Below are 267,714 nucleotides of genomic sequence, written 5' to 3' on the forward strand. Positions count from 1 at the left end.
ATACGAGCTAAACTGTGGAACGTTACTTATCTGCTCTGTCTCATCTGCTTTAAAAAAGCACAGTGTAAATTCACAACTGAATCCAGCCTGTTTCTCCTGACAGAACAGTCTGACCACATTATGGATTCAGCAGGATCTGATCCACTTCCCTCGGCTCTTGTACAGCAGGGAGTTTTATTACCTGGGACAGGTGTTCTTCACACCTGTCCCACGATTCCAAACCCCATGCCAACAATACGCTGGTCTACGATGGCGATCCAAATGCCTGTCAAGCATTTCTCTCCCAGTGCTCGCGGGTGTTTTTTCTGCAGCCCCGGCGTTACGCAAATGAAGAGGCCAAAGTTGCTTATGTTCTTACACTTCTTTCGGGCCGTGCTTGCGAATGGGGAATTGCCGTATGGAGATCGCGGGCTCCCTGTCGTGCCACCTTCGCGGATTTTAATCAAGAGATGGCCAAATTGTTAGATCGCTCAGCTCAGGGTGACGAGTTGGCACCCAGTTATCGCAGCTGTCGCAGGGGAGGTACTCAGTCACTGATTATGCCATCCAGTTCCAGACGTTAGCCCTGGCGTGTGGCTGGAATGAGCTCCAAGGGAGACCACTTCGCGCTTCAGTGCCCGTTAAAAGCCAGGGCCCACCAGTGAGGCGGAGAGTCCTGGTGAGCATGGTTCTCAGTTCAAGCTCTCCAGCAGCGCGCACTAAGCTGCCATTCAAACTCTCTTTTCAGAGTCATTCACACACTAGACTCACCCTTGTGGATTCAGAGGGGAACTTTCTCGATGCTGCTTCTGCTCACTGTTGGAACATACCGCTTATTCCTCTGGTTAGTCCCGTATCAGCATGGTCATTAGCGGGCAGTCCCCTTACCACCATCACCCATTTCACACCCAAAATTAATCTTCACATTGCTGGCAACCATTGTGAGCAGATTTAACTGTTTATCATTGATTCCCCTAAGGCTTCTTTAATACTGGGACACCCTTGGTTACATAAGTAATATCCACACATTGACTGGGTCAGTAATTCAGTTTTAGCCTGGAGTCAGTCTTGTCACGTGTCGTGTTTGGGTGCTGCTTTTCCTCCTGTCTCGGTGTCTTGTGTTTCACAGGAGGATTCCTCTGATCTGACTGGTGTTCCGGCGGAGTACCATGATCTTCGGGCGGTCTTCTGTAAGGCCCAGGCCACCTCACTACCTCCGCATCGCCCCTACGACTGTGCCATTGATCTTCTCCCGGGCTCTTCTACACCTAAGGGTCGTTTATATTCCCTTTCGGGTCCTGGGAGTGAGGCCATGGACAAGTATATATGTGAGTCACTTCAGGTTGGGCTCATCCGCCATTCCTCCTCTCCTGCTGGTGCTGGGTTTTTCTTTGTTCAAGAGAAGGACAGCTCCCTGCACCCCTGTACTGATTACAGAGGTTTGAATGACATTACTATAAAGAACAGGTACCCCCTACCTTTAATGTCTTCTGCTGTTGAATTGTTGCAGGGAGCTCAGGTCTTCACCAAGCTAGATCTGAGCAACACCTACCACTTGGTGCGCATTCGGGAGGGGGATGAGTGGAAGACGACCTTTAACACCCCTTCGGGACACTACGAGTACTTGGTTCTTCCGTTTGGTCTTAAAAATGCTCCAGCCATTTTCCAGGGACTCGTCAACAGCATGTTGGATGACATGATTAATCAATTTGTCTTTGTGTGTTTGGATGATATCTTGCCCCCCCCCCCCTCTCCAATTACACACCCAGCATGTCAGATGGGTTCTCCAGCAGTTGCTAGAAAACCAGTTGTTTTTCAAGGCAGAGAAGTGCAAATTCCATGCCGAGTCTGTTACGTTCCTTGGCCACATTATTTCTATGGGAGGGATCAAGCCTGATCCCACTAAGATCTGTCACCCAGTGGCTGATCCCTGATTCCCTTAAAGCTCTGCAGTGTTTCCTGGGTTTTGCCAACTTCTACCGGCAATACAGCAGGAATTTTGGCCAGATCGCTGAACTGCTCACAGCCTTAACCTCCACTAAGGTGTCCTTCAGATGGAACCGGGAGGCACAGGTAGCCTTTGACATTTTAAAGTCCCGTTTTGTCTCTGCACCTGTTTTGTTGGTTCCAGGTCCTGAGGCCCAGTTCATTGTCGAGGTTAATGCTTCGGACATTGGGGTTGGCGCAGTTCTATCTCAGCATTCCCTCCATGACGGGAAGGTCCACCCGTGTGCATTCTTCTCTCGTCATCTCAGCCCTGCAGAACGTATCTACAACATCAGCAATAGAGAGCTGATGGCGGTACAATTGGCCTTGGGTGAGTGGCATCACTGGTTGGAGGGGTCGGGGCAGCCCTTCTTGGTCTGGACGGATCACAACAACCTTGAATAGATCCGTTCGGCCAAGAGGCTGAGCTCGCGTCCGGCCCACTGGGCGCTCTTCTTTGCCAGATTCAACTTCACCCTCTCGTACCGACCGGAATCTAGGAACACCAAACCCGATGCCCTCTCTCGCTTGTTCGAGGCCCCAGGGAGGGAGTTTGCAGCCAAGGCCATCCTTCCTGAGGGGGTGTGGGTCGGGCTCTTTCATGTGGTATCGAGCAGCGGGTTGAGGAAGCTGGTCGAGGGGTGCAGGTGCCAGGAGAGTGCCCAGCGGACAGGTTGCCGGTGCCGGCTGCGCTGCGCTCTGAAGTCCTTGAGTGAGGTCACACATCCAGGTTAGTCTGCCTCCAGGTATTCGGAGAACAATGTCTGCCATCCGACAACGTTTCTGGTGACCTGCTATGGCCACAGATGTTAGACAGTTTGTGTTGGCCTGCCCAACATGTGCCCAATGTAAGCCTGTCAGTCGCCCTCCTGATGGTCTACTTAATCCTCTCCCTATCCCTTCCTGCCCTTGGTCACACATCGACCTTGATTTTATCTCTGGGCTTCCCCCGTCGAGCATCTCTGTGGGTTGCCTGTGGATGTGGTTTCAGATAGGGGTCCCCAGTTAGTCTCCCGGTTCTGGAGGGAATTTTGTAGACAGATTGGGGCCTCTGCGAGTCTGTCTTCAGGTTTTCATCCCCAGACCTATGGGAAGTGTGAGCGGGCCAACCAGGATCTAGGAAGAATGCTCCGCTGTCTAGCATCCAATAATCCGAGTTTCTGGTGCCAGCAGCTCTCCGTTGGCAGAATACGCTCATAACACCCTTCCTGTAGCCACGTCAAGTATGTCTCCTTTTGAGTGTGCCGTTGGTTATAACCCACCTCTGTTCCCGTCACAGGAACCCGAGGAGGATTTTGGTCCAAACCTCTGGCTGAACCAAGTCTGCAGCCGATCGTCGCCGGACCTCTCCTCCTGCATATGTGTGTGGTCAGCGGGTTTGGCTTTCTACCAAGGATCTGCGTCTCCGGGTGCCTTCTCGTAAGCTGGCACCCAGATTCATTGGGCTATTCCGCATCACCAAGGTTGTTAGTCCGGTGGCGATCAGGGTCAAGCTTCCTCCTACTCTTGGTCAGGTTCAGCCGGAGTTTCATGTTTCCAGGCTCAAGCCGGTGTTCTCTTCCCCCCTTAATCATGCTTGTAGTCACCCCACCCCCTCATCTTGTGGATGGATCTCCTACCTATACGGTTAAGAGATTACAGGATGAGCGGCGACGCGGCAGGGGGTTTCAGTATCTTGTGGATTGGGAGGCTTGTGTTCCAGAGGAGAGGTGCTGGGTGCCGTCCCGGGACATTCTGGACTGCTCGTTGATTGAGGGCTTCTGTCTGCATCGAGGTAGGCCCCTTCATGGAGCGCCAGGTGATGCTCCTGGGATGCTCTCTGATCTACTGTCTGGTCTGTGTACTCACTTAATTAGTGTGATTAAATCTTGAGTCAAAGTTGGAGGAAGGCACTGTTTACTCTAATAATTACTTTTATTTATAAAAGTATGTGCATATATTGCATAACTACTTTCCAATACATACAATATAAAAAATAAAACATAAATGCAAGTTATTTATTATTGTTAAAAAATGTCATAGAAGTCTTGCTTAGGTGAGGTGGGATTTGCAGTCTGACAATCACAGTCATGTAATCACATAAAACATATGTTTAAAATAAAATCCAATAGATAAATACTGCACTGCAGTACACCTGCAAAGCGTTAGCACTCGTTAGCTTGTCATTAGCGTTTTCTTTTCTCCTCTCCTCTCGTTTTCCACAAGTTCATCAAACAACCACAGTAAGAATATTTCATCAAGCACGGTGAGTAATGGCTTCTCCTACAATTGTTATTTGCACCTCTTGCCACATGTACAGTTTATCTATCTCTGTCGCTGATGAGGGATTCACATGTGATAAATGCAGGGAAATAGTTAGGCTGACAGAGAAGATTTCAGAATTAGAGACACGCATCCAAACTTTAATTGAGGACAGTAAGAATGTTAGGGCTCTAGATATGGCTTTGGATGCGTCTAGCTCAGGGATTCCTGTACATTGTCCGGTTCCAGCAGAGCCCCTGCAGCAGGGCAACTGGGTGACGGTGAGGCAGCGTAGTCGTGGGTCAAAACACCGCTCTTCTGTTCCGATCAAAAAATTAAACAGGTTCTCCCCACTCAGTGATGCACCCACTGAGAAACCTGATGAAAGTGCTCTAGTTATTGGTGATTCTATTGTACGGAACGTGAATATAGAGACACCAGCCACCATAGTCAAATGTTTACCGGGAGCCAGAGCGCCTGACATCTTGGCAAATTTAAAAGTGCTGGCTAATGCTAAACGTAAATACAGTAAGATTGTTATTCATGCCGGCGCTAATGATGTTCGACTTCGCCAGTCGGAGATCACTAAAAATAACTTTAAAGAGGTGTGTGAACTTGCAAGCACGATGTCAGACACTGTAATATGCTCTGGTCCCCTCCCTGCTTACCGTGGTGATGAGATGCATAGCAGATTGTCATCACTCAATGGCTGGATGTCTAAGTGGTGCCCACAGAATAACATAGGTTATATAGACAATTGGACGAGCTTTTGGGGCAGACCTGACCTGTTTAAAAGAGATGGTCTTCATCCCTCCTGGGGTGGCGCCACTCTTCTGTCTAGAAATATGGCAAATAGTCTTAGTGTTTATACTTGACTAACTGGGGCCCAGGTCAGGAAGCAGACAGACTGGCTAAACCGACCGTCTGCTAGCTGCCTCCCGTCACAGAGGTCAGTTAATTCTCAGCACATAGAGACTCTTTCACCTAGATATCACACTATAGAGACTGTGTCTGTTCCACGAACTAGAAAATACAAAAAACGTCCAAACCAAGTTAAGGTTAACAATTTAATTGAGGTTCAACAAATAAAAAACAAATGCAATATGGATAAACAAATGATAAAGATTGGCTTATTGAATATCAGATCCATTTCTACGAAAACACTTTTTGTAAATAATATGATAACTGATCATAATATAGATGTGCTCTGCTTGACAGAAACCTGGCTAAAACCTGATGATTACATTATTTTAAATGAGTCCACCCCCAAAGATTATTGTTATAAACACGAGCCGCGTCTAAAAGGCAAAGGGGGAGGAGTTGCTTCAATTTATAATAACGTTTTCAGGATTTCTCAGAGGGCAGGCTTCAAGTATAACTCGTTTGAAGTAATGGTGCTTCATATAACATTATCCAGAGAAACCAATGTTAATGATAAATCCCCTGTTATGTTTGTACTGGCTACTGTATACAGGCCACCAGGGCACCATACAGACTTTATTAAAGAGTTTGGTGATTTTACATCCGAGTTAGTTCTGGCTGCAGATAAAGTCTTAATAGTTGGTGATTTTAATATCCATGTCGATAATGAAAAAGATGTATTGGGATCAGCATTTATAGACATTCTGAACTCTATTGGTGTTAGACAACACGTTTCAGGACCTACTCATTGTCGAAATCATACTCTAGATTTAATACTGTCACATGGAATTGATGTTGATAGTGTTGAAATTATTCAGCCAAGTGATGATATCTCAGATCATTATTTAGTTCTGTGTAAACTTCATATAGCCAAAATTGTAAATTCTACTTCTTGTTACAAGTATCGAAGAACCATCACTTCTACCACAAAAGACTGCTTTTTAAGTTATCTTCCTGATGTATCCGAATTCCTTAGCATATCCAAAACCTCAGAACAACTTGATGATGTAACAGAAACTATGGACTCTCTCTTTTCTAGCACTTTAAATACAGTTGCTCCTTTACGCTTAAGAAAGGTTAAGGAAAACAGTTTGACACCATGGTATAATGAGCATACTCGCACCCTAAAGAGAGCAGCCCGAAAAATGGAGCGCAGCTGGAGGAAAACAAAACTAGAGGTATTTCGTATTGCTTGGCGGGAAAGTAGCATATCCTACAGAAAAGCATTAAAAACTGCTAGATCTGATTACTTTTCTTCTCTTTTAGAAGAAAACAAACATAACCCCAGGTATTTATTCAATACAGTGGCTAAATTAACGAAAAATAAAGCCTCAACAAGTGTTGACATTTCCCAACACCACAGCAGTAATGACTTTATGAACTACTTTACTTCTAAAATCGATACTATTAGAGATAAAATTGCAACCATTCAGCCGTCAGCTACAGTTTCGCATCAGACAGTGCACTATAGACCCCCTGAGGAACAGTTCCACTCATTCTCTACTGTAGGAGAGGAAGAATTGTATAAACTTGTTAAATCATCTAAACTTACAACATGTTTGTTAGACCCTATACCATCTAAGCTCTTAAAAGAGGTGCTTCCAGAAGTCATAGGTCCTCTTCTGACTATTATTAATTCCTCATTGTCATTAGGATATGTCCCCAAAACCTTCAAACTGGCTGTTATTAAGCCTCTCATAAAAAAGCCACAACTTGACCCCAGAGAACTAGTTAATTATAGACCAATCTCGAATCTCCCTTTTCTGTCCAAGATACTAGAAAAGGTGGTATCCTCACAATTATATTCCTTCTTAGAGAAAAATGGTATATGTGAGGATTTCCAGTCAGGATTTAGACCGTATCATAGTACTGAGACTGCCCTCCTTAGAGTTACAAATGATCTGCTCTTATCATCTGATCGTGGGTGTATCTCTCTATTAGTTTTATTGGATCTTAGTGCTGCGTTTGACACAATTGACCACAACATTCTTTTGCATAGACTTGAACACTTTGTTGGCATCAGTGGAAGTGCATTAGCATGGTTTAAATCGTACTTATATGACCGCCATCAGTTCGTAGCAGTGAATGAAGATGTATCATATCGATCACAAGTGCAGTATGGAGTACCTCAAGGCTCAGTTCTAGGGCCGCTACTCTTCACGCTTTATATGTTACCCTTGGGAGATATCATCAGGAAACATGGTGTTAGCTTTCACTGTTATGCTGATGATACGCAGCTCTATATTTCCTCGCAGCCCGGTGAAACACACCAATTTGAAAAACTAATGGAATGCATAGTCGATATAAAAAATTGGATGACGAGTAATTTCTTACTGCTAAATTCAGAAAAAACAGAGGTGTTAATCATAGGGCCTAAAAACTCTACTTGTAATAACCTAGAACACTGTCTAAGACTTGATGGTTGCTCTGTCAATTCTTCGTCATCAGTTAGGAACCTAGGTGTGCTATTTGATCGCAATCTTTCCTTAGAAAGCCACGTTTCTAGCATTTGTAAAACTGCATTTTTCCATCTCAAAAATATATCTAAATTACGGCCTATGCTCTCAATGTCAAATGCAGAAATGTTAATCCATGCATTTATGACTTCAAGGTTAGACTACTGTAATGCTTTATTGGGTGGTTGTTCTGCACGCTTGGTAAACAAACTACAGCTAGTCCAAAATGCAGCAGCAAGAGTTCTTACTAGAACCAGGAAGTATGACCATATTAGCCCGGTCCTGTCCACACTGCACTGGCTCCCTATCAAACATCGTATAGATTTTAAAATATTGCTTATTACTTATAAAGCCCTGAATGGTTTAGCACCTCAGTATTTGAATGAGCTCCTTTTACATTATACTCCTCTACGTCCGCTACGTTCTCAAAACTCAGGCAATTTGATAATACCTAGAATATCAAAATCAACTGCGGGCGGCAGATCCTTTTCCTATTTGGTGCCTAAACTCTGGAATAACCTACCTAACATTGTTCGGGAGGCAGACACACTCTTGCAGTTTAAATCTAGATTAAAGACCCATCTCTTTAACCTGGCATACACATAACATACTAATATGCTTTTAATATCCAAATCCGTTAAAGGATTTTTAGGCTGCATTAATTAGGTAAACTGGAACCGGAACACTTCACATAACACCGTACTTTCTACATCATTAGAAGAATGGCATCTACGCTAATATTTGTCTGTTTCTCTCTTGTTCCGAGGTCACCGTGGCCACCAGATCCAGTCTGTGTCCAGATCAGAGGGTCACTGCAGTCACCCGGATCCAGTACGTATCCAGACCAGATGGTGGATCAGCACCTAGAAAGGACCTCTACTGCCCTGAAAGACAGCGGAGACCAGGACAACTAGAGCCCCAGATACAGATCCCCTGTAAAGACCTTGTCTCAGAGGAGCACCAGGACAAGACCACAGGAAACAGATGATTCTTCTGCACAATCTGACTTTGCTGCAGCCTGGAATTGAACTACTGGTTTCGTCTGGTCAGAGGAGAACTGACCCCCCAACTGAGCCTGGTTTCTCCCAAGGTTTTTTTCTCCATTCTGTCACCGATGGAGTTTCGGTTCCTTGCCGCTGTCGCCTCTGGCTTGCTTAGTTGGGGTCACTTCATCTACAGCGATATCATTGACTTGATTGCAAATTAAAACAGACACTATTTCAACTGAACAGAGATGACATAACTGAATTCAATGATGAACTGCCTTTAACTATCATTCTGCATTATTGAGACACTGTTTTCCAAATGAATGTTGTTCAGTGCTTTGGCGCAATGTATTTTGTTTAAAGCACTATATAAATAAAGGTGATTGAAATACACGCATTCATATCATTTGTGTTTTTATTTTGATATTTTCCATATTTATTCTAAATGGATTCATTGTCCAGTCGTCCAACAGTATTAAAGACAATATATTATAGTGTCAGACCTTCAGTTACAGTATTGAGTTATTATTTAGAGATTAAATAGCTCATTGTAACTGATTCATCTGATTTTTTGGGAGAAAAATCTTGATTACGTTTCTAAATTTCTTATTAATGTTTTCAACTGTAAATCATTTTGAAACATTTAACCTGTTTCTCATGTCACCCCGTCCCGTATACGGGACGCCTACGTTGACTATACTATATTACAATCAAATTTAATCTAATCTTGACAAACTAAATATCGTTGGAAAGGTCTAAGACTCCCAAATATATATTATACCAATATTTTTTGTTAAAAATTATGTAGGAAAAGTAATAGATCAATTTATGACAAGAGTGCACCCTCAGAAATCTACATTACAAAAGGAGCTTTGACCTTTGTTTAAAAAAAAGACTTCTTTGTTGCCTTTTTCTCTATCACATTTTAGAAATCATCAGAAGTTATATATCACTTGAAAACATAAAATCTCAAAATTCATCCTTTAAAACCCATTTTAAAATCAGACATTGCATTACCATGTAAATGGCACATCAAAATCATGTTACAAAATGTTTTCAGTCATGAATTATAAAAATGTAGGTTTGTATCATGCACATTCAAGTCTATCTTCAAAAATGTGAGTGACAGTTAACAGGTTAAAGCAGTTTGGGTTAACCATGCAGAACTCAACACTGATTATTGTCAGACTTTCAGAATCCCTTATTCTTTAATTAAGATTATAATAATTTAATTTTAAAGCACAGCCTCCATGAAATCAGACTTTAACACCACTTTTTAATTTGAGGTCATTCTGAGCTTTAATACAGATTTAAAATCACAATAAATAGTTTAATAGCTATGCTACTGTTTTAAAAATAAAATATTTGCAAAGATATGACATGAAACACAGGCATCTAACAGTTAATCTTAAAAAAAAACATATACATAAACCCAAGCAGGAAATAAAACAGTTATCATATAAACATGTCCCGTTCTGTGTCTTAAACTCCTGGAACATTAGTGTCTCATATTTTAGAGCAGTCAGTGCAATTTATTAAAAATATTCAATTAAGTCTGTATGTGTGTGAAAATTTTCAGATTTAAAGCCCCTTTGTAATCTTCAACATTTTCATAAGTAAACTATAATAATAATAATAATAATAATAATAATAATAATAATAATAATAATAAATAGCAGTAACTGTAACTAATTAAAGTTACATTTATTTTGTAATTGAATGACTTAACTCCGTTGCATGTGAGTAGTTACTCCCCAACACTGGTTAGGTCACACAGTTTCACTGCTGATCCACGATGAACTGCAAACCCAGGATAGAGAGGCTGAGTAAATGTGGTCTTGAATCTGTGGATGAGGCTCATTGTGTCAGAGACGCTGTAGAAGGACATAGTCCCTGCTCTGTGATCCACATACACTCCTATTCTCCTGCAGCTGAAGAGTTCAGGGAAATCAGAACAACTGCCATTGTTCCAGAATGAGTAACTAGAAGGAGAACAAGACAGTCTCCAGGATTGATCATTATATCCAAATAAACACTCATTTCCCCGTCCCTTCCTACTTATGTTTTTATATGACACTGATATACCCACACCAAGACTCCCGCTCCACTCAGTCTCCCAGTAACAGCGTCCACACACACTCTCTCTACACAACATATGCAACAAACTATCAAATCTGTCTGGATGATCAGGATACTGCTGGACTCCGTCAGTGAAGGTAACTGCTCTGTTCCTCTCAGACAGACGGAGGTGTTTATTCACTGTGTTTGGATCCATAGTGAACCCACTGGAATCTGATGGAGATAAAACAGAATCACTGAACTGAATTTAAATGAGTTTGTCATAAATGTTTTTGTAAGTGTGGGAGCCTCTTGGGGTATGTTGCATATTATTGTATAAAAAAATATATAACTTTATTCCATGGTCTGTCTGAACACTTGACTCTGATTGGCTGTAGGTATACATTAAAACCGTTTAATGCAAAGGTAGTTCCAAGTCAGTTTAATCACTGTTCTTTAATGTGCTGCTTTTATTGACACACACACACACACACACACACATTCAGGAGCACAGGAACTTGTTGTCAAGGCTTCCTCATTATTTTTATTAATAAATTATTAATTTTATTAATAGCTTAGATACTGGACCGTTGCATTATATTCCTCAGGAACAAGGAGGTAAAATCGCTGTTTAAAAGATTAGTTCACTTTAAAGGAACACTCCACCGTTTTTTGAAATAGGGCTTATTCACATTATTTCCTACATTTAGATAGGTGGGCAAATGCATTTTGTGTCAGTGCATGCATTGTTTTAGTTTTACTGGGTCGGCGTTAGCTTAGCTTAGCACAATGAATGGAATCCTTTGTTGCCAGCTAGCATGGCCTGAGTAAAAGTTATCAAAAAATAAAAAAAACCCCACCTAATTACTTCTTGTGGACTGCGTATTCACAACGAGTACAAATAGCGATCCAGATTAACACTAGGCGATTTCCTAGGCAGATATTGACTTGGGACTATATTATGGGGAAGCACAGGCGAAGCACTGCTGCTTAGGCGAAGCACTGCTACTTCGGCGCAGAGATATCACGCAACACATTAAATCCCACGACTTCTGTCAACATGCCGGCGTGCAACGCGTCAAAAAAAACAGAAGAAGAACATACCGGCCTGACCTGCACCGAGTGTCTTCGCTTTTGGATGATTTATTTTGAGAAGTTACAGCAAACTTGGTTATTACCTGCATAGCAAAAGGTTGTGAGAACAAGCAAAGGACATACACGAATGTAATGTTTCACAGAATTCCATCTAATGTGGAACTGAGAAATAAATGGCTAGCAGCTCTGGAGATCTGTAGTTCAACGCCTCTCAACAAAATGACGGTACTACGTCTGAAAGATACGGCAGTCCCATATATTTTCAAAGCACAGGAAGAACAAAGTGCACATGTAAGTTGTCTTTTATTTCTCTTCCTTATGTTAATCTGTGTTTTTATTCGGATGTAAAATAGATGCTGCACTAGACTACGGATAGACTAGACTACTATCTAGACTACGAACCTGTAAAATTAAATGACTGAGGGGTAAGTTAGCTAGCCATATTTCTCTCACCAAGTTAGACTCGGGAGTTTTAGTATAACTACTAGAGAGGAGAAGGCTACTAGCATTTTGACCAAAGGAGGTAGCAGAACGGTCTTCATTGTTTATGTAACACACACATACACACACACGTTGCGTGATATCTCTGCGCCGAAGTAGCAGTGCTTCGCCTAAGCAGCAGTGCTTCGCCTGTGCTTCCCCATAATATAGTCCCAAGTCAATATCTGCCTAGGAAATCGCCTAGTGTTAATCTGGATCGCTATTTGTACTCGTTGTGAATACGCAGGCCACAAGAAGTAATTATGTGGGTTTTTTTTTATTTTTTGATCACTTTTACTCAGGCCATGCTAGCTGGCAACAAAGGATTCCATTCATTGTGCTAAGCTAAGCTAACGCCGACCCAGTCAAACTAAAACAATGCATGCACTGACACAAAAATGCATTTGCCCACCTATCTAAATGTAGGAAATAATGTGAATAAGCCCTATTTCAAAAAACGGTGGAGTGTTCCTTTAAGAATAAAAATTTCCTGAAAATTAACTCAAATTAACCAAAGATTCGCACTCAATCTTTTTACATCTGCTAGTACATTTATCATTGCTACATTGCTATTACCTTTATCATCACATGAGAAACACAAAGTTTCAATGCCTTCTTCAGAATGATAATTTACTCACACCCTAGAAAAGGTAGTATCCTCACAATTATATTCCTCCTTAGAGAAAAATGGTATCTGTGAGGATTTCCAGTCAGGATTTAGACCTTATCATAGTACTGAGACTGCTCTCCTTAGAGTCACACATGACCTGCTCTTAACATCTGATCGTGGTTGTATCTCTCTATTAGTGCTATTGGATCTTAGTGCTGCGTTCAACACTATTGACCACAACATTGTTTTGCATAGACTTGAACTTGGCATTAATGGAAGTGCATTAGCATGGTTTAAATCGTACTTATATGACCGCCATCAATTCGTAGCAGTAAATGTAGAGGTACATATTGATCACAAGTGTAGTATGGAGTACCTCCAGGCTCAGTACTAGGGCCGCTACTCTTCACGCTTTATATGTTACCCTTGGGAGATATCATCAGGAAACATGGTGTTAGCTTTCACTGTTATGCTGATGATACTCAGCTCCATATTTCTTCGCGGACCAGCGAAACATACCAATTTGAAAAACTATCATGCATAGTCGATATAAAAAACTGAATAAGGAGTAATTTCTTACTGCTAAATTCTGTAAAAACAGAAGTGTTAATTATAGGACCTAAAAACTAATAACCCAGAACACTGTCTAAGACTTGTTGGCTGCTCTGTCAATTCTTTGTCATCAGATAGGAACCTAGGTGTGCTATTTGATCGCAATCTTTCCTTAGAAAGCCACATTTCTAGCATTTATAAAACTGCATTTTTCCATCTCAAAAATATATCTAAATTACAGCCTATGCTCTCAATGTCAAATTCAGAAATGTTAATCCATGCATTTATAACCTCAAGGTTAGATTATTGTACTGCTTTATTGGGTGGTTGTTCTGCACGCTTAGTAAACAAACAACAGCTAGTCCAAAATGCAGCAGCAAGAGTTCTTACTAGAACCAGAAAGTATGACCATATTAGCCCGGTCCTGTCAACACTGCACTGGCTCCCTATCAAACATTGTATAGATTTTAATATATTGCTTACTACTCATAAAGCCCTGAATGGTTTAGCACCTCAGTATTTGAATGAGCTCCTTTTACATTATACTCCTCTACGTCCGCTACGTTCTCAAAACTCAGGCAATTTGATAATACCTAGAATATCAAAGTCAACTGCAGGCGACAGAACCTTTTCTTATTTTAGTGCCTAAACTCTGGAATAATCCATTGGTCGGGAGGCATACACACTCTTGCAGTTTAAATCTAGATTAAAGACCTATCTTTAAAAGAAATCTGGTTTACACATAACACACTAATATGCTTTTAGTATCCAAATCCGTTAAAGGATTTTTAGGCTGCATTAATTAGGTAAACCGGAACCGGAAACACTTCACATAACACCCTATGTACTTGCTACATCATTAGAAGAATGAGATCAGAGGGTCACTGCAGTCATCCGGATCCAGTACGTATCCAGACATGATGGTGGATCAGCACCTAGAAAGGACCTCTACTGCCCTGAAAGACAGCGGAGACCAGGACAACTAGAGCCCCAGATACAGATCCCCTGTAAAGACCTTGTCTCAGAGGACCAGCAGGACAAGACCACAGGAAACAGATGATTCTTCTGCACAATCTGACTTTGCTGCAGCCTGGAATTGAACTACTGGTTTCGTCTGGCCAGAGGAGAACTGGCCCCCCAACTGAGCCTGGTTTCTCCCAAGGTTTTCTCTCCATTCTGTCACCGATGGAGTTTCGGTTCCTTGCCGCTGTCGCCTCTGGCTTGCTTAGTTGGGGTCACTTCATTTACAGCGATATCATTGACATGATTGCAAATGATTGCACAGATACTATTTAAACTGAACTGAATGATGACATCACTGAATTCAATGATGAACTGCCTTTAACTATCATTTTGCATTATTGACACACTGTTTTCCTAATTAATGTTGTTCAGTTGCTTTGACGCAATCTCTTTTGTTTAAAGCGCTATTTAAAGGTGACTTGACCCCCATGTTATTTTAGTCAAAAATAAATTAAGTTTTTTGAGGAAAACAACAGGCTGAGGTCCAAATCTGCAGTTTCAGTGCAGCTTCAAAGAGCTCTACATTATCCCAGCCGAGGAATAAGGGTCTTATCCAGTGAAATGATCTGTCATTTTCTAAAAAAAAAAAAAAAAATCATATACTTTTTAATCATTACGGAGCCCCGAAATTGAAATGCAGGAAAAAAATGTAGTGTGCACGATTTACTAATTTGTTTAGCCTCAACTCCTCTAGAGATAAACAGTTTAGTTTTACCATTTTCGCACTGGTGGTAGCACTTTTAGCTTAGCTTAGCATAGATCATCGAATCTGATTAGACCGTTAGCATCTCGCTCAAAAATTACCGAAGAGTTTCAATATTTTTCCAGTTAAAAACTTGACTATTTAAAACTCTAGCTACATCGTTTACTAAGGCCGACGGAAAATAAAAAGCTGTGATTTTCTAGGCTGATATGACTTGGAACTATACTCTCACTCTGGCATAATAATCAAGGAACTTTGCTGCTGTACCATAGGTGCAGCAGGCGCAGTGATATTACGCAGTGCCTGAAAATAGTCTAGCTGTGTAGTTGCTAGTTTGTGTAGTTGCAGCAATAGCAGAGCAAAATAAATGTTATAAATTAATTCATTCAAATAAATGTGATATTACCACACTATATGTTTGTTTTTTTATCTTAGAATATTTTTATAAACTACATTACCTTACTCTATATGTGGACTATTTAGATTAGGGTTAGAACTTCATTTCATTAAAGATGAATGACTCTATATCCACAGCATTTTACATCTGCTCTGTTTATGAGAAGTCTTTTAAAAGTCAAACCTTCTCAAACCTGCATTTATGGTCTGGTAAAGTTTTATTTGTCTAGTTTAGAGTTTATTTATTGTTCTCCAATAATGTATTTTATTTTTTATTTTATTTTTTTATTACTGATCTATTTAACCATATGTGTGTGTGTGTGTGTTTCATGTCTTACATTGTAGAAACTCCTCTCTGATCTTTGGTTCATTGGTGGGGATAATTTCAATGTATGTTGCTAAGGGAAAAGACATATTATTTATACACACAATAATATATTAATATATTATTTGAGATTCTTCAACATGATGCAAGACTTATTTCTAAGCATTATTTTTTGCTTTTTACCTTTGCCAGAAATCTTGTCAATTTCATCTCTACAGAAATCCTCTAGTTTTTCTTTCAGTTGAGAGATAGACTTTCTTACATCATCAAAAGAGAGGAGAGAGCTCACAGTGACATCAGGAATATCTGTAGATTCAGGGGATATAGCAAGAGATTGGAAGGTCTACAGGAAGAGATAAACACAAAAAATATATTATACAAAAAATAAATAACACTTTTATAACACCAGCACTACAATCAAATACAGTATTCACTCTTTTCTTTTTTCTTTTTTTTCATTCAAATCATTTTAAGATTTGGGTCTTTAATGACATAACCTACCACTTTGATAGTATCTGTGTTTAATTTGCAATGTAAATTTACATTCATTCAGTTAGTAGGCACTTTTAATCCAAAGTGAGCATTACAAGAAAGAGATTTATTTTAAGAAGGTAATAAACGGTGAAGTGCCAACCGAACAAAGCTATGAACATTATCTAGAATAGTTCTGCATCAGGATACAGTTATAGAAAATATTTCCTGAATTTTGTGAGGGATTGAGCACTTCAGGTAGGGTCAAAGTTTCAGTTTCACCATTAGGTGGATGTATTGGACTGGATATACTGTAGCTGAGTGAGGTGTGGTCTATGTGCAGCTGACAGTTCTGACAGTGAGTTCTTTAGCAATCTGGAGTATAGCGCTAGATTTTAACTGAGGAGGTGGAGGCCAGAAGGTGAAAACCAGTTCAATATACATAACATCTCATCTGGTCTATGAGATTTTCTTAATCTGTTTCATCCATCAAGCAAAAAATCGTGATGGCTAAGAAAAATTACAGCACTTGTCCTCAGTAAACCACATGATTCATGTCTGTCGCAAATGTTAGAGACAGGTTAAGTTTATTACTTGGGGTAAAGGGTTTGTTTAATTTAATAACCATAATTTTGAGCAATAGTAATAGTGATGTTTGCCTTAGCAAAAACAACCAACCCAATTTAAATTAAAATGAAAATTAAAAACATCAAGACTATACCCATCTGTGTTTCAGATCTGTTACCTGGAGGAAATGTATGTGATCATCTGTTTGTGAAATCTGCTCCAGTTCAGCGCCTATCCTCATCAGATCATCAATCTCCTGCTCCAGTCGATATATGAGTCCTTCAGCTCGACTCACTGCAGCCTTTTCCCGTTCTCTGATCCGCTGTTTCAACTCAGAGCGGCTTCTCTCAATGGAGAGGATGAGCTCAGTAAAGATCCTCTCACTGTCCTCCACTGCTGTCTGTGCAGAGCGCTGTTAGACACACATCACAATCATCTCATACTGGTGTCTCACACAGCCTGTGACCCACAGTGGGCTTCAGTGGGACTGAAAAAGCTCAAACACAGGAAGAGAGTCCAAACTGAGTTTTAAGCATTTGCTATTCCTTCAAACTCACCTTATGAGACTCTACAGCCTTTCTTAGCTGCTCAAGATCTTTCTTTCTTTGCTGGATTCTCTGCTGGAATTTTCTCTTTCTCTCTTCCAAAACCACCTGTATGTAAATCAAATATTAGTGTAAACTTCTGAGATATTTCCTAAAACTAAATAAACAGACAGACTGAAAATTATTGTATAAATTCAATAATAGCTAATCATATTCATTTGAGGTTGCAGAATATGTAGTATGAGACTGCCATGAAGCGGCAAAAATTCAGAAACCAAACTTCATATGGATATTATTATGTAAAATAAAGTTGCACAAACAGATATTGCCACATTTAAATATAATTTTTATACTGGATATTTAATAAAGATGTGATGTGATTTTTCCTTTGGAGTGTTACAAGCTCTTGGTGCATAAAGAAGATCTGTAAAGTTGCAAAGACTAAAGTCTCAAGTTAAGTCAACCACTCATACCTAAAACGGCTCAATCTAACATGCCCCCACATCTACGTCACTATGTGAGAAGATTTGCATAGTGCCACCAAAATGTTCACGCAAAGAAAGGAGGCATTAAGTAGGCATAACTTTTATTCTCGTTGTAGTATTGTTGCTGCCAATGCCGCCATTGTGGAGTTGCTGTGTGTTTCATTGTAAAAGTGAAACTACTTCGTTTAGCCTTCCAAAAGAGGACAATATCCATTTCGTCATGCTTAGAGCTGATCCGTGCTGGACGCTGAGGAAATACATCAACTTTTTATCAAGCCCACTGGCTGTTCCTCACTCAAACTAGACTGCCGTCCATTCCTCAGTTACAACTTTGCAAGGACAGTCTGGTGCTTCTGACACATGTAACGTTTTTTATATTTAAAGAATTTGCACCGATGATAGATGATAGATCCAAATGTGAGTTTTGAGCGCTTGTTGTTTGTCGTTTCTCCAGACATGGTTTAAAGTTTATGCGCCGCGATAAGCAATGCAACGCATAAAAAGATTTTATAGTCAGTACATTATAGTCAGTAATTATGTCCACACTGGATGCAACAAATTGCCTAATTTATAGTGGATTTTATTGTTTTTGTCTTGTCATGCCCAGGACACAGGGCATCAAAGTATGTTAAGGGGCATTACATTTCCGTCACACGCTTGAGGTGTTGAAAATAGCTTATACAGTATAATATTTATCAGCTTATACAGTACCTTGCTTTTCAGAATGATGAGCTTTGTAAAAATCAACGCGTTTCAGAAAGGTGGACCATAGAGGAGCAACAACATTTACTGTACACTACTGTTTTTTAACCTTAAACTGCATAAACACATTACATTAAACCAAATACACAACCTAATGTTCTTTTTTAGCAGACCCCTTTAAGGAAATAGTAACCCCTGAGTAACCCTGCTACTCAAAAACAATGACAACAAAAAAGCCTAAAGCAGCTGAAAATGACAGACCAGTTTCAAACCTTCCTGTCAAAAGAGTTGTGTGAACTCAATAACAAACAATCTGGCTTCAAAAGCAGACATTGCACAGAGACTGTCCTTCTGTCTGTAGATGAAACTAGAGGTGTGTTTCACAGCTAATCACTGGGGAACCTCATGGTTCACTGCTTGATCCTCTGTTTTTCTCCATATACACAACATCACCAGGCACTATCCGAAAGGCATACAGTATGGCTTCTGCTTTCACTGCTACCACTGGGATCAAAAACAATAAAGGCCTGGTATATTTCTGTGTTCCACATTATCTAGCATGTATTTCTCAACTCCAGTCCTTGGGATGCAACATAATGTTTTATATGTATCCCTGTTTAACATACCAACAAGCTAATGAGTAGAATCAGGCACTTTAACAATAATCTAAAACTTTCTGAGAGGTGGGTCCAAAGGACTGAATCTGGGAAAGGAACACTGTGTCATTGTACACCAGACACAGGAAAGATGATGTTATGAACCCAGATGCAGGTATTTATTGAAAAGAGGAACGAAGATGACAGGTGAGAATCAACAATGTGATCACGCTATATTTCATGCCTTTTCAGGTAAACAGCACACAACACAAAGGAACAGACAAGACGAGGAGGTAACACTAGGGAGTACTTTTATAGAGATGCTGGAGATAATGCTAGAGATAAATAAATGGAAAGCAATTAGTATGGTGGAGCCGGGGGATCATTGCACCCAGGATAAACTGGGAACCCCACCAGAAGAGGAGCAGACACTGGTAAGCTGGAGGGAGTGGGTGTCTTGACGGGACTAGTGGAGACTAATGAGTTTGGAGACCGGGCAGGACCGGCAGAGACGAGAAGACTTGAAAGCAGTAAGGAACAGGAGGAAATTATGGAGTAAATTAATTCAAAAAGGAGAAAAAAGATCTCAGAGCCTGGAGGATGTGGAACGGGGGGCACCACTTTTAACAGACCAGCTACACTCAAATACTCACTGGAACAGACATGGGGAGAAACTCATACACCTGGTCAGAGTTGACGGCAGGCTCAGGTTCCAGGATGGACATGATGGCAGACTGGACCTGTGGTTAGCATTGGCGTTGGGTCTGCAGTGGGCTCTGGCTTTGAGTGGGGACAAACTAGGGGGGTTCCTGTGATGGTTGGGGATGACACTAGTGCCTTGACCGGGATGGTAGTGAGGTTTAGGGGGGTGAGTGTAATGGAGGCCAGCGAGTTGGTGCTGTGCAGGTAAACCTCACTCCCTTGATCTCAAGAGATGCACTAGCGACTCCTTGTTAGTGTGCCTGCCTCCCATGCTGGAGACCTGGGTTTGAGACCCACTCGGAACAAGAACGAGGTGTGGTGGTGAGGACCCGGGAGAGAGGGGTTACATATGCACACATCACTATCTGATTACGGCGGCATTTACCATCTTATAAATCGGCATGGTGTTGTGTAGCTGTTTGCCTCTGCAGTAAGCTATTATGCTTGTTTTCTCTGTTTGCTCAAATATTTTGCTCTTTTCAGTTATTCCTCTAAAAATAATTTCACAACTCTCTAAACAATAACCTTTATTACTTGCTTGCGTGGCAAACTGAGATTAAAAGCTTAAGCTTCCTGTTTCCGGAGGTTGCTGGTTTCTCTCATTTTTCGAGGGCTGAACCATACAGAAACTTAGGAGGGTCGTAAGCAGTTTCCATTACGTCTGATTTCTGCATGTCACCCAAGCCTGACGGGTTTAGAAGTAACTCTCTCTCACCTGATATAGCCAAGCTATCCTCTGATAGATCAACGTGGTCAGCCATTACATCTTACTCTACAGCTAAAATCGGAAAAGAAGCAGAAACAGAGCATGGATTCAGATGCAGGTGACAGGCCACTGAAGACTCTACTGCTGAGTGTCTGGCCAAATCCAGTTCTCCCATCCCTTGAGTCTCTAACACGGAATACCCCTTGGTAGGTAGCTTGATCCTTAAAGGGCCAAACAAATACCAGGAAATTTCCTTCATGCAAAAAGGCGTGGCAGGCAGTAGTTGCTGCAGGTTGAGCAGGCGGCAACCTTTTCCCATCATAAAGGTCCCTCTGAGCTCCTTTGGCATCTACAATTTTGCTGTGGTTCGTTTACAGACCTTGTGCAGATTACTGTCTGCTTGAGAGTCCTAGTCGATCATGCTAGGTGGTCTAGACCAGGGCTATTCAAATCTTGCCCTGGAAGGCCAGTGCACTTCAGACTTTAGCTCCAACCCTGATCAAACACACCTACCTGTGATTTTCTAATGATCCCAAAGACATTTATTAACAGGCTCAGGTGTGTTTAATTAGGGTTGGAGCTAAATTCTGCAGTTCAATGGCCCTCCAGGGCAAGATTTTAATTGCCATGGTCTGGACTATTGGTCAGGGAAGAGGTAATTGTCTTCCTTCTCTTCATTTTCCATGTCCAAATCAAGGTGGTCAAAGTTAGCATTGCACTCTGCATCCTCGTCCCCCGGTTCAACTTCCTCCTGAGTGAGCAGGCCCTTAACAGTGGAGGGATACCCAGGGATTCGGCTTCCATCATGTCTGCCCAACTCATAGTAGCTTGCGTTAGATGGTCAGTTGCCACAGATTGTGGCAAAATTTCTTTGCATGGGTCCTGCATTTCAACCACTGCCACTCTCAGCCTCCTTTCCAAGATTTCCACCGGCAATGATACACAGTGAGTGCATGTTTGTGGGTCGCGAGCAACATTCGAGTGTGCTTCGGCCCATGCACATGATGCAGCTTCACATGACAAGTTAATTAAATCTTCTGAAGTTCATTCGTTAAATCTTTAATAACTGACAGCAGCTTTTATATTTGGTTGGAGAGCAAAGCATTTGAGTCACGCATACATCAACTGACAAAGAAGCTAGTGGAGAAAGAAGTGACTGGATCTAAACCTTCAGATGACACCAGGAAAGCCATAACGGTGGGGAAGGTTAGTACAATTGCAAGGGCCTCAACGAGGGAGAGGGAGTCCAAATGTGATTTCTACCATATGGAGGAGTCACTCCTGTTATTAACTATATTGTGTGTGAATGAAACCTTCAGTCTCGCAACTACAGTCTCAGAATGAAACCTACAGTCTCGCAACTGTTTTATTACAGTTATGCACCGTTAGTAACTTGAGAGCAAAGAAAGACAAAATATAAACACAAAAATCTATTATCACTTCGTACCTGTTTCTTTGTCCTCTCTGCTACAGCTGCTACAGTATCATGGTTTTTGTGATTATCCATCGTGCACAGATAACAAATGCACTGCTGGTCAGTATGACAGTAGATCTCCAGTTGTTTATTATGTTTCGGGCATATCATCTCCTGAAGTCGTCCAATGGCTTCTGTCAGATTGTGTCTCTTACCTTTAAAGAGATTCTCATGTTGTTGGAGGTGATTTTGACAGTAAGAGTTCAGGCACACCAGACAGGACTTGATGGCTTTGTGTTTTCTCACAGTACAGACGTCACACTCCACATCTTCAGGTCCAGCAGGAACAGAAGCCTGAAGTTTAGTCTTAGTCAGTTGCTCCACCACTTCAGCCAGCATAGTGTTTTTATTTAAAGCAGGTCTTGGAGTGAAGGTCTGCCTGCATTGAGGACAGCTGTAGACGCCCATCAGATCCTCCTGATCCCAGCACTCTGTAATACAGCTCATACAGAAACTGTGTCCACAGGGAATGGTCACTGGATTCTTCAGGAGATCCAGACACACCGGACAGCTGAACTGGTCCTGGGAAAAACTGGTTTCTGCCATTTCACTGCATGTACTGTCAGAAAGAGAAACAAATATCAGCTCAACAGCACTTAAGTTTCACTTTCTCTGAACAAATGAAACAGTTTCCTGGTTGACAAGACTTGCAAAATAGGTGTGTCTAGAATGAGAAGCTTAAGGAATTTAAATATTCTGGCTCCAAGAATATTTCATAAAACAATAAAATCTACAGAACGGATAAGCTCATTAAAAAAAATATGAGGCAAATTGAACAAAAATAACATAAAAAGTTAATTTTGTGTCTTAAGGCAGACTTTTTTTATTGACTTCACAGCTCTTAGAGGTAGCATAAAGCAATCCAATTGGATTTAATAAATAAAAACACTAAGCAACATTATATATATATATATATATATATATATATATATATATATATATATATATATATATATATATATATATTATTATACATTTATGGTTTCATTCTTTTTAAAATACCACTGTTACAATGATACTTATGTACTATAACAGTTCTTGGTTCACGTCTCGCTGGACAAGAGAAGAAGAAAAAAAAAATTAAGTGAGTGTGTTTTACTGAATGACTTTACTAATTCATAGTTTTGATCCACTATGAAAAACCAGTCCTTCAGTTGGTCTTCTTTTTTTCTTTTTCTTTCTTTTTAAGGAGCTGCCTCCTAAAATCCCAAGACTACACTTGGTGACTGGTTACTGTGGCTCACCATTTTGTGCAGATTCACAGATACCAAAAATCAGTAATGAAGCCTTTTAAACTCACACTTAGCGTTTTCAAAGTTAAAACTTGTGTAGCACTTGTTCTTTATTATATTAAAAGTATTTAAATATCATTATGTTTAAATGATGGGGCCCTTGACAGCAATAAACAAGATGTTTTTCAAAAGATCATTGATGAATAAAAAGCCCCTCTACAGTCATGTGCAACGCCACATATGGCCACGTGACCCAAAGACGCACGTAATGCGGAAGTAAAACAGAGTGGCTGCTCTCTGACGCACAGAAACATCTACGTTAGTGCAGCATTAATTTGTTTACAGCAACCTGGCCAATCGGTTTGATAATCAAGCAGGGAAACAGGTCAGAGATTAGGGCTTTTCTCAGCCTCTGCTGTCCTCGGAGCTCAGCCGCTGTTGTCTAGAGGCAGTTTTAAGGACAGTGTGCTGTTTGTGGGAATGTGCGCTTTACATGCGGCGAGAGGCCCAGTGTTAACTGATGCTGTCTATCACATGAGCACACACACACACGCTGGAGGAGTGTTATCGGTCTTCACACCCGTCACGCACTACTCCGGGATCACCTGCTTGTTCAGGGCGATGTCATGCATATAATAATCATTACAGAGTCTGATACAGAAGAGTGAGACTGCGTTTTCCAGACAGCGCTGGATATCATGACTGTCATTCAGAGTCATACTTCGAGAGAGAACTGCGCGGTTTACTGCTGATTGTGTTTGGGACAAGAGCATACGAGCTCCATTTTTTGGGGGGATTTTCTAAAGAATTAAAGCCTCCAACATGAGGATCTTCAGGACTCTGATGAACGCTGCATCCGTGGCCAAACAAATCGACTTCTACTCCAGATTCTCTCCTTCTCCTCTCTCGATGAAACAGTTCATAGACTTCGGTGAGTCCGGAAATATAATGCGCATGATTCAATATGAGGACAGCTTTACTGGAAGGTGCATTTAGTTAACTTTAGTATCCCATGAACAATACTTCATCAGCATTCACTAATGCTTTTAACAGTAGTTAATGCACTTGATATTAACACGAACTACCAGTATTTTCATTAGCTATCATTAACAAAGATGAATAAATACTGTAATGCATGCATTGTTAGTTGTTCATGTTAGTTAATACACTAACTAATGGAATTCTATTAAAAAGTGTTACAGAGTAAACAAACAGAAAGTGCCATGGAGGTATTCCTGTGCATTATATTCAGTTATATATAATTATATTTACGTGCCATGGTATTTTTGTAAGTCATAGAACACAATCAAACGAAAATATACGAATAAAAGCTAATTAAAGATATAAAACCATGTTGTTTTGTGAGCTGGATAGAATCAGTGTGTGTACCAAAGCTGATGTTATCTGTCTCTCTCTCTGTGTGTATTTGTCTCTAGGTTCAGAGAACGCATGTGTGAAAACGTCATTCACGTTCTTGAGACAGGAGCTGCCTGTCAGGCTGGCGAATATCATGAAAGAGATCGATTTATTGCCTGATAACCTCCTGAGGACCCCTTCAGTGCGTCTGGTGCAGAGCTGGTCAGTTCGTGGATGTGTGTCTTGTTCTTCTGATGCGAGACGTGTCTAAACCGTGCTTGTGTCTCGTCTCTGCAGGTACATGCAAAGCTTCCAGGATATACTGGAGTTCAAGGACAGGGATGTCGATGATGAAATGCTCAAACAAGAGTAAGAGCACTTCTTTAGATTCCCAGGGTTATAAGAAGCAGAATCATAATAGTTGGGTAAACATCTATAGTGGGGAAGATAATATAGATACAAATATGTAAAAAAAAAATTGTATAAAATTAGAGAGCTTGATTAAGTTGGTAAGAAGAGAGAAAGATGCTAGGTATGCTGGCACTCCTTCATTCATTGCTTCTGGAAAAATCCACAAAGTTAACCAGTTTTTGTAATTTGACACCATGGTATTATACACATAGTATAGTTTTTGAATATGAAAATAACTTTGCTAGGTTAACAAATTGTCATTGCACAAAAAAACCCTTAAAAAGAAAACTTTATTTTTTTTATAAAATATAAGTCTATATATATATATATATATATATATATATATATATTTTATTATTAAATGCTGGTCAGAAGAATGATGTCAGATCTGCAATCACTGTATTTGAAACACTCAAGCAGCATTAACTAGTTTCCTGTCATTTAATGCCGACGCAATAAAACACTGGAATATAAATGTACAATTAATTGTATTATTATAATATATTTGTTTAAAATATTAATTATTATGGAAACATGTCATTGCACATGCACGCACCTGTATAAAGTTAGAGTTAGATAGTTTAGCGATTAAAATAATATTAAATGATTGATACGTATGTTTCACATAATTTGATATTTCCAAATGGAAAATTAAATGTTGGCATATTTTAAAATAATTCTGGTCTATTTGGTAAAACTGCAATTATTTAAAATGATCCCAAACACCTGAAACACACTTTGGGTCTCGATACATGAAGACCTCTATCTTCCAATGCTACCTGTGCTAACACACACACACACTCACACACACACACACTGTTGTTGTAGCTTCACAGATGCTGTGATCAAGATCAGGAACCGTCACAATGATGTGGTGCCCACCATGGCTCAAGGGGTGGTGGAGTACAAGGAGACCTACGGGACCGACCCCATCACCAGCCAGAACATCCAGTACTTCCTGGACCGGTTCTACATGAGCAGGATCTCCATCAGGATGCTCCTGAACCAGCACAGTGAGACACACACACACACACACACACTCTGTTATGGAGCGCAGAAGTGTGAAGTCTGCTGTAAATGCAAGGGCTTCTGGAATGTTCACTCATGAATTGGTTTAGCTGCAGCGGCTGACATGTTTACACGCTTCACAGCCATCAGTGGCCTGGATTTCTGAGCCAGTACACATGGAGCTGTGTTGTTCCTCCAGCGGTGAGAGGATTGCATGTCGATGACATAATGTCTGTGTGTTTCCAGCTCTTCTGTTTGGGGGAAAGATACGCGACAATCCTGCTCATCCCAAACAGATCGGCAGCATTGACCCCAGCTGCTGTGTCACTGATGTCGTGAAAGGTGACTGTGATCTATCTGTCTTATTAACACATAGCAGTAATGTAAGGTTTTATTAGTGGGGTAATGACAGTTAAGAAAATGTTCCCTCAAACATCTCAATTCTCAGATTATATATATATATATATATATATATATATATATATATATATATATATATATATATATATATATATATATATATATATATATAAAATATTATTATTATTTATTTATTTATTTTTTTAAATCAGCATAAATTAAATTCAGTTGGTTACATCAAATGCTACATGAAGTATTAAACACTTAGTCCTTTAGCAGATGCTTTTATCCAAAGCGACTTAAAGATGAGGACAGTGGAAGCAATAAAAAACAAAAAGAGCAATGATATATAAGTGCTATAACAAGTCTCAGTTAGGTTAACACAGAACATGAAGCACGGGATTTTAAATAATGTAATAAATAAAAATAAAACAGATTTTATCATTAATATATCATTATATAACCACTAATAAAAATCTTATAATTTAAAATAATTAATTGAAAAACTAATTGAAAATAGCTATATATATATATATATATATATATATATATATATATATATATATATATATATATATATATAGTTGCAATCAAAATTACTCAACCCTTCAGAGACTGCAGTACTTTACAAATATCATCTATAACAGTTCACTGGCATATTAAAAGTGATATTATGGACATATATATATGGATATACTGTATATGGACCCATGGATCAGCGGTTTGCTGCTGCAAAACAGGCAAAGCTCATAAGCAGAAGAACACCATCTCCATCCTCAAACTTGGAGGTGGATCAGTCCTGTTATGGGGTTTCTTTACTGTAGCAGGAAGTGGAAATCATGACTGTATGAAGGACATCATGGATTATTTGAATTATCAGGCCATTTTGACAAGAATTGTGATGCCTTTGGTGCAAAAACTGAAGCTGATGATCAGTGGACTTTCCTGTGGGACAGTCATCCCAAAGTACACATCCAAATCAGGGATCAGTCATAGAATGTACTTGAGTGACCTGTTCAGTCTCCAGGCTTAATTCTCATTGGAAATATCTGGTTGAATTTGAAGAAAGCAGTAGTGAATGTGAAAACCAAAGATTATCAGCGATCTGAAAGCTTTTTCAGGTGTGGAATGGGCCAAAACTGTAGTAGAGAGATGACAGAAGCTTCTAAACACTTACAGACAGCGTTTATTGGTGATTTTAATGAGTAAAAGATTCTGCACAAAGGGGGTTGAATAATTTTGAACATGAATGTTTAGAGCCAATTCGAATTTTAGCATGATTCATCAATGTTCCATTCTCAGAATCACTCCGTTATAAATGTTTTGGAAAATGCAAAATACTATCTCTCTCTCTCTCTCTCTCTCTCTCTCTCTCTCTCTCTCTATATATATATATATATATATATATATATATATATATATATATATATATATATATATATATCTCTATATAGATATATATATCTATATATATATATATATATATATATATATATATATATATATATATATATATATATATATATATATATATATAGATAGATAGATAGATAGATAGATAGATAGATATATTTGTTATTTCAGATGAGATAGATAGAAAATGTTTATATCAGCATAAGTTACATTTATTATAGCAAATCCTACCTGATTTGTATTTTTATTTTCTAGCATTACAGTTATTACTAGGGATATTAATTTCGGTTAGTTTTCCTAACCGACAACCGGCACTCTTTATCCGATTATTAACCGTTAACTGACAAGATTATTCTGCGTGCGGAGAAAAACATGATAAAGCTAGGCTATATATAGTGAATAAATAGGCCTATACGAAAGATATATTGTTACTTGAATAATAAATTATGAAAATGAACGAAAAACGCAGAGTAAATTTTTGTGCTGCGCGAAATGAAACAGACGACAGAAGCCGGCATCCTATTTTTCTTTAGGCTTATTTTACACACACATTTTATTGTGAATGTAAACAAATAAAGGCAAACCGTTTACAATTCCGATTATCTTTATGACTTTGAGAAGTAGCTTCCAATGTTAGAAGGGACACTCGAGTGATAGCGCTGGCGCTGCATGCACACTCACAGTTAACACAGGTTTGCAGCCCGTTCATTATCATAATACAATACAGTCAGTCAGACACATGGGGAAAACACACTGCTCCGTTTAAATGTGTAATAAAATCTGTGCTGTTAAGTGTGATGTTGTGCAAAACATTTAGTTTTATGTGGATATTGGAACGCGAGTGAAGTAGGCTATAATAATAATTTGTCATTAAAATACATTGCGAATACAGAAATATTTGATTTTATGTTGAATGAGAGAACCAAAGTTGGTTTCGTTTTAGCTTGAATTAATATATTGGTATAACTTATTTATAACCTATTTATAACTTATTTATAACCTTGTCGTTTATATTGGTATAACTTATTTATAACCTATTAACCTATTTGTAATTCTTGTTCTTTTCTTTTGTAATACTGTTCATAGAAAGGATTTGTTGTGGAGTGAGGGGAACTAAAATAGCATAGCTATGTTTACAGTGTTTATTATAATTATTGTAAGCATTTTGCATACGCATTAGGCCTATTTCTGAATGAAATAAAAAAATGCAACTTATAAATAGGCTACGCAATGTTTTTTTTTCTCTCTAAGAAACAAAAAAAAGTTATGCGTAGCATATTTGAACCATGCAGCAAACCTTTTTAGATATTTTTATCAATTATTGAAAATAAATCAAATACTTTTTAAACTATTTAACTGATTGTATTAATCTGTCAAATTTCTTAACAGTCAGTTAACTGCTTAAAATGGACACCCCTAGTCATGACAGTGGAGAAAGGATTTTTTTTCTTTTGCAGTGAAATATGATATGAATGCCAACTGCCACCCAAAGTACATTAGAAACTGTGAAGCAATACTCTGGCAAACACACTGGAATAACAACAGCACCTTCTGCCTTGAAGCTACTTTACAATCTATAAAAAAATCCCTTTTTTCCTGTTCGGTATTTAAACTTTGTCCTGTTCCTGTATTTCAGATGCGTATGAAAATGCCCGTAACCTTTGTGACCGATATTACATGAACTCACCCGAGTTAGTGCTGGAAGAATTTAATGGTAACTTCTCGCTGCATGCACATTTTCCTGAAGTCACGTGCTGAATGAATGATTAGTAAACCATCAGCATTGCTCATGTTTGTGTGTGTCTCCTCCACAGTTAAAGGACCTGATAAACCCATGGCTGTGGTGTATGTGCCGTCTCATCTGTACCACATGGTGTTTGAGCTCTTTAAGGTGCTGGACTTCTTCATCTGTAGAGCACATCTGACATAAGTTCTGAGTAAAGTGTTGATATTCAGGATTGGATCATGCATTAATATGTTGTGTGACTCCTGCAGAATGCCATGCGTGCAACCATGGAGCTTCATGAAGATGCCATGGAGTATCCCCCGGTGCATGTGCAGATCGTCCTGGGCCACGAGGACCTGACCGTGAAGGTATGGACAGACCGGACAGACCTCACTATTAAACGATAAAAGCGTGTTTGATGTGAATGGTGTTGTTCTGTGATAGGTCAGTGATCGCGGAGGCGGAGTCCCGCTGAGGAAGATTGACAGGTTGTTTACGTACACATACTCCACTGCACCTCGTCCTCAGATGGACACGTCTCGAGCCACTCCTCTGGTCAGTGTCTGACCTCTCTGAAATCTGAACGTACTGTCTGCAACTCACCACTTTCTTTCACTTTCATTTTTTATAATGGTTAGAACTGAATAGTTGTAGTAGCTGTGGCTTAGTGATTGTCTTACGTGCTCAGACAAATAATGGAGCAAGTTGGAGCCTGCATTTCTTGATCTCATTCTCTCTGTCTTTCTCTGCATTGATTTCTGTTTCAACTTGTCTGTCAGTAAAAATGACATGCACGTTGTTTTGAAATACACATTTCCTGTCCTGACCTGTTTAAGCACCCACAATATGCACTGTATATCTCTGCTATGTTGATGGCATGTGTGTGTGTGTGTGTTTGTCTCAGGCTGGTTTTGGTTATGGGCTGCCCATCTCCAGACTTTACGCCAGATATTTCCAAGGAGACCTGAAGCTGTACTCTATGGAGGGATACGGCACAGATGCCGTCATTTATATCAGAGTGAGTAACCATAACCCTAAACATAACCCTTGGTTTTCACCTCCCGAAAACAATATCTTCTTCTTATAATTATTTGCATTAAAAAAAAAAAGAAATTCTATTTTAGTACATTTCAGTTTTTTTGCATTGACGTAATCTCGTGCCTATAGTCAAATGTCCAAAATATAATTATTCACAAAAATAAAAACTTCATAAGGCAAGTACATTCTGTGATCAAATACAATCGACTTGTTAACGTGCTCCACAGCGCCACCTAGTGCATTTAGTTATAACTGGCTTTTAGTTTGTGTGCTTAGGATTTATCCTGGATTCCCTGGCCTGCAAAGATAATTAGTTAAATTCGAATAGTGTTTTTATTTATATACATCTATTTTTGCACTCTTCTAACAGTAATGTGGAAAAATATGATTAAAAACAACAATACAATAATTTGAAATGTGCCTCTCAATGCAAGAAAATCTGAATGGTTCCAAAACCGACTTAATTTAATGCTTTCGGATATGAAACAAAAATAAGAAGCAGAGCAACTCTTTTCAACATTGATAATAATCAGAAATGTTTCTCAAGCAGCAAATCAGCAAATTAAAAGGATCATTTGACACTGAAGACTGGAGTAATGATGCTGAAAATTCAGCTTTGCTTCACAGGAATAAATTACATTTTCAAGTATATTATTATAGAAAGCAGTTATTATAAATTGTAAAAAATATTTTAGAATATTTTCATTTTGACAGTATCAAATAAATGCAAATGCAAAAAAAGGCTTATTTAAAAAAAAAAAACACCAAACTCTTACTGACCTCAAACTTTACTTGAATGATGGTAAAAAATTGTGCATTTTTTATTTATAATTTATTTATTTTTTATCCCTAAAGGCTTTGTCCACTGAGTCCATCGAGAGGCTTCCCGTTTACAATAAATCAGCCTGGAAACATTATAACACCATCCACGAAGCCGATGACTGGTGTGTCCCCAGCAAAGAGCCCAAGGACATGACCACCTTCCGCAGCTTCTAGTCTGATCTCAAAGCTTGTGTCATCAATGTGTTCTTCCAGACTTCAGCCGACCAAATCAAGCATCTTACCTTCATCTGACCACCCATCTGTAGATCAGGAGAAAGGAACAAAACAGGCGCTCAGAGGAATATATAAAAGAGCGTATATAATGTTTCTAGTGTATTCTAATGAGAAAGTTGTCAGTGTTGTCAGTGCCATCACATCCCCAGATAGACAATTTAGGCTGTTGTCCTTCTGCCGTATTTTGAGTGTGATCCAGTGGGACCTATTAATCTTACATTTGGATGTGTAATCCAGTATTTATTTGTCTGTCATTACGAGACAGACTGAAGTGTTGATGACTTTTGCTTTAAACTGACATGTTGTGATTTGGGAAATCAAGCTTGTGTGTCACACAGTTGTGGGCTATAATATTTACACCAGCATAACTGGCGTACACTCCATGTGCAGTTAATTTTTCTTTTCTAAGAAGGTAGTGTGAAGAGTTTGAAAGAGTTAAACGCTTGACACCATTAGAAAATGTTCAGCTTTAACTAAGTAATTAACATTTCAGGCACTTAAAAAAAAAAAACGCATGGACTTGTGAACTGTATGCTTCTTTTGACTAGTTTGAAACTGTCAGAGTAGTAGTCCTGTTTCAATAAAGCACTTAGCAGTACAATAGCAGTGCCCTCTACTGGACACAGACTGTGACTGCAGATTCAGTCAAGGCGCTTTTCTGTACGTGCTTGGATTTCTCGAGTCATTTCTGCAATGACAAGTGTTTTTTTTCCCCTTCCAGAGTAACCAAAGATACGCCTCGTTTACGTACATTTACAGTTCCACGAAGTATCAAAATGTATTTTTATTTTATTTTAAAGAGTTTTTCTATTATTTGAGGTTTGTGGGGAGTAGAATGTGTTTTCCGATGAAGTGACATTCGAACGTTAGTGTACAGTAGTGGCGGGAGAAAAGAACCTATTCGAAATTCTCGAAACAACACGCGGGTGACGCCTGCTGATCAGAACTATCTAAATGCAACAAAAACATATGCCAGGCAAAGATGAAAACCCACAATCTACTAAAAATCCTAATAAAAAAAATCAAATACCATTAAATATTAAGTTTCTGTGTGTGTTATTTTATAATTTACAGGGCTTGGCTATAAGAGGCTATTAACTACTAATCCTTGTATACAAATGTCATTAAAAATATCTCAAAATGTATAAAACTGATCCGTGATCAGATTAAATAAAACAAAATGTTCACACCGATGACGTAACGTAGGCCCGTTTCTTGAAATCACGTGACTGGCAGATTCACAGACATGAAGCAAATGATTCACAAAGTAGCAGCAGTGCTTCACTAGTGTGCAGATCTGAATCTTCTACTTTTTAATAGGTAATTAAGCAGTTACTGAACAGACTTTATCCACTTTTACCATTTGAAATTAGTTCTGCTGTGAAGGGAACCGCATTTTGGAATGGAAAAAAAAAAAACAGTCAAGAGGTGAAAGCATTTATTTGTGCCAGATAGAAAGCTTGATTTTTGTCTGTTCAAAATCATCTATTTCACAAGGTAGAAAAATATAACCACAGACACAGAATCACAATGACATGAGCACAAAGTGGCGTCTCTTTAAAAACAAAAACGACTCTTAAATCAGATGATAATCAGGACATTACACCCTCTGCCACAATCTGGGCCATGGCCACTAATAAAACTACACTACATTCTGCAACAATTATGTATTTTTTGTAACCATATCCATAATATAAAAGCAGTAACCGTCCAAATAAAAACAACTAACGAGATGTACAAACACCTTTCACTTCGAGTTTCACTCTGCTTTTCAGAATTAGCCAAATGGTTCTGACCAACAAGCTATTCTACTTAGTAGAAAATGTGTACAAACGTTAATGTCTCTTCCTTAAAGCTATGCTAATAGTTATGTATAAAATATCTCATTTGTACATTTATAAACCATGTTCCCCTTTGTTTCAGTAAAAATATAGTGCTCAATTAATATCACTCAACTGTACAAGGATCCAGCAAAATGACCCGCTTAGCACCACGGGCCAGAAGTACTCCTAAAATACAAGAAGAAATCTTTTTAAAAGCACTATTCGCTATTGTTAGACGTTGTAAAATAAGCATCTAAATATTTATATATCCCTTTGCAAATTTGTTTTATTTAATGTCCCCTGCAGTAATTCGATATAAAATAAAATTAAAACTAATAAAAGTTTTGGTCTGCTATAAATTGGACCGCTATATTTATTTTTTAAGCTAGTCCAAAAGTAAAAAAAAAAAAAAAAAAGAATTCTCACTTATTACACTGAACACTGCAAAAATATTCGTATTTTGTCTTGTTTTCCAGTAAAAATGTCCTTAAAACACAATTACTTGAGAAGAATATAGATAAAGATTTGTTTCAGATGTATCTTGAATTAAATGCAATTTGTTCACTGGGAATTTAAGCTTGTAGCAAAAACAACAACAACAAAAATAAACATTTAACCAATTCTTTTTTTTTCATTCTCTGATCTGGCTGAATCTGTCTGAATATGTAATTGATCTCTTCTTATGCAAGAACTATTGAGAGATTTTACTGAAAGAAAAACAAAATACTACGTAATTTTTACAGTGAAGGCCCCACACCCAAAATCAGGTACGGTCTGTAAACACTTTCCTTAGCAAATTCACTGCCTTCAGATGAGCATGTGCATGTTTGTGCTGCACAGACTGAACTGAAGAGAGTGAAAGTGGTCTCGTAAGCAGCTTCATTAGTGTTTCCGGATGACCGCCTTGACTTATTAACGAGTTACTGACCGAATTCATTCAAAACAACTCCTCTAGAACGGATCATACGTGTGGGAGGAGCTGGAGTGTGTGGAGAAATAAAGTGAAAAGATGAAGAATCTGAAGATCATCAGCACACAGAGTCAGTGCTGGCTGGCAGACGTCCGCTGCGTCTGGCCTCCTTCTCACGCTTTTCCCGCTGTTTCTCCATCTTCTCTTGTGCTTTCTTCATCTCCTTCAGTTTCTTCTTGATTGTGGCTCGGTCACTCTGACTGGAAATGCCCAGAGCCTGTGGAGAGCATTTCATTACAGTGTCACCAGATGACAAAATACAATTAAGCGTCACTTTATGAATGATTTTACAATTTTAAATTGGTGCATGACATTTTTTTTTTGAAAAAAGAAAAAGTCATCCAAATGATGATTCGTGCCAGTTTCTATGGAAGCCCGTCTACACCACTGGATAAAAAAAAAAAAAAAAGGTAATTGCGACCTTTAAATCTCACAATTCTGACTTTTTTTCTCAGAAGAACGATATAAACAATTACAAGAAACAAAATTCAGAATTGCGAGTTTTTATCTCAACTGAAAAGAGTCACAATAACCTTTAAAAAAAATATTCAGTGGCAGAAACGGGTTTCCATAGGTTTCAGTGTATACACAACAGTTTCCTTTATTTATTTTTTTATCACAAAGCTTTAATCATATAATCATATCCATCTTTTAAAAAGAGCCACTGTAATATGCAAGTATTCAAAATCAACCAAAATAAAGATATTTCTAATTACAATACAAACAGATGCATTTAAGGCGGCACTAATGCCTCGTTGATGTCAGTTCTCTTCCAGATATATCCATCTATGAGAGCACATCCCGCTTGCTCACCTTGAGTCTGTCACTGTCCAGGTTGAGGAGCTGCTGTCCATCGATGGCCTGTGTGCTGAACTCAGGTGTGTACTGATCCATGTTCATACCCATCAGCCAATGACACACCTGCTGGGACGTCCAATCAGAGACGGGACGGTTCTGCCAGTGATACTCCTTCCCTCCAGAGCAAGGCTCCTCATCATCCAGCATCTAATACAAACACATATATAGCAGCCAGGTGAATCTCACGCTCCTAGAAACTTAGAACATATTAATACCATGGTACTTTTTGATAACTGTAGAATATAATGAAGGTGAATGCATGATTTCTGTGCACAGAACTTCTGACACACATGATGCATGCATCTGATCCTCTGGGTCATGCAAAACAAACACTACTGAGAGCAGCCACAGGAAAACAAACGGGGAACGCCATCAGCACACACACACACCCGCAGTGCTTCGAGCTAAAAATAACACAGGAACTACACGAGCGAAGGGGCGGGAGGCACAAGACAATACTTGACCTTCCAGATGGCCACAGGAAACCCATACAAACGAACGGCGGTGAGAGCGTCATGTCTGATCTGCACTCACCTCGCTGGAGGAGAAGGTTAAGGTATGAGAGCGGCCCGACAGGTTGGGCTCCGCCACCAGCCCAGAAAAGTCGGAAGTTGGACTGCTGGGGTTCGAATCATCTAGCACTGACAAACTCTGGAAGGGGTACAGAGAGCGGGATTTGTTACCCAAACATGAAAACTGGGGAAATTTCAGCGATTTACCCCAAAAGAATGATCTTTAGGGAAAAGAACCTGTCGGCGAGTGTTACAATATCAACAGTCCTTCAAAATGAATAGAAATACTACTTTAAGTGTCAGACCGATACACTGACCAGACTGATCAATCAACAAACATTTGGGTAATCTTCTGCAAGCAGACATGATCTGTTTTCAAATATTCTGAGTTATAAGAAATATTAGTTATTTAAAGGTAGACACTGGATTTTACACAGATTTCATGAATCACTTTGATTCTGATTCACGAGAGCGATTCATCTGATTTTGATCTCGATTCATTTGGTTAAATACAGTATCAGCTACAGTATATCTAAAGTTAAGGAAAAATCTCCCAACAAAATGATCAGTTGGTATATTATAAAAGCCCATTAACCGCCACTAAATAACAAATAAAACAAGGTAATTGTGACTTTTTATCTCACAATTCAGACTTTTTTTTTCTCAGATTTGGAAGTACATATCTCGCAATTCTGACTTTATAACTCGCAATTGCAAGTAATAAAGTCAGAATTGTGAGTAGTAAAGTCAGAATTGCATGATATAAAGTCAGAATTGCATGATATTATTAGGGCTGTGTATTGCCAAAAAATCTGACGGTACGGTACATACAGTATCACGATACAGGGGTTGTGATACGATATGTAGCAATACTGTAAGCAAGGCGATATATTGGGATATTTCTTATTTTAGGAATTGGGTATATTTTTAGGAAAGCTGTAATTAAGAACACACCACCATATGCAAACCTTAGCAATAAATAAATAAATAAAAATATTTAACCAGAACACAGTGGGATCTGCATTTGCAATAATCAGTCCCTGTAACATTCAACCTTATTGAACCACTGTTTCTGCAGTACGAGTAAAGGGGGTTAAATTAAAGTGCTTGCAGGATCTTTTATTTAAATACATATAAAATGTATTCTATAAAAATACCATATATATTTTTAGACCCTGCTTAAAAGGTTCACTGTTTCACATAACACCGTACTTTCTACATCATTAGAAGAATGGCATCTACGCTAATATTTGTCTGTTTCTCTCTTGTTCCGAGGTCACCGTGGCCACCAGATCCAGTCTGTGTCCAGATCAGATAGTCACTGCAGTCACCCGGATCCAGTACGTATCCAGACCAGATGGTGGATCAGCACCTAGAAAGGACCTCTACTGCCCTGAAAGACAGCGGAGACCAGGACAACTAGAGCCCCAGATACAGATCCCCTGTAAAGACCTTGTCTCAGAGGAGCACCAGGACAAGACCACAGGAAACAGATGATTCTTCTGCACAATCTGACTTTGCTGCAGCCTGGAATTGAACTACTGGTTTCGTCTGGTCAGAGGAGAACTGGCCCCCCAACTGAGCCTGGTTTTTCCCAAGGTTTTTTTCTCCATTCTGTCACCGATGGAGTTTCGGTTCCTTGCCGCTGTCGCCTCTGGCTTGCTTAGTTGGGGTCACTTCATCTACAGCGATATCGTTGACTTGATTGCAAATTAAAACAGACACTATTTCAACTGAACAGAGATGACATCAATGAATTCAATGATGAACTGCCTTTAACTATCATTTTGCATTATTGAGACACTGTTTTCCAAATGAATGTTGTTCAGTGCTTTGGCGCAATGTATTTTGTTTAAAGCACTATATAAATAAAGGTGATTGATTGATTGATTGAAGTTTACAATTGTAACCTACAGTATCATAACATTTTGATCTGAATAAAATAATTGCATCTGCTTAATACAAATTAAAAACAAAGTGCTTACGTAATTCCTAAAGAAAACAAAACAATAAATACAAATGTTAAACCTTTTTTTTTTTTTACAGGTTTTACAGTTTGTATTTATGTTCTGCGTGGTATCACCAAAATCACGACGCAAGCACCACACCAACCGCACAAAACGCCCCCAAAATGAGAGAAAGCTGCAGCTGCGGGGCGACCCTCCCGTCTCTGGCTGCACTCCATCACCATAAAAGCCCAAATGACGGCACACTTCAGCTTTGTACACCGAAACATGAACTGGGACAATTCTTTCATCCTCCATTACTAGCAGCGAACTACATTAACGTTAATATAAGTGGCGTGCCAAAATGCTAGTATTTCCTGTCACTAAGGATTTGTTCAGAGATGTATATTCACAATGAAATAACTGCCATGAATCTTGTATGATTTTTTTTTTTTTAAGTATCCATATTCCGTTTTGAGAATCGATACAGTATTGCCAAACGAAATATTGCGATACTCACGTGTATCAATATTTTCTTGAACCCTTATGTATTATAACTCGCAATTGCGAGTTCAGTCAAAATCGTGAGTTATATTCAGAATTGTGAGTTATCAAGTCAGAATTGCGAGTAATAAACAATTGCGAGTTAAGTCAGAATTGCATGATATAAAGTCAGAATTGCATTATATAACGTCAGAATTGCGAGTTATAAACACAATTGCGAGTTATAATATCAGAATAAAAAGTTATAATGTTAGAATTGCATGATATAAAGTCAGAATTGCATGTTATAAAAAAAAAATGTTGCAACTGCAAGTTATAAAGTCACAATTGCGAGTTATAAAGTCAGAATTGCATGATATAAATTTGCAATTGTAAGTTAAAATCAAAATTTGTACTTATAATGTCAGAATTGCAAGTTATAAAGTCAGAATTGGGAGTTAAAGTAAGAATTCATGATATATACTCGCAATTGCAAGTTAAGTCAAAATTGTGATTTATAAAGTCAGAATTACTAGTTATAATGTCAGAATTGCAAGTTATAAAGTCAAAATTGCGAATTATAAAGTCAGAATTGCGAGATATGAACTTCCTTTTGCAAGAAAAAAGCTCAGAATTTTGACTTTATAACTTGCAATTTCATGTTGTTAAGTCAGAATTGCAATATATGAAATCTGAGATTTATTTTTATCCTGAGAATAAATTATGAGATAAAAAGTCGCAATTTCCTTGTTTTATTTTTTATTCAGTGGCGGAAACGGGCTTCCATAGTACATTACTATAATATTAAATGTTAAAATTTACATTAACATGTCCAAAATATACAAATTCAATTGCTATTTATTTTTTGTTATAATAATCAACACTCAAATAAGATTGAGCTGTTGAAATCAGTTCATTAAAAAAGGGACAAATTACAATAGTGTAATTAACATTGTCAAGCCATTACTATTAATATTGCATTATATTGGGTATTTATAACTCACATCGATCAACCACCACCTACCTACAACTACAACACACTGTAACAGCACAAGACAAATAGACATACTAAACCCAACCCGATCTCACATGAATACATAACTATTTCATGAGGTGGACATTTCATATGAATTTGTACGATGAAAAAAAAAAAAGCAGGCCTGAAGGTCCACCCATAAACCCAACCATCACCGGAGTAGAAGTAGATCGTACAAAAACATACGAATGAGATAACAGTTATGTAAAATAGTTATGAATTGCCATGAGACTGTGTTGACTAAACCAGATAAGCAGTGTAATGCATCTACACATGTTGATTTGACAACAAAAGCCTGAAAAGCTAAAAAAAAAAAAAAAAAAAAACATCACTTGCTCAAATCAGCATCATGCATCTAGTGCACTGCATTCAACAAAACTAATGTGATAGAAATATATTAAAGCTCAACATATTAGGTTTAATATTCATCTAGAGTTTCACTACATTGCTAGATGAAATTTGACATCTATGAGCGTTTATAAGAGAAAATATACTGTACCAAATCTAAGGAGCGACTGAACAGAGAAGACCAGGAGAGGTTTGTCTGTTTGGGAAAAGGTGTTAATAACATGACATCACTGTCTGAAAGCTTTACCAAACGTACTTCAGCTGGAGCTGATGAAACAGAGAGGTCTCAAAGAGGTCCCAGTCTGTTCGGCTCAAGCCTGATGAATGATCACAACCGTATGGATGCAGGGTTCAGCCCAGAGCATTTCCACGCTACTTCCTCCTTAGCAACTCACAATTACAAACAAACTAAAGCAAGTCCAGCTGGATGTCCAATGTTTGTAGTGTTTATTATTTAGTTTTGTCGTGTGCTTGGCAGAAAGCTGGTTTGTTCTTCCGTTTGACTCAGTTTAACTAGAAATGATCAGCACTAGATAAGGCGTCCACACACACACTACTGTTCAAAACTTAGGATCCGTCAGATTTTTTTTTTTTTTTTTACTAAATACTTTTATTCAGCAAGGATGCATTAAATTAATTAAAAAATGACTTTAACAATTTAAACTGTTAACAAATAAATTATTACAATGATATGATCTTTTGAACTTTTTCTTTTTTCAAAGAAGAAACTGCTTTTTAACATTGGCAATAATCAGAAATGTTTCTAAAGCATTAATCATATATTTCTAATATCAGAATGATTTCTGAAGATCATGTGACACTGAAGACTGGAGGAATGATGCTGGAAATACAGCTTTGATTAAAGGAAGAAATTACATTTTAATATATTACAGTAGAAAACTGTTATTTAAAGTTTAATATTTCACAATATTACTGTATTTTTGATCAAATGAATGGCAGCCTTGGTAAACATAACAGACTTATTGCAAAAACATAAAAAATAATCTTCCTGCCCCCAAACCTTTGTACAAGTAATGTGCATTGACATTTTTAATGAATACCATATAATATAATGTCCCTTGACCTCTTTTTAAAGCGCATGTTTTTATTGTGAGAAGCATTAAAACTGAACTATTACGTAACGTGATTCATTTAGAATAGATACTATCTAGTTTCAAGCATCCAATGTCTTAATTTAATCACTTTTGTTAGATATTTTTGCTTCTTTAAATGTTTACAGCTAAAAATAAACAAAAAAGAGAGAGAAAACAGCTCATATAACCCTATTTGTGGAAAGTGCCAAATATTCATATTATTTCGCTCTACAACTGCCAGGGTCAAGATATTAAGAGTAATATAAATGACGAGATTCCACACATTAAGATAACCGTTTTATAAATAAAGCTGTAGTCATACATACTCAAGTCAATTCAATTCATCTGAAGATCTATAATAGTTCTGGCAAGAGGATCAATCCTGGGGCAGAAGTGCTCTGAGAGAGAGAGAGAGAAGTGGTTGTCACCTTGTTTTTGGAGCTGTGGCTGTGTATGCTGGCGTCTGCAGTGGTGTGTGGGAGACTGCTGGATGAGCGCTCTTTGTCTTTCTCTCCAAACCAGGAGAAGGGCATGCAGGTGGGGATGGAGGTCACGGACTCTGAAGGGGAGACTTGGGCCCTTGACTCATCCAGTAACTCCGCTGAACCCCTACAACACAACACATTGAGACACGGGGAGAGAAACATGCAAGGTCTGCGTACAGAAAGCAATGAGAAATGCATTCTGATGCCAACTTTTTTGTTGTTGTTTAGCCTGTTTTGCACTAACCAATAGGTAAAAGTACACGGGAGTACATATGTGGTTCCTAACAGAGGAAAACCGCTTTCACACTGACAACTAATGTCAAACAGATTTGGATCCACATTAAAAGATGAAGTGTAAAATTGTCCTATCACCTTCACGGTGTATGTTTGTGAGTGTGTACCTGCTGTCCATTGACGCCCTCTTAGCTTCTTTGCTTAGCTTCTTCCCCTTGCCTCCTGATTTCCTTAAACCACTATCAGAAAACGCATTCAATGAAACAACAACACAATCCAAAATGAATTTACAATAAGAACTCAACAACTCAGATGCTCATTTACTTACGCTGGAAAATGCTAAAGGTGGGGAATTTTGCACCTACCCGAAATCTGGGAATCTTCTTTTGGCTTTTCCAGCTGCATCATTGGACTCTTCTGAAATAAAGAGAATAATTATATCAGAACACAAACACTGACACACATCTGATGGCCAGGCTAACATGGATTCATAGCACTTCATTTTCAAGTGATTATTGCAGCATATATAAGAAATGTCTCCGCTTCAGCCATAGTTTGGATGCATATCGTCCCATCCAAACTGAGTCACGTTTGTGCTTTTTTAAACATTTCTTTAGTGAATTATGTCAGGAAAAACAGTTGGGATATGCAAATAATTGCCATCAGTATTGTTTGCACTACCATTAGACGCGCTTCTTGGCACGTATTTTACTTTTTAACAATTATCATGCTTTAAATTAACGCTTTAAAATACATATTTACAAAAAACATCTAAAACAATTATTTTGCCAAATTACTACTGATTATTAGCCTGTAGTTTGTTACACTTACCAGGCATTTCTATAGATTTCAGATTTGTTATATAGACTCTAAATTATGATCGAAGGAACCATGTCCAACCAACAACATCTATACTAAACAAGAAGTATTTTTAATCCCATTGCTGTTGCGGAGATCACATCTATTGTAAAAAGCACCATTCTTCTAGGATCCTAAATCCAGCTTGTTACCTTTGACCTCTTTGCCCTTGCCTTTGGACTCTCTCTTCTTTACATTCCGTAGGGAGCTGGAGGGGGAGGAGTCTTTAGGGGAGGAGAGGGCGGGGTCTTGAGGATCCCTCTGGACTGATTGGCTGCTGCTCGTAACAGAACCTTCATCCTTAGGGTGGTTGGCAGGAGAAGATATGGCGACCGGCAGGGACAAACTCTCCTGGAACGATCTCCTACGAGTCGGAGGAGACTCGGGACTCACAGACTGACTCTCATCATCACCCTGAAAACAGACAAGACAAGTTGTTGTTTAAAATGGATGTTTTGGATTTTTTTACAGCAGTCAATTGCCGTGGATTTCTCAAGCTCTGTGTGACCTGTGGGCTTCTCGTTGGGGAGCTGAGCGTCTCTTTGAGTTTACTGCGGGACGGCGGCTGTCGTTTGTTTCTCTGGGACAGCTGGGCCTTTGCACGATGGGCGCTGGTGTCCAAACGCTCCGTCTCAGGAACCACCTCACTCCAGTCCGCTCCTGGACAACAATTCATGGGGAACTGACTGAGCGATCCTTTAAATGAATTACTGCTCGGGGTCAAGTGAACTCGCTGTAGTCCCAGCAGAAATCTGCTTGGTTTGAAAGCGACTCCTATGTGAACACTGTTCACCTCTACACTACTGACGATGGATAACAGTCCTTCTGGAGACTTAACTACCTGCTTTTAAATCATGCTTGAAAATTACCTTTTCTCTCAGACCTGCCCATAACTTGGCTATATTAGCTTACTTCATTCATAATTTCATTGGGTTTTCATTTAAAATTTGGTCTATTTTTCTTATAGATTCAGATGTTAATTTGAAAACTCTTGTGTTTGATTGTTATTTTGTTATTGTCCACTGTGAAGCACCTTGGCCTTAAATCATGTTATTCTAAGGTGCTATACAAATAAAACTGACCTTGAACAGTAATACCTGTCTACTTTGATTTGAATGTCCATCTCAGACCAACCATAATTTATTATTATTTTATTTTTTTGGTTACAACAAGAGTTGTACTTTGTACAGTTACAGAAACTTTCATGTGCATATTGTAGTAAAATAAACTCTTTTTTTTTTAATTAACGTGCTAACGTTTGCACAGATGGAACTAACAGGATGCATGCTTGATGCAGACATATTTAGTTGTCGGTATAATTATGCAATAAATATGAACACTAGCCCATTGTCTAATAACTCCAGTCTGGGCTCAGCATGATCTCACAATCACATTGATCATTCTTGGATTTAGACAGCCATTGAAAAGCATTGAGATGGTTCACTTACCCAGCAGAATCGAATCTGCTGACTTACTGCCTGACAGTGGAGGCTCATGATGAGCAGACTCAAGCTTCGCCAGCTACACAGAGACAGATTGAAATGAAGCAATCAGAGAAAATGAAAGATTTATGTGTGCGAGTCCAATTCAAATGAGGTTTGTTAATTCTCACCCTGCGCTGCAGATCCTCTATCTCTATTTTATATTTCGCCTCTCTCTCTTCCAGAGTTCTCCTTAACTCCTCCTCCCTCTGCTCATACTCCGCCTCTCTGCAACACACACAACCAGCCAATCAGAAGGTTTGTTTAGATATGCAAATAATTCACAATCTCATTAAATATGCATAAATTGTGCATACATTTCCAGAGCAGAAATCTGAACACTGGATGAAGACCATCATTTTTTTTTACTTTAATTTTAAATTGTTGGAGATCTTTCATCACTCCATAAATCAGTACAAATCAGTTTTGATCACCATGTTTTAAGAATAAAATGTTATATAAATCTGATAAATGACACATGAAGACACCTCTGTAAAAACACTCAGAATATTGGAATAAAAGTGGAAAGTGCAATGCATGTAAGTGCTCTCTTGATTAGTACATATATTAGACCAACATAAAAAAAAAATACAAAAACAAGTCCATGCAAACTGCAGACTTTACTGAGAGTTTTGAAGACATACCGTTATTGCATACAATTAAATCTCCACTAATGGAAAGCTTATTTCTGATGTCAGCACTCACTTCTGCTGATAGTCCTTGAGCAGTTTCTTGGCTTTGCTGTATTTTATATCCAGCGCTTCATATTGGCTCTGCGTGTCGTTGAGCTGTTCGTTGATGCTCTTACAGAGAGCCTGAGCCTCCAGCCAGTTCTTCTCCATCTGAGCGATTCTCTCCGAGTTCTCCTGAACGCTCCTCTCTAACTGAGCTTCCCTCTCTTCCCACGCCGCACGCTCCTCTGACGACTCTCTCAACTACAGCATCAACAGAACCTGATCAGTTCAAACACACGGGGACTGCTGTATGTTTGATATAAATGGATAAGAAGGTTCAGAAGTTCTTACTCTCTCTTTCAGTTCATCTACTTCGGCTTCTGCAATAGTGTGTTTTATCTGGAGCTGAAATTAAAACAGAATACACATGGAAATCATTAACGGCAATCTATTATAGAAAGTGAAAAGCAAGGAAAGGTCTGTTACCTCTTTAAATCTGAACGTTAGTTGAGTGTCATCCATGTTTGACGGCAAGAACATTTCTTCGCTCTCGGGCAAATCGTACACTTCCACATTCCTCCTGCCGAAACTCGAATCGAGGATGCCATCCTCCCCCCCTTCCTCCTCATCCTCGTAGTGCTCGTCCTGTCATGGCGTTGAGAAAACAGCTTATAAATGAACCCAAGTATAGTGAAAAACCACTGGTGAAACATTAGCCTTTCAGAATTCACAAGCTTCACATTCCTGAGCAGGTATAAATCCCACTTCGATTTTAAATAGACTCACGAATCCGTTTCCTCATTCAACATGGTGGATTTTTACATATTTTTTGCATACTGTACGTGTGAACATTCAACAAAGCTGTTCTGATGAATTTACAGCATGTCTAATAAAAGTCTGAAGGTGTTTCTTTAACTCATCAGTGCAGGATTCCAGTCTAAACGTGCGGTCAAATGAGCAATCCATTGCTCAAAAAAAAAAGAGCAATGGATTCAAATGGATTTCATTACTATTGAAATGGATTTCACAGAGCAACGGTAAATGTGAACGCTCCTTAAAACCCTCTGACAACCAAAGATCCAAATAAACTCAAAAAGGTACGTCTGGACCAATTTAGCTAGTTAGCATGGTCCAGTTAGCCCTTGCTGGTATAGATGCTGAGCATGTGTTGGTAAGTTACCTTAAAACAGTAACTAGCAGAAGTAATTAACAGTGTAATTAAATTACTGTACTAATTACTCTTTCTAAAAAGTATTGCATTATTTATTATTACTAATTGCTTTCTAAATTTCAAATCAACCTCAACCAGCTGAACAATACAAAGATAGACATCAATTGAATTACAGTAAGTATTTGGTAATGCATTACACCCAACACTGGTTGTAACTACACCAATGCATGTTTCTTCATTGACACTGTAAAGCTCTAACTGAGGATGCAAGCAAATTGGTACCCCATCTATTTATGAGTTTATAATAAATGCACTGAGTCTTTTGGAAATACTAATTGAAATGCATAGGAACAAACTAAATCATATTGATACGGAGCCAAACGTGTACAATGAGTAAGCAGGGGCTTTGTGTTTGACTGACCTCTTCAGTGGACTGCTCGTATGTGTCGTCCTCCTGCTGCTGCCGTTCCTGCTCGAGGGTCTCACTGATCAGTCGGGCCACCTCACTCTGAGTACCTGGCTTCTCTCGGCCAATCAGAAACCTGCACATTGACAGGTGAGCAAGGCGGAAACAGGGATGATTACGTCTGTAGCATTTACTGATCTGCTGACATCAGGTAGAGAGGAAACAACGGAGCCTGTGTGAGTGTGTGCATTGTTTATTTGCATGTGGTGAACTCCTAGCCCAGTGCATGGGTCTCCAAACCTGCTCATGGAGAGCTACCTTCTGCAGCCAGTGAGATTGCTTGCTCACCATTTAAATTGTCAATTTCAGTGATCGCTGCAAGCTGGTCCTAAAGCACAGAAACCCTCCACCTCCCCCAGCTCCACCTGTCTAGGATTTATGTATGCCTGTTTAATCAGTTGTGTATCTCTAGCAGTAGCAAGTCCATATTTGCTCTGCGGCAGCACGTGAAGCAGATCTGGCCTGATAAATACAAAAGATACCTAAACATATCCATACATAAACATGCTAAACCAATTCTGAGTGGTCATGATTGAACTACAGCTAAACATATTCTATGAGAACAGTGAAGTCCTCACCACATATATTACGACTCAATTTTGTTGTTGTTGTTGTTTTCAGGCTATAAACGCTAAAATGCTGGTTATATAATCGTTCACTTTGTTTGGACTGTTGGGGCAGACATATGTATATTTCACTCCAGAGTTTACACATTTGACTTAGATTTCTATGTTTATCTGTGGGGACTGATTTGCATACGGTAAATAGAAATTATTTAGAAGAATGTTGGTAACAAAGTCGGTAGCTATTTACTTCCAAATGCTATGGAAGTCAATGGCTACCAGCAACTTACTTCAAAATATCTTCTTGATTTGGTAAGTAAATAATGACAGAACATTCCTTTTTGGGTAAATCCTTTAAAAAGTTTTTACTATCCCAAAACTATATCATAAATTAAAATCATTTGTTTTTTGATTACATAACTAGCAACTGTGTAGTTATATATTGCATGCGAGTTAATAATAAAACTGATTTAAAGTTAGTATAAAATGAAAAGTCACCCTATCTGTTTTCAAAATGCACGGTATTGACGATTTATCCATTTTTGAGGTCGTCATTTTCAATCAAACTGCCTTAAGTCAACCTTCCAGTGAAATGACAGACTTCTCCAGGCTCTCTTTGAGTGCAACAACCACATCTCAAAATCCAGTAAACAAACAGACATATATAGTCCCACCTTATGTTAAAATACAGACAAAATCTGTTGCTACTTCTGTTTCTGACTTCAGTTCTCATGGCTTGCCTCTTTCATCATGTACAAACAACAGCTACTGTATGCTAGGTCACTTCACATGGCAGTCAGATGGTCCAATCCTATCTATTTGTACAGTGTTTGAGGCCAGTTATGATGTGGTGCCAACAACATTACATCGGCAAAAGTCTGACAACACAAGACTATAAGAAATAAAGACATCTTTGATGACATTTGTGGAGATTTCATACAGCACCTAATGACACACTAAACTATCCAGACTGAATGTATTTTAGACAGAGCAGGACCAACCTGACAGTTCCCTTCGTGTTCTTGAGGATGGTCGCAGCAAAGAGTTGCGTCACACCAACCAGACTGATGCTATCCACCTCCACAATCTGATCATTCACCTGGATCCTGGAACAGACAATGATGTCCATGATGATGTTAGAGTGACAAAAGCAGTACTGAATGTTTCATACGTCTCATAAAGCAACCATCTTTTGATTAATCTGAGGAGCTCACCTCCCATCTCTCTCTGCAGCGCCGTCCTGCATGATAGTCTTGACGAAGATGCCCAGTTTCTCCAGACCCTGGTCTGCCCCAACACCCATCCCGATAATACTGATCCCCAGCCCTTTATCACCTACACAGAGAGAAAAGAAAGAGCAGGTCTTCATCGATTTCATTCTGACTTACTTTCCTCCCCAAACAGATCATTTATTGCAATTAAACCAAAAACAGAATCAGAAAAATCGACAATGACTTAAACATTAATTCTTTAACGTATGACCACCAGTATATACAGAGTCCAGCATCTTTGCAGTGATGTCTGTAATCATTTCACATGCAAAGATGCTAGCCAATTGGATTGAGAGCGACTTTATTTTTTGCTCGACCTGCGCTTTATACATCTCTACACTGCTGACGATGGACCTATTTTTGCCCATTAATGGGACCAAACATTTAAAGCTACAGTAGTTTAATCCTAAGGTTCAGTGAAATGGAAAATTCAGCATGAAAATGAAATTACAGATGTTTCTCTTACACTATAAGTCAATTACAGCAAATAACACTCAACAGAGGCCCAGAATACTGTGTTTAAAGGTATTCAATTCTAATCTAAATCAACCAATTTTAGAAGCGTTTCATCATGGAGTGTTTTGTGAAAGACACAGAGACTCACCTTTCTCGATCTCCACAGGAAACACGTCCATCTTCTCCACCCGTTTCTCCAGCTCGTACTCGGCAGAAGCCGCCACAGGATCCACATCATCGTTCCTGCGGTCGTACTCTTCGTTAGAGAACGTGCTGTACACCTGAAAGCCCAGAGACACAACCGTCACAATCATCTTTCAGAGTGCTTATTGTGCATCTTGTTAAGATGAGGGCCCTTCCTAGATCACTGCTCAGTATAACACTGGACAGCTCAACGAAGCCAAAACATCAAAGCTGGAATCAGCTTCTCTAGTCGCGCCAAAGGAGGGCTTCTTTTCTGACACAATATCAGCAGCACTTATATATAACAGAGAAAATCCCTTCAGAACATTTACTGCACACACACACACACACACACAAACATTTATTAGAGATTCCCCCATTCTTTAGTCAATGAAATTGATACAAAAACGGCATACAATGAATTTATATGATGAACTGATGTCTACAGAAACAAGCAACAATCATAAAAGTCAACATATGAAACTCAAATATAACAAACAATTCTAGAGAAAGTGAGAGGATATGGAAAGAAAATCTGAGTGGCACTTCTTATGTTTTATTTATTATTATATCATTTATTTATTTATCTATCCATCTATTTTGTTCAGCCACAGAAATTCTGATTATGGTGAACTACTAAATTTTCAATTATAATTCAAATTATAATTGTATACATTTTATTTTACTTATTATTAATTTATTTGGAGATTGACAGTCCCTATGTCCATTATTATATTATATCATATCATAACAGCTGAGAAAGTGAGAGGATACAGAAATAAAACCTGGGTGGCACATCTTAGGTTTTTATTTATTAATATATCATTTATTTATCAGAAATTCTGACTGATTATGGTGAACTATTAAATGTAAAATTTTCCCAATTCAACTATAATTTATACATTTTATTTTACTTATTAGTTATTATACTATATTATATTATATATTTATTTGGAGATTGACAGTCCCTATGTCAATTATTATATTATATTATATTATTTATTTGGAGATTAACAGTCCCTATGTCAATTATTATATTATATGATATTTATTTACTTGGAGATTGACAGTCCCTATGTCAATTCATATAAAAAATTATATTTAATTTTTTTTTCAAAACCGTTCTCCATTTAGGAACAGTTCTCCTTTGTCTTCTAAAGAAGAAAGAAAGTAAATCACATGGGTTTGGAACAACATAAAAATGCGAGTAAACAATGACAACTGTCTTTTTTGGCTGAAGTATCCCTTTAAATAGTCTATCAAATCTTCTCTCGATTAATGAAGAGAGTTAAATGCATGTGTGAAGTAGGACAGCGTGAAAGCAGATTAAGCCTGAGCACTGTGAGAGAAGAACAATAAAAGATTGGGTTTGAGTAAAAGGATCTCACTGGACTCCACTAATTATATTTTATCAGTCTGAGAAAACTCAATATAAAATGAATCCAACTGTAGACAGAGTTGAACTGTAGCCTAAATAGTATTATTTTGTGGAGAGACACACAGACTGGGCTCCAAGCTTTGAATGAATGAAGTCAAAGCTCAAATGTTTGCCAGCTCTCTCTCTCTCTCTCTCTCACACACACACACACACACACACACACATTCCCCTTTGAGGCTCTTTTGGTCTGAAGAGAAACTCGGGTGATTAGGACTCTTTCACATGTGTGATTTTACCTGGAAAACATTTCCTGTGTGTGGACTACCTGGAGCAGTTTGGCCCTCTTTTTGGGCATCCCAAGTTGTTGAAGCCCTCTTACAACCAACCTGTATGTGTCCTAAACTGCCAAATATAACAAAAGTATTTGGTCTCTGTAACCTACCCTAAACCAAAGGTACATGCAACCTCTACAACAAACACCTCTCTACACTCCTCAATCACAACAACATCTGCTGTATTAACAGACAAACGAGAAAAAATGACTGTTGAAATACTGAAACATGAATGAATTTACACAGGAATGGTTGTATATTCTTACTAAAGGTGGTAAATGGTTTGATATGTCTTTCACAATCAGCTCCACTATTCTGCTATGTACATTCCTTGTAAGCATGGCAGCCGGTCAGGATATGTGATGTAGTTGTAGGAAACCCGATAGAAAGGTTGAGTCTAGTAGGAAGAATGTGTAATCTGGCTCTTACTGTGAAAATGGCAAGGTCCTCGAGTGAGTGAGAAACGTTGTGATCATCAGAGGAAAGACACGCAAGGTTTCCCTGTAGGTTCAGTCCAGTCCAGTGTTGTTTTTGGTGATACTGATGTAAATCCATGAGTTTGCCGGGCCCCTGCGGATGTTAGCGGCTGGCTATATCCACCGAGTGTATCTGCTGCTCTGACACAGATCAGGGGATCTGTAATAATATCCTCTGAGACCCTCGCCGTCCCAGAGTCAGACCGAGCCCACTCCAGTGATACTCAGTTCTTACACAGAGGTCAATCAGGTCCAGCCAGTCTGACCAGACACCAAAACCAGCAGAGTGGGTGTCAAGTTTCCCACTGGGCTTTCTTTTGAAGCCAAGGAAGTGGGACTCTGAGTACATGGCTAACGGCACCCTGCGTCTCCTGAGATCCAGGGAACAGGGAGAATCGAGCCAGTGCCCTAACGTCTTTGTCATCATTATTTCATCATTATATAACATGTTCAGAAGATGGGAGATCTGCATGCTGGTATAAACCCATATAATGTTTGGTAGCCCCAGTGCTTCTTCCCACCGGGGATGAAAATACAAGTGCTATGTATATTTAATCCAAACCACTTTTACACTAAGCTCACTGTTTTGTTACTCATTTCGCTATCATATACATGTTAGATTGTGTTGCTACTGTAAACACTGGACATTTATCAAGCAGTACCTTCTGTTCTCCTCTCAACAGCACATTTTGTGTCCTTAATCTCTAGGCCTGACCATTTCAGTATGTCTTTAATTACTCTCTCTTCTCTGGAGGCAATCTGGACATCATCTGCATAGCCAGAGGAAACAAGGTTCTTCTCACGCTGGCGTCTGGTGTTCAGACGATCCGTGTGGATTTTTTCAAGAGACTGAAAAGCCATCTACTGATGCTCAGACAGCAGGTAGAGATACTGCTGGAAAACCATAACCTCTTCTCCCAGTAGATGGGATCCATGGGAGGAAACTTGAACTAACAGCAGCTGTTGGTAAATTCTCTCGGTGAGTAATGCTTTTTTATATTGATTGTTGCGATGAAGCACATAGTCCACAATAGTTGCTAAAGTATCTTATCTGCACCTATTGGATTAACAATGGCTATTACAATGGGTGTGGTTGTTTGGTTTTTCCAAGCAACATTTTGGCCTAGGACCTGCACCAGAGAGTGGCCTAGGACCTGCCGCAATCTTGCCACACACACACACACACACACACACACACACACACACCGCATCTAGCAGTGCCATACTTTAATCAGATAGGAAACAGACGTTTTTTATCATCATATAAATCCACCTGAGAACTACACAAATTTACTAAGAAGGAAGGACAAAGATACAGATATAACCAGCACGAATCTCTTTCTGTGGAGGTTTAGAGGGCTCCTCCAACTGCAGTTTTAGAGGGAAGGAACAATTTAGAGGCTTGCAAAGGATTATGTAATGTGGGTTTATAGAATTGAGGGATGGGGTTTGTATTAAAGATGCCGATTCATAATTAGGAGCATAAAAAGAGAACGATAGAGCACAGAAAGCAGCGTTGCTGGTCGCTGGAAATGTGCTGAGCGCTGATGTGATGTAATGCATCCGAATACCCCAGGATGACGCCAAATTCACTGAACGGCCAAAGACCAATAACAGCACAGAGGAAGATTCACTGGGTTCAGTCACAGTTCTAGAAAGCTCCATGTGTGAGCACAATTATGCCATATTGTTTTTTTCTTTAAAAATATGAATTAGATAACATGACACTTTCCAGCAGACAACATTTTGAACGTTCCGATCTTTTAAATAAGGGTTCAATGCATCATATCTTCAACAGGTCACCCAAAATATATATTAAAGCTGAACTAAAAAAAGGAATCGTTATGATAAAGAAGCCACAACCATATGTCAATCATGTATCAGTCAACGGGTGAGTACTGATCGAGAACAATGATCTCTATTTTGGTTAGTAAGACTTAACCAGTCCAAGAAGAGCTAACTTACACAAAGACATCTTAAAGGTACAGCCAAAACTGTCTGTGTTTGATTGACACAGGACTCGGGTCAGTGTCAAAAATGGTCGGGAATGGTCGATTTGTGTATTTTATATATTGCTTGTTACATATATATTTGTTCTTATTTTAATTTCTGACAGTTACTTGTCTTTAATAATGCTTAAGTTTATATTCGGAGTGTTCCTGTGGCTCAATGGTAGCGCATTGTGTTAGCAGTGCAAAAGGTTGTGGGTTCGATTCCCAGGGAACACACATACAGGTAAAAAATGAATAGCCTGGATGCACTGTTAAGTCGCTTTGGATAAAAGAGTCTGCTAAATGCTTAAAAATGTAAAAAAAAAAAAAAAAATATATATATATATATATATATATATATATATATATATATATATATATATATATATATATATATATATATATATATATGTTTCTGGTATCTAAATGATAGTGTTGTAAAAATCTTATTTATCTGAACTACATAGTTACATGAGTCAAAATCAACAGAAGCCGTTTTTATTTTTTATAATTTTATTTAATCATTATTTTGGTGAGCGTGTGTGTTGGGGCCTATGACGATTTTGCAAAAATCTGTAAAAATCTGAACCACTGTCCCAACTGGGCGAGATAAAAATACAAATAATAATAAAAATCACAGGGTTCAGTCCAGGTGATGAGCTCTGCTAACAATATTACAGCAGACTTCAGCAAAAATAAATGTGTTATGGCATCTTAAAAAAACAGTGCATGTTTGTGTGTGTGTGTGTGTGTGTGTGTGTGTGTGCGCGCGCATTCAGGGTTATAGTGAAGATGGTGGAGTATAAATTAATGTAGTCCTAAAACTGTAAAAACAGTTCTCAAAATCTCCAATCCACATGACTAGACGTCTCTCTGTCAACACACACACGCAGTCATCTCTCTCAACCACAGGGACTCACTTTCCTAACTAAAAATAACTGCTCTCAACTACAAGCTAAACAATATATATAATACTAGAAAATGACTTTCAAGCATTTAAACTTACACCCACCATGACTGAAACTACGATCACACTGAAAATCCATCTAGAAAAACAATAACGAGTGAGACAGAGACAGGGCAATGGCTGCGTGTTAATTAACTGTGGAATATATATGAGGTTTTCTGTGTGTGTGTGTGTGTGTGTGTGTGAGATGAATGGCAGGCCAGCACTGACCTCACACTGCTCTGTGGTTACACTTGGCCTACATTTTTCCTCCTTTCTCTTTCTTTCCGTCTCTCTTCCATCTCTCCTGTTGCCATGGACGACGCCAGCAATTCAAACAATGTCCCTTTTCTTTGCTGAAACCTGAGCGCTCATGGCCTCTGAGAGCGAGAGAGAGAATCTGTGCTGTTCACACCTGCCTCAGTTACACCACCACATTCAAACACCTTCCTGCCTGACTTATGACTTCCTGTCCCATCCTCAGACCAATACAAACCCTCATCATTTACACTCATCCTAATATTATGACCCACAAAAGTTTCATCGTTTTTATGAAAGTGCGATAAAAGTGGGAGTCCCGTTCTAAATCCAACACACCTGTCATGTGATAGCTTTGTGTGAGACACGGGCTGAAATTGAATGGCATTATTAACTGATAACCTTCCTCTCCAGTGAGCAGTTAACAACAGTAACCTGACTGAGCCAAAGATTTGAGGAAGACACCATGGCTTTCAGTGCTAAGTGAAAGTCTTCATCTCTCCCTGAGACATTTTCTGTATAAACGTCTTATTTTGACTCTCTAACAATGACCTTTCAGGCGACACATTTCTGCAGTGCCATCAGACGAGCTCCACCTCTCTTTATTTTCCTCCTGGGGTTCTGACTTGGTTACAAACAACTGACCCTTACGGACCCTTGACCTCTCGGAGAACAGGAGGAAATGACTCAAAGAAGAAGAACGCTGGCTGCACAATGAACAGTCAACCAGTTTTCTTCAAAACAATATATTAGAGAGAGAGAGTGAGTGAGATTCGTCAGGTGATGGCTGATGTGTGTCCCAGAAACATGAGTATTCCCATGTAGCGCCACACCCGTGTGTTTGTTCAGAGTTTTTGTGTAGCTTTGAGTAGAGGCTGCTGAACTTCCTGGAGGAGGGGCGCACGGCAGGTGCACTTCATAATAACACGTGACACACACACACACACACACTACTGCTACCACGCCCCATCCAGGACACAACAGCACACAAATGCACTTTCAAACAGTAAACAGGAAGAACACACCTTGCGTCGCTAAATATAACAACAGAAGTGTGTTAGGATGAAGGAAATATCTTGACTCGCTAAGAGTTCATTATCATAAGCACTTTATGTCCTATTTTAGCAACACAAGTCACTTGCCGAATTAATGTTACTTATTTATATTTTTTTGTTCGAACTGATGCATTCATTTATTAGTAGTATTAGATTTTGTTGCACAACTTGACAGTTTTTAAAGGTACACTTTGTAAGATATTTGCAGTAAAATATCCATAAACCACTAGGCTAGTGTTATATATTTTCTCCAGCTGATTTCTAACAATATCTCTAATGTTTTCAACTACTTGTAAATCATGGGAAAATTCCCATTCTAAACAGTGACACGGGGCAGTGCAGTCGCCTGTCGATGACATTAGTTACCCTTGTTACCGACTTTACTGACGTAGAAACCACATGACAACAGTGTCCTGGACAAATGCCGAAGTAGTGTCTAGCGTCCAGAAAACCACTAGCTTGCTTCAAGCAGTTCCTTATTTACTTCATGCACATTTTATGGTGGATTGTGTTACTGATTTATGGAACATAATTACTGTTTACCGTCTGCCGCTGGTCTGCCGTAAACGTAAGCGTACGGACTAACCGCACGACCCAAGAAGAGTTTGGGACAAGAGGAGAGAAATAGCGAGGATCAATATCGGTGTTGCATTTTCTAGATGGAGAGAGCTTCGCGACAAACTTCCACTAGAAAGAGATGCCGATCTCGCTTGTGTTTTACTCGACAGGTGAGTTGTTTTGATTCGTATCTTTACAGAAAACGTATGCTATTATAACGATCAACAAGATTAGTATTATGGGGCAATGCGGGGCATCGCGTCTCTAGATCGACACAAGGATGCGTCAGTCTGATTGCGTCTTTGCATTAACTTTGTATGTAATCTACTTGCGCAAAATCGTTGAACTCGTGTTTGCTATGTATGCCCAATTATTGTGTTTGAATGTACACGAGTGTATATATTTGTTGAACAAGTGGTAATCGTTTTCATTGCACTGTTGCTTTACTTTCATGCCGAAAATGTAAAAAAGACTAAAAGACTTTAGACCCTTAAAAAAGAGAGGAAATCAAGGACAGAGGGGTTCAGAGATAAAACGCACACTTCAGCTGCCACTGTGATTTTAACTATTCCAGACACACCTACAGAAACACCCGTCTTTCAGAGAGAACATGAGAAACGGACAGATGGGCAACTGTTGCTCTACAAATACACTAATCTCAACCCTTTTAAATACAGCACACCACTAACAAATGTTTAAAGTGTCATCACATACGGTGCTATTTGTGGTTCAAGTATTTGAGATGCCAGCAGCTATGTGCTGAAATACCACTGTGTCATTACCTCAGTGCCGTGTCATCACCTGTTCACTAACTATGTGGTGCTGTCTGCTCTTTACTATGCCACAGGTATTAACACCTCAGATGATGGGATCACCAGCAGTCAGCAGAGATAGAAAGCTGTTGACACCTGCTTTAACAAGCCTCTCACTTGTGAAGGTATTTTGAGGGGAGGATCTCTTATTCCACAAGTACATGCAGTGTCAGTGTGTCACAATTTCCTGATAATTTACTCACCCCCATGTCAACCAAGGTATTTCTGTCTTTTCTGTCGCTAAGAATTTAAGATTTTTGATGAAAACATTCCAGGATTTTTCTCCATATAATGGACTTTATTGGGGATCAACGGGTTGAAGGTATAATCTTCAGTTTCAGTGCAGCTTCGAAGAGCTCCACACGATCCCAGCTGAGGAATAAGGGTCTTATCTAGCCAAATAATCAAATAAAAATGTACATACTTCTAAATCACAAATGCTCATCTTGCACTAGCTCCGCGATGCACATCCACAAATTCACGCATGATGTAATCAAGTTGGAAAAATCACGCGCAGTTAGCTCTTCGTTGGTGTACTGCGGTTCAGAATGGGCCTTTTTAAATCTTTATTAGATTTAAGTTTATTTTAGTTTTACTTTCATTTAAATTTCCAAATTCTGCTTATTTTCTTTGCTCCCCTTTTCTCTGGATTCTGTTTTAATGGTTAAATTACATTTTAGTAAAAATAAAAGCAAGTCTAATTAATTTAAATCCCTTATACAATTTATCAACAACGTCTTAAAAGTAAAAACTAAATAAATCATTTTTTTTTTTTTTAAATAAGTACATTTTAATAATCCTGTACAAGTTAACAGCAAAATTGGTTGTGATTGTAGGGCCCTTTTAAATCTTTATTTGATTTAGGTTTATTAATTTTGCAGTTACATTTCATGTCATTTCATTCTGTTTCAATACATTTTAGTAAAACTAAAAGCAAGTCTAATGAAATAAATTAACTTATACGATTTAACACTAATTAAAATTTTTTTTTTTTTTTTTCTGGATTCTGAAAATTTCTGTTTAGGGATTAGGATTAGTATTCTGTTAGGGATTTCTCCATTTCTCTGCACTGATGTATAGCACAACTGTTAGTATCTTTGCACACACTCGCAAGACCGGAAATCCAATATGGCGGCGATATGCAACTAGCCCACTGAAACTGAACTTAAACCTTAGAAGCAGAGGTTCTATGATTTCACTCTAGATTATAAACTTTCTATCAGCAGATATATCACAGCTGTGTGAGGCTCCAAATATCCTTTCCTGTAGCTGACATACAACAGACTTTTCCCAGCTGAAGACACATTTAATGACTAAATCTGAGGGTGAGGATTGTGAAAGATCATTTCCAAAAAACAACTGAACTTTCAGAGCGGTGCACAGACCACTGAGCAGACCGTCTGCAGTGTGTGTTGGTGTTGGCTACAGCGGTTCACAGGACCGTGTGAACTGCCATGGTAATGTCGGATTGCTCTGTGTTTATCTGTGTTAAAGGGATAATTCATTTAAAATAAAAATACCGTCATCATTTACTCGCTGTCATGCTTGCTGTTACAAACCACAAGAAGATCTTTAGAACACAAATTAAGTTTTTTTGTTAATGAAAATGGAAATGTTTCCCTCCATTGAAAGTCATTGTAACCTTTCACAATTCACACAGAGATCCAAGTACTAAGTCAAAGTTTCAGCTCCCTCCACAGGTTTTCTATTGAGAATGAGAAGTTGCCGTCATAGCACAAAGCCCCTCCCTTGATATCACGGTCTCCGCCATGTTGGAAGGATACCGGCGCCGAAACAGGATTGTTTACATGTGTTGTTAAGAGGAGGTTCTCGCAATTCTGCACTGTTTTACCATGCCTGGAAGTTACTGCTGCGTTAAAAACTGCTCCAGTACCTCACACGATACATATGGAAAACATAGGAACAATGGAATACAGTTTTTTTTTTTTAGGTTACACCAAGCGCAAAACAGAGGTATTTGGAGAAGCTCTGAAGCGGCACAGAGACCTGGACCATTTACCTCCATGCACACATATGGGCATTGGGAATTATATTTTTTTTGGTTTAAGTTACTACACAATGCAAGAGTTTAAAATCCACAAGTCTCTGGAAAGTTACGAGGCTTTCTGCTGTGGCTGGGTCCGTCTACAGCAGGTGAAGAAAACAGTGTTGTACTGGCCAAAGTAAGTTTATTCACATGCGTTTTAGTGTATTGTAATTACATTGCATTTAGAATGCAATTCTTGACCAAAATGACAAAGTAATTAACTGCGACTGTTTTGTAAACACTAGATTGTAACGAGATGTTCAATGTATACGAACGTTTCCAACATGTTTTGATGTAGGCTAAAGCTGTGCATGTTTAGTTATGATTTGATTTTAGCCCAGTGACACATACTGTACCAGGTTTTTTTTGTTGGGGGCTGCAAAGTGGACAAACCAGTTCTGGGTTAGCTAGGGTAGTTAAATGTGTGATTGCGAGATGTAAATGTCCTGGTTAGATTAAAGCCATTAACATCGTGAATGCAAGGTGATTTACATCGTAAACAAGATAATTCCCAATATCCATATGTGTGCACAGAGGTAAATTGTTCAGGTATCTGTGCCGCTGCAGGGAGCTCGTATGGGTCGATATTTCAGATGCCTGAGAGCTTCTCCAAACACCGCTGCACGCTAGGCATTAACATTACCATAGTAAACATGGTAAATAAGACCGCTTGAAGAAATCTGACTTCAGCTTTTTATTCTCTATCACAATCGTGCATTTATTTAGTAACTTATATAATCTGTCATAAGTCTCGTCTCGAGAGTTTAGCTCCACGTAGCCGATCATAAAAATATAATAAAGTTTTATGTTCGGGAGCTTTTATAAAAATAGAGATATTATCATTCTTTCTAAATGTGACTTATTGTATAGGCTACACATAAAAAGAAACAGACTCTATTCTGGCCTCTGTGTTACTGGCCCGGGGGTATGAGCCTCACCCGGCCCGTTTTAAGCCCTGGCTCGCACTGGCCCGACAGTGGAAATGCGGCTAATGTTTCCAGCTCCGTGCTTGACTGTAGGGACGTGTTCTTGGGGTCATTGTTAGAATTTCTCTCCCTCCAAACACGGCGAGTCGAGTTAATGTCAAATAGCTTGATTTTGGTTTCATCTGACCACAGCACTTTCTCCCAAGCCTTCTCTGAATCATTTAGATGTTCTTTAAACAGGTCTATACATGTGTCTTCTTGAGCAAGGGACCTTGCAGGCGCTGCAGGATTTCAGTCTATTGTGGTGTGTGTGTTACCAATGGTTTGCTTGGTGACTGTGGTCCTAACTGCCTTAAGATCATAAACAAGCTCCTCCGGTGTAGTTCTGGGTGGATCTCTCATCTTTCTCATGGTCATTCTTACCCCACGAGACGAGATCTTGCACAGAGCTCCAGACCGAGGCCAAATGATGCTTGTTTTGTATTTCTTCCATTTCTGAATAATCGCACCAACGGTTGTCTCCTCCTCACCAAGCGTCTTGCTGATGGTCTTGTAGCTCATTCCAGCCTTGTGCAGATCCACAGTCTTGTCTCTGAAATCCTTTCACAGCTTTTAGGTCTTGTTCATGGTGGTGAGAGATGGTGAAATGAAAGATAACAGATTGTGTGGACAGATCTCTTATACACCTAACCAGCTGACATCAGGAGTAACTTCTTAAAGTGACAGCAGTAATCTGTGATCCACATGTAGAACTGAACCAATCTGTAGGAGACAGAATTCTTGCTGGTTGGTACGGGATCAAATACTTATTTCACTCACTGGAATGCAAATAGATTGTTTAACCTTAATGTAATTAGTTTTTTCTGGATTTTTCAGTTGACATTCTGTCTCTGTCCTTTAAAATCAGCCTACTATAAAAAAATTATAGACACTTAATTTCTTTGTGGGCAAACTTACAAAATCAGCAGGGGATCAAATTTGATCCCCTGCTGATATATATATATATATATATATATATATATATATATATATATATATATATATATATATATATATATATATATTTATAGCCCGATTTTCCGCGGCCCTGACCTCCCGCAGTGTGTTATCTGAACCATTCAGGATGCAGCGCATCCCGGTTTGATCCAAAATGAGCGGGTGCCCGCGGTTATGAGTCATTCAAAAATATTTTTAATGATATTCAGTTTGCGGTCAGTCGGGTCCTTTGAAATAAAAATGCCAATTAAACCTTTGTCATTTATATAGTACTAGACACATTTTTGAAATACATAGGCCTACACTTTATTGGCTAAATAACTGGCATGAAGATGAGGCACAAGCTCAGTCTGCAGGTAGAGATGGAGGCGTCAAAGAAGACTGCATGGGGAGCCACGGCGCTGTTTTTGGTAAAACATGATTTTGACGACTTCATTAAGTTTTGTTTTATAGAAAACTCTTTTTAAAAGATTTTCGTTTTGTATAAATTGTATCTTAATTTTGATCAATGTTTTATCAATCATTTCCCCATATTTAATAAATAAGAAGGCTCCGCTCTGTGTTCATCTTCAGTTCTCTCTTCACATCAGTTCAGTCAGTGTACTGTTTGAGTGCATGAATTACTCCGGAATATTGGTTTGTTTGAACTCAGAGGAAGTGTCAGCCACATTAAAAAAAAGTTAACAGTTTAAGTCGTTTGTGGATTAATGCATATTAGAGATTCGAAACAGTTTAAAACGATTCAGTTCGATTTGGTGAACTGAATGATTCATTCGCGAACCGGATATCCAGATTGTTTTGATTTGAACTCTCTCTCACAATAGACACGGAAGAGAAGACAATGCATCAGACGCTACAGCACTAGCCAGTATCTGAATGATGGGCAGCAAGCTTAATGGCTGCTGAAGTGCTGATACCAAAGAAACCAATCACTGCGCCATGTGAATAATGATGTCATTATGTCAGTTTGTTTGAGAACCTGTCGGCCTGCGCCATCTAGAGTTTCATGACAGAACTCTGGATTTGCACCAGTGAATGATAACGAAAAAGATTGGTCGAAAAATTATTATTGGCTCTTAAAGTGACAGCGGGCTGTTTTATTTTACATTCGATTATTTATTTCTGTAGTAGACTGTACCACGCTACATGAAAGTTTTCATATAAACTGCAATAAATACAAAACTAGAGCCAAACTAAAACTGAAATGAGACATTAAAAATAAATAGTATAGTGAATAAATTAATAATCCTACTGCTTGAGACTTGCATAAAAAAACATTAAAGCATAGTTTATTTTTTATCTTTTCTATTGTTTTTGTTCTTTGCTTTTATTGCTGACAGTTTAATTATTTTCAATAATATTGAGGACTTTTTGTTGGTTTGTTTGAAATTCAGCTGGTCGCTATGATATAGATGTCATAGCAACCTTATTTACAGGAAATACATGTTTGAAATGCATCACTTAGATCATTCATATAAAGTTTGGTCATATGGCCCCGTCATAATTGTTTTAAATCATCGTGATTACAATATTGACCAAAATACTTGTGATTATGATTTTTGCCATAATTTAGCAGCCCTAGGTCATGCTCCTGTTTGATATGATTTTGTACTAAATTGGAAATTAAGTAATTATACACAAGTTAAAAAAGGAGCAAGATTTTTCATTTTGAGATATGGCTACAGTGTGATTTTTGACAGTAGTTTGCTCTCTGCAAATTCTTTTGATACATGTAAAAATTCAATATCAGGTAACAAATTTGAAAAATTATGCATATTGCAGATGCATTTTTTTCCAGCTATAATTGTGCATATAGACATTTCAATGTGGTGATGTCATTGACTCATGAACATTTCCTTGATTGACATGTCATCAAACTATTTCAAAACCTTAACAGAGGGCAGTCGCAACTAAATGGTAACAGCTAACAATTTAACAAATAATAATACATCTAAAAATGTAAAAACATACAATCTACTGCACTTTTAAATTTACGTTCTTTTAATTCAGCTACAAGGTCATGCTGTGACATATCGACCAGCTGTTGGTCACACAGTTTCACGTGATACGAATTCGCAGGTCCCAAATTTTAAACCTCGTAATGCCACGAAATGCGATACTTTTCACATGAGCTGGTGTTTCTGGTCTGACGCATTTGCATATGCATGAATGGAAGTCAATGCAACGAAAACTGCAGTGTGACAGCAGCTTAAGAGTTAAGTTCTCCCAAAACAAATCTATAAATCACTCATAGTTGATTTCTGCCGGAGATCATTACATACTACACTCAACTACACATACCAGTTGCAACAGATACCTACAAGCATAGGATAAAATCTCTTTCACAAGGAAGCAGACAGATCTCCCGTTTCCTGCTTCAAGCGTGCCAGAGATGCAGCTTTATCATATTCCATTTATACAACATCACCAAACCGGTTCATAAAAGACCGAATCCCCAGTTATGAACCCACATCCACATCAACAGAGCAAACACTCTTTAGCTCAACATGTTAAGACCCAGATGAAACACAATGGAAAAATGCCTCCCTCAAGCCAGGACAAGACCTGTTTACGAAGTTACACACCTTCATTTCACAATCACAGAGAAATAAGAGATGAAAACAGAAGGCAAAACAGAGGAAGTGTGAGGTGGATCCTAAAAAGGTTCATCATGCATTAGTCATCCATCAAACAAATCCCTTAGCCAGAGTATTCATCTAGCATGGTATACGGACATATAGACTTTAGTCAGGTTAGACACTATACTGAATTGTATGCAGATGAAAACAAGGCTGTGAGAACTAGACTTAGTCTTTACAATGACACATGCACAATATAAAGGTTATAGATCAGATGCAGTTTTCACAACTCACAACTTTTTTGTTGCAGAGTCGATATGAGAGAGAGAGAGAGAGAGAGAGAGAGAGAGAGAGAGACAGACGGACAGAAAGAGAGAGAGAGAGAGAGAGAGAGAGAGAGCGAGCGAGCGCGAGAGAGAGAGATCAAAATGAAGACTGCACACAAGGAAAGGTGATTATAGCTAATGCTCAGCATAGCACAGCACACCTGTTTTGAGGGCCGTTCAGATAACAGAGGCAGGACGTCCCATGTGCTGGAATGCCCCGGGAACGGGCCACTGCTGGTATTGCTGGCACCTTTGTGGGGCTCTGTTTATTTCTTATTTCTAACAGCCCATTGGAAACAGAAAACCATGCGTAGATCATTACCAGCTAAGGTGTGAAAGACATTCCTGAGCCGAGGAATGCATGAGATGGTAATTATTAACTTAAAATAGATTAAGAGACATTAAGCATCTCAAGGCCTGATCAGGCAAAAGAGCAGCGTGGCAAAGTAGATCAGGACCATATGCCCGTGGCTGTCTGCCATGGGACAGGGCCATAACACACTCAACACTAAATGACAAATGAAATATGATGAGTGAAAAATATTAAGTGCATTTTTCCCTTCAAGGACACATTTCAAAGAATGTTGGTAACCAAAAAAACTAAAAAGTCTATTTCCATGTCATGATCTTATTCCATGTTGTAGATTTCGATATGACCCTCACGTGTTCTTCACAGGCTTTGTAAGATTCACCCATAGGCCTTTTTAACTGAAGGCAGCTCTGAGGAGCGTTGTCCTATCAGCTTTGCTTGTAAAACATGGATCTATACCAGAATACTTTCTGTTCTATTTACCATCCGCATTTCAGGTCAGCGCTCTGTCCCTCACCGAGTCGCAATGTCAACAATATTTCTACAAATATTCCCCCTTTCCAAGCCCTAAACAAATGTTCTGCAATGAGCCTCTCTCTGTTGCCCAACTGTTGTGAGAGCGTTGACCCGGGCCTCACGGAGAGCTTGAAATGTCCCCAAAACATCTCCACAGTGACGTGTCTGACTGCTCATAAACCAGAAACTGAGTGTTTTTCTAATTAAAGCAGATTTTCCATTTAAATGTGATTCTGTTACCATGCTACTGCTTACCCGTATTGGCCCAGTGGAGAATCTGATTTTCCTTCTCGGAGGCTGTTCTTCATCCTCTGACAAACCAGGAACTTCATCATACTCCTCAAACACCTCGGTTTCATCCTCATCCTCTTCATCCTGCTGGTCCTGAACCGGTTCCTTATCATCCACAAACGCTGCGTTCTCAAAACTATAAAACACTGGAGAAGTTTTCCCGCATTCATCTGGATCTTCCCGCTCGCTCTCCTCATCATCATCTTCATGACAGCTATTCCTCTTTTGTATGATCTCCTCCTCCTCCTCTTCTTCATCCTCCTGATTTGGCTCCTCTTTCTTCAGCTCTGCTGATAACAATGCATCCTTATCCAGCTGTTTGTCTTCTGAATGGTTTTGTGGTGATAACACTTTCGAAAGGTCAGCAACATCTATCTGTGCCCCGGATTTAAGTTCCCTTTGTAGCTTCACCTCTGTCATAACATCCTCCAAAAACTCTTCATCACTCTCCTCACTTGCTGAAGACTCGTTCTGGACCACTACCAGCTCGGCCCGCACCACTCCTGCACCAGCGGGGTCCAGACATCGCTCACGGGAGATGTCCCTTGACGGACTGCAGATTATTTGGTTTTCACTTTTTGGTTCCTCAGGACTCAGAGGCCGTTTATATGGGCTACTTGCTGAAGCTTTGAGATCTTTCGCAGGAGTACTACTAAGTTGATTTGTTTCATTTATCATGGGTTCCTTCACCGAGTCATTTCCTGGTGATGGAGAAAGTTTAAATGGGCTTTGGGCAGTGGGTGAAAGAGGCTCGCCGGTGCTCCGGCTGGTCGGAGAGGTCGGTTTATATGACACGGGACTGATGGACTTGAACGGAGGGCTGTGAGGAGAGTCTGTTTCAGGTGAGAAAGGTTTGGGTGACGTGTCAGAGTTTGGGGATGTGGGTTTGTGTGCTGGATCAATACCATGGGAGGTGGGTTTCTGGGAACTCGCTCGTAGAGGTGATGGCAGCGAGCGCTCAGAGGGGCTGCTCACTTTCTCAGGACTTTTAGCAGAAGCTTGCACTGACTCGTCTTTGTCGCCATCCACAATGAAGTTCTCCAGCCGCCTTGAAATAGGCCCGGCGTTAAGTGATAGTCTATTGACCTGTTTTGAGTCCTCAGCCTCCTCTGGGGCACCGGGTGACGTGGTGCCTTTGATGACACTATTGCTGCAATTTTCAGAAGATCCAAAGGACCGCCGGGCCCCACGAATAGAAACTCTGCTGGGCACAGCGGCAGGTGGCTCTTTCATGCCTTGCTCAAAGATTTTTCTGGTAACTGAAAATTTTTCTGCCAGGGCGAATTTATCGATCTCGATTTCCTCTCCCTTTGGGGTTCTGTCTGTGTTTTGCGGTTCTTGGTTGTTGGCGCTACTGAGGCAGGTTTTGTGAGTGCTGACTGGGAACTTGGACACTGGGGATACAGGAGAAGATGTATCTGTTTTGTGAGCCAGTTCCTGACTCTCCGGAGGCTGCTGGCCGTCCATTTGCAGGAAAATGTTCTTTATTTTGTTGACCCGGTTGCCCGACGGCCTCCCTCTGGTGTCCTCCCGGGGGTCGCTGGCTCCATTAGCATAAGACTTGTCCTCGCTATCGGATTTGGTCCCATCAAAAGAGCACTTAATGGCGTGGAAGTCCGACTTGTATGCATTTCTGTGCGGGGACGCGCTCCGCAGGGTGCGCTCGCCCTTGCTCTCCGCTTTGATCATTCTCAATGACTTTCAAATTGTTCCACGTTAAAACTGTATTTTAGGTCAGTGGTCCTTGTATCCTCAATCGCACAATGGCACGACCCCTTCGGAGTAACTCTGATACATTGTATCGAATTCCCCGCTCATCTGAAGAGAAGAGAAGAGAAACAATGTAACATTCCAAACTGAAACGAGCGATTACGGTTTTAACGCGATCTGAACGCACTAGCACGTAAAACGTTTATTTCTGTGTTCTTTTGTTAGCAGGTCAATTCCAGCCGACACTGACTTATCCCCTTGATCAAAGAAACTTTTTTTTAACTCCGATCAAAACTTTTCAACAGTGATTTGCAGGCAGATCCATTGGTCTCCATCGATTTAGTGCTCAGTATCTGACGGCGTCTTTAAGATACCGTTCAAAAACTCGAAACTGGATTAAATAATGTTCTTCAAATGATCAAGAACTACCGCGATCCGTGTTAAACCTGCCCACAAACCCACTAAAGCTGCTCCAGTGGGACTCGCTGCGGAACAATAGCTCAGCATAAGTTCCAACAAATGATCCAAATAAAGTTTCGGAACTCGAGTTACAAACAAGTACAGCTTCTGCAACAATCAAGTTATGCGCTTCTCTTACCCCCACGGATATCTCACTGTCCACGGGCGCCGGTTCTTCTGCTCTGTGTAATTTAGATCCCCAAGCATGTCATCTGTTTCACCGCCATGGTTCTCCAACGAACTGCTGTCCGATTCGAGAATGAATCGTTCATTCGAGTCGATTCGGTTTAATGATTCTGTTTAAACGATTCACAAAGCGTTCGTAAATCATTAACTGAGGGGGAAAACTTTTATGAGAGTGATACTTTAGTGGAAGAAATAAACAAGCAACGTTTGACACTTTTCGAGCAGGTAGAAAAACGAGCATGAACCTACATGAGACTGTGAGGGACAGACACGTATTTTAATTGGGTATCATGCAATTAAACCCAAAGGCCGAGAGTTTATACCTTTTGGGATTTTATATTACCAAATTATTATTTAGAGAGCTACGTGAACTTCTCTGACTGATGAATCGTTCATTGGCTGGCTAAAACGAACAATCCAAACGAATCGATTCATAAAAAGAATCGAAGTTCCCTACGCAACTCCTGCGTCTCTCTTTCATATTGAATAACGCACACATTTCAGACCTGTCGCACCGATGCGCGTCCCCGACGCTGCTCTATCTGTCGGGCGGCGGGAGTGAGCACACGAGCACATTCCAGAGCTTCTATTAATCCCAACCCCCTTCCTGACAGTGAATCTGTTACTATGGCAAAGGTTTGGCTAATGAATATTAATAAGGTCACGGTGACGTTCCTAGGAGACCTGCGTGAGGAGTCCAGTCAGGAATCCTAATTGCTATTCATTAGTCATAAAACCTCCGTGTTCAATGTAAATAAATAGATAAATAAAACAAAATTCATTAAGTTTGTTAATAAGAAAATGTAGCCCTATGGATAACCAACAAATAAAAAATATGCACATTTTAAATTTATTTAAACTGTAATGAAAGTCAGTCAAATTAAATGTCATTTTAAATTTAATATTATTTAAATTGAGTTTATTTTCATTGTATCTTACTTTTATTGTTTTAACTCTTCAATTAATCTTCAATTCTATTTTTTTATTTATGTATTATTCATATTTGTTATTTAATGCATGATTATTAATTGAAATCATTAATGGCCTTTTCTATGATCAGCCATTCATTAAAATAAAGATGTAGGCTTTGGATGGATGAACATGTTTGAAGGAGGAATGATGTTTAATAATGACATTGGTGAACAGATTTTGTTAAGTTATAGAATCTGTCATTGAAACCCAAAATTTATTGGCCACTAATCTGAATTTCAGGATGATGTGGCAGCAGGAAACCCTTGTCTCATGTCCCAGCTCAGTTCATATCTGATATGTCAGTTCTTATGTCTGGAAGTGTGTGTGTGTGTGTGTGTGTGTGGGTGGGTGGGTGTGTTGGTGTGTCACTAATGTGCCTGGTTCAGTCAGACCGGAATTTGTTACAGGGGTAATACAATTTTTAGTTTTCGTTTTAGTGTAGCTTTCACATGAAGTTATATTGAGGTATACATATACAGTACATACATAATAATTAAACTGCAATTTGCCAGTCTCTACCATGGGAAGTCCTCTGTTTACAGTCCCAATGGCATACTGTAATCTACTGTAAAATGCTGTATTTTGATATCATCGCTCCCTCGTTTGGATGCGTCTCTGATTAATCTGACAGACATGTTTATTGATTGTTTCCCATGTCTTGAACTCTATGCTGTCTACCAAATATCTCTTTCTCTTTCTCTCTCACAGATGTGCACACACACGCTCAAAAACACTGAACATTGTGGTTATTATCCAATTTAAATTGCTTATACCGTAACAATAATTAATTATGTTTAGTAAAAGTAGGAAATTGCAAATCATGTAACAGAATCTATATCGGTATAGATTTCCCAAATGATTCACTGATTAACCATTAACACTAGCTGGATTTATATATTTTAAACTGAATGAGAAATTAGGCGAGTGAAAAGTTTGATAGTAATAAAGGCAGTTACTGTGAATGAAATGAGATAATGATGATGTGTGAGAAGAACTAAATTTAGGGTAACACTTCTTTATTTTTGGATTCTGTGGTGATAGTATTAAGTATAACAGATGTGTCCGTTGTCTTTAGTGTGTCTGTGTGTCAAGGACTGCCGGATTCCTGGCATTTCCTGCTCCCTGGTTCCAGCTCATCCCGGGCTGAGTTATCTGATGAACGCTTAAAGACAGGCCCTCCACCCTTCTCCGCATTTAACCAGATCAACAGAATGAGTATTTACATCCTCACAGAAACAGACTCTTATTTTATGAATAGACTCAGATCACTGGTGACGCTTTAGGCCTGCTATGATCATTTATAGTATGTTATTAGTACATAAGACTAGGCCTGATTCTTGCCTGTGTATCTTGGCTTAACCCTTTGCTTTTCTGTTTCTGACTGTGTTTGCACCTCACCTGCACTATTGCTTGTGTTATTGGATTTCCCCTCTTGTCAAGGCCTCTGGATACCGTTTGCTGTCGACTGTCTCATGCCAGTTTTGGATTACTCTTTTGTCTTGTCCTCTATATCTCTGTTTGCTATTGTCAGAACCTTGCCTGTTTTATGACAACGCCTTTAAATAAAAGCTTTGTAGATGGATCCGCACGTCTCCCATCTTTTTTGCTCCATAACAATAGGATACGAAATGCTGTGCATTTGATAAGCAGGTTTGAAGTAGATATGAGACGCATCTACCACACAACACTAAACTTACCCATTGCGTAGCATATGCACGCCAAAATCTATTTTTGCATATCAATGCCACAAGTTTTTGTTTTTATTTGGCATACTATTTATAAGCACTTTCATGAGATCGGGTTAAAATATTCCAGGGCCCCAACATTAGACTTTAGAAAAGCACAAAAGTGATTCAAAACTGCTTTTACCATTGTTTAAAATTTCCGTTCATGGGAAACGAGAGTGGAGTAACATATCTAAAATCTAATTCTAATCTAATCTAATCTAATTAAAGAGAAAGGAATGGTATGAGAACATGAGCAACACAGCAGTTCGCAAGTTACAAACAAAGGGGCAAACACAAGAAAAAAACTTCGTAAGCAAAAAAATAAAAGAATTACAATAAATTAATAACATTATAAATAAACATGATTTAAAAAAGAAAATATTAATCTAAAAATAAGATTTGAATAAATAGGTTGAGTTATGTTTTAAGCACTCAGGAGCTTTCTATAAACTAATAAGGTCCAGCTTCTATAGCAGTATACTAAAGTTAATGTGATGTGCTCAGACAACATGCAGCCAGTATGTTTCTTTTTTTCCATCAGTGGGTTTTGATGCAGATCATGGATATACCTCAGATTCATCCATGCAGAAGAACTACCGACATTAAAAAAATAAACAACTCTGCAAGTCGAGTCAAGTCAAATGTATTTATATAGGGCTTTATACAGTACAGAAAGCAGCTTCATAGCTAAAACTAGAATTTTTAGCAAAGCAGCTCTACAAAAGATAATAGTATCATTTTTCAGCTCAATATAGTTCAATGCTGATTCAATCTTTGTCAAGAGGAAAATGAAGCGTTTGATAGAGGCAGTTACTCTGAATAAAACGTCTGTGTAGATGAAACACTTGTTTTCTAGAGCGAAAATTATAATTTGTGATTTAATGTTTTGTACTAATGCAGTCAAAAACACGCTGATTTTATTTGTTATTTTTTTGAAAATCTCTTTGTGAGAGTGTCAGTGTTGCTTTCGATAGAGAGGCCAAAGATCCATAGTTCACATTTAAAGTCCACTTGAAATGTATTATGATGTATTTCTAAATTAAACAGAATAAAAAATGATAAAAATCAGTCTGGGCCTTGATTTGAACACATGGAATAACCGTTTAATATAAAAACAATAATCCGCTTTGCGTCATACCTAACAATGCCTCTTATCTGTTATAAATTCAATATAAACCATGGCTTCTTGGGGCTAAATGCTTTATTTTGAAGAATTTTGGTTAACAAACAGTTAGCCACTGACTTCCATAATATCCCATAAGGCCTATGGAAGTCATTGGGGACCAGACACTGTTCACATATCCCAGAAGAATGTGTCCTGCAAAAGTTAGAAATCCATACAGATCTGGAAATAACATGAGGGGGAGCAAATGATGACAGGATTTTCATTTTTGGGAGGACTATCCATTTATAAGTGGTTAAGTCTGGCCAAGTCATCATGGAACGCCATTCCAGAGGGGAAGCAAATCTTCAGATTTTGTCTAAAGATTAGGAAAACTATTACTATTATTTTTTCAAATTTGTTACAGTACAGAGATATACAGTACATCTACATCTGAAACAACAACAACAACAACAAAATCCCTCTTACTTTTAAATATGTAATTTTATGTGATACTGTTATTTAATGATATTTTATATGAGTAATGCGGTCCAGAAGTGTAGACTGTATTGCATGGCTCCAGCGCTGTGACGATACGGGCGTAACTGTTTATTCCCATAATAACCACATCCATTCTCCACCTGTGAGTGAGCTCTAGTGCTGAGCTTTGTTCACAGGAGCCAGCGTGGCAATGCAGTGAATACATGCTCGCTGCATCATCACCTGGCAACCCAGCAAGACCCTCAGATGCAGACGGGCGTTTGTTTAGGACTCCTCTTTTTTTTGAGTGCTTTTTGTCATGGCAGCCTTTCAAACAAACGTTTTATCTCCTCTCTGTCTCTGTGTGTGTTTCTCTGTTAGGTTCGGCTGATATGATCAGAGCATTCTTGTCGTGTCAAAGTACAGCTTTAAAAAGCATACTGGGGAAAAAGTTTTACAGAGCGGCTCAAAATCAATGATTTACACCCATGAGTATGTTTGCATTGAGTCTTGTCTTAACAGCTCAGTGGAATACACTGCGTCTGAATCTGAGTGGGATCTCATAGTAACTTGATCCTGTACTAAATGGAGTTTTTCCTCTACTCTCACGGTTACATACTTGTAAGACCGGCTGATAAGAAGTCTTCACATTTTTGTCCACTCCTCAACAATGCGTAGGAGTCTGTGATCTTCAGTTCCACTAATGACTGGAAATACCTCACTATTTTAATGCATTCTATTTTTATAATATTTGATGAACTGATGTTGTCCTGCAGTGAATCATTCTGTATAAACATCCACTGATGATCAGTGGTGGGGAAAGTCACTTTTAAAAGTAATGGATTACAATATCGCATAAGTAATACAGTACAGTACTTTACAGTGAATCACACTGCTTCCTCTCACTCTGAACCTGTTGAAGCAACTTCACATGGTTACATTTAGAACAGCCACAAATGGGAGCCCTTTCATTTGTAAATCGTATAAAATGCTGAGCAGAGAGATTTTGTTTTTAAACATCTAGACAATCTGTGCTATTAGGAAGACAGAATAATAACTAGAAACTGTTGCACACAGAAAAGAGTATTTACACACATGCACACACACATACTTTTTTATTGTTATATGGTGACTACAAAATAACTAACAATGAGCAATACACTATTTTTGTACAGTATTTATGCATTTTTGTTCATATGAATAAAATCTGTTTTTGTTAGCTTAAGTCCCCAAAAATAAGAATGCTTTAGTAAGTGTTGAAATAAAAATAAAGTAAGATTAATAAATGCGCTGCTGTCTAAAACCCCGGTGCATCTGAGCTGCTCTCATTGAGTCAGGCTGGACTCATTTTACCATGTTTTGCAGTTTCTGACAGAAAGTGGCATGTCTGTGTTTGCTTCCTTCATGCCCTGCTGCATCAGCTGTCTTGCTGTCAGCCTGGTTGTTTTGTGCTTTTAGTGCATGTCTGGGTCTGGGAGCACATCTCCTCACTGCTTTAGATGTATGGCAGATTTGACACATGTAGACTTTTGAGAGGCCTCTTGTTTCTCCTGATGCTCACTGTTTGGCTTTCTCAAAGTGGGATCGTGTTGAGCACACATGATATGCATCGTCTTAACCATTAGCTCAGAAAAAAGCATTAGGGGATCCAGGTTGTTTTGTATAATAGTGGTGTACAGAAGTAACACATCCAAACCCTACAGAAAGGCTTTTTTTCGTAAATCATACGGGTCCAAATAGGAAGAATGTTGCAAGTAGCTGTAACACTTTCTTGGTAACATGTGGCTGCAAATCACCCACAAACAAAGACAGTCTTAGTTGACTGCTAAACTCACCTAAACCATAGCACATGGCCATTTTGACTTTCATTCAAAGAATATTATTATTAGAAAGCTCTTTGTGCAAAGCAAACCGCTGTGCAGAAATCACTGCAATGAACACACTATCAAATGCAATCAAATGAATACACTAGTGTGATTTTACTACCTTCACGTGTTTACCCAACAACTATGTCAGAACTTATTGGAATTTAATTCTTAAAAACAACCAACCAACAGGTTCAATTTGAAAGCATTGTAGTTTTCCATCCCTGAGCTCAATGGAGGTGTTGCCATCTGGTGGACTAATGACACAATGACGTCCTCTTTGGCGTCCACACTGATCACGTGACACTGAGGGCTTGATATTAAAATATTAGCACAGCAACCTAAACATTACTAACAGTTACATTAATATCACTCAACGTAATTAACATATTATAGTATCCTCTGTATGGTGCTGGTGGATTTTCAGACATGATAACAGTGAACACACAGACCATCAGACACACAATGTTTGATCCTCTAGTCAGTGTCTTCTTTTGTCCATCTGTCACCACGAATACAGTCAGAGGAATGTGGAGCATTCTTGTTCAAAGCTCATTTTTTCTTACACAGCTTCTGTAAATCACTGATTCCGTCCAAAGGGAAAATTAAAAACACTTACAAGTGGAAATATTGTTTATTGATACATGGATTTAATTCTGTTTAAATATGTTTCTGTCCTAAACGCAGGCTCTCCGTGCAGGGCTGTTTCCTCTGGGTTGCTGACTGGACATCTTTATAATGAGACAGAGGTACAGCACGGATAAATGTGCTTGTGTCTGGAGTTTCTGACTTCAGAAAACAGAAACACCCATTTTCCTAGAGTTACACCCACTTCCCACTGGCTTAGCACTGCACTGTCAAAATACCATTAACTACACTCACACCACACGCTTTCCATCTTGCTCATGGAGAACCTGTTGTTTGACTGCACTTTTGAGACCAGCCATCAGTATACCACTTCCTTTCTTAATGTGATATGTTGAAGAAACAACATCAATACACCACGACTTTAAATGATTCTAGATTTTTAGTTGATTTTAGCCAAGTGCTTTTTTTGTTTAAGCTGCTCTTCTTTGTATTTGTACACACTGTTATATTCAATATATGGCAGTATAAAAAGCACAAGTCTTATTGGATCATATATCATGCTATATTATATATGGTAATCAGAAGTTTAACCCTATAAACCCCGCTAAACAACCAATACGATCAAAACTTGCTGCATACTGCTGAAAACCTGTTGTACACAATCCACTACATACCTTCTGTTATAATGATAGTTGATCCCTTTTTATAATGTAAAAATGTGCACCTTCTGGTAATTGTTCACATGTCTTTTTGCTGAGAAATCTTTTATGATTTTTAGAAGGTAAACATCAAAGCTACTTTTATATTGTTAGCAAACTTTTCAACATTTTAATAACACTTGAAGATCAATACAGCAACAAAAAAAAAAAAAATGTAAATATCAAATTACTGAGGAAAGTTTATTTATTCATTTCTCAATAATCATTGTAATACCATAAAAAATCCTGACTATTATCTAATCCTCGTACAAAAAAATAAATGAAATAAAATAAAATGAAATTAATAATAGGGCTGTCAAACGCTTATCTGCAAATAATCGCATCCAAAATAAAATTTAGTGTTAACATGATATATGTGTGAGTGTATTTTATAGGCTATTTATTATGTACACACACACACACACACACATACACACACACACACACACACACACACACACACACACACACACACACACACACACACACACACACATATATATACATATATATATATATATATATATATATATATATATATATATATATATATATATATATATATATATATATATATATATATAATTATAAACCAATCATAAATAATTACATATTTTTCTTAAATATAGGCTATACACGCATGTGTATACATAATAAATACAATTACACAGGACACATATAAAATGAAAATAGCCCGATTTTTTTTATCTACTATTTCGTTATGTCAGGGTTCAAAGAGTAAAAGCCTGAATTAAAACTGTTAACCATATAAGCGATCTTTTTGTTTATTAAAACCGCTCAGTTTATGGATAACCTATGTGCTGCAGACTTTGAGTGGAGGGCAATAGAAATAGCTTAACTGTATTATGAAGATGATCGAAAGTTATGGTTAGGAACGCTTCCGTTCAGTAAACGACGACAGAATTTCAATTTTTAAGTGAACTGTCCATTAAATGTTGTTGTTTCGTGTCTGAATGTACTCAATGTAGCCCTATGTCACTGTAGTATATTATAATAATTACATTATACTGGAATTTTAGACAAAAAAATATATATAGTTTTGCTCTGCGTGTTAAAAGTGTAGCTTCTAGCTTGTGACAACTAGCCCCGGTGTGTTTGTGCGCTGTGTGGGCGGCAGCAGCATCACTCAGAGTCAGACTCAAACTCGCTCGCTCGAAGTCACATAAGGTGCATGCGGGCGATGCGAACTGTGATTTTAGCCTACTCCATGATTTCACCGAAGATGGTCGCGGCACACACCTCCAGCCACCCGTCCACCTCTGCTGAGTGGATCATCTGTCTGGATAAGAGGTACATCGTTTACTCTCAACAAACTTCATTCGTCTGTCTGTCCTAATGTTGTTGTTCAGCAGTCTTTTACACATCAGTGCCTCATGGAAAAGAGATCCCAAGCACACTTGATTTGTTAAACACTGTCAGAGTATAAATTTGATGTCATGAATGTCAAATGCACTGGTCAGTGAGATTTATGTAGGCTACTGCATGTGTTTCATTCACAGATTTCAGATGACACATTCAATGCAAGCTTGACGTCTTTCACTGCTTTCGTTGTAAATGAACTAAAGTGTATTGAGTGGAGCTTGTAAAGGGTTTATTGTCACCTGGAGGAGGTCACCGGTGCTGCAGTGCTTACTGCAGAAACACTTTCTGCTGTGAAGGGCTTCAGCAACCCATACCATACTTAAAGGAATAGTTCCCCCCTAAATGCGAATCCATTCTTCTTTCACCCTCGGGTCCTATTAAACCCATGTGCTTCTTAAGTGGAGCACAAAAGAAGTTTAAGCAGAATGTCCAGGGTGCTTTTTCATACAGTTAAATGAATGTAGACCAGACAGTTAAAGGAAAAAGGCTGATAAATAATGAAATAAATGTTTTTTTTTCTTTGATGATTATTACTATTATTATTTAGAAACGCTGAATTGAAGCAAGAATTTAATGTGAATACAACGGTACTAGCGTTAACAGCGTTAATGGGAGAAAGAACTACAATCCCATGAAGCATTGCGAACGACATCAAATTAAAAACAACAGATAAAAAAAACAAAAAAAAAACATATTGATTTAAAGTTGATTTAAACTTGTGCACTACTTGAAATTGAGGACTTGACTTGTGTAGACTACTTTAATGAAACATTTGTGGTGCTGATTTCAATTTTTTGTGTCTTTTGATTCCATAATTTGGAAAGACACAAGGGTTAATGATGAGTCTATGGACTCTGGCCATGATAGCCTAGATACAGGACACCTAGGACATTTCCAGCATTTTAAAGTTAACAAACATTACATGCTCATGATCAAACATGGAGCAGAGATTTGTGTGTAATGTGTTTATGACACACTCTAATTGGTTCCGACCTGCTCTTCCTGCAGTGAATGTCTCCATCTCGCTGTAGATCAATATTTACACACCTAAAGCAGATGGGCACAGGTCTGTTGAGAAGAGTAAATGTGCCAGTACTCTTCCCTCATAGTTCCTGTCTTTATCTAATTTCACCTGACATTGTTTTGATGGAGAGATAGATGCATAACAGCAATGTCCAGACGGCTTTGAATGGAGCTGTATTTGATTTTCACTGCTCTGGTTTCCCCTCTGGTTGTATGAAAACATAGCGATTGCTGCTTCAAAATGTAAACATTATTGATGTAATTGATGTAAAGTCTCCAAGTTTAACTCCCTGAACCTAGGAGGATGTCCATAGCATTAACCCTTTAGTGCTTGCTATGGAGGGAATGTGTGGTTTTGATGAAAACCTTAGAGTTAATCATGTTGGTCACGCTGACAGTGTTTTTCAGGTTTTGATATAGAACTGTTTGCATAGTAAATGGATTTTTAGTCCCTGTTAAACACTCTGAGACACACAGGAACATGATCACATTGTTTGCACAGGTGTGTCTGACCTTTAAGTGGACATGTGCAGCTAAGAGGGAAGACCCTTCGCTTAGACTAACCTTACATTTAAAAAGTTTGGTTCTAAAGGAAATCACTGACTGTTGGATGCATATTTCACACAAAACAGGAAAAGGAAGGGCACATTGTTGTAATTTTAATCTTTTTCATTGGAAACAAAACAGGATTTGCGAGGTTGATATGCTGAACTAATTCCAAAGCTATTGCTAGATATGTCGATAGTAAACGTTCTGGCTGTAAACGACTGATCATGTTATTATAATTTTCTGAGTGAAACCTAGAGATACGGTCACAGACTTGTGCTTCTTTAGTTTGCAAGACATGTTTAGACTGCAGTGTTTTGCTGGACTTGCTCTCTGTGTGTGTAAAGTGTTAATTAGCCGTTACTGTCAATATCCCATTACTCCACACTGCTTAAACCTTAAAGATTCATGCGTGATCGATCTCAGTGCCATTCTGCTTGACCACAGCTGTTCATTAGAGAGTATCTGCATTGGATTGACTCTCTAGATATCAGCATTGGTCATCTAAATCCTGTAACGTTTTACCACTATGTCACGCATATAATCCGTCAAGATTTACCATGATTTGTATAATATTGTGTTTCCTTACTCATTCCTGATGATGAGCATTCTTTCTCTGGCATGGTGTTGAATGAATCAAACTTGATAATATTGAACTGGTTCAAGTGACAGCAGTAGTCATGGGTCCCTTAAACATTTATAAACCCAATCTGAAGTCTGGCTGGGTTCATTTAGCTCTTTATATCGGCACAGTATAGTGTGTTAATGTAGGTTTGAACACAGCTAAATCTGCATTTGATTTGATTTTTCTTGATTTTTCAACCATTAGCACAGAAACTGATTAATTTGGCTGATCTTACTCAAAGGTGATCGTAAGCTAATTTTATCTTATATTTAATGCATTTACAATAATGCATTTAAATAGCAAATGGGAATTGATAAAATTCCCTAATATATTTTGAGACAAATGTTAATGGTTTTCCAATTTTTGTTCCAACTGAAGTAATATATATGAGATAATATATTGGGATATAAATGTCAGTCATGGACTCCTATTTTCCTGTTCCTTTTGAGTTTTCCTTATATGGTCATGTTCCTTTTCTTGTTTAGTTAATTGATTACTCCCCACCTGTTTCTGTTCTCCTGATTACTTTCTTGTCTTTATAAGCGGTTTAGTTCTAGTTTTGTCAGTCCTTGAAGTGTCAGAGTGTTTAGCTGAAGTAGCGCAGTGTAAAGTATCATAGCGTAAAGCCAAGTTTAATTATGTCTGTTTCACCGTTATCTTCATCAAAACCTCTCTCATTGGATTTTCGTCTGGCTTTCTTCTTCTGATGTTATGGTGTGTTACAATAATGAAACCATGTAATTAAAATATTTATTGTTACTACTGTTAAACCATGTTAAATTTGTATGGGATCACCTTCAAGCCTTTCAAAAATCTGTATTAAATGAGCATATATCAATGGCGGAACACATTACTTTATTTGTCTACAAATGGCTGCATAGATACTGAGTAGCTTTTGCCCTGAGCCATAGATATATAAAAAAAAATAAAACCTTCCCACAAAATGTGCTATATATATGGGTGGGTGACGTGACATGGCAGTTTTGCTGTCTTCAGTGTCAAACATGTATAAATGCAAAATATATTTGCCAAAAACCTTCTCAATATTGTGCAGAACATTATGCTTTATGTGAACATATTCAACATTAAAACAGTTCATAACTAATTTTTTCAGAATTTTCAACCAAACATAACAAAACTCATATGCTGTGACTGTCCGGCACTTGTTTCTCAAAGTGAGAACTTGAATAAAACTAAAAAAAATAAATGCAAAAATTCTCAAAAAAATACAGAAAAATAATACAGATGTCTATTTGTGAGCCTACTCTTTTCAAAGTCCAAGCATAATGTTTTGAGTCAGTTCTAATCAAAAAGATTTTGTCACACAAATCAAAATCATATGGTGTGACACTATTTTGGGATATTTGAACGGGCAACTGTTTTGACACCCTTGGGAAGGAGAGGACCTTCTTCAGCAATGTTGTACAGAACTAGCAGTGTATTTCTACTGTTCAACCTGAGGAGAGTCATCATTTTTATTTTTACAATAAATCAGATCTTGTTGGCACTCTGACAAAAGTCCCACTTCCAGATGTCTTTTGGTGTGACACATTTTTTTATAAAAATGCAAAAGAAATGTTATTATTTTGTCATAATTATATGTAAATCTATGCTGCTTTGTTATAGCTAGCATGTTGTTAGTATGCTAATGTGTAGCTACAAGACTCAAGGTTGTGCTAAGTGCAGAAAACATCATATGGTGTGACATGTCTGCCTGTCACGCCATATGATTTGATTGTCACACCATATGATATGAATTGTAATTCCCTGCATATATAACAATAAATAACAAAGTCCAATGTATGTTTTGTCCTTTTAAACATTTATTTGGGTCAATCATCACATAAAAGCTTTAATTATCCACCATCGATTGTGTTTAGTTTAGTTTTATTTGGTGATACAGATTTCTAGTTCATCAGACAGACATAGCAGATCCCTTCACAGAAACCTTAGAATGCTGTTTAAGTCTAAACAATGTTGGCTTCATCTCAAACCATACATTTCCTTTTCTTTTGTCAACTTGAGGCAGATAATGATGACAAGTGCAGAGAGGACAAAGAGATACAGGGAGAGGTTTGCTACTCTCTCCAAATTCGACTGGCTTATGACTGGCTTATGTACAATGGAGTCTAGATGAACTGATTTATTTGTGGATCCACTCAGCTACGTTGTATGTTCACGGTTCATATGATATAAAAAAATTGGTTGTTTTACTTATTTTAATACATATTGCAGACCAGTTTTGAATTGAAATGAAATTTGATACACAAACATATGTTCATATGGTTCATACAATATTAAAACAATGTTTGTTTTATTGTTAAATATCAAATAAATCAATAAAATTTGAATATTGCCTTGCAGCATTTAAGAGTGGTTAAATATTTCCTGCCATATGAGTGATCAGTACTCACCAATAAGTAGGATAATACATGGTTTGCATTGACACATGGCGACATTATCATATGGTGTGACACTATATCATTTGGTGTGACATTCCAAATTGTGAAAATAAAATACCTTTATTAATGATAAAACCTGAAAATGTTCATGGAATACATAGAAAATAGTATCAGCAAGAGTCACAAATATTTGTATAATTTTCTTGCAAGGTTTGTCACAATAAATAGAAAATATGTTGAAAGACCGACGGCATAGGTCTCACATTGAGCAATGTTTTAGAAAATAATACACAAATTTAATTAATTTTCACAAAACTATAATGGATCACAGTTTAGTTATGATAAATGACTTTGATAAAGTGAGTAACTTAAGAAAGGTATAATCCATTTTCAGTTTATATACAATTATTTTCATGTCACACCATATGACGATTGTAAGCACTAATACAACAAATTGTCAAATAAATTCTGATTCCAATTGAAAATTTTGAAACAACATATGTTTCTATAAAGATGAGAGTTAGTAGAACAAAAGTCAACCATTTTTATGCCTGTTATTTGACATTTTTGAAAAAACACTTTTTTATGGTACATATGTCACTGACCCATATATTCTGCAATCATACACTATAGAAATAGTGAAAAGAAGATTTTCCTTAAGGCACGCCTTTAGCTCTGTTGTAACCAAAGTGTTTTAAATGGACTAGATCCACCATCGTGCAATACTCTATAAGCAAATAAATGAAAAGGCATGTGAATGAGCAAATAATGACATTTTAATTTTCGAGTCAGCTATTGCTGTACTTTGTCTTGTATGTGTGTATGCAGACCAGAGGAGCGTTCGGGGGAGGATGTAGACATCATCTTGGCCCGTCTGAAAGGTGTGAAGGCCTTTGAGAAGTTCCACCCTGCTCTACTTCAGCAGATCTGTCTGTGTGGCTTCTGCGAGTGTCTGGAGAAAGGCATCACATGTAAGTCCAACACATGCACTCATGCTCACACACACGGGATGAAAACATTGTTTGTTGACAGAATTTCCTTACATAGGGTGGCATTGTGACGGAGTTTGGTGTTTGATTATGATTTTTAAATAGTGCGCTACTTTCTGTGTGTGTTTGTTAGTGTACAGGCAGGGTGACATCGGGACTAACTGGTACACCGTCCTGTCCGGCTCTCTAAATGTCAAAGTCTCAGAAACAGCAAACCATCAGGTACGTTATCGCTTCAGTCATGTTTTTAAATACTAGAGAAGAGCTCACCCTCTATCAGAACTATCGAAGAAATGAAAATATTAACATCATTTTAGCCCTGTAGTATATACTCATGTAATGTAGCATATACAGTACAGTGCTAAATAGCATATGTAGTATGTACTGTGTGCTATATACAGTAGCAAATCTCAACTTTTTGTCTGTTTGTACCATTGCAAAATTATTATAAGGTTAGCAAACACTACTAAGATAAAAAAAGGATTTATCAGTCTGAACTGGAACCAGAATCACTTATCTGCTTATGATCATATGTTTGGATGCTCTCAGTGGACGTTTTATTTTGAGTGCAGTTGCTTAATATAGACAGCAGAAAACTAGAGCAACTCCTATCAGAGCTGCGTCTTACATTACAAGCCTTTGGGACAAATGAGCTGACCTCTGTCTTTCCCTGTGTGTGTTGAGTGAAATTGTCTCTGTCCTTGAGAAAGGCCTGGATCTAAGAGGAACACAGCAGTCTCTCAATCAGAAACCTCTCAGATGGGTTATATGACCGGTTTGAAAGAGTTTGCTCTGACCTGTGTTCCTCTTCATGTTAGGATGCTGTCACCATCTGTACTCTGGGCATCGGCACAGCTTTCGGGGAGTCTATTCTGGACAACACGCCGCGGCACGCCACCATCGTCACCCGGGAGTTCAGTGAACTACTGCGGATTGAGCAGAAGGACTTCAAGACCCTGTGGGAGGTGTGAGATTTCTTCTAAACAAATACTGAGAATACACACGTCACCTGTATGAACAATCATGTTTTAGGTACAGTATCTGCTTTGTGAGTTTGTGCAAATTAGGCCACTGGAAACTGCAGTTATGCTGAAATAAACTCGAATTATTAATACTCTCAGATTACAACCCTTTTGAAAAGTACACTTCAGCATACTTTTGAAAAGAATACTTAATACACTTTAATACACAAGTTCTTATATTACTATACTTAAGTTCTTAGCTTATATTAAATGCTAGTGTGTTTGTGTGTATATATTATACAATTTTAATCAAGTACATTGTATTGTATTACACTCATTTTAGTATATTAGTCAACTCATCAAAATAAGTTTACTTCTTTTAAACATGACTTATGATTATCCAGACAATTATTTGAAATAGTTAAAAGTATTAGACTTACAAGTCTGTTAAGACACAGTCATAAAAATGTACACTTAAGTGGCATTTGATATTGTCTGCAAGTACAATAATAATAATTATACAATAATAAATCCAAAAATGAAACGATAATAAATCCATTTTACTCACTAGAATGGTTTAAAAAGTGGCATGTCATTGTGACTTCAGATGTTTGTCAGATTGTACACTGTGTCAGTTGGGTGGGTCTGAGTATTTTAGCTGCTTTATCATCAGAAGCCAGCAGGAGGCGGTGAAGGTGTAAGAAATGTCCTGTTCTGTGCTCTTAAAATGTTGTCATCATCCTCTAGTTCAGTGCTTCTCAGCTAGGGGTCAGAAGTCAGGAGCCACTACCCAGCACACTTCCAATGGGGCTCATGATGGTTTTAAACAGCCTTAAAATAAGATAAAAGAGCTAAACATAAAGATGTCTTATGCCTTCCTCACGAGCCATTGGAAAATGTACATTCATAGGCCACAAAGAACTCTGAAGAACATTAAGAATTATTTAAATTGACTTTTATTAAATTAATTGAAGTGTTTTATTATACTGGCACTCCTTGTTTCTGTAAATACGCAGATTTATCATCGCAACATATTTGTGGGTACATGGCTTTGAATAATGAATGTCTTCAATAATGGATGGCCTTGCAGTCAAAGGGATTGAGAAACACATCTTTGGTGTGACACTATAAATGAATAATTTCTGTATCATTCATGTTGAGAGTTGGGGGATCCATTCCCAGCACTCATACTGAATTTATCACTTATTTCTTCAAAAACACAATAGATAAAAATGCTCATTTTGTCCTTTTTCTATCTTTGGCAGAAAAGACAGCAGTACTTCTGCTCTTCAGGGCCGTGAGTTTATTTACATCTTAGTCTTTCATTCTCTGGTTTTGTACTTTCTGGCCCTTGGGCAATCAGAAATTCTGGGCCTGATGGGAAAGTTTTACTGGAGCAGCCTGGAGCTACACCAGAATGAGAGGAAGACCGGGAAAACAGGAGAGAGAAACAATAGAGGAAAGGAAGGAGAAGGTTGAGTAAAGATATCAGAGACACAGTTTCCCCTGAGAGGGGGCTGTGCCTCTGCTGAGTGTGTGTGTGTGTGTGTGAGTGAGTGAGGAGCACGCTGGGGAACTGAGAGGATTCGCAGAAGTTATCTGCTGTATCTGATATAACTCTAAGGTGATGTCTTATCTCATTTCTGTTTCTGGATGGGTGCATTCATAGTCTTGTGCTATTTTTTTTTGTTATGAAGGAAGTATTTATGGTTGTTTTGATGTGGTGAGTAGTGCTTATATGAGAATTAGTCCAGAGCAAATCAGTGTAGTGCAAAGATTGTGTGCATTTGTTTATCTGAAAGACAAAATAGGGTCACATTATAAAAGGTCAAATTCTCACTATTAACTGTCGATTAACTTTGTTTTAGTAATCAATTTTTTTGCTGCTTATTAATAGTTAGTAAGGTGGTTAAGTTTAGGTGTTGGGTAGGATTAAGGGATCTAAAATATGATCATGCAAACAAGGCGTTAATATGTGCTTTATAAGTACTAATTAAACAGCCAATATGCTAGTAAAAAGCATGCTAATAAGCAGCTGGTTAACAGTGAGAATTAGTGTCTAAACTAGTGTTACCCAAAATAGACAGGTTTTATTAACGTGCCTTTGGTCGGTCTCAGTTTCATTATATTGTTGTTTTTATTTGTGTTGGACACTATTCGGGTCTGTATTGAGATTTTTGCAGCAGTGTCCCTTTATAAACAGCATTGCTGAATGTACTGAAATCAAATGTGGTATTGTGGTTTGAATAGTTATTTGAGTACAGCTGATATACGCTCAGAGTCACACATTTTCACATTTTCACAGTTGTAAAAGTGAAGGTTTTTGTGAATTGAATCTTCACTGGTCAGTCATGCTGTGCTGATGTGATAATGTTGATTTGATTGAATACAAGTCTGCGTGAACAGATTCTGAGCAGAACAGTGAAGGTCAAATGCTGTCTAATTGCCTATGCTGGAGTGAAGCATCATGGTGTTGTATCATATTATCTCTGGCATCAGCTCCCTCTAAGAATATTGAGTTATGTTACCATTATCCTAATGACACCATTATAAAAAACATACAAACACATCCTTTAAGGCCTAAAAACACACTGGTATACATAAAACCGTTTTTACAAAATAACAAGAACAATTCCTTTTCCATGATTTGATCATGGTTAATGCTTTAGTATAGGGACCAATTCTCACTATTAACTAGTTGCTTATTACCATGCTGTCACTGAGACAGCACCTTATTCACTATTAAAAAGATGCAAATTTTGAGTTTGAGGAAAAAGTTGTATTTAATACATATTACGTATACATTTTACATTTCACAATCATTTAGCAGACGATTTTATCCAAAGCCACTTACGTTGTGATAAAGTTCTGGGTCGGCTGAGACCACAAGCAGTTCTGTCTTAGCAAGGTTGAGTTGAAGATGATGGTACTGGAATATTTTCCTTCAGATCATCTGGTTGGAATGAGAAATACAATTGAGTGTCATAGGAAAATACCTTTTTCTGAATGACTGATCCTAAAAATGACATGTAAATAGAGAAAGTGGTCTAAGCACTGAGCCCTGAGGAACCCCAGTAACAAGTTGTGCCTTGGAAACCTCACCCCTCCAAGATATCCTGAAGTACCTACCTGAGAGGTAAGACTTGAAGGTGGACAGGGGGATCTGGTGGTTAACTGTGTCAAAAGGAGCAGACAGATCCAGCAAGATAAGTACCAGTCGCGGGTATTCAGTAACAGAGAGCAGGGCAGTCTCAGTTAAGTGGCTGCTTTTGAAGCCAGATTGGTTGTTGTCTAGGAGGTTGTTCTGTACAAGAAACTTTGCAATGAAAGGAAGAAGGGATACTGGTCTGTAGTTTTCTATAAGTGCTGGATTTAGAGAGGGTTTCCTCAGCCTGCTTAAATGTTGTGGGTAATGCACCATTGTAAAGAAAGGTGTTGATAATGTGCTTGAGCGCAGGCATAACTGAAGAGGAAATGGCCTGAAGGGTATGAGTGGAGATAGGATCAATTGGACAGGTAGTAGAAGGATGGGAAAGGATAGTCAGTTAATTCTATAGATTACCTTACAGGGATTAACCCTCTCATGCTCAAATTAAGTTTTAGTAACTTAGTAAATTTAGTGACCTATAGTAAACTTTTTAGTACTCCAGATTCATAAAATATGTATCTGGAGTAATAAGGTTTTTAGTTACTTTACTGTTGCAAATCTGCAACGCCTGCCTTGAGAGGGTTAATACTTCACCTCCAGACTTTCAATTTGCGTTTGCAATGTAGCGCTTTTTGATTGATTTATGGAAGACTTTAAGTTGTTTTACATTTATGTAGAGTCAGCTTACTTTAACCAAAATAGCAAATGACTGCTCAGATGCTTTCTGACTCCTTTCCGTTTTACAATTATAGACTTGTTCATAACTGCTGGGAAAGAGACATGTGTTTGTCTATGGGTTTGCGTGTCTTTGTAGTGTAATGCTGGGTCACTGGGTGGGTTGTACAGAGAGCTGACTAACAGGAAACCAGAGAGACACTTTTGGGTCTGTGTCTGTCTGCGCACTTATGTGTGTTTAGGGGATTTGGGATGGGCAGGATGACCATGTTTCCATCCCACCCGCACCAGCTTACACACAACCATTATGACTGCATATACACAAACATATGAGAAAAAAGGTTCTGGAATGTGATTTTGAGCTTTTGAAATATTTTAAATCAACAGATGTACATGCCACCAGCATTATGATTATTATGGCAAGTGGAACTCCAAAACACTCTAATTGTGAATTTTCACCAGTAAGTCTTAAATGGATAGTTCACCCCAAAAATGAAAATTCTTTAATTTACTCACCCTTTTACTCACCCAAACCTGTTTGTTTCTTTCTTCTGTGACACTCAAAAAGAAGATATTCTGAAGGATGTCTATAACCAAAAAGTTTTGTTTCCATTTACTTATGTTATCCACGTAGTGGCAGTCAAATGCAAAACTGTGTAGTTACAGCATTCTTGAAAATCTCATCTTTTGTCATACATTTACACCTTTATTTATATAGCGCTTTAAACAAAATACATTGCGTCAAAGCAACTGAACTACATTCATTAGGAAATAAGTGTGTCAATAATGCAAAATGACAGTTAAAGGCAGTTCATCATTGAATTCAGTGATGTCATCTCTGTTCATTTAAATAGTGTCTGTGTATTTATTTGCAATCAAGTCAACGATATCGCTGCAGATGAAGTGACCCCAACTAAGCTAGCCAGAGGCGACAGTGGCAAGGAACCGAAACTCCATCGGTGACCGAATGGAGAAAAAAACCTTGGGAGAAAATTTTGGGAGAGATTTTGATATTCTAGGTAATATCAAATTGCCTGAGTTTTAAGAGCATAGCGGACGTAGAGGATTATAATGTAAAAAGAGCTCATTCAAATACTAAGGTGCTAAACCATTCAGGGCTTTATAAGTAATAAGCAATATTTAAAAATCTATACAATGTTTGATAGGGAGCCAGTGCAGTGTTGACAGGACCGGGCTAATATGGTCATACTTCCTGGTTCTAGTAAGAACTCTTGCTGCATTTTGGACTAGCTGTAGTTTTTTTACTAAGCGTGCAGAACAACCACCCAATAAAGCATTACAATAATCTAACCTAAAGGTCATAAATGCATGGATTAACATTTCTGCATTTGACATTGAGAGCATAGGCCGTAATTTAGATATATTTTTGAGATGGAAAAATGCAGTTTTACAATTGCTAGAAACGTGGCTTTCTAAGGAAAGATTGCGATCAAATAGCACACCTAGGTTCCTAACTGATGACGAAGAATTTACAGAGCAACCATCAAGTCTTAGACAGTGTTCTAGGTTATTACAAGCAGAGTTTTTAGGTCCTATAATTAGAATTTTTAGAATTTAGCAGTAAGAAATTACTCGTCATCCAGTTTTTTATATCGACTATGCATTCCATTAGTTTTTCAAATTGGTGTGTTTCACCGGGCCAAAAAGAAATCTAGAGCTGAGTATCATCAGCATGACAGTGAAAGCTAACACCATGTTTCCTGATGATATCTCCTAAGGGTAACATATAAAGCATGAAGAGTAGCGGCCCTAGTACTGAGCCTTGAGGTACTCCATACTGCACTTGTGATCGATATGATACATCTTCATTCACTGCTATGAACTGATGGCAGTCATATAAGTACGATTTAAACCATGCTAATGCACTTCCACTGATGCCAACAAAGTGTTCAAGTCTATGCAAAAGAATGTTGTGGTCAATTGTGTCAAACGCAGCACTAAGATCAAATAAAACTAATAGAGAGATACACCCACAATCAGATGATAAGAGCAGATCATTTGTAACTAAGGAGAGCAGTCTCAGTACTATGATACGGTCTAAATCCTGACTGGAAATCCTCACATATACCATTTTCTCCAAGTTTCCAGTATCTTGGACAGAAAAGGGAGATTCGAGATTGTTCTATAATTAACTAGTTCTTTGGGGTCAAGTTGTGTTTTTTTGATGAGAGGCTTAATAACAGACAGTTTGAAGGTTTTGGGGACATATCCTAATGACAATGAGGAATTAATAATAGTCAGAAGAGGATCTATGACTTCTGGAAGCACCTCTTTTAGGAGCTTAGATGGTATAGGGTCTAACATGTTGTTGGTTTAGATCATTTAACAAGTTTATACAATTCTTCCTCTCCTATAGTAGAGAATGAGTGGAACTGTTCCTCAGGGGGTCTATAGTGCACTGTCTGATGTGATACTGTAGCTGACGGCTGAATGGTTAAATTTTTTATCTCTAATAGTATCGATTTTAGAAGTAAAGTAGTTCATAAAGTCATTACAGCTGTGGTGTTGGGAAATGTCAACACTTGTTGAGGCTTTATTTTTCGTTAATTTAGCCAATGTATTGAATAAATACCTGGGGTTATGTTTGTTTTTTTCTAAAAGAGAAGAAAAGTAATCGGATCTACGTAGCAGTTTTTAATGCTTTTCTGTAGGATAGGTTACTTTCCCGCCAAGCAATACGAAATGCCTCTAGTTTTGTTTTCGTCCAGCTGCGCTTCAGGTTTGGAGTGACATGAGGTAAGTAAATGATGACAGAATTTATTTTATTTTTATTTTTCAATTTTGGATAAACTGCCCCATTAGGAAGGTTAAATCAGCAATATCCTGCACCAAAGCATAAAATTACTCTAATTTTCAGAGATTTTGGAACCATGCTAAGTTTAAATACTGGATTCTCTGAAAGACTACAGCCAGTATATTTCACTGTTAAAATTATTATAGTGGTGAATCCTAATTTGTTATGATACTATAAAATGCTACAGTAAAAACCTTATTCTGCAAATAAAAGAAACCTCTTACTTTGTATATGGTGAAAAACTGTAATAGTGGAAAAGCTGATTGTGATGAATTTTTGATTTATCGTGTTTTTGTTTTTACCACCAGTGTTTTCAATGTGGATATAAGTATATTATAAAGGTGTATATATATTTACATATATTTTTATATTTTGCCTGATACTAATTATAGAATAATTTATTACGACAACCAATATGATGGCCAATATAACATAATCCACTAATACCAAATGCATCTCCAATTTATATTTATTTCCATTTATAATTATCATTATCAATATAATTAAGTAATAATTAGTACCTGGTGTTCCTGTTTTGACTGCTCATTGGCATTTCGAGGAAACTATATTCATAGATAAAAGACAGCTTTGGCAGAAAGCATCGGCACCTGTAAGTAACTCATTTCTATTTCAAAGCCTGAAGCTCTGCTGGGTAATTGTGATGTTTGCTTGAATGACAGTTGTCTCTTTTGAAGCAGCATGTCTCTGTGCCTTTATAGAGGGACAGCTGGCCTTTAATCTGAGACAAACATATCCTATCACAGCACAGAGCTCTGCCTGTCTCTGAATTAAACCCAACTGCAGACACAGCGTGTCTGTAGGAACTGATCAAACATAGTGTGGCTTTGCTGATGTACTATTTCTATCCAAGGTCTTTGACTGGTTGCAGGTTGGTTATTTCACCCCAAAATATCCTCCTGAAACTTTTGAGATCCAAATAAAGCAGTTTGTGTGTCAGTGTTTTGTTTTCAGTTGACTGTTGAAAGTATCTGGAAGGGCTGTTAATGTGACACAGGACCAGAGAACAACAAAAAAATTAAATCTATGAATTGAATACATGCGTTGGGTGTCATTAAATAACAATACGCAGCATTTTTATAGCTTGAATTTATTTAATTATTTTCAAGTTACATGCATGATCTTTTGAAAGTGTATTATGAAAAAAATACATGAATTAACAGTGAATAAAAGTGTATGTATAAGTTAACACGGAACGACTAATACATGAAAAAAGTTTGGCGTCAATGTTTGTATCTTTTAATTATGCAAGAACACATTAAATTGATCCACTGACAGAAAATACTTTTACATTATTGCAAAAAAATTATATTTTAAATGCTGTTTTTTTTTTCTTCAAATAATGATGGAAAATGTATCACAGTTTCCACAAACAAAAATATTAAGCAGCACAACGGTTTTCAACTATGATAATGATAAAAAGAAAATTTAGCATTAAATCAGCATATTAAAATGATTTCTGAAGGATCATGTGACACTGAAGACTGGAGTAATGATGCTGAAAATTCAGTTTTGATCACAGGAATAAATAACATTTTACACTACAATCAGCAATTAAGGGGGCAAGCACAGCAGAGGCAAGTGACAGAATGCTTCAGACCAATTAAAAAAAAATTTTATTACAAGACATTTGATGATTTTAAGCAAAATGGTTGAAAATTAATCAAAACCTTAAATCAAATTCTGAACACTCTTCCACTCTGAAATGGCTTTCTTTCTCTGATGTCAGTTTGACGGTTTTGATGGCTTAACCACACATGCTGTTGGATTCTGTAAAATAAAATTTGGATTATGTAAATGTCGTTATATATTGTGACCAATAGGTGGCTTCAGAGCATCGTGCCAAAGACGTACTTTTATGCATTCGTAAAATACAGCTACGAATTTCAAAATAGCTAACAACCAAAATGATTAACATGGGAAAATTTGCTACATTTCAACTCGGTATGCCACACCGAACCAGACCAGTCTGATTTATAGTCAAACACATTATCCCAAAATTTTAACGATCTAAACGCAAAGTGTAAAGTGGATGGTGCAGGTGCACTCAGGGCGTGTCCAAATCCATTTTTGCTATTTTAACGACGTAATGGGTGTAACATTCAATAAACCAGAGTGTCATCTCCCATTCTCTTTAAAGAGCGAGATGCGCAGTATTTTAATAGCTTGATTTTAATTTTATTTTTTCTAAGTTACATGATCTTTGTGTATTATGATAAAAGTACATGAGTTAACAGTGAATAAGTGTATGTATTAAGACAGAAAGCCGACCACCAAACACAAGACGACAGGATGCAGGGGTCTGTTTTACAGAGTGATAAATGCCAGGTCAGTGCATGTGAAAAAGATGTGCACTTAATTGTACTGAATGTGTTTATTTCAAATTTAAAAATATATCAATATATATTCCAGATAATACAATATTAATGAAATATAAGGATACTTAAGTGTATTTGGAGAGAGACGCTTTCACAACAAACTTAAGTACACCTTTGAAAAGTCAACTTTGTTATAATTTCAAATTAAAAGTTTTACTTTAAAGTACATTTTAAAGGGGTCCTATTATGCTCTTTTATAAGTTCGTGATTTTGTTTTGGGGGACTAGAATAGGCTCTCATACCAGGCTGTTCGAAAAAAAACACATAATTTTTCACGTATTTTCATTATTACAGCAGCTCTGTCTCTATTCTGGCCTGAACGGCTCGAATAGTTCCTGTATCAAATGAAGGCCCTGCTTTCTGAAATACGAAATGTGTTGTGATTGGTTAGCTGGGCAAGTGTGTGTTGTGATTGGTCAGCTGGGCCAGTGTGTGTTGTGATTGGCCAGCTGGGCCAGTGTGTGTTGTGATTGGCCAGCTGGGCCAGTGTGTCCTGTGATTGGCCAGCTGGGCCAGTGTGTCCTGTGATTGGTGAGCTGGGCCAGTGTGTGTTGTGATTGGCCAGCTTAGTCAGTGTGTGTTATGATTGGTCAGCTGGGCCAGTGTGTCCTGTGATTGGTCAGCTGGGCCAGTGTGTGCTGTGATTGGTCATCTTGGCCAGTGTGTGTTGTGGTTGGTCAGCTGGGCCAGTGTGTGTTCTGGTTGGTCAGCTGGGCCAGTGTGTGTTGTGGTTGGTCAGCTGGGCCATTGTGTGTTCTGGTTGGTCAGCTGGGCCAGTGTGTGTTGTGGTTGGCCAGCTGGGCCAGTGTGTGCTGTGATTGGCTAGCTGGGCCAGTGTGTGTTGTGATTGGTCGGCTGGGCCAGTGTGTGTTGTGATTAGGGCTGTGCAAAAAATCGAATGCGATTTTCATGCACATCTCATCAGTAAAGACGCTCCTGTAATTAGAAGTATATCTAAACTTTAGAATAAACTAAAGCATGTGTGTTCAGATCAGGGTTGCCAGGTTTTCACATCAAATCCTGCCCTGTTGCTTCTCAAAACTAGTCCAAAACTAATCGTGATTCCAGGAGGTTCCCAGATTAAAAAAAAAATTGCTTCCCGGGGTTAAAATATAAAGGTTTTTTTTGGGGCATGGTTGTCTTGTAAAATATTCGCATTTTAGGGGCTAAATATCACGTTATTGGTATTGGGGTAGCTTTGAACCGCGGAAATGAAAAACTACCGCAGACTTGGCAACACTGGTTCAGGTGGAGTGGCAGTTACTACACAGAGCCGTAGTCTACCGACAACTAACACAAAATCGCTTTCAAAATCGACAAAGAATCGCCACCAATTTTAAAATCGATTTTGTGTAGATTGTCAGTGAATTACGGCTCTGTGTAGTGAATGCCAACCAATGTTGCCAAGTCTGTGGTTGTTTTTCATGTCCGCAGGTCGAAGCGACAATACCAATAACGTGATATTTAGACCCTAAAATGCGAATTTTACCAAGGCAACCATGCCATAAAACTTAGATTTTAACCCCGGAAAGCAATTTTTTATTGGGGAACCTCCTGGAAACGCGATTTTGGACTAGTTTCGAGAAGCAACTGGGCAGGATTTGTTTAAACACGGATGATTGTAACCACTCTAAGTTTGTCTGTTTTGGGAAAGCTAGCGTTTCTCCAGTATAGTGATAACACTCGTTACTTTTTCTAGAGCAGCTCAACCAGGTCTCGTCCCATTCGTCTGTATTTTGGGGAAGTCGTGGCCTAATGGTTAGAGGGTTGGACTCCCAATCGAAGGGTTGTGGGTTCTAGTCTCGGGCCGGACGGAATTGTGGGTGGGGGGAGTGCATGTACAGCTCTCTCTCCACCTTCAATACCATGACTTAGGTGCCCTTGAGCAAGGCATCGATCCCCCAACTGCTCCCCGGGCGCCGCAGCATAAATGGCTGCCCACTGCTCCGGGTGTGTGCTCACAGTGTGTGCTCACAGTGTGTGTGTGTGTGTTCACTGCTCTGTGTGTGTGCATTTCGGATGGGTTAAATGCAGAGAACAAATTCTGAGTATGGGTCACCATACTTGGCTGAATGTCACTTCACTTTTCACTTTATTTGTGATACCACAAATCCTGGAAAATATGCTTTGTAGTCCAAACGAGTCATTCATTGTAGTTTTCGAAAAGTAATTTCTGTTAAACAAATATCTCCTTTTGAATTTGACTTTTTTTATGCGCAAACAGCAAGATTACAGACTAACTAAAGTTAAAATAGTTAAAAAGCATAATAGCCCCCCTTTAAATAGTCTTTTTAACACACTTTTGTCCTGACTCAAAGAAGTACACTCATTTTGATGTCTTCACTAACGTGCTAAAACTCATGTACTTGATTATAGTTTTAACTGTAGTGAGTTATTTGATATTACATTAAAAGTTAATGTATTTGCAACTTCATCATTACACTTATTTAAATGCATGACTAAGTCTAATTAAAAATGACTTTAAGTATCATTTAGCTTATACCCTAAATGCTTATCAGTATTTCATATTTCAATTATAATAGAAGTGATTATTAAATTACAGATAATGATGTACTGAAATTCTACTTAAGTGGGTTAAAAAGTTCAGCTGTCTGTATTTAATAAACTTTTAAATTAAAACATTAACAATTAACCTACTTTTTCACAAGAGAGTACACAGCTTATAAAGGCTTTTTAAGCTTTGCTTTACTTTATATAGAATTTCAAACGAATGCATTCTTCTCAAATCGGTGTAATAAATAGCAAGTTCCCACTTAGGATGTGTCAGCATGTGTCAGCATTTTTTTTCTTCTTCTAGGGCAATTGAAATATTCAGCTTTTTTGTAGTCAGAGTTTTGTGTTAAATACAAAAAATGACTTCAGAAATACTTACTTTGAGAAATGTTCACTTCACAGAAAAGTGAGACAACAACACCCGGTCTCCCCTGTGTAAGTGTTTGGTTATACATTTTGTGCCACTGGATTGATTTTGATTTATATCTGATTTTGAAAAAGATTTTATTGATAATTTTTGTCTCATATATTATACATCGGTCCAGATGGTAGTGTACACTCACTTTATGTGTCCGTCTTCTTGAAAACACTGAATTATTAAATAGTCATGTTACCTTTAACATGCCTGAAGAAACAAACACAATTTTAAGCACATTAGGCTGTAAATATAGTTGTTTTTAAGTGTTCTGTCGTGTGCTTAAAAAAATAAAGTATTAGAATAAATTCATACCTAACTAGTCATTATTATTAATAGACCCTGAACCCTTTTGAACAAAATTCTGATTTTACACACGTATGTTTGTGTGTATGTGTGCATGTGCAGTCAGTCGTCATCAGACCATGATGACTGGAGTACTCAAATCACCTAGCAACCACTCCGCTCTCACAGGGAGGGGGTCAGCTCCCCGTTCAGCCCTGCGCACACTCTCACTACATCAGCACTCTCTTCTGACTGCTGCTCGGACCACTCACTCACACACACACACACACACACACACACACTACAGCATGCTTGAGCTGTCGTATAGAGCTCTCTGTGTTAGACGCTGATAGCTAAAGTGAGAAAAGAAAGATAGAGTTGCATTGACTTTTTCGGTCTGTCACTGATGGATTGCTCACTGCTGTAGGTAAGTGTGTGAGCGCTCACTTGATCTGCTTTTGATTTATTTGTGGGGGTTTTTCGGTGACTCTGATGTGTGCTTGATTTTTCTGTATTTATCCTTGTGTAACTTTCTGCACTTACAGGTTTAGGACAGTGAACTGTATGCATGTGTAAGTGTGGATGTGTGTGTGATACTGAGGTTTGAAGTGTGTGTTTGCTTTTAATGAGGTGAGGTCTTGAGAGAGGAGAATAGGTTATGCTGAAAATGTATGTGAATTATGTAATGAATGTGTTCAGTGAAAAAAGTGTAGTGAAGCGCAGATGCATTTGTATGTCAAGCATGAAAGAGACACAATTTAACATGGTTCTTTCATATTGCTTTCTATACTGTAAGAAAGGTAAAACAGTAGGAAAACAAAAGCCACTGATAATTTTCTGGCAGGATATTATACATATGTTTCTTTAACCCTAAAACAACACAATCCCAGCTTACAAAAGATATAAGAACGTTTTGATAACATTATGAAAATGGCATTTCAGTATAAAAAGTTCAAGGCATCCAGTTTTTAATTTATGTATTTTTTTTCTTGGTTATATGAGAACCGTAAGAAAATATTCTATTTTATCATTAATTAAACATTACTTTCTATGTTCCCTGAATGTTCAGAAATACTGTAAATAGTAACATTTAAAAACGTTATATGAATGTCCAACTAAAACATTCCCATTTTGCCTATCAATACCACAAGTTTTAATATTTATTTGGCATACTATTTAATCACACTTTCATGAGATCAGATTAATCAAAGTGATATGCCAGACAGAGAGTTCTATACTTTATACTACAGATTCAAGACATACTTTTTAAGGGGGTCATATGATGCGATTTAATTTCAAGGTTTCCTTTCTCTTTGAAGTGTTACAAGCGGTTCATGAATAGATTAGCCTTTCCAACTTTTTTAGATCTTAAGTCTAAAACCCAAAGAGATATTCTTAATAAAAATTTAGACTTGTCCACACCCTCCTAAAACGCCCCGTTTAAACCATAGACTGTTTAAAAACATGGACGTAGTGTCCGTGACGTCACCCGTAGACTCCTGAAGAGTGTTTTTGAAGCTTAAAGTGTACAGAGCGGCCTCGCCATCTTGACAGCGCGTCACCACGCGACTCTCACAGACAATCGAAAATGGCCAAAAAGGTGGGAGCTGGTTGCTGAAGCCACGCCCACCTACTGTAGCACGACAGCAGTGACAGTAGCGGCAATCCACCTGTCAGTCAAGTGACCACGCCCTTAATTATATAATAATTATATAATAACTTTAGTTATTTAAACGGATGGGTTATAAAAAAATTCACCCCCCTCATAGGGAAAAATTAGCTATTTAGACCAAAATTATTTTTTGGAACATGCTGTTTTTTTCTGCTGTAAAGTTGGGCATTTTAACATGGGGAGTCTATGGGACTGACTCTCTTCTGCAGCCAGCTTTAAGCGGCCAGTCGATGAATTGCAGTTTTAGTCACTTTCTTGTTGGCTTCACGAGAGAGAGCAGGAGGTTGGCGCTTTGTTTAAACACACCCCCACATCTACGTCAAAATGTGGGAAGATTTGCATAACGTTGCCTAAATGTTCATGCAAAGTGAAAGCCAAAATACTTTGTTTGGCCTTTCATATGAGGGTGAAACTAGAAATCAGTGTTAAAGTTGTGTTCACAAATGCAAACATGGTTAAATATTTACGTGGTGCAATGCAACGCGTAAAAACACAGTATAAGTCATTATAATCAGTAATTATGTCCGCACTGCATGCAACAAATGGCTCGTTTGTAATGGGTTTTATTGTTTTTGTCTTGTCTCGCCAGGACACACATCACAGTATGTTAAGGGGAATAACATTTCCGTCACATGCTTGAGGCATTCTGCCAATCACAACGCACTGGATAGCTGGCCAATAAGAGCGCACCTTGCTTTTTAGAACAATGAACTTCGTAAAAAACAACAACATGTTTCATAAAGGCAGGACATAGAGGAGAAAAAATAATATACATTATGTGGATTTTTTTTTATTTTTTACCTTAAACCACATAAACACATTACTTTACACCAAATATACAAAATAATGTTCTTTTTAGCAGCATCATATGACCCCTTTAAATCAGCTCATTTGGCAAGAGGTATGCTGCCAGTTCACCTTCAATGCAGAACACTGATAATCTTCTGGTGAACAAAATTTGATATAAACTCATTGCATGTTTTTGCAATGATGTTAGCACAAAAAAAAACACTAATTTTGTATGTGTTCAATACTTCCATCATAATTTCATGAAATGCTTAAGATTAAACATAATTTCACTTTTCATTTATATGGCAAACCTATTCATATGGCAGCATGTAAAGCAAGTGCAAAGTACATTTATTCTGGGAATTTCCTTATGCATTGCTAGAGGCACAGAAATAACATAGCAGCTTAAATGCAAAATATTTATATTTATTTAAATATAATACTTATATATTAGAGCCCGACCGATATGGATTTTTGGGGGCCGATGCCGATATTAACTCGAAAAGAGCCGATTTATAAGCCGATATTTTGATTTTGAAAATAAACTGGATATTAGACCCATTTCCTATAAACTTCACTTACACAACATTCAATAGCAAAATATCTGCCTGTTCTATGTATGTGGGCTGTATAAACCATTCTCCAGAAGGGATTTATGTTTTTAAAAAAAAGCCTTAGATTACAGTCTCAATGACTAAACAATTGCACATCAAAAGTATACATTTTTTAATGATCAAGAAAGTCTGATTTTAAACATTTAACAATTTTTCTTTCTTCCAGTTGAAGCTGGTTTTAACAGTCTGTGTGTGTACTGTAAATAAATTATAATACTAAAGTTAAAGTATTTGCAGAAGTAGTCCCACACTTTGCTGCTACAGCAGCCATCTGTAGGGCAGAAAGAGAGACAGAGAAAGAATAAGCATGTGTATTAATAATATCACCATGTATCATTACTCATGTCATCATTAGAATTAAAATTATAATAAACAGGGATCTCATAGGCAAAAATGAGAAATATATATATATATATATATATATATATATATATATATATATATATATAATTTGTCAAGCAATAGGTATGACCTTTTACCTACTTATATTTAACCATATCATTACAACATTTTCCTGTTATGTCTGTAAAGCTGCTTTGAAACAATCTGTAAGAAAGAAAAAAAAAGAAAAAAGCGCGTGTTCAGCTCACATTTATTTACATGTCCCCTCTGGTTTAATCATTTCTGATGCACCAACTGTAGTTACTGTAACTACACTATATTTGCTCTCACAGACACATTCAAAAAGGACCCGTATATCTTCTCCTCTTCTCTTTGTGCAGGGAAGCGACGCGCACGCGGTGCGACACGCCCGTTTTTTCCAGGCTTCCGCACCGCATCGAGTTAAAAACATCTCAACTTTTCAGAATGCCGCAAGCGCACCGCGGGTCATGTGACAAGAACTAACAAATCAGCTTCATCCTTTCCCGTAACAACGTTGAAAACTGAGCCAAGATGAAGGAACAGCTGTTCATAGCTTTATATGGATTGCCATTTTGAAATAAATTTAGTAGCAGAGCTACTGCGAACGATTTTTAGTGCTGCAAATCCATTTATCCTTTGCTGAAATTTCCGCGTCTTCATGGAGAGAGCACGTCATGGTTGCTTAGCAAAGGCAGACGCCTCAGGAGCGCTTCTGCCCGAGCGCTTTGGAAAGAAGGAAAAAGTGGCGCGCCTAGCGTTTTCTATGCGTTTTTAGGGTATGTGAACGGCCCCTTACGCGGTCATTGTGGGGGAAACTGCAGATATATTTAGAATAAGATAAACGCTAAAGTTATAGTTTGACCTCTTATTAACGTTTGCGCTCTTCCACTGATAAACATGGTATTAGCTCTGTGGCTAATCTAATATAGCAATGCATTAGCGGCTGTAAGTGATGTTACAGAATATTTAGAAGTGATAATGATAGGACCGTTAGCTAGAACTACCACACCGTTTTTATATAGAGTGTATGAACTAAGTCATCTCACATGACGAACGACAGACTCACCGTCAAAACAGTAGCCTACATCTCCGTGGCTTGGTTGATCGCTTTCTTCTATAGTGGAGTTTCAGACTTTCTGCAACTGCGGAGCTCGCTCTGGTGGGCAAACTATGCAACACTCATAACATGAGTGAAGCATGAGACTCTCTTTCTCATGTTTCATCGGCCGTTATAAACGCCGATGCTGATTTAGGCCGGCCGATATATCGGTCGGGCTCTATTATAAATTAAAAATATTATAAAAAATATTAAAATACTATTTGTTTTGTATATAGCAACCACATTTTGATATTTTATGAAGTAACACAAAGTGAAAGTCATTCACCAAAAAATAATCTTTTAAAATTCAAGCTAAAGATCATCTAAATTCAGTGGAGGAAAACCTAAAACCAAGCATTTCTATAGAACGGAAAGTATACTCCAGCTAATATTTCTCAAGGGAAGTCTAAAAGTCATGTCTGGAAGTGAATTTCAGGACTGACAAACTTAAGAATTCAATGCACCATTAAGCCACATTTTGACAGATTTCAGACTTTGTGGTAACTAAGTTTTACACACGGTGGATGTGTTACTGTAGCCTTTTTATCTCAGCACATTTCCTCCAAATCGATCAGGTTTGGGTGACACCTGTGTACTGCAGTTTTGAAATAATGCCAGATATTCAGGTTTTTTTAGCCAGTCCAGTGTTAATTAGCCTTCCGGTTTACTATGCTGCTGGAAGGAATTGAGTTTCTTTTGCATGTTTCCCTGCATCCTTGTGCATGAAGCTCAGCTTCCTCCTCCGTACTTCACTCAAGGTATGTGGGCAGTGTTAGATTTGGTTCAAACATACGGTTTTGAAGATTGCACGTCCACACAGCTCTTTTTTTGCCCCAGACATGGATTTTTCTAAGTAATGCCATCTATCTTCTGGTTGATTGCTGTATCTTTCTCTTTGCCGTTGTTTTATTAATGGTTGTTGTGGCTTTCATCTCCTTACATTTGTACCTTCTTCCTAATTGAGGCATTAGTTTGACTTTATATCTCTGCTCTGTCCCGAATAATGATCCTAATGATCAGTACCTATAGGGTTTATCAAAAAAACAAAACAAATGCTACTATTAATTATTCGTTGGTTGCAATGATAAGACATTACTTTTAAAAATGAAAATGATTAATTTGAGGTTTTATTGGTTGCAAAGACAAATCAAAGAGTTGGGCTTCTGAATAAAGTACATTGTTGTTTTCCAGCAAGCACACTGTCTGTTAATGGTCTGATGCCCCGCTGATGCTGGAAACACTCCTTAATCTTTACCGTCAAAAAAACTCCAAAGACAATCTCTAATTATCTCAGTGCATGAAGCAGGCTACTGTTGTCATGGTGATGGACACTGTTTTTAGTTCTGTGTTTTATTGTCAGGGTGGCAAAGATCTCACAGATGGTCTTTCATAAACTATTTATTTTCTTTTTTGCATAAGTTTTGCAGACCACCTCCACAATGGCTTATTTCAGTAAGAATTGCTTTCATTTCCTGTTGATATATTGGCTTTCTGCATTGCTACAGATGAAATCAGCTTGAGTTTAAAGTAAAAACACTAATGAGGAGTTCTCTTTCTAACATTCGTTCGGTATCTCACTATGGGACCGCCTCAGGCTTGGCCGATCGCGTAAGCACCAATAACACCACGTCTGCCAACCATGGCAGACCAATCGCTACAGTGATCAGGGAGTCCTGCTCCGTGTATATAAATCGCAGCTTCCTGCCATTTCATCATTCTCGTTCTCTTCCCCGTGAAGATTTCAGAAGCTGACCTCAGCAGACTTGGAGAATTATTGCTAAGCAGTTTATCGACGGAGCCGCAAGGTAACGTCCCAAACGCAATATATTCTAAACGTTTGTCGAGTGACCTAACACTTAAGAGTGAGATAACTAACGCGTCAAGGCGAGTTTTCTACTTTAAGTTTTTCTACTTATTATTTTTTTTTCGAGTTTTTTGCCACGCTCACCACGCACCAATAAAGTAGGAAAAGAGCTCTCTGTCGCAGCACAGCTCCGTACTAGCTGTCACGTTGTGGTGGGCTTACCGTACGAAGAGAGTGCAGGCTTCATGGCCACTGCAAAAGAGCCGGAGAGCCCCGGAGGACAGGGCCGTCCTCCTCATCCATGTGCGTGCGGAATGTGGATTTCTGCGAAAGATTCACATGGTCTCTACATCTCCTGCTTGGGTGCTAAACACGCTCAGGCAGCGTTGACCGACCCCGAGGGCTGTCCCCACTGTGCAAAGTTCTCGGTCAAAACCAGAGAGCGAAGGCTTCACGTTGCAGTAGCTGGGAAGTCGGACCCATGCCTCTCTACTCAACCCAGAGAGGAATCGATGGATTGCCAACAGGCCTCCAGCTCCTGGGGTGAGATGATGGAGAAGGTGTCACCCGTCCTTCCCCCGCTGTTTGGAGATCCGTTAGCGGGAGAGGAAGATGACGATGACAAAGTTTTGTCGACCATCCTCGAGGATGAGGATGACGATGATGAAGATGCTATTCTTCCCCCGATGCAGTCGCATCCTCCGAGTGCACAGGATGAGAGCTCACCCTCCCCTGTGCAGATGGATACAGATCTTATCGAGGTCTGTTGCAGGGCTGCGGCTAGAATGTCGATCGACTGGCCATCCCAACCAGCAGATAAAGGGGCTAAAAGAGACTTGTATGACGGAAAGAGACTTCCGTCACGTCTCCCTCCAGCAAGGTAGTTTATTCCAGCCGTCCCGGCTTGTGTGGCTGAAATGAAGAGGTTTTGGGATAAGCCTTTTTCCCACCGAGTACCTGTTAAGGGCTTCTCGAGGCTAGATGTCCAAGGAATGGAGAATTTGGGGATGGCAGATCCTCCCCCTGTAGAATCATCTGTGGCGAATCACTTGCACCCGAGCCGCAGGGCAGCGCTCTCTTCAACCGGGGCTTCGTTGCCAGGGAAAACAAAGCGCTTCGCCGCCTCTGTTTTTCAAAAGATTTATAAATCTTCTGCACTGGCAGGACGTGCTTTGAAAGCAACGTCCCTCCTTACAGCCTATCAAGCGGAGTTATTAGAGGACATGGGGCGTCAGCTGGACTCCGGTTCTCCCAACCCAGCGCTCTGGAAGGAGATATGCATCATTGCAGATTTAAACCTGCGCACGTCCCGCGGAGCAGTTCAAAGTTGCGGTCGGAGTATGGGCTTAGCGGTTGTGGGAGAGAGATCGTTATGGCTGTGTTTGTAAGGCCTCTCTGACAAAGACAAAGTGGAGTTCTTGGATGCCCCTATCGATCCGAAGGCCTTGTTCGACGCGATGGTAACAGCTATGCATTAGCAATGTGACCTGCAGAAAAAAGAGGGAGAAGCATTCGAGGTCTGTCTCCCCAGAAAGCCGGCAGCTCGTCCTTATCACCCAAGCCGTCTGAATTTCAGGCCTTCAGGTAGAGGAGGTCATTCGGATTATCAACCTTCCCGTCCTGCTCCACCACAGCAGCCGGGAAGTGCAGGCCCTAAGTCAAAGCCTGGTTTCGTGAAACCGAAACAATCGTTCACAGCCGCAGCAGCGAAACACCGGTCTGCCCCCCCTCAAGGGAACAAAAAGAGGTGGTCGACCTGAGACCAGTTTGGCAACAAGAAGGTTTGGAGACAGCACTCAGGGTTTCTCTGTACCATCCCTTCAAAACGATTCCTTTCTCCCTCCCGTAGGGAAACGGAGAAGAAATCTAAATGGGCAAAGTGTTCATGTGGGCAGTTCAAAGTCCACTGTTTGCGGGAAAATGGCACATGTTCACCTGGCGCCCCCCAACGAATTGTCTCTCCCTCCACTTACGAGGTTGGTATCGCTTCACAAATAAAGTTTTCTCTGTTGCATCCAGGCCAAGGGCCGAGGGCACAGAGCGGGATGAAAATAAAAAGATATCACAAAAAAGAAAAACAATCACAAAAAATAACGAATATAACTCCTTCGATGGAGCGCTATTCCCCCCATTCGCCACTAGAGGGTGCCACAGCACCGCCAGTGAGCGAAGCCGGGAAGGGCTCACTCGCTGCTCAAGTGGAGAACTGGTGCGCATGCGCAGTTCATCCCTGGGTTTTAACCACGATAGACAGAGGATACAGACTTCAATTCACTGTAAAACCTCCTGTGTTCAATGGAGTGGTGATTTCAGTGGCCCAAGGGGAAGCAGTTCAGGTTTTAGAGGAAGAAATATCCTCTTCAATGAGAAAATGAGTGATAAGAATGATTCCAATGGAGGAAAGCCAGATGGGCTTCTACTCCCCTTATTTTGTGATTCCCAAACGAGGGGGAGGTCTCCGTCCCATTTTAGATTTACGGGTCCTCAACAAACACCTCAGAATATACAAATTCAAAATGCTTTCACTTAGAACTTTGTGTCAAAGTATTCGTCAAGGGGATTGGTTCACCTATCTGGACGATCTGCTCATCTGCGCACCGTCTCGCCTCAAGCAGAGAGCGATACACACACACTAGAGACGCATCTGGAGAGATTAGGTTTCAAGATAAACCAAACGAAAAGTTGTCTAATTCCTTCACAGGAAATAGTCTACTTGAGTCTCAGGTTGAATTTAGTGGGGTTTCGAGCGTTCCTATCAGAAGAACGCATCAAAACATTTCTCAACTGCCTCTCCCTCTTTCAACGAGAGAGTTTGGTCTCTTTCCGAATGTGTTTCGACTACTGGGTCTGATGGACCCAGTGATTCCCCTGGGACTGCTGAGAATGAGGGATTTTCAGAACTGGACAGCGTCACAGGGCATTTGCCCCACGAGCCGTCTCAGCCGCAGAGTGCGAGTCTCACCAGAATGCATGAGCGCTCTCTGTCATTGGAGAGTCCCGTCTTTTCTCAGGACAGGATGTCCTCTGGGTCCTGTACTATTGAGGAAAGTGGTGACAACAGATGCATCTCTCACGGGCTGGGGGGCAGTGTTCGAGGGCAGAACAGTGAGGGGAGTTTGGTCTTCGTCACTGAGAGAAAAGCACATACATTTTCTAGAACTACTTACAGTGTTACTAGCTCTGAGACATTTTGTGCTTTTTCTCAAGAATCATCACGAATTAGTCAGGACAGACAATACAACGGTGATAGCCTACATAAACCGACAGGGAGGAGTGCGTTCTCACAAGCTCCATTTGTTAGTGAAAGACCTGATTATGTGGAGCAGCAGAAACCTCCTGTCATTACGCGCGACACATGTTCCAGGAATAATGAACAGGGGAGCAGACTTACTGTCCAGAGGGAATCCTCTGTACGGGGAATGGAGATGCACAATGTCCCCTGTTCTTCTCTCTGGTGGGCAACGATGCACCGTTGGGTGTGGATGCTCTAGCCCACGAGTGGCCAGACGTATTACTTTACACTTTCCCTCCGTTGAGCCTGATCGAGCCGACACTACGAAGGGTTCGGGAATTAAAACATGTAATGATTCTGATCGCGCCATACTGGCCGGGGAGACTTTGGGTGGCGGAGATTGCGCAACTCCTCTACGACCAGCCATGGCCGTTACCAGCGCGCAGAGATCTCCTCTCACTAGCACGGGGGAAAATATTTCACCCTTCCCCTCAGAAACTAGCTCTCTGGGCCTGGCCCGTGAGAGGCTAAATCTGGATGCAGCTGGGTTACCTCCAAAAGTGATTGAGACAATTCAGAATGCGAGGGCTGCCTCAACGCGCTCTTTATATAAACTCAAATGGAGGGTGTTTGAGAGTTGGTGCGCAGAAAGGAACATTGTTCCTTCGATACTAGGTGTAACCAGGGTGTAACATTGTTCCTTTCTTTTGTTCAGTTTCGGATGTGCTGTTTTTTTACAGGACCTTCTAGATAAGGGCAGAGCCTTTTCTACGGTTAAGGTTTATCTGTCGGCTATCTCGGCATGTCATGTGGGTATTAACTCGTGTACTATTGGCCAGCACCCTCTCGTCTGTCGGTTTATGAGAGGTGCACGTCGGTTACACCCAGTATCGAAGCCGCTGGTCCCGCCCTGGGACCTGTCCGTGGTTCTGAACACGCTCTCAAAAGCCCCTTTTGAACCCATTGATAAAATTGCCTTGAAGCTACTAGCTCTAAAGACGGATCTGTTGCTCACTCTCACTACAGCAAAAAGGGTGAGTGAACTACCTGCTTTATCAGTTCACTCCTCATGCATGATGTTCACTCCGGGTGTTCAAAAGGTAACTTTTAGAACTAACCCTGCGTTCGTACCAAAAGTGTTTGATCACGCGAGGGCAGTTCAATCAGTGAACCGGCTAGCTTTTCATCCTCCACCCTTTGCAACCCCAGAGGAGGAGAGGTTGCACACTTTATGTCCTGTTCGTACTCTGCATATGTACGTTCAGAGAACACATACACTTCGTAAGAGCAATCAGCTGTTTGTCTCGTGGGCTTGATTCTTACAGAGGAAGACCTATCTCCCGTCAACGCCTTTCCCATTGGGTGGTGGAGGCTATCGTATTATGTTACAATAATTCAAATTTGGAGCCTCCAATAGGACTACGAGCACAGATTCAGATATAAATGTAATTTAAAAAATAAATAATGTCACCTACAGCAGCAGCAACGTGCCAGCACCGCGTCAAGCTGTGTGTAAAGACACAGAAAACCCGAAGCAGCCATCACGCAACTGACACGCAGCAGAAACGCCACGCTCACGCCATGCAACCAGTGTGTCACCGGCCGTCTCTGCTTGCGTGTCAGGAGCGTGGCGGCTGCCTCGCATTTTCTGTGTCTTTACACACCAGAACCGTGCTTGACCCGGTGCTGGCGCGTTGCTGCTGCTGTAGGTGACATAGAGGGAAGCCGCCGACAGACTATACTTCATGTATACTTCATCTATACTTCGTTGAGCATAAATATAAAGCCTACTGATAAAGGACACCGTCAACAGTATTGACGGCAAAATAGACTATGTTTGACAGGTGCAACATTTGAAAATCGATAATTATTTATTTTTTAAATTACATTTATATCTGAATTTGTCAACCTATAGACTTTCAAATATCAAAATGTCATGAATGAATATGTATTTGTGTACAAAATGACATAAACATATTTTCCTATTATATTTAGCCTATAAACGCTTTCAACATGCGCACGTGTCGCGTGAAAAATAGGCGTCGGTTCTATTTCTAGCATGCACGCGTTTTCTGCGCGTCTCACGCAGGCAGTCTGCAAGCTCTAACCTGTTAACATGGGAGCCGAATTAAAAACAGACACGCCACGCAGCTGAGACGCTTGTGCAACGCATCCAGTGTGTCGCTGGCCTTAGAATCAGCTGCAGGGTGGGATTTGCGCTGAACGCGGAGACTTCCGCCACTTAATATGTTCGTTTGGAAACAAAAAAATATGTTCCGCAAACAAAATATTGCATGTGGTCATTCGGTCACACGTCCACCGTACTGAAAGCCCTGTACCGAAACGGTCCGGTACGAATACACGTACCGTTACACCCCTAGTACACAAGTGAACAAATCTAAAGTGCAACCATACAAAAGTAATATTGTGAAACATTTTTACAATTTAAATGAGCTCGAATTTTACTGCTGTGATGCGCAGCTGTATTTTACGCATCGTTACTCTAGACTTCAGAGTCACATGATCTTCAGAAATCATTCTGATATGATGATTTGCTGCTCAAAAACAGCTCTGATTATTATCAATGTTGACAGTTGTGCTGCTTCATATTTTTGTCCACTGTCATTTTTTATCAGTTTAATGCATCACTGCTGAAGAAAAGTATTATAAAGTATAATTTATTATTATTATTATTATTATTATTATTTACTGAATCCAAGCAGTTTTAATTGATTACATACAATTTATATCAAATTCTTATATTACAAAATAAAACAAAAACTGCAAACAATGACACAAAAATAATCAAGATATGTTGCTTGGTTATATAATGAATATCACAGAAATGTTGATCTTTTCAAATCTAGATGACTCCGTTCTACTCTTGATTTGTTTTGGCTGATCTAGTGAGTTTAATGTCTTGCTGTTTTCTGTCTGATCAGAGATGTGATTCTCTGAGGTTTTCAAGTGTAGAGGCTGGTTATGTAAGAGTTTGCTTGAGATATTCACACACCCTGAGCATGAAGGCTTCATTACTCATTACTCTGCTCAGGTTGGATGCCTGCAATGTAAAGAAACAAATCCTGCCACATTTAGTATCACTCTGCACAGCATACATGTGCACGTGTGTGTGTGTGTGTGTGTGTGTGTGTGTATGTGTGTGCACTTGTATTTGTTTCATCATATGTTCAAGTGAGTGACCATTTTTGGGTGATATTTATATACAGTATTTCACATACAGTATTGTCTCCTTCCAGCTTTGTGTGTGCACACGCGCATGTATGCATGTGTTATTTTGTATTCTGTTTATTGAGAGTCTGGGTGTTCCCGCTATTGGAAACTCATTTTAATAGAAATGTGATTTTGTGTGTGCTGTTTGTGCATCTGACTGTGTAATTGTACAGTATATCAGCCTCCACTAAGCACCTCTGGGCTGCCATGTCTCCTCCAGTCACAGCACCCCAGTAAAGCCCCATGGGATGATGGGTAAATTATCAGTGTTCTGTTGCTGTACATAATTTAAGTCATTATAGTTTAGTGTATAGCATATATGCAGGGTTAACTAAACTAAAACTAAAAGCATACTAACACTTTTGTTACTTGAAACAAAATGAACATATATGTAAATTAATAATATAAATATTATTGTAACACTGTGTAGAGGAAAGGCACACAAAGACAAAAGGTCATCTACACAAGAATTTTATAGAATCCAAAATGATAATCCATGAAGGCAAAGGGAACACGCAGCAAAAGATCAACAATACCGTACCAGGAAGAACTGAAAGGGAACAACTTACATGCACAGACCAAATTAAGATAATGCATACAAATGCATCTCAACACAGGTGAACAATGTTGAGAGTGTCCAAAGGAGAGGCAGAAACTAGGTCAAACTCAAAATGGGCATGAAGACAAAAACTAAATGAAAACACAACAGAAGTCCATATTTGTTACAGTACTCCCTCCTCTCGGAAGGTGGGACCTCATGCCATAGCAAGGCGAGCAATGGAGGGAGGGAGGGGGGAGGACAAGGTGTTGGCATGGGCAGGAAGAGAGGCAGGCAGATGACCAGAGAGAAGCCAGTGAGGAAACAGAAGGGACCAATGAGGATCAGATGGTGCGAGGATGGAGAAGGAGGGATTTGGAGCAAGTGGAGGAGCCAGGTGGGACTAGACCGCAGCCAAAATGATGGCCCACGGTGGAGTCGATAGAGGGAGGTAAGAGCAATGGTGGAGCCGCTGGGTCGACTGCCTGAGACGGAGAAAGTCTAGCCATAGGATGATCTCGGAGGCAGAGACGAGGGATTCTCCAGCCATGACACAGATGGAAACTGGCAGACCTGCGGCGAACTCAAATCACTGATAGTGGACTGAGGGAGGGCAGAGGAAAGGAGAAAAAGGAGGTGCTGGTGAAGATGTTGAGCTGAAGGGAGGGTGAGAGGGTACTTTGAGCCGTCCCAAGGTTCAGGGATGGCGAGCACTGCCCACACACACCAAATGGAGACACCCATGAAAGGTTGTGTCATAGAAAGTGGAACGACTTCCAAGGTCATGACATGACAGGCCGATAGTTCAGTACAGACAAACAGTTCAAAACAGACCTCCATGGTCGATTCAGGATATACAGGGAGGTCATAAACGGCCTTAATGGCTGTAATAGGATAGGCAGATATTTCAGAAGAAGATGGAAGACTGGGATTACTGACTACAAGTCAATTAAATCCTCAAAGTCCTGACTCAGCTGTGGAACAGTGGGAGGGTCGCATGTGTTGTTGCCAGCTCTCAGACCTGGTCAGATGATCGGGGAGGCTCCAGGGCGGTCCTCAGCTCTTTCTTGCGTTGGATTTTTGGTTTCGGTGGCTGACACTCCGCACAGCGGGGCAATGGATGATTGGGTTCTGGGTCTGGAGTGGGGCCGGCAAGAACAATGGTGAATGGCGAGTCAATGCTCACCAGCACCCACTCCACGAAGGTGGTGAAACCCTCCTGAAGGGTTTCTACACAAGAGTTAAACAATCTAAGAAGATGATAATCCATGAAGGCAAAGGTAACAGAACAGAATAGTGAACAGAATGAACTAATCAAAAGGAGAGACAGAAAGTGTTTCTCAATGTCAAGGAAGGATCCTCGGAAGCCAGTATTTTGAGGATGCTACGTCATCAACATCCGGCGAAGGACTGTTCCAATGTCGAGGATACTTGGATTTTCAACCAAGGACTGAGTCCTTCGTTCGAAGAATATCCCATACACAGGAAAGGATTCATATGTGTATCCTTCGCGTTCTTCGCGCTCTCAAATCACCCACAATCCTATTCGCGCATCTTTGCTATCTAACGTTAGTTCAAAAATGAAAAAATGTCGAACGTTAACATAGTCGGAGCGTTAAAGATTTTTATTTACGTTAGCAAACATTTGTTATAACTGTAGTAAACATATGTTAAAGTTCAAATTACTACTGTATTGATATTGGACATAAGGACCAGTCCTACCAAGGAAGTATCCTTGACATTGAGAAACGCCTCAAAACTAGATCAAACTCAAAATGTGCTTGAAGAAAGACCCATGTATTAATGAGCATTAACATTTATTAAAGTGACAAGGTTCAAAAACATGATGTTTGTGTTTCTTAATTGGGATGTGTTATTCATTTAGCTAAAAATTATTGAATTGAGTTGAATTTTCATTCTGCACTCATAAATACAATAATCCAATTAAATCTTTATAGCCTACAATACATCTCTTTGTCACTTTGCCTCCTAATTGTCATTTCATTTTCTTGTGTTTGAGTAATTAACTCATTAGTTCTTTTGTTTACTCCTCTACAAATACTTTCAGGTTTCCATAATTCGGGGTCCATTCTCGTTGATGTTTATTTGTTCATGTAATGAAGATTTATTTGCCTGTCTTCTGGATATTCTTATTAAAATACCTTTTTGTTGATCTCCTTCGTCCTTGTGTGTTTGTGCCTCACCAACTGCACTGCTATACAGTATGTGTATATACGTTAAAACATCTATAATGCTTTAATGTTGATGTAAAGGTTTGTTCCACTATGTAGGAGTGACTGATCAAATTTAGAAAAAAGGCTACTTTCTTTAAGAACTCTCATCCTTTGAAAAGCTTATAGTTGACTCATAGTTGCATAACACAACACTCTAATTACCTTTATCACCCGCCTCATACAGATCTTAACACATGTGACGATCCAGACTACTTATAAAAGAGTCTCTCCAAAAAACCACCATGGAAACTGCTAAAGTCATAATAGGGGCCCATGTTCAGCTCATCAGTCCTAAAGACATTTAAATTACATTTTGGGGCTTTTTCACCTTTATGTCACAGGACAGTAGCAGAAGTGACAGTTGTTGCACACGTTGGAGCGAGATCCACTAGTCTACGGCTCTGACCTAAAAGACAGTCTGTTGTGCTTTTGGAATTTTACAGTCATTCACAATTCTATGAACATCTCTCTCGCCACTTGTGTGTTTATACTGCGTAATATTTGGGCTAATTTGATAAGCATGCAGAACTCTCAGTTCCATTTAACCCAGGTTTAAAGTACAGTTTAAATTCTTCATATATTCCATAAAATTGTTACAGAAATGAAATTTTTTTTGGGGCCGGTCAACACTGCTGCTTTCACAAAACTATTCTGGAGCCTATTTGATGATCAGTGGAATAATGAGCATTACATACTGTCATTAAATATAATTCTCCTCAGGAGAGCTTTGTGCCATTCGTCTGATTACCATACAAAGATAAATCATTACAAATACAATAGAAACATGACAGAGGCAGAGCCATTTCTAATTAGCACTGAACTGTCAGATGTACTGGAGCTTTAGAATGTGAGCGGTTCCTTTCTAGAGATAAAGAAATGCTATTTGTAAGATGACTGGAAAATGCAATGTGTTATCCCTTATGAAAAGTTACTGTAAATGTAAACTGAATGGAAAGTTTTCATACAGTTATCTGCATGTTAACTGCAATTAAATAATGTATTCTTGTTTAAATTGTTAAATTCACTTATCAGGACCCACTTAAGCATGACTAAAGTACATAATTACTTAATAGTTATTTTTATTGTCTTTGGAATAAGGTTAAAATACTACTGAATGCTCTGACAAGCATTTATGATAAATGTAAAATGTACTTTAAAGTTAAACTTTTAATTTGACATGAATAGGAAGTGCACTTTTTAAAAGTGTGTTAAGAATCAGTCATGAGAGTGTGCTGTTTTTAAGTACACTTTTTAAGTGGTATTTTATTTAATCCATATTACATGATCTGCTAAGATTAGAAGAACACAACAAGTGTACTTTCCATAAAATTGAGTGCACTTCATTTTCACAAGGGATTGCTGATTGTGAATGGGATTTGACATGTCACATGAGATGACAATGGTAATGGAAATGTCATTTTTGGGTGAACTGTCCCTTTAAGTGTCCATACAGATTTTGGGGCCCATTGTGCACACTCACCCTCTGACTGTTGTGTTTAGTGTTGTGTTATTTATCGACACATAAAAGTTCAGTTAGTGTGATTTATGTCATGCATCAGTCAGAGATAATTACTTGTCCTCTCTCAGAGAGTTGTCCACTCCCCAGAGAGGCAGACACTCAAATCTGTGGCACAGAAAGGCCACATTAACTGTCCCAGGTGTCCTGGTTAAAGGCTCAGGCCACCCCTATGTCATTAGTCACAGAGCTTCATTTATTGGCACCTCCCATTACTAGAACTTTCAGCTTTGAGAGTAATAAAATAAGCTTCTTCTGTCACGTTCTGTCTATATAATGATATTTATCAACTGTGTTTTATTGCATGTTCTCAATTCTGAATCCTTTATAAAGAGACAGTGATGTATAACATCTTCAGTTCTGTATTAGGTTTGATGGATCAAAACAGATATTAATTAAATTTACTGACATTGCAAATGGCCTTTGGGGATGTGTGAAACCGCTGCATGTGGTGGGATCTTTAATAAATTATGGACGAGCTGGACTTCCTGCTCTTTTGCCAAACACTAATTGGGCACTAATCTCTCTTGTGTCTCTATAATTAGCTAGTGCTTTTGTCCAAAGCAGCATAAAGTATACTAGTGTTCTCCACCAGAGAAATCCAAGGTTAAGTGCCTCACCCAACGGCCCGATCGGCCCATCTGTCAGTTATAGATGCTTATTGATATGTTGAGGAACCTTGACTGTGCACTCTCTTATTATCATCTTTTTTTCTGCAACATTTTTAAGGTTTTTTTTTATACAGTAATGTTTTTCAATAACTTGCTTTTGTAGAACACTGTTAACATGTCAAAATTAGATCCTTTCAAACCAAAATTTTATGAACTGTTTTATCCTTTGTGGAAAATAAGTGTGCTTGATTTTGTTGAATTTGCACTTTTAATGTACCTATCATATCTTAAAAGTACATGATAACTTGTAATATACACTTGATGAAAACATCTCTTTAAGTACATTTTGTACACAGTGGCCTTTCATTTCACTAAATACACTATACGTGCACTTTTTATAGAGCACTTTGTAATAATGTCAATAAGGTTTTACTTAAAGTACATTTTAAGTTCTTATGTTTTAATGATCTTGTCACAAATCAAGCCTCTGTGGCTCCCTCTGATCACCACCAGAGGGCTGCGTCACCTGAGTACTGACCATTCTCCGGACTTCAATTTCCACAATGCTGTGCGTGGGACTGATTACCTGCACCTCATTCGTGGTACTATTTAAGCAGCTCTCAATCTCAATGTGGAGTCTTGTTTTGTGTTTGCAAACATTTCATGGTTAGAGAGTTTGACTCCTAACCCTAGGGTTGTGGGTTCGAGTCTCGGGCCGGCAATACCACGACTGAGGTGTCCTTGAGCAAGACACCGACCCCCCAACTGCTCCCCGGGCACCGCAGCATAAATGGCTGCCCACTGCTCCGGGTGTGTGTTCACAGTGTGTGTTCACTGCTGTGTGTGTGCACTTTGGATGGGATAAATGCAGAGCATGAGCACGCCGCCTCCTAAACCTTTACAGACCACTTCCACATCAGCCTCCGCCACTGTCAGTCTTCGCCTGGATTTTCCTGAGAAGTTTAATGGCTCTCCTAAGTGCAGAGTCCATTCATCTATTCCTTGTTCAGTCACCTCAGAACCCTGCGATTCTTGGACTTCCCTGGCTACAGATGCATGATCCACAGATTTCATGGACTGAGAAACAGATAACCCATTGGTCCGACTGCTGTCTCCAACCATGTATTCTAACTATTCCCATATTGGAACCTTCTTCCATTCCCAATTTCCCACCAGAATATGATGACCTGGCCAAGGCTTTTTTAGTAAGAATAAGGCTTGTCAACTTCCACCTCATCGCTCTAGTGACTGCGCCATTGAACTCCTAGCCAGCTCGACACCTCCTAAGGGCAGAGACTTAACACAACTGGAGTCAGAGGACGTTAAATCTTACATTAAAGAGGAGCTGCCTAAGGGTTTCATCCGACCTTCTAACACTCTGGCTTCTGCCGGGTTTTTCTTCATAAGCAAGAAGAATGGGGGACTTTGTCCTTTGCATCGAGGCCTGAACAAGATTACTGTCAAGTTTTGTTACCAGTTCCCTCTGCTTCCAGCAGCCTTTGAACAGCTCCGCACTGCCAGGTATTTCACCAAGCTCAACCTCCACAGTGCATAGTTTGAATCTGTGAGTGTGACAAATGGAAAACGGCATTACACCATTCGGGCTGGTCAGTAGCCCTTCAGTCTTCCATGCCTTAGTCAACGACGTATTAAATCGATGGGTCATAGTTTATATTGCTTTATAGCAATGGGGGGTGGGGGGCACGCAACACTTATCCTGGTCCAACTTCTCTCCAGTCACTTCTGGTGGCCCACTTTACCATCAGATACGATCACCTTCATTCATGCCTGCCCTACCTGTAATATCTCTAAATCTTCAAGACAACTGACTGCTGGAGTGCTACAACCATTACCAGTCACACATTGCCATAGATTTTGTCACTTCCATGGGTCACATAACCGTTACCATTTGACCGGTGATTGAACTCTGCCTATCAGTTTTTGAGGATTTATTAATAAAGCTGCACAGGGATCCCAACTCTGTTGACTCATCATTACAGATCTGTTGTCATGTAGTAATATGTGACCCTGGACCACAAAACCAGTCTTAAGTTGCTGGGGTATATTTATAACAATAGCCAAAAATAAGTTGTATGGGTCAAAATGATTGATTTTTCTTTTATGCCAAAAATCATTAGGACATTAAGTGAAGATCATGTCCCATGAAAATATTTTGTAGATTTCCTACTGAAAATATATCCAAACTTAATTTTTGATTAGTAATATACCAATGGAAAGCTTATTTATTTAGCTTTTAGGTGATGTATAAATCTAAATTTCTAAAAATGTACCCTTTATATGACTGGTTTTGTGGTCCAGGTTCACATACTGTCTACTAAAGCACATGCAAAATACTTTATTAGTGTTATTCAATATTACATTTACAACTTAAAGTTATATTAAATATACTAAAATGCATCTTTATTTGAAATGTGTAATTACAAATATACTTAAATACATGACATACAATTTTCAAATAATTAACATAAGTAGATTTTAATTTACTGTAAGTGCTCGTCTGTATTCAGTTCTACACTCATTACGCTTAGTATCCATATTTCAAAGACAATATAATTAAATATCAAATTACATATAAAAATTTACTTAAGACCTATTCAAGTGGGTCAAAAATGTAGAGTATTTAATAAACATTTAAACAATAACAATTAACATTCAGTTCACCCTTTAGTTTTTTTTTTTTTTTCAATTTTTGAAATAAGCACTATTTTAAAATCTGTTTAAGTCTATTATCTTTAACATTGCGAACTTAGGTTTTTTTATATTAAAACATGTATGATGAAGGTATAAAAATACATTGCATATAGTATGAAAGACTACCGGTGAACTGTAAAATATAAGAGGTGCTACCTGTGATAGTATTTGAAATGTTTTAAGTGTGTGTATATCGTAAGCTCTGTGTGTGCCGCCTGGTCTTTGATGCAGAAATATTGATTTAATCCAGTTTAATCCTTTCTGATCTGCAGTCAGACCTGATTAAAGAGATTACAGACTCTTCCTCTGGAACTGCTTTTCTTATTTGTGCTCAGATGATTCTATCGTTCTGGGGAGAAGCTCTAAAGCTAAACTAGATTTTAGGTGGCTATTGCAAGAAATGTTATTAGATGTTTAGGCACTAAAGAGAAAAACCTTGAGAGGAAGCAGACTCAGCTGGGAGACGAGGTTTGTGGTGTTTTTCATGTGTGTACTATGTTTACCATTACTCAAACCTCATGTTAGTGATGTCTCTTATACTGTAGCTTTTGAGAAAATGTGTGTGTGTTCATGCATGTCTGCGCATTTTATTAATATATGACCAACTCTTTTACCCATAAGAAATATTTTTCACAATCCATTTACCTCCATGTTCTGAAATGAAATTGGATATCCAACCAAAAAAATATCAGGAGTTGATTGGATCATAAGAAGTGTCTCTATATCGCAAGTGATTTGCAGAGAAGGGCTAGAAAAAACGTTACATTTGAGAGGCAAGAAATTAAGGAAAGTTTGGCTGAAGACTGAGAAGTCCAAAATATTTTTGGAGTAACTGATTTGGAATAACTGACGAAGCTAAGTAATTGGGGTTAAATTTAGTTTTGTGTTAATATTTTATTTATGTTTTGTAAGCAATGGATTCATTTCTTGGTTTCAGTGTTTTTGTGCCAGGTCTCGTATGTGACTGACTGTAGTGTTGTATCTTTCAGAGTTATCGTCAGTGTATGGCTGGTCTGCTGGTCCCTCCCTACGGGGTTATGGAGAGCCGCCCAAATGCTGACAGTAAGTACAAACAGTTGGCTTTGTTCACCAACAATGGTAATCCTGCTCTAATTTTTTGTTCCATACATATATGACTTTCATTCTTATAAAATCTGTATAAAATTGAGCAAAACATCAGGTTGAAAGTATCATAGTAAGTAAGCAGTGCAGTGTATGTGCTTGTTAAATGTCCTTGGAAGTCATACAATAGCTTTTTGTAAGAAAAATACCAAAACATACACCAAAAGTTTACTGTCTGTAATAGTTTTCATGTCTTTTATTCACACCAAAGATCAAATATACAGAAAAATATTTAATATAGTGAAATATTATTACGATTTAAATAACTGTTTTGTATTTGAATATTTCTTAAAATGTAATTTATTCCTGTGATCAAAGTGCTAAATTTGTGCTTCTGCATAATCAAACCTGTCACATTGCGATCAGCTCTTGATAAGAAGAGTGTTTTTTTTTTTAAATAAATTGCTGTAAATAAGTTATTTACATAAACTAGCATGTTTGAGATTTCTATGCTAATGTGTGTAGTTCAGTTAGTGTCATATGTTCTCTAAAGAGTGATATGCTGTTGTCCAGGGCTGAAGGAGGAAGCTTTTGTAGTGTGTGCACAGTGCTCCCCACAGCCCCTCGGGACCCATTACTGAAGATTACACACATCCCACAGCCCCATGATGACTTTACAGACTATATTTAACCTTATTACTTAACTATCACTTCTGCTGAACCTGCTGATCTTCGATACATTTTACTCTTGCCCTGACTAAATGATGCTGCTCAATATTTATCGATTGTATTTATCATTTAAAAAAAAATTGTCTAATTTGTTTACAAGGAATGCCTGACAAAGACAATCTGAACAACAGTTCTGCCGGATCATCATCCAAACACTTAAATAAGGTTTGTTTTAATCTTCTGTCTCTTTCATCTCTTCAGTCAGGGCACATGTTCACTCTTCTGTCCAAAATCATGACCATCTGAGGTCAGTATCTGTCATCATCATTTACTCCCCCTCATGTCATGTGTGCTCCAGAAAGCACAATAAAAGGACAATAAAGCATCTTAGAAATATGGGTAGCACTTAAGTGCAGGGAACACTTTTCACTATTAACTAGTTGATTATTAGAATGCAAGACACTTCACATCTATCCCTCACATACTTGTTTTCATTCCTGTCAAAAATTAAATATGGTGCTACACTGACTACATTGTTACATTATTGTGGTTTTTGACTGTGCATGCTCAAATTTATCTGCATAAAAACTCTTTTTGACAACATAAGATGTCCTGTTTACATTTATTTTGTGTAAATAGTTTGTGAATAATCTAGTGCTCTTATTATTTTTTTGGCATCCATGGTTCCATGATGAACCTTTAACATCCATAGAACCTTTTCATTCCACCGATTCTTTATAGTGGAAAGGTCTGTAGTTGTTCACATTAAGAAATAATGATTATTTTTAAGATTGTTTTTTTTTTCTTTGCATTGCTGCGAAAACCCCTCCTTTCTGACCTTTGATTTTATGAATGTACTGTGAAATCTGATTTATGCCTTCATGCCTGACACCAGGAGGCAAAACTGATAATGAAACTACTTCAGCTTTTCTTCATTTCTGAAAATGAATTTCTCCTAGTCTGTTCATGAGAAGTTCCTTGAGGTCCATATTAACCAGTGCTTGACTCACCTTATGAGCAAAGAGCAGAGTTGGATTCTTGTTATTTCTCCTGTGTGTCAGTTCTGATATAACTGCGTCCTTCATTCCCACCATCTCTCAGACAGAACAAGAATACATTTGTTTGAAATGTAAAATGAACTGGGTAGCTCTGGCATCCTCTCTTTCTCATTTCTGTGTACGTGTTCCTGCTCCTTTGACCTCTCGGGTCATGTCCTGTCCACTGCTCAGACACCCAGCACGTCTGTCATTTTTACTGCCATAAGCTTTTACGATTTCTTTTTTTCATTCTCTATAGATGCATAAAAATTGGCAGGCGATCAATATCGGCCACAGCAGAATCTCCATGATTTGCATAATGGTGTTGTTTTATTCACTTAAGTGTGTTTGTGGCTTTGGTTAACAGAAGGCCGAATCCTTCGAACAGGATGTACAGAATCGTTATGCTATAAAGAAAATGTGTAAATCATGCTGTAAGATGCTGAAGAGCTCAGCTGACACTTAATTTGATTCAAACTTGGATGAGTTCACAGTTAATACTGCTAGAAGCTCGGCTGGACTGCAGACAGAATCTCTTTGTTTGGAACAGAAATATTTTTGAGATTGTTTACTTTGTTGCAGTTAATGGTGTTCTTGAACTGGGAAGAAGTTCTGAGTTCTCGAAGCATGTTTTAATTTCATATACACACACAGTATATATAAATATATAATTTGCATGCATTTCTAGAACAGGAATCTGAACATTGGATAATGTCAGGTTCAAAATTCTTGTTTTCTTTTGTTGACATATTAAAGGATTTTACAGAAGGGATTCTGGGTGTAAATAATAATAAATAAACAAAAATTGTTAAGAGTAAAATATTAGTAAAGAGTAAAATATTATATAAATTACACAAATTATGTCACAGATCTAGCCATCCCACCAGTGTCAGTGTTTTTGCCTTGCCTTAATCCAGTTAAGAGATGCTTATAAACCCAAGCTCACAGACACCCAACCATCTGGTTTTGTCTGTCGTTTATGTGTAAGTTTGATATGTGTAAGTCATCAAGTTTGTGGAAGACACAACGGTGGTAGGTCTCAGCAACAGTGATGAAACGCACTACATAGAGGAAGTGGCACAACTGGCTGAATGGTGTGGCACTAACAACCTGTCCCTCAATGTGGAGAAGAAAAGGAGGTTTTGATGGACTTCAGGAGAAACTCCATTGACCACTCTGTTGACCACCCCCGACTGACCATCGACAAGTCGACTGTGGAGAGAGACAGCAGCACTAAATTCCTGGGGGTGCACATCCCAGAGGATCTCACCTGGAACACCAACACCATGTCACTCTCCAAGAAGGCACAACAGTGCCTACCCTTTCTCCGCAGGCTGAAAAGAGCAAGTCTCTCTCCACCCATCCTCACCACATTCTACAGAGGAACCATAGAGAGCGCGCGGACCAGCCTCATCACTGTCTGGAATGGGAACTATAGTTCAGCAGAACGCAATACCCTCAAGTCGACAGTGAACACCGCTGCAAAGATCATCATTGGTGCCCCTCTCCCCTCCATCCTGGACATTTTCACTCGATGCTCCAGCAAACTCCACCCATCCCTTCCACAGTCTCTTCCAGCTCTTGCCACCAAGAAGACAGTACCGGAGCATTAGAGCCGCTTCACCAGACTGCTCAACCGCTTTTTCAAATCACCCCATCCTCCTCTGAAACCCCACTCAAACCGCCTACCTCCTGAAACATTGACCATCTCACATCCTACATCCCCAAACACCCCCAACCTTTCCATATCACAGAAAAACTGCCTGAAACATTATTTTTGTGTGTGTGTGAAATTCAAATAATTTTTGTGTTATTTGATTTAGTTATTTAGTATTATTTGAAGCATTCGTATAGTGTTTTTTTTTTAGCTTATGTATAGGTAAACATTTATAACATCTATTATAGTGGATGGAATGACGCAGCTCTCATAACAGCTTATAGACAGGGGCTATCCCCATCTCACCGACTGCATCTTGCCATCTATGATGACAACTTTGGTTTGAAGAATCTGATCCAGTGATCTATTTGTGTGGCCCAGAGGTAGACAGCCTGTGATCTGGTATTACCTACCCTTCCTACTCTGTGTGCCACTGCCACAGTTGCAGTATCTTCGCTGATGCCATATCTTCCAGCATTAGCCATCGATCTGATGCATGTTGACTCATTTCAAGCTCTCTCCAGCCCAACGTCAAAGACACATTCAACAACACCTATGTCTGTACTGTGGAGCTGAAGGCCATCTCATGTCTGAATGACCCATTCATCCACCTCGTCTAGTGGTGAGTTGTCTGACCACGAGATCTAAAGTTACTTCATTAGTGTACTTTCCTGTATCAGTGATGTCTGCCACAAATTTCATTTCAGCAAGGGCCCTCATTGACTCGGGCTCCCCGGGAAACTTCATTTCCAAAAACGTCATCAGCCAGTTCCACATCCCTCAAATCCCTTGCCAGAAATTAAATGTAAATACTAGGGGTGCTCCGATCACGATCGGCCGATCTTTATGCGTATCTCGTCAGTAAAGCCGGTTTTCTAATCAGCGGTTAATTCCATCAGGTGCGTGATTTCACATAGAGCAGCTGTTACTACACAGAGCCGTTGTTAATAGAGAAGATGTGCAAATCACGTTCATTTTCAGCGTTTATTGGCGCATCTTCTCAGTTAACAACGGCTCTGTGTAGTAACAGGTGCTCTATGTGAAATCACGCACCTGATGGAATTAACCGCTGATTAGAAAACCGGCTTTACTGACGAGATACGCATAACGATCGGCCGATCGTGATCGGAGCACCCCTAGTAAATACCATCCTGGGGAAACCCCTCTGAAAAGGTATTATTACCCACTGTACACCATCCCTTACACTTCAGTGTAACTCATTGTGAAAGGATCTCCTTGCTGGACGGATCAACTGCAGATATCATCTTGGGACGCCTTTGACTAAAACATCATAACCCTCACCTTTCCTGGACGGCTGGTGACATCCTCCCATGGAGTGACTCATGCTTTAAAACTTGTCTATGTCTCCTGCTCTACCCTTTTTCACTATTCAATTAACTAAGGTGCTCAACTATTGAGAGTCCTGAAAAACAGCATAACATAGAGATCCCGGAAGATTATAGGGTGTTCCAGGATGTTTTTAACAAGCAACTAGCCACCCTTTTGCCACTGCACAGATCACAGGACTTTGCGATTGAACTGCTGCCTAGTGCTTCCCTACCTAAGGGAAGAGTCAACCCACTATCCTTCCCTGAACAGAAGGCCATGGAAGAGAATGTATAAGAGGCTCTTCACCAGGGTTACATCCGGCCTTGTACATCCCCTGCCTCTTCCATTTTTTTTCTTTGTAGCCAAGAAAGATGGAAGGTTAAGACCATGTATTGATTATCGAGCCTTTAACAAGCAGACCGTACTGTATAAATATCCCCTTCCCCTGGTACCTCAACCGGATACGGAGGGAGTATGAATGGAAGACCGCCTTCATCATACTCTACCATGTAGACATTTTGAATATCGGGTCATGCTATATGGGCTAGCCAACTCACCCTCCATATTCCAGGCCTTCATGAATGACTCCTGCATCATTTTGTGATCATTAACATAAATTACATCCTAATCTACTCCTGGAACGAGTCAAACCATCGTCTCCACGTTGCGCAGGTCCTCCAAAGACTGAGGAAGAATCACTTGTCCCCCAAACTAGAAAAATGTGAATTTCACTGCTGCTCTATTCAGTTCCTGGGCTACATCATCGATGCCAAAGGTATACAAATGGACCAGAGCAAGGTGGACATAGTCCATCAATGGGCCATTCCCATTTCTGTTAAGGAACTTCAATGATTCCTGGGTTTTGCTCATTTTTATTGCCGTTTTGTCATTAACTTTAGCACCTTAGCAGATTCCCTCATCTCCCTCCTATGGAAAATGCCCAAACATCTGTCATGATCTCCAGCGGCATCAGAGGCCTTTTCCCAGCTCTTCACCTCATTTCAATTCACTTTGACTTACTGTCCAGGAACAAAGAATCAAAGGGCCGACACACTTTCCCGCATCCATGCCCCAGACCAAGCTACCTATCTACCAGAATCCATTCTCCCTCCAGCCATCATCGTCAGTCCCATCCATTGGGCTCTAAATGATCAGATTTTCTGAGCAACTCTCACTGAACCTGCTCCACCAGGAGTTCCCAAGGGGCTTACCTATGTCCTATCAGCTCTACGACTTCCCCTCATGGACTCGGTACACTCTTCCATAGGGTCAGGACATCCAGGCAGACAACAGACCCTCTCACTCATCTGAAATCGATATTGGTAGCCTGGAATGCCCGGAGAAGTCAACCGCTTTGTTCAAGGATGTTCCACCTTTGCCATCTCCAAGGTACCACACCATCTTTCCGAGGGGAAATTGCTTCCCCTGCCTATTCCTCGCCGACCCTGGTCACACCTAGGAGTGGACTTTATTTCAGATCTGCCCATCTTGTACTCGTACACCTGCATTCTTGTGGTCGTAGATCGTTTCTTGAAGGCCTGTCACCTTATTCCACTAAGGGGACTACCATCTGCCTTGGAAACTGCAGAAGCCCTATTCAATCAGGTATTCAAAAACCATGGACTACCTCAAGACATTATTTATAACCAAGGACCTCAGTTTATTACCAGAGTTTGGAGGGCCTTCTTCCGCCTCCTAGGTGTGTCAGTGAACTTAACATCCAGCTATCACCCGCAATCGAATGGGCAGACTGAAAGGAAAATACAGGAGACTGCATCATTGTTCTTTTCTATAGCTGCCCGTGGAGGAGGGGGTACTGTCATGGATCCTGCCATCCCATCAGCATCAGACCCTACAGCTCCACCTTCCCATTCTAGAGTATTGATTCCTTGCACCTGCCTCTGCCCAATTAAGAGTTAAGAAGCCGTCCTGTTAAAACTTTCAGAATATCAGTGGTGTGTATCAAAGTATCAAAGTGTTCAATATGCTGATATATTTTAGATATTTCAGAGCTGAGAATAACTGAGCAAAGGTGAGCAAAACCATTCCATGTTTGGTTGGAAAAAATAGGTTTTACTTTATCTTTTGCCATGATTTTTCATGGCCTGGGATTTTTTTAATTCCCTGATATTTCCAGTTTTCCAGTGTATAACTGTATCAGTGGTTTGAACCCTTTGAATAGTGCACAATTATGATACAGCTGTCATTTGCTCATATGAGTCAGTTGACATCCTGAGATCAAGAGATCAGACATGAGGTTACCGGACTGCTCAGAACAAGTTGGACAGAGAGCGTGTGCAATCCCGTAAAGAACAAACAATGTGCTATTTTTACTTCCAAAATTGCACCTAAGACACATGCATCACAGAAACACATTGACTGATGGATAGAAGCAGTGTGAAGTGCGTCTAGTAATAATCACTGTGGAGTTGGTACAGTACCAGTACAGTCTGGTTGAGGATGGTCATGAATAATGTAAACGGTTTAGTTAAAAATGCAGCACACTGGCCCTGGACCAGCATCAGGAGGGAAAGCAGACCTGCTGCTCAAGTGCTGAGAAACACTGCAGTATGACACCATGACATGAATTATTATGTAATTTGAGAAGAGAATAGCTGGACATCAGCAGAATTCTACATGTTTGCAACCAACTTTTAAAGGTTCAAGTAAATTAATGAATTTATGAACATGATCAAATTAATAATCAAAAAAATGAACAAATGAATGAATGAATAGTTAACATGATTGTGTGAAAATAGAAAAAAAAGGATAAACAATGAGATTGTTTGTTTGTCTTTTCCCTATGCTGTAGATTTTTGCAAATTTGCAAATGTTGCTTTCCAAGTATCACAATTTTATGTCATCTTTCATTTTAAATAGAGGGTGACGTTTAATTATTGTATCTCCTGCACCAACTATCATTTAAAGCTAGTTTTATGTGAGTCCTGATATTGTAAATTCTTTATAAGAAAACTCATGCCTCAGCAAATGAGATGTTATGATATTGCTCACTAGGCATTTTACCTTATATATGGAGTCAGTCTGGCTGAATCTTTCACACAAAGCATTCATTTATTATTGAAGAGTTTTACAGTTTACTCTGTCACCCAGAAGCAATATACAGTAAAACTATCTGCCAATATTTCACTGTTCAATTCAATTTTCAATTCAAGTTTATTTGTATAGTGCTTTTCACAATCCCAGTCTTTGTAAAAAAAAAAGTTTCTACATTGTGTTGTATAAAAGTAAACAAAAGACTAAAGAATAAACCTAACACTCCCGCTTCCACCTCATCCCCATCTTTTTTCATGAATGTTTTCCAGAAATCATTCATTCAGAGTCCCACCAAACTTCACCCCGAATCCATTACTCAGGTATTTGAACCATCCTGTTATCAGTCTGACAGCTGTCAATCACAGTGTTGAGTTGTGTGATATTATACATCCTGTGTTATGTGTAGAGTGCTTTATTACTGTCTCTCTCTCTGTTTGTCTCTCAGGTGCCGTCAGAAAAGATCCTGCGGGCAGGTAAAGTGTTACGAAACACCATCCTGTCCAGAGCACCTCACATGATCAGAGACAGGAAGTACCACCTTAAAACATACAGGTAAGTGTATAATAAGACATAAGAATAATAATTATTATAATGTAGCCCCTATTGTATCTGTATGTTTTATTATTATTATTATTCGCCAATGGGAGTCTATGGCAGCCCTATGAAGGGAACATAGGAAAATTATGAAATTTGCCATGCTTCTAGTTATTATTGTTATTGGATTAATTATGATGTGCTGTATTCATTAATATATTTTTTTCTTATACATTACATCATTTATTATATTCTTATCTTTTAGAGTTAATTATGTTGTGATCTCAATGTTGAGTGGTTCAGTGGATTACCTGTATTCTGTGTGTGTGTGTGTGTAGGCAGTGCTGCATGGGCACGGAGCTCATTGATTGGCTGATGCAGCACACTTCCTGTGTTCACTCTCGTGTTCAGGCTGTAGGGATGTGGCAGGTGCTGCTGGAGGAGGGCGTCCTAAACCACGGTGAGGGTGTCATACTCATACACTTGCAGTCAAAAGCCTTTTTTATACTTTTATTCTGAAAGGACTGATAATGTTATGAAAAAAAAACTGCCCTTGCTGTTCTTTAGAATTATTTTTTTTTCGAAGACTCAGGGATTCAAAAAAATTTAAGAAATAAATAAATAAAGCAGCACAACTGTTTTAAACATTGAAAATAATCAGAAATGGTTCTTTTAGCAGTAAATCAGTATATCAGAATGATTTCTGAAGATCATGTGACACTGAAGACTGGAGGAATGATGCTGAAAATACAGCTTTGATCACAGGAATAAATTACATTTACTATATATTCAAATTAAAAAGTAACTTTTTTACAGTAATATTGCTTTTTACTGTATTTTAAATCAAATAAATGCAGTCTTGGTGAGCATAATTAAACATTAACATTAAAAAATCTTCCCAAGCTCACACACACACACACGCGCACACACACACACACACGCATGTATAATCACCCATTACATGCAGGTCAGTTACTGATTAATGCACTAAACCACAGAACAATTACTGATCTTAATTAAAACAATGTTGAACCAAATAATTAACTGAATAATGACACCATTGCTTTCCGAAGAGCTGCTGTATTTTCCTAACTGAAAAGTGATGAATTGTACAACATTGTTATTTTCCTGTTTATTAATGTGAAGCTGCTTTGAAACAATCTGTATTATATAGAGCACTATATAAATACTTGTGACTCTACATCATAACACATGAGCACGGTTTGAGCTCTTAATTAAGATCTATAATGCAGATGATCATTTTTAGAAAAAGGGGATAAAAGCTGTCACTGAGGGCGGTACCTTTCAAAAGGTGCAACTACATATGTGCGTATCATAAAGGTACATATTTGTACCTTTTGAAAAACTTCCACCCCAGTGACCGCTTTTGTCCCCGTTTTCTCAGAGAGTGTAGAAAGAGCCACAGAAGAGCTCAAGCGTTCACACTACAGATGTGATGTTGGTCTTCATTACTGTGTTTGTGATGTGTTTTCTGTTCTGTGTTTGTCTGCAGTGGACCAGGAGCTCAGTTTCCAAGATAAGTATCTATTTTATCGCTTCCTGGACGATGAGACTGAGAACGCACTCCTCCCCACTGAGGAGGAGAAGAAAGAGAGTGATGAAGAGCTACAGGACACCCTCCTGCTCCTCTCTCAGATCGGCCCTGACGCCCATCTGCGAATGATCCTGAGGAGACGGTAGGTTCTCCTTCAGAAGCAGCAGGAGCGCCGGTTACATCCCCCAGAAGAGCCTCCGAGTGATCTGATCCGTATCCGAGACTGTTTGGCTGCTTTCCTATGAACCTTCCCACAATTCTGATCATCTGAAAGTCTCTAAAGGCATATAAGACTTGCTGTAACTCAAAAAGAGACCCTTTTAAAGGTCCTGGGGGATGTAATGTCTGCATCAGGACAATGTCAGAATGAGTTTCAAAGTGCTCTTCTCTGCAGGCCTGGCCAGAGGACAGTAGATGACCTGGAGATCATTTATGAGGAGCTGCTGCATATTAAAGCCTTGTCCCATCTGTCCACCACTGTAAGTGCACACATCTCAGTAAAAGAGACAAAAAAAGAAACTTCTATGCGACTTTTGGAGAATGTCCAAGCTTCTGTTTCTCATGAAATGAAAGGGAACAAGAAGCGATGCTGTTTATCTTGATGAAAGACACTAAAATAATAACCACCCGTAGGCTGAAAGCTGAAAAAAAGTGTGCTTATTTGTATTGCATGTGCTCTTGTTGTGTACTTCAAACCCTAAAACTAAAAGTACATCACGTTAAATCTTGTCTTGGTTTATGGTTCGCTAGAATAGACGTGTTGTGTTTTCTCATCAGGTGAAGAGGGAACTGGCTGGTGTTGTGATATTTGAGTCCCACGCTAAAGCAGGCACAGTGTGTGAGTGTCACAATCATTATTCCACACTAAACCGCTTTAAATGAGGGCTGAATTTCAGCGTGGGATTGCTATTTGTCTAATATGGGTTTGATGTTCATTATCGATGTCTTTTGTTCCTAGTGTTTAATCAAGGGGAGGAGGGCACGTCGTGGTACATCATCCTGAAGGGCTCTGTTAACGTGGTGATCTATGGAAAGGTCAGACTAATGAAGTGTTTCATTAGGTCCAGCTCTCTCTCATCACTCTCAAGACAATTGTTGTACAGCAGGAATATGTTTTGCTAACTGTCTGTTTAGATGTCATGTCTGGTTTCAGGGTGTGGTGTGCACGCTACATGAGGGAGATGACTTCGGGAAGCTGGCTCTGGTGAATGACGCACCTCGGGCAGCGTCTATCGTCCTGAGAGAGGACAACTGCCACTTCCTGAGAGTGGATAAAGAAGACTTCAACAGAGTCCTTAGGGTCAGCGCGCTTTAGTCACAACAAAACAAACGCCCTACACTGAGAAAAGGGCTTCGTCAGATAAATGTTGTTTTGTTGGTGCAATATTTAAATTTATTCAGCGATTGGAAATAATATTGTAGACTGTAAAATAAAATAAAATAGATCTAAATTAAGTCGTTTTATTTAAGATATGAAATGACAGATTTAACATGTAATGCCATGGTACACAGATGCATACACTACCAATGCTGAAATTTTTAAAATTAATTAATAGACAAATCTAAATACTACCCGAGTTAGTAATATGATTTATATATAGTATATATTAATATTTAGCTTTTTATTTTAATTTTTAGTCTACATTTTAATATTGAAGTTTTAGTCATTTAAAAATGTTTTTTTGTATTATTATAAATTTTTAAATAGTTTTATTTAGCTTTGATTTATTTAATTTAATTTAAGTAATTCAGTAGTGAAACCTATTTTATTCCCGGTAGTTGTCAAATCAACATGTGTATAAATTGTTGTTTAAGTTTTAAAGTTTTACCATATAATATTTATATTTTATTTATTTATTTTTTTAAATGTATTAATGTTAGTTAATAATAACAACCTGTATCTACCATTGGTATTTTAGTATAATGTACACATTTATGTTTTTAAAAAAAAAAAAATTATATATATTTTGACTGATTTTTAACTTTAATTTGATAGTTTTAGTAATGTTGTTGTTCGTTGTTTTCATGGTTTAAGTTTTAGTTTTAGCCAACAATAATAACTCTGGTTACAAACTTAGACTATTAATTAAAAATAGTGTGCAGCTGATAAACTGCACACATGTGCACTCCTTCGGTACTGTCATGCAACACTGTGAAATATCCCAGGATGCACCTCACAAAGTGACTGTCCAGAATCTAGACAAAGAAGAAGCTTAAATAAGAGAGTCAGGATTAATATTTTGTCACTACATAATTCCCTTGATTACATTTTTCCCATAATTCAGTTTTTGCTTGTATACATTTGGCCTAATGACAATTAATTATGAACTAAATGTTTTCTCTGGCTGTGTGTGTGTGTTGTATAATAGTCTGTCCATCAGAATCTCTCTCCCAGCGCTCTGACAATAGAAAGCCAGAGCAGTGTGTAAGCGGGAGCTCAGTCTGATAATTGTGTGTTTGTGTGTGTGTGTGTGTCACAGACACAAACAGGATGCCTACAGTCTAAACAAGTATAGGGAGATTTAGTGGGATTTCACGTTGTAGGTTCATTTGTTGCATTTTTACACATGATCATGCAACCAAAAAACCAATCAGTATTCACTGCATCATTTAGGAGGATGTATAATGAATGCAGCTGATAGATTGGAGAAGAACGTCTTAAAACACGCAATATTTAACATAAGTTTCAGATGTTATATGGAAACCGGGGCAAATTGTCACACCTTTTCCTTATTTCACAGAGTAGATTTATTTCTTACAGTCAGTTTTCTTGAATACAAGCTACTGAACATTATTACTCAAGAAAAAGCAAACAGTTGATAAAATACAGCTGCATTTGAAAAGTTTATTTGCAAAAACATTTTTTAAATTACCAAAAATCATGTTTTTTTTTATTACATTTTCATTGTTATTATTGTGTTTTCTTGTTAGTTAGCAGTTTTTTTTATTATTATTATATATATTTTTTTACCTAATCAAAATAACCCAACTGTAGTTTGACTGAGATTAATTGGAATGCACGATGCAAAAAAAAAAACAACAACAGCAAAAAACATTGTTTCTGAGAATTGTTAAAAACTGAGTTATTCTTCATACTGTATGTTAATGCAATGACAACATGCCTCTGTCTTCCCTATGCAACAATTAGTCAGTAAATGTATTATTTCTTATATTAATTGAAAGGTTAGAACATTACTTAAAATCTCAAGTGTACTTTAAAAAAGTAAATCCTAACTTAAAGTAATTTATCACAAGCCTTCAGACAAAATGGGTTGAGAAGCCCAGCTGTAACTTGAGTATCAGTCTCCCTCTACTGGTCATCAACATTCAGTACATCACCAGAGTGACATTGTGGAACACTTCAAGTGATGCTCACCTCCAGTCGATCATTCATGATTCAGCTCGATGACCTGAGCTCTCGCTTCATGGCTGTAATCGTGACTTTAGTGTGTATTCCAGCCGCTCATGTCCTGAACACTGTCCCAGCAGCACCAATCCACCATTAGCTGAGTACATCAGAGTTAGTGCATGATCACATCTAAGACTGTTTCATCTGTGTGTGTGTCTTCAGGATGTGGAGGCAAACACGGTCCGTCTGAAGGAACATGAGGAGGATGTGTTAGTTTTGGAGAAAACGAACAACAGGAGCTCCAGTTCCTGTCCTCTCAAGTACATTCCTATTCTTCTGTCAGTTTTAACATGAATAGCTCAAACTGCATGTCAGTGCGTGAGCCTTGTGCGCTTGTTCTTCAGGTACACCGTGATGTCAGGAACCCCAGAGAAGATTCTGGAGCATCTTCTGGAGACGCTGAAGCTGGACTCCCACTTCACAGAGTCAGGTGCTTTGCAGTGCATTCAGTGAGAGAAATAATATGCAGCAGGAAGTGGCTAAATGCGAACTTATTTTCTATTTTAAACATGCTTCATGTTTTGTTCGTTATGGAGTTAATACAGAATTATCTAGTCTCCTGTTTGGCCTGAAATATGAGCAGAGTTCACCATCATAGCCAATCACATAAGCTTTTAATTAATAAACAGTGCAATATGCAAAACCTGGAAATAACATGGATTTTTTAAGTTTTCAAGATTCATATAAAAAACATATTTCATGTAACTGTATGCTGATCCCTAAAATGTCATCATATACACTACTGTTTATTTATTACTTATTTATTTAGCAATGATGCATTTAATTGTGGAATTATAATGTTTATTTCTTTATAATGTTACAAGAAAAGTCAGCAAATAAATACTGATGGTGAAAAAAAAAATGTTTTCATCATTGATAATAATCAGAAATGTTTCAGCAAATTAGAAGCATCATGTGACACTGAAGACTGGAGTAATGATGCTGAAAAATCAGCTTTACATCACAGGAATAAATTACAGTTTAACATATTTTACAATATAAAATCATTATTTTGAATTTTAATAATATTTCAGAATTATATCACACATTAAAAACATTTTTCCAGCCCCATAATTTTGAACAATAGTATAGATTTTGCCCTTTTGTACAGAATTTGTAAAACTTGCTTGCTAGTCATAGTAGTGTTGAATTAATCAGTCAAACTGGTGGGGAAATGGTGTCAATGATTCATTAATAAATCAACGATCAAAATGATTTTTAAAAGTCTTTATCCAGGAATCACACACAGTAATCACAACTAGACAAAATGTCCAAGCAAAATCAAGAGTTGCAACTCTTTAAATATAGATTATACAGTGCATAAATGAAACATACATAACATGCGTTTACTGAAGAAGTCAATGACTTTTCTTTTCTCTGTCTCTGTAGATCCTGCTCTGGATGACTTCTTGCTCATGCACTGTGTTTTTGTCCCAAACAGTCAGCTGTGTCCACTGCTCATGGCCCAATATCCTTTCTCCGTAGTTCACCAACTTGATTAAGATGGTCAATGTGCCATCGCTGTGTCCTTCATGATGAGAGGCTTACTGAACTGTGTGTGTCTGTGAGGTCCTTATCTGTCGTTCACCTATCACGCTCAGCCGTCCCAGGGCAGTGAACAGGAGCGGGTGGAGTACGCTCTCAATAACAAGCGCAGGGTGATTCGTCTGGTCTTACAGTGGGCCGCCATCAACACAGACCACCTGCAGGAGGAGGACAGCTCGTTCAGCTTCCTCCAGGTCAGCAGCTTCGGGAGCCTTCCTGGTCCCGCCGGGATTCAGTGTGTGTTTCACTGTCAGTCTGAGCGTGTTGTTTGTTGCAGGAGTTTACTGAGATGGTGTGTGACGAATCCAGACTCCTTCCAGCTCTGAAAGACCAGCTGCCTGAACTAGAGAAGATCATCAGACAGAAGTAAGAGCACGGTCTTAGACACAGTTTAGACATACAGTATGAAGTCATAGTCAGAAACATCAGAACATTCTGCATATGTGTTTTTGTTGGGTATTATATTTGATAAATCCAGCTTTTTTTTTTTTTTCGCTCATATACTATGTTAAAGTGATAAAATGAAGCTTATACTCAAGGTGGAAAAACACTTACGTTTTGTTCAAAGGCACTGAGAAAAAATTACGCAATTTGGTCTGATATTTATAAGACCAGATATTAAGATGATATTCAGACAGCTTGAATTGTAAATCAATGAGATCCTTTTAACAGTGTGACAAACTTGCATATGAATGCATACTGACTGATGCATATAAATGCATATAAATAAAAAACTCATACATTTATTCACAGCTGTGAGGAGGGCCGGCCCTCTCAGAAAAAGGTGAGGGGACGACAAAAACAAAGCGTTTGTGTAGGATCCTCTGAATGAGTGTCATGTGATAGTCCTTCTCTCTGGTCTCAGCACAGAGTCCTGCTGCGTCAGTTCAGCACGGGGAATGACAGACTGCAGAAGAAACAACCAATCAGAAGCACAGACGAGAGTGAGTCTGGAGCGCACACTTTTATTTACTTAGTCAAAAAGGAACAGAAGAACGTGCTCTTTTCAAATGTGTGTGTGTGTTGTTGAAGTCCTCTTTAAGGTGTACTGCAGTGATCATACGTACTCCACTATCCGAGTGACCGTCGCTGCGTCTGTCAGAGAGGTCGTCGCCGCGGTTACTGATAAACTGGGGTCAGGAGATGATCTACTGCTCATCCACCTCAACTCAGCCGGAGGTGAAAACACACACACACACACTCGTTTGTTTTTGTGAAAAGTGTGTTCATCCAATAGGTTTAATGGTTTTTATACTGTACAAACTGTAAATTCTATGGCCCTACACCAACCCTACACCTAACCCTAACCCTAACCCTCACAGGAAACTTTGTGCATTTTTACTTTCTCAAGAAAAAAACGAATTCTTTATGATTTATAAGCGTTTTGAAAAATGGGGAAGTGGGTTATGTCCTCATAAGTCACCCTCTCCTTGTAATACCTGAGTCATACCCATGACATTATACAGAGTTGTGTCCTGATATGACACAAAAACAAGAGCACACACACACACTCTCACACACACTCACACACACACGCACACTCACACACACACACACTCACACACACTCACACACACTCACACACACACACACACACATAGACAGACACAGACATACACACACACACACAGACAATATTATTAGCCTTGCTGATAATGTTTGTGCGACACTGTATTAAGATAAAAATAAACTATGCTTAACCTAACACTAATACTTAAATGTCCTTTTATTTCATTACATTTATATTATCTGCAAGTAAAGATTTTACAAATATTCTCTGAAGTACACAACAGATATGCTTCTTTTTTAAAAGGGCATGCTTCAGTTTAAAAAGATGATAAACTGTGACACTTTGTGTTTATAAAACATTAGTTGATCATGTTTATTGTTTATAGTGTGATTCTCTCCACTTCATTCATTCATTCATTCATTCACAAAAATCACCAAAACACCAGCTGATTCAAAGACATTGAACAAAAGAGAGGAAAAAAAGCTGTAATGTTGCAGTGTTGATGTAGAGAAGGTGAAAGGTTATTATAAAACACTCTGTTATAGCAACCAGACACACCATGTGAATAAGATGTCAACTCAAGCCAAAGTGGCATTATGCGGTGTGTGTGTGTGTGTGTGTGTGTGTGTGCCGAGGCAGCTGGTTGAAGATGAAGTAATTTTCTTTTTTTTTCTGAAAATGGACTCACCCTCAGGCCATCCGAGATGTAGATGAGTTTGTTTCTTCATCAGAACAGATTTGGAGAAATGCAGCATTGCATCGGCTGCTCACCAATGGATGCTCTGCAGTGGATGGGTGCCGTCAGAATGAGAGCTGATTAAAAAATCACAGTGATCCACAGGTAATCCACATGAAGTCGAGTCCAGCAATTAATATCTCATCTTTTAGTTTCACAAGATGTTAACTGATGGACTTTAGTGGTGTGGATTAGTTGTTGTTTATTGTTATGTTTTTTAATAAGCTCTCATTCTGACGGCACCCATTCATTGTAGTGCATCCATTGGTGAGCAGCTGATGCAATGCTACATTTCTCCAAATCTGTTCTGATGAAGAAACAAACTCATCTACATCTCGGATGGCCTGAGGGTGAGTGCATTTTCAGAAACATTTTGTTTTGGTGAACTATTCATTTATTCACTTATGTTTTGCTTTTTAACATTTAAATATTGCAAAGAAATGCTTTGAGAAGCAGCTGATAACTGACATCTGTAAAAGCAGTAATACTGACGACTTTGTGTTTGTGTTTTTCAGATAAAGAGCTTCTAAAGCCATCAGATGTGTCCATCTTCTCATCACTGAGTATTAATGGCCGTCTGTTTGTCTGCCCGAGGGACCAGATCGACTCTTTGGTGTGTGAAGACTTCATTTAAAACACACAGGATCAAACATACATTCACTTACTGCCTGACTAACTGATCAGTCGATTGACTTGTGCATGTAGACTCCACTGCCCGAGCAGGAAGGTCCATCTGCTGGCTCCATGTCCACGTTTGAGCTCATGAGCTCTAAAGATCTGGCTCATCAGATGACTCTCTACGACTGGGAGCTCTTCGACTGTGTGCATGAGGTACATACATGAACACACAGTTCTGCTTCTGTTTTAAAATAACTTTCACTTAAAGGGATAGTTCACCCAAAAATGAAAATCTTGTCATTCATTACATACCCTTGTGTCGTTTCAAACGCGACTAATTCATCTTCGAAACACAAATTAAGATATTTTGAATGAAACCTGAGGAATATCTGTCCATCTATTAAAAGTCCATGCAACCAAGATTTCAAAACATCCATGAAGACATTTTAAAAGTAATCCATATGAATAAATCGGAATAAATTGCTTTATATGATGAACAGATTTAATTTAGCCTTTTTCTTACATATAAACATTGGTCATATGTAAGAAATATGGTTTATTACAAAGGGAATCCAAAGTGCACCCAAACACCAGACCTGTTGGTTATTGGGAGTATCTTCTATTTCTGGTCTGTTAAACGCATATCATTATATTTCTCTTTTTTTTTTCAAATATAATTAATTAGTCCAACGAACCGTTTGGTACATAATGTGTACCGCGTACCGAACCGAAAGCCTCGTACCGAACGGTTCAATATGAATACGCGTATCGTTACACCCCTAAAATATATATATATATATATATATATATATATATATATAAATTGCATATAAAAGTATTTTCAACTAATAGCATTTAATATAAATTAAATATTTGAATTACCATACATTATACAAACAATACATTTTCATTTAAATGCAATCAATTTTAAGTGTTCGAAAAACATTCAACTGCATGCACACTTAAGTATATTCTTTTAAAGTATATTATGTCTGCAATAAGTACTCTTTTAAAAAGTATGATAACGTGTACTTCTGTTTCACAAGGGTGAATCTCTATTAGTATGTCTGTATTTTATTAATCCCCATTTCCAGTAGAGTTCTAGTAAGTGTCTGTGTATTTGTATTTTAGCATGAGCTGATCTACCACACGTTTGGCCGTCAGCACTTCAAGAAGACCACAGCTAATCTGGATCTGTTCCTGCGGCGCTTTAATGAGGTTCAGCTGTGGGTGGTCACAGAAGTTTGTTTGTGTCCCACGCTCAGCAAAGGCGTCCAGCTGCTCAAGAAGTTTATCAAAATCGCCGCACAGTAAGTTATTAATCACGTGTATGTTTGTGTTAATGATATTAATGTACTGGATGTACACATCTCCTCCCTTGTGAAAAAAGGACACTTTGAAGTGCTTATTACAGAAATAATAATGTAAAATAATATTCTTAAGTGCAAACTAAATGTAATGATTTTGGACACCTAATTGCATGTTAATTACAGCTAGATAAAAAAGTGGTTATACTTTATTTTATGGTGTCCTTGTTACAGTGTAATTATGCATTTCAGTACTGAGTAATATTCATTGACTACATGTACTTAATATATTGTTAGGGTTATTTGCATGTAATTAGGCATAATTAATTGTTATTATAATAGTAAGTACATGTAACAAGGACACCTTAAAATGAAGTGTTACCAAAAAGGTTTGGCAAGGCCAATTTAATTTAATTAGATAGACAGACAGACAGAGTCAGACAGACAGAGTCAGACAGTCAGAGTCAGACAGACAGTCAGAGTCAGACAGACAGTCAGAGTCAGACAGACAGTCAGAGTCAGACAGACAGACAGACAGAGTCAGACAGACAGACAGACAGAGTCAGACAGACAGACAGAGTCAGACAGACAGAGTCAGACAGACAGAGTCAGACAGACCGACAGAGACAGATAGAGTCAGACAGACAGAGTCAAACAGACAGACAGAGACCGAGAGACAGAGTCAGACAGACAGAAAGACAGATATACAGAAAGACACATAGGGCCCTATTTAAACGATCTGAAACGCAAGTGTCAAAGCGCGAAGCGCAATTTAGTTTGTGGGCGGGTCTCGGCGCTGTTGCTATTTTCCCGGCGGGATAAATGGCTCTTGCGCCCGGCGCAAATCTAAAATGGAGCTGGACACAGCCGAGGAGACTGATGTTCTTGTAAGAGCAGTGAAAGACAGACAAGTTGTGTTGTATGGGGATGGGAGAAACCCACCCAAAATAGCGTCGGTTAAACTGGCGTGGGAGGAAATAGCCACAATTGTTTCATCGATTTTTTTTTCCTGGTTCTTGACGGACAAACCAATTTGTCAGATGTCCTTATATACATATATGTCTTGCCACTGTCGGGCAAACAGGTCTGATCCTTAATTACTACAATTAGCCTGAATAATTTGTAAGCTAGATTTATGCCTATTTTTTCACATCTTCGTGGCACACCACAATGATTTCCGTCATCTCATGTGTTAATATTTTTTTAGTGTAACAATTTATGATTTGCAAAAATAACTGTTGCATCTGTGTAGATTACATGAGCAAAGTGTATGCGAGTTGTGCACGCTATACATTATGGTCAAGCATGCGCCCTTAAAATAGCATAATGAACAACGCGCAACGCGCCACTGACTTTAGACTAGGTTTTTTCTGGTCAGTGGCGCAATTGTTTAATGGAACAGCAAAATAGCACCAGGGATTGTTTGCGCCGGGACACGCCTCCTTTTTTGCGCTGAACCGCCCAGGGAGCGCAAGTTCATTCACTAGTTTAGCGACGTGCTTATGTGGAGGGAAAAGCGCGCTTTGCGCGGGTGCAAAATAGGAATGACACATGCGTCGGTGTACAAAGTCAATTGCGCTGGGTGCAAGATAGGGCCCATAGACAGTCAGACAGACAGACAGACAGACAGTCAGACAGACAGACAGAGTCAGACAGAGTCAAACAGACAGACAGAGACCGAGAGACAGAGTCAGACAGACAGAAAGACGGATATACAGAAAGACACATAGAAAGACAGACAGACAGACAGACAGAGTCAGACAGACAGACAGACAGAGTCAGACAGACAGAGAAAGACAGAGTCAGACAGACAGACAGAGACCGAGATACAGAGTCAGACAGACAGAGACAGATATACAGAAAGACAGACAGACAGACAGAAAGACAGATATACAGACAGACGGAGTCAGACAGAGTCAGACAGACAGACAGACAGAGTCAGACAGACAGACAGACAGACAGACAGAGTCAGACAGACAGAGTCAGAGTCAGACAGACAGACAGAGACTGACAGTCAGACAGAGTCAGACAGACAGACAGAGTCAGACAGAGACAGACAGAGACAGACAGATAGACAGACAGAGACAGACAGACAGAGTCAGACAGACAAAGTCAGACAGACAAAGTCAGACAGACAGAGACAGACAGAGTCAGACAGACAGAGAGACAGTCAGACAGACAGAAAGACAGATATACAGAAAAACAGACAGACAGACAGAGTCATACAGAGTCAGACAGACAGAAAGACGGATATACAGAAAGACACATAGAAAGACAGACAGACAGACAGAGTCAGACAGACAGAGTCAGACAGACAGAGTCAGACAGACAGAAAGACAGATATACAGAAAGACAGACAGACAAAGTCAAACAGACAGAAAGACAGACAGACAGAGTCAGTCAGACAGACAGAAAGACAGGCAGACAGACAAAGTCCGACAGACAGAGTCCGACAGAGTCAGACAGAGACCGAGAGACAGAGGCAGACAGACAGAAAGACACATAGTCAGACAGACAGACACACACACAGAGACCGAGATACAGTGTCAGACAGACAGAAAGACAGACATAAAGAAAGACAGACAGACAGACAGAAAGACAGATATACAGAAAGACAGACAGACAGACAGAGTCCGACAGAGTCAGACAGACAGACAGACAGACAGAGACAGAGATACAGAGTCAGACAGACAGAAAGACAGATATAAAAAAGACAGACAGACAGACAGACATAAAGAAAGACAGACAGACAGACAGAAAGACAGATATACAGAAAGACAGACAGACAGAGTCAGTCAGACAGACAGAAAGACAGACAGAGTCAGACAGACAGAGTCCGAGAGACAGAGTCAGACAGACAGAAAGACAGATATACAGACAGACAGAGTCAGACAGACAGAGTCAGACAGACAGACACACACACAGAGACCGAGATACAGAGTCAGACAGACAGAAAGACAGATATAAAGAAAGACAGACAGACAGACAGACAGACATAAAGACAGACAGACAGAAAGACAGATATACAGAAAGATAGAGTCAGACAGACAGAGTCCGACAGACAGAGTCCGACTGAGACAGACAGACAGAGACCGAGATACAGAGTCAGACAGACAGAAAGACAGATATAAAGAAAGACAGACAGACAGACATAAAGAAAGACAGACAGACAGACAGAAAGACAGATATACAGAAAGACACATAGACAGACAGACAGAGTCAGACAGAGTCAGACAGACAGAGTCAGACAGACAGAGTCAGACAGACAGAGTCAGACAGACAGAGTCAGACAGACAGATATACAGAAAGACAGATATACAGAAAGACAGATATACAGAAAGACAGATATACAGAAAGACACATAGACAGACAGACAGAGTCAGACAGACAGACACACACACAGAGACCGAGATACAGTGTCAGACAGACAGAAAGACAGATATAAAGAAAGACAGACAGACAGACAGACATAAAGACAGACAGACAGAAAGACAGATATACAGAAAGATAGAGTCAGACAGACAGAGTCCGACAGACAGAGTCCGACTGAGACAGACAGACAGAGACCGAGATACAGAGTCAGACAGACAGAAAGACAGATATAAAGAAAGACAGACAGACAGACATAAAGAAAGACAGACAGACAGACAGAAAGACAGATATACAGAAAGACACATAGACAGACAGACAGAGTCAGACAGAGAGAGTCAGACAGAGTCAGACAGACAGAGTCAGACAGACAGAGTCAGACAGACAGAGTCAGACAGACAGATATACAGAAAGACAGATATACAGAAAGACAGATATACAGAAAGACACATAGACAGACAGACAGAGTCAGACAGACAGACACACACACAGAGACCGAGATACAGTGTCAGACAGACAGAAAGACAGATATAAAGAAAGACAGACAGACAGACAGACATAAAGACAGACAGACAGAAAGACAGATATACAGAAAGATAGAGTCAGACAGACAGAGTCCGACAGACAGAGTCCGACTGAGACAGACAGACAGAGACCGAGATACAGAGTCAGACAGACAGAAAGACAGATATAAAGAAAGACAGACAGACAGACATAAAGAAAGACAGACAGACAGACAGAAAGACAGATATACAGAAAGACACATAGACAGACAGACAGAGTCAGACAGACAGAGACAGACAGACAGAGTCAGACAGATATACAGAAAGACAGATATACAGAAAGACAGATATACAGAAAGACAGATATACAGAAAGACACATAGACAGACAGACAGAGTCAGACAGACAGACACACACACAGAGACCGACAGACAGAAAGACAGATATAAAGAAAGACAGACAGACAGACAGACAGAAAGACAGATATACAGAAAGACAGAGTCAGACAGACAGACACACACACAGAGACCGAGATACAGAATCAGACAGACATAAAAACAGACAGTAAGACAGAAAGACAGATATACAGAGTCAGTCAGACAGACAGAAAGACAGACAGACAGACAGAGTCAGACAGACAGAGTCAGACAGACAGACACACACACACACACACAGAGACCGAGATACAGAGTCAGACAGACAGAAAGACAGATATAAAGAAAGACAGACAGACAGACAGATATACAGAAAGACAGAGTCAGACAGACAGAGTCAGACAGACAGACAGACAGACACACAGAGACCGAGATACAGAGTCAGACAGACAGAAAGACAGATATAAAGAAAGACAGACAGACAGACATAAAGAAAGACAGACAGACAGACAGAAAGACAGATATACAGAAAGACAGAGTCAGACAGACAGAGTCAGACAGACAGACACACACACAGAGACCGAGATACAGAGTCAGACAGACAGAAAGACAGATATAAAGAAAGACAGACAGACAGACATAAAGAAAGACAGACAGACAGACATACAGAAAGACAGATATACAGACAGACAGAGTCAGACAGACAGAGTCAGACAGACAGAGACCGAGATACAGAGTCAGACAGACAGAAAGACAGATATAAAGAAAGACAGACATAAAGAAAGACAGATATACAGACAGACAGAGTCAGACAGACAGAGTCAGACAGACAGAGTCAGACAGAGTCAGACAGACAGAAAGACAGAGTCAGACAGACAGAGTCAGACAGACAGACAGAGTCAGTCAGACAGACAGAGACTGAGATACAGAGTCAGACAGACAGATATACAGAAAGACAGACAGACAGAGAGACAGTCAGACAGACAGAAAGACAGATATACAGAAAAACAGACAGACAGACAGAGTCATACAGAGTCAGACAGACAGAAAGACGGATATACAGAAAGACACATAGAAAGACAGACAGACAGACAGAGTCAGACAGACAGAGTCAGACAGACAGAGTCAGACAGACAGAAAGACAGATATACAGAAAGACAGACAGACAAAGTCAAACAGACAGAAAGACAGACAGACAGAGTCAGTCAGACAGACAGAAAGACAGGCAGACAGACAAAGTCCGACAGACAGAGTCCGACAGAGTCAGACAGAGACCGAGAGACAGAGGCAGACAGACAGAAAGACACATAGTCAGACAGACAGACACACACACAGAGACCGAGATACAGTGTCAGACAGACAGAAAGACAGACATAAAGAAAGACAGACAGACAGACAGAAAGACAGATATACAGAAAGACAGACAGACAGACAGAGTCCGACAGAGTCAGACAGACAGACAGACAGACAGAGACAGAGATACAGAGTCAGACAGACAGAAAGACAGATATAAAAAAGACAGACAGACAGACAGACATAAAGAAAGACAGACAGACAGACAGAAAGACAGATATACAGAAAGACAGACAGACAGAGTCAGTCAGACAGACAGAAAGACAGACAGAGTCAGACAGACAGAGTCCGAGAGACAGAGTCAGACAGACAGAAAGACAGATATACAGACAGACAGAGTCAGACAGACAGAGTCAGACAGACAGACACACACACAGAGACCGAGATACAGAGTCAGACAGACAGAAAGACAGATATAAAGAAAGACAGACAGACAGACAGACAGACATAAAGACAGACAGACAGAAAGACAGATATACAGAAAGATAGAGTCAGACAGACAGAGTCCGACAGACAGAGTCCGACTGAGACAGACAGACAGAGACCGAGATACAGAGTCAGACAGACAGAAAGACAGATATAAAGAAAGACAGACAGACAGACATAAAGAAAGACAGACAGACAGACAGAAAGACAGATATACAGAAAGACACATAGACAGACAGACAGAGTCAGACAGAGTCAGACAGACAGAGTCAGACAGACAGAGTCAGACAGACAGAGTCAGACAGACAGAGTCAGACAGACAGATATACAGAAAGACAGATATACAGAAAGACAGATATACAGAAAGACAGATATACAGAAAGACACATAGACAGACAGACAGAGTCAGACAGACAGACACACACACAGAGACCGAGATACAGTGTCAGACAGACAGAAAGACAGATATAAAGAAAGACAGACAGACAGACAGACATAAAGACAGACAGACAGAAAGACAGATATACAGAAAGATAGAGTCAGACAGACAGAGTCCGACAGACAGAGTCCGACTGAGACAGACAGACAGAGACCGAGATACAGAGTCAGACAGACAGAAAGACAGATATAAAGAAAGACAGACAGACAGACATAAAGAAAGACAGACAGACAGACAGAAAGACAGATATACAGAAAGACACATAGACAGACAGACAGAGTCAGACAGAGAGAGTCAGACAGAGTCAGACAGACAGAGTCAGACAGACAGAGTCAGACAGACAGAGTCAGACAGACAGATATACAGAAAGACAGATATACAGAAAGACAGATATACAGAAAGACACATAGACAGACAGACAGAGTCAGACAGACAGACACACACACAGAGACCGAGATACAGTGTCAGACAGACAGAAAGACAGATATAAAGAAAGACAGACAGACAGACAGACATAAAGACAGACAGACAGAAAGACAGATATACAGAAAGATAGAGTCAGACAGACAGAGTCCGACAGACAGAGTCCGACTGAGACAGACAGACAGAGACCGAGATACAGAGTCAGACAGACAGAAAGACAGATATAAAGAAAGACAGACAGACAGACATAAAGAAAGACAGACAGACAGACAGAAAGACAGATATACAGAAAGACACATAGACAGACAGACAGAGTCAGACAGACAGAGACAGACAGACAGAGTCAGACAGATATACAGAAAGACAGATATACAGAAAGACAGATATACAGAAAGACAGATATACAGAAAGACACATAGACAGACAGACAGAGTCAGACAGACAGACACACACACAGAGACCGACAGACAGAAAGACAGATATAAAGAAAGACAGACAGACAGACAGACAGAAAGACAGATATACAGAAAGACAGAGTCAGACAGACAGACACACACACAGAGACCGAGATACAGAATCAGACAGACATAAAAACAGACAGTAAGACAGAAAGACAGATATACAGAGTCAGTCAGACAGACAGAAAGACAGACAGACAGACAGAGTCAGACAGACAGAGTCAGACAGACAGACACACACACACACACACAGAGACCGAGATACAGAGTCAGACAGACAGAAAGACAGATATAAAGAAAGACAGACAGACAGACAGATATACAGAAAGACAGAGTCAGACAGACAGAGTCAGACAGACAGACAGACAGACACACAGAGACCGAGATACAGAGTCAGACAGACAGAAAGACAGATATAAAGAAAGACAGACAGACAGACATAAAGAAAGACAGACAGACAGACAGAAAGACAGATATACAGAAAGACAGAGTCAGACAGACAGAGTCAGACAGACAGACACACACACAGAGACCGAGATACAGAGTCAGACAGACAGAAAGACAGATATAAAGAAAGACAGACAGACAGACATAAAGAAAGACAGACAGACAGACATACAGAAAGACAGATATACAGACAGACAGAGTCAGACAGACAGAGTCAGACAGACAGAGACCGAGATACAGAGTCAGACAGACAGAAAGACAGATATAAAGAAAGACAGACATAAAGAAAGACAGATATACAGACAGACAGAGTCAGACAGACAGAGTCAGACAGACAGAGTCAGACAGAGTCAGACAGACAGAAAGACAGAGTCAGACAGACAGAGTCAGACAGACAGACAGAGTCAGTCAGACAGACAGAGACTGAGATACAGAGTCAGACAGACAGATATACAGAAAGACAGACAGACAGATAGAGTCAGACAGACAGAAAGACAGATATACAGAAAGACAGACAGACAGACATACAGAGTCAGACAGACAGAAAGACAGATATACAGAAAGACACATAGACAGACAGACAGACAGAGTCAGACAGACAGACAGAGACAGACAGGCAGAGATGGACAGACAGACAGTCAAAGTCAGACAGACAGACAGTCAGAGTCAGACAGAGACAGAGTCAGACAGAGACAGTTAGAGTGAGACAGAAAGACAGACAGACAGACATGCAGACATCCAGAAAGATAGATAGATGTGTGTCAAAGTAAAGATTGTGTGATGTGTGTGAATCATGCTCAACTCTAAATGGTGTGTGTTCACTTTTTTTAAAAGCTGTAAAGAGTTGAAGAATTTGAACTCATTCTTTTCCATTATCATGGGTCTGGGAAACCCTGCGGTCTGTCGGCTCAGTCAGACATGGGAGGTGAGCATCACCACACACACACACACACACACATGGTGCCATGTTTAACGCTGATTCTCTGACGTGCGTTCTCATAGAAACTGCCTAGCAAGTTCAAGAAGTTTTATGGAGAGTTTGAAAACCTGATGGTGAGTTCAACGTTGTTTTTCTGCTGGTGATCCATACATGTCACCTGATATCAAAGCTACTTAACGAAGATTTCAGAGATCTGTTATCTTTCTCATCACAGGACCCCTCCAGAAATCACAGAGCATATCGACTTATGATGGCCAAGTTAGAGCCACCTATCATTCCCTTCATGCCTTTATTAATTAAAGGTCAGCTTTACACTGCAATCACACACACACCAATCAACATGGTCTTTTTCCCATGTTTCGAATAATAGTAAAGTCAACAGAATGGAAAATGCAATAAATGGAAGTATTGGAACTCCTCCAATACTGTATATTTAAAATTTAATTTCATGAAGACATAGAGGCACCATATATATTTGTCAACACAAATGTTCAATTAATAAAATGTGTTACAGCTTTATTAGTAGCATTCTCCAGACTTTTTATCATTTTAAATTAATTATTAAAACACATTTTATTAATTAGTTGTGACAGAACTGTATGATCTTATTGGTAGCATTTTCCACATTTTTATTATTTTTTTCATAAATGCATTCATACAAAATATTTTATCATTATAACAATATATTAATAAGTTGAAAATGAAATTCATATGTAACTTTAAAATTTTGTTTATTTGAATAATTATTCAAATAAATGTTTATAAACAATACGCCTATATGTTATAAAGTATTATGTATAATAAATATTGCCTCTATTTAAGACAACAATGATGATTCATCATCATAATCATAACCATACTTATTATTTTGTTATTAATAATGTCATATTGAGTACACAACAAAAATAGACACAATATATTAAATAATTTCACCATACAGTACATTTGGATATTAATTCACACATAATCATTTACACATACAGTACATTATGTGTGCGATCAAAGCAATGAGAAACTAATAAGAGGTTACAGTAACTGCGATATTCTGATGGAATCAAGCATCAAAATACTCATTTAACGGAAACCACATAATGTTGTGAAGAACTGTTTAGTCTTATAATAGAAAAAAGATTATTAATGCTTAAATGTCTAATGTCCATCTCTGCATTTCAGACATGACCTTCACACATGAAGGTAACAACACGTTTACTGACAGACTGGTGAACTTTGAGAAAATGGTACGTTTGCAAGGGATCTTTCTCACCATCTCTGAGATGGTCTTAAATTAGACTTTTTCACTGTTTCCTGTGTTTTCCAGAGGATGATTGCAAAATCCGTCAGAATCGTGAGATACTGCCGGAGTCAGTCATTCAGTAAGACAACAGGAGAAACTACATCAGAGTCATGTCTAAGTTCATCTGATTCAGCAGAACTCAGTGTGTTTCTCTCCATTTCACCTCTATAGATCAGGAAGCACCGCAGGCGACTGGTAAAAGCCATCAGGACGTGCGGAGCTATGTGCGTCACATCAGCGTGATAGATAACCAGCGTACCCTGTCCCAGCTGTCCCACAGACTGGAGCCGCGCCGGAGCTGATGAGTGCTGCTTCAGCTCTCTGTGTACCAGTCAATAAGCTCTCGCTGTCCACCAACAGAAGCCTTGCTCCGCTGCAGCAGCTGCACACACAAGGGCTTTCCCTTTCTTTGGCTGCTTGTCTGAAAGCGTGGCTTCATTTCAGTGTACGGCTGTGGATGTGCAGACCTCTGTTCCTATATTCTGCCATGGATGAGATGTTCCCCTCTCTTTCAGGTTTCGTTTGGACAGTTGGACACCTTACATGGTGTTTTAGAGTTTGTAATCAGAGCTTATTGTTTTTTACAATGAGTTTGTCCTGTGGGAGCTTTTGGAGACTCTTTTTTTTTATAATTTGAAGGAGATTCTGAGCTGGTTGAGTTCTTGTTGATCTTAAAAATTTGGGGTCAGAAAGTTTTTTATGTTTTTTTATTTTTTAGAAATTAATAATCTGCAATTAAATTGATCAAAAGTGACAGTAAAAGCATTTATAATAATACAAAATATTTCTATTTCAATTAAATTGTTCTTTTGAATTTTCTGTTCATTAAAATAATCCTAAAAAATATATATCACGGTTTCCACAAAATATTATTATCAACATTGATTATTATATTATATTATATTATATTATATTATATTATATTATATTATATTATATTTATAGTAAATAAATGCAGCCTTGGACAGTTCTTACAAAAGACATTAAAAAACATTACCAACCCCAAACTTTTGAGAGATCGTGTATATCAATCATCTAACATTTTACATTTCATTTCAACAATTAATTTATTTTTATTTTTTTTGGACTGGATGTCAATTTTATTAAGATATTTATATCATCTCACGCATGAAGAAAAAAAAATCCTTGAAATGGTTTAAAGATGAATTATGAGCACATTTCAAAAGCCTTGTCTGCAAACTTAATACCTCTGTGTGTATTGTGTAAATAAAACTGTCATTAGACGACACATTACAGACATGTCTTTGTCCTTTTTTAAAGTCATTTTAGTTCATTTTCACTCAAGCAGAGACTTTCTTTAATAAGCAGGTCATAAAAACTGTTATCACATGTTCAGAATATAATTGATGAATCTCGATCGTGTATTGATCACATATCTTGATCCCATTTTCATAATAGATTCAAGTAGTTTTTAATATATGATTATATGTTATAATAAATCACTTTAATGATTGTAAATACACATTTAAAAAATGTAATTTTTTTTATCAAATTAATACATTTATAAACACTATTAACATTGTTAATTAAATATAACATATACTTGATATTTTATGTGCAGCTTTAAAAACAGTGACCATAATAACCCTGTTTTAAAAGGCTATTATATTATGAGAAGTCGTTCTTAATTCGCATCCTGTTTAATGACTGGAGTGTGCAGAGTGGGTCTCTTTACACAGTCCCTTGTGTGTTGTGTGCTTGTGTGTGTTGTTTGTTGTGTTGTGTGTCGTTTGTGTTGTTTGTTGTGTTGTGTGCTGTGTGTTGTGTGTCGTTTGTGTTGTTTTGTGTGTTGTGTGCCGTGTGTGTTTTGTGCTCTGTGTGTTGTGTGTTCTGTGTGTTGTGTGCTGTGTGTGTTGTATTGTGTTGCGTGTGTCGTGTTGTATGCGCTGTGTTGTGTGCTGTGTGTGTGTGTTGTGTGTGTCTTGTATGCGCTGTGTTGTGTGCTGTGTGTGTGTTGTGTGTGTTGTGTCCGCTGGGTGTCGCTGTTTCTCCCCGGTTCTGCTGCGTCACTGCGCATACACAGGGCTGATGTTGACGGCTCTGATCAGGAAGAAGTTGTCACACGTGAAATCACCGACACCGAAGTGACCGGACCCTGGAAATATCAGTCGTAAGAAGAAGCGAGATCCTCTTGACTGTTGTCCATCATTCCCGGGAAAACTGACAGCAGAGAACACGAGTACGGGTACGTGTGTGTGTGTGCTGTGATGACAGTGTGTTGTGGATCAGGTCTCTATAGGGGTCTGTCTGGACCTGTTCTGGACCATCCCGCATCACAGCGCAGGGAGAGTTTCTGATGAAATACTCACTTATTATTAGGCAATAAGGAACAATGCTGCAGTTGTTATCTTCTAAAGGAAAGCACGTGTGGTTTCAGAGCCAGGTGTAGCCTAAAATAGAAAAGAGTTCATATAGTTGTTCATGTAACCTTTAGTGTTTGCAGCAGTTATAGTCTGTTGTATCATTTACAAAAATACTGATGGTATCAGATGGTGCTCTGATGTTCATGTTTTACTTCAAGGTTCTTCTGCATGTTATTTCGTGGTAATTATAATGTAATAACGCGTTTATGATTTGTAAGAAAGGAGAATAGCCTTGTTACATCTTTATATAGTTTCGGTAAATTAAAGATGAGTTTTAGTTTTTAGTTTTAGTATCATTCTGCTGACTGCATGCAGCTCTGTGTGGAGAGCTGTGTGAACAACGACTTCAGATTCAAAGTCGACATTTATGTGATGAAAGATGCGCAGTACAGATTTATTTGTAACAGTGAAGCTGTGTGTTTTAGTTACAAATAAATATCTTTCCAAAAAACTCAGTTTCTAAGCTGTGACTAAGAAATCACAGAACAGTCTTGACATGCTTTTCTTTGTTACTGAATTACAATGCAGCCATGAACTTTACCTGTATATTAAGTTGTTTAAAACATGCATTTTGTTCAAAGATTTCTTGTCCTGTTGCGCCCTCTATAGGAAATGCTATTAGTCGAAGTCAAGCTTAAAAGTATTATAAAATATAAAAGAGATAGAAAGTTTTGATAATTTTCCACCGAACACCTGAGGTTGGGAAACACAGGCCTTCACTCACTTGTGATGAGAAAAATCCCAGTTATTTTGCCACTTTTACTTTCTGTTCCAGTGCAGGGACCATGCTGGTATATGATTGGAGGAAAGCTGCTGTCATCCTAGTGGCTCATAATTCAATGTACAAGACCGTGCAGAGAGCATAACACAAAAATCTGCCTGAAAGTATCTGGATGCTTAAGGCATGCTTAAAACTGCATGCATGTCATTTGCATTAGATACAAAATATCAATTGTATCTTAGTTAGAACATTGTTAGATTTGAGCTGATACTGCAATTAGGAAACAAATATTGTTTAAAATGCAGACAAATACTATTGTAATTACTGTTATTTGATCATCTTAATATTTAATGTGATTCTTACCTGATTATGTAATTAGAGGAGAACTGATTCATGCATCCACAAAAAAAAAAAAAAAAAAAAAAAAAAAACCCTGATTACAACACTGGACAAAAATGAGGAAGAAAAGTTAGTGAAGCCCTCGTGAAAAAGAAATGTACTTAATTGTAATGAATGTTCACTTGTGTGCTTTCCCAAAGTATATATATACATACCATATAGACACACACACACAAAAAGCAAATGATAAAATATACACTTTCATGACTGTTTCTTAACACACTTATGTACACAAATTGAAAGTTTTACTTAAAAATACATTTTATTTTTACATAATATTTTGTTATGCTTTAAATAATAAAGCACATGCAAAGTTCTATTTTAACAGTATTCACTAGTTTGTTATACAGTATAATAATGTTAATATACTTTAAATGTACAAAATTGCAACTTCTTTATTACAAATTAGTAATTACAAGTGTATTAAGTTACACAACATTAAAATAGAAACGTATAGGTGCTCTTATTGAAAGTATGATGAAGTCTTTTTCGCTATGGGAGAAATGTCCTGCAGCATTTGATGACACTTGCATTAATACTTTGTATCTAATTCAATGACATTCAAACCATTTTGGAGGCACTGTATTTCTAAAGATGTGGCATTGTTACTCTTTAGGTTTATATATCCACTAGAGTTTGAGTGTGGGTGTGTGTGTGTGTGTGTGTGCGTGTGCGTGTGTGTGTGTGTGTGTGTGTGTGTGTGTGTGTGTGTGTGTGGATGTAAGGCACCAGTGAGTCGTTCTGCTTCCTGCATTGCTAAATATAACATAAATCAGCCCAAACTCCGGAAGCGTCGCGGCGTCCCTCTGTGAGAATGGAGCTCAAACCTGCTGCGCCCCAGCAGTCCAGAACAGTCCTCCAGAATCCATCATTACTGCACTGAGAACGAGAAACTAACAGACAATACACCAACGTCTTTCTCTCCTCGGTGTCTGCTTTAATGCATTTATCATTTGAGAGCATCACAAGCACAGAGGGACTCTGTGGGATGTTTGTCTGTAACGGATAGTTTTACAGAGAAATACATTTTTATGGATTTTATTTCATTCAGTGTGTTTTGGGTGGATAAGATGTTACTGTGTGGTTTCTAGAGCGTTGCTTATGTGTTTGAGCAGTTGCCATGTTGCTGTGCAGTTGCTTATTACAAAGTGCAATTTTTACACAAGTCTTTAAATGGCCTTTCATTTAGTTAATATATGTACAGTGTTTTAAAATACACTACATGTGCACATTCAATATAACCAGGTGACCTTTGGCTTCAGGAGAGGTTTGCGCTGCTGATATGATCTACACTAGTAGTAGTAGTAGTCTGCTGTCAGCTGATCTCAGATGAGTGTGAGTGTGTGGATGAGCTCGTGTCATGTGCTCTGATTGCACAAATGAGGAATTCCCTGTAAAACAGAGAAATATCAGCCTTATGCATCTTCAGAGAGGCAGGCAGCAGCGAGGGACTGTCCGTTTGTTGATCATACGCTAAACCTTGGACCTTGTTGTTATGAGTTCTGCTGATTTAAACAATAGCTCACACAAAAAAGAAAATGTGCTAAAAAGTTTAGCTATTCACCCCCTTCAGGCGTTTTGGAGAAATGTAGCATTACATAACTTGCTCACCAATGGATGCTCTGCAGTGAATGGGTGCCGTCAGAGAGTCCAAATAGCTGATAAAAACACAAGTAATCCACATGAGTCGAGTCCAGTAATTCATGTCTTGTGAAACAGAAGATGTATGTCTGCAAAAAAAAAAAAAAAAAAAAAAAACTATTCCATTATTAAAGGGATAATTCACCCAAAAATAAAAATTCTGATATTAATTACTTGGTGTAGAATTGTTGCATTATTCCAAATAAATAGATTATGATCCACTAATGTATGAAGATTTACCAAAAATTAAACATATTGACAAATAAATAGAATGAGATCCACAAATAAATCTGAGAGTTTCACAAATATAAGTTAAATTCACGAATAAATAAAATGAGATTTGCAAACAAAAACATTCACAAATAAATTTGTCATCAACGCAACTTTGCCTGCCATTCATTTGAGAAATCGCATCATGTGCATTTGTGGATTTTGAAACATTTCTTGTCAAGACGCTGACAATCAACAAATACATGACTCCACCCACCGTCTACTCAAGCCAATCAGATAACAGCCTTGCTTCTCTGAACAATCATAGCGTGTTCTCACATAGTCCACATATTTGTTGATGAACGCGCATCAAACACTGGCACAGTAGAGTAAAAATTAGCCTTTCAAGATCAGAAATCTCTCGGATTAGAAATATAAAACATATCTTAGTGTTCTGAAGATGAACGAAGGTCTTACAGGTTTGGAACAACATAAGGGTGAATAATTAATAACAGAATTGTCATTTTTGGGTGAACTATCCCTTTAAGACTTGTTTATCTTCAAATTGTTGCTTCTGGCTAAAATATGAGTCCTCTTTTCAAATGTCTTTCTCCAGTGAAAAAGTAGTGTTGTCTGAATCAAGAGAGAAATCTGAACTATTCTTTTAAATATAAACTGTGTTCATCTTCCCCAGCAGGACAGGCATGTGTGCTGTCACAAAAACACAAAGGCCTAAACACACATTACTCTCACACCAGCCTGTGACACTAGAGCAAAACTTGTAAAAGTGAGTGGATTCTGCCTGACAGCTCGCGGCACGCATGTGTGTGTGTGTGTGTGTGTGTGTTCACTGGAGTAGAAGTGAGCAGATCAAATCACAACATCTCTCCTCTGAGGAGCCTCTTCTCTCATTCTCCTCTCATCCTCTCCTCTTTTTCTTGCATCTTTAGGAGAGAAGTGTGTTTCGAAGTGCCATTATGCCATGGCATCTCTGGGCGCCTCCTTTGTGCAAATCCGATTCGATGACATCCTCTTCTACGAGAACTGCGGCGGTGGGAGTTTCGGGAGCGTGTATCGCGCCCGCTGGCTCTCGCAGGACAAAGAGGTGGCGGTGAAAAAGCTTCTGAAGATTGAAAAAGAGGTGGGAGTGAGAGTCGCCCCAGCTTTTATGCTCCCATGCTTTAATTGTCAGTGTGATAATCATTTTAATTGCCTCTCAGTGTGTCGACTCCAGTCCGAGCGGTGCGATTACACAGAGTCACGTGCTCTCTCTGTGAACGAAATACATAGACTATGTCTTTAAGAGAAAATTGTTGCATAATTAAGTCATATTAGTTTCAGCTGATTGTAGTGTTTGTCTTTGGAGTGAAGTGTATTTACTTTTAAGTGCTAGATTCATAGTTGTCTTTGTTCTTCACATGGTGATTTTAGAGCATAATGACTTTGGGGTGTGTTTTGGTCAAGATTAAAACATAGTTTGAACCCTAAAAAGTTCACACAAAAGTAGTGAATTGTGTACATCAAAGTTTTGAAAATGTTGATAATTTAAAGCCCTTAGAAATGTGTGCCATACATGACACAGCAGGATTTAAAGAGTTAATTGTTATGCTGAAAATATCATTATTTGTAATGAAACATTTTTGTATTGGATTAGGAAAGAACACAGATGTATTGAATAGTTCCCTGTTGTGCTGTTGTTGTAATCTTTGTGTTGGCTGTATTTCCAGGCAGAGATTTTAAGTGTTCTCAGTCATCGAAACATCATCCAGTTTTACGGAGCGATCCTGGAAGCGCCCAACTATGGGATTGTTACAGGTCAGTCCAACATGACTCATCGCTCTGAAACGCAGCATTTATTACACTGTTTCCAGGGCACGGCTGCAGTGATATTACACAAACACGTGCTTTTTTTACTATCCACAATCTTCTGCAATTAATTCAGCTGGAAGAATTAGCATTAAGACTCCATGCCGACTTTGTTTGGTAGTCTTTTTTAATAAACATCATTCTTTTTGTCTTTATTCTAAATACTCTACTTGAAGAAAATTAAGATTAAAACAAAAAATTATGTAATTTTTGTCATTTGCATAATAAATTCTTTCCTATATCTATTCTTGATATTACATGTCAGTGTCTGTCTAATGATTTATTTTAGCTGACTTGCAAGCACTGGGACGTCCTTCAGGAAATGCAGATTTCTCAGTTTATCTAAGGTCGGTTAAAGTGCCCTTTTGGTCCGGATCCTGCCGGTAGTGATCGTAAAAGATCGTAAAGTGATTTGTAAAGAGTCTTTGGTCTGCAGTACTGAAAGAGTGTAGAATCTCTCTTTTAATTAAAAGTAAATGTAATAAGTGCAGATGAAGGTACTGTTTATGATCAGCTCAGCTTTGTCTGGGAGGTTATTAATTTCCCCTCTGTGTGTGTGTGTGTGTGTGTGTGTGTGTCTCTCCATTTGAGCCTGATAACCTGACCCATTATATTATCTGATGTGTGCTCACAGTGTGTCACAATACTGTGCCGGAAGAAACACATGTCGAGAATAATCGAGAGAGTCTTTATTAATCCATCACAGGGGTAAATCCAACATGGCACACAAGATGAAGACACACGTACTGAATTGTAGACCTGACAAACACAGACTGAAAGGACATGGGTTTTAAAGACAGGTTAATGAGGGACTAAGGAGACACACCTGGGAACTAATCAAGGAGGGACAGAAGCTGTGTCACACAGAACATGTGCACTGGAACACATGCAGGGAAAACACAACATGAGTCCAGGGGTGTGACATTACTCCCCCCTACCAGAAGGTGCGACCTCGCATCGTAGAAACAACAGAGGGAGGCGTGGGTAGGAACTTGGGAAGAGTTTCCGGTGGAGGACGGACTCCCTGGAAGGGGGCCAGCAGACAGAGAGGATGGAGGGAGGACCTAGGGAGGAGACAGGAGGGACCTGGAGCAGGAGGAGCCCAGCAGGACCCAGGCCACAGTCATAACGGCCCAAGGTTATGGCTCAAGGGGGGGGCAACTAATGGTGGCGGAGCAGCTGGAGGAGGAGCCCGAGATGGAGATGGAGAGCCGAAGGGCCAGGGTGACGGGGAGGGTCCGGAGGTCCTAGGGCAGAACTGATGGCGCCGACGACCAACCTGGAGATGTGGATCCTGGAGGCTACAGTGGAGATAGAGCGACAGAGGACTGAGGTGGAGCCAAGAGGATGAAGGAGCCTGACGGAGCCAGAGGAATGAGGTGAAGCCATAGGAGTGGAGTCCCGAGGTGCAGGATGGTCGATGCCAGACCAAGGCAGAGCCAGAGGGACAAGGGATCCAGGTGGAGCTTGTGGACTGCCAAGCCACGATGAAGAGGAGGAGGGAGCTGGGAGCCATGGTGGAGCTGATGGGTCAATGGGCCGAGGCGGAGTCCAGGCCTCGGAGGCAGGAAGCGGAGGTGAGGGAGACTTGGAGCATGGCGACGCTGGAGGATGGCGGTCCCCGCAGAGCTTGCACTGGAATGATGGCGGGCTGAGGGCGAGCAGAGGGTCTGCCAGACGATAGTGGTTGAGGAGCGGGTGGGAGGGAGGGAGGGCATTTTGGAGGAGCGGGCACTGGAAGACACATTCTAGGAGTGGGCACTGGAAAATTGGAAGCACCTTCAGGGCTGGAAGAGGAAACCAAGGACAAAAGAGGGCTGGACGGGACCAGTTGAAATGACAGAGAGAGGAGGAGGGGGGGGCAGTTCAACTTCCAGTTCCGATTCCTAGTCTATGAAATCCACTGTTATAGTTCGGGTCTTCTGTCACAATACTGTGCCGGAAGAAACACAAGTCGTGAATAATCGAGAGAGTCTTTATTAATCCATCACAGGGGTAAATCCAACATTGCACACAGGATGAAGACACACGTACTGAATTGTAGACCCGACAAACACAGACTGAAAGGACATGGGTTTTAAAGACAGGTTAATGAGGGACTAAGGAGACACACCTGGGAACTAATCAAGGAGGGACAGAAGCTGTGTCACACAGAACATGGGCACTGGAACACATGCAGGGAAAACACAACATGACTCCAGGGGTGTGACATTTATTTATTTTGTTACAGGGACAATGCATATTAATAAACATCTCTCTAAATATGCCAGAGTTAGCCAGAAGGCTATTTTTCACCTGCAGTGTGACGCAGTGACCTAAAGCAAAGCTAAATTTATTCATATTAAGTCATTCGTTCGTGGTATGTCTCTATATTGGAGTTTGCATTCTTTTGGGAACACGTTGTGACATGTGACATGATTTTACTTTTATTATTTATTTACTTTAAAACAGTATTTTATTAAATAATATATAATTTATTAATATTAATTTAATACTATTTGACAATATAATTAAGAGACTTGTTATAAATCAACTTGTAACAGGGCTTGAAATTGAAATTGTGATTTATACATCATCTTAATAAATAAGCTTTCCATTGATGTATGGTTTATTAGGATCTGACAACGTTTGGCAGAGATACAACTATTTGAAAATTTGGAATCTGAGGGTGCTAAAAAACTCCTGCCCAGTGCAAATTTTACATTTTTATTTTTATTTTATTTTTTTGCATTTTAATTGAAACTCTGTGTATGTGTGTGTTTGTGTTATGGTATGGTAGAGTATGCCAGCGGTGGATGTCTGTTCGACTATCTGTCCAGTGCCGAGAGTGAAGACATCAGCATGAAGCAGATTATGACCTGGGCAATGGACATTGCTAAAGGTATTATATATACTCTCATACACTTAAATTGAAAAAAGTAGAAGAGTTTTAATGCACAACAATACCCACTTGCACTGAAAGTCTAGCAGAAATGCTTATACAGTTTTATAATGAACTAGGGACGTGCCCCATGACTGATTTCACTGTTTAAACTGAAATTTTTTAACAGACTAGTCGACTAAAAAAAACATTTGTGGAGGCAATGCATCTGAAATAGCATACTTAATACCCTCTGACATTTGCCTTGAGTTAAATATATTGCCGTGTTTGTGTTAAAATTACACATGGCAATATGACACTAGTGTGATATAATCAGTCACCAGTCTTGTTTGTGCAAAGTTATATCTGATCTTTCAAATCTGCAAGTAAGGGACCCGTTTCCTTTCAGTCTGTATTCATAAATCACTGTTTACATGGAGCAAACAACACCAGACAAAAACTGAAAGCGTGATGTTTAACCACAAGTTTGTCCGCATAGAAAAGGACATTATAGGAGCACACTAACAAGAACACAAGCTTGACACTTCAGTGTTTAAACAAGACTGTGAGCACACTACTGTAAACACATTTCCTGTGTGTTTCTACACACTGAGAAACTGGAGAAGCAGCGTATGTCCCATTCCTTCAGTAAAATAATCACTTTGTGTGTTTCCTCTCATAGGCATGCATTATCTGCACGCCGAGGCCCCGTTTACAGTCATTCACAGAGACCTCAAGTCCCGAAATGGTAAAACAGTTCTCTCTATATGTTTGCTGCTATATTATCTGTGGCCTGACCAGCTCTGTGTGTTTTCATTCCAGTTGTGTTGACGGCAGATGCAGTACCCAAGGTACACGATGACTGTCTGTTCATACACACAACCAAGCTTTATTAGTTAAAGATGACAAATCAGCCCAATTAATCTGCTCATTAATTGGGCTCTCCATGTCCTCAGATCTGTGATTTCGGGGCGTCTAAGTTTCATTCCCACACCACCCACATGTCTCTGGTGGGCACCTTTCCCTGGATGGCCCCTGAAGTCATCCAGAGCTTCCCTGTGTCTGAGACCTGCGACACGTACTCGTATGGAGTGGTGAGTGTGCCATATCATACCGTCCACGATAATACCAGTATAAATTCTATATCGTCATATCACAATATCAATAATCGAATGACGTGTGGTGGATACGTTCACTAGCATGCACAACAACAACAACACAACAAACCCAATAGATGTGTTCAACTTGAAGCAGCACTGTGCAGACTGATCGCTGTATGACAACAAAGTATCGTGAGAGGGGTTCTAGAGCGTATTCGAGCGCACACTCTTACCTAGGCAAGGAGCACATTTTTAGTAAAGCGGTGTGGAGAGAGGCAAGGGGTCCAGTGATTTCAACTGACTGCATGAGGCCAGCGTAAAAAGACATGAAAGCTTATCAATTCCACGTGTTTTAAGCCTAACCAATTTAAACATTTAAAACAGTTTAAAGCATTCAAAGAAGACGCAGAAAAACTCAGGTGAGTTTTTGCGTAAATACCAAACCAAGAACGAACAAATACACCTTGCCAGTGTAAACATACAAGTACAAAAAGACATGAAAAGCTTAATTCTGCACCTGCATTGCTGTTCGGTGCATACAGTGTGCATGCAGAGAGCTGCGTCTACAGCCTTTAAACACCAAACTGAGTTTTGTCTCTTCTTGCTCTTGAAATAATATATACTTTATAATGTATACTGTATACTGTCCATGTCCAGAAAGGTAAGAATAACATCATCAAAGTAGTCCATGTGACATCAGAGGGTCAGTTAGAATTTGTTGAAGCATCAAAAATAAATTTTGGTCCAAAAATAACAAAATGTATGACTTTATTCATCATTGTCTTCTCTTCTGTGTCTGTTGTGAGAGAGAATTCAAAACAAAGCAGTCTGGATATCCGGTTCGTGAACGAATCATTCATCAATCAATCACTCATTATCTGGCTTGGCTCGGTGTTCATCTTCAGTTCTCTCTTCACATCAGTTCAGTCAGTGTACTGTTGGAGTAAATGAATTACTCCGGGATATTGGTTTATTCTGACTCAGAGGGAGTGTCAGCCACATTAAAAAAGTTAAAAGCTTAATTCATTTTTGGATTAATGCATATTAGAGATGCGAACCGTTTAAAACGATTCAGTTCGATTTGGTGAACTGGTTCAAGAAGATCCGGTTACATCGAATGATTAATTTACGAACCGTATATCACTACACTGCAGAGATTATCTCTGCATTATCTCTCACAACAGACACAGAAGAAAAGACAATGCTGAATAAAGTCATAGTTTTTGCTTTTTTTGGACCAAAATGTATTTTCGCACTTCAACAAATTCTAACTGACCCTCTGATGTCACATGGACTACTTTGAAGATGTTTTTCTTACCTTTCTGGACATGGACAGTATACCGTACACCAGGGGCGGAGTGGGACAAAAAAATCTACAGGGAAATTTCGTAAACCACCGGCCCTCGGTGGTCAAAAAAAAATTGCTAAAAAATATATACTACTAACGTCATAACCCTTGCAAAATTATTTTAAATATATTAAGAAAGCCACCGCTACTGGTCACATGGTCTATGGTTGGACTGATTTGTTTAGATCCAGTGAAATTGCTGCCTTGACAACGCCACGTGAGAGTTGTTCACACCGCCACTGACTTGAGCTTCCAAAGTTACCGGAAGTCATTCATTTTCAATGGAAGCTGGCTTCTCTCAGCTGCAAGGAGCGTCAAATTCCTTGACGTTGCGTTTTGAGTGACCGGATATATATAATACACACACCACTGTCTACCTACCACTAATTAAATTGGTCATTATTATTAGGCTACCAACATTAACTAGCTTGTGCTAGTTCACGGGCGGCTAGCAATAACGTACGTTAATGCTTGAGAGGCGCCACTGTTTTTCACATGTTGACGCCTGATTTCGGAATAAATCCGTACTTTTTGAGCACTTTGATGCATTCTCCTCTAGCATCCGCTGCGTCTTCATTCTGGCCTTTTCGGCCCCTCCTTTGTCCTTTCTCTTCTTGCCTGCCATGGGGGTATCGTTAAATGTTATGCAACCACGCTAATCCTTGCTGACTGTCAATTTCTTTTTTCTAGAATTTGCACGCTTTCTCTCTCTCTCTCTCTAGTCTGGCGTGTGCCATTTTTGGGTCATGCCATTAGACGAGGGGGCAGGGGGCGCTCCTTATCTCCCTACATTTCTGTAAACAGACTTGACCTGCAGTCGGTTCATTGGATAAACGAATTCATGAAATGAAAGTTCTGTATGAAGAATATGACGGGGGAGATGAGATAAGTGTGCAGGGGGGTAACTATGACTGAGAAATACAGTGCCGGCCGCCGCGCTCCCGCTCCGGCCACTCTCACGACCATTATGAATAATTTATAATGGGCCGATCATGAAAATTCATCAAAAACAAAAATTCATAGGAAAAAGTCCCGATCGTCCCGAATGCCACTCCGCCCCAGCCGTACACACAGTTTCAATGGAGGGACTGAGAGCTCTAAGACTAAATCTAAAATATCTTTAACTGTGTTACGAAGATGAACGGCGGTCTCACTGGTTTGGAACGACATGAGGGTGAGTTATTAATGACATAATTTTAATATTTGGGTGAACTAACCCTTTAAAGGGGGGGTGAAATGCTATTTCATTCATACTGAGTTTTTTTACACTGTTAAAGAGTTGGATTCCCATGCTAAACATGGACAAAGTTTCAAAAATTAAGTTGTACGTTTGAAGGAGTATTTTTGTTCCCAAAATACTCCTTCCGGTTTGTCACAAGTTTCGAAGACAACCCTGCACAGATTACCAAAAAAAAAAACAGCATTAAGGGACAAGTGGATGGAGTTTATTTTTACAGAGCATCAACGGAGTTGTGCAAGTGTTTTTGTTTTTTCCCTGCATTTCGAAGTTGCTTGTTTTACAAACAAGGCCTAGTTTGACGACGGATGTATCGTTTATTTCTTAAGGATGATGCAATCCCAACGAAAAAGGGTCACGATCGTGTGTTGGAACCGCAGGCGGTGAGTAAAACTGCTTAAAATATCTCTGCCTCCTTGTTAGTGCGTCCCCTCCCATGCCGGAGACCCGGGTTCGAGCCCCACTCAGAGCGAGTCGTTGCTGCTGCTGCTGCTCTCGTTCAGTTTCAGCCTCGGGATCTGATTCTGGATCATAAATAAACGGCTGAATCTGACTGTTAGCCATGGTTTGTTTTGGATGATGGTTTTTCCCTCACGGTAATGTCACAGTTTCCAAACGCTCTCAACACAAAAGCCTACTGGCGCTCGTGATTCTTTAGCTCCGCCCACACATTACGCCTCCAGCGGCTCGTGTTTTTCCGGGAAAAATCGGTACAGACTATCTTTCTCTTATGAATATAATAAAACTAAAGACTTTTTGGCGTTATGAAGGATGCAGTACTACTCTTTAGGTACTCAAGATTAACAGGTTATTGAGTGAAAACGAGCATTTCACCCCCCCTTTAATGGATGTATTATCTCTTAAATTGACCACACCTAATTTACTAGCTGCTGTCAATGCCCTTAATCTTAATCCAATAAATCTTTACTGAATTACTTTGTAGTTTTAACAAGAAATAATCTATATTTAATTTATACAGTAAAGACTATGTAATGCTATTAACATTTGATTATTCAGTTTCTGTACCTGGACACCTACAAACTTGAACAAAAACTTAAACGTTGTTCAATTTGTATATTTGTTTATTTGTGCTACTTAAACAATTTCAAACAGAGTCCACCGGTAAAAACCTGCACAGGAGCCCCTCAAACCCCAGCTACGACCCCGTACACCGATCGGTCTGCTTCAAGTGAACACGCATCTGCTGCTGCCACTTTATGACAATAGATTTACACGTCTGTCATCGATGACAGTAGCTCATTGGAAAAGGAAAAATCCCCTTCATTTTGATTGCATTAATAAATTATGCTGCCTGCCAGTTGCAATCACCAATAAAACACTGTTCAATGTTTATTTTGTTCCATATTGTCGTAAATATTGTCATACTCTTGAAATATCGTGATATATCACCCACTCCTAGAGCGTATCATTTTTTTTCTCAGTGTGGTTGCACTGTTAAGTCAGTTATTTGATGCATTGAGCCTATGCATAGATAGCTCACAGAGCTGTGAATAATGCGTGGGTTTCTTTCAGGTCCTATGGGAGATGCTGACTCGTGAAGTTCCCTTCAAAGGTCTGGAGGGGCTGCAGGTGGCCTGGCTGGTGGTGGAGAAGAACGAGGTAAAAGCCGACTCTGGTCGACTGACGTGTCTTCAGCAGCTCTGACTCGGATCGTTTCTGACATGTTTCACCTGTGTTCTGCAGCGGCTGACGATTCCCAGTAGCTGCCCGGCCAGTTTCGCCTGTCTGATGAGAAGCTGCTGGGTGACGGAACCGAAAGTAAGACAACCAATACACGTTTAACTTGAAGTGTAAATGAGGTCACGCCATAGATTATGACCACAGACTAAACCACTGCTGTCAGAATAATTCAGTGGAAAGCAGCTAAGGCCTGCTCGAAAACATCACATGCAAACATTCTTCCTGAAGATCTAGTGTCAGCCTTTTACATTAATCTGCTTCTCTCCTGCTCTATGTGCTCACATACCTTATTAACTCCAAAACTGCAGAAGATTTCCATTCAAACCGAAAGCTTACATCTAGGCTAGCCAGAAAAATGCATTTCACTCACTGATGCGCTAAAACTGACAGCGCTTATACTTGTCAGCAACCTGCCAAAATAAAAGCTTATGGGCTTCTGAAACTGTATGAATATATTTCTTCTTTGTGACATAAAGACTTTACAGTGGAAGTCACTGCTTAGCTAAACTGATTGGTTACCAACTAAATATTGGTTTTAAATATTTTTAGCGGTTCACAGAATAAAGAAGGTCATTCAGGATTCAAACGACTAGTGAATCAACACTTTTACTGTATGATTATCCGATGAGATCATATTTAGCAAATACAGTATAAATTGAATGCAAACATACAATAAACCTCAGATAATTACATGCATTGCAGAGCAGTAGTAATATGTTGCAGTAAACCAATACAGTAATTATGCAGTGCTTAAGTAGATTGGTATTTACTCCATGTTAAAGTGAAAAGCATTAATGCGTGAATAATAGATAAGACATGCTGTTTGGTCAGGACATTAATAACCGCTGTCTTTATTAATATATGACTGTCTCTTATCCTGACATTTTTAATTCATCCAATCAAAGTTCACGCCAGGGCTTTTCCCCCTCTCAGTTTGAGTCTGTCAGGTGACACATCTCCTCTGGACACTTTTTAATTTAAAATGCTGTTAATGTGTCACAGTTTAATTGTTGTATGATGCGCTTCGACCTCACAAGCCCTTGTGAAAAAGAAGTGCAAAGTTGTATTGAATGTGCACTTGAAGTGTACTTCCTAAAGGATATATATGTTTAAGTACTTTCAGATATTATAATATTATTAATGAAATAAAAAGATACTTAAGTATACTTCAAGAGAGACACTCTCATGACCAGTTTTGTGGAAAGTGAGTTTTAGAAGTAATGCATTACAGTATTGCATTACTCCATAAAAAAGTAACTAATTGTGATACTTGTTACTATTTATGGAAGGTAATGCATTGTTACTTTTAGTGACCTGAGCTGGGCTTGCTTATGTTTTTAAAAACAGAAAACCCAAAAGTTATATTTTTGGCACCTGTAAAGGCCTCACTCCTGATTCCTCTCAAAACGGGGACAGGAGAGGTGACAGTGAACACATCACTTATTTAAAAAAAAAAAAAAAAAACTTTATATTTAAAAGTAATGCATTACTTTACTGGTTACTTGAAAAAAGAAATCTGATTGCGTAACTTGCATTACTTGTAATGCATTACGGCCAACACTGTTCTTAACACACTTAAGCAGACTTTTAAAAAAATGCATTTTTAAAAGTTTTACTTTAAATGACATTTATTATATTTAAAGTTAATATATTTTAAAAGTACTTAATTGCAACTTTGTGATTCAGCTAATTGCATTCATTATCAATTTAAACTATAAAACATTTTTATTTAATTGCAACTATCATGGCGTCTAAAAACTTTACATTCAGTTTGCACTTAAGTATATTATTACCGTAATAAGTACTTTTTTTAATGTACTGTAACGTGTACTTTTTCACTTTTTTTTTTTCATTAGGGTGCATTTTGATGTAGCCAACCAATACATTTTGATAGTCTTTTGAGTTCAGTCTTTCAGAAAGTGATCTGATGTGTCTCGCTGGGAAATGCTGCTGGTTTAATGGAGATGTTGTGCTGGTGTTGTAGGACAGGCCTCTGTTCAAACACATCCTGTCCACGCTGGAGGCCATGTGGAGCGACAGTCACTTACCGGAGGAGTGCAACACCTTCCTGCACAGTAAAGCAGAGTGGAGGTACAGCAGCTCACCTATGATCACATCCTGCACAAATATCAAGATCATATTCCTGCCAGTTGATGGGTTTTTTTTTTTTTTTCGTTACTACATTATTATTAACACAAAATACAACTAAAGTTTAAATACTGCAAAGATTAAAGTTAAATTTAATATGTAATAATACAATATAATACACACAGTACCATGTGTGTCTCTATTGGTGGTCTAGACATATTTGGGTGTTTGATGCTATATTAAGACTGGAAGTGGGCTACAATACAGGGACAAGAGGTTCCTGTCCCTCCCTACAGCTAAACAGAGAAACAGACAGAACCACAGAGGGAACGAAGAGAAGAAATCTGATGGGCCAAAAAGAGGAAGAGGGCATGTGAATGTAAAAATTTCAACAGCGTTTCTCAGAAAAGAAGCTGACAAGGAAATCAATCACATGGGATGTTTGGGCTTGGAGCAGGGGGCGGGGCTAAAGGAGATGGGAGGAGTTTGAGGACTTGCTGTTCGTTTGTAAAGAACTGTTGTCTGGAGACAGTGTGTAGCTCCCTCTGCTGGTGTCATAGCATATTACAAACGAACAATGACTGTACACACACCTATAATTAAAGAAACACCGCTGGACGATTCTGCACTAAATGTTGCCGACCAGCTGAGAAAATGTCTCACCTTTAGCAGCATTTAGGCTGTCTAGTGAATAAAGACAGCATTCAGCCATTTATTCTTCCATCAGAGCTGTGTGTGCTGTGACAAATGGCCAACCCAATGAAATCAGCATACAAAAACAACAATTTCTTCAAAACACACGTATAGCCATTCGTTAGAGCATGTGGAAACATATTTTAATACAAAATAAATACCTGCGAGTAACAGTATAGACACTGTCTGTGTCTAAAATGGGACATTTGTATACAGGTTTAACAAAAACTATGAGTATGTTTAGACCCCAAAAGTCCTTTTTTTTTTGCCAGTTGTTGTAAAATATTTGAACACAAATGTTTAATATATATGTATATTTTTTTTATAAGTGGTTTTTTTCTGTTGTTCTGGTCCTAAGTCCAGTGCAATTTATAATAATATTGCTAAAATTGTCAGTTCAATCTAAAAGTGTTAGTGATGTCATAAAATGAGTTACAAAATAATAAATAATAATAAAAAACTGATATGTGATATATATCACCTAATCCTAAATATATTTACATCTCCATAAATATTTTATGTACATCAATGTATGGCACATTATGCAAAAATTAAAATAGGAATGTTGTCAGTGGCAAACAGGTTAATCACTGATGGATATGTTTCTGGACAGTGTTGATGGGTTGATGAAGATGATGTGCTCTGTGTGAGCAGGTGTGAGATCGAGGCGACCCTAGAGCGTCTGAAGCGGCTGGAGAGAGATCTCAGCACCAAAGAACAAGTGCTGAAGGAAAGAGAGAGACGCTTAAAGATGTGGGAGAGGAAGCTCATTGAGCAGTCCAACACACCGGTGAGTCTCTGTCTCCAACCAGAAGTTATCGTTTACTCCAAAGCAGTCTGAATCATTTCTGTCATGCAGGTTTTGCTATCACTTTATTAAAGGGGGGGTGAAATGCTCGTTTTCTCCTGTTAATCTTGAGTACCTATAGAGTAGTACTGCATCCCTCATAACTCCAAAAAGTCTCTAGTTTTATTATATTCATAAGAGAAAGATAGTCTGTACCAATTTTTCCTGGAAAAACACGACCGGCTGGAGGCGTGACGTGTGGGCGGAGCTAAAGAATCACGAGCGCCAGTAGGCTTTTGCGTTGAGAGCGTTTGGAAACTGTGACTTTACCGTGAGGACAAAACCAATCAAAACAAACCATGGCTAACAGTCAGATTCAGCATATATTTATGATCCAGAATCAGATCCAGAGGCTGAAATTTAACAAGAGCAGCAGCAGCAACGATGTCTCTATGTGGTTTGTATTGAAACTGTATATATTTGCTTAGTGGTTTAGGAAAATGACCTAGTTCCACTTTATGTCGTCTTTTTTTTTTTTTAAGCTGTACATGTGGAAAGTGCAGTTTGATGACAACATCGCATGTTGTTTACTTGATGTGCTTACGCGCCGATAGCTAAGTTAACAATACAGAGATATTTGAAGCAGTTTTACTCACCGCCTGCGGTTCCAACACACGATCGTGACCCTTTTTTCGTTGGGACTGCATTATCCTTAAGAAATAAACGATGTGCAAATCCGTCGTCAAACTGGGCTTTGTTTGTAAAACAAGCATCTTGGAAATGCAGGGAACAAACACAAACACTTGCACAACTCCATTGATGCTCTGTAAGAATAAACTCCATCCACTGGTCCCTTAATGCTGTTTTTTTTTTTGGTAATCTGTGCAGGGTTGTCTTGCCCTGGCAACCAAAAACACACTCCTTTTGCGACATTTCGCGACCCCCCCCCTCCGCTCTGATCAGTGAAGTCTGTTGTGCTCTCAGTGCTCTGCTATACGGGAGCGCGCACTCTTCCGGCAGACGTGCCCTTAGCACCCATATAAGGAAAATCTGCTCCATCTAACGTCACACAGACCCATACTCGAAAAAAACTTTCCGAAACTTGGAACAAAAATACTCCTTCAAACGTACAACTTAATTTTTGAAACTTTGTCCATGTTTAGCATGGGAATCCAACTCTTTAACAGTGTATAAAACTCAGTATGCATGAAATAGCATTTCACCCCCCCCCCTTTAAGGTGTCCTTGTTACAAATGTAACGTACTTACTGTTATAATAACATTTAATCATGCATAAATACATGCAAGTAACCCAAAGCCAAACCCTAACCATATAGTATGTACATGTAGTTAATTAATATCACTCAGTACTTAAATATATTATCACACTGTAACAACCTAAAAACCTTACAATAAAATAGTGCAATCCACTTTCTTCTACAAGTACACATTCAAAACAATTAAGCACACTTTTGCACAAGCAAAAAGTAGTCCGCATAAATTGTGTTGTTCTGTGAATTAATTGTGACATTTTGAGTGAACCGTTCCTTTAAGAGATCTCTAACGCACATTAAAACAAGCCACTCGTGTATGTTACCTGCGGCTCACCTGAGCATCATGGGATGCAGTGTTTGGCATGCAAGTGCTGTGCTTTACTGTTTGAGCTACAGGAATGATGTATGAATAAACACACTTGACAGCAGAAATAGCATTAGTATGTTTCATGACTATCTAACATGTTGTAAAAAAGGAAGCACAATCTTTTCATTGGCTGCACGCTTTTCCCTCATCACTACCTTCTGAATGACAGTTAACATCTGATGTTACTGATTTCCTTCCCTTTATTTCTTTTCCTGTCCTTGTCCTTCTGACTGTGTCCGTGTTCTGTTGTCATCTGTCAGTTCTTTCTTCCTGTGGTGGCAGTGTTAAGCTCAGAGTTGTTCGTTGACTCGAGTGTGGAGGAGGATCTGAGTTCAGAGGCGTCGTGTGATGGAGAAGTGCAGGCCATCATGAGGGAGTTTGATCAGATGTTTCCTCTGGAGTTCCCCTCGGTCAATCTGAACTCGCTTACACAGGGACACCAGATCCCCATGCCTTTGAGCTTAGCTGCGTTTGACTCATCCGATGACAGTGATTAGGACCCCAGGACACTGTTTTGGGGTGTCCGTTAATTGTCTACCCACGTCACCTTTTTTCCTAGTGAGCCTACTGTTTTAGTGGGAAACGCTTCCAGTTTGAAGAGGTGTCACTCAAAAAACAATTTCAAATAATCATTAATTATATAGATTATATAAATAATCCTCATCTGTCAGTTTGACCCAATAAGTTGTACACTTTCTGTTTTCAGACATCAGAAGAATAACGACAAACTTAATGTGACATGAATTTATAACAAAAATATCTGTGCCATGATGATTATTATTGTTTTTTCCTTTGTATTCCGCTGTTAATATATATAACAAAAGATAACATATGCTGTACACTATAAAACAATTCCGTAAGATTTACGGTAAAACAATAGCAGAATTTATTGCCAGAATTTTACCGTAAAAAATTATGGTAGAAACATTTTAGGTTTTACTGTTTTAACTTAAATTTACAGTTAAATACCGTAATTTCATTAACTGATATAATGTTAATATACTAACCTATTGAAGGACTGAAATCTGTTTTGTACCTTTGCGTTACACTGATAACTACCAAAAGCAGCTGGTGATGAGAAAGTCACATGATGAACCAAAGCCTATCACAAGCAGCTTTTAAATATTAACATTTATAGAAGGTGCAGTGTCCTTCACACAAACACTAAACACCATCATGGTAACATACACATGAAACTAAAATAATGCTATAAACATTAATTCAACAACATTAGCTGTAACAAACAACCCTAATGTACAAAACTGATTAAAAAAAGGAAGAAACATAGTTATTTAAAAAGACAAAACAACAACAAAAAACCCCATCAAATTTGAAATGCAACGCATGGAATTCTTGGAATGTCAATTTTCAAATGCGTTGTTTTCGTCAAAGTCCCGCCTTCTGACAAGCGCAGTCTGCTCTGATTGGCCAGCTGACCAAGTGCATTGTGATTGGCTGAACACCACAAGCACTAGTCAGAAATGTAACACCCCTTTTCATAATCGCGGACTTAATTTCTCCAAATAAATGTAAAGACAGTTAATAATGTCTTTAGTTATGATATATCACATGAATAATGAACTGGAATGCACTATGCACTCTTGTTTTTCTCCCCAAACCCTCATGTCTCGTTGCAGGTTTGTTTTCATACAGATGCTTTTGTCTTTCCACTTCTTATCCATGTTAGCTGTGTTTACTGAAATGTACACAGTTTTTGAAAATGTTTATAAATGCATTCGTAGAGCAAACCTTTTGCTAATTTTTTACAGTTCAGCGGAAGTTACTCCCATAATAACGCAAAGCATCATGGGTCGTAAGAAAAAGATGGATAGTGTGGTTCAAATGAATTTCCGAGCAGTATTTTACTGTCAGATATAATTTCAGTACTAAGAATAGCTCTTTATTTAGCACAAAAAATATTTGAAATCATTAGTCTATAACACACAGTGTACCGTGGGTGCTAACAGATTAACCTAAAAAATACACACAATTAAATATACACTATTAAAAACCACTAATTTTTTACTAATCATAAGCAAATTCATCAAAACACAAACTGCTTTTATTGCTTTAAATATTAATTTATATGAAAGTACATGTTAGTGTTCGTAAAGACACGCACAGTTTATTTTTTTTTTACAAAGTTAATTTGATCATTTAAGCAGAAGTCTTGAAACTTAATAACTTGAAATAGACAAACATTTCACTGGTAGTGGTCTTATCAAAATGAAGATTGTTTAGGATTTAGATTGAGTGTGTTTTTGCATCTTTTGTTCTATCAGGAACCGTATTTGTGTGCTGGATAAAATGTGTTTTTTAGACTAGTTTTAAGTGGAAGTAAGTGGTCTGTGGTGTGCTGTGGAGGTTAGAGCAGTCACTTTCCTTGATTCCCAGTAAAGGCTGTATTAGGTGAGGCTGCTAGACGCCCACTGGGTCCTTATGGATGTTATTTATGGCAAATGAAGTGGATGTATAGCCACATGCTGAGGAGAGCGAGAGAGAACAGCGTGTCAGTGCGGCGAGGACAGCGCACACTTACGAACAACTGACATTTCACTGACATTAAGATTGGCCAATTTGAGCAGTGTGAAGACTGTGAGGAACTCGCACGCCATCAAGAAAGAGAGGGAGAGAGAATGAAAGACACAGGCAAGAAAGAGCATTTCAATATTTCTTCCAGTGGAACTGAAATGCATTACATATGTTCCTCTAATCAGACTTCACTCAGACTAGGAAACCTGAAATCCTGTCAGCAACAAAGACAAAGCACTGTTCACTAGATATATCGCTAATATGAATTCAGATAAAGTCTGGTGAAAACTATCAATGATGTAGATGAGACTGTAATATCTGTACTGATGTCTAGAGATCTGTTTTACTCACAATACTCAATGCATGCATAAGTATTGTGCTGAAATCAAAGCACTGTGACTGTTATCACGTGAGATATATTGTGCATCAATCTCTCTGTCTTTTCTGTTGGAACTGGATTATAAAGTTTCTCAGAAGTTTGAAGGAAATTTGAAATTTTATGGAATAATTCATTACTTTAAAAGGTAAAATATGATGTCATCACATGGGATACAGTTTCACATCCTTTTATTAATAGATTTTTTAATTGTAATTCAAAAACAAAATAATAAAAGAAAAAAGCTAACTTTTATTTTGTAAAAGCTTCAACATTTGATGATTTAAAAAAAGTAGTCATTGGAAACAGAGGTGAAAATGTCAAAAATAGCATCCTTGTAGCATCTAATAAGAGTTATTGTAAAAATATTTTTTTCCACATATGCAAATGAGGGATTATACCAATATTATTATTTTTATGGATCACAGGTGAGCATCATATACAGTCGTGGCCAAAAAAATTGGCCCCCTTGGTAAATATGATCAAAGAAGGCTGAGAAAATTCATCTGCATTTTTAATCCTTTTGATTTTTTTAAAATTGACGAAAAAGTATCCTTTCATTGGATAATAAGAATTTAAAATGGTGTGTGGGGGGGGGGGGGGGTATCATTATGAAACAAAGGTTTTTCTCAAATACTCGTTGGACACAATTATTGGCACCCCTAGAAATTCTTATGAGTAAAATATCTCTGAAGTATATTCCCATTCATTTTCACAATTTTGAGCACTCCAGCATGATTATAAACATGAAATTATCCAGCCATGGCTTCCTGTTTCACAGAAATACAAAGAGGAGGGAAAACAAAGCCCAAATGCCCTTAATCATCCATCACAATCAGAAAAATCAAAGAATATATTTCTGATGTGCAGCAAAAGATAATTGAGCTTCACAAATCGGTGAAGTCGCTTTAAAAAAGAGCTAGATTCAATTCAATTCAATTCAAGTTTATTTGTATAGCGCTTTTTACAAAACAAATCGTTACAAAGCAACTTTACAGAAAATTATGTTTCTACAATATTTAGTAGTAGCTAGTAGTTTGTGCACATTTGACAGGATTTTAGAAAAACAAAAAAATAATAATAATACAAGACGTAGTCAGCTAGACGATGAACTATCAATATTATTAATTAAGTTATTATATGATTAAGTCACACATTTAGGAATAATTGTTAGTTCTGTTTGTTCATTCAAGGTTAGCATCATCTGAGGTCCTCTGAGGGTCAGCATCATCTCTTCTCAGGTGTTCTGGATCCAGACTGGAGCTTGTGTAAATCCTAGTTACCACGGGATGTGAATCCCGTGGCAAAACATAGAAACAAAATACAGACATCATTAGCATAGCTGCTGATCCAACAAAGTAAAATTAGTTTAACCCAAGCTAATGAATAAAAATGCACCTTTGATCAGATGCAACTACACTCACAATTAAAAAGATACATTATTCGAATGCTTGGCGAAAGAGATGTGTTTTTAATCTAGATTTAAACAAAGAGAGTGTGTCTGAACCCCGAACATTATCAGGAAGGCTATTCCAGAGTTTGGGAGCCAAATGTGAGAAGGCTCTACCTCCTTTAGTGGACTTTGCTATCCTAGGAACTACCAAAAGTCCAGCGTTTTGTGACCTTAGGGTGCGTGATGGGTTGTAACGTGGTAGAAGGCTAGTTAGGTACGCTGGAGCTAAACCATTTAGGGCCTTATAGGTAAGTAATGATAATTTGTAACTGATGCGGAACTTAATAGGTAGCCAGTGCAGAGACTGTAAAATTGGGGTAATATGATCATATTTTCTTGACCTCGTAAGGACTCTCGCTGCTGCATTTTGGACGACCTGTAGCTTGTTTATTGAAGAAGCAGGACAACCACCTAGAAGTGCATTACAATAGTCCAGTCTAGAGGTCATGAATGCATGAACTAGCTTTTCTGCATCAGAAACAGATAACATGTTTCGTAGCTTGGCAATGTTTCTAAGATGGAAGAATGCAATTTTTGTAACATTGGAAATATGATTTTCAAAAGACAAATTGCTGTCTAATATAACACCCAGATTTCTGACTGTAGAGGAAGTTACAGTACATCCGTCTAGTTGCAGATTGTAATCTACAAGATTCTGTGTAGTGTTTTTTGGTCCAATAATTAATATCTCCGTCTTATCCGAATTTAATTGGAGAAAATTCTTTGTCATCCAATCTTTTACATTTTTAACACAATCTGTTAGCTTAGATAATTGGGAAGTTTCATCTGGTCTCGTTGATATATATAGCTGAGTATCATCAGCATAACAGTGGAAGCTAATTCCGTATTTTCTAATAATATTACCAAGGGGCAACATGTATATTGAAAATAGAAGGGGACCTAGGACGGATCCTTGTGGCACTCCATATTTTACTGATGATAAATGAGATGACTCCCCATTTAAGTAAACAAAATGGTAGCGATCGGACAGGTAGGATCTAAACCATCTTAGAGCCTGCCCTTGAATACCTGTATAGTTTTGTAATCGATCTATGAGTATGTCATGATCTATGGTGTCGAACGCAGCACTAAGATCAAGTAAGACTAGAAATGAGATGCAGCCTTGGTCTGACGCAAGGAGCAGGTCATTTGTAATTTTAACAAGTGCAGTTTCTGTGCTATGGTGGGGCCTAAAACCTGACTGAAATTCTTCATACAGATCATTTTTATGCAGGAAGGTGCTCAATTGAGCAGACACAACTTTTTCTAAAATTTTAGACATAAATGGAAGATTTGAAATAGGCCTATAATTTGCCAGTACACTAGGATCTAGTTTTTGTTTCTTAATAAGAGGCTTGATAACCGCCAGCTTGAATGGTTTTGGGACGTGTCCTAAAGATAACGACGAGTTTATGATATTGAGAAGCGGTTCTTCGGCTACAGGTAACAGCTCTTTCAGTAATTTAGTGGGTACAGGATCTAATAAACATGTTGTTGGTTTAGATACAGTGATAAGTTTATTTAGCTCCTCCTGTCCTATGGTTGTAAAGCACTGCAGTTTATGTTTGGGTGCGATGGATGAAACTGAAGTGTTAGATGCTGTAGAATCTACATTCGCTATTGTATTTCTAATGTTATCTATTTTATCAGTGAAGAAATTCATAAAGTCATTACTATTTAACGTTGGTGGAATATTTGAATCAGGTGGCATCTGGTAATTTGTTAACTTAGCCACTGTGTTAAATAAAAACCTTGGATTGTATTGGTTATTTTCAATGAGTTTGTGTATATGCTCTGCCCTAGCAGTTTTTAAAGCCTGTCTATAGCTGGACATACTGTTTTTCCATGCAATTCTAAAAACTTCTAAGTTAGTTTTTCTCCATTTGCGTTCAAGACTACGAGTTACTTTCTTGAGAGAGTGAGTATTACTGTTATACCATGGTACAGTACGTTTTTCTCTAACTTTTTTCAATTTGATTGGGGCAACAGCTTCTAATGTATTAGAGAAAATAGTGCCCATGTTGTCAGTAATTTTGTCTAATTCATGTGTATTTTTGGGTACAAATAGCAGTTGAGATAGATCAGGCAGGTTATTTGCGAATCTGTCTTTGGTGGCTGGAACAATAGTTCTGCCCAGACGGTATCGCTGCGACATATAGTTAATATCAGTTATACGCAGCATGCACGATACGAGGAAATGGTCTGTAATATCATCACTTTGAGGTACAATATCTATAGCAGTAAGATCGATGCCATGCGATATAATTAAATCTAGTGTATGATTAAAACGATGAGTGGGCCCGGTGACATTTTGCTTGACTCCAAAGGAGTTTATTAGGTCAGTAAACGCAAGTCCTAATGTATCATTTGTATTATCAACGTGAATATTAAAATCTCCCATGATTAGCGCCTTATCAACTGTAACTAGAAGGTCTGAGAGGAAATCTGCAAATTCTTTTAGGAATTCTGTATACGGCCCTGGTGGTCTATACACAGTAGCCAGAGCAAGAGATACATTAGATTTCTTTTGCATGTCTGACAGAGTAACATTTAGCATTAGTATTTCAAAAGAGTTAAACCTGTATCCTGTTTTCTGGGTAACATTGAGAATATCACTATATATTGTTGCAACACCCCCGCCACGACCAGTCTGACGGGGCTCATGCTTATAACAGTAGTTTGGTGGAGTAGACTCATTTAGACCAAAATAATCATTTGGTTTTAGCCAGGTTTCAGTCAAGCAGAGTAAATCAAAACTATTATCTGTGATCATTTCATTTACAATAACTGCTTTTGGTGTGAGTGATCTAATATTTATGAGCCCAAACTTTAAAAATTGTTTTTGTTCATTTACTTTACATTTTTCTGGTTTAATTACGATAAGATTTTTTCTAGATCCTACATTATATTTATATTTATATTTAGACCTCACTATTCTGGGAACAGACACAGTCTTAATAGGTTTTACAGCACAAGTACTTTTATCATTTAAGCGGGTGGAACAAAACTCATCATAATGGTTATTTGAGAATTGACTTACTAGTCACATGGAGCGAAGTGTCCTGGAGATGTTGTCAGAGAGAAGCTCCGCTCCGACTCTGCTGGGGTGTAATCCATCAGCGCGAAACAGTCTAGGACGCTCCCAGAAAAGATTCCAGTTATTAACAAATAGCAGTTTCTGTTCTTTACACCATGACAACAACCATTCATTTAAAGCAAAAAGTCTACTGAACCTTTCGTGTCCTCGTCGATACGTGGGCAGTGGTCCTGACACGACGATCGTCGCCGCGGGCGTCGTGCTGCGAACCGTCTCGATCAGGCTCCTGAAGTCCCTCTTCAGCGTCTCCGTCTGCCGCAGCGTGGTGTCGTTAACCCCGGCGTGAAGCACGACCGCTCTCGGGCTCTCGTCGTCCTTCAGGATCGCGGGTATCTGCGCAGAAACATCGAGAACACGAGCACCAGGCAAACAATGAGTGTGCACTTTACCTTCGGCTAACGTAGCACTTACGTGTCGGACGATGGAGTCTCCGATGATCACAGCGTCGCGTCCTGTCTCGCGGAGGGGAGCGAAGCGGTTCTGGATGGAGATCTCGAAGGCAGGAGGGGGAGATGTCGTCGCCCGGGACCCGGCTCGCATCCTCCGCTGTGGATGCACCCAGGGTCCGTGGTGTCCCGGCGTCGCAGTGAAGGACATCTGGGAAGATCGCGTCCTGGGTGCACCGGGCCTGCGCAGAGAAACACACGGAGTAGACGTGGTGGGACTGTTAACAGCACGCTGTATACTTACCCCGGACTTGTGAGCGTCAGCCCGGGATGATTCCAGCGCGGCTCTCCGCTCTCTCAGCTCGGCCTGCCTCCGTTCCAGGTCGCGAATCTGCTTCCCCACGGCCTCGAGCTCGAGCTGCACAGAGTGTAGACATTCATCCGCCATTAAAGCAAGTAACAGTGAGTACAGCAGTGGTAATGTGTGTGAATAGAGTATTAGCAATGTAAGCTCAGTTAGCAGCAACCACGCTTGCTGATGCTAACTGGCTAAAAGCTAATAGCGGACCCGGGAGATCAAAATAAATCTAGCGAGTCGCTCTAATTGTTTTTGTTGTAGAATACAATAGAGGATATATTCACGCGTTATATAAACGGAAACGATGGTGTATAAAATAGATTTTTAAGTTAAAAATAGTCAATGAAAAGAATATAGTGACGGAGCTCAAACGCAGAGCAGTGACAATTCCTATTTCCACCATCAGGGCAATAATTAAGAATTTCCAATCAACAGAAAATGTTAGAAAACTGCCTGGAAGAGGACATGTGTCTATATCGTCCTGCATGGTGAGGAGGTCAGTTTGAGTGGCTAAAGACTCTCCAAGGATCACAGCTGGAGAATTGCAGAAAATAGTTGAGTCTCGGGATCTTCCAACTGTACAATAATCCAAACACAAACCTCAAAAACAACATCGAAATGGGTCACTGAGCTCAAAACCAAGCTTCTGCTATAGCCATTCCAGCCCTCTGACCTGAACCCTACAGAAAATGAGAGGAGTGAACTGAAGAGGAGAAGCTGGGAATCTGAAGGGTCTGGAGTGATTCTGGATGAAAGAATGGTCTCTGATCTCTTGTGAGGTGTTCTCTAACCTCATCAGGCATTATAGGAGAACATTTAGACCTATTAAACTGGCAAATGGAGGTTTCAAAAAATATTGAATAAAAGGGTGCCATTAATTGTGGCCAATGTATTTTAGAGAAAAAAAAAATATTTCATAATGATTTTTCCCCCCCATTTTCTTACTATCCAATGAAAGGATACATTTTTGTTCATTTTTTTTTATAAAAAAAAACAAAAACAAAAGGAATAACAATGCAGATGAATTTTCATCGGCTTCTTTGATCATATTTACCAAGGGGGCCAATATTTTTGGCCACGACTGTACTGTATTATGACCGAATTAGAAGTTGATAAAGTGATTGTGAGTATTCAGTCACTCTCAATACTGATAAATCTACTCCATATTAACATTTAGCTGAATGTCTTTTGTGTGAGTCATGTGAGACTTCTTTGTGTTTGACAGCTTCTCCCAAACCTGGCGATCCACTCCTGGACAGAAGAACACGTGGTGGGTAGATATTTCTCAATACAGATGATCTGATCTAGATTTTCTGTTCTTTTTTAATATAACTTGTCTTTACAGCAATTCTGGATGGAGCAGATTTTTCAAGGTGAGATTTTACATCATATACACTGCTGGTCAAAAATTCAGTAATTGGGTCAGTAAGATTATATATATATATAAAAAGAAATGAATACTTTTATTAAATTGATTCTAAGTGACAACGGAGACTTTAACTTTTACATTTATGCATTTAGCAGGTGCTTTTATCTAAAGTGACTTACAGTGCATTCAGGCTATAAATTTTTTTCCAGTATGTAAAACATTGTTACAAAGATTGCTATTTGAAATAAATGCTGTTCTTTTGAACTTTTTATCGATCGAAGAAGCCTGAGAATATCAAGCAGCATAACTCTTTTCAACATTAATAATAAGCAAAAATGATTCTTGAGCAGCAAATCAGAATGATTTCTAAAGGATCATGTGACTCTGAAGACGGAAACTTCAGCTTTGATCACAGGAATAAATAACTTTTTAACATATATTCAAATAGGAACTCTTTATTTTTATAGTTATGTCCAGAATGGTTTCTTTGATAGTTTTGTGTTTTAGGTGTAGGGTTAGAGAATAGAAAGTATCATTAGGTCAGTATAAAAACAATAAAACGGAAAAAGTCAACTGAAAGTCACTGCAATGATAGAAACATAAGCATGCGTGTGTGTGTGTGTGTGTGTGTGTGTGTGTGTATGTGTGTGCGTGAATGTGTGTGTTTTTGTGCATGTGTGTGCACGTGTGTGTGTGCACGTGTGTGTGTGTGCGCACGTGTGTGCATGCATGTGTGTGTTTGTGTGCGTGCGTGTGTGTGTGTGTGCACGTTTGTGTGTGTGTGTGTTTTGTGTGTGTGTGCTTGCATGTGTGTGCGTGTGTGTGTTTGTGTGCATTCACGTGTGTGTGTGTGCGAGCATGCACTTGTGTGTGTTTGTGTGCATGTGTGTGTTTGTGCGTGCACGTGTGTGTGTATGTGCGTGCACGTGTGTGTTTGTGTGCGTGCATGTGTGTGTGTGCGTGCACGTGTGTGTGTGTTTGTTTGTGTGCGTGTGTGTTTGTGTGCGTGCGTGTTTTTGTCTGTATGTGTGTGCTTGCATGTGTGTGTGTGCGTTTGTGTGTTTGTGTGCATTCACGTGTGTGTGTGTGTGTGCTGTGTAGGTGATGGAGAGCTGCAGCAGTACGCTAACATCTTCCAGCAGAACCACATCACAGGACAGAGACTGCTGCTGCTGTCTGAGACTGACATGAGAGACCTGGGTGTGACGTCTAAAGGACACATCATACATCTGAAGGTACCAGGCTGCTTCCTCCAGTGCTAGCACTGATGCTAGTGTGCTAAACAGCTCACTGGCACACATCTAAATGTATTAGCACACTGAAGAGTGATATTTATTTTGAAATCATTCATTAATACACTGGGACTGATGATTTTTTCAAACTAGGCGTGTGACAGTATCAAATATCCATTTTGTGATAAATGTTGAAGCTTTTATCACAGTATTATTATTATTATCGTCTTTTAACGAAAAAAGTTGAACATTTAAATACAGTAAATTAATATGCAAAAATGTATTAAGTAAACAAAAGTATTAAACTGATTAAAGTCCAATAGTATTATAAAGAACCTCTAGTTTCTCGACAATGCTCAATATGAACAATATGAATGATTTGAGGAAAGCCACATTCTTTTTGGAGCATGAAACTATATTTTATATTCTTGGTATTATTTGTATTTCCGGCTAAGGAATTTAGTAAATATCTCTGACAGTGTTGATATTTAAATGAAACTCCATTATGTCAGAGCAACCCCAGAGAAATAATTAGTCTTGCTCTGGGATCAGTGGAGGCTGACATGACTCGTCTGGTCGTGTGAGGCATTCGTCTGCGTGCTCAGTCCATACAGAGCCTGGTTTGTTGAATGACTTACTCTAGATGTATATGACATATGCCAGAGTCATAAGTGATACACAATGGTATTAATTGTTGTTTTGCTGCTGAAAGTCCATTAACAGGTAATGATTATGTTACAGTAACACACAGCTGGTCACTGGCTGATTGTCAGTGCGCTGCATAAATCCATCTCGTCATGTTTTAAACATTCTGTCAAATCTTTCTTTTTCAGACCGAGATTGAGAAACTTACCCACGACTACCTGAACCTGTTCCACTTTCCTCCGTTGATCAAGGCATGTGTCTTTTGGTTTCATTGCTTTCTACATCAGAGTTGAGGGGATTTTGCATTTGAAGAATCTCTACTCTGCTTTAGCTGAATTTTTTCGTCATCTGTTACATTTATTAAAGAGTAACATGTGCAGAATCACATTTTTTTATGGAATATGTATGTATTCTAATGCACCATTATTCTTTAGTATTATACTGAACTGCTACCAGAAACTTCAATGATTATAAAAGGAGCGTTTTGAAGAAATTCACAAATTGAAGAATTTTTTTCAAGTGACTTTTTGACTTTTGTTATTTTTTTAATTTTGAATTGTTTTATTTTAAATAAGTGTTTGTTTACCACAAAGTATATTTTGGTCATCCCATTAAAAAATGCTATCACAAGCTCTGAACAAATGATCAGAGCTTGTGCAGCTCAAACGAGTAGCACGGTTTCATTATGCTTTTGTTTCCATTTTCCCTTTGATGTTTCTCATGTGCAGCAGAAATGGCAGCGCTTATGAGTTAGGCAACATGGTGGTCGCACCAGTGTGACTACTCACAAAACCGCAGAAAAAATGGTGGCAGTCTGGAGCGCTGTAATGTATTTACATGTGCATTCACTCTTAGGATGGTTTGGCCACTGAGGAAGCAGAGGAAGAGTGGAGGAAGACTGTAAATCTGGAGTTGGTGTTTGGATACCACTGGAAAGCAGGCACAGGCCAGACGGTAATCACACCACTACATATCATGTGTGTCATAGTTAATGATTAAAGTGGTCATAGGATGTGATTTCAATTTTTTTTTTTTTTTCTCTTTGGAGTGTTACAAGCACTTGGTGCATAAAGGAGATCTGTAAAGTTGCAAAGGCTTAAGTCTCAAATCCAAAGAAATAATCTTTATCAAAGTTAAGATTCTGCCTTGACTTGCGGTGATCGTCCAATCACAACGCACTGGTTCAGTTGGCCAATCGCAGCAGACTACATTTGTCTGAAGGAGGAACTTTGTAGAAAACGACTGGTTTGAAAGAGGTGGGGCATAGAGGACCTAAAACAAAATACAGTATTTGAAAAATAATGTGTTTTTTGAACATCGAAGCATGTCAACATATCCTATTAAACCAAATACACAAAATAATGATCTTTAAAAAAAGCCTCATATGACCCCTTTAATCTATGTTACAAAACTCAATCCATCAGTTATGCTGGGATGCTGTTGAGTTTTTTGAATGGCTGTTTTGAGGGTTTTGTTGAGGAGTTACTAGTTGGTAGCTAATCTGCTGTAATGTGGTTGGCTGGGTGTTGAGGTTGTTGTTTGATGAAAATCATATGTGGACCAGGATGTAATGCTTAGTTTTTGTCATATATATGAAGCTATTCAAAATGCATTAGAAATGCTATACAATTTCTGCATTACAATTTATTTTGATATTTCTGTTGTATAATATCATAGTGATAAAACTGCTTTTGGCTTTATGTTCCTGTGGCTCAGTGGTAGAGCGAAAGGTTATGAGTTCAATTCCCTGGGAAAACATTACTAAAATGCAGGTCGGGTTTTTTTTTCAGGTCATATTCATGACAAGATAATTATCAACATTTACAAAGACACAGTTGTATTCATCTAATAAGCGAAACTATTTAAAAAAAAAAAATGTTTACAGCCTATGCTACACAACCACTGAACTTTTGTTTTAACACATGAAATGTTAATATAGTGTTTTTAAATTTGCTGTGAAAAAAAAGCATGTCATCCCCTGTACCGGGATCTTTTAATCTTATTAAATAACCTAATAAAAAATTAGAATAGATATTACAAATATTCAATATAGGTTATGGGGAATAGCACGCAACATACATGGTTTAAAATAAATAATAATAAATAATGACCTGCCCCAATCCTCCCCACAAATAAAGTGACAATTTCTTTACCCATCCCAAACCGACACACGGGTTATGAGACGACCCGCGCATCACTAGAACACAGGACTCTCCTAAAATGTTTCTGAATTAAAAAATAATTTGATGTTTGTAAAAAAAATAATCTTCAAATACATTTTTTAAAAGTTTTTGGAAATTAATGATTGAGATGTGGACAATCACATGCATTCAAGAAAACCAATCTTTACAAAACATTTCAAATTAGAAAATGGTAGAAAGATGATTACATTTCCAAAAAATAAAAGATTTCCCTTGCCATCGACTCGTGTCCGATCACTTAAAAAGAGTCATTGCATTTTTCGTGGTTGCCCCTAAGATTTCTTCGTTATTTGCTGTCATTATTTTTGCATCACGGCCTGTGTATCATCTCCTGTGTTAACAGGGGGCTTTTGTTGGCGATGTGATGTCTTGTCATGACTGAGATGTTTTGTCGCAATTGCAGTGCTCCTTTATTTGAAGTTGTCTTTCTCAAGTAAAAGATGCCTGTTATCGGCAACTTTCACTGTCTCGCCAAACGCATTTTGGGTTCCCAAGCCTCTTGTTTTTCTTCCCCATTTTCGTTCTCTTAAAAAAGGCGTTGAGAGATAAATAATTTTTCATCCGAGACACCACGCAGCATCCAACCCCTCTCGCCGGCGAGCCTTTGTTCGGGCCCCTGACACAGGAGAGCGACTGCGTCTTCACTTGCCGTTTGAATTTAATCAAAAATTTAGCCAGAAGTCATTTTCTTTTTAAAAGGCAAATGTTATTTAATCTTTCAGCTGTTCATTGTCCCATCATAAATAGTCCCCTTTCAAGGCGTGCGGCGGGGCTGAAGCGGGGCCGCTAATTGCCTCCTATTTCTCCTGACATGTGGTGGTTTGGTTGGGAGGAAGCTCAGCGGGAAGAAGGAAACAGGAGTCTGAGAAAATGAGAGCTAATTATTTTCCCCTGCCTGGTGTCAGCCTCCGTGTCAGCCTTGTTTTTACAAACTGCAAGGTTTTTTGCACTAAATAAAACAAACCCGCTCTGCTCGAGGTTTTTTCTTCTGCTTTTTTCACTCGCTCGCTCTCCATCTCTCTCTCTCTCTCTCTCCTGGCGGTGTCGTGTACCAGCTGCACTTCTCAAAGCCTAAATGAGACCCTGCGATTGTGCCTTGCCCATCTGACAGCAGAGTGTTTCTGTTAATGAGGATATCAGGGCTTAGTCGCCGGAAAGGTGCTGAATTATGCATGAGGTGTCATTAGACGCTTACCACGCTGGCCGTCATTACTGCACATTGTTTCTGCCGCTGCTATTAGGAAGGGCTAACGTTTGGCAAACACTTGGTCAGCGCTCGGCAGACGTGTTACTGGGCGCCTTTAAGCCCTGTCCAAAACAAACAGGCACACGCTCACGATTGCCTTTTCACGCTTCTTTGCCTCTCACACTCTTACTCACACTCGTGCTCTGTCGAGATGTTGTGGAAATGTGAACGGCCACATGCTTTAAGCTGTTACCTTTGACCTCGGCGCGGGGCTGGCAGATTGGACGGATCATTACCGCTCTGCCGTGTCTAGCTTGGCCTCCTGGTAAGGAGCCTCATCTCCATTGCTAATGTGACTGAGAATGGATGTGAAGGTCTCTCGCTCTTGTTATGTCTGAGAAGCGAACACGGCCGCTTCTCTGCACTCTGATCTCCCGTCTTCACATCGTTCTGTCTCAGAAGAAGCACGTGTGTGTGAATGAATACTCTCCCACTGACACTCAAACATTCATTCTCACGCCTGGCTTCCTCCAGGATGTGTTTGCATTTACAGGTCACACCTCAATGCCACATGGCTTAACAACAGAGCAAAGTTCAACATTATCTGTAACACTCGACGAGCTAGTGATAAATGTGTCAATATATAAGCACTAATCGATTATCCTATTGTTCGAAGGCCCAGAGACACCGAACCATCATAAAAGAACTAGCAGCAACTAAAAGCTGACTTTCTGGTATTGTTGTGTATTATGTCGCCTGTGTCTTGGCCAGAAAAGTTGAACACAAATATTACAGTGAGGGACCAGCTAGTGCGTAACTCTCCATACCAGCAGGTGGCAGTAGACTGTATCTGTCAGTCAAAAGGAAACCAGAACTAGAACTGCAGATATTCAAACTGTAAACATACAAGAGCTTGTTTACCATTTACTGTCCTAGTTTAAGAGGGAGACAATTATTAGTGTTTTTATCTTAATAGTTTTTAAAGGTAAAACTGGTGTTGTTTTACACAACCATTGAGTAATTTTAACCAAAGAATGTTACAGGAAAGACTCTAAAGAATTATAGCAACCTGCAGAAAACTGGCATCTGATGTCTCTCTTAAAAGAGGGGGAAACCACCCCAGAAACACCCAGAATTAATTTGGAGCTGTAAAGCACCCAAATACTCAGAATAGGTGACTTGTGCAGAGGCAAGCATCACTCAGTTTGAATGACACCTCAAATCATGAAACTTATGAGGGGAGGTTTTGCTATTCGTGATTGTTTACCATTTTCACCGAGCAGGAGGATGATTTTTTCATGGTTCATGGTAAAATCCTGTGTATTATTTACACTGAAAGAGGGAATTAGAAGACCATAATATACTTGAGATGACTTGAGAGTAGCCAAAACACCCTGAAACCACATAGCAATGCACTAAAAAAAAACCAGAACACCTTAGCAATGTCCTGGAAATCACCCACAAGTTTTGTATGGGGAAGAAGTGGCACTTACTTCAGAAAATTAAAGGACTACGCCCTGTGAAGCCGTGTTTTACAGTGAATTTATATGAAGCTCAGCCAATAAGAATCAAGGACCGGAACTATCAGTAATTCTATACTTATAAACGCAATACTTTTGTTTTTGCCCCTATTTTCATAAGCTGATCTCAAAGATCAAATACTTTTTCAATGTACACAAAAGGCTTATTTCTCTAAAAAGATTTTCACAAATCTGTCTAAATCTGTGTTGGTGAGCACTTCTTCTTTGCCGAGAAAATCCCTCCACCTCACAGGTGTGGCATATCAAGATGCTGATTAGACAGCATGATTATTGCAAAGGTGTGCCTTGTGTTGGCCATAATAAAAGACCTCTCTAAAATGTGCAGTTTTATCACACAGCACAATGCCACAGATGTCACATGTTTTGAGGGAGTGTGCAGTTGACATGCTGACTGCAGGAATGTCCACCAGAACTGTTGCCGGTGAATTGAATGCTAATTTCTCTAACATAAGCCGTTTCCAAAGGCGTTTCAGAGAAATTGGCAGTACATCCAACCGGCCTCACAACCGCAAACCATGTGTAACATCACCAGCCCAGGACCTCCACATCCAGCATCTTCACCTCCAAGATTGTCTCAGACCAGCCACCTGGACAGCGGCTGCAACAATCGGTTTCCATAACCAAGAAATTTCTGCACAAACTGTCAGAAACCGTCTCAGGGAAGCTCATCTGCAGGCTTGTCATCCTCATCGGGATCTCAACCTTACTGCAGTTCATCATGAGTGGGCAAATGCTCACATTCGAGGGTATCTGGCACTATGGAGAGGTGTTCCCTTCACATATGAGTCCTGATTTTCACTGTAGACATGTATGGCATCGTGTGGGTGAGTGTCAACGTTGTGGATCAAGTAGCCCATGGTGGCGTTGGGGTTATGGTATGGGCAGGTATATGTTATGGACAACGAACACTGTGTATTTAAAATGCCATCAATGAAATGCACAGAAATACCGTGAAGAGATCCTGAGGCCCATTGTTGTGCCATTCATCCACGACCATCACCTCATGTTACAGCATGATAATAATGCATGGCCCCATGTTGCAAGGATCTGTACACAATTCCTGGAAGCTAAAAACATCCCTGTTCTTGTATGGCCAGAATACTCACCGGACATGTCACCCATTGAGCAGGTTTGTGATTCTCTGGATCGGCATATACGACAGCGTGTTCCAGTTCCTGCAAATATCCAGCAACTTCACACAGCCATTGATGAGGAGTGGACCAACATCCACAAAACCAGATATTGACTGGTTATCAGACCCCCCCATCCCCCCCCCCCCAAATACAGTAAAACTGCACATTTCAGAGTGGCCTCTTATTGTGGCCAGCCTGAGGCACACCTGTGCAATAATCATGCTGTCTAATCAGCATCTTGATATGCCACACCTGTGAGGTGGACGGATTATCTCCGCAAAGAAGAAGTGCTCACTAACACAGATTTAGACAGATTTGTGAACAATATTTGAGAGAAATAGAACTTTTGTTTACATCAGTTCAGCTTCAGCTCAAGAAAAATAGGGGCAAAAACAAAAGAATTGCATTTATAATTTTGTTCAGTGTAAATATAATTTATATCAATTAGATTTTTTAACCTGAAAATTTGAAAATCCTTTTGTATTATACAGTACAGGGCAGATTCTTAACACCCATTATCATCCTCTAGGTTGTGCTGTTGGGTTATATCACCCTCAAACAGCTAAAATCATATAGATCTACATTTCTGTTTGTTGAAAACATTCATAATTTTTATGGCCACATTTACCTACGCATGATGCTACACTTTAACCTCAGTCTACCATCTGTATCTCTGTCTTTCTGACCTCTGCAGGACTGCAAATGGAAAATGTACATGGAGCTTGATGGGGATGAGGTGGCAATCGCATATATCAAAGACGTGACCTTTAATGCCAACAGGCCAGATGTAGATATATTAAAGATGACCAAGGTGGGAAATGTCATATAACACTGTTAATTACATCTCCATTATGTGTGCATGTGTTTTGAGGACTGCAGCAGAGGTTGTATAGCTGAGATGATGTGTCGTCATGCTTCCTCACGACTATGTCTATTCCACCAACACAAGTTTTAAATGTGTTGTGAGTAGAAAGAAGTACATGTTAGGATGGTGTCATGGCTTCCGGCCTTAGGTTGATGTGCTTTTCTGTTTGTGTTCAAATCTAAATGACACTCCAGCCTCCGTTTGTGATGGATAAGTGGATCGTCGGGATATCTGGCACACAAACTGTTGACTGCACAGTGAACTATGAGGTTAGTACTAGACATAAGACTACAACCACAGTACAGTCAACATAAAATAACACTTTATTTCACAGTTTTGTTCTGCATGTACTTCCCAGATACTTACTATATTAATTAGTAATAACCCTCAACTCATCCATGAACAAAACCTAAAAGCTTAACCATGTAGTTACTCACAACTTTCCTGGGTAAGTACACAAAGTACAGTGCATATACTGTAAAATAAAGTGCATCCAAAACTTTTGAAATGTCTTTTTTTATAGCAAAACTTGCATATTCTATAAGAATAAAATTACAGCAACAAAAAGTTACAGCAACAAAAGTGTCAGAGCAAGTTTTGATTAAATATTTATTGTTACTTTGAAATAATGGAAGATGGCACAATAACAATAACCTTGCGAAAAAGGTACTACTTAGTATACTTTCATATAAGTACAATTAAAAACAAACCTTTAAGATTTGAAGTACACTACAAGTGCATATTCAATCCAATTATGCTCACTTTTTCACAAGGGTAGGAATGCATATATTAAGAAAATAAATGTTTTTAAATTTCACTAAATATGAAGTTGGTGTTAAAGGCAACATTTCACTTGACATGTCTTTGTTATTTTATTGTACGTTCAGGTAGTAAACTGATAATGTCTAATAGTATATCCCGCTTCATAAATCTCCTTATGTGCAACTTGGAAAATAGTGTACGATTATTAGCGATATTTTGTAGTTAATTGAACGCAGCATTTTCAAATGTGCCATTAAGGTTACAAAGGGACATGCTTCAGCTGGTAGTTTGTCTCTTGGCAGAGTAACGTGAGATCTCCTAAGTGCACGAGACATGAGCACAGAGTGCAGTGGAGACCAGATAGCGGGAGGGACGTGATCAGACCTGTAGAGCTGCTCATCGAGACGGCGCCAAACATCAGGGAAGGTTACAACAGAAGCAGGTCCAACTCAGGTAATACAATACTGATATTTAGTTTGGACTTCCAAGACTGAATGTCCTTTCAGCCCTATTTCGTATATTCATGGAAAATGTCTTGGTTTGTCATTCTGTCCCTCGATCAGGTGTTGATCCCAGATGGATTCACAGTCTAAGAATGAAGCAGATAAGAGAGCATATTGCCCCGGAGTCCCCGGGCAAGATGACCCTCCCTCAGTTCCTGTCCGTCATCGGGAGCCAATCATCATACGCCGCTGCTGTCAGGAGATCGCCCAATCGCAGTCCTCTCACGCCATGGACAGACTCACGGAGTTCCTCTCCCACCCTTTCTGTCAAACTCTCCAATATCCATCTGGGGTCAAAGGGCAGCAGCCCGTCCAGCACGACATCTGAGAGCACCTCAGAGCGAGAGCGGCCCCCTAGTGCTGGAGCTCAACACCACTACCACAGAAAAACATGCTACGACCACACATTTAAAATCACTGGAGGAGGAAGAGGAGTAGTGGAAGCTAGAAGGTCTAATCAGACATCACAGAGAGGATCTAGAGGCTTCCAACATGCTGGACGGCCAAGAAACAACCACTCCTATATTACACCACCAAACCACCAACCACGCACAATACCAGGGATGTCAGTCGTCAGTGAAGGGGTGAAGCAGAAAGAGGCGGGGTTTGTTGATGGGGACTGGATTAAAGTAGAAAGAAAGAAATCTAATAAACAGGATCAAAAACATCAGGAAGTGAGGCAGGGCAGAGGCCGGCCACGTAGAGGAGGGAGAGGCGGCGGGCGTGGACGAAGTTGAGCATTTATAAAGCGTTCGGCTGATAGAAGGGGTTGCTAATGAATCACGTTTGATCTACTGTAAGGGCTGGAGAGATGGTGTATAACCAATGCACTTAACCCTACCCAGACAGCAAGCAGTTTCGGCCCAGATCTGGCCCACATGGATTTCAAGTGGGCCAGATGTGGGCTTGTTCTGGGCCGAAACTGCTTTCTGTCTGGGTAGTTGTCTATAGGAGATTATTGGTGTACTGTAAGCATCAATGCATCATGAGATGGAAGTACTGATCTTAAATGACAAAATTATGTTGGTTTTTTTTCTAAAAAATAAAAAATAAATTGTCTCTGCTCTTTCATAGTTTACATTACCTTTCCAGGTTTAAACTTGAATTTGAGTATCTTGTGCTCACTGGTTTTCTTTTGTTTCTTTTTTAAAAATGTGTTTAATACGGTGTTCAATTCTTTAGTGGAGATCATAACTGAGAGCTTTTTCTATTAAACTGTTTCTGCCTGCAAGGAAAGGTTATATTGTTCTAATTACTTAAGATTATTTCATTTATATGATATAAAAGATTTATTTATTATATTGGACGAATTTTTAACTTTTGACAATGTATAAGATGTGAATAAAATGTAAATCTTAAAGTTTCTCTGGTTGTTTGATTTTAGTCAGCATTTCGCGCGTTTTGTGTGTCCTTATGAACTCTGAGGTTTGGCGCCACAGCGAAAGATCCTGTAAGCGCATGCAAAGCCACATTTATATTCACTTTTATTTACATAACCCAGGACTTCTAATACGACTATATCAACAAGTGTATACTGAACTCATAATTAAATAGATAAAGCAGCTCTTGAATCTTCAGCCTGTTCGATTGTGTTACTTTATTAGTTTTACGGAGCTTCCAGGACTCGCGTGTGGCGCGAAGAGAGCCACGCCTCTTGAAGAATTACCCGCCAACTTCCAGAAGAAACCCCGCGCCAAAGCACAGACACACACATTCACAGAGGACTTCGGCGCACTGTACACCTACACACCCTCAACCACAATGCGCTCCAAGGTACAGTAAAATAGATCAGCTTTTATATATATTTATATATATATAGTTTTCTATTGACCTGAAAGTACAGTTGCTGCTGTATGTGTGGGTTTTTTGAATTAATAATGCCTGTCGCCTATAAAGTTTGTTTCAACGCTATAAAAGAGTGAAATCACTTTCAAACGATTGATCTTATTATGGTAACGTTACATAAATTTATTGGAAGTATGGATAATATTGATGTTTTAGTAAAATATTATGCTTATGTTTAGTGGGGGAAGGGGTCGAAAAAACTTTAGATAAACATGTAACGTTAATAAATACTTGTAATGTAACTTACAGTTAATCAATATTATGATATTATGTTTGTCTACCCACTAAAATTTAAATTCAATTTCTCAATTTTATACAAGTAACTTGTTCTTGCAAAAATAACTTGGTGCAAAAATAATTTAATTTATTTTTGCCTAATATTCATGGCCTCCAGGCGTTTAAAGAAAGTCAGTTTCACTTTTACTTCTCACCCATCTGCACTCCTTTATTTTATAATCATATCTACATGTGATTTCCAGTGTTTACCTACTTTAAATTGCCATTACTTGCTGTGTAGAGGTTGCATGTTTGAGACCGCCCTCTCTCCTGGAAACCTGTGTGCAGGTTTGACTCTTTGTTGTGTGTTGTTGTGCACAGAGGCAGCAGGTGAGCTCTCCCTCCACCAGGATGAACCTGCGCAGTTACAGAAGCACTGCTGTGGTACCTGTGGAAACCTCCTCCTCTTCCTCCTCCGATGACAGCTGTGACAGTTTTGGATCTGATGGTTTTGGGACCTCGGTATGACTTGACTTTATCCATACAGAAAATGATCCTAGACCTCTCTCTTAAAGTCATTCGATAATAAAGTTTTGCCTTTTTATAGAAGAGACCGCTGAGACCGACGAGAAGCTCTGCTCCGATTGAGAAAGTGTTTAAAGTTTTACCTGCGACGGAGGAAGAGGATGCGTGCAGCGGCTTTGAGAAGGACCTGAACGACGACATGACACACATGGTTTGTTACCACAGGCCATATATATAACGGCTTTTGAAATGATGAGTACTCTCAAATAACCAACTGTTGTTGTTTTTCTAACAGAAGATGGACTCTGATTCTGAGACCGGTTCACCTGTCAGAAAAACTCGCAAATCATTCACACTCAGAGTAGCCATGAAGTTCCCCAACAAACGAGCCAGTCCATCAAAGCCCGAGTCCAAACCTAAACCTGAACCAAAAGACTCGGAGAGCGAGAACTTCATGATGAAGAGAGCGCTGAACATCAAAGAGAACAAAGCTATGGTGAGGACGTCGACTTCTACATGTGCACCTTGTGCTTTTTATTTATTTATCCAACCCTAGATATCAGTATGCTTTTATCATTTCAAGTTTGACTGTAATTCTTAGGAGAATAATCTTCACTATTTTTAAGTGTGTGTTGATTAGTTTGAGTATGAATCTAGTTTTAACAGAATTTTGATCTCTTGTAGCTCGCTAAGTTAATGGCTGAGCTGGATAAGGTTCCTGGACTCATTCCTAGGAAAGCTTTGTCACAAGGCAACACGGTAAGACTTTACAGTGCGGCTGTAAAAAAAAAATATATTAAAAAATATATTAATATCATTAATACTACTACTACTGATGATAAAGTGACACTAATACATTTATTAACAACAATTACTGTGAATAACTTGTTAATGCAAATAAATTAATAGTAATATTATGTGCAACATTTAATTTCTTCCCCCTTCGGTCCCTGCACAGCCTCGTCGTGCTCCGCGCCGCTCTCTGGACCTCAACAGCGCTCGCCGGCGAAACCCGGAGCGAACGTCACGTCCTCACACACGTTCACGGTCACTGGTGGATGGACCACCCTCCCCGGCCCCAGAGGAAGAAACCGAGGACAAATACAGCCTCGTGCGCAGAAACCGAAATTACGATGATGATGATTATGATGAAGAGGAGGTGTGTTTCGGCTATTAATATCAAGAGATGTTCTTTTTTCCCCGTTCCAGTGTGCATGTTGAAATTATACACCACTGTTCAAAAGTTTGGGAGAGTGAAATATTGATTTTTTTTTTTTTTTTTTTTTTTTAATTCTTGAATGCATTTTAAAATGTAATTTCTGTGATGCAAAGTAAAATTTTCTGCATGATTACTCTGCTCTTCAGCAGTGTTGGCATAAACACATTACAGTTAACACGAGTTACGTAATCATTACTTTTTTTAAGTAACTAGAAAAGTAACGCATTCCTTTTAAACTTATATCAAAATTTTATTTACTTTTTCAAACAAGTTACTTTGTTTTCCCATTTATTCACCGACTCCTCTCGTGTCCCGTGTTGAGAGAAATTAGGAGTGAGGTGCAGAGGCACTTCCTTCAACCTGAGGATTATTCATTTCACTTTTGATGTGACGGTAAAGTTGCTAAAAATGTAACTAGGTTGTTGTTTTTTTTAAATTAAAAATAAGCAAGCCCAACTTGGGTGACAAGTAACAAAAAATTAACCATGCATAGTTACTTTTTATAAAGTAACTTCCCCCAACACTGGTCTTCAGTGTCACGTGATCCTTATGTTTTGCTGATCAAAAAATGTTTGTTTATTTCTTTATTTTTTTTAATCAGTGTTGAAGACAGTTGTGCTTAAGTTTTAGGAACATTTTAATGTCTTAAATGCATCAAGTTTGAAAAATTGAACATTTCTTTGAAAAAGGATCAATCTGGCTGTCCCCAAGCTTTTGAGCAGTAGTGTGCATGCACTCTCAAGCTTTCATGTTGAATTAATGCGAGTGCCTCGTGTGTGAGCAGAAGGAGCCACGTCGGCGCAGCTACAACAGCTCTCTGACGATCCCTCACGTCGTGAGGCCTGTGGAGGAGATCACTCGGGCTGAACTGGACAACATCTGTGTCAACGTCAGAGAGAAGATTTACAACCGGGCCACTGTAAGTCCCCCTTCCCAATCTGATGCTTTTACCATCACAACACCTGTTCGGCACCCAAGCTTTCATTTCTCAGCTTGTTTGAGGCTCTGTAGACTCTTGATGAGCGTGTGGGCTGTGCTTTTGTCCATCAGGGATCCACCTGCCATCAGTGTCGACAAAAAACAACCGACACCAAGACCAACTGCCGCAACCCAGAGTGTGTGGGTGTTCGAGGGCAGTTCTGCGGGCCTTGTCTCAAGAACCGTTACGGAGAAGACGTCCGTGATGCCCTCTTGAACCCGGTTAGTCTTTATGCATATCGTGAAAGCATTTGCATCAGCATATGGGTTATTATAATCAGATCAGCTAGCATTCTCCTAAGCGATTACATGGTGTTGTCCTCTTCTTCTTCTAGGAGTGGCTTTGCCCCCCGTGCAGGGGCATCTGTAACTGCAGCTTCTGTCGTGCCAGAGAGGGCCGCTGTGCTACAGGTGTGCTCGTGTACCTGGCCAAGTACCACGGCTACGACAATGTCCACGCTTATCTGAAAAGGTATGCAGCTGTGTTCGAAAAACAGCTTGGGCTGCCTATCTAGACAGCACTTTAAAGCATCGTAGTCGCAGTGTCTGTAGACCACTCACTTAGAGACTGTTGTCAGTCAATTTTTGGGTGAACCTGTGAAAGCATAACTGTGACCTGACCTCTCTCCACAGTTTAAAGAAGGAACTGGAGGAAAGTGAATAAGATGGTTGCCATGTTCTGCGGAGTCCAACCCAAACTGACATCATCATCATCATCATAATCCTCAAGTAGCTCAATCATTGACGTGATTCACTGAGCTTTCTTAAACTTGCTGCAGGTTGAGAAGCTTGCTGTTAATTTGAGTAGACCGTTGTGAGTTGTCTACATGAAATCATTAAGTTTGCATTGTTTTAAATGTGTCTTTTTTTTTAATTCTTTTACAAAGGGAGTGTTTTTATCTCTTCTGTATTGGTAAATTGTACAATTGTTGGCTGCAATACTTGTCTTTGCTGTTTTTTTACGATGGTTCTTCAGTCTGTAGGTTCTTCAGACGCTGTAATAACTGCGCTATGTACTGCTTTAGTACTTGAATAAAATTTGTGCTTTTTAAAGTTTTGTTGTCTTTGTGGGAAAATGTTACTCTTGTTCTTTGAAAATCTTACACCATGTTTAGTAAGTTTTGATGTTAATGACGGGGTCTCTGCAGGATTTTTAAGCTCAAATGTAAGACCTTTTTAAGACCTACACAAATAAAGTTAATACGGTGAGTGGGGCTGGGCAATGTGTACAGTACCATATTAAACTGTAAAAAGCATAATTTATAGTTCAGATACACGTTTTCACAAAACAAAACATTTTATAAAATGTTAAACTTTTACATTTTTAAGAAAATGGTTGAGCCAAAAGCATTATATTAATTGTAACAATTGTTATTGATAAAATCTATCAGTTAAATAATATAAATTAGAGTATGCGATGTCAACAAAAAATGATATCTTGATCATTTTCTGGGATTGTATCGTTAACTGATTGCATTATATTTTGCTATAGATTGTTACTGGCCTGATATCTATAATTGTGCAACATGGCTCCTGACTGTTTTGCTAGTCATCTTCTGTGTGATAAGTTCAAAGCAATGATAAAAATTAATCATTTCCAACTAGTTTTAAGGCCACTTTTACCTTTAAGCCATTTTTTCTAAAAGTGTGCACCATCTTTTGAGTCAAAATCTTGCATTTGGGATGTTACCATGCAAATGAAATCGGTATCAACAAAATTAATCTTTGCAATGCAGAGGAAACACCGAAGCTGCATTAGAAGTGTCATTTAGATGCATTTACACACTGTTTTATGCAGCTCTGAGGCACATGGAATACTTTAACTTATAGAACATAATGTTTTGATGTTTTAAACATAAAACAATGAAAACTGACGTTTGAAATTATTTAAAAAATGAAAAGTTAATTTAAATGTGAAATTAAAACCCCCAGTAGGTAGCAGCAAGCCATTGTTAAGTGAGTCATTGCGTTTGAACTGAATCATTTACATGGGCAATTTATTTTGGAAGTTTCAAATTATTATTTTTTTTTTATTCAGAACACAACATAGATGACATATCAAATGTTTAAACTGAGAAAATGTAAACTTTTACAGGAATAATAAGTTTATTTTAAATTTCAAGGCATCAACACAGCTCAAAAAAATTGGCACAAGGCCATGTTTACCACTGTGTGGCATCCCCTCTTCTTTTTATAACAGTCTGCAAACGTCTGGAGACTGAGGAGACAAGTTGCTCAAGTTTAGGAATAGGAATGTTGTCCCATTCTTGTCTAATACAGGCTTTTAGTTGCTCAACTGTCTTAGGTCTTCTTTGTTGCATTTTCCTCTTTATGATGCTCCAAATGTTTTCTATGGGTGAAAGATCTGGACTGTAGGCTGGCCATTTCAGTACCTGGATCCTTCTTCTACACAGTCATATGTTGTAATTGATGCAGTATGTGGTCTGACATTGTCATGTTGGAAAATCCAAGGTCTTCCCTGAAAGAGACGACGTCTAGATAGGAGCATATGTTGTTCTAGAACTTGGAAATTACCTTTCAGCATTGATGGTGCCTTTCCAGATGTGTAAGCTGCCCATACCATCAGATATGCAGGCTTCTGAACTGAGCGCTGATAACAACTTGGGTTGTCTTTGTCCTCTTTAGTCCAGATCACATGGCGTCCCAGTTTTCCAAAAAGAACTTCAAATTTTGATTCGTCTGACCACAGAACAGTTTTCCACTTTGCCACAGTCCATTTTAAATGAGCCTTGGCCCAGAGAAAACGCCTGCGCTTCTGGATCATGTTTAGATATGGCTTCTTTTTTGACCTATAGAGTTTTAGCCGGCAACGGCAAATGGCACAGTGGATTGTGTTCACAGACAATGTTTTCTGGAAGTATTCCTGAGCCCATGTTGTGATTTCCTTTACAGTAGCATTTCCATAATTGATGCAGTCCCGTCTAAGGGCCCAAAGATCACGGGCATCCAGTATGGTTTTCCGGCCTTGACCCTTACACACAGAGATTGTTCCAGATTCTCTGAATCTTTGGATGATATTATGCACTGTAGATGATGATAACTTCAAACTCTTTGCAATTTTTCTCTGAGAAACTCCTTTCTAATATTGCTCCACTATTTTTCACCGCAGCATTGGGGGAATTGGTGATCCTCTGCCAATCTTGACTTCTGAGAGACACTGCCACTCTGAGAGGCTTTTTTTCATACCCAATCATGTTGCCAGTTGACCTTATAAGTTGCAAATTGGTCCTCCAGCTGTTTCTTACATGTACATTTAACTTTTCTGGCCTCTTATTGCTACATGTCCCAACTTTTTTGTAGTTGTAGCTCTCATGAAATCCAAAATGAGCCAATATTTGGCCTGACATTTCAAAATGTCTCGCTTTCAACATTTGATATGTTATGCATATTCTATTGTGAATAAAATATAAGTTTATGAGATTTGTAAATTATTCCATTCCTTTTTTACTCACAATTTGTACAGTGTACCAACTTTTTTGGAATTGTATATGATATACAATATCATATTGTATATGAAATTATATAAATATATACATGTTTTACCGGACATCTTCAATAGATAGATAATTAAAAATATTGTACAATCTAAACTCTAACTTCATTCAGTAACATTTTTTTTATTATAAGAAAAATGGTTTTCAACATTACGGTTAAATTATGTTGACTTAGTCTTGATTTTACTGACAGTTAAAAAAAAAAAAAAAAAAATCTTAAAATGAAACTCATTTTAAATGTGAACTTTTTTTTTTTTTTTTTTTTTTGTAGTTAAATTCTAAGGACAGTTGTTAATAATAAAATAGGTGTTATAGAATGACAGGAATGACCAGAAGGAGTTTGAGCTCCTAGATTTACCAAATAAACGGAGAAGCTCCTTTTGCATCTAACATCAGCACCACCCCTGACAAACATTTCATACTACATCAGTTAGTCCACCTCGATGTCTAGTTCAGCAGAAATTCAATCACAAAGGAATATTGTGGTGATTTGAACATGTCCTCAGCTCTTGCTCATCGTGCCCCTGTGGGTTAAGAGGGCATAAAGAGGGGGACGGGGGGCTATTACCCCTCAGCCAGAGCCCTGCAGAGGAGAACAGAGCACTGTGATATACTGCAGTCTGCTCGTGTCCCTCATTAAGAGCTGCCACTAATGGTGTGGAAATAATTAGCAGACTCTAATGGGAAATCTTATACCTGTGAATCATTTTTCCCTGTTAAAGCTCTTTCACAACCCTCAGCTCACTTGTTCCTTGATTTTTTTTCCATCCTCTCATTGAGATTGCTGCTGACTTTCTGAAATAAAACCCTTAATCCAGCTTTCACATTCTGTGTGATGGTGTGTTAGTACCATGGTACCACCAGTTCAGTTAGTGTGCTGTATGAAGCTGTGGACAGTTATGGATGCTTTCTTACCCAAAGTGTCCACAGTACACGGGACGTTCAGTCTGAACATCATCAGATCTTGATCAGTGGTTTCCTGGATGGATTCAGGCAGAGGCAGAGGATTTCATCTGGTGGGGAAAAAAATAAACAGCAAAAAGTTCAACAGAAGCTCATTTTATTATATGGTCACACTGGAAAACAAACACTTTTGCTGTGAATGGCCACACTCAGGCCTAACTGATAAATAAGAGCTTTGTTTTCGGTATCCACTTCATCCAGCGCTGTTTGTCATATCAATACTGTCTGTTTCACTGACTGAGAGAAATGATTGATGAATGATTCAAAGAATCAATGCGAATCGGTTCAGAAGGTTTGGGAAACATGCTGAAATGTTCTCAGTAGTGTTGCCATGTCCGCGGTTTTTACTTTAACACAGTTGCCACCGGTTGTTTTTATTTCCGCGGGTAAAAGCAACCGCAATAAAGTGACATTTAGCCACCTTTTACCAAAAGGAATCCCGCCAAACAACCTCCCGGGACGCCATTTGTACCAGTGGAACCCCCACGAAAAAGCGTTTGGGCTAGTTACTATTGAGAGGGTTTGTTGTGAAAACCTGGCAACCTAGTTTCTCATAGAGTTTCTCTGCTCATCCTGAGCCATTTCCACAAAGTTTTCTGACTTTTTTTTATTTTCTGATCCTAGTGGAAGGTTTTTACCAAGGTATTAAAGTTACAGTACAGTAGTAGCAGTGTAACTGTATTTGATGTCAATTCTGGTCTCTTTTGTCAGTGCAGGCTATGCCCCCAGAATCTTTTCGGATCTGCAGGAATCAAACCTTCAAAAGTATTTATTTGCATAATAAAGATGCACTCGAAAATACTGGTATTAAATACCAATGATCATCCACTTTAGGGTGATGAATATTTAGGGAAATAATTGTTTACGACGCTCCAGCGTCGAGCTGATCTGGTAATCAGGCTATGAAATACAATATTTATTCATTAGAGCGAACTTAATGAGGCCTCGCGGCGCTAATTATGAAAAGCAGCGTAGCGCTAAATGAGCGCGGGAGAGACGGGAGCGCGCGCTTTTCTTACCTGTTTCCCGCGCTGCGGGGTCAGCGGGCATCACGAGCTCTGCGCGTGATTATGTGTGATGATGGCCACACAAACACTGCAGCACTGCAGCACGGACTGGCAGAAGCAGGAGTGCTCGTGACTGCTGTTGTATTCGTGATTAATAATTATATGTGGAATATTTAGTTTTTATTACGAGCCCACGTTGTTCAGATGCGTGCTTCTGTTTGAGATCACAGCTCACACAATCTCCCGCGGTTAAACATTGATTGAAAGAGCAGGAGGAAGAGAAGGGGTGAATTTAGATTCTAGCTAGTTTATATGAGAATACAGAGTATAATAAGATTTACATTTCGCTTTAATATGGAAGTCACAGAAATGTAATGCACTAAACACATATTAGTATGCATCTTATGCTCCTTTACACTGACAGTTAACACATCATCCCTGCACACCGCCTTATATTCAAACAACACTGCCTCTTTAAAAGTACAAAGGTACCACTAAAAGTACAACTAAAAAGTACATGTTAATAATAATCATCATCATCATAAAAACTAATATTTAAAATAATAATTATGTGATTGCTTTCACTGATAAATGCAAAAATGTATTTGGAATTGCAAGCCTAATATTTGTACTTTCTACATATAGTGTGTTTGCAAATTGTCTGTATGGATGCATAAAAGTGTTTTTTTTTTTTTTTTTTTTTTTTTTTTTTTTTTTTAAATGATAAAACTATTCCATAATGCAATGAGCTCAACTTTCCATTTGCAGTGTCTTTTTGAACAAAAGTAATTAGTCAGTAATTAGTTTCACTTGATAATAATAATAATAATAATTATTATTGTTATTGTTGTTGGTGATGGTTTTTATTATTATTATTTGAAATTACAAGCAGCATGTATTCTGTAATATTAAGTGAATAGTTCGTTCTATTCTGGGTCAAGTAAATGAAGTTCAAAATCATGACTGATATTACTTCAGGTTTATTTGTCACACTGGAAATGGAAGGGCAGATGCATTGTGGGATATACTGTTCCATGAATGATGTGGGCTCTGTGGTATACTGCACATTATAGCCAATGCATTAAGTCATTTGACATGCATGCATATTATCTGCATGCACAGTGTGCATACTGGATACTGCAGTAAGAGTGAGAGCGCTGTGATCGAGCAGGTCACAGCTCTCTGGACTAGACTGCATGCTGATCTTCTGAGGTTTCTGGGATTGTGTGACAAGTCCCCAGCAGTGCTAGTCCAGCTCTGTGTGCTGACTCTAACAGCAGCTCATGTCAGAGACGTTATCAGAGAGAGAGACGCCCGACTGCAGTGGTTCCATCTCACAGGAAATTGCTAACTCACCCTAACAAAACAAAGCACAAGTGCACTCACAGTGCAGTCCTCAGAGCAAGCCAGATAACATGACATTATAAATAGTGCATCTCTCTCTCTCTCTCTCTCTCTCTGCTGTGACATTAAGGCAGTTTTAGAGACTTTGAAAAGCAATTTAAAAAAGTGCCTCACATCTTGTATAAAATCACAGAAGGATGCTAGTGATAATATACAGATTTAGAAATTAAATAAGCACAATCTAAAATGTTAAATAGAATTATACACGGAGCAATACTCAATCTTATAGTCCTAAAACATTTCTGACTACAGCTTATAGATGAACAGAAATGACTACAGAGAGCGAGCATCATGAGATGCAGTGCAGTGTTTCTCCTGGAGGGGGAGCTCTGATGCAGCACACCTTCTGAAGCCAGGCTTCACACCTGTCAGACTGAACTGTGTCACTGCATATAAGCCTCTTATTTGTGGTCTAAAATTGTTTCATCAACCAGGAGGGTTTTGGCCACCAAAGGGGAAATTATATTTTAGGTTAGACAGCTTGCTGGTCAATGAAAAGCCACACTGGTAAACCTTTAATGTAACATTTAATGTATCATTTAAGAATATCACTTTTTTTTTTTTTTGCAGGTACAGTAAAAGTTATGGTTATTTACATATTCTGTTGACTGGGAACAACCGTATTAAGCCTTTCTTTATTGTAAAATGAATTGGAGATTGTTTAGAAATTGTTATCTTAAATTTTCTTCACTTTGTCTTAAAAAGAAATGATATAATACATTTTCTAAATAAGAAATCAAAGTATTTTAATGCACTAAAATATGAATATTTTGTTTGCAAACATACTAAAGCATACTTATGAAGTGTCAGATGCTCAATTACATTAAATATCATCATCAGTTTCACAGTAATTCATCTTAGGAAATGATGCCGATTGTTTTTAATCAATCTGATGTGCTACTGGAGATCTATATGTCATACGCAAAATAAGCTTTTTAGATTCTCAATTAGGTTAAACGAGAGTAAAATAGTTTTGGAAGTAAAAACAAACTGCGAGGCTGAAAGATTCTTGCAGATGATGAGGAAAAGGTCTTGTGTTTGATGTGTGCATGGATGACGGAGACGGGACAGCAGTGTGTGGAGTTATTCAGGAGTGTGAGAGGGAGCGAGAGGGTTTTATTGAGCTCATCCGTTACTCTCTCAGCTGTGATGTGAGGCACTGCTAAGCTTCATTAGTTTTTACCTCATTAATCTGCTCTCTCATAATCTGTAACACACAATTCACCTCAATTCATTACACCACAGGCCCGCGCCAGAGCCCTCCATTCATATAGAAATATACCTGATTCATAGAAAAATATATATTTGATAAGGATTGATGGAAAACAAACAAGTAAATTTAATTAATTTAATTTGTATGCAGTTCAATTGTTATGAGTGTTTAATGATATTTTATAAACATTTAAATAATTTAAAATTAAAAATACTCTAAATTAAAATAAATAAATAATAATAATTAAAACTGTATCTAATAATGATATGAAGTTTTAGGCAATATTCTTATGCACTCTCAAAAATCTCATTAAATTAAAATAATATAAAGTACAGTTTTGTTATTTATACAGTATATTTATATATCCGACTGAAAATTGTGTTTATTTATTTTATTAAATATTAAATTTATTTTAGTAATTATTACATATTGATTAATTATTTTTTTATTCATCTTTTTGTATCACATACAGACAGAGTAATACACAAATAAATATTTTATCTTAAAATTTCACAAATGTTATTAATTTATTAATTTTCTTTAAAAAGTCTTTCCCCCCCTTTAATAATAAAATGATCTTGCCATACCCTGATTTTATTTCCAACTAAAATTGCATTAAACATAATGGTTCTTTTCATTCTTTTAGGGAAAGTATACTGCGTGGTTGTACATTAACAGAAATCATACTAGCATAGAGTTTCTGACATGAGGGATTATGAGTGTGTGCATCTGTAAGAAAGTAAATATATGTGTGTGTGTGTGTGTGTGTGTGTGTGTGTGTGTGTGTGTGTGTGTGTGTGCGCGTGTGTGTGTGTTACAGCAAGGAGGTGGTGTTCAAACCCCTGTGACACATTTAACAACACTAACTGTATTTAGCAGGCACATGAATCGCAATATTATTTCTCAAATATTATGAGTGGTCTTTTGAAGGTGTGAAATTTTTTTTTCTATTCTTACATGTGATTCAAACCCATTAAAACACTCATGCAGAGACATTAAAATGAAGGAATGAATGTTCGGCAATTAATCTAATGATTTCATTGTCCTTCAATATTCTCTGTTTGATTCAGTCTGAACTATTGAAATGAAGCTTATGTGCTCATTATATCAGCTTTCATTTAAGGATCATCTATCTATCTATCTATCTATCTAGTGTTATGCATGTTTGATATAATACTGTTTCTATTTGAATGTAACTAATTCTTCTGCTCTCAGGACAGGAGTTGGTTTCTGTAAAACAGGGAAAAGCGCAGCGTGTTGACTGAATTCTCCCCAAATCCCAGAAGTAATGCATTGTTTAAAAACCCCTAATATATCCCAGAGCTAAAATAATTTAAATAATACATTAAAAAATTGTCACAGGAAAAAAAAAATGTAATTGCAAAATATGAGATTACACCCTGGAGCTTGATTCTTTAACCAAACATGCTGTGGCTGGTTAGCTTCTGTCACAGAGGACCAGGCCGCCACGCACACATTAATTTCTCCTCTCTCAGAGGCAAGAAAACAATTAGGTGTCTGGAAACACATTTCACCATCAGCCACTTGACACAGTTTTGGACGTATCACAGGGGCAACTGTCTGCGGGAGGACGAGAGACGAAGTCATTACCGTCAGGTTTCTAGGAAAAGCTCACGATTTAAAAACATTTCAATTAGGGGTGATGCTAAACAGTCTAAAGCTGTGGATCGTGACCCAGGTCTGCGCTGACAGCAGGGGAAACAATGCAAATAAACCACATTATCATTCACTGTTAGGACAGCCAAATAATTGAACTTTAATTTTCGAAGGAAGGAGAAAATGCTTCCCGTGTATTTTACATTTGACATCAAAGAGCATTTGTCCATCCCAGACAATCTGTGATATTTTGGTACAAATTCATGTCACTTGTGAGACACTGTACGAATTAAACAAAACTATTAAAAAAAATAATTAAACAAATACAACACACACACACACACACAAAAAAGAGCAAAACTGCAATTGCGAGAGATGACATCACAATACAAGACCAACATTTATCATTGAAATTACAATAAAATTGACAATTGTGAGATAAAGTTACAAATCTTAGTTGGTTGTGTCTATTCTTCTGTATTTTCTAAATTGTAGAAAAATAAATAGTTTCAGATGCAAGATATGAAGTCACATTGTGATATACAATGCTGTAATTATGATTAACAAAATCACATTTGTGACAAAATTACAAATCTTTGTCACAATTTGTTTTTGTGACATAATTTATCTATTTTGATTAGTTGATTGATTTATTGAGGCAGAAACAGGCATCCATCACTATACAGTTCAGAAATTGTGAAATATAAATAATAAAAAGTCACATTGTGAGAGAAAATCACATTTTGATATATAAAGCCAAAATTGTGGGATATGAGGTCATTACAATATTGATGTTTATCATTGCAATTATGATACGTTTTGCAATTGCGAGATATAAAGAGGCAGAAACAGGCTTCCATTCCTACAATGAAAAAAAAAGAGAAAAGAATCAAATGCAAGATATGATTTCACATTGTGAGATATAAAGCTGCAGTTGAGGGACTTTAAGTGACTTTGCAAGATCAATATTTGTTGCTTGCAATCATGATAATTTTTGCAAATGTTAAAGTTTCAAATCATTCTTATGTTTTTTTATTTTTATACTGAACTAGAAATAGACTTCCATCCCTATGCAGTTCTTGGTAAATATATATATATATATATATATATATATATATATATATAAATCAATCTTTGATATTAAGGACATTTTTGTTTACTTAAAGAGAAGCACTTTTGGTCGTCACATGATGCCAATGTAAAATCTTTGTATTGAAGCAAAACCAGTGGTCTATGACTTCTGTTGTGTACTTTATAGATGTCAAGTGTGTGTGTGTGTGTGTGTGTTCTTATTCAGCAGCACCTTTCAAATCAAGATGAAGTGAGTAGAGTTGCTGTGTGTGTATTATTGGTCAAACAGAGCGCTATCACGTGTGTGTGGTGACAAGGGCAGTGCGTACAGATATTCTTTAATAGTGCCAGGCCTTACTGCCCCTGTCTGCCAATCACAGCGCTTTGAATTGCACAAAATGTGCTCCATTCCTTCAGTTAAATGATGTATCCAATTAAAAGCGTTCAAATTCATGATCTTCAGTCAAGGTTAAATGAAGGCACTCGCTGCTGTCACTGAGGGTGATTAAACGCTGCCTACATTAGCCACAGCCGGCACAAAAAATTATAATTCTAGTCTAAAGCTCGAATCTTTATTCATTATCAAACACACTCGCAGTATAAATGCGTCACACTTTTTCTCTAATCACCAAGTTCACTCTGAAACTGCCCACTGTTTCCACACTGCAAAGGATGTGATCTTTAAATTGTGCTACTTTACACAAACACACACATGCACACGCACATACACACACACACACAGACACACAGTGTAGAGGTTTAAAGGCCTCTCATGGAGAAGATAAGACAGGTTTGTCACACTTTTAGTCAAGCTCAGATCAAACTCCTGCACATCTGAAATAAAACCTTCATTAAGTGTTGTGGTAAACATGACCATGTGTGAGGTCTCACTCTTATTTCACTAGGGTAATTAAAACAATAATTTACTTCTTATGAATGTTGGGAAAAGTTAGTGGCTCAAACAGTTAATCATGGGGCTGGAAATGCCAAGGTCATGGGCTCGATACCAGAGGATGTGAACTGATCAAATGCTTGAATCAAATGAGAGTCTCTTTAGATAAGAGCATCTGCCAAATACATAAATATAAATGTAAGAAAATCAAGATTAATTTCAGGAAAAAAGAAAGAAAAATACCCGCAGTTTCAGAGTTATTTTTTATGAAAATGGACTCTGATGCAGTGGTACACGTTATAAAAAATAAATAAATAACAATAATAATAATAATGTTAATCACTGAAAGGTCTTTGAATGTCTCTGAATTTTTTGTTTTGTTTTAGCATTTTTTGTTTTTGCCTAATAAAGGCTAAATAATGCAGCCTTGCTAAAAAACTTTGTTAAAAAACAAGTACACCAGCATACTAATACTAATATTTAAAATCCAATGTTTTGGACACTAAATTGTGTGTTCTTTACAATAATACAAAATGTATTATATATAAAAATGTATATTATGTGCAGTTAGATACTTAAAAGTGCTTATTTTCTGAGCCACTTGAGTAGGACTTAAGTACATCATTATATCTATTTTCATAATTCTGTTGTATATGTTTAAATACGGCATTTGGCGTAAATGGTAAACTAAAATACATTCTAATGCAATTAAACTATAATAAATTAAACTATTATAATTTTAAATGTCATGTTTTTAAATATATGCGTAATTACACATTCTTGACGATGAAGTCGCTGTTTAGTTCATTTAAATGTAATATCGAATAACACACACCGGTTAAAATTACAGTACAATACTTTACTAAATGTACTTAAAATAATTGTACTTAAAAGCATGGCAAAATATTATTGAAATGATTTAAAGTGCACCTTGAATTAAAACATTTGATTTGACATTATTACAAAGTGCACTTTTTAAAGAAACATTTATATTATCAGACTACAGTTTTTTAAATACTGTTAAGATTTGAAGCACATAACAAGTGCACATCAAAACAATACTGACAGCTAGCGTTAATAACGTGACTGCAATAATGACAAATAAGATTTGAAATTAAAAATAACATTACAATAGGGAAACACATTTTCCACTTCACAATCAACTGCAAAAGCCCCAGAAACCCACAGGTGTTATGGTATGGGACGCCCACGTTTCACTATCATGATGGATCAAATCAAGTCCTGCTTTACATTTCAATTATTCCCTCTTGAAAACGTCACTTTATTATGGTGAATGCTATATTATGTCTGTGATTAGAGAGATCTCTGTTGATATTTGGGATGCAGTGAAATCCGTGTAAAGGTAAAGAATGTCTGAGAAGAGCCCTGTTCTCACTCCCCTTCTCTAGAAATAAAGACATGATTAGCTTCATTTCAGCAGCCCACACAAACCCCTCGAATCCAGCGAGTGAATTACCTGTCAGAGTCTGCGAGTTTCACAAAAGTACAAAACATTCAGTGGACTAGAAAATGACAAAAATGAGGCATAGCATGCTGCGATGTGCATTAATTTGCTGTGGTAAGATAGATTGTGGCGGGGTGTTAATCTGCATGCGTGTGGGGGGGTATGTTTCGTGTTGAGGGGTGATAAATGCAGCAGACTCCAGGAGGACGGCAGTGAATTATGACCTTATGATAAAACACAAATCAGCCAGTCCACACCACAACACTTGTCTGCAAACTTTAAAGGTTCACACTTTTAATAAGCCCTTGAAGACTATATTTGTGTCATCTACAATAACTGAATAAACAGATAAAGCAGTAACCACTGACACTTTAGAGAAAAAAAAAATGTTTAAAAGTGCACTTAATTGTATTGATCATGCAAAATCTTAAAAGTATTTTTTTTTAAACTTAACTTGCAGCTTATATAATGTTAATCAAACAAGCAATTTAATAAAGAGAGTGAAATTTTATGACTATGTTTTTCAGCACACTTAAGTACACTTCGTAATGATGTAAAAATGTAAGTTTTACTGTAAACTGCATTTTTAATCATTATGTTTGAATAACCTTTTGACATGTTTTAAAGAAGTACACTTATTTTGATGCGTCGACTAATATACTAAAGCACATGTAAAGCACTACATGTTTAGAAACTACATGTTAAGAAAAAACAACAGAATTATGAAATCACATTTAAAGATGCACTTAAGATAAAAAAACTCTCTAAACTATAATACATTTTCAATTAATTGTATAATCAATTAACATGCAATCAATTGTGCTAAAACATTTGATTTTTAGTTTTTAAATATTATTTTCTATATTATATTTTATTCTGATTTCAAGTGATCTTTTTATGAAAGCGTTTTATTTCTGTAGTAATTACAGTTTTATATACAGTATGCTTATCACAACAGATTTACAGACCCATGTGATTATTGAAATGTTATTGAAATACAAAAGGAAAAGTCAGAGGAATGTCCAAGCTGCTCTTAACGTGAATAGTGACTGAGGCTGTCAAGCTCCAAAATGACAAAACAATACCATGAAAGCATCATAAAGCAGCTCATATGCCTCCTGAAGCCATACAATACATTCGTATCAGAAAAATCCCAACATTTAAGTCATCTTTGCTGAAAATCTTTATTTGTGCTGTATCTCTCAAATCCCATTCGCACTTGTGTACACTCAAACTCATTAATATTTAACCATAAAGGTAGGGGATAACATTACAGTCAGTAAATTATTTAATTCCATAAAATTAAAACATATTTTTGAATTTGTATTTGGATGAACCTCTTCATTCTCATTCTTACTCTCACTGCTATAAGGCAGTGCACATCTCCAATCGGTTAGGCTTTGACTGTTTTACTGGCTGACAGAGTGTCTTTCCCACTCAAGGGTGCTATATTTATAAATAAGGTTTAGGATAACAGGAACACGCCACTGATGGCAGCTAAACAGCGAGTGTTTACCCAGAGAGCATCACCCAGAGGAGCCCAGCTCAGAGCTCAAGCAGCAGTGGGTCTCATTTAAACAAGCCTGAGACAGCCAGCAAATAAATACGGCCTGCAGCTCTCCTGCCCTTTAATGTATTCAATTAAACCAGTCCCTCTGGAGACAAGACACACACACGCACACACACACACACACACGCACGCATGCGGCTGTGGGGGAATATGATGAGGATCTGAATGCTCTCAATACACTCCATCTCATTGGAAATTTCTCTCAACAGGTTTCTCCTAATTAAACCTCCCCAAAGGTGATGCACCCTCACGCAGACGGGGAAATATCAAATTCAAACACATTCAGTGAAAGTTTGAGGAAATGGCGTGGAGCAGAATGATAGAAAGCTGTTTACAAAGACATTGTGGAGGTTTCATTCATCTGGTTGGAAGGCAGGCAGGTGAAGCGTATAAAAGAGCAGGTATACAATAGTCCCTGTGCATGAGGAAAAAAACATAATTACACAGCTGGATGTGACATTGCTTCAAATGTCACCGAACTACAACTTCGCTCGAGGATGGCATGAAAGATAAAAGACAAACGTGTAAACTTCACGCCAATGTTTCTGGCCCCCCTCTGTCAGTCTCTCGGAAAAGCGAATAAAATAATATAAATCTTACAGTCATAAGCGGCAGGTGAACTCAGACGGTAGATGGCTGGTGCAATTATGAGAAATGTGTCTGTGACAGAATTAATCTAGTGTCCCTTTGTACTTCCAGCTAATTTTCCATGCAGCTCCATTGTGTTTTAAAACCCCGCTGAATTTGTATCTATTAAAATGAATCTCTTATTACGGTGCCTACATGCCTCCTCTGCCCTCACATTTTTTTCCATAACAAATCAACTTAATCAAGCTCATTAACTGTCATTATTAGACATTTATTGTTATCTTTCCGTGAGCTCTCTTGACAGGCGGTCCCCTCCCACACACATCCCTGCAACACTGTGGCCTTGACACACACACACACACAGACGCAAAAACACTCTCGTCTTCTTTGTCTGGCTCTTAAACACACACATAGCCATTTTACCTTCAGGTAGCTACATGACACCATCTTTTCCAAGTGCTGCTTGAATTGAACATCATGTCATGCAAACAGACATACTGAAAATATCAATAAAATGATAAAAGAAAACTTTATTGTGAAATGCATGACTAAGAACTCCAATAAAAGGACAGTTCCTTTCCTACTGTTTGTTTCCCAGCATTCTTCAGAATATTTTTTTTGTGTTCAACAGAAAAGAGAAACTCATACATGTTAAGAAATAACACGAGGATGAATAAATGATAATTAAATGTTAAAAAAAAAAGTTTTGGGGCCAATTATTCCTTTAATGGTGTTCTTAGTCATGCATTTGGCAGATGTTTTTATCAAAAACAATGCTATAACTCAATCAATCAGCACTGGCATTGCTAGCACCATGCTCTACTGTTTAATACAAGAATACATTAGCCAAGGATCAATTCTGTTTCTAATGTTTCTTTTAAAACTCCTCAGATCTTTTAGTCTGGAAAGAGTTCGATGATTAATGTTTGTGTTCATATTGAGCGATCTCCGACTTGATTGCAAACTTTGGAAAATCTGAGTACAACGTGAGACATTGTTGAGCTCTATTCTGAGGATAGACAAGATTACATGAATGCATTTTACAGACACTTTTTTTAAAATCCCCCTTGTGAAAAAGAAGTGTGCTTTATTGTATCGAATGTGCACTTGTAGTGTACTTCAAATCTTTTAAAATACTTGCAGATACTTTATGAAATCAAAGTGTAAGTGTATTTAGACAGATTTCACTTTCATGACTATGTTCCTTAACAAACTTACGTACACTTTTAAAAGGTGCACTTAGTAATGTAATTTTATTTTAAAGTAAATTTTAAAGTAAATTTTACATGTTCATAACACTAACTTTGATTTGTTAAGCAACATACTAAAGCACATTTAAAATTCTTAAAGGGTTAGTTCACCCAAAAATGAAAATTAGTCCATGAATTACTCACCATCAAAGTCATCCTAGGTGTATATGACTTTCTTCTTTCAGATGAATCCAGTCGGATTTATATTAAAATTGGCCTTTAATCTTCCGAGCTGTTTAATGGCACTCAGTGGGAGTTGCAGTGCATCAGTCCGTAAGAAGTGAAATAAAGCGCATCCATCCATAATAAAAAGTGTCTCACATGGCTCTGGGGGTTGAACAAAGGCCTCCTGTAGCAAATCCATGTGTTTTTGTGAGAAAAATAACCATATTCAAAATTTAATAATCATATATATATGTATATATATATATAGATATATAGATATATATATATATATTGCAGACTTTGGTATCTTAGTAAATCAGAGAACAGTTCAAAACGTTGAGATCTCTATAAATAATAGAGCAGACATGAGATTACTTTTACTACCAGAAACATGAGGAGAGAATGCTTTAGAGAAAGTCTCGGCTGGTTTCATTGCTGTCTAGGATAAACATTCAATTGTGATTTTCTTTCTGGAAACTTCTTTCCTGGTTTTTAGCTAAAAATTCATATTCTTATAGCTGAGGATGCGATTGAGTGCCAGAGTTACAGAGAAGTTGGTGAAGTTAGTTTACTGTACACACATGTTTATGAAGGACTGTGAATTCTTCTTCCTGACGGATGACAGCTTCCTTCCTCTCTCTCTCTCTCCCACACACACTCATTCAGAGCCATGAACAGCCTGCTAATTAGAGTCATCTCCACTGTTGTGAGCTATTTAGTGACTGATTATTGTTGACACCACTAACATCTACCAAACCAAGATCTCAGAGTTACACAGAGTACATCTCAGTGTGTGAAAAAAATAATTTTATTGTGAATTAAAATCAAAATGCTGCATAAAGGTCCACCTTATATTTAAAGATTTTGAAGGAAAACAAAAGTTTGTTTAACTAAAGATCTCTGGTTTAGTTATGCTGCTTTATATTTGTTTTTAGAATCATTTGATGAATAGAATGTTGAAAAGAACAACCTTTTTTGGGAAAAAGGATATTTTGTAACAGTATACTGTACATGTCTTTACTGTTACTTTTGATCAATTTAATGTGTCACTGCTGAATAAAAGTATACCTTCAAAAAAAAAAAAAAAAAAAACTCACCAATCTAAGACAAAGTAATTGTATTATAAATGTGAGATAGCATCCCAATCTCAACTGTTTCTCCAATACAACAATGAGAGTAAATGCTAAAAACAATTAGGGGTAAATTAAGCATATTTAGATGCTAATCAATCCAGGCTCATTGGAACCAACGCAACATTTCTGTAAAAAAAAAAAAAAAAAAAAAAGTTACATTGATATCACACTGCTTATTCAAGTTTTGTGGCACTTTGAAATGTGATGGTACAAGCATACACAGATGAACATGAATGTAACAACTCTTTATTACAAGTTGTTGGTTGTTGTGTGTATTGCGGTAGTTCAGACATGAAATGTCCATTAAATTAAGTTTTTTTTTACGTGAATTGTTTCATGGGATTCATACTTGAGCACTTTGCATTGCAAGTGCAAAGCAGTACCAGGTGAGCTACTGAGCAAGTTTACAACATCAGAAAAGCAACACATAGCTGATTATGTGAAGAAAACATCAAAATGTATTCGTTTACAAATCATCTTAAATGTGTTTTGAGGTCTTAACATAGTACTGTGCAAAGAAATACTGTTTGTTTTACTTCCACTAGTGTTCATTTCAGCTGGAAACTGAAGAGAACTGTATGCATTCAGGTACATTTCTGGAGTTTTGCAGAAAGGCACAGTTTCCCTTCTGATTATGTTGCAACAAATCAAAAGTTAGAAGCAATTCCTTCTTTTATAGAAAAGCAGAGCGTTAAATTTAACTTTCCACCAAATGATAACCAAGTATGATAGAGACTGTTAAATAAGCAGTTCCCTTAAAACCTGAAATGAACAGGTTTTCATTTTTTTAAACAGGCTTAATTGCAACGCATTAAGCAGTTTCTTGAAAAGTGTGCATAATTGCATTACAGTCTGGAAGGCAGAGATATGCAGAAGATAGTCTTTGCAGTTAAAAAAAAAAAAGAGAAAGAAACCGTATGGATAGAGGTTGAGAAATATGCAAATGAGAAGATATTTGTTCATCGTTAATGAGCCACACAAGCAAAATCAGAACGACAGAGTTTCAAACGCACAGCAACAGACATGTTTAACCTCTGCACATCTTACACATCCGCGACCACCATTAATCTGTCCGTGCATCATTAAATTTACACGTTCAGTCACGCAGGACGTTTGTGTGTCTTTGAACCGTTTGTCACTCTGTATACTGATTTTAAATGCCAAAGTAAATGCAATGGATAAATGACATGTGACTCCCCAGAAAATGTGCTGATAAAGCAAACTTAACAAACAACAGTTTGAGAGTTTGATATTTATGTTCTTAAATATAATCCAGCATATCCCAAGTCTCTCCGACACAGTTTAGAGAGACAAACTTTCCGGTAAACACGGCGTCTGATTATATCCCAGCGGTTCTCTCACCTACAATCAGGAGAAAAATATACCGGCAGGAAAAAACGATACAGAAATTGTAGGATTTTTGTCAAAAAGTCTATTTACAAATCAGTTCCATAGAGAGTGTGTACGAGAACCCCAGCCATTTCCTTCCCAGCAAGACTCGCTACATTACACGAGCTCATTTTCATCTCTCCATTTCAGACTTTAATCAGACTTTAACTGCCGCAATATGAAAGTGTCTTAAACAAAGGGCTCTGCTCTCTACAATAACACTTAAAAAGGCCCTTTGTGTGGCTTTTTCCCCCTGCGAACAATAGCAAATTATATCGGGGTAAGAAATCTTTTATAATGAATCACACATTTGCTGATTGCAAATAATTGCGTTAGGCGTGCGATATTGGCGGGGTCGTAGAGGTGACTGTGCTTGGAGTAATGTGAGGATTTGATCTCTGGCCCTCGCTGATGAGGTCTATTCACAGCGGCGCTGACCTGCCACTTCACTATGATGAGGAGAGTGTTGGGTAAAGTTTGGAGCGAGGTGCGATTAGAACAGAAGCCCCTCTCAACCCGTCGCCCCCGCGCTCTACCTGCTCGTGTTTCTCTCTGACCTCGCAGTGAAACTGAGTCTGCCGCTGAGAACGCACACGGGACAAAGCGGCGCTCAATTGCCTGTTCAAACAAACGTGGCACAGGTTAACCAGCGATACAGTGATAGACAATACAAAAGCTGCTAAATGTGACTTCGTTAAGAAAACAGCGTTTTTCCGAAAACCGATTTGCATTAAAAAAGGCCCGTGTGGCCTACTTGAGCATGTGCTACTGATGAGTACTAAATACTCGTAAAAAAAAAAAAAGCAGTGCAATTTTGTAAACAAGTATTTTACAAAACAAGTGCATGCTTTTAAGAGTCCCTACTATGGAAATAATATACTTTAAAAGAATATAATATACTTCAGTGCAAGTAACTGAAAGTAATGTTTTCTGACTAAACTGCTTGCGTTATTTGCAATTAAATTAATGCTATGGTTTAAACGTATGTTAAATGAAGTTAGCTGAACTTCAGAAAGCTAGTAGTAGTGCTTTATACAAGTATCGTTTAGTAGGTCATGCTTTTAAATATATTTGTAATTACGCATTTCGTCCCCTTGGAATTATAAGGTTCTATCTGACATTTTAGTCAAAATTGAGTTATTCACATATTCTTATTCTGTGACAATCTATTTACATTATGTGATTTTTTATTTTAAGTTGTGTACATTTTGGGATTTTTTTTATTGAAAAAACAAAAAGGTTCTATCTACAGAAGTCTATGGAACACAAAAACTTTAAAGCTTAATATCTCAAAACTACTCAGTATGCAGATAGAACCTTATAATTCCAAGGGGACGATTTGTAAGTTGCATTTTAGTATTAACTTTTTTTACATATGGACTTTCAGTGTTATATTGAATAACAAGTTCTTTACATGTGCTTTAGTATTTCAGTCAACACATAAAATAAGTGTACTTTTTTTTTAAATGACAATGTCATTACTTTTAAAACATAATTGAAAATATATTTTAAAGTAAAACAATTAATTTGGCAATATTACAAAGTAATTTTAAATTTTCCGAAGTTATGTCTCTGAAGAATTCAAGTCCTTATGTAGTCTGAAAACTTGAAGTCGTTATTCATTGAAACTCGACTTACAAAAGCTTACAAATGTCTTTGCAAAGCAGACATTCAAATCAGAATGCCTTGGGCATTCAACGTCGTCAACAACAAATCTGCACATTTTGAGATGGCAAATACTGAGTATGACAGAACTTGAGATTTGAGTGCTTTGGTTAAAGAGAAGGAAAAACGACTGAAATGTTATTGTGTTCCTCATGCAAAGCTGTTGTGTACGAGAAGAATGGACAACTTTTATGATACTTATATGGTGCTTTTGTCATTTTTCTTGCATGGAAAAGAATTGCTCCTTTAAGCAGTTTTTATTTATTTATTATTATTATTCTTTCCAGAGACATTTTAATAGTTCAGCCTCTGCATAACCTGGTCAGTTATATATTATCCTTATCTGCAATTGTGAATCGTACTAAACCAGCAGCATTAAACACATTCTACTATGTACCGCCTCACCTCCCAAAAAAGAAACAAAATAAATCAATACAATAAATCATCACATTACGACATGCTCCTTTTGGATTTGGATTGTTTTGTAAAACAAAACACTATTCAGATGCATTGTACTGCATGATTGCCATTTACACTCGCGGTAAACCTGAAGCTCTGATACCTGGCGAACAAATGTGTGCGAATGAGCCCTGAAAAACTGTGAATTAACTCTCCCCTCGTTTCCATGTGCCATTGTTTCCTCATGCCACAAAATTTAGCGCAATATGACAAACACTGTGTGTCAGTGACTGCTTGACCCTGTCATTTGGCAACCCTCAGATATGAAGTTTTAGGCTGGCAACAGATGAACGCGGCTTATTTACAGCGCTCCCAACATAATAAATACAAACAAACATAATCGAGTCATTGAGCACATTGTTCTTCGTCTGAAAGGAACTATCCCGGGAAATCCTCAAAGGGACAAAACATCAAATTTGAAATGAATTCCTCTTTAATTACTTCAGGGTATCCTGATATTCTCTCATGCAATGTGCCATAAATGTTGTGGTACAACCACACGATTTTTTTAAAGAAAGAAAAAACAACAACAGGGAGGATCAGTCCGCCACACACACACACACACACACACACACTGTGTGAGCCTGCATGCTACAGTTAAAGATACCACGAGTTATTTACTAGAAATAGACAGCAAAAACATTAAAATAATAATAATAAAAATCAATGCATGTTATTTACAATAAAATGAAAATGTGTTATAGTTTAAATGTATATTAAATGCAATGAGTTATATTTACGAGTGTTATAAGACCCATGTAAGTAGGCTGCTAAGTATCTTTAACATGTAATTTCATAATTACTTCTGTTATCTCTGAAATATGGTTAAAGTGGACTGTCCAATATGTTGAAAAGCATTTATAGTAAATTAAAATATATTTTAATGTAATTTCTATCGAAATTGCATGTAATGTATTTAGATATATTTGTAGTGACACATTTGTGAGGAAGAAATTGCAAATTACATTTAAAATATATTAACTTTATATGCAATATTCAATTACAAGCAAATGCTTTACACATGCTTTCTTTAGTATGTTAGTCAGCACATCAACATAAGTGTACTTCTTTAAATCATGACAACAAACTAAAACATAATGATTTAAAATGTGCTTTAGGGTGTAATTGCACATTTGACATCATTACAAATTGTACTTAACTACTTTACAGACCAGCCATGAAAGTGTCTTTCTTTAAGTACACTTAAGTGGCCATTTAGTTCATTTTTCCACAGTTTCACAGACAATGCTTAAGCCTAGTCCTAGACTAAAATGTAAATCTGAGCTGTTTCAACTGAAAGAAACTTGCACTGACTGATCTTAAAACATGTCAGTGCCTTTGTTCTGTCTTAAGATGCACACCAGTAATGTTTTTTTTAGTAAGGCATATTTATAAAACAATTACTTAAATGTCCTAATTTAACCAATGTTCTAATCCTGGTTTAGGCCAAACCATGTCTATGAAACCAGGACTATGTTATCTGCAAAATTTACTGTAAAAAAAAATAAAAATAAAATAATGTCTGCCACGAGAAGCTGTGCATTAATGACTTTTAATGATAGTTAAGAAGGTTCACCTTAACTGTAATGAATAAATGAATAAGACAATCCATCAACAATGTCAATAGTCTTAGCATGTGTGGAATCTCACCTCGTTTCCAGAGCACGCCATCATTATCCATAATCTGAATCTATGGTTAGGAAACTATTAGCTATCAGGATCTCCACGACCTTTGACCTCACTGTCATTGAAACTGGCCCGATGAAGAAAAATCAAAAAGTAATTTTGACTGGATCAAATAGGTGTACAGCGTAAAATGACTTATTGGGCATTGATTTTAATAATATGTTGGGAAATTTATCTCAGAGATCAATTGTCTACCACAAAGAAACTGGCAAATTCATTCAAATAAACCTGGAGAAAGACAGAAAATCCATTGTTTAAGCTCTACTTAATAAGTCTGTTTATAAGTCTATATATGTGTATATAATATACAATATATCAATGTTTTCACATGCCAGTACAGCTCCTTGTATCTTGAATTAGAGAAAGAAAGACCAAAAAAGGGAATGATTTAGAGCAAAGGATCATAGCCTTAACACACAACCTTTCTCCATCAAGAAAATAAAAATATTTCAGTCTAAATCAGTTTGGATTCACAGTCTATTTCCACTTCTCTTCGAATGATTTCCATGTTTTCTGTGAGCACCCAGTGCACCGCAGTCTCAATGACTCCATCAGTCTGAACAGTCCCATCTAAAAGGACCCCGCTCCCGAGGCCTTTCCCCTTGCAAATGAGTGACAGCAGAGAGGGCTAAATCACTGAGCACACACTCATGAGCGGGGAAAAAAAACAATAGCAACAAGCGTAATCTTCAAGTGACCAAGCGATCATCAGCTTGAAATGCAATTTCATGCATTATAACTCCCTTCTCTTCAAATGGTTTTCTGAGCAAAAAGGCCCCTGACATGTGATTACCAGTCAACGCAACAATCCTCTCTCCTCCCTGTCGGTCGTATTTCCCCACGCGGCCGGGTCCTGCAGGTTCCCCCTTGGCCCTGTCACCACAGACATGACGGAGGGGACGACAGGCACCCAGGAGCTAAATCCGGGCTGGCGGGTGATGTTCTTTGATTTTTAACCATTACAGAGTTTTCATAGAGCTGCAGTCAATTTATTTTATTTATTCTAATGAGCAGCATTAGTGGTAACGTGCTCGGGCTCATCGGGTCGTTAATCACACTCTGCAGACACTCGCAAATCAACTTCTAACAGCAAGCACTGAATCAAGCTCAATGGAGCATGCACTCCTTCACAATTTATGATCTTTCAAATTGCATCTTTTCAACCATTAAATTGCAAGATACCATAAATTTTTATCTCCTCTACTTTAGTCCCGGCATTCATTCTGTCCTGTGAACAGCAGAACAGTAGTAAATTCAGGGTAGTTAGAAAGAATTTAAGCTCTGTCTCCTGAAAGGAAATCCAAGTGAAGGGCGAAGGCTGTTAATTTGCCATTGAGGACAAATACCAGGAGTGATAAAGTTTAAGAGCTCAACAGGGAGCTAAATTTAGTCTGGGTAGGCAGCGGTTCTTGACAACCATGGGTCCACTTCCTGTCTGTGATATTTCAGGTCCTGTTAGATGCCATCTGTGAGATTTGACACAACATTCTGACGTAAGACTCAGACATAACAGAAATGTCTACTTCACAAGAGTGGGCCATGCTCAAATCCTTGAATGCAAGGGACTTTTCAGGACATATGATAAGCTTTATACTGATAGGGTCATGGACAACAGAGAAAAACAATAAAATGCGATCATATAAATTCTGCCAGAAATTTGTCAGCCAATCATGAGAGTGTAAATGCCTCTAGAACCCCAGGAAAATGATGTCTTGACAGTACTGATTGAAAAAAGTCAATCCAAGTCTATTTTAGGCTTAGAAGTACCCTACTGAGCCCCTCACATCTATTAAATGGCCCTAAAAGGCAAAACACAATAAATGCTTCAAAACTGAAGGCATAGATAAACAGAAGTAAATGAGGAACTAAGCAAGGGACAGGTGAGCATAATCAATGAACCAGTAACTATGACAAACAAACTGAAATTGAGACAACCCAAGGAGTCTAAAATAATTAACAACATAAATGTCCACATAACAGAACATAAACGTGACAAGTTTTTATTACAAAAAATAAATAAAAATCATATACTTAATTGCAAACCGCATGTCATATTTTCCAACACTTAATTGCATGTTGTAGCACAGTGTTGCTTGATAAACGAAGAATGACAAAGACAAAATAAATAAAATAAAATTAGCATAAACATCAGTATGGCATACATACACAGGGTGGAAACATTTGTTGATGGAGAGAATCGTAATGCCCAAGTTGGACAAGTAGTGAAAACTGCATTGACACACTATTTTCCCTCTTTGATACCGTAAAGCTGCTTTTAGACAACCTTTATGATTAAAAGCACAATATAAATAAAGGCATTTGTGTAATTTACATAGAAACGATCATGCTGATCCACGTCAACACCATTGTGTTATTGGTACTTAAAATACACAAAGAACAGCAGGGAAAATCCTAGCTTAATAATATTTAACACACTTTAAACTTTAAGACAAAATAACAAAAACACCTCTGTCTTATTTTGTTGTTGACATTTAACTAAACTTGACTGAAGACATTTTGTTGACACCGTTTGATGTCTAAAATATGGGCCTAAACCAGCCCGGAAACTCTGATAATGAGGGGACAAAGGAATTTAGTTGATTAAATGAAGATGATAATATCTAAGTAAGTTAAGATTCCTATGAATTATTTATATTAAAACAAAATCTGAATGAATTGTAATCTACTGCTTTTCTCTTGCATGAACCAAAGCAGCCAAGAAGCTGCTTCTCAGCTCATAAACTTCGGCTAACTACCTTCTAACTCTTGAGACTCACATTCTAGATGATGGCGTTCGAGAGGCCATTGAATGTAACCTGACGAAGGTGGAAAACAAGCTACTTACCCGCAGTATACTGTTCTGAGGAATTGGCATAATTGTTTCAGATTACATCTCCTGTGGCAGAGAGCAGTAAGGAACACACTTGTCAAACAATATGGTCAGATTAGCTGTTTCTGATTGGGTGCGTGTTGAAGCGATCTCCCTCATTACACACCTAAGAAAAGAAACAAAAGATTGCTTTAAAGTGACTTAATTATCCACATAAAGAACAGAGTGACAAAGCCAGTAGCTGGTCTCCAAGTGAAGGGTTAACCCTTTCACTCCATGCAAAACTCTTTAGACCACTTCACGGCACAGGAATCAAGCCAAGCGACTGCAGGGAGCCAAGCATAAGATAAAACCGTACGCAGCTGACTGCTAAAAAAAGTGGTAGTCTATAATGTGTGAGAGCAGAAACTGTGCAGTTAGAGAACATTTACACAGACTTCTCTGTTAAAATGCACATACTACAGGTAAGAAGTCTTGACTATAGGAGTCGTGGTGACTATACAATTCAGAGGTTAATCTCGCAATTCAGACTTTTTTCTCCCAATTGTGTGATAGAAAATCATAATCCTGACTTTTGTTCTTTGCAATTAAAAATTTATGTCACAATTCTGACTTTTGCTTCTTGAAATTATGACTTTTTGTCACAGAGTTGTGTGATATGCACTAGCAATTCTGACTTTTTCTTGTAATTCTGACTTTTATTGCAATCATGCCTTCTTTTCTCAGGTTTATGTGATATAAACTCACAATTCTGACTTTTTCTTGCAATTCTGGCTTTTTCTTGAAAATCAGATTTTTTTCTTGCAATTCTGACTTTAGTTTGTGAATATTTATGTGATATAGACTCACAATGCTGACTTTTTCTAGCAATTCTGAATTCTTGTCCCAGAATTGTGTGATATGAACTAGCATTCTGCCTTTTTCTTGCATTTGTTTAATCTTTTCTCAGAATAGCATGATACAAACTCGCAAATCAGAATTTTTCTGGCAAATCAACTTTTTCTTGCAGTTACAAATGTGTTTTACAATTCTGCCTTTTTCTTGCCATTGTGACTTCTTGTCTCAGAATGGTGATATAAACTCCCAGATCTGACTTTTTCTCGCAATTCTTACTTCTATATCTATATTCTACTTTCTATATCTCAATTCTGACATTTCTTTCATTTCTAACTTTTTTCTCAGAATTTTGTTATATAAACTTGCAATTCTGACATTTTTCTTGCATTTCTGCCTTTTTGCAATTATAAGTTTATTTCTATGTGTTTTTAATTTTTTTCTTGCTATTGTGATTTATTTTCTCAGAATTGTGTGATATAAACTTTCAATTCTGACTTTTTCTTACAATTACAAGTCTGTATCTCTTAATTCTGACCTTTTTCTTGCAATTGTAACTTATTTTCTTTTAGCCAGCAAAATTGCATTTCAGTCTGTTCGGAGACAGACAAGGACTATTTTAACATGAAATGCAAAGCAATCATATGATAGCATCACTGTAAATGAATATCTACTTCATATTAACTTGTTAACTTTCCCCAGATGTCTATGAAGTACAATTCACAGAAGAGCACAAGTGCTGCAGGCAATGTTACTACTGCAGGAAACACACAGCCACAAAGTGTCTCCAATAAAATGGCAACTTAGTAAATCATGACTGAAATTGGAAGAAAAGGAAAGAGTACCAAGACATGGGCAATTGTGCGTCAATGACTTTAAAATTCAAGACTTTTTTTCCTGCATACATAATCAAAACTTTCTCATCAAACAATCTTAATTCTCCTATAATGCACAAAAACTTAAGAAAAAATGAAAGGAAAATAACACTGAGTTTTTAGTGGAATGTTAAGCAACTAACCCTAAACCAAACCAAATTGTACATGTAGATAATTAATATTACTCAGTACTTATTTGTGCAATTAAACTGTAAAAACATCTCCTTAAAATAAAGTGTGACCAATTCACGTTAATCAGTAAAAAATAAAAAATAAGAAAGACTATCCAAGAAACTCAAAGTGTGATTGTGGATTTCTAATGATTTTTGGATACAAAATAAATAAAAATGTATTTGTTTTAACTATCAAAGCAACTCAAAGTGTGGCTGTGAATATATTTCTTATAATATTTTACAATATTTTTTTATCTATTCATAAAATATTATTTATTTATTTATTAAATTGCCTTATCTTAATTTCTTATATTTCTTATAATATTTTACAATATTTTTTTTATCTATTCATAAAATATTATTTATTTATTAAATTGCCTTATCTAAAAAGAAGTTCTGAAAACATCCCCACTGGCATTATAATTTTATATCATATTTATGAAAAGTATCAGAAGCATTTGAATATTGTAAGCAACACTTAAGGAGCATGATCCATACAACAGTGTAGTGTAAACAGTCCTCTGGGAGGGCACTAAAATCAGCCATATCCTATACATAAATATATGAACTGCTACACTTGTGTGTGTCTGTGTGTGTGTGTGTGTATGTGTGGACATATGGTCACCATGCAGTGTTTTCCCAATGAGGGATGGTGAAATTTGCATGGCAAATTGTAAGTGGCAAAACAAATAATAACAAAAGGCATAAAATCTCACAAACACTGAATTGATCAAACAATTACAAACCATCTGGCTTGTTAAACCCAATCTGCTGGCCAAATCCTCACACCAGCTCAATCTGCAGTTACTGACGCAAGACATCTCTGCATCTGGGGAACAACTACAAACAGGTGAGTCTGGATGTGAATGGCCTGTGCCTACACACACACACACACACACACACACACGGGTTGGAAAAAAACAGATACTCACGAAAACTCTAAGAAAGAACAGACACATACTAAAGATTTTTGTACATTGGAAATATGTGGACAAAGGTCAGTTTAATTATTTGTTAGGAAATACAGTGGATTTACACTCATTAATGGTGTTTAGCTTTGTGTAAATAATAATATCTAATGCATTAGACCACAGCATACTGTGGTGATTCAGATCTGAAGTACATACTGCTTGTCCAGTTCTAAGCTAATCAGTCTAATCATGACAACTTTAATTATACATGTTTACCACATGTGAAATGAATAAAAATTTGCAGCTACAGATGAAAGCAATGCCCTGATGGTTCAGTAAAGCTTACTTCGGTTTTAACCATCACAGAGAGCAATGGAAATACACATTATTTCATAATTTCAAATACAGTTTCTCTAGTGTACTGCATGCTGGCCCATATACCTCATCCTCTTTAAACGAAACGGCATACTATTTAAAAACTTTTTTGCAAGTGAACCGCATGCAGCATTAAAGGCTTCAAACTTGGCACATGATCCTTTGGCACACTACTTTGTTCAGTTTAGTGGTGTCTTGCTAACATCATCAAATAATTGGATATTTTAATCAAATTTTTACGTTTTAACTTTTCACAGTTAATAACAATAATTAAATAATAGAAGTGAAATCATGCTTTTTTTGAGTGCATTGCATCGCGGGATAAAATATTTGGGCAAATGTAGTAAGTCATGGAAGTATTTCACACATTCCTTTGTGAAAAAGAAGTGCACTTTATTTATAGTAGTGTACTATAGTTGTATATAATATAATATAATATAATATAATATAATATAATATAATATAATATAATATAATATAATATAATATAATAACAGCTGAATCATTCACAGCTTTATAAGTAATTAGCAAGATTTTAATATACATACAATGTTTAAAAGGGAGCCAGTGCAGTGTTGACAGAACTGGTATGATATCGTCATACTTCCTGATTCTAGTAAAAAAAACTCTAGCTGCTGCCTTTCGGGCCAGGAGTTAGTTTATTAAGCACACAGAGTCCTAGTACTGAGCCTTGAGGTACTCCATTTTGTATGATACCTATTCATTCACTACAATCAAATTAATGATGGTCAGATAAGTAGGTTTGAACTATCCCAATGCGATTCCACTAATGCCAACATAATTTTCTAGTCTATTCAAAAGAATGTTGTGGTTGATAGTGTCAAATGCAGCGCAAAAATCAAGTAGCACTAAAAGTGAAATACAACCATGATCAGATGATAAGAGCAGGCCATTTGTAACTCTGATGAGAGCATTCTCTAATAAAGAACATTGTGAGTTGTGAGACTACCTTTTCTAGTATATTTGACAGAAAAGGGAGATTTGAGATCAGTCTGTAATTAACTAATTCTCCAGGATCAAGTTGTGTTTTGAGAGGCTTAATAACATCCAGTTAGAAGGTTTTGGGGACATATCTTAATGACAAGAAGAGGATCTATGACTTGTGGAAGTATTTCTTCTAGTATCTAAACATAAACGTGAAATATAGTCAATTATGGTGACCCATACTCAGAATTCGTGCTCTGCATTTAACCCATCCAAAGTGCACACACACACACACTCCATGAACACACACCTGGAGCAGTGGGCAGCCATTTATGCTGCAGTACCCAGGGAGCAGTTGGGGGTTTGGTGCCTTGCTCAAAGGGTGTCGGCCCAAGACTCAAACCCACAACCTTAGGGTTAGGAGTCAAACTCTCTAACCATTAAGCCACAACTTCCTCATAAATGTTGTTGGTTTAGATGATTTAACAAGCTAATATAGATCAGCAGCCACATCGCCCTGCAGCCCAAGACTGGTTGTCCACTGAAGCTAAGCAAAGTTAAGCCTGGTCAGTAGCTGGATGAGATAAATCCTGGGAAACTGCTGGAAGAGGTGCTAGTGAGGCCAGCAGGGGGTGCTCACCCTGCAGTCTGTGTGGGTCCTAATGCCCCATTGTAGTGATGGGGACACTATACTGTCAACAAGCATCGTTCTTTGGTTGAGATGTTAAACCGAGGTCCTGACTCTCTGTGGCCATTAAAAATCCCAGGATGTCCTTCAAAAAAAGAGTATGGATGAAACCCCGGCATCCAGGCCAAATTCACCCACCATTGCCTCCTAATCATCCCCATATCTGCTGACTGGCCTCAGCATTCTGTCTTCTCTCCACCAGTAAGGTGGTGTGTGGTGGGCGTTCTGCGCATTATGGCTATCGTCACATTATCCATTGCTGCACACTGGTGGTGGATGAGGAGATCCCCTCATATTGCTTTGAGTGTCTAGAAAAGCGCTATGTAAGTGCAACAAATTATTACTATTATTATTATAATTCTAATATAATTATTTCTGTCTGATAGCACAGAATGAATGGAATTGTTCTTCTGGGAATCTATAGTTCACTATTTGATGCAATACTCTAGCTGACAGCTGCATGGTTAAAATTTTATCTCTAATAATATCAATCTTGGAAGAAAAGATTACTGTTCATAAAGTCATTACTGCTGTGCTGTTGGAAATTGTCTGCACTTGTGGATGCCTTATTTTTGTTAATTTAGCCACTGTATTGAATAAATTCACGGGATTGTGTTTGTTTTCTTCTAAAAGAGATTAAATGTAAGCAGAACTTGCAGTTTGTAAGGCTTTTCTGTATGTAGAAGTACTTTCCCTCCATGCAATATGAAATACCTCTAGTTTTGTTTACTTCGAGCTGCACTACATTTTCTGGGCTGTCAATAGTTTCTGTTACACCATCAAGTTTTCATAATCTATTTGATATACTGTGGAATTGCGACAAATTGGGAAGATGATTTACAAGTGGGGAAGTTGTGGCCTAGTGGTTAAAGGGTTTGAATCTCGGACTGACAATACCACAATTTAGGTTCCCTTGAGCAAGCCACCGAACCCTCAACTGCTCCCCAGGCGCAGCAGCATAAATGGCTACACACAGCTCCGGGTGTGTGTGTGTACACTTTAGATGGGTTAAATGCAGAGCATGAATTCTGTGTATGGGTCACCATACTTGGCTGAATGTCACATCACTTTTTCAAAAAGCAATCTTTTGTTGCAGGAGTGATGGATCTACCATATTTGTAACAGGGAGTTTAATTTGCAGCTTAAGCTATATGACGTAAAGTATGAATCCGACAATGTTCCTCTGGATAAAGTTATTTGAATCACAATTACTTCAAACAAATTATACTTGAAATCACAGCTCTGAGAAATACTGAAAATATTACTATAAATTGTAGCAACACCTCTTCCTTTACCTCTTGGACGCAGCTCATGTTTTAATAGTAACCTTGGGGAGTAGACTCTTCTTCAATATGTTAATGGAAAAAGGGATACAAGGACAAAGACAAAGGCCACATAATGACTGACAACTTCAGACAGATGATGGCAAAATGACACCTGGAATGCCTATAAAGATCCTTCAGTTATTTTTGTATTAATAAAAGGACAGAGGGTGAGGAAGACAGAAGAGTATGAGAACAAAATTGCAGCACCCACATTTAAGTGTTAAACCAACAGTGATCCGAATAGCAAGTGAGTGTGTGTGTGTGGTGGGGTGAAGCTGTAGTGTTGTAATAGGTGGTGTAATTGTATGATGACAGTGTGTCTGTGTGCTCGCTGCTCTCCTGGGTATTGTGATCATATTTGACAGGTGATGCCGCTCCTCTGGGAAACAGCTTCATCTTTGAGCTGTGCTTATTTTTCCATATAAACAGACACACAGGCTCTGTCGCCAACTGAGCAATGTATTCTCAGATGTACACAAAGAAGATTTCAAGCAGTGTGAGCTTTTCGAACATCAGCAGAACTGCACAAGAGAGACACTAATGCAAACATGCTGTCAGAGGGGGACGCCGCATGCACAAAATGCATCTTTCACAATGTCTTTATCTCAGTGTACATAATTTCTCCAAAGTACTATTCATTTCTTTCTACGAAAAACCTTTAATGAGGAAAAATTACTGAGTACACCTACACAAGGGTGTAATTAGCCATTTTGCCTCTGACCTTCAACTTCATAACATTTAACCCCAAACATTTAGCATAACAGGGTTTAATGGCTGTTGAAAAAAAAACTGTTTTGAAAGAGAAATGTCATTTTTTTTATTATAAGCACATTGAGTGTTACTGGTTGATTATATAGCATGATGCACTTTTTTCTGCATCTATTAATTCATTATAAAAATAGAAACATTAAAAATGAAATTCATACACACAGTACAATAACTTGAATAGACCTCTTTTATAATGAGCATTTCTGAATATATATATATATATATATATATATATATATATATATATATATATATATATATATATATATATATATATATAAATATTTTTTGGAGGGCATAATGTCAGATATATCAGAGCGATACAACAAAAGCAAAAAGCCCATATAAAAAAATTATAATAATTAATATTTCTTGGGGGAAAACTTTTCAAAACTTTTATCCACCAAATCTAAGTCATGTGAAGCAAAACTAACAAAAACAAACAAACAAACAAACAATAATCTCATATCAAAAATGTAATCATATTTATGAATGAATCATGATTCCACAAAAATATTAAACAACACAACTGGTCCAACATTCTGCATATTAGAATGATTTCTGAAGGATCATGTGACACTGAAGACTGGAAAAATGATGCTGATTGCTGCTTTGATCACAGGACCCCTCTGCAGTCTATATATACAAACGACAGTATGGCAGAGTCATAAAACATGTTGTGTGCCTCAATACCTGCAGCACGACATCCACTCCCATATCTGTGTATTACCACAGAAAGACTTTAAATGCTTTCTGCGCTCACGCGACAGGACACAATGCTACAAAACGAGAGTGAGGCCCAAATCTGATCGGATCTATTGAGAGCCGTTACTGAGAAGTGTCTGAGGAGGTGCTAATGCATATTTATGGGGAGGATTTGCAAGTGAATACAAAGGTGTGTGGATTAGAGGAGGAGGCCTGTATGCCAGTGTCCTGCTGTGGCTGTGCACTTTATCTGATCTCTCTCTGGGAGAGACACACACGACGGCCTTATCTTTACCCACACTCTCAGAGTTTACAATTTCTCGCTTCACTGGAGCTTGAGCAGGGCTTGTTAGAGCAACAAAGAGACGGAGAGAGAGAAACAGGTCTATGGTGAGCACAAAGCGGCACTCATCTCTCTGGACAGAGCGTTTCCGTTCCTGATAACGGCGAGCTTGCGTAGCAGCGGAATACGCAGAAATACTGACAGATCTCACTGACTATACTGACCCGCTGGCTAATGATAGCAACCGAGCTGCTCCACGGTGCTTGGAGAAAGCTATCTGCTGGCATTCCCATGCCTTGTCAATGGCAGCTGCGTTGAAGTATGTGATATAAAATATATACCATCTTTGCTCACAAATGTTTTTTCTCCCAAGGTGTAAATGCCATGCGACTAATCACTCTTGAGCTGAAGGAAATGACATCATGACTGACGGCACCTCATGAAAGTGCATAGTCCCACACCCTCCCGTGTTTACGAATGCCCCCCATACTGTTTGGTCAGTAATCACAAAAAATATTCTGTTTTTAATTCCATTATATCGTTATGCTCAGTTTTGCTTGGCTGTAGTGCACAGAAAAACATTTCTTTCTTACCTTTAAGATCCTTCTTTCAACACAAAGAACCTTTTGTGATACAGAAAGGTTCTTCAGATGTTAAAGATTCTTAATGGAACCATTTAGACAAAAATGTTCTTCTGTGGCATCGTGAAGCATCTTTATTTTTGAAGAGTGTAGCTAGTGAATAGGAAGAAATGATCGGTTCATGTGCTGCTACAGCGATCTGTCACCATACATTAAAGAACCACAAACGGTATTTATTTTTTGAACATTTGAAAGCTGAGACTTTGTTTCATACCAAAAGTAGCCTGCTCTGTCTTGTCTGTTGATGCGTTATCAGTGTCCTCTTTGTTCCGTGATGTATATTTGACAGCGTGAGAACATGGTGTGATTTTGTGGTGTGAGAGCGCCATGGCTCGTCAGACGTAGCAACAGTAACTAAGGTCTTTGCGAAGGGTCAATTCTAAGCAGTTTTTCGGAATGGCTTGCAATATTTTTGAAAGTCGTTCCTCAGAAGACTTTGATATGAACTCATATAACCGTATGAAAAAAACAGAAATGTGAGATTATAAAATGCAATTACCTTTTTCCTCCGTGGCCATAGTATTCAATAATGTTTCTAGTCTTGTCACATTCGGTTCTAAATTTACGTAAATGATATAGGCAATTTTCAGCTTAATACAGCAAAATTTGACAAAAGTACAGTACTTTGCATAACTGGATATTACTGGATATTTCTAATATGACCAAAGCCAATTTACCGGCTTTTCAGCAAATCATGTGCGATAATGGTGAGTGAACTAAATAATATTCATTAGTACGCTTGATCTATTTTATATAATATATCCTCATACTTTTCAGATCATTCCTACAACTTAACAATGAATACAGAACTGCATTTGAATAGCTGTCAATGGATAAAGTTGCATGTTGCCCTTATAACATTGTAGTTACGACAACAACCACCAGGGGCTAGCTGGACCATGCTAACCAGCTAAACCTTGCCCCTTTGATAGCATCAAGAAGACATCAGAAATCATGAAGGCAATCAGAAATGAACACACTTTTCCTTCCTTAGGCTCTCGGCCCTTTTCCCAGACCTAAAAGCCTGCTTGAAAAGGTCAGGTCAAAGGTTGTGTTGGTGCTAAATCAACAGGAGATGGACAGAAAGGAGACATGAAAACAGCAAAATATTCTGAAGGCATTTGATAAATCATAATGTACTAAGTACAAACAATTCCCAATAAATCCCTGACCACCTGACATCAAGAAGGGTCTGCCGGTGTCACCAACTGAAGATGCCGCAGGTTTGAGTGCCAGGCGGAGATTTGTTTGTGAGGTAGGCAGAAATGTAGGAGGCTGTCTAAGATTGAGACATTCTCCCACTGTGAGTAAATAGTGACTGGGCCAATTTCATCAGACACAGAAATGCTCCCGGTGACAGCGCCTGCATTGTTTTCCCCCGAACTGCATGCTGCGAAATTCTATTTTCAGTTTTTCTTGCCGCAGTAATTATCTGCATTGTTGGCGAGTATAAAGAGAATAAAGGGCATGAATGTGTCCCGGTCAATCGGATTCTGTCAGTTCAGGCTGAATTGGGTACACACATGCACGGCGCTTGCCAGATCGTAATAACGAAGCTGTTTGCATGGAACGATTTCCCCTACACAGCTCATCAGCGACAGAGAGAGTCTGTCAGCGCGCTCACAGACTGACACGGCTTCCGCATCTGTGTCTGTTATTAGCCCGTCTCTTAAGACAAGCTCAATTATCTGACACTGCCCGTAATTTTCACCCCCCATCTCCTGCACAATGTAAAGTTCCTCTGCTTTATTTCTCAAGCTGTTCATTTGGAGGAGAAAAACAAGGAGAGAGACGAGAGTGGGCGGAGGAGAAGACTTGACGAGATAAACTGAGGGAGGAGGAAAAAAACAAGATGAGTCAAAAACTAATTTGATGCTTACTTTACAAGAATAAAGAGTTTCGGAAGACGCTTTATCAAATATATGTGGAGGATATCTGAATGATAACATGATTGATGTGTATCAGATAAAACAATGACTTAGCCGCTCTGATTTCTTTGGGCCAGTTTGGATTTAAAATATAGCGTTAAAATGGAATTTCTCCAGTTTTTGTCGATTATACGAAATATATATATATAAAATCACTTATTTACTCTTTTTTTAAACTATGGTTTAAAACAATGATTAGGCATGCTATAATTGTAATTCCATAGATTTTGTGATATATATAATATATAAAGCATGTAACATTTGTATTTTTAAAACTGCATTTGTCACAAGGCAGATCCATTTAAATTAACTAGTAAAGCAATCTAGTGAAAAAATTAAAAAATACAATAAAATGGCAACCAGTAAAATATATTGAACCATGGACAAATAATGCATTAACTACCAAAATAAAACGTATTATTGCCTCCTTTATTACAGTTAATGTTTGGACAGTACTAAAGAAATATTACCATGGCATTTTTTTACTATTAAAATGTTTATTTATCAAAATATCATGGCGATACCAACGGAAACCAACTCTGTACAACAGAACAGCAGTACTTATGAAACCTGTTAGACAACAATATCTGCTATATATCTGCTATGTATCCATCTATTCTGTCACTGCTTTGGAAAAACAAGCATTCATAAAGTTAAAAAGTCATCAAAAACATTCACCTCCACTCTTGACTTCCAATCGAATCTATGCTTGAAAGGGACAGAACACGCGGCCCAAGCATAGCCTGACAGCTTCACTTCACCCCAATGCGACACCTGCTAATGTCGCTCTGCTCTGCTGCTAGTTGCTGTGGGAACCGGTGGAAAGCAGTAATGATGGCAGGTCTAACACGGCATAAGAGCAGTAACGTGTGTAAGAGAGGGCAATCATCTTGATCCCACTTCTCCCACGGGAACACGCTAATGTGCTAAGGAACATGTGCTAATGTGCTATAGTCTGTCTGCTGAGCGGCAAGCGACTGTCAACAGTGAAATCTCACCCATTTAGAGCCCGGCCTAATGTGAGAGATAAGCCCACAACAGCAGGAGGGAGTCATCTCAGAGAAAATAGATTCAGTCGGTCTTGGGGGTTGCGTTGTGTGCTTACGATGAAGGAATTGTGCGCGAGACGGGCTTTCAGAGGAAAAGTGTACCTTCATGTAAAACACCTATTCTACCATCCACTTACTTTCAAAGTGGTTACTAAACCTTCGTTCGGGGTCAGTCCCTTAAAGAGGCCTATTCAGTAATCACAGGTACTCTCGAGATGTGCGTCTCAAAAGAAAAAGGTGTTTTTTTGAAGTTTCCTTGTTCTTTGTGTGTCTTGACGGATGGAATACAACGACCTTGAGAGTCGAATGAATCTGTTTGTGTCTGTCAGTCACCAACCGGGTGTCGCGTCTGCTGTATACGCTTGTACCGCAAGTGTAAATAGTATGGAAATTGTTCTGGCCCATGGGGCACCGCTGTAGCAGCTGATGGCGTTGCAGGAGTGTAGAGGAGGCCATGCTGCCACACACCCACCTTGTTTTTCTGGCGGTATATGTACAACTGTAATCAAAGCAAGAAAGACTTCTGTCCAGATTACAGTCTTCAATCAGTCAGCCTGGGAAATGATATGTACATCATTCTCAGTATGGATAGTACTGCCTCTCACGCATTACCTATGTCAACCCTGCCAAAGACATGATGGAAGATATAGAGAGACATTGGCCACCTGCCATTCTAAAGGGAAGGGGTTAGTTTTCACTTTGCTCAATGAGTTCTCCTGGCAACTGTCACCATGGTGACCCCATCCTGACCTCCGTCGATTCAGACGCTGACACCATTTAATGTGCATTTCAACAAAACGGAGATGATTCTTGGCTGTCTCTTCACTGACAGAAGCTTGTTCGCTCACTCACTCACTCACTTTCAGTGAATGGCTACGCTGGCAATTTCTCTGTGAGAGGTTCACAGCAAAAACTGAGCTTTCAGAGGGACTAAATGGAAATATGGAAAATAACTACATATATGAGCGGTACATGCTAGGATACATATGGATGTTGGGTCTTGAAGAAGGCAGAATGTTTCCTTGACTGTATCATATTGTACCCGATCTACTTATTGTCTGAATGTCAATAGCAGATTTTGTGGTATTCTATAGTCTTTGGTATTACTAGTGTATTCTGGGCTATAGAATACTAAAGACATGTTACTCGTATAGTTTTGAATAGGGAAAAATGAAACACTCAATAAGCCCTGCCTTCTGAATAAAAGAGCCAGTCACTAATTGGTAAAGTCATTTAGGTTAGAAGTCCTGGTTGCTATAGAAACAGTCAGTGTTCTAGAGACTGCACCTGCGCACTGGCTGGTGGTCTAGCCTGAATAATAAACTGTTTAAACACTATTTAAACAAAAGAAGCAACATTTATGAGACAGCTGTCAGATTTCATTGGTGATTTAAAATATTCAGTTGAATCCTAAGCTTGATGAGAGGCATTTCAAAGATGGCCGCAGAGTGAAATTACTTGCTTTTAAGGGACTTTAATTCTGGGGTTCCTAGAAAGTTACTAGGGTGTTCTTTTTGGTTGGTCAGAGTGCTGATGTGCAATTGCTAAGCTGTTCAGGGGTGTGTTTCCCAAAAGTTTTGTTAGCCAACTATGGTTGCAAGTTCTGTCACTACCAATGCAGTTCAATGATTCAGTGTTTTCTGAAACCAAAGTTCAAATGAACAATAGCAAACAGCATTGCTAACCTGCATGGTTGGAACAATACAGTAGCATCTCAAATCTATAAATTAACATAAGTTATTAATCCACATGTGCATGACATCATTACAGTTTTTGCCCGCTGCTTGAACACATTTTGCAAAACTTCGCTCATTGTGCCAAAACTCTACACACAAGTAAACACTGGGAAATATACCATTCACATCTGTGTCAAATTGAAACTCTACTATCAAAACCTAAACTCTGCTATCAAAATCTAACATTCCTTTGTCAAAATGTAACTCTGATGACAAAATGACACATACTTGCATCTTATGCATACACTTTCAAATCAGGGGGAACACACTAGTCTACTTTATATAAAACATTCCAGTCTTTGATTTTCACTGTTTATTCAGAAGGCATATTTTCAGGAGGCACATTTTCAAACATTAAAAAAAAAATAATAGGCCTACTCAATATTGTAAATTGTAGCACTGTACATTGCAGTAACATGAATTCAGATAAAAAAAAAACACACTATACTGTAAACACAAAAAATCATGGAAATTGTGCATACGTGGGCTCATGTATCCCGCCGTCTGTTGGGGTCTGGCCACAGGACCTCATCGACATCGCAAGCAATGTCTTCTAGGCACCGGGGGAAATATACCCTCGCATGTCGAAACCATCCATGGATTGCTGTCACCTGAATGTTGCCGCAGACATGTTCATTGCTTGCAGAAGAGGCATGTGGGCATGTGGTTTGCGATCATATAAATGCTATCTCCAAGCCGAAAAGTATTCCTCTATAGGGTTTAAAAATGGTGAGTAAGGGTGCAAGTATACCACTTCAAATTGATGGTGGTTGGTGGACCAGGCCTGGACCAGAGCAGCCCGATGGAAACTGACATTAACCCATACCACCACAAACCTGGGCTGATCTGGTCTGTTCTGTACAACTATATTATGGAGGGCATCTAGAAATGTGAGTATTTGTTGGCTATTGTATGTACCTAGTTTTGCATGATGCAGAAGCCTTCCAAGGCTTATGGCAGCACACAGTGTGACATTTCCCCCGCGCTGCCCCGGGATGTGCACAATTGTCCTTTGGCCAATTACATTACGACCCCGTCGTCTTGTTTTGCTCAGGTCGAATCCAGCTTAATCAATGAAAATGAATTCATGAGGCTGTGCAGCTCCATCCATGGCCAAGATTCTCTGTAAAATAAAAAACATATTACGGTACCACAGTGCTACACATACAGAACCCTCAGCTCTCTGAATGGATCCATGTGGTACTGATATGGCACATATTCAGCTGCTACTGGATTTCACCAATACTGTATTGTAAATGTAAAGGACAGTTAAACGTACATCTTCAGCTCTAATTCCTATGACCCTGACGCAGTTCCTCTCAAATGGGACCCTGTAGAGCTGCTTCATGGTGATGTTGTGTTTTCCCAAGATGCGTCTGATGGTGGTGATGCTCACATGGTTGATGTTGTTGAACACTTGCCTGTCTGCAAGTATTTTCTGTCATAGCTGGTGAAGATGGATGGCATTTTCTGCCCTTACTAGGTCCACAATGCAAGTTCCTGCTGTTGTGTGAACAGGCCTTGGCGTCCTCCCCCAGGAGGTTTTCAAGTCATTCTAGAGAAATGCAACCACAAATTTTTATCGGTTTGCTGCTTTTTCTTACATTACTTTTCTGTATATACTGTATCATCCACTGTACTGAAACATCTCAATATGAGTAATCATGTTATGTTTTACAAAAGCTATCACTTTGGCTGCAAAAGGAGCATTAGCACCCTGCAATACCCTGTACACGTGATGTGGTAATGTGATATACTGTAGTACAGTGCTGTAAATACCATCTGAGTAGAGTAGAATGTAGAGAGGTGAAGTCATACCCGTTTTCTAGTTGGAATGTTCTTCTTACAGATGCCACTGTGAAGCGGCTTAGATGTGGGCGGACTCTCTTCCCAGCTTCCCTCATAGTCAGGCCATGGTTGATGACATGGTCTACCAAAGTTGCTCTTATATCATCAGAAAAAGGGGTCCGTGCATGGCCTCTTCGACCTTGACCTTGTCTCCCCCTCCTCTTCATCTTCATCTTCCTCTTCCTCTATCCATGCTTGGAACGTTCTTGAAATGGCTAAACTGGGGGCTTTTTGTATTGTATTTTGGATACATGTGTTTTCCAAAAGGCATTCTGAGATTTCATTTTTGAATGAAGTGTCTTATGTATGAAATAGAGTGTAGTATGCAGGACCAAGGTGTGTTGCTTAAAGGAGTAGGTGTGTTGCAGAATTGCAACTAGAGTGCAAAGCAGTGCTTTTTTGTAAGGTATGGGTACATGTGTTTGAGGTATGGTAACAAAAGCTTCAAGTTGTGTTACTTTAGTCTAAGCATGGGTCTATAGGGTTTAAGCAATGGGGAAAAACTGTAACAACGGCCCTATAATGATTAACCAATGTAGTTCAAACAGCAGAGATGTGACCATGTTCGGGAAGCTAGCTAGTTAGTTTCCACAATGATGCATCTTATTATGGTAGTTAATCAGCGAGTTATGTAGCTGTAAATGAAAAACCCCATGAGTTTTTTTTTTCTTTTTTTGCTATTGTTTTTAAGGGGGTTGTGATAAAGTTACGAAGAAGTTTTTGGCAGTTGTCAAGCATGGCTATACAGTTGCTTAGTTGTTCTGATTGTTTTTAGATAGTCTCTAGAGTGTTGCTAGCATGTTCAGTCTTTTAAGCTAGTTTCTAGAGTGTTGCTAGAGTGTTCAGAGTGTTTTATTTAGTCTCTAGAGTGTTGCTAGTGTTCTGAGTGATTTAGCTAGTTCCTAAAGTGTTGCTAGAGTGTTCAGAGTGTTTTAGGTAGTCTCTAGACCAGGGATAGGCAATTCCGGTCCTGGAGTGCCACTATCCTGCAGAGTTTAGCTACAGCCCTCATAAAAGCTCACCTGCCTGTATCTGTCTAGTAATCCCGAAAACACTGATTGTTCAGTGTTCTGTTCAGGTATGTTTAATTAGGGTTGGAGCTAAACTTTGCAGGACAGTGACCCTCCAGGACCGAAGTTGCCTATCCCTGCTCTAGACTGTTGCTAGTGTTCAGAGTGTTTTAGCTAGTTTTTAGAGTGTTGATAGCATATTCAGAGTTTATAGCTAGTGCCTATAGTGTTGCTAGAGTGTTCAGAGTGTTTTCAGTTAGTTTCTAGAGTTTTGCAAGAGTGTTCAGAGTGTTTTAGCTAGTGCCTATAGTGTTGCTAGAGTTTTCTGAGAGTTTTAGCTAGTTTCTAGAGTGTTGCTAGTGTTCTGAGTGTTTTTATTTAGTGCCTATAGTGTTGCTGGAGTGTTCAGAGTGTTTTTAGTTAGTTTCTAGAGTGTTGCAAGAGTGTTCAGAGTGTTTTAGCTAGTGCCTATAGTGTTGCTAGAGTTTTCTGAGAGTTTTAGATAGTTTCTAGAGTGTTGTTAGTGTTCTGAGTGTTTTTATTTAGTGCCTATGGTGTTGCTAGAGTGTTCAGAGTGTTTTAGTTAGTTTCTAGAGTGTTGCGAGAGTGTTCAGAGCATTTTAGCTAGTTTCTAGAGAGTTGCTAGAGTGTTCAGAGTGTTTAAGTTAGTCTCTAGAGTGTTGCTAGAGTGTTTTAGCTAGTCTCTAGCTAGAGTGTTCAGAGTGTTTAGCTAGTCTCTAGAGTGTTGCTAGAGTGTTCAGAGTGTTTCAGCTAGTCTTGCTAATGTTAAGAGTGTTTTAGCTAGTCTCTAGTGTCCCTAGAGTTTTCAGAGTGTTTTAGCTAGTCTCTAGAGTGTTGCTAGAGTGTTCAAAGTGTTTTAGCTAGTATCTAAAGTGTTGATAGAGTGTTCTGAGTGTTTTTAGCTAGTTTCTAGAGTGTTGCTAAACATGTTCAGAGTGTTTTAAGCTAGTGCCTATAGTGTTGCTAGAGTGTTCAGAGTGTTTTAGCTAGTCTCTAGAATGTTGCTAGAGTGTTCTGAGTGTTTAGCTAGTTTCTAGAGTGTTGCTAGCATGTTTTGAGTGTTTTTAGCTAGTGCCTGTAGTGTTGCTTGAGTGTTTATAGTGTTTTAGCTAGTCTCTAGAGTGTTGCTAGAGTTTTCAGTGTTTTAGCTAGTCTCTAGTGTGTTTCTAGTGTGTTCTGAATGTTTTAGATAGTTTCTAATGTTGCTATCGTGTTCTGAGTGTTTAAGCTAGTGCCTATAGTGTTGCTAGAGTGTTCAAGATAGTCTCTAGAGTGTTGCTAGTGTTCAGAGTGTTTGAGCTAGTCTCTAGAGTGTTGCTAGTGTTCAGAGTGTTTTAGCTAGTCTCTAGCTAGAGTGTTCAGAGTGTTTTAGCTAGTCTCTAGCTAGAGTGTTCAGAGTGTTTTAGCTAGTCTCTAGAGTGTTCAGAGTGTTTTAGCTAGTTTCTAGAGTTTTGCAAGAGTGTTCAGAGTGCTTTAGCTAGTGCCTATAGTGTTGTTAGAGTTTTCCGAGAGTTTTAGCTAGTTTCTAGAGTGTTGTTAGTGTTCTGAGTGTTTTTATTTAGTGCCTATGGTGTTGCTGGAGTGTTCAGAGTGTTTTTAGTTAGTTTCTAGAGTTTTGCAAGAGTGTTCAGAGTGTTTTAGCTAGTGCCTATAGTGTTGCTAGAGTTTTCTGAGAGTTTTAGATAGTTTCTAGAGTGTTGTTAGTGTTCTGAGTGTTTTTATTTAGTGCCTATGGTGTTGCTAGAGTGTTCAGAGTGTTTTAGTTAGTTTCTAGAGTGTTGCAAGAGTGTTCAGAGCGTTTTAGCTAGCTAGTTTCTATAGAGTTGCTAGAGTGTTCAGAGTGTTTAAGTTAGTCTCTAGAGTGTTGCTAGAGTGTTTTAGCTAGTCTCTAGCTAGAGTGTTCAGAGTGTTTTAGCTAGTCTCTAGAGTGTTGCTAGAGTGTTCAGAGTGTTTCAGCTAGTCTTGCTAATATTAAGAGTGTTTTAGCTAGTCTCTAGTGTCCCTAGAGTGTTCAGAGTGTTTTAGCTAGTCTCTAGAGTGTTGCTAGAGTGTTCAAAGTGTTTTAGCTAGTCTCTAGAGTGTTGATAGAGTGTTTTGAGTGTTTTTAGCTAGTTTCTAGAGTGTTGCTAAACATGTTCAGAGTGTTTTAAGCTAGTGCCTATAGTGTTGCTAGAGTGTTCAGTGTTTTAGCTAGTCTCTAGAATGTTGCTAGAGTGTTCAGCTAATTTCTAGAGTGTTGCTAGCATGTTTTGAGTGTTTTTAGCTAGTGCCTGTAGTGTTGCTAGAGTGTTTATAGTGTTTTAGCTAATTCATAGTGTTGCTAGAGTGTTCTGAGAGTTGTAGCTAGTTTCTAGAGTGTTGCTAGTGATCTGAGTGTTTTTAGTTAGTGCCCCTATAGTGCTGCTAGAGTGTTCAGTGTTTTCAGTTAGTTTCTAGAGTGTTGCTAGTGTATTCAGAGTTTTTATAGCTAGTTTCTAGAGTGTTGCAAGAGTGTTCAGTGTTTTAGCTAGTCTCTAGAGTGTTGCTAGTGTTCTGAGTGTTTTTAGCTAGATCCTAAAGTGATGCTTGAGTGTTCAGGGTGTTTTAGCTAGTCTCAGAACATGTTTTCAGAGTGTTTTACCTAGTCTCTAGTGTGTTGCTATTGTGTTATGAATGTTTTAGCTAGTTTCTAATGTTGCTAACATGTTCTGAGTGTTTTAGCTAGTACCTATAGTGTTGCTAGAGTGTTCAGAGTGTTTAAGTTAGTCTCTAGAGTGTTGCTAGTGTTCAGAGTGTTTAGCTAGTCTCTAGCTAGAGTGTTCAGAGTGTTTTAGCTAGTCTCTAGAGTTTTGCTAGTGTTCAGAGTGTTTTAGCTAGTCTCTAGCTAGAGTGTTCAGAGTGTTTTAGCTAGTCTCTAGTGTCGCTAGTGTTCAGTGTTTTAGCTAGTCTCTAGAGTGTTGCTAGAGTGTTCAGAGTATTTTAACTAGTCTCTAGAGTGTTCAGAGTGTTTTAGCTAGTCTCTAGAGTGTTGATAGAGTGTTCTGAGTGTTTTTAGCTAGTTTCTAGAGTGTTGTTAAACATGTTCAGAGTGTTTTAAGCTAGTGCCTATAGTGTTGGTAGAGTGTTCAGTGTTTTAGCTAGTCTCTAGAATATTGCTAGAGTGTTCAGAGTGTTTTAGCTAGTCTCTAGAGTGTTGCTAACATGTTTTGAGTATTTATAGCTAGTGCCTATAGTATTGCTAGAGTGTTCATAGTGTTTTAGCTAGTCTTTAGAGTGTTGCTAGAGTTTTCAGTGTTTTAGATAGTCTCTAGAGTGTTGCTTGTGATCTGAGTATTTTTAGCTAGTTGCTAGAGTGTTGCTAGTGTTCTGAGTGTTTTAGCTAGTCTCTAGAATGTTGCTAGAGTGTTCAGTGTTTTACCTAGTCTCTAGAATGTTGCTAGAGTGTTCATGAGAGCTACACATTCCAAAAAAGTTGGGACAGTTAGCAATAAGAGGCCAGGAAAGGTAAATGTACATACATATAAGGTACAGCTGGAGGATCAATTTGCAACTTATTAGGTAAATTGCCAACATGATTGGCTATAAAAAGAGCCTCTCAATGTGGCAGTGTCTCTCAGAAGTCAAGATGGGCAGAGGATCACCTATTCCCCCAATGCTGCGGTGAAAAATAGTAAAGTCAAGTCACCTTTATTTATATAGCGCTTTAAACAAAATACATTGCGTCAAAGCAACTGAACAACATTCATTAGGAAAACAGTGTGTCAATAATGCAAAATGACAGTTAAAGGCAGTTCATCATTAAATTCAGTGATGTCATCTCTGTTCAGTTTAAATAGTGTCTTGTGCATTAATTTGCAATCAATTCAACGATATCGCTGTAGATGAAATGACCCCAACTAAGCGAGCCAGAGGCGACAGCAGCAAGGAACCAAAACTCCATCGATGACAGAATGGAAAAAAAAACCTTGGGAGAAACCAGGCTCAGTTTGGGGGCCAGTTCTACTCTGACCAGATGAAACCAGCAGTTCAATCCCAGGCTGCAGCAAAGTCAGATTGTGCAGAAGAATCATCTGTTTCCGGTGGTCTTGTCCTGTTGGTCTTGTCCCGGTGGTCGTCTGAGACAAGGTTTTTACAGGGGATCTGTATCTGGGGCTCTAGTTGTCCTGGTCTCCGTTGTCTTTCAGGGCTGTAGAGGTCCTTTCTAGGTGCTGATCCACCATCTGGTCTGGATACGTACTAGATCCGGATGACTGCAGTGACCCTCGGATCTGGATACAGACTGGATCTGGTGGCTACGGTGACCTTGGAATAAGAGAGAAACAGACTAATATTAGCGTAGATGCCATTCTTACAATGATGTAGTAAGTATTGGGTGTTATGAGAAGTGTTCCCAGTTCCGGTTTACCTTATTAATGCAGCCAAAAAATCCTTTAACGGATTTAGATATTAGAAGCATTTTAGTATGTTATGTGTAAGCCAGGTTAAAGAGATGTATCTTTAATCTAGATATAAACTGCAAGAGTGTGTCTGCCTCCCGAACAATGTTAGGTAGGTTATTCCAGAGTTTATGCGCCAAATAGGAAAAGGATCTGCCATCTGCAGTTGATTTTGATATTCTAGGTATTCTCAAATTGTCTGAGTTTTGAGAACACAGTGGATGTGGAGGATTATAATGTAACAGAAGCTTATTTAAATACTGAGGTGCTAAAGCATTCAAGGCTTTATAAGTAATAAACTATTTTAAATTATACAATGTTTGATAGGGAGCCAGTGCAGCGATGACAGGACCGGGCTAATATGTTCATACTTCCTGGTTCTAGTAAGAACTCTTGCTGCTGCATTTTGGACTAGATGTAGGTTGTTTACTAAGCGTGCAGAGCAACATCCCCAATAAAGCATTACAATAATCTAACCTTGAGGTCATAAATGCATGGATTAACATTTCTGCATTTGACATTGAGAGCATAGGCTGTAATTTAGATATATTTTTGAGATGGATAAATGCAGTTTTACAAATGCTAGAAACGTGGCTTTCTAAGGAAAGATTGCTATCAAATAGCACACCTAGGTCCCTGTGATGGCTACGGCCACACAGGGTAACATCACCTCAATTCAAAACATTTGATTATGGTTCTAATTCACCTCTTTAGTTTGTTGCACTCATTATTTACAGGCATCTAAACTATGTTATTTAAATAAGGATCACAATACAGTTTTGATTTGGTTTAATTTGCTTTACCTTGATCTTGATTTACAGGGAGTGCACTAATTCCATATTTTTTTTATGTTGAGTGACCTGGACCTGTTGGGGGCGGTCCCTTCCTGGTTGGGCAAAAGGAGTGGCTAAGGGCTGAGGAGACCTATATCTGGGAGCCAGCTCATTAGGCCATACCATGTCATGTGCCAGGGGGATTTTGATGCCGTGAAATTTAAAATCATCTTATTTTTCCCTTAAAATTATACATTTTCTCATCTATGTTGTATTCTGAAAAAAATATTGAAATTTGAAACTTCCACATCATTGCATTCTGTTTTTTTCACAGTTTGTACAGTGTCCAAACTTTTTTGGAATCGGGTTTGTACTATTGTTAGTCTATGGATTTTTTAACCAATTTTTTTGGTCCGCCAGACAAAAGTTGTAGCATACCTTTCCTCATCAAGTCACACAATTTAAGAGAGGTATGAATATCCCAGTATAGCAGTACACAACTTAATATTTAAATCTTCAGTATAAGCAACAGTAACACTGATGTTTGCAAAGTATCGCTTAAACAGCTCTTAAACAAACAACAATGACAAAGTATAAACTATTTAAATTTTCCACCCTTGAAAAGTATAGACATAGAAAACCGGTAATTTCCTCTGAAACAAGAGAGCACCTAATTAGACCCTGTGAACAGAACACATCTCTCGGCCAGAGCAAAACACATCAAGCAATTGTGTGTTGTGTTCTTTCCCCCCTCCTTCCATTTACAATTCCGCATCTCTCAATCTCGCCTCCACCCAAACACCTCAGTTTAATGCAGATTACCAATAATGGCAGGAAACTTTCAGGCAGAGACAATCCAGAGCACAGCATTCTGGGACTGCAGGGGCACCGTTTGCATAATACCCACCTTGCCTCAGCTTCTACTGGTTCCCCACCACCTTCAGACTCCTGCCCTTAACACACACACACACACACACACACACTCTTGAGTCCTGCTGGCACCATAGAGGGAGGTCACACAATTGTCTCTGCTTGGAAAAAAAAAGGGGAAAAAAACACTGACCTACTGCAAAATTGGCCATATTCAGCTGTGGGGGAATATCAGGTTATTGAGTTGGTGCATGCTGAGCCTAGTAGCCTGCGGAAAACGATCAGCTTCAGCATATGCCAGTTCTGTAGTTGATCAAGGACACGCGTGTGCGGTGAATGCAGAGCGCTCTCGCTCCCTAAAGACACGTAGAGGAGAAAGCAACTCTCAAACTCTCCACCATAGAAGCAGCTTGACTTCGTCATCCAAAGAAACAGAGCTCCACTACATTCAAATAACATAAACACATTACTGTGTAGATAGATTTACGACAACCCTTGTGAAAAAAATATAAACTTTTAAAAAGTGTGTGTGCACATGCATAAGAATAGAATAGAATAGAATAGAATAGAATAGAATAGAATAGACAAATAAAGCTTTGTAAAATGAGTTTGAATTATTATTATTAGTAGTTTTTTTTATTTTATAACTTTCAAGTTCGTTACCACTACAAGATCTTTAAACTTTCATTTAGCAATCTATGGGGCCAATCTGCTGTCTGCCCCTTCATCTACAGAATTTAGTCCTCTGTTTTTTAAAGTAAACAATCAATAGAAAGGAAATAAAGTGTATGTGCTAGCACAATTAGAGACACACCAACAAACCAGGATTTGCTACAAGTTTTCCATTAATGAATGGGCCATATTTGTCTCCTGGAATAGATTTCCAGGGACATATTTTACCTTTATAAGGGTGATTTTTAATTACTTGAGGTATCTGTGTTGGATTTTACTGTATGTCAAATACTTAAATTTAACCATTTGCTTTAATCAGTCACAACAAGACTGCTACCAATCAGATGTTTCTGAACATCAACAGACACACTCTTTAAACAGAAGCTGCATCTGAAATGATATTTATATTTCATTGTATTCTGAAGTCAGAATTCTGCACACATATACATTACTGTAAGCACAGGTTCTAGTGCTGTTTAACTTTACTTCCCTATATTTTTCAATTATTAGCCCTATAAGCTGTGTATATCGTGTAATATGGACTTCAACGACAGGTTTTCGATATCACAGCAGGATGTTGGTGAATGTGACTGAGGCAGGGATTCTCATGGCATATGTTTCAATATACATTTAGGCCCAAGTATCAACACATTTACCAGAGCTGAGAGACACCATGGGTAGAAATGTATGTGAATAGCACAAAGTGGCTGAATGAAACACAGAGCACATGGCACATGAATGCAGCTCTCAGAACGATTCCCAAGACCCTCCTCGCAAAGTTGTTGCTCTTTCAATCTCATTGAATAGTGGCCATTTTGGGAAATTACTGCCTCATATTTAACCACCTCAAAAGCCACAGAAAGGAAGAGAGCGCGCGCGCTTCAGAGAAGCAGTTAGACTAAATGGGAGAGACCGAGATGAAACCTCAGGTTTTTTTAAATGTGCTACATCCTGAGGTAAATATAATAAAATAACCCATTTCTACCAACTGTTCTCATTACAGGAGCCCTTTCCCTCAGGAATATCAAATTGTGTCACAAATGCCTTTATGTTATTTCTGTGTGGGCTTTCTGCCTGCCTGCTAAATCCGCAGTTATCTTATTTATATATTTTGCGCATGAATTGAAATGAAAAAAGGTGGAAGACTGGGTCCAATTACTCTAATTTGAAGTGAGAGGGCCGGTCCAGAGCCAGCACTTCACAGACAGCCACCTCAAACCACAAACCGCTGCACAGATGAAAGAGAAAACCTGAAATAACACGTCGACCGCTAAATTCTCTGTTGATTTTACTTTTAAACCTACTGTATTTCGCTACCGTCGTTGCCCCTGAGCTCAAACCAACACTGGGAAAAGTCTTATTTTACCCATACACTTCAGCAAACCCTCTCCACACTTCAAAACCAGAAGATTCAACCATATTTCTTCATTTCTCCCTCAGCTTTATGTAAATAAATAAAGAGAATTTCAGTCATACCCACACAGTTCGAAATGTCTTTTTTAGATGTTGTTACTGTGCTGTACTGTTTTTTATTTGTAGTTTATGGTGTGATAATGTTATTAATAAAATTCTTATGTTGTCGATTAAAAGCTGTCTTTTAATTGAATTATTTGGGGGTCTCTGGCTTGGCTTGTTTGAGACCATGCATCAGCGTTTACCTGGAGTCCGCTCAAAACTGCCCATATCTCATGTCTCCTTAATCTGATTCAGCTCATCATCTCATTACTAGAGACCCCAAGACCCGAAATGAATGTGTCAGTCAAAGGAGACATGCAAACCACCCAGAAACGAGGCTGTTTTAAAGCAGCTGGACACTGAATATGACAAAAGGTGACTACTACAAAAGCAATGGCAGCTGGAGAGTTGCATCGACTCTTTTGAGTCTCCCTCCCCTTCCAGATCCTGCTGGAAAACACCGGCTGCTTTTATCTGTGCGGTCCAGCAGAAAGTGGCCCATGCACACCAGAGCGATTTCACTTATCAGAGCTGTAGCGTGGCCGGGGGTCTGCGGCGGGCCTCCCATCGATCTCCTCGCACCGCGGCCGCTGCTTTTACAGGAATATATCACTTTCCTTCTATCAGAGGAACCGGACATCACAGAAGGTCAGAAAGAAGTCATCCAAACACAACTCGGCTATCAGCTGCACTGCTCATGCTTTTATCTGGCGCTATAAAGGCCAGCGGCTCCAATATGAGGAAGGCCAGTTTGGTGACTGGAGGATTCTGGGTAGTGGCTTGGAAAGGTGAGGATGTGGTGATTCATAGGCCTTGTTTCAATATGCCCCTCTCCCCACCTGACTTCACAGTGCTATTACAATATTCAGATTACCGTGCACTGGAAATTAATTGGACTAATTAACATACAAGTAAATGATGATACCGTTAACACATTTCATTAACTCAAACTGTCATTTCATGTTCACCGTGCTCTCTGTATTGCATTACAATGAATTGAATTCATTAAATTATGCAAATGAAAGGTGGCAAGCAACGGACGGCTCCATATGAGCGTTAATAGACTGTTTTCTCTGAATCTCTGCAACAAATCGCGTCGAATTCAGGAGCATGTGCTTTTTTTTCGCTTTGATTTGACAGATAAAAGATTTCGGTGGCCAGTTTTGATCATGCGTGGCCACAACTGTGAAAGTGAGGACAAAAGCAGTTTGCAATTTAAAAAGACAAAACTTTGATAGATAGTTCACATGAAAAGTCAAGCTGTTGTCGGCTATTTTAACCATGTTTTCTTTATAATTATCTTAAGTGCAATTTTTGCTATTTGTGTTTGTAAAAACCCATTTTACTCATCACAAGGATGTTTAAGGGGATAATTCATAATAATAATAATTCTGTCAAAATTCGTCATTGCAGACCTGTATGAAGATGTTTTGAAGAATTTGGGTAACCAAACAGTTTTGGTTCCCATTGACATGCACTGTATCTTAATTTCTTCGTCCATACAATGGAAGTCGATGGGAACCAAAACTGTTTAGTTACCCACAATCTTCAAAATAATATTTATATAAGCATCTGAAATCCATTTTTTTCTTTATATATTAAATGAAATTTAAACCTTAAAGCTTGATTTAAAAAAAGACAATGTCTACTATCCAAATCAATTTCCACACAACAAACAGAAAAAAACTGACTCTGATCATGAAATGTGATGTGGTTTTAATATATAAGCCCCTCTAAGAGGAAATTGCCGTGAGTGTATTTCTAAATTGAAAATGAAAAAAGGCATGAAGGGGAATTTTGTTCACACTTGAACGAGTTCAAAAATAAACATATTTCATATGCAATTTAAGGGAGTAAAACGGTGGGTTGAGTGGGTGATTTTTACACATATTTTAACATTGAAAATGCCAGAGGCTTCTAAACCGCACTTGAGATGGGGAATATATCAGGATTTAGAGGGCAGGAAGACTCAGCTGGATGTCCTGCTGCTGCAGTGACATCTACTGGACTTCACACACACCAAGGTTACACACACACACACACACACACACACAGTCACAATTCTGGAAAGTATAAATAATGTGTTGGGGTTTTTCAAACCTTTTGACAAGGTAGAAAATTTCACTCACAAAATTTGTGGTCTTAATACAAATACTTGCAGTAAAAATACTACATTCTCATGTTATATAATTTAACAAGAATGCAGATGTTTCATGGCATGTATTTTATTAATCTAGTTTTATGAATTTACAGAGCATAAAAAACATTTGTACTCAAATGTCAGTTTAAATCAATTTAAATAGGTTAATAGAGAAATTGAGTAATAAAAAAAAAAATTCAGCATCATTACTCTAGTCTTCAGTCACACAATCCTTCAAAAAATCTTCAGAAAATAATATTTCAGTAATAAATATTTATTATATTCCTTATATTGAAAACTCTTCTGCTACTATTTTTGTGGAAACTGGGGTACATTTCTTTGATGAAAAATGTAAAAGAACACAATTTTATGTTTCCCCGATGTATAATTATAAATTTTCTTGTGATTATGGGAATGGATTGGATTTTATTTGTCAACTACCTGATTTCCCCCTCTCTGTTGTGTGCAAGTGTGTGCATCTGTGTTCGGTGCGAATAAGAAAACTGACAAGCACAGGAATATGTTTAGTCATTTTAGTGTGAAATAAACAGCTGCCCTCAAAAGTGGGCATTGTACAATAAGCCGAAGCTTTCTTGGAAAAATGACCAAATAAAAACAGAAAAGGGACATGTTAAGATGCTTTTTATAAAGAACAAAATCTAATTAGACTTCACAGAGTAGGAAAAAAACATGATTCTGGATCACTGTGACAGAACAACCCTTATCAAATCAGAAAACAAAATAGTGTTTCATTATCTGCCATTAACCCTGCTGGACCTTTTCAATCTAACTCCTGATCGGTACAAACTTGGCTACGAGGAGTATAACATCCCCAACACAAAAATTGGCAATGGTACTCAAAATTCGGTAGATAAAGAAACATAAAAATCATGATTAAAGGAATAAAAACTTATAAGCGGAGAATAATTGTCCAGTACAAAGTGGAAACAAAGCCACACTTGTACACGGACGGACAGCAAACGAGTGCATCCTCCCTGAAGACCTGCAGTGTGAGCTCCTTACTAAACATCCCTCTCTGTGAGTAAAGGTGCCAGACTCATGGCTACAGTAAGCAAATGAAGGAGAGGGAATTCAAAACCTACACATCGACCACGGTGAGCGTCACCCACATCATCACAGTTATGCAGTTGTGTAACGCTTCCCCATTGGCTGCTACTGAAGGCGGCCGCAGTATTTGGACACAGCACTGCTAAACTGACGCCAGACACTCAGAGCTGCTCGTTTGGTCCTGAAACAGATCTGCGTATTACTGCTGCAAACCATCAAACACAAATCAACAGTTTCTCTCTCTACTTTATCAAAGAGTGCGAATTCAATTTGGCAAACTACAAACCGATTCATTTCATACAAATGATTCTTGATGCCGAATACAGTCCAGTTCTTTAAAAAAGGTAAAGCCGAAGCAAGTTTTTTTTTTTTCTTTTTTCTTAGAAAAGCAGTTGTGGACAAATCCAAGTTACAATGTATATAAATATCCTTTTGCTCAAAAAAGACTTCATTCGCAACAAATTCATATTGAAAGATCTGATCAACTAACTCTGAGAGGTTTGAGAATCATGATACATAAAATGCTTTTAAATACATGATTGTTTCATATCTTCCCCATTTGTTGGGCCTGGGTTTACCTACAGAATAAAACATCAAATGAATGTTCATGAGGAGCATCGGAGACATGTAAAGACACTATTGGACACCCTTATGATTCCCAAGAGCACACTGGCAGGCTTCTCTCTGGAGTTCATGTTTTACATCTTCCTCCTCATGTGAAGAACGTACACCACCAATATCGCTTACCAACTAGAATTAAAATGAAACAACCGCTCACCAACAAATGGAAATTCTGCCATTACTTACTCCCCACTAGTTCAGAGCCGGTCTTCTGAGGCTTTGTGTGAGGAACAGATCAGTTCTGGGGCTGATGAGATGACTTTCACTGAATAAAAGCTTACATTTAGGGACTGTTTCTCACACAACGCAATATCAGATGATTTAGTATCCAGCATCTGAGTCACATTGACTATTCTGATGAGAATTTTTGACAGACGTGGAAGTGCTGCTGCATTGAAAGAAATCAATTTTCCCTCAAAGAGCCCACAGAAGTTTGGAATGCCGTAATGGAGGGGGAATAAATAATGTGAGGATTTTCACTTTTGGCTAAGTTGCTCCTTTAACATCAGCCACCCGTTTGTCCCCACCGCTGCATTCTTAACACAACAACACGATTATTCCCATTCCAACAAGAACACACTGAAACAGATGCTTGACACCCATGAAGAACTCCAGCTTTGTACACGCCAGCTTATAATACAATATAAGGCATTTCAGTGTTGTACGTGAAAACAAGAAATAATGCTTCCCTCATAAAAACATGAACAAAACCCCCAATAATTCTATATTTGTAAAATATATATATATATATATGTGTATATATGCATTCACGTAAAAGTACATATTTACGTAAAGGAGGGTAAATATGTAAAGGTATAAAAGCAAGGTATATGCGTTAGCGTGGAATCGATGTAGTCAAAATGAAGTCTCAAGATGTGGGGAAGAGGCAGAAGCTTGGCAGTCCAACAGACTGTTTCCCAGAGCAGAGGTTCGGCGTCACTCGGCCGCGTCCCCGGCGGACACGGAGACTAACTGCAGAGGAATCTCGGCTGCGCTCAGCTGGTCCTGTGGGCTAGACGTGTTGACGGTAGCGCTGACGGTGGCCAGGCCCTGCATGGTGCCGGGCTGGAGGTTGGTGAGGATGAGTGTGGTGCCCCCCGTCGTGATGATGCTGTCCGAGGACATGGCTCCGCCCACACTGGCCACCACAGCTCCGCCCCCTCCCTTCTTGTTCTGATGCGTCTTTATGTGCTTGGCCAGGTGATCGCTGCGCATGAATCTCTTCGAACACTCTGAACACACAAACTTCTTCTCTCCTGTTAATAAGGATAGAAAAAGAAAGAGAAAAAGAACAGATAAAAGCAGTTATAAAAACTAGTGAGATCACGTTCATGAAGCCAGCTCCAAAAGCTCGATTTAAGATACTCATTTTAAGAAACTTAAATCCCATGTTGCAGGTTAACCACCAATGTCGATTAATGGGTACATAAATATGTATATTATTATAAAAATGTCTCAAAAGTTTTTTTTACGTTTTTGGTATTCACTGGGGGTTTTTTTACGCAATTCGGTGATGACGTCACGTTGGGGAGAAGTGGAGGAAAGGTAGGCTCTAGTATGAACTATGGCAACTGACTGGGATGAGGAAGAGGTGGCAAGAGCCAACATGTATGATGGCCCGCAGCCGTATGATTTTGAACCTGCCAGACGTGAGGGGGCAAATGAGGAATTGCCAAGAACTGATGTCCGTCAAAGCCAATTGAATTCATGGTCCGAGGAGACTGGAGAGTTGGTGAAGTGTCCTGGTGAGTTGCTATCATTTAGCATCGCAGCAATGAGCACTGGAGCTAGTCTACGAGCAGCAGGGCACAATAACGACACACATATATACATACTACATATATACATTTACTGTATTTGGATAGCACCAAGTGAAAAATCAACGTTTTCTTTATATCTAGTGGCGGTGATCATGACGTTAGTTCAGATAAGTACCGGTAACTTTTGTCGTAGTGTCGTAGTACTGGTAAACTTACTACTGGTAAATCTATCTGTCTATCTATCTATATATCTAGTCTATCTATCTATCTATATCTATGTGATATCTGAATTCTCTCGTCTACTACTCGTCTCTCTAGTCACTCTCAATGCTCTCAAGGCGGCTTTGGTAAATTCTCTCCCCAAGGTGACAATGCAATATTTTGTGGGGTAAAGGAGAATCGTTGCAAACTGCTGTAAGACAGTGTCTACTTTTACTTATTATATTCTGTTTTGTGATACCGAACAACATAAAATACAATGGATAACAGTTGAAATGTTTATTACCAACAAGCAAATTGCACAAATTTGTTGAAAAATGAACCCTGCAACACGGCCTTTAAGACACACACACACACTATCCACCTTTTCCCTGACGTAAAAATGGGTGCCGCCATTTATAGATTACATGGGTAAAGCTTCCGGTCTCATTTGCGTCCATCTATTTTTAGCTGTACAAAACATTTAGTTTTGCTGCTTGATATTGACAACTGATGTGTCCTTTCATATTATTTTAATCTGTTATCATAATTAAGAACACACTGGTTTGTACTGCAAACGGTTTTACAGTTTACTCCACATTATTATTCTCCTCGTTATTTACCTATAGCGGCTAATGAAACGTAATTGTTAATACACATACTGACATCGCCCTATGTTGGAACATTCATTTTAGAAATTTTTTATAATAAGTCTGTTATTTCTTTCTTTTCTTGGAAAGAAAGTTGAAAGAAAATGAGAATACTTAAAAGCATCAATTAAAATGTAAACAGTAGTGCATTTTATATGTGCTTGCTACAAATTCTTTTTAGCTGCACTGTTACCTTAGCAACACATCAAACTGAGCATTCCAAATCAGTCACTAATGAGACTATATGGGTGATGATAGCTGCCTATGTAAGCAGTTCTGTAGGTTTGGAACCGAAGCAGTCACTGTGTGTGTGTGTGTGTGTGTGTGTGAGAGAGAGAGAGAGAGAGAGAGAGAGAGAGTGAGTACCGGTGTGTGTTCTCCTGTGTCGCTGTAATTCATCACTGCGTGTGAACCTCTTCCCACAAAACATCCAGGTGCACACAAAGGGTCTCTCTCCCGAGTGCCAGCGCAGGTGAGCTCTCAAGTGAGACGTCTTCCCATACACCTTCCCGCAGTCGGCTATATGGCACACGTGCTGTTTCTTCTTGCCCATGTTAGATCCCCTGCAACATATAATTAAAAATGTACAGTAAGAAAGTAAAAATATTACACATCCAGTGATGAAGACATATAGTCAAACACAGACCATGGGGGGTCCGTATTAAATATGAATATGAACACAGAAGTTGTACTGTGTCTCAAAACAAAGTGAGGAAGTGTGCTCTCACCTCCCGCCTCCCTCTTTGCAGTTGGGGCAGGTGCATGCGACCCTTCGCAGACGTTTGCCCTCCTGGTTCATTCCCTCCATCTCCTCCTCCACTAAACGAACACGAAGGTGAGAGAGGTCATTGGCATTCAGCGTAGAGCTACTGTCCAGAGGCCACTCCTCCGAATCAGGCTCCTCCTTAATCTGAATATCTATAGAGTATAGTGTGATCAGTGTTACACTAACAGCACTGCATCATTAGCGCTAAACACATCTTCCCTCTGCAATGATTCATCTTGTTCACTTTAGGTCTTGTTTATAGGGCCCTATGATTTCCATGATGGGGAAAACATGGATGGAATCAAGTCGTAAAAATGCATTTTACTGTATAATTTGGCAAAATTAAAAAAAAAAAAAAAATTACTTCATAGGGCCCTACATCTAACTAGTATTTTTTTTTGGAAAAGGTTAACTACATACATACAGAAGCAGCAGCTGCAGTACCTCCAGTGCTGTCGGTGTCCTCCGACTGCTGGAACTGAATGCCTGTCTGGCCCACAGCGTTCACCGTCACCGACTGCAGGTTAGGCATCTGTCCGGAGGTCAGGCTGACTGCTGTACCTCCCTGACCCAGAGACAGCGTCTGCACCGGGGCAAGAGTGATCTGCTGAGCTGGAGCCGTCTGCAGCTGAAGGTTCTGGAGGTTCTGAACTCCTTGGACCTGAACGGACAGATAGGGGCAGGAGAACACCGCGACAATTAAAATATAATTAAACTATTTTTGCTAACATTTTAAAACCACAGAAGGCTTGTGTTATTTTAAAGAGTTTGTTTGCACTTCTGTGTTAAGTCACATGTTTAAAGTTTGTTCACACTATAAATCATGTTTAAATAAAACAATTGATGATTCAAATCGGCTGAGCTGTGAGATGAATTGCAATTCAGTTTGTGGTGTGGGGTTTTATATGAATGTCACTCTGAGGGAAACTGACTGTCTTTAGCAAAATTTAGATGGTGTTTTCTTTTCATCTGGTCTCTGTATAATTCATAATAAAGCATAAGACCAGCTGGTTTATTCAGAGGAAACGATGTTTGACTGCTGTTCTGTAAGCACCACCTGCTGTCAGAGAGTGAATTTTGCATTTTCCTTCAGAGCTTCTGCTGTTTTAGTTTCAGATCATTCTGCTTTTGCTTCAAATGTAAAAATCTTACAAAAACTGATCATGCTGTATTATTGTTTGGATTGTGATTCAAATGCAGTGTTTGCCTCTCATTTTAAATTGAAAATTGAAATTACAGCCAAAGCTTTAGTTTGAAATATCAGAGACATTTCATTCATTTTCGAACCATTTATTTATTTGATTTGGGATTTGTTTTAAATTTTTAATTTAGTTTTGTTATTTGACATATTTCAATTTCACAAAGAAATATGCTGCATTTTTGTCTGAAAAATAATAAATGGACACCTTTTTACCTACCTTTTTTTTTTGTACTGACTTGATAACGAAGTACCGGGTCTTTTGACAATTTTATGATTATGATTCATATTATTATTAATCTATTACACACAAGCAATTTTAGTTTAACAGTTACTATAAATCATTTATATTAAATGATAAATAATGTTTACAGATGATGTAATATAAATAAGCTGTAGTATCAATAGCTTTCCTGACCTTTCATGTTTGAGTCTCTATCACTATATATTTTCAAATGTATAAACTAAGTTAACAAGTTTTACTTGTCACTGCACCGATAAAGCAAGATTATTTATTTTATTTGTCCTCCATGTTTCATATGACGTTTAACTTGTCATATTCTTCTATCTCTTAACCTTTAACCTTTAGTTTTGAATCTCGCTGGGTCTCTCGCAAGAAGTAAATCAAACTTGCTTTGTGTTGCAAGGCTCGTGATTGGCTGTTCGCCAGTGATGTCACACATTCATGTGCACGCGCTCCACAAACTCAGGATCAAAGCCTGAGTTGACAAAGAAAGTTGATGATCAGCATCATGGTATCAACAAAGCCGAATTGGAGAGGTTTGGTTTTGTCGACTTAAAACTATACTGTAACTCTGAATTTGTTTAGCTACCATCATTGTACAGGCCATAGGTCACTTGTTTGTTGTTGTTGTCATGGCCACATTAAAACGATGTTGCAGGAAGTGGTGTTTTAGTAGTGCAGCGTGTCTGTACCAACAGGGAAATAATTACAAATTCTGTAAAAAATTCTCAATTCAATTCTACACGGGCCGCAAGCTCTGTGATTGGTCTGCAAGAAACCCCCTCCATATGTGCTTGAGTTTGTGTGTGTTTATTGCACTTTATTGTATATAAGAAGGTGTTACATTTAAACAAAGCTAAGAACAACGGTCTTATCATTTATTATACTACATAGCATTATACAACAGTAGCTGTCCACGACAAACAATGTTCATCTGCAGGGTACAAGTGCTTGTGGGGATGGAAAGAATGTCATCTTCTCCTGTTACTTTGTTGTCTCCTTTTGTAGTTTTAAATAATGATTACTAATGGCGTAGATCCGATGCAGAAGTATAAATCATCCTTAAAACAGTAATTAAAATAAAATCTATCACAAATGATTCATAACTACGTACCTGGAAGGTCTGCCACTGTATCTGTCCTGACGGAGAGACGGTTTGGGCCTGGATGAGGAATGTTCCTGGGTTGATGAGCTGGATGTTTTGGAGAGAATGCTGGGCCTGAGCAGACACCTGACCCTCGCCGGTCTGCAAGGGCATCTGCTGTAACTGGATCACCTGCTGTCCTCCAGACACCTGACTGAGGTATCCCGAGCCGTCAGCCTGTGTCAACACGCCCGTGCCGTCTATCGTGCTGGTGTGCTGCTGCGAGGAGGATGCTGAAGATGTTGTAGGCACAAACATGTCCTGGGCTGCATTAGAGTTGAGCGTCTGTTGCTGTTCCCCTGCTTTCTCCGAGCCGTCAGAATTCTCCATGCTCTGATTGGTCATGATGAGCTGTCCGTCAGCCGTGACGCCGGTGGCGATTGGCTGAGCTCCCGAGAGCCCCAGAGAGTCCAGATCCAAGCTGTTTATTGGCACAAAGGTAATGTTCCCAGGCAAACCCAGAGGCACGTTAGTGACCACCTGACCCTGAGTGCTGAAGGTCGAGCTTCCCAGAGACACCTGCGGGATCTGGTGCACTTGGCCAGACTGGGTCATGAGGTTCTGACTGTTGCTGAGAAGGTCGGCGGATGCCGAGACGCTGATGGTATGGGTGCCGTCTGGGAGGATCTGGATCTGCCCTGCGGCGTCCTGCGCCATTGAGGCCCCATCGACGGCAGAGTAACCCAGCTGCCCTTCGGCTGTCTGCACCTGAGGGATGACTTGGTATTGGATATTAGGCACTGTGCTGCCGGACGCGTCGGTCCCTGACGTGAGTAAGATGGGCTGGTTCTGGAGACCCTGGAGGCTCTGGAGAGGAAGAACATACTGTCCATTGGACGTGACGATACCCGTGCCGGGGAGATGCAGGACACCCGAATCATCCTTCACTGCCTCCCACCTTTCAGACGACCCTGTTAACTGCACTGAGAGGTCTGCGTTCTAGGGAGGAAATATGTTCACAAAAGTTAAACACATTCAATGTGATGCCACAAAAGTGCATGTACATGGCAAGACTCAATAAAACCTTTTTTAAATGCATATATTATATGTTCCATGACCAGCCTCTGAATGACTGACTCGCTGAGAAGTTTGTAACCTAAAACTACACACTTAAAAATGGCACGTTCCTTTCTTTTTGAGTTTTTACATGCTGGTCTGTACCAACCTGTACCATTGGTTATTGTTAAAAATAAGTTGTACCCGGAACTAGACTATAATTTATTTACAATAAACTAAAAGGAAGCACAACCAGATCAGAGCTCCCACCCTTAAAGGTTTAGTTCACCCAGGTATGGAAATTATGTCATTATTGACCCATAAATAACCCTCATGTCGTTCCAAACCCGTAAGACCTCCGTTCATTTTCAGAACACAGTTTAAGATATTTTAGATTTAGTCCGAGGGCTTTCAGTCCCTCCATTGAAAACGTATGTATGGTATACGGTCCATGTCCAAACACTGCAGTGGCACTGCTGACGTGTTATCTTTGTTATTGGGCGCACCAGAAAACACGTCAGCCGCGTCGTACGTCAACAGTCACAGCAGTCGCACTCACAACCGACCCAGAAGAGAAGACAATGATGAATAAAGTCATAACTTTTGTTATTTTTGGACCAAAATGTATTTTCGATGCTTCAACAAATTCTAACTGACCCTTTGAAGTCACATGGACTACTTTGATGATGTTTTTCTTACCTGTCTGGACAAGGACAGTATACCGTACACACAGTTTCAATGGAGGGACTGAGAGCTCTCTGATTAAATGTAAAATATTTTAGACTGTGTCCCGAAGATAAACAGAGGTCTCACGGGTTTGGAACGACATGCGGGTGAGTCATTAATGACATAATTTAAATTTTTGGGTGAACTAACCCTTTAAGTCTGGGATGTAAACATTCACCAATTGTAGTACACACGTAATACAAAGCACACACGTCTGGGCTCACACTCGAACATCAGTAAGGTCTAATAAAGGTGAGATCGGTAGTTTCTGACTCACCCCTCCAGCAGCGGCAGCATTATCAGAGTTTGTCCGGTTCTCGGGTCCTAGGCCGGTGCATGTGGCGGCGAGCAGGGCGAGCGACGAGGGCTGTCCGTCCTGACGATGGGCGGGTTTAACACATGGAAGGGGGTGGCCACACAGGAAGTACCAGTGTTTAAACAGAACAAAGTGAAAACTTCACCAAATCACATGCATTAGAATAAGAGAGGAGCTGATTTGGTCTGGTTTACCTGCTCTGAACCGTCCTGAGCGCTGCTGCTGTCCGCCATCACTCCCGCCTTCACTGGCCCTTCAGGCGCTTCAACACACACAACAACACACAACAGCCGTTAGAGCCCGTACACTGCGCGCGCCTGCTGCACACGGGGCTTCATCGGGTGTAACAGAGGCGCTTCGTTGTTTTGTGGCTGGTCTGAGCTGTGTATTTGTTTCCTCCGCGGATCTTAAACTCTCTTCAGTTTCACCCGCCTGCTAACGTTAGCCTAGCTTAGCATAAACATAGCCAGCACAAAGATTCAAAGCGACCGTTCCCGCGCTCTCTGGATCCTACGTACCGGTCATTACGTGAGTTCTTTATAGAAGACTTATATCCGCGGTTAATAACACTCCGAGCATGGTTACTTTAATCGGTGCCTGCGCTCGCTTTGGTCCAGTTTTTTTTTTTTTCCTAATTTGATTGACGGCGGGTCTTCCACTTCGCCACTTGCGTCACGGACAGGAAGTCCCGCCCTTGCTCTATCCTCTGATTGGAGGTCAGCCTGGAGTACTCGCCTTGTGATTGGATAGACGTCCCGTCTGTCATCTCGACCGGGTTCCTTCCTATATTTAGTTGTCGCTGGAGCGCAAGTTTTGTTCATGAAGATGTAGTTTCCGTCTGAGTAGTGAACTACAGAGTTTGTTTTGTTACCCTGTTTGATGCGTTTACCCCTTTACCTTTTAAGTTTAGCAAGAAAGTATTTGTATTTGTTTCTTATAGTTTTACTATATTTTGGAAGAATACTAGCTCACTTGTTTCTATTCAGACAAGTAGGGAAACTGATGATACATATTTTTTCATGGTCTTGTAATCAGCAATTAAGAGGTTTGTGGTTTAATGTAAGAGGCCACTTGAGCTCAGTCAAGTGTTTCTCAAGGAACAGGAGTGATTAATAATATGCAGTTATTTCTGAAGATCAGCCTAAATGGAGAAGTCTTTTACAAAAGATGTGTCAGAGATGGAATGAGCCACACTGAAAATATTTTTAGTAGTTTATTCTTTTAATAATTTACTCTCCTAAAAATCTTCCCTGGATACAGAGAAAAACCAAGAAAAACAAAATTCACCTACTCTATAAGAAAACAACAACTAAATAAATAAATTAAATACTATTAAAAAAAAAGGCATTCACAACAGAACATATAGGCTCAATAAATCATAAAAGAATCGCTAGTCAATAATATTGTAAAAATCTAATAAAATCTTTGAACCATTCAAGAGGTTTGTGGGGTTTTCCAGTGCAGCATAATATGTAAAGTGAAACTAGGATGATAACACTTGCAAAGCCTGCAGCACAACAGAGACACTATATATATATATATATATATATATATATATATATATATATATATATATATATATATTACATATATTGACTCTGACCTTCAAATTAACTGGAACATAATTCAACAATTTGCCTATAGCTTATGAAAGCTTTGTACAGGAGTAAAGCTGTCATGTTGATCTGTCTATCATCTATACTTTTCTTGAAATGTATATATCTTAATAACAATTTACAGCTGTAGTATAGACTAAACCATATGAAATGCACCATACCAGCATCAGAAATGATCTTGGTCGTGCAATTTATTTTTTCCCAGTGAAGGCAGACACCCTATGATTATTGTAAAAAGCCCCTATAAATTTTAAGCAAAATGAAAGAACAAACTGGTGAGACATGATTTCAAACAAAATCAGTTCATTTTCAGAAATGGCTAGCCAAACACTTTTGTAATATGTTTGGTATAATTTTATGCAGTTCGGTATGAATGTATGTGTGTGTGTGTGTGTGTGTGTGTGTATATATATATATATATATATATATATATATATATATATATATATATACAGTCATGGCCAAAATTATTGGCACCCTTGATATGAACAAAGAAGCCTTTGAAAATATATCTGTATTGTAATTCATTTTGATCTTTTATTAAAAAAAATCACAAAAACGTAAACTTTCATTGAAGAAAAACAATTGAAAAAGGTGGGAAAATCTCATTATGAAATAAATGTTTTGACACTCTTTTTTCAAATACTGTTTAGAAACCTCCTATAGCAGCTCTGATTTCCTCCTATAATGCCTGATGAGTTTGGAGAACACCTGACAAGAGATCAGAGACCATGTTTCTACACAGATTCTCCTCAGATCTTTCAGATTGCAAGGTCCATGTTTATGCACAGTTATCTTAGACTCACACCACTCGTTTAGTGTCCAGGTCAGGGAACAGGGACGGCATTGGTCTGCCACGTTCTGTTCTGTGAAGCTCCACAATCTTTTGCTGCACATCAGAACTGTATTCTGGATCCTCTGCAGTGAATGGGTGCCGTCAGAATGAGAGACCAAACATCTGATAAAAACATCACCGTAATCCACAGCACTCCAGTCCATCAGTTAACGTTCAGTGAAGGGAAAAGCTCTGTGTGCGTAATAAACATATCCATCATTAATGCATTTTACTTACAGTATTACAGTATATAATTCATAATAATAAGAGCTGCTTCGGACTGATTTTCTAATAAGCAGTACTTAATCTGTGCATATTTCTCTCCTGATTCAGGCAAGACAACTTTTTCACTAGAGAGATCAATGTTATGAATATAGAATTGACTTTGACCACAAACAACCGTTTGAAGTTTACCTTATGGATTTATTTATTACAAACATACATCTTTTCACTTCACAAGAGATTAACTGATGGACTGGAATCATATGGATTACTTGTGGATTATTGTGTGGATAATTGTGTGGGTGAGTAAATCATTTTTTTTAAAACAGATTTTCATTTTTGGGGCGAACTATTCCATTCAATCTTTAGATACTATTATTGTTTTTTGAACTCTGAGATGAATCCATAATCCATAATGTTCGTAAGTGACGGCCTTTATTGAGCTATTCGATTTAATGCTGATATTGCTCATACTTAACGATAGGAACTGCATAAAGAGAACATGAAAGTTTGTGTTGTTAGCATCACCATCTCACACACACACACACACACACACACACACACACACACACACACACACACACACACACACACACACAAATAATAATTTAAAAAGGATAATACCATTTCTAATTTTCCATAAGTTAGACAACCGATGTACCTTTGCCTCCCTGATTCATAGTGCGTCAAGGGAGTACAGCAGCACAGAATGAGGAAATTAACTTAGGAAATTAGACTGTCTTGGGGGCAAATTCGGCAGATTGTTTTGTTATTCACCAGAGAGCATTAGTGGGAAAAAAACTGGGTGGAAGTTGATATCATCGAGATCATATAGAAAAATCATTTTGCATCGTCCTACACATCTAGAAAGAGAAAACAGTTCGCGGGTAGCAGTGTTGCTTTTATAAATGCTAAAAGATTAGCACGATTGCATTGAGATAACAGCCCAGAGACATTCTGCACTCTCAGCTGCGTTCCTGATCTAAGACTCTGTTCGCCGCGTCGTTTCCACTGTGTCAGCTCCTCCCTGAGAGTGACCAGAGAGCAGCGTTTTCCTCCAACCTTCAATTCAAACTTGGCCCATTACAGCCAGACTACAAAAGCACTTTCCCTGCACTCAGGGGCTCGCACCAGTGAGTGGGGGATATTTCCAATCACTCCGCTGTCAATCTGAGTGTCAGGTAAACACAGGCTGGCAGACAGAGCCTTTAGAAAGGCCCACATCTGTGGCTCTCGCTCTCCTAGCTTACCTTGTGCTGGCTTATCCACAATCTAACGCACAAAGACACCCACACTCAAATGGAAAGGCAAAACGCAGCCTTTGTACAATGGTGCAGGTATCTTATCTCATATCTTTAGATTGAAGTACTACACAATAAGTTAATTGCCTTGAGATTTCGTCTGATGTGTGAGAGGATGTGATTTCAGGCAAGTTGACAAATTGGCTTGCAAACCAGGAACACATTCTTGATTGTTGAACAAGCTGAGCTTGAACACAGAACACAGAGTTTGTATCAGAGTCATTGATTGATTTGGACCGGGGGAATGACGGGATCTGTGGGAGCTGGTTTGGTTTCGCCTCATGGCTAATCAAGTTACGACATCTTCCATAAAGAACCATAACTTTTTTTTTTTTTTGGAATGGAAAGTTTCTATGTTCTTGAAGGTTCTTCATGGAACCAGATGCCAAAAAAGAATCAATTTTTAAGAGTGTAAGAATTTTTTTTTTTTTTTTAGGAACTGTTCATATAAAGTTTATTTTCTCCTAAGACGAGCTTTATTTTTAGGAGTAGCCTACAGTTCAGCTCACAGTTTTTGAGGATGAGGACATGTCAGGCAACACATCAGTCTATAGTTTCTACAAAGTGAAAGATGAAAATGCACTGAAACGGGTTAACAAAACTTGAATTTGAATGTTTCTCTTATACGTGCATGAATGCATTCCGAAAACTTCAAAGCTGAGGAATTTAAATCCTGTTATTTATGACCTTTCAGAATTCTGCATGTTTAGTTTGGAGAGAAAAAATCAGTCATTTTCCGGTATTTTTGTAAAGCGCAGAGGTGAGACGTGTTCTTCGTCTACTGGGGTGAAAATAGCTGGGCCTGCTTGAATATGAGTTGTTTCTGAAAGCGTCGTATTAACATATAGGCGGAGCGGCTTGCTGGGGCCGATCTACACTGGAAGGGACCGCGTGGAGAGAGTCGGCGCGGCTGGAGGCTCCCGGTGGCCTGGGTAAATGGAACCTCAATGGGGAAGCTTCAAAATGGCACCACAGGAAAGACTGCGGCCAGAATATCAAATGTGTCTCAATGACACATGAGTGAACGGACCTCCATTCGGACACCACTGAGGTGGAGACAGAGGGGTTTACTGTGCTCATGTTTAAAGAAAAATATGTCCATTAGGGGAAAATGTTGCTCTTTTCAAGTCTTCCCTCTAAACGTTTGCCCATGCAGAAAAAAAGAAGAAGCTATTATGAAGGAGGAAGCATTTATGTGAATCACCCTGCATTCCTCTAACTTCTGGACAATAAACTTCATTCAAATGAAAGCAAAAATTGGTGTTGTTTTGCATTTAGAATTTATTGCATCAGGTTTGTTTCTCTCCATCATCCCATAACATTTAAAGTTGGAGATTGTTTGGAGACATTTTTTCTGAATGTTTTTGGGTTAGCTCTGCGCTGGTCTGATTTACAGCAGCAGGATTTGGTCTTTCATGGGTGCAGTCCTTTAGTCTGTCTGTCTTGCTTGGTGTGGTGCCATTGTGGTTTCTGCCTCGGGGCAGAGTGGCACCAGCTGATGGATGACTATGACAACATTTGTAGCGCAGGCACCAAAAAACCAGCCACTAATCGCTCTTTGATATCTTCTAATCCTTCCTCTTCTTTTCACAAATCTGTTGTAATTAAATCAAATGAAAGCAGTCCCGAGTGGAGAACACAACTGGAGTCTCTCTGATGTGTATTTTATCCACCAAAGTCAATCGAGTTCTCCTCATCGCCTTTACATTCCTGACATCTTTGCGCAATGACGTGTTGACACGCGAGAGCGGTTTATTATGTTCTGTCTTATGAACTACATATGCGCTCTTCTAAATAACTTTATTATTGTTCCAGAAATGTTAGTGTCACTGTATGCAAAACAAAACGTTGTAGCCAAGCCACAGAAAACAACTTGTCGTTCCTAGCTCATTTAGCTCTGACAAACAGGCCTCAATAATGGGTTTCAGCTTTGGCTCGCGCAAGCAGAACTCGGCCCTGGGAGTGAGAGAAGAAACCCAACCTCTACTTATCTCCCTGTGAACGTCTTAATGGGAGAAACCTCAGTGGCCGCTGAAAAAATGCAGAATGGAGACGGATCCAAAAGAAGGAAAATGTTCCCGTGTGCGTTTCCTGCTCAGCTGACCCGTTTTTCTCCAGGGCGAACTAGGTTTGGAAATCTAAAATGTGATTGTACAGAACTTTAGACACTTCAGCGACAAGTCCTGAACACAGATTAAAAAATAAAAAGCAGTCCGGACCCATCAATCATATACCTAAAACCCTCTTTCACTAAGAAAAAAAATAGGTATTATATAATAAATTGCTGAAATCACAAATAAATATGTGTGTATGTTTTCACCGGATGAAAATCAGGCATTGAAATCAGTATGCATGGTTTCCCAGTGTTCCTGTGGAGCGAGTCAAAATATCCCTCTCTATGACCCACAATCACAACATGTAAAGTACTACAATTTAAAATATTCTGTCATCTCTCTCTCTCTCTCTCTTCCTTTTTTATCATACACATCTTCTATTCAATCTCGCCCTGAAGTACAGACACAGTAATACAGAAACGGTTTTGTTTTCCCCTATCTAAGAGTGCAATTTCAGCCGGGAGTACTATACTACAGTGAATCAGAAGCTCAGACTTTGTCTCGTAAATATGAGAAAGATGACAATTTATGCAGTCTCCCTGTAGAGCGTGTGTGGAAGAGAGTGCTCTGAGCTCCAGGCCGATTGTGTGGGGGTTTTTATATCTAGGTTCCTGTAGAGAATGTGATCAGACCGTCGAGTCATTACCTTTCCATTACACACACGTACTGAAGGGGACAGGGCATGGGGTAAGATGTGTCGCCCTCAAGCTGTTATCCAAAATGATATAGAGGTTAAACAACATGTCATAATGCTGCTTATCAATTGAAATGTTAAGAATCATCTATAATATATGAAATATGCCTTAATGGAAAAAAAAGAAATGTGCTAAAGTGGCTCAACTTCCTGGGCCATGCAGGGTTAATTAAACAATTTCGTTTTTTTTTACAGTAAAAACATATGTTACTATAATGTATTATACTATTCCAAAATACTTACTCATACTGAGCATTGGTAGTTGGAACATCTGCTTATCCCACACTGTTAAAGACATGAATGATGAAACCTCAAATCCTGGGGCTTGTTTTATTTCTCTACGCCACTGTACATATGATCTTCTGCATGAAACTTGAATAAAGACTTGTAGATAATAAAGACGGGAATATCAGGGGTTATAGGCTACTCACATTATCTGCAAAGCATCCATTTAATATTAATGTTCCAAATGTTTATAAGCAATGAATCAATAAAAAGAAAATTCCAGTTAAGCAAGTAAATATGAAACACATTTGAGTTAGGTTGCTCTGTGTCACTGTCCCCAGTTTGAGTCCCGACTGGAGGTATTTCTGTGTGGAGTTTCTTCCGGGTGCCCCGGTTTCTGGTTGTGAATTACAGACATTAAATTGCGAAAGTGTGTGTGTGTGTGTGTGTGACAGCTGTGATGGACTGGCCATCCATTCATGGTGTTTTCCAGTCTATGGCTCAAGTACTGTTCTGTACAGTGACAAAAAAGGAGAAGAAAAATGGAATTCCAATGAAATATCTAATGTGGCCATGAGTTTTACAACAAGTTTGATAAAAAGTTAGATTACGTTACCCAAAATGAGCAACTTGGATTGTGTTACTAACTACAGTTTCATCATGTAATCTGTAAACAATTTGTTATTAATCTTTAGCTCCATTCTGCATGTCAGGGAGCGACTCATTTTACCACACCAACACACAAGTGTTAAAAAAGTGAGCTGTATGTGTATCAGACGAGAAGAAAACAATCACTTTATTAGATCAAGCTCTCACTAGTGCGATGAACAATCGCTGTATTCACAGTAACAGCATCTCAGCGGTGTAGACTCTTTTTTTTCCTCACTCAAGCAAACAAACAGTGAAAGGAAATAAAGGTTAATCCAAGCCTCATTTCAGTCGCCGCGGCTCTTCCTGCATGAGATAATCAGGATGGCACACTTTGGTCAAATCCGAATCCCTCCACAGATACAATTATCCCCGTCCCTCGGCCTGCCAGTCGCTCTGTCAGCCCACTCTTTTAATTCTGTAATCAGAGACGAGCAGCCCCCGTATCGCCGTCTCCACACAGCAGCCAGTCAATACAGACATCCCCAAACACACCTCGCCTGATTCCCTCAAATGTTTTATGGAGTGTGGACATCTGGGCTACTGTAAAACACGCATTATCTGAGCTGGGAGGAGAGCAGCAGCTGCTTTGTCCCCGCTGTCAGCCGTGGCAGCGTCGCCGCGTTTGATGGAGATTAATGAAGTATCAGGAGAGTAATATGCTTCTTCGTGCACTCTTACAATCTGGAGGAACGGACCATCCCTGTCTTAAATAGCAAAGCTGTCAGCGCTGAGAGGACCTTTCGCTCCGGCTCAGAGGTGTACAGAGCTCACGAAAAGAGCAGACACAGATAACGCCTCTGGCCTCTCGACAGGTACCCCTCAAAACCTCATTCCCACTACGTGCCCTTGTGTTAATTCGTAAAACAATAGCATGCTTATTAGAGCAGTGTGGAAGTATATCGTTTAAGATACTGATGATGAGGTAGCCTGTGTCAATACATTAAGCCGTATTTGCACTCTCTGTTCGCACGCGCTCTTAATAAAAAAATGTCCATGTGTTATTCATACGGTGTCTGAAATCCCCAGTGGGCGACTGTACCTCTTCCCCCGTCAATTCCCATTCAGACATACAGCTGAAATGGAAATAACTCTCTTTCATTTGAGTATTCACACTTCCCGAGGAAACAAAATGACTCCCATCAGCTCCTCGTCGCCTGTCTGTTTGTTCCCTGTCCGGCTGAACTCAAAATAATTGACTTGAAGTGCAAATACTAGCGAGTTTATGCATTCTGCTTCTGAACGGCGCACAATTAATTAGAAGAATCAATGTTCCTTTTAAAAACCCAGGAGACCATTTAATCCGAGCTCAATACCGGCAGACTGCCTGGATGGAGGGGGACACAGGAAAAAATCAATGGCTATTTGTGAATCGTGAGTACGTATTAAAGGCGGCCTCGTCTCACTGCTTCATTTGCACTTGAAAGCAGCCATCTGGAGCAGCAGGCTTGGCTTAAGCAGATATGATTACTAATAATGTGATATAGCCGTACACTGGCCCATTCAAACGCCCTATTCCCACTGCTGAAATGATAAAGCTCTGCTTTCTGCCTTGGGAGAAGTCAGGGACGCACACATGCAGACACGAACACGCTCGTATGCATGCATATAAACAGCCCGCGTGCGCTGGAGTGGGAGGATAAAGGGACGCACCGAGGGGCCTTCAGCCGTTTAGCATCGCTGACGCTCTCTGAACTTCTCTGCATGAATGCACGTGTTTACTTAGCTACTCTTTAGTTAGCTAAATCTGACACAACCTCCCTTTGGGGTTCTCAGCGGACTCATAAACATTGCAGATAAGATTTCTTATAACGGGAAGTTTGGTCTGCTCTGCAGTTAGCTTTATAGAAAACTAAATAGTCCATCTATTTAGTTAGGTTAATTTTGATTTGGTTTAGACAGCTAAGCATGTGACACCAGCAGTATCTATAGACAGCACCTTGACATGCTATGGGTCAACATCATGCAAAAAAAAAAAAAAAAAAAAAAAAAAAAAAATATATATATATATATATATATATATATATATGTGTGTGTGTGTGTGTGTGTGTGTGTGTGTATATAAAGTAATTTCTCCAGTATATTTCAACAAACAAAAATTAGTTTGCATGCTTATGTTTCATATTGCATGCTTAGACTGATTCTGGCAAGGTACTCTCAAAGTTATGAAGAAATATTCTTCCAGTAAAAATAATTAAACTTTTTTCAAATCTGGTTTTTAATAATGTTCTCAAAACATTATTTAGGTTCAAGTTTCTTTATTTGTCACATATTACATACATGTAGTGAAATGTTATTCCCCATTCCTCGTCCCAAGGTACATCAACAAAACAACAAGGTAAGGACATACACACGTACTGTATAATAAAATATACAGAGAGAAAAAGAAAGTCTCAGTAATGGAGAATTTTACTGAAATGTTTTAGTTGGAAGTTCATGTATCTAAATGATTCTGGTTTCAGAACATGCAGAGAACATTTGGAATGTCCTCATAATATTTGCAAAAACACAAAAACATTCAGTAATAACGTTTTCATAAATACATACATTTTTGTTAGCTGGTGGCCCCTTAGACTTACGTTGTAAGTGAATTTCTGTCAGCACTCAAACTGTTAAAATCATCATAAAATTGCTTCAAAATATTTTCTATTTAAAAGTTAAATTAGGAGGGATATACTAGATGAATGGAGACCGCTAGAGTATATTTAGAGATTACAACTAGGACAACAAAGCGTGTGTGTCAGATCCCATGGGCTACTGCTAATAAGGGTTAAAGGGCTTCCTCAATTACACACACATACACACAGGGATTACTGCCTAAAACGCTCGAACTCAATCTCCTTCAGGGTACTGATTAATCTGAGCCGTCCTGATATCACTTAACATCTCTCAGTGTATACACTGATTTAATTTTTTTTCACACTTTAAACTGATTTATAACAGCAAAACGGATTGTTTTATGACTTTTCCAATTTGACTAACCAGGCATATCATAATATAGTGTAATATTTAAGACAACATTTACTGGATTGTTGCGAGCTTGAACAGTTTATTCTGTTGTTTATTAAATGATGTGATTGGCTCATTTTATAAAATGGCTTTCATAATTAGTTCATTATACTTATGTGATTATAAAAGATTAAAACTGAATTTATGCCTTTGAATTTTAATTATACAGTGTATTTAGAAACTTGAGTTGCATTTGAAATGTCTGGTTGACATTGGAATAGATATAAAATATGAAACTACATAGAATTTATTTGAAAGACATTGCAGAAGCATTTTTTTAATGCAAACATTTTTCAAATTGACATTTGGTGTGTTTAAAAGGATTAAACAGCAATATCCGAAGACTAAAGGTGCTCTACTGTTTTTTAAACATTAGTGGGTCATGTTGATAGTTAATGGTTCCTCTGCTTGGAGACCTGTGTGAACTTGAGGAGAACTGACTTCATATTTCGGTGATAAATCAATCAAACACTTGCCTGTTAAACCCAATAAAAAAAAAAAAAAAAATTGGGGGAAACCTTCTGTTTTCATCTATGGTCTGTAGATGTCAGTGGATCCCTATATGGCTTCTTGCAATGAAATTAGTAATGTTTTAGGTTGTATATATAAGCACTTTGGTTACACAGTATATGGAGTGGAATACTAGTTTAGTACTTACTGTATACTGCACATTATATCCTGTCTCTTTAAAATAGTATGTGTAAATGTTTACATTATGGGATGATACAGCATGTTTAAATCTTATACACTCACCACACATATTTTAAGAGTGCAAATTAGGTTGCAGGTGGTTCGATCAAACATCTGTCTCTTGACCAGTACACATCTCTACTTCTTCCTTCCCCTGATGCAATATCCCTGAAATCCCAGCAGAGCACCTCCGCACCCAATCTTCCCAGACCGCCACCAGCCTCTGCTCTGTCTGGGACGTCATGTTTCCCAGCCTCGGGCATTTCCTGCAAATACTGATATGTGTCACGATAGCATTACCTCAGCCAGTTAAAACAAATGCCTCACTTTTACCAATCAAAGACACACACACACACACACATCAGAGTCTGAGATTGACTGCTTCACTTAATGTCTTAAAGCTGCAATGCGTCATTGTTTTGAGATTAAAATACTTCTTCCTATCACAGTTCAGTGTGGAGACACTACTGTAAGTCAGTAAAATTGAAGGGATGAAGTGCTTATACTCCTGATAAAAAGAAGGAAATCAGTCACAGGGTCTGTTCTGTGAGAGACGGCTTTGAGGATCCAGTCAGTAAATTTCAGTGTGGAAACGTTGTGACACTTCATTTGAGCACACACTGGACACAGCAACATTGGCTCAACCAATCTGAATTGGAACAACCTGTTTTTCTCCAAGCCTAAGCTTTGACAGGTTAGTTCACACAAACTTGAAATTCACTCATCATTTATTCACCCTCATGCTGTTTCAAACCTATAAACCTTTTGTTCATCTTCGAAAAACAGTTATTAATGGAACCTGAGAGGTTCCATATAAATAAACATTGTAGAAATAATCCAAGCTTCTATTTGCCATATTTTATATATGCATGTGCATTTATTAAAGTTTATATGTAACACACTGCAGCTTTAAATCGGCACAAATCACTTGTAACGTAATTTATGCATGTATAGGGAGTAAGAGATTGAGCAATGTTGTAGGTTCACAGCTGGAGTCAAACACCCATCGGCTGCATGAGTCCGATTTTAAGACCGGGACTGAACTCTTTTAACAAGGCGTCAACATGCTTTAACTCAATGCTTTTGTCATTACAAATCCACCATAAAATTCACTTACATGTGGCTAATCTGGCTGTGTGAAAACACAGCAGTTCTGTGAAAAGGTCACAACACATCAGCAGTCACAAAACAATATGCAACCCTTATCCATGCTCCCTTCATCCATGTAACCGTCCTAATGTTAAGAATTTCACCCTTTATTTAACTTGCCTGTTGGTATCAGTGTCAGTGCAGCGCAGCTGAAGGGATGAAGTGCTTATACTCCTGATAAAAAGAAGGAAATCAGTCACAGGGTCTGTTCTGTGAGAGACGGCTTTGAGGATCCAGTCAGAGATGTGGATTTGAGACTATGTAGAGTGGATTTCAGACTGGATTTTAACGTTTTGTCAGCTGAGGGCAGTAATTTCTCCCCCTGTGTAAAAGTGAAGATGTGTGTAGCATGTAGACGTCTGAGCTGTCTGATCACTGGAGGCCGTGCTCATCTGGGCCTTGGCATCCTTCCTTCTGCTGGCCTCTTTATAACGACCCAGTTTCATCACATCAGATGTTATAAAACCCGCCTCCGTGTCCTCACGGATTACTCCTTGGATACCTGTGGAGAGCTCAGCTCGTGGAAGATAGAAAGGGGCTAGAGACAGAATAAGGGAGACTTAGATGTGTGTGTTAGGTTTTCTGTGGGCGTACTGAGGATTTATGGGTATAAGGGGCATGTGGCTACAGGTGAAGTGTGAGATTTTTGGAAACTCTTCCCTCGTAAACACACCGTTTCAGTCCTGTTATCAACACGGAGCAGCCTTAAGTCTTACACACGTTATGGATTGATTGATTGAGAGGCAGAGAGACTACAGGTACACATTTATGATAAAACAGACTTCATGATCAGGTTTACAGGGCTGGTTTGGAAAACCTCTGTAATAAAGTTTGGCCAACTTCGATTCAAAGTCCTACAGAGTTTCGCTCCAACCCTGATCGAACACACCTGGAAAGTATTACAAGTAATTTACATAATCAGATTACTTTTCAGATTACTTGACTTGAATTCACTTGTCTCCATGTTAAGAGAAATTGGGAGTAAGTGCACTTTCAGTTCACTTTTGGTTTGAAAGGGCCTTTACAGTTGCCAAAGATATTCCTTTTTTGTTGGCATATAAGATAAATGTGCAGGAAAACCCCACTCATGGCACACTACTAAATAACGTTAGAACAAGGTTGTTTCCACCTGCACCAGGAGGACCAACTTCTACCAGAGTTTAGATCGGGATCTCCAGCTCTGCTCATGAAGAGCTGCCTTCCTGCAGACTTCAGTTCCAACCTGCTCCAACACACCAGTCTGTAATTACTGACCATGATTTGATTAGCTGGTTCAGGTGTATTTGATTGGGGTTGTAGCTGAAATTTACAGGACAGTAGCATTACATCATCAGGGTTGTAGTACCCTGGTTTAGGTCCACCCCAAATAAACACACCTGAACTAAGGTAATCAAGTTGAATTACTAGAAACTTCCAGGCAGGTATATTGGGACAAGTGGAAGCTAAATTCTGCAGGGCCCTTCAGGTTCGGGACTGGACACCCCTGAGTTAAACTCTGCAGGAAACTGGCCTGCCAGGAACAGGATTAAACATCCCTTCATTAGAGGCTGCTTATTTAGCATCTTTGTTAGCATGGTCACCTCACGTGTCAACTACCATCAGTTCAAGACCCCTCGTGGAGTGAGCAGAGCAGAACTGGCTGGAATGGTGCCGTGACCCGGGTGGGAATGAGTTTTAAGCCCAGAGTATACATGTTTTTATGCATATGCTATGGCACAGTGATACAAATTGAATCATCAGCATATTACATGCACAGTCATGTTTTTCTAACCATGTATGCAATGTGCACTCAGGTCACATGTGCACCTTGAGGTTTTTGCACTAATCAGTTGGTCCACAAGGTGGCAACAATGGCTTGGTTCCGCAGTTGAAAAAAAAAAAAATGAAACATGAGACTGAACAACAGAAAACTGCTGGATGCAGCAACAACAATAGACAGTCGCGTTAATGAATGTTTGTGTGGGTATAAAGACACTTTTATGTGTTATAACTTTTATAACTATAAAGAGACTGTTTTGCAGATGAACTTTACTCTCCTTGCCACAAGATGGGCATTAACGACTGATGTTGCAGAGTCTCAAGCATTCTGTTTAAGGTTGTGACATACAAAATGAATGTCTGACCTTCATTAAGCATCTGTCGGCAGAGATTTTGAGGTGTGTTCCAGGTATAATCCACAAAAGGGGCAGTTTACCTGAAAATAAGATTTATTTCTCTCTCATGTTGTTCCAAACGTTTTTCTTCAGTGAAACATAAAACGTCCCAATTACACAACAGTGGACCCCAATGAGGGTATACCTATTTTCAGATCCCAAAATCTGCATAAAAATCCAAACATAAAAAGGTTCTTATATTAAAGTTATTTAAATCATGACAACTCTGAAGATTTTAACATGGTGATGGATATGACAATGTTAATGTATTTGGTCTTGGCGGAATAGATCTGATACGCAGCTGCTGTTGGCAATTCCTGCCGCTTTTGGTTATTGCTGTAGTTGTAGATTATTGCTGCTGCTGCTACTGCTGCTGAAAGCAAGTACAGAAACTTATTACTGCCAATGTATATGGCGATACGGTGCCGTGAGTATTTAATACATGCTGCTGCTGCTGCACAAATAGCATATAAAATAGTCTGTAGCAGATCTATACAGGTGGAGCTGGGGCAGGTGGAGAGTTTCAGAGAAAATCTGAAAGTGCACGGCAGAAATCTGTAAATGCAGGGCAGTAAGCTCATTGGCTGCATATGCAGCATGAACCAATCAGCTTGCGCCAAGTCATTTAACTCTCTGAATCAGTTACGTTAACAACCCGTCAGCCCACGCCATCTACAGTTTCATGACTGAAATATATATTTGTAGCACATTTACATTATCAAGTGCCATTGTTGTCTGTATCTGGTTCTTGAGTTGCTATATGTTTTTTTAAAGTTTGAAAGATTATTAATCTTACTTTATAGATGCTTCACATGTGTATATTGGTTTCAGGACATATCAGGTTTTCTAAAGAGCACGAGGATAAAAAGTAGGTTGTGGAAATGAAAAAGATCTCCTATGGCATCCGTCTGTATTTTAAGAGCCTTTGACTGTCACGCAGATGTTGAATCGGTAGTGAACCGCACAGCATGTTTCTGTACAAAGTTTTGTTTACAAAATCTTAACATATTGGTACACTTTATGAAATACTCACATGCAACATTACAAAAGCAGCAATTACAAGATACATCTGTCTCAATGAAATCAAGTTTTGTGAATCAGGCGCTCTAATAAAAAACAATTTATATGCACAGCCGAGGGAACGAAGCTCTGACAG

At 38.8% G+C, this 267,714-nt stretch overlaps 7 protein-coding genes and 2 long non-coding RNA genes across 16 annotated transcripts; 4 read left to right on the forward strand and 5 right to left on the reverse strand.

The window, feature by feature from the left end:
• Positions 1-9,678: 9,678 nt before the first annotated feature.
• LOC113053521 (tripartite motif-containing protein 16) lies at positions 9,679-22,669 on the reverse strand. The gene is made up of 6 exons (XM_026218638.1): positions 22,033-22,669; positions 17,407-17,502; positions 17,028-17,261; positions 15,995-16,154; positions 15,825-15,884; positions 9,679-10,861 (listed from the first exon to the last, which is right to left on the reverse strand). Exons 1-6 carry the CDS (start codon positions 22,603-22,605, stop codon positions 10,317-10,319), a joined length of 1,668 nt encoding a protein of 555 aa, XP_026074423.1. The 5' UTR covers positions 22,606-22,669; the 3' UTR covers positions 9,679-10,316.
• Positions 22,670-23,567: 898 nt separating this feature from the next.
• pdk1 (pyruvate dehydrogenase kinase, isozyme 1) lies at positions 23,568-32,696 on the forward strand. Its single transcript, XM_026218645.1, has 11 exons — positions 23,568-24,222; positions 24,728-24,869; positions 24,945-25,016; positions 25,887-26,071; positions 26,313-26,408; positions 29,476-29,553; positions 29,654-29,730; positions 29,835-29,933; positions 30,010-30,120; positions 30,470-30,583; positions 31,459-32,696. Exons 1-11 carry the CDS (start codon positions 24,114-24,116, stop codon positions 31,597-31,599), a joined length of 1,224 nt encoding a protein of 407 aa, XP_026074430.1. The 5' UTR covers positions 23,568-24,113; the 3' UTR covers positions 31,600-32,696.
• A 384-nt stretch (positions 32,697-33,080) lies between these two features.
• Positions 33,081-66,807, reverse strand: LOC113053513 (neurabin-1-like). 3 transcript variants are annotated; one of them, XM_026218623.1, is made up of 20 exons: positions 66,677-66,807; positions 64,333-66,186; positions 48,537-48,669; positions 47,876-47,996; positions 47,663-47,767; positions 46,054-46,174; positions 44,948-45,106; positions 44,813-44,866; positions 44,493-44,722; positions 43,919-44,015; positions 43,755-43,827; positions 42,815-42,966; positions 42,459-42,720; positions 41,814-41,865; positions 41,616-41,687; positions 41,158-41,338; positions 39,787-39,831; positions 35,845-35,961; positions 35,266-35,457; positions 33,081-34,669 (listed from the first exon to the last, which is right to left on the reverse strand). In XM_026218623.1, the coding sequence occupies exons 2-20, from the start codon at positions 66,055-66,057 to the stop codon at positions 34,511-34,513; spliced, it is 4,050 nt and encodes a 1,349-aa protein (XP_026074408.1). In that variant the 5' UTR covers positions 66,058-66,186; positions 66,677-66,807; the 3' UTR covers positions 33,081-34,510. The 3 variants fall into 3 exon arrangements, with proteins under 3 accessions (XP_026074408.1, XP_026074410.1, XP_026074409.1); XM_026218624.1 differs by lacking the exon at positions 39,787-39,831 and having other exon boundaries at positions 34,511-34,669; XM_026218625.1 differs by lacking the exons at positions 35,845-35,961; positions 39,787-39,831.
• Positions 66,808-75,265: 8,458 nt separating this feature from the next.
• LOC113053515 (rap guanine nucleotide exchange factor 4-like) lies at positions 75,266-145,374 on the forward strand. Of its 3 annotated transcripts, XM_026218628.1 has the most exons (31): positions 75,266-75,466; positions 80,963-81,105; positions 81,257-81,345; positions 81,942-82,088; positions 115,738-115,810; positions 116,640-116,704; positions 123,826-123,876; positions 124,002-124,108; positions 124,429-124,550; positions 125,604-125,787; positions 126,040-126,124; positions 126,423-126,483; positions 126,604-126,680; positions 126,799-126,945; positions 129,217-129,314; positions 129,399-129,484; positions 130,444-130,522; positions 130,643-130,793; positions 130,877-130,965; positions 131,353-131,383; positions 131,465-131,543; positions 131,632-131,778; positions 133,361-133,458; positions 133,551-133,676; positions 134,595-134,773; positions 143,397-143,487; positions 143,565-143,615; positions 143,717-143,804; positions 144,676-144,740; positions 144,821-144,875; positions 144,968-145,374. In XM_026218628.1, exons 1-31 carry the CDS (start codon positions 75,348-75,350, stop codon positions 145,096-145,098), a joined length of 3,114 nt encoding a protein of 1,037 aa, XP_026074413.1. In that variant the 5' UTR covers positions 75,266-75,347; the 3' UTR covers positions 145,099-145,374. The 3 variants fall into 3 exon arrangements, with proteins under 3 accessions (XP_026074413.1, XP_026074414.1, XP_026074415.1); XM_026218629.1 differs by lacking the exon at positions 123,826-123,876 and having other exon boundaries at positions 144,968-145,098; XM_026218630.1 differs by lacking the exons at positions 75,266-75,466; positions 80,963-81,105; positions 81,257-81,345; positions 81,942-82,088 and adding an exon at positions 94,565-94,760 and having other exon boundaries at positions 144,968-145,098.
• A 1,439-nt stretch (positions 145,375-146,813) lies between these two features.
• On the forward strand, positions 146,814-186,179 carry LOC113053517 (mitogen-activated protein kinase kinase kinase 20-like). Its single transcript, XM_026218631.1, has 20 exons — positions 146,814-147,002; positions 151,102-151,292; positions 151,879-151,966; positions 154,797-154,898; positions 155,560-155,625; positions 155,700-155,728; positions 155,834-155,971; positions 160,096-160,182; positions 160,267-160,341; positions 162,248-162,354; positions 163,699-163,834; positions 174,899-174,943; positions 175,019-175,046; positions 176,144-176,277; positions 177,108-177,170; positions 177,775-177,873; positions 183,675-183,791; positions 184,040-184,114; positions 184,910-185,060; positions 185,171-186,179. The coding sequence occupies exons 2-20, from the start codon at positions 151,134-151,136 to the stop codon at positions 185,845-185,847; spliced, it is 2,376 nt and encodes a 791-aa protein (XP_026074416.1). The 5' UTR covers positions 146,814-147,002; positions 151,102-151,133; the 3' UTR covers positions 185,848-186,179.
• LOC113053536 (uncharacterized) lies at positions 173,688-216,022 on the reverse strand. The gene is made up of 3 exons (XR_003277238.1): positions 215,791-216,022; positions 194,324-194,421; positions 173,688-173,733 (listed from the first exon to the last, which is right to left on the reverse strand). It is a non-coding gene; the product is annotated as an uncharacterized LOC113053536 (long non-coding RNA).
• Positions 186,735-190,946, forward strand: LOC113053527 (cell division cycle-associated protein 7-like). The gene is made up of 10 exons (XM_026218646.1): positions 186,735-186,883; positions 187,553-187,693; positions 187,779-187,907; positions 187,992-188,192; positions 188,381-188,455; positions 188,655-188,855; positions 189,700-189,834; positions 189,966-190,115; positions 190,229-190,365; positions 190,527-190,946. Exons 1-10 carry the CDS (start codon positions 186,872-186,874, stop codon positions 190,555-190,557), a joined length of 1,212 nt encoding a protein of 403 aa, XP_026074431.1. The 5' UTR covers positions 186,735-186,871; the 3' UTR covers positions 190,558-190,946.
• Positions 216,023-229,340: 13,318 nt separating the features above from the next.
• LOC113053537 (uncharacterized) lies at positions 229,341-234,601 on the reverse strand. The gene is made up of 3 exons (XR_003277241.1): positions 230,830-234,601; positions 230,291-230,566; positions 229,341-230,134 (listed from the first exon to the last, which is right to left on the reverse strand). It is a non-coding gene; the product is annotated as an uncharacterized LOC113053537 (long non-coding RNA).
• Positions 234,602-242,734: 8,133 nt separating this feature from the next.
• Positions 242,735-252,597, reverse strand: LOC113053538 (transcription factor Sp3-like). 4 transcript variants are annotated; one of them, XM_026218655.1, is made up of 8 exons: positions 252,421-252,597; positions 252,097-252,164; positions 251,864-251,962; positions 249,835-250,803; positions 247,699-247,939; positions 247,241-247,430; positions 246,879-247,075; positions 242,735-245,160 (listed from the first exon to the last, which is right to left on the reverse strand). In XM_026218655.1, exons 1-8 carry the CDS (start codon positions 252,425-252,427, stop codon positions 244,841-244,843), a joined length of 2,091 nt encoding a protein of 696 aa, XP_026074440.1. In that variant the 5' UTR covers positions 252,428-252,597; the 3' UTR covers positions 242,735-244,840. The 4 variants fall into 4 exon arrangements, with proteins under 4 accessions (XP_026074440.1, XP_026074443.1, XP_026074441.1 ...); XM_026218658.1 differs by having other exon boundaries at positions 247,241-247,331; positions 247,723-247,939; positions 252,421-252,596; XM_026218656.1 differs by having other exon boundaries at positions 247,723-247,939; positions 252,421-252,596.
• Positions 252,598-267,714: the final 15,117 nt, after the last annotated feature.

Source organism: Carassius auratus, chromosome 34, assembly GCF_003368295.1.
Source record: "Carassius auratus strain Wakin chromosome 34, ASM336829v1, whole genome shotgun sequence".
Taxonomy (NCBI): domain Eukaryota; kingdom Metazoa; phylum Chordata; class Actinopteri; order Cypriniformes; family Cyprinidae; genus Carassius; species Carassius auratus.

Excerpts from the sequence above, each read along its gene's own strand:
- LOC113053517 (XM_026218631.1), top strand. The coding sequence starts at position 151,134 with ATGGCATCTCTGGGCGCCTCCTTTGTGCAAATCCGATTCGATGACATC. Across the intron at positions 155,626-155,699 it reads AGACCTCAAGTCCCGAAATG|TTGTGTTGACGGCAGATGCA; the intron begins GTAAAACAGTTC and ends TTTTCATTCCAG. Across the intron at positions 176,278-177,107 it reads GACACATCATACATCTGAAG|ACCGAGATTGAGAAACTTAC; the intron begins GTACCAGGCTGC and ends TTTCTTTTTCAG.
- LOC113053521 (XM_026218638.1), bottom strand. The coding sequence starts at position 22,605 with ATGGCAGAAACCAGTTTTTCCCAGGACCAGTTCAGCTGTCCGGTGTGT. Across the intron at positions 17,503-22,032 it reads CAGAGAGGACAAAGAAACAG|GTGGTTTTGGAAGAGAGAAA; the intron begins GTACGAAGTGAT and ends ATTTACATACAG. Across the intron at positions 10,862-15,824 it reads CAGAGAGGAGTTTCTACAAT|ATTCCAGTGGGTTCACTATG; the intron begins GTAAGACATGAA and ends TATCTCCATCAG.
- LOC113053527 (XM_026218646.1), top strand. Across the intron at positions 188,193-188,380 it reads TCAAAGAGAACAAAGCTATG|CTCGCTAAGTTAATGGCTGA; the intron begins GTGAGGACGTCG and ends GATCTCTTGTAG. Across the intron at positions 189,835-189,965 it reads AGATTTACAACCGGGCCACT|GGATCCACCTGCCATCAGTG; the intron begins GTAAGTCCCCCT and ends TTTGTCCATCAG.
- LOC113053538 (XM_026218655.1), bottom strand. Across the intron at positions 251,963-252,096 it reads CTCAGGACGGTTCAGAGCAG|GACGGACAGCCCTCGTCGCT; the intron begins GTAAACCAGACC and ends GCCCATCGTCAG. Across the intron at positions 247,076-247,240 it reads TGCAAAGAGGGAGGCGGGAG|GGGATCTAACATGGGCAAGA; the intron begins GTGAGAGCACAC and ends TATATGTTGCAG.
- pdk1 (XM_026218645.1), top strand. The coding sequence starts at position 24,114 with ATGAGGATCTTCAGGACTCTGATGAACGCTGCATCCGTGGCCAAACAA. Across the intron at positions 24,870-24,944 it reads GTGCGTCTGGTGCAGAGCTG|GTACATGCAAAGCTTCCAGG; the intron begins GTCAGTTCGTGG and ends TCGTCTCTGCAG. Across the intron at positions 26,409-29,475 it reads TGTCACTGATGTCGTGAAAG|ATGCGTATGAAAATGCCCGT; the intron begins GTGACTGTGATC and ends CCTGTATTTCAG.
- LOC113053513 (XM_026218623.1), bottom strand. The coding sequence starts at position 66,057 with ATGATCAAAGCGGAGAGCAAGGGCGAGCGCACCCTGCGGAGCGCGTCC. Across the intron at positions 48,670-64,332 it reads TCTCCACTGGGCCAATACGG|GTGTACAGCACGTTCTCTAA; the intron begins GTAAGCAGTAGC and ends CTGGGCTTTCAG. Across the intron at positions 44,867-44,947 it reads TAACGTTCAGATTTAAAGAG|CTCCAGATAAAACACACTAT; the intron begins GTAACAGACCTT and ends TTTTAATTTCAG.
- LOC113053515 (XM_026218628.1), top strand. The coding sequence starts at position 75,348 with ATGCGGGCGATGCGAACTGTGATTTTAGCCTACTCCATGATTTCACCG. Across the intron at positions 81,346-81,941 it reads CAGAAACAGCAAACCATCAG|GATGCTGTCACCATCTGTAC; the intron begins GTACGTTATCGC and ends TCTTCATGTTAG. Across the intron at positions 123,877-124,001 it reads ACCCCGAATCCATTACTCAG|GTGCCGTCAGAAAAGATCCT; the intron begins GTATTTGAACCA and ends TTTGTCTCTCAG.